The following is a 288358-nucleotide window of genomic DNA, read 5'->3' on the forward strand; positions in this document are numbered from 1 at the left end:
GTTCGTACTGATGGCACTTTGAACAATGGACGTTAAATTTCAGATGTGTTACGACCCGTGGCTCTACCCTTCATTCGATCACTGCGAAACCCTACATTTCAGCAGGATAATGCACGACCGCATGTTGCAGGTCCTGTACGGGCCTTTCTGGATACAGACAATGTTCGACTGCTGCCCTGGCCAGCACATTCTCCAGATCTCTCACCAACTGAAAACGTCTGGTCAATGGTGGCCGAGCAACTGGCTCCTCACAATACGCCAGTCACTACTCTTGATGAACTGTGGTATCGTGTTGAAGCTGAATAGGCAGCTGTACCTTTACACGCCATCCAAGCTCTGTTTGACTCAATGTCCAGGCGTATCTAGGCCGTTATTACGGCCAGAGGTGGTTGTTCTGGGTGCTGATTTCTCAGGATCTATGCACCCAAATTGCGTGAAAATGTAATTACATGTCAGTTCTAGTATAATATATTTGTCCAATGAATACCCGTTTATCATCTGCATTTCTTCTTGGTGTAGCAGTTTAAGTGGTCAGTAGTGTAGAACAATGGAAGTATAAAACTGTGGAAATTGTAAAACAATAATATTACATAATTAACACCATTTCACTTCTGTAATTTCACTGTTTTATACCTTTCATAGTTTTATATTTTCATTGTTTTACACTTTTAATATTTTATAGTTCCACCACTCCTGCGTCCACAAATTACATACCGCTGGTAGAATCCACATCTGCCAGCCGAGTACTCTGACGTTTAATGATGTATGCATATGACGGGTTGCTTATGTAAGTACATAGGTAAATTTAACAGTTGTCTGTAATAATTTTCCATCTAAGGTACAGTAATGAGAACGAGATGCTCTGTCTTGTTACTTTGTTTTAATTTTAGATCTCTTTGTATATACAACGTGGAGCTACAAATGTAAAGCTGGTTCGCCATAACATAAACAAATGTCAGGAGCATGCATACATATTACAATTCCCAGTTCGATGACGGTTTGCTTTCGACCCGTATGGTCTCATAGCCCCAGTTCGTCTTTTGCGGTTGCCTTTTGATTGTAGACTACATTTTTCAACAATGGTCACAAGCAAAAACCTAAAGAGCTAAGGTCAAGGAATCTGGAGGCCAAGGAACGTGGCAATTGTTGCAGATCCCTCTCCCAGGTGTGTTACATTTACATGATGTGTTACCTCACAACTAGAGGGTGCAGGGATCACAAAGTGCTAAAAAAACATACCAATTACTGAACCCAAAGGAACATCTCTCAATATTGCTGGAAGTTCATTTTTAGGAAAACTTAAATAACGGTATCCTCGAAAACAATGTGGTAACACAATACAAAACTGGCCAACACATTGCTATTACAATTACAGCTGAATCAAACGGCCGGCAAAATCAAGCACAACTTCACAACTTGAACTTGAAAAGGAAGATGACAGTCGACAAATGAAATCCTTGATCTACATCTACACAGATATTCCGCAATCTACTGTACGGTGCGTGGCGGGGCGTACCCCGTACCAGTACTAGTCATTCCCTTTCCTGTTCCGCTCGCAAATAGAGCGAAAGGAAAACGACTGTCTATATACCTCCGTATGAGCCGCAATTTCTCTTATATTATCTTCGTGGTCCTTACAAGCAGTGTATGTCGGAGGCAGCAGAATCGTTTTGCAGTTAGCTTCAAATACCAGTTCTGTAAATTTTCTCAATAGTATTCTTCGAAAAGAATATGACCTCTTCAAGGAGTCCCATTTGAGCTCCAGAACCATAGTGTAAGATTTGCGCATTATTCGAACCTGCGAATAGTAAATCTAGCGGTCTGCTTCTGAGTTGTTTTGATGCCTTCCTGTAATCGCAGGTACGGATCACAAACAATCGAGCAGTACTCAGGGAAAGGTCGCAATAGCGTCCTACGTACGGCCTCACTTCCAGATGAACCACACATTCCTAAAATTCTCCCAATAAACCGAAGTCGACCATTCGCATTTCCTGCTACAGTTTTCACATGCAACGTATGCCCAGATATTTAAACAACTTGGCTGTGTCAAGCAGGACATTAGTAGTATTGTATCCGAACAGTACAGGTTTGTTCTTATAACTCAACCGCATTAACTTACATTTTTCTACATTTAGAGCTATCTGCCATTCATCACACCGACCAGAAACTTTGTCTAAGTGATCCTGTACCCTCCTACAGTCACTAAATTTGGACACCTTACCGTACACCAGCATCATCAGCGAACAACCGCAGATTGCTGCCCATTTTGTCCACCAAATCGTTTTTTGTATATAGAGAATAACAATGGTCCTATCACACTTCCCTGGGGAACTCCTGACGATACTCTTGTCTCTGATGATCACTCGCCGTCGAGAACAACAAACTGGGTTCTGTAACTTAAGATGTCTTCGAGCTACTCACTATTCGACAAGCTCGTACCTTCCTATAACAGTCTGCAGGGTAGCACTGTGTCATACGCTCTCCAGAAATCTATAAAGAAGGAATTTCCTGTGGCCCTTCGTCCACAGTTCACATACTATCACGTGACAAGAGGGCAAGTTGAGTCTCGTATGAGCGATGCTTCCTAAGACCATGCTGATTCGTGTACATAAGATTCTCGATCTCAAGAAAATTTATTATATTCAAACTGACTCTACAGCAAACCGATGTTAGGGATATTGACCTGTAATTCTGGGTGTCTGTTCTTTTACGCCTCTTATGTACAGGAGTCACCTGCGCTTTTTCAGTCGCTTGGAACTTTGTGCTGGGCGAGAGATTCACGATAAATACAAGCTAGGTAAGTGGTCAGTTCTGTGGAGCACTCTTTGAAACACTGAACTGGGATTCTATCCGAATCTGGTGATTTATTTGTTTTGAACTTTTCATTGTTTCTGTGCACCAGGGATGCTTTTTACTATATCATCCATATGGAAGTGTGATCTATGGTCAAACGAAAGTTTGGTTGAAAGATTTTCCTGCGTGAGCGACTTCCTGATAGTGAAATTTAAAACTTAATCCTTAGTTACTCGAGCACCAGTACAAGAAATATGAACCTCTTAAAATAATTACTATTCCTTCTGAGAAACTTGTATAAACTGCAACCAGAAAACAATTTAAATCTGCACAGGGCAGATCTGTTTAACAAGAAAGTTATAAGAAAATAATCATGGGAGTTACAGAGCGTCAAGATGTTATGGCGAGTAGTAGGTGTTGGATTCAGACGGTGGGATGGGCCAGTGGTCGCTTGTGACGTTGAGGCGGGGAAGCCGCAAGGTGGTCCACGGGGCTGTAGTGTGCTGTGCACTGCGGTACAGTATACAAGCGGGCGCCCCAGGGGCTTCGGCGGTCAGCCTGCCGGCAAGTTGTTGGCCGGGCGCCACAAACACGCCGCTTGCTCTAACTGCGCCGTCCACCGCCCTACCGGCCAGTGCCCTACACGGGTTTCCCGCTTTCGCACACAACCCTCCCAACCGGCCCAGGTACGCCGCGAACTCTGCTTTACAAGCTCTGCCGGGGCACGACGTTACTCGGTGAACAATGAACCACATCAAGTGAAAATAGACTGGTCACATTGTTTTGGTACATGAGGTGATACAACAGTCGGAGATTCACTCTGGACAGGGTAAAGTAGAGCATAATAGCGCCTAACGCGACTTTGAGTGCAATAAAAATGCTGCCTCGAAAGACGGGCTAAACTTAAAAACCCAAACATCGAATGAGGAAAAAAAAGTACTCTTTGATATAAAGTTGAGACGATCTGAAGAATGGAAGTAATGCTGCTCCTAACGTATTGACAATATCGATCAACGAGAAGGTAGAATTTTGATGCGCATGGCCCATCAAGCACAGATAAGAGCACTTTCTTTTCATCATTCAAGAGAATTCGATAGTGGAGTTCCACAAGGTTCCATTCACAGTCCATATTTCCTTCTCATAGAAGTGACTGATATTTCTGTTATGCAGATGTTAACGGAACCCTATATACATACAGTAGACAAGAAATTGTCAGTTATGCCACTGAAATAATTATTTTCTGTCTTTATTGTTAACGATATCTCTAGCAACGTCGCATTTCTCATCGGAAAGTCGATCAACATTAGGGGATGAATTTAGGAAAAGGTCAAGATTTAATAGCGATGGCATACAACAAGAAATGGTAGTTATTTATTGATGAGAAGCTAAATGAGAACCGAAACTCATTCTACAGTTCCTATGTTATGAAATACACAGTGCAGGAAATGTATTATCTACAAGGAATAATTATGCATATTTAAGATATCATGAGAGAAGCGATTTCCATTACTTGCCCTTAATCAAATTTGTATTTGAACAGGAGTATAATTCTGTGAACAGAATCACATACCAGAGGCCACAGATAAATTAGAAAATAATTTTGAGAAGTTTCTTTCAGGGAACCTTCGATTTCCATGAAGTCATCGTTTTCTTTCAGGAAAGCTAATGTAATTCAAAATAACTATAAAAGTAAGTTGGTTGACATATCACTGAGGATAATGACCAATGGTTAGAATTACATAAAAAATTTCAAATGTATTCTCAAGAGCAATAAAAGGTCATTGAGACACCCAGAGCTGACTGGTTTCCAAAATGTTCCACACAGTTCTGAGTAAGCGGTTGTAGGAAGAATAATGTATAATGTAAAGGTAAGGAAAAAAGTTAGTGCAGTTTCACAAAAAATTTTATCGTTGATGTGATTCATTTTATAGAACTGGGGGTGGGTTTGTGGAAGTTGCTAAAACCTTCGGCATTCTTCCAGGAGTCGTACTTCATATTGTGAGATGCTGTGTAAAATGCACAGTCCAGTTGCTGGTTTTGACATTTGCAAGGACCCTGAGTGATTTCATTCAAAAGTACATTTTGTAATAACACTGTCATTTATTCTCAACTGATCTACGCAAGCAAATTGCATGACTGAATTTTTCCACCTTTAGACTTGACGGAACGCCAAAGATACATTTGTCCGATTTTCTCTTGTTTGTTCAAGATTGTGTGTTTATCTTCCTATTTTGTTCTCTACGAATGTACGTACGTTTCGTTTTACTACTAGTTTTATTGTTTTGTCTTACTGTATATCCTCTTCTCCCAATAATGCTACTAAAATTGTTAATCTGAACTATAATGGCAATAGGTTCTGTTGTTACCACTGTAATAATAACATTAAATACTGCTGCAACTAATTTAGCCAGAATGACCCGAGATAGCAGTCAAGTGAATGAGTTCATGTTTTCCTTTACCTTTCTGAAGAATGCTTTGCTCAGTGTGAACAGTGTTTTCGCTTTACCTGTCTACAACTCAATATGTCATTTTCACAGAAAGTAGCACTCTATTCTTTTCACAACACTGTTGATATTTCAACCAGGGCTTCCGTAAATAAAAATGTAAGTGTTCGTTTGTTCCAAATCTTAAATCTCCGACTGTTCCTCGTAAATTGCTTTGTAATTTGACACAACGTTGCATTCCAATAGGTCCGTGTTTCTATACAGCTACTTGAGAGCCGTATAATAATATATAAATACATATGTAATATATAATCAGGAAAGTTTTTTATGAAGGCTCTCCAGAAGTACTTGACAGATTTTCTTCAGTATTTTACTTATATATATGGAGCGATATTACCAAAAATTTCGATAATGTCTTTACCAATTTACTTCAAATTCTTACAGGATACTCTATTATACATTCATACGTACATGGACTATAAATGTTTGAACAACAACGTGTACGTTTTGTGCTAAAACCGACTTCTAAATAGAATGTGCTGTACTTTGCTCTTCTGTGAAGGTGTTATGCTGTTTTGTTTTCTTCCTTGCAGTCAGTTTTCACAGAAAAGAGAGAAGCTATAGTTATGACCTATCAGTTTAAGATTGAATACTACTACGGAATCTGAATCTGCAGTAACAATAAACAACGCTTAAGATCAGGGATAGGGGGAGGAGTAAATGCAGCGTGTTAATTCGTTATTTACTGGGCACAGTTCTCGCGTTTTCGTTTGTGTCGGAAAGTAAACCGATTTTGTGACATTTTACGAGTTCCTAACTAGGAGCGAACTATTTAGTCTCACCTGTGTGCTCTGGTAGTTTAGTTTTTGAATCTCTACATGTTAATCTAATTTAATTAGACACAATTCTGGCGTTTTCGTCAGTTCCTACACGAGAGTTTCGTAGCATGTGTCGATACTCGCTTGTTTGTCTGTATAGTGCAGCTTTCCACGGTCTTTAGTACGTGTAGGGACTGTGATACCTGTGTGAGGATATGATCTGAGTTGGTGACCCTTCGCTCTTGACAGCAGACCGTGTTGGCTTCAGTTACACAGTTTGAGGCTGCAGTGAATGGGCATCACTGCTGCGGACTGGTCGTGGAGTTCCAACGGACGTGCAACATGACCCTAGAGTTCGCCGGTCGGACCACACTAATAGTCAGCCCAGTTACTGCTCGCACTGAGGTCGATCCTTCACCCGTTGTCGAGTGGGAGGTCGTCTTGGGGCGTGGCAGTCGGAAAAAGACTTCCCAGGGGACCGAACGTAAGGCCTCCCTGGTTAGTCTGGCAAACAGGTTCCTGGTGCTCTCTATGGCTGACACTGTCCCTCGGCCAGGTGCAGTTGCTTGTCCTGTTTCAGAGGAAATCTCTCAAACTGCAAGGTCTGGGAGGTCATACAGGGTGGGATCATTGGTAGTTGGGAGCTCCAATATTAGGCGCGTTATAGGGCTCGTTAGGGACATTACTTCTAAGGAGGGGACCAGTGTGCACTCGGTGTGCACACCGCGTGAAGCCATTCCAGACGTGGAACGGGTCCTTTTCGATGCCATGAAGAGCACAGAATGCAGCCAAATGCAGGCGGTGGCTCACGTCGTTACCAATGACGTGTGTCGCTTTGGATCGTAAGAGATTCTCTCTGGTTTCGAGCGGCTATCATAAGTGGTACAGACTGCCAGTCTTGTTTGCGAGATGGAAGCAGAACTCACCATTTGCAGCATAGTCGACAGGACCGATTGCGGACCTCTGGTACAGAGTCGAGTGGAGGGTCTGAGTCAGAGGCTCAGACACTTCCGCGACCGTGTAAGCTACAGATTCCTCAACTTGCGCAATAGGGCAGTGGGGTTTCGGATTCCGCTAAATACGTCAGGAGACCATTACCCGCAGGAAGTAGCTACACGGGTAGCGGAGCCAATGTTCCGTGGAGTGGATCGTTTCTTAGATTAGAGGATCTCGGGGAAACACAAAAAGGGCTTCAGTCTCAATGGGTGCAGGTTGAACACACTAAGATCGTACTTCTAGAAACCTTAGGTACAACAGTTGTAAATTTTGGTGCCTGTGTTGCGAAAGTACAAGAGCTCCAAGCGCCAATAGAAAGCACTGATGCTGAAATCATTATAGGCACTGAAAGAAGTTGGATAAACCGGGAGTCAGCAGAAATTTTTGCGAAAGACCCAACGGTGTTCAGGAAAGACAAGCTAAATAAAGTTAGCGGTGGCGTGTTTGTTGCTGATGGAAGTAGTTTATCTTGTAGATCGTTGCTTTGAGTTAGTATGGGTAAAGGTAATTCTTGGCAACTGGAATAAAATAATGACTGGATTCTTAACCTACGAACTCAGATGATACAACTGCTGAAAGGTTAAAAGTAAACTTCAGTCCAATTTCAAACACATCTCCGACTCAGTAATTATAGTTGGTGGTGACTACCATTTACCTTCAATGCGTTGTCGACAGTACATCTATATCTACATCTACATAGATACTCTGCAAATCACATTTAAGTGTCCGTCAGTGGGTTCATCGACCCACCTTCACAATTCTCTATTATTGCAATCTCGTATAACGCGCGGAAGAAACGAACACCTATATCTTTCCGTACGAGTTCTGATTTCCCCTATTTTATCATGGTGATCTTTTATCCCTATGTAGGTCGGTGTCAACAAAATATTTTCGCATTCGGAGGTTAATGTTGGTAACTGGAATTTCGTGAGAAGATTTCATCGCAACGAGAAACGCCTTTCTTTGAATGAAGTCCAACTAAAATCCTGTATCATTTCTGTGACACTCCCTCCCATATTTCGCGAAAATATAAAACGTGATGCCCTACTTTGAACTTTTTCTATGTACTCTGTCAGTCTTATCTGGTAAGGATCCCACACCGCGCAGCAATATTCTAAAAGAGGACAGACAAGGGTAGTGTAGGCAGTCTCCTTAGCAGATTTGTTACATTTTTGTGTCCTGCCAATAAAACGTATTCTTTGGTTGGCCTTCCCCACAACATTTTCTATGTGTTCCTTCCAATTTAAGTTGTTCGTAATTGTAATTTCTAGGTATTTAGTTGAATTTGCGGCCTTTATATTTGACTGATTTACGTGGAACCGAAGTTTAACGGATTCCTTTTAGCACTCATGTGGATGTCCCCATTCTTTTCGTAATTGAGGGTCAACTGCCAATTTTCGCACCATTCAGATATATTTTCTAAATCGTTTTGCAGTTTGTTTTGATCTTCTGATGGCTTTATTAGTCGATAAACGACAGCGTCATCTGCAAACAACTTAAGACGGTTGCTCAGATTGTCTCCCAAATCGTTTATGTAGATAAGGAACACTACCTTCGGGAACGCCTGAAATCGCTTCTGTTTTACTCGATGACTTTCCGTCAATTGCTACAATCTGTGACTTCTCTGACAGGAAATCACCAATCCAGTCAGGTAACTGGGACGATGTTCCATAAGCACGCAATTACACTGTAAGCCGTTTGTGTGTTACAGTGTCAAAAACCTTCTGGAAATCCAGAAATACGGAATCGATCTGAAATCCCTTGTCAACAGCACTCAACCCTTCATTTGGATAAAGAGTTAGTTGTGTTTCACAAGAACGATGTTTCCTAACCCATGTTGATTGTGTGTCAATAGACCATTTTCTTCGATGAATTTCATAATGGTCGAATACAATATGTGTTCCAGGCACATCGATGTTAATGATATGGGCCTGTAATTAAATGGATTACTCCTACTACCTTTCTTGAAGGGGTGACCTGTGCGACTTTCCAGTCTCTGGGTACGGATCTTTCGTCGAGCGAAACGTTGTATATGATTGTCAGGTAAGGAGCTAATGCATCACCATACTCTGAAAGGAACGTAATTGTTATACAGTCTGGAGCAGAAGACCTGCTTACATTAAGTGATTTAAGTTGCTTCACTACTCCGAGGATATTTACTTCTACATCACTCATGTTGGCAGCTGTTCTTGATTCGAGTTCTGGAATATTTACTTCGTCTTCTTTTGCGAAGGCATTTTGGAAGGCTGTGCTTAGAAGCTCTGCTTTGGCAGCACTGTCTACGATAGTACCTCCATTTCTATCGCGTAGAGAAGTCATTGATTGTTTCTTGCCGCTAACATACTTCACATACGACCAGAATGTCTTTGGATTTTCTGCCTGGTTTCGAGACAAAGTTTCATTGTGGAAATTGTTATAAGCATCTCGCATTGAAGTTCACTCTATATTTCGAATTTCTGTAGAAGATTGCCACTCTTGTGGAATTTGCGTCGTTTAAAATTTGGCATGTTTGTTTGGCTGTTTCTGTCCCGTTTTGTGTACCAATCAGGATCAGATCCGTCGTTTGTTAATTTATTGGGTATTGGTGCTTATGAACTAACTGCTCAAAATAATTTTGAGAGAATGTGTTTAGCACAATTTCGGATGATGTTTAATGCGTACCTCCGGAATTAAACATGCATTTTCACCAACATATCGAGGGTAAATTAAAGTCACCACCAACTATAATCGTATGAGCCGGATATGTGTTTGAAGTCAAATTCAAGTTTTCTTTGAACGTTTAAGCAAATGTATCATCTGAATTGGAAGGTCAGTAAAAGGACCCAATTATTATTTTATTCCCGTTGCTAACAATGACCTCTGCCCATACTAAACGCAGGAACTGTGTGTTATAAATTAGATTAACACGCAGAGATTCAAAAACCTAATTACTGAAGCAGTCAGGTGAAACTAAATAATTCGCCCCTGATTAGGAACTTGTAAATATGTCACAAAATCGATTTACTTTCCGACGCAGACGAAAACGCGAGAACTGCTATTAGATATTAAATAAACGTGCAGAAACACAAGAAACTAAAACATCGAGAAAGTTCTAAGAAGGACGGCACATTTTGTATTGTCGAGAAATAGAGAAGAGAGCGTCACGAACTTGATACACCGTTCTGAGTGGATGTAAGTATAACAAAGGCGTTGTTTTGTTGCAGCAAGAACTTCTCACGAAATTTCAGTCACCAAATTTTTTCCTCCGAATGTGAAAATGTTTCGTTGACACCGACCTACATAGGAAGAAACCATTATCCTAATAAAATAAGGGAAATTAAGAGCTCGCACAGAGAAAGATTCACGTGTTCGTTTTTCCCGCGCTGTCTTCGAGTGTGGAATGATATAGAGAATTATTGTGATGGTGGTTCGATGAGCCCTCTCCCAGGCACGTAAGTGTGATATGCAGAGTATACTCGTAGATGTAGGTGATGAGGAGATGGACAAAGAGAGGGTGTGGAGGAGATCGATAGAGAGAGGGGGAAAGGAGTTAAAGACATATTTTCAATTCCGGTATATATTTAGCAATTGCAAAGCAGTGCCAGGTTTGCTGGTAATAATGGTCATATGTTGATGAAAGAATTAAACTGTCTGAATGAAGTAACTAGCACAAGCCTACTGACTGTACTAGGAGCACAATAGTGATTGATCTGGTTTTTTGACGAAATGAGAATCATTTCCTTATATCATAAATTGCGAAAACACTAGCTGTATCTAACGTTATCCATCCTAAAGTCGCCATTTATCTGTAAAAACTCCTGTGATCTGGTCCACCACGGAAAAAGTTGATTAGACCAAAGCTATTGTTGCCCACCAGCAGCGGAAGTCATCCTAATGGACTTGGTACCATCAGGGCAGAATTTAACAACCCCAAAACAGGCTACAAGAGTCCAGTCGCCCCACCGCCGCCCCACACCGAACCCAGTGTTATCGGCTGTTCGGCCCCAGTTGACGCCCCCCCCCCCCCCCCCCGGTAACTTTGCGTGGTAGAGTAATTATGGTGTACGCGTACGTGGAAGAGAATGTTTGCGTAGTAGTCGCCGACAGAGTGTAACTGAGGCAGATGGGAAACCGCCTTAAAAATCATCCAAAGGCTGGCTGGCACACCGGACCTCGACACTAATCCGCCGGGCGGATTCGTGCCGTGGATTGGCACCCCTTCCCGCTCGGGAAGCAATGCTTTAGACCACACGGCTAGCTGGGCGGGTTTACGAAGTATTAGTATTGGAACAGGTCGGTACAGACATTGCGAAAGTGTAACAGATACGCACAGAGAACGTCGAAGGGGCTACACAGCAGGCGACAGATCTTCAACCATCCACGCTGCCTAGGTCAGCAGGCAGCAGACCGAGCGCCGCCTGAGTTCAAAAATGGTTCAAATGGCTCTGAGCACTATGGGACTTAACATCTGAGGTCATCGGTCCCCTAGAACTTAAAACTACTTGAACCAAACTAACCTAAGGACATAACACACATCCATGCCCGAGGCAGGATCCGACCTGCGACCGTAGCGGTCGCGCGTGCGGTTCCAGACTGAAGCGCCTAGAACCGCTTGGTCACACCGGCCGGCAACCGCCTGAGTTCTCCGGCCCTGAGGACCAGTTTGCCTCCGCAGGACACGTGATCGTAAATAGTTCCTCTTTTATCTCTAAGCGCACTGGGTATATATGGTGGCCCACAGCCACTCCGAGGCGTCTTCCATCAAACTCTGGCAAGGTGTCTACTGCACCCGCACGTTTTCAGCCAGTCTCTCTATCGGAATCTTCGCTCCGTACGACGTCACGACATACTAGTAACCACTGGCCGAGGGAGCCACTAGTGTCTGCCTCCACCATCATCAGGACATTGGCCTCTGCATGTCAGACGACAGCAAGATCTTGCTAATGGCCGTCAACCACCGCTAAATTATTTTGTTCTACTTCTGACTGAATATTACCTTCGAGGGTTTCTTCATTACGGTGTTCAGCCTAAGTTCGGAAGTGTGTAATTTCAGTGCTAATCACTAACCTTCACGAACTGCTGTACTAATGAACTTTCCTCCAGAGGAGGCGTATTGTGATTTATGTACTTTTCAGTAAAACTGGTCTACATTATTTACCTGGGCTGTAAGCGCATTGCACGTCAACCTCGAAGAAGACTGTGCGCAAATTGTGCTGCTCCCTTGTATATCTCGCATAAAAATGATGAAAATAAGAGAAGAGGTATAAGCTTCTATCATTATAGTAGGTAATAATGAGAGTCAGATGTTTCAAGGAAAATTTCATTATGCAGGATCTAAGATAAGAGAGTAATGGCAAGTAAATAAGCATGCGAAGAGTAATTTTCCGCTCCCTTATAAGGGAAAAAATGTAGACAGTAAAATCGATAATATTAGGAAAAGCCCTGCACCAACACAGGATCCGTAGCTAAGGACCGAAATACCCCCATTACGTACGTGTACGTTCTGTACGGGACGTGCATTCATCAAAAGTAAGCAAAAGCTGAAAAAAACTACCCATGAAATCTGTTGTACTTCTTTTCTTACATTAATACAAAACAACGCCAATGCCTTGAATGGTGAAACTTTACAACCAGAATTTATGAAGTTTAAGACATGGTTTGAGAAAAATTAAACAGGAGCATCAAATGACATGGTAACATTCGTTATAGTTCACTGTCAAAGTATTAACTCAAAACCATTTTTCACACCGTTTGATTTAACATGAGTCTGTGTCTCCTGCATGCCCAACACCGAATAATAAAATGTATGTAGCTTTTGCCTTGTCAGATGCAGTGCAAATGAGGACGCGACGCTGAGACACTCCTGCATATTCGTCACGTCTCTAATAATTTGGATAGACCTACGTACCATCGTACTTGAGCATCGTACTTGAAGTACTATGGTGTACTATTTGCAGCACACAACAATTCCTGGGAAAATCTTACATCGACGGTTACTGTATAATGGGGACGACTCCCATTTGCATAAGTGCTAGTTGATAGTTGTTGCAATCAATTGTAACATAGTTAGCAAAAATACTCAGTGTCTTGCAGGGCGCACTGCACCATGACCTCCCACTTGCACAGCTAGCAGACTGCTCTGTACGGTCCAGTCTGTCTGCGGTATACCTCTTACTGGAGAAAAGGCGTTCCCCAAACGGGAAACGTCAAGGCACACTTGCCACTATATCTCTAGACCCAGGTCAGCCTACAGTCTATTTTCCCTTGTAGAAATGGTATTTATGCCACCATTAGGCATAATATCTGCCAAGTTATTTTGCAGGATACTATGCTCTGTGTAATAATAATTTATAATATCCTTAGGATGAGCTCAGGCCATTTACAATTCGCGTTCATTGGTATACTTAAGGTTCAAATGGCTCTGAGCACTATGGGACTTAGCGTCTGTGGTCATCAGTCCCCTAGAACTTAGAACTGCTTGAGCCTAACTAACCTAAGGGCATCACAAACATCCATGCCCGAGGCAGGATTCGAACTTGCGACCGTAGCGGTCGCGCGGTTCCAGACTGAAGCGCCTAGAACCGCTCGGCCACACTTGCCGGCTATACTTAAGGATATAACAATAAATAAATAGGCAACATCAGGTCATCTTATAGTTTCACGAGGTCTTCAATACATCCCTCTCTATATGAGGATCAATAAATATTCATAAATCGGTTCATTTGTGTAACAGACTGCGAGAAATATTAAGTAATACTATTCCGTTATAGCGCCTACACCAAATTGCCAACATTACTGCCTTCAGAACGTTTGTTTTGTTTACTGACGATGGTGACGCCCCCCAATAGCGGAGGAATATTCAGCGGCAGCAAGAGTCATATCTGGGAGTCGGAAAATCCTAAGGAAACTCGTGTGTTGCCCACAAATTTGTGGGCTCGTACTGTTCACGACTATCTGAGTGGTCCGTATCTTCTACCTGAAACCTCGTATGATTCTCCGGAGTTGTTGGAGAATGTGCCGATAGCTGTTAGGCAAGTATTATGGTTCTAGCATAAAGGAACCACACCTCACATTGCTGTCGACGTGAAAAAACACTGAGATGATGTTTTCCCCTATCTGTTGGACTCTGAGGCGTGAGCCAGTACTGTGGCTTCCACGTTTTTCCGCCCTCGCTCCTGTGGATTTATTTTTGTGGGGTCAGATGAGGCGTTTGGTATATAAGACTCCGATGGACAATCCATGAGACCTGGCTGGCTCTGCCCGCTTTGAACGTGCTGGACACGCAAATGCCAAATGTACATTAATGTAAACAGACGACACTTTCAGGAACATCTCTAAAACAATATACATCACTCGTCAGCGCGAATACTGTCTCTGAACATCACTAGTGTTAAGATCTTCATGGACCCCTAGTGGAGAAGCAGTGCACCTCTGACACTTTTGTCACTTAAAAATACGTGTTTATTCTTGATTATATGTACCATGCTGGTGCTCATTCTTTCCATTTCCTGATGGCATCGTCTGTATTCTGAAGACGAACTACATAAATCAATGCATCCTGTAAACTTGATAGGAAATCATTATAATTTTAAGACAGCTGCAAATAAAGCTAAGATATGGCGTTCCATGGGGATAACCACTACGATACAATTATGTAACTGAAGATTAGATTTTGGAACACCTTTAGCAGTTCAATTACCTAACGAGCTATATTACTGTTAATGAAGATAAGGATATAAACACTAATTTACGGATATATCAGAGTGGCACTATAAGCGGAACATAAAAAAATATACACAAACGGACCTACAATGTTTCCACTCTATGACAGAAAACCTGGGTTATGAAGAGAAAAGTTTCTTGCCATGCTCAGGCAGCGCAAATGACTTTCTTAGGAGCAAAGGTTGAAAAAAGTTTGGAAGGATTACTAACAAAAATATTAGACAAGAACTGAACATTTCTGCGATAAATGACAAAATAGAAAGAAAAACATAAACAAAAGTGGTTTAGGCCTCTTAGAGGTTGTCAGGACCAGATCTTTAGCTTACGGTAAATAATGGGGAAGTGTTACTAGTGGAACAGGGAATTGTATCTATGCTTTATAGATCTAGAAAAGGCATATGACCGCGTTCCTAGGAGGAAGTTATTGTCTGTTCTACGAGATTATGGAACAGGAGGCAAACTTTTACAAGCAATTAAAGATCTTTACATAGATAGTCAGGCAGCTGTTAGAGTTGACGGTAAATTGAGTTCATGGTTCAGAGTAGTTTCAGGGGTAAGACAAGGGTGCATGCAACCTGTCTCCACTGTTGTTCATATTATTTATGGATCATATGCTATAAACAATAGACTGGCTGGGTGAGATTAAGATATGTGAACACAAAATAAGCAGTCTCGCATATGCGGATGACTTAGTTGTGATGGCAGATTCGATTGAAAGTTCGCAAAGTAATATTGCAGAGCTAGATCAGAAATGTAAGGACTATGGTATGAAGACTAGCATCTCCAAAACGAAAGTAATGTCAGTGGGAAAGAAATATAAACGGACAGAGTGTCAAATAGGAGGAACAAAGATAGAAGAGATGGACGGTTTCAAGTATTTAGGATGCATATTCTCAGAGAATGGCAACATAGTGAAAGAACTGGAAGCGAGGTGCAGCAAAGCTAAAGCATTGAGCGCTCAGCTATGATCTACTCTCTTCTGCAAGAAGGAAGTCAGTACCAAGACTAAGTTATCTGTGCACCGTTCAATCTTCCGACCAACTTTGTTGTATGGGAGCGAAAGCTGGGTGGATTCAGGTGAGGTTACGGAATTGAAAGTAGCTAGGATGATTGCAGGTACTAGTAGATGGGGACAATGGCAGGAGGGTGTCCACAATGAGGAAATCAAAGAAAAACTGGGAATGAACTCTATAGATGCAGCAGCCAGGGCGAACAGGCTTAGATGGTGGGGGTCATGTTACACGTCCAAGCAAGGTTACCCAAGAAACTCATGGGTTCAGCAGTAGAGGGTAGGAGGAGTCGGGGTAGACCAAGGAGAAGGTACCTGGATTCGGTTAAGAATGATTTTGAAGTAATAGGCTTAACATCAGAAGAGGCACCAATGTTAGCACTGAATAGGGGTTCATGGAGGAATTTTATAAGGGGGACTACGCTCCAGACCGAACGCTGAAAGGCATAAACAATCTTAAATGATGATGATGATGAAGCAAAAGTGGAGCGACATGTGGAACGAAAGAAAGGAACGAGGACGGCCAGTTGGAAGATGGAAGTGACGCTAGAACAGATCGATTGGTCTACTTAACAAAACGCATAAGAGGAAGAACACTAGAACACTCTAAAATTTTGTGTAGATGCAGACACGTAATTAGTCGTTCCCCACTCCCCCTAGATGCGACTCACTGTCACCGTATTGACTGTTACGGTGGCCATGGTATCGGAAAGTGGCTGCGTGTGCCCCGGCATGCTGGAGGGTGAAACCGAAATCCGGACGGGCGGACTCTGGGTGCCAGACGGAAGTGATGTCCGAAGTCAATTTCTGGGCGCGCAGTTTTACGATCGCATTCGACCGCCGCGCCGTGTCGGGGGAGGCGACGCAGCCGAATCCACTTACCCCCCGGCGCACCCCGCCCACACCCGCCTACGCGCTTCGCCGACAACGGATTCGGCTTCGGCTTTGTAGCGACTGTGGCAAAATTGTGTCGCCTCGGAATATGTGGGCAGCAACAGATTCTTGTAAAGCGGATGCTGCTGCCTGAGAACAACTTTCGTAAGGTCTCTGGGCGAAAAGGAAGGGTCCTCTAGTTTTGCAGTGTTTTTTTTTTTTTTTGAAGTTTCTAATCAACTCTCCTCAGATGTATAAAAACGAAATAAAAAAAAATTAAGATCATATGCTGTTTCCATTTAATGCTATACCTTCATACCGTCCGTTTCGAAGATAAATACGTTGACCAAGTACATCTTTATCTTCGATCAGAAATTTTGTGGGAACGGTGTTCTTGTATGTGTATCTTTGCCTTTCGATGAAAACAGCGCATCGTGTCAGTTTACCAACACCGCCGAAACACTGAAGTTTTTGATGACCTCTTCCTAAAAAAAGTGTACTAAACGCCAATAAAGGTGGCACAATTTTACCGAAAAATTTGCATTCAATCGTGACTGTTAATGACGTGCTATTCCTTTTTTACACTTTTATCTTAAAAACTTCATAGTAAACCTTACCTAATATATTCTGCTTTAAAAATTCTCCCTCCTTCTCTGTCATACTTTCGTTGTTTGTTTGAACACTATTCTTTAATTTTCGTTTCATTTGACATCATTTACGAGCTGTGACACTATTTTTCTTCGTCAACGTCATTCACGAGCTGTGACACTATTCTTCTTCATATTTACGATGTAACTGGTCATCTGTCATCTTGTAGGTCTCATTTATGTCGGAAACAGAGTCTGTTGTTTACCGTCTTTGACGAAAGTAGAATTGAATTTTGTATAAAATATAGGGTTGTCTGTTGTTCTGGCTTGTCTATTTACTGAAAATAATTTCGTCACAGTTCTAAGTTTGTTTGTCAGTTCATAATTCAGTTTAATCGTTTTTTTCGTATGTGTTTAGATCTCCTCTAAAATATTATCAAATTACGGGGTTAGTAGCAGTAGGTATGAAATGTTGTATTATTACTCTGTTTTTGATTGTTGCTGCATTAATCCCCGCCTTGCGTGCATTCCACGTAGTGCGTTCTGCAACGTGTAACATGATGACAGCCAATAGTCACATACTTCAAGTAGTCTTGAAGCTATCGTGGTCGTTGTCAATAAAAGTGGCAACGTCGCTATTCTTTTATACTACTTCTTCGATTGAGAGGTTTAGTACCATTATGGTATCTTCTTCAGATACGTGTACATTGTCGAAATGCAGGGGACTGTCCGGTACAGAAAAAGATTGCACATACTCCCATTTTACATATGAACGCGACAGCCCTCCGATTATGTTAAATCTTCTGAAGAGGATCCCAGCAGTGGAAGAGAAAAGTTGAGTCGAAGAACAAGCAAAAGAGCTGTTAGGCGCACACCAACTAGTAATAAGTTTTTCCTTTCATTAGTAATAATGTTAACGAAATGTGATTGATAAAAATATTAGTGTCATCTGTTTCAGAGATAAAGACAGTATCTTCTAAATATATACGAAGGACAAAAACAGGCGTAGAAGAACCTTCACTTAGAAATCGAGCAGACAGCATAGTGAGATAAAGGAGAGAAATAGGGAAGAAAGAAAGAAAACGTTACCAGATATGAAATCATAAGTAATTGTTGCTCCTCGTCAATAGCAGTAGTTGGCCGAATTCTAAGAAAATTAAAATTTAAGTTACTACCGTTAGATTAGAACACGTTGATAAATATTTTATGGCGTGTAAATTTTCGGCTATTTCTTTGTCACTGGTTATCTGTACATGTGTTAGTTCACTATTGGCGTGGTTAATAATTGTGTATCCGCTATGAACTTTACTTCATATAGTTGCACTGCGAAGTTCATAGACATGCTCCGCTACATTTGCAAATTCATATTTAGGAAATATTTGGGAAAGTTTTAAATATTTAGTCGAGATTGTAACTTGGTATGGACCACCAGCCTACGTCTGCAATACGTTTGGTAACACCTACGTCAGAAATTGTTTTGTACTGTCTTCTTGCGAGTTACGTCTAACAGTCAGTTACAGGATGTTATGTAACTGTTTCCTCTTTATGAACTGATGTAAAAACAGGCGTACGATATCCGGATTTCGTTTTTGTTATACAGTACATTGAAAGAATGGGAATGTGATGCCAATATGCTGTAATTGCAATGGTCTTTTGTAAAATAAATTACTTTTATGCACGATGTAGCTTTGTTAGTTCATGCAATATTCACAAATTTGTGTGCATGAACTGGGCATTCTTGATTTGTTTTGATGTATGGACGTGAGCACTAATTTCAGGTTAAGATGGTGGATAACACATTTTCCTTAACTATTTACAACAGTCTGACAACTCTGGGGCAACATTTCGATTCCGCGACTGTAGAAATCACGTGGTTTTGAGGATAAGAACTCGTCGAGTTGTGTTCGAAGCGAGTTTTTTTTCATAAAGGAAATTCCTTGAAGGCTGTTCCATAGAGAGCGGAAAAGTTGAAAATCTGAGAGCACAAGATAAGGTGAATAAGGTGGGTGCGAAGTGACTTCCCCACCGAAATCCTTTACAGTATTTTTTGTCAGTCTAGCAGAATGCGTGCGGCCGTTATCGTGGAGTAGCAACACTTCACGCGGCCTTCCTTGTCATTATTCCTGTACTGCGTCTGCAAGATGTCTCAGGTGATGACAATAAGTGTGAGCAGTTACACCTGGGGCAAGGAATTGGTAGTACAAAAATGGTTCAAGTGGCTCTGAGCATTATGGGACTTAACATCTGAGGTCATCACTCCTCTAGAACTTAGAACTACTTAAACCTAACTAACCTAAGGACATCACACACATCCATGCCCGAGGCAGGATTCGAACCTGCGACCGTAGCGGTCACGCGGTTCCAGACCGAAGTCCTTAGAACCGCTCGGCCACATCGGCCGGCGAATTGGTAGTTCAACGAAGAGTCGCTGTTCTACCAGACGCATAACATTATCATCCGCCGATGCACGTTCGCCTTTATGCTAGGAGTTACTGCTTTGTTTGGGCACAACTATTGCTTTCTTTTCCTTATCTTAGAATAAAGATGCCATTTCTCGTTACCAGTAACGATGGTCGATGTTGCTCACCACTCTGTTGACTACAAAGCTGAGATGCACATAAGGCCACCAGCTGATTTTTGTGATTTTGGCTTAGACCATGCGGTAGCCTATTTCTGAACATTCCTCACCGCATGCAAATGTCGCACGATGGTGGAATGATTACAGTGCACCACATTTGCCAATTCTCGAGTACACTGGCGTGGATCATTATGTATTAATACGTCCAAACGATCTTTATCAAACCCCGAATGTGGAAAGTCGCTAATGTCAAAACGATCTTCCTTAAAACGAGGAAACCATTTTCTCGTCGTGCTCTCTCCAAGGAAATTATCCCCATACACGGCGCAAATGTTTCTGGCTGCATCCGCTGCCGTCACCCGTCTACTGAAATCAGACAGAAGAGTATGTCGGAAAAGTTCCGATATCTCCACTTGCCACTCCATTATCTAGCGTCCACAACTCCACTCACCGTCTCCAAATGACAAAAATTACAATATGTAAACTCAAATGTCAACAGTTAACTAGAAAAGAATGACACTCGATTATGTAAATTTTTGGTCAGTTCCTATGGGGCCAAACTGCTGAGGTCGCCGGTCCCTAGGCTTACACACTACTTAAGCTAACTCAAACTAACTTACGCTATGGGCAACTCACACACTCATGCCCAAGGGAAGAGTCGAACCTCCGATGGAGGGAGCCACGCGGGCCGTGGCAAGGCGCCCCCGACCACGCGGCTATCACGCGCGACCACGGCATAACAACATGTAAAACAAAAACGCTACGAACTTATCCAACAACCAAATACAGCAGGTAGCATACACGTCAATAGTTTGGAATATACCGGTAGTGGCAGTGGCTACCTTTTCCGTGCTACACCTTAAGGTTATCTTCAGTTCCACCCATTGATAAAATGTAGGAAGAATGCTTATACCTTTACGCCAACGGTCATTACTATGGTTTTGTTCAATACGTGAGTGACATGTACGGCGCAGAATGATAGTCTCAGATATCTAGAGTTCGCCCTGTACATGAGGTACCGATGTTTTCCAGGCAGCTACGGGCTGCCAAATTTTTCATTACCTAAAGTACGTAACCTTACATTTGTCGTCATTTAGGATTTTATCCAATATTTTCACTAGGCAGACATTTATCCAACTGTGACTTTAAGTAACTACTTATTTCAAGATAATTTAGGTATCTCTTTCATGTCTGACTTTATGTTGCCGATTTTTCTTACGTCCTTGAAGATCATTGTGTTATTTCTGTTTGCAGAGGCGGCTGGCTTTTTACGGCAGACTGGGAGACGTACATATTGGTGAGACGGCTTTTTCGTTCTTATCATAATATTAATACATGAACACGAAAAAGGAAGTACCGATTTTTAATATTAATGAAACAAGGAGGTCAATAAAATTGAAAAAATCATGTGTGCACAGTACCGTTAAGAGTGATAAACGGAAGTAGATGCTTTCATATTCATAGCTCTTATGATAGCGTCTCTATGACGCATTAAAATTTCTGATAACGTGAATATCGAAAATTGAAGACCTACCAACTTCTGCCCCGTGTACTGATCACGTGATATGATAGAAATAACACATGCAAGTAACGACGTTTCGTAAAATTGCATTCTACAGACGTTCATGTCAACATGGTTCATTTGCAATAAGACTCGTAAATCGGGCGACTACAATTCGACAGCTGCTAGGTCGCAGCACATTAACCCTAAGTGTTCGCATGCTGAAGAAATGACATCGTCAATTTCGATTACACATGACACGGGGCCATCGATATTGGACCGTTCATAGATGTATCGTGTGTCCTGGTCGAGTGATTCGCGTTTCTCGTTACACAGGGCCGATAATCTTGTGCGGATGCGCCCCATGTTCAAGAAAGATACGTGCCGAAACACTTTAGCCTGCAACAGCCCAACGGCTTATCCCGTACTCGTGGTCGCACAGCGTCCAGTCAGTTTCAAAAGATGCTCATAACAGTGCACGCGAACACTCGGCGAGCTTCGCCAGTTTAACAAGATACTTGTTCACACCCATCTTCGTCAACGTCGCTTATGTCAGTGGAATTCGCCATTTGCGGCCCGCGCCGTCACTAAAAAGTTTCTCTATTCGTGACTGTTTCGCTAATATACTTCCCGTCCCACGTCACGTGTCCGCAGTATTACCAGGCGATACTGTCTCGCGGTGATCAGTGATCGATATATTTTGGCTCTTCGGTGTACAACAGTGACATTTGAAATCAATCTGTAACAAAATTTCCATTATACCCACCAGTATAATTTAAACCGCTGTCTTGGCTTCTACATCAAGTTTCTTTTTATCTCTGATAATAGAAAACATCGTTTATTTGACGATAAATACTAAAAAGCGCGATTAACTCTATTCCAACCTATTTTGACGTGTAATTTAAAATGCTAGTATCGCCTGTGGCCAGTGGATATGATCTGTTATAAAAAAATGGTCATGTATCTGAAATTTTCGTCTCAAAACTGACCCATAGTATGTGCTGTAGGACGGGGAAAGAGCGGTTTGTTGGTTTAATTATGGACACAAGTGTAATTCGATATATGTAGTTTTGAATTAAGACTGTTTTAGGAAACAACAGAATTTACTGCTGTGACAGCGGTTGGTGCTGTTGTAATTCATCTGGGTAACACACGGAGGCTCATATAAGCAGACGGCAAGAGGCGGAAGCAGCAGAGAGAGAGAGAGACACGGGCTTTTTAGGAGGTCGTGTTGGAAAATATGAGTTGGGGCCCGTCGTCGGCGGCGTCTACGCGACCCGACACGTCACGCCACGGCCCGCTTGCCCCCAGTGTCGCACTTCTAATTGCCGTCTGTCATGGGCGTGGCTGCCACGTTAAAGCAGAGGGCGCGACGCGACGCGCTCCACGTCCCAGACGGCTTCACTCTGGCAGACCCGTAGGAGGTATCAACACGCCATTATCCCTTCAGCGTGACCTCTCTGCATCGCACGCACAGGGTGCCATAACGCTTGCGCTCCTACTTGGGATACGTTTTACACTTCGTGATGCATTATGAATAAAAGAGGTTTAGCTATTATCTGTGTTACGAACATTCAAGCATTTCATCTTACTTTCAAGTGTTAGAATTTTATTTTTCTGGCAGTAAGATGAAATTCTTTACAAAGTTTGTCGAAGCTATGGACCCATTTTAGTCCGAAAATCATTCAACATTGAAGAATTTCATTTTCATGGCTTCAGCTACCAGAAATCTTATTATCTAAGCCATATACATTGAAGAGCCAAAGAAACTGGTACACCAGGCAAATATCGTAAGGGCCCCCGCGAGCTCACAGAATTGCCGCAACATGACGTGGAATGGGCTCGAATAATGTCTGAAGTACTGCTGGAGGGAACTGACACCATGAATCCTGCAGGGATGTACATAAATCCGTAAGAGTGCGAGGGAGTAGAGATCTCTTCTGGACAGCACGTTGCAAGGCGTCCAAAATATGCTCAATTATGTTCATGTCTGGGGAGTCTAGTGGCCAGCGGAAGTGTTTATACCCAGAAGAGTGTTCCTGAAGTTACTCTGTAGCAATTCTTGCAGTGAGGGTTGTCGCATTGCCCTGCTGGAACTGCCCAAGTCCGTCGGAATGCTCAATGGACATGAATGGATGCAGGTGATCAGACAGAATGCTTACGTACGTGTCACCTGTCAGAGTCGTATGCAGACGCATCAGGGGTCCCAGATCACTCCAACTGCAGACGCCCATACCATTACAGAGCTTCCACCAGCTTGAACAGTCCCCTGCTGACATGCAGGGTCCATGGATTCATGAGGTTGCCTCCATACCCGTAAACGTCCATCCGCTCGATACAGTTTGAAACGAGATTCGTACGACCAGGCAACATGTTTCCAGTGATGAACAGTCCACGTCGGTGTTGACTGGCCCAGATCAGACGTAAATCTTTACGTTGTGCAATCATCAATGTACACAAGTAGACCTTAGGCTCCCGAGGCCCATATCGATGATATTTCTTTGAATGGTTCGTACGCTGACACTTGTTGATGGCCCAGCATTGAAATGTGCAGCAATTTGCGGAAGGGTTGCACTTCTGTCGAGTTATACGATTCTCCTAAGTCGTCGTTGGTCCCTTTCCTGCAGGATCATTTTCCGGCAGCAGCGGAGAACTGATGCTTCACAAGATTCCTGATATTCACGGTACAGTCGTGAAATAATCTTACGGGAAAATCCCCACTTCAATACCTCGGAGATTCTGTATCCCATCGGTCGTGCGCCGACTATAGCACCGCCTTCAAACTCACTTAAATCTTGATAACATGCCATTGTAGAAGCGGTAACCGATCAACAACTGCGCCAGACACTTTTTGTTTCATATAGGTGTTGCCGACGGCAGCGCCGCATTCTCTCTGTTTACACATCTCTGTATTTGAACACGCATGCCCGTTATCAGTTTCTTTGGCGCTTCAGTGTATAAGTTACGCTATTTCTTTGCTTCTAAGCCGTTTCAATCCATCCTGAAAATTTGTAAAGGTGAGAGACATTTCTTATTGTGTCATGTATTAAGGCATTGTCCATCAACTTGAAGGATAGAACATGAGCAGAATGCTGTTTAGATGCCTCTGCGCCAGGTGTTAATGTCATCTTCGGGGTCTCCACTCGACCGCTGTAATTGCATAACTCATCCAAAATATCTGGACACTTCTTAGTGGACACTGGTATGGAGTATGTCCAACCTTCGCCTGTATGACGGCTTGAATTCTGTCAGGGCTACTTTCATTGAGGTGTAGGACTGTCTCTGGAGTGGCGGATTACTCTTCAAAAATGGTTCAAATGGCTCTGAGCACTATGGGACTTAACATCTGTGGTCATCAGTCCCCTAGAACTTAGAACTACTTAAACCTAACCAACCTAAGGACATCACACACATCCATGCCCGAGGCAGGATTCGAACCTGCGACCGTAGCAGTCGCGCGGTTCCGGACTGAGCGCCTAGAAGCGGATTACTCTTCCTCAACAGCCAAAACCAGCAGTGACGTTGGACGCTGGTGTCTAGAGCGAAGTTCTTCCATTAGGTTACGGTCTTAAGTGTGCGCCGGGCAGTCCATATCAGGAATTTTATTGGCCAAAACCATTACCTCATAGATGCTGGTTTGGGACGGGGTGGATTGTCGAGTTGATACAAGCGATCATCGTTTCCAGACTGTTCCTCTGTTGTTCGCAGTACACATTACTGTAAAATGTGTTCATATTTATCCGCATCTAGCGTTTTCTTGATCACAATATGGGAATCGTACTCTAACCATGGAAAACTCCCAATTACCGTAACACCATCTATTCCGTATTTCATTACTGGCAACACGCCAGTAACGTTCTACAGGTATTCGCCCAACTCAAACCCATTCATCGGATTCATCACACCAAATCACTCGTGTCCAATCATCGAGTTTCCGCTGGTGTCGCTTTATCTCACTGTCTCAAGCATCGCTCAAGCATCGCTCAGTATTAACTACAAAATGAGTGGCTTATGAGGAGCTGCCAGACCTCGGTATCTCATTATTTCTAACTCCTTACGCACTGGCCTTATTCTGGCTGTACTGAATATGGCACTATTGAATTGGTAAGTCATTCCGTCGGCTAATTTAATGCCATTTCTTACAATCATCTTCTGCAAAGCTCGACGGTTCCTGCCTCATCTCGGTTTTGCTGTGGTGGATTCAAATTTTCGTGATGGATCTGACATTCAACGATTAAGCCACGTTTGCAGTCCCTGATGTCTCCTGACTGGGCCATTCTGCTACCACTGTTTGTCTATTAATTCGATATTCCCTGCATCTTTCTATTCTCACGGGCCTACTTCTTGTGACACCTAGTGATCGATTACACATTACATACGTACGTTTGAATACCTTTGATCAGCTGTTGTACATCGTAGAGTCACAGTAAGGTGACCATCACCTATGTTCGACGTCAAAGTACAATAACCACTTACAAAAGGCAGGTGGTAGCACTAGCAGTGGAGGGTGTATTAAGGATGTCGTCGGACGCTGAAAACAATGCAGCCGTTGTCCTGATGCGGAAATGCAGCAATTTATATGAGCTCAGAAGGTTATGATCATTGGATTTTCTGCCAGTGATGGAAACATATTCGAAATGACTAAGTTTGTAAACTGTTCACGCGCCGCCGTGATTGAAGTATACCGTGCGTGCCAAAGTGACGCAATACAGAACCGGCACCAACGCATCTGCGGTGCAACCGGGCCGTGTGGAGAGCTGTAAGAGCGCACAGGTGTGTAACTGTTAAAAAGCAGACCGCCCGTATGAACCAAGAGGCTACCAACAGCGTCTCCTCAACGACTGTTCAGCGAACGTTGCTGACTGGGGTGCGATGGGGAGTTCCGTTTGTGAGAATTCTCTTATTTGAGATTGAAAAGAAGCTAAATTATTTCTATAAAGGTAAGAAATAAAATAGATTAGAGAAACATATGACGAATTGGATGATGCTCAAAATCATGTACATAAAATAAGGCGTCGACCGAGAATTTCTAGGTCAATATTTAATTTAATATCTTAAAATTTTAAGGAGAAGTAGGGGATATTTTTACTGGTGGAACTTTAAATTCCCAATCGGCACTTCATTTGCTGAACATCATTTGAAACATCGTTCAGAGTCCGTCAAATGTTTCTCTAATCTATTTTATTTCCTACTCGTACTTGTGGGGATATAATTTTACAGACCATTTGACCTTTTTTCAATTTTATTTTTCTGTTTTCAGGTGTTTCCTTAAATAAATAGTAAACAAGTTTTTCTTAATTATCCCGATTACTGTCAAGAAATTTTCCTTCCCTTGAAAATTAGCCCTCACTCTCTTCAATTGGGTACCTCATTTGTACATTTCCCATTCTTCGTCTGGCCTGGAGAATTCCGTTGTGTGGGAGTCTTGGTTTCGTTCCGCTCAAACATTTGTTGACAGTTGAATATCGGACCAATGTAAGTTTTTATGCACAAACTAGCTAGTTCCTGAAGAGATGAACATTTGACAGTTCATTTACGTAGAAGGTAGCAGTCGTTCGTGAAACATTTCAGTTATACTGTCTTGCTGCTATGGGTCAAGCACTTCTGAAAGGAGAAAGGGTATAACGGAAGGAACGAAAAATAGATTTAAGATATGTTGCAGAGATGTCATTATGGTTGTCCTATGTGGCACACGATTTTAAACCGTCAGTAAAGCTCACCGCAGACTGTTCACAACTATAAGAACAGAAAAGTCTGAACTTTTTCCTGACATTTAATCGCGAAAGAAAATTTGTCATTTCAGTTTTCGCTTTCCTGCAGTATATTTCGTTCACTGACTTGTCAAATATATTTTGTAATTTATTTATTTTGTGACACTGAGTTCTGATTATCTACAGCAGTCGTGTTACATCCATTATTAAAACTTTAACAGATTTTACGTGTATATGCTCAACAGGACAATGATACTGTCGAATTACACTGAAAAGCCAAAGAAACTGGTACACCTGCCTAATATCGTTTAGGGCCCCCCGAGCATGCAAAAGTACCGCAACACGACCTGGCTTGGACTCGATTAATGTCTGAAGTACTGCTGGAGTCAAATGACACCATGAATCCTGCAGGGTTGTCCATAAATCCGTAAGAGTACCAGTGGTAGAGATCTCTTCTGAACGGCACGTTGCAAGGCATCCCAGATATACTCAATCATGTTATGTCTGGGGAGTTTGGTGGCCGGCGGAAGTGTTTAAAGTCACAAGATTGTTCCTGGAGCCACTCTGTAGAAATTCTGGACGTCTGGGGTGTCACATTGTCCTGCTGGATCTGCCTAACTCCGTCGGTATGCACAATGGACATGAATGGATGCTGGTGATCAAACAGGATGCTTACGTACGTGTCACCTGTATGAGTCGTGTCTAGACGTATCAGAGCCTTCACCGGCTTCAACTGTCCCCTGCTGACATGCAGGGTCAATGGATTTGTGTGGTTGTCTCCATACCCATACACGTCATCCGCTCGATACACTTTGAAACGAGACTCGTCCGACCAGACACCTTGTTTCTAGTCATGAGCAGTCCAATGTCGGTGTTGACGGGCCCACTCGAGACGTAAAGCTTTGTGTCGTGCAGTCATCAAGGGACCTTCGGCTCCGAAAACCCATATCGATGATGTTTTGTTAAATAGTTTGCACGCTGCCACTTGCTGATGGCTCAGCATTGAAATCTGCAGCACTTTGCGGAAGGGTTGCACTTGTGTCACGCTGAACGATTCTCGTCAGCCGTCATTGTCCCCAATCTTGCAGGTTCTTTTTTCGGCCGCAGCGATGTTGGAGATTTGATGTTTTACCGGATTCCTGGTATTCACGGTATACTCTTGAAATGGTCATACGGGTAAATCCTCACTTCGTTCCTACCTCGGAGACGCTGTGTCCCATCACTCGTGCGTCGACTATAACACCACGTTCAGAATCACTTAAATCTTGATAATGTGCTGCCATCGTAGCAAAATGGTTCATATGGCTTTGAGCACTATGGGACTTAACTTCTGAGGTCATCAGTCCCCTAGAACCTAGAACTACTTAAACCTAACTAACCTAAGGACATCACACACATCCATGTCCGAGGCAGGATTCGAACCTGCGACCGAAGCGGTCGTGCGGTTCCAGACTGAAGCGCCTAGAACCGCTCGACCACCCCGGCCGGCGCCATTGTAGCAGCAGTAACGTATATAAAAATTGCCCCAGACACTTGTTGTCTTATTTAGGCGTTACCGATCGCAGCGCCCTATTCTGTCTGTTTACATAGCTTTGTATTTGCATACGCATTCCTTTACCAGTATCCTTGGCGGTACAGTGTATGTCATGTTAATGTTATAGTAACCTGTAACTATGTGGCGAATGGTTACATACAAGGTGTCCAGTGAAGGAGACATTCATTTCAAAATTAAATATCTCGAAAATTAAGATCGACAGTCGAGTTCAACAAATGTTATGTTTATGATCAGAGCTGTTAGAATTTCGCACAGAATTTGTACAGATGTTTCGAAATAGTCCGAAAAGCTGCTAACAGATAGCACTGTACTCTGTACAGCTGGTACAGTATCAACGTGGATAATTAAACACGTCCTATACAAGCAGCCTTTGCAGTCACATCACAATATTTTCGGAAGGCCCTCGACTCGCAGTGCGGAGTTGGTATAAATGAACAATGAAATTTTCCATCACATTTGTCGATTCTGGCTCGTCCAGTGGGTGAGATGGTTATGGTGAACAGTGCCTTTGAATATGCCACGCTTAAAGTAGTCACAAGAATTCAGATCTGGCGAATATGGAGGCCAGTCCATCCCCCCCCCCCCCCCCCCCCGTGAATTTCCGGTAATTCAACGCAATGACTCTACTCCAGAATTATTAGTGATTGTTTCTCGCATAAGAAAGAGGCAATGACGCCTCTGTGATATACCGCAGCCCGAACAGTAACTTTGGGAACATGCAGAGTTTCGCTTCTGACGAGTGTGGATTCTCGGAACCCCAAAATGGTCAGTTTTGATTATCAATGCTGTCCCAGTATATTCCGGAACGCTTCAAACAAGTGTCTGCTGCAATACGTCTGACCGATTTGCTTGGATTTTGCAGAGCAGTTCTAGAAAAAAATGGTTCAAATGGCTCTGAGCACTATGAGACTTAACATCTATGGTCATCAGTCCCCTAGAACTTAGAACTACTTAAACCTAACTAACCTAAGGACATCACACAACACCCAGCCATCACGAGGCAGAGAAAATCCCTGACCCCGCCGGGAATCGAACCCGGGAACCCGGGCGTGGGAAGCGAGAACGCCACCGCACGACCACGAGATGCGGGCGCAGTTCTAGAAACCGTGGCGACACTTTCAGGAGTAACTTCAGTTCTCTTGGGGCCATCATTCCCCGACAGGTCATTAGCCACGCTGTCTGTCCGTTGACATTCGGTGAAGAGACTTAGAGTAGTTTTCACATCGGGTTCTTTTGGAACATGAAATCGTGTCTGAAAGTTGCGCTTTGTCGACATAGCACCGTGTTGGAACCTGTGGTATTATAGTACCAGAAAAAGCGCTTTCTTCAGTGGAATGCACTGTGATATACCGCAGCCCGAACAGTAACTTTGGGAAAATGCAGAGTTTCGCTTCTGACGAGTGTGGATTCTCGGAACCCCAAAATGGTCAGTTTTGATGATCAATGCTGTCCCAGTATATTCTGGAACGCTTCAAACCAGTGTCTGCTGCAATACGTCTGACCGATTTGCTTGGATTTTGCAGAGCAGTTCTAGAAATCGTGGCGACACTTTCAGGAGTAACTTCAGTTCTCTTGGGGCCATCATTCCCCGACAGGTCATTAGCCACGCTGTCTGTCCGTTGACATTCGGTGAAGAGACTTAGAGTAGTTTTCACATCGGGTTCTTTTGGAACATGAAATCGTGTCTGAAAGTTGCGCTTTGTCGACATAGCACCGTGTTGGAACCTGTGGTATTATAGTACCAGAAAAAGCGCTTTCTTCAGTGGAATGCATTGTTTCAACCACTTTCTTCGGTATGTGACCCTCTTACACGTTTCAGCGATGGAACTGATCACTCTGACACACAAACCTCCAGAGTTCAGACACTCGATCGGTACCAAACGTTGTGTGTCGATAGAGTATCAACCAAAACACCGACTTAGTTCGTGCTGCTTGCTATCGTCCAGTAGAAGATACGTAAACGGTAATTAAAAGTGACACCAGAACCAAGGGTGAGAGGAAAGGCATATCTGTGAGTGATTGTATTGTATATCTCGCTCGTGTATTTGGTAGAGCGTGATGTAGTTGCACCAGAAGTCTTGCGTTCAAATTCGACTCATTACAATTTTTTTAACTGTTTACGTGTGTAAGTGTTGTATGGGAGAACATGTTCTTGACAAGTAAAAGGATTTTTGGAGTTTGTAGCAATGTAGTTTCGGCAATCTGTTTTCGCTTCGTTAGTTAAAAGTAGCAAAGCTATAGAGTACGTTTTCATAGATAGGTGTGGCGTTCTGTCGGACATGTGCAATAGAACACCAAACGTATGTATACAAATGAGCTCTATAGCTTTGCTACTTTAAACGAACGAAGCGAAACCAGACTACCCAAAAGAAAGTTACTAAAGACTCCGAAAAATCCTTTTGCATGTCAGGAAAATGTTCTCCCCTATAACACTTTCACACGTAAACAGATAAAGAAAATTGTCATGAGTGTAATCTGAAGGCGAGACTTGTGGTACAACGACCTCATGCTCTGCCCTTTATCCACGTGAGATCTACAAAACAATCATTCAGAGATACGGTTTTCGTGTGATCCGTAGTTCAGGTGTTACTTTTAATCACAGTTCACGTATGTTCTACTGGATTACAGCACACAGCACAAAGTACATCGGTGTTTTGATTCATACTCTATCGACATACAACGTTTGGCACCGATCTGAGTGTCAGTCATCTGGAGGTTTGGGTGTGAGCTGCGGCGGACTACTCGTAGGCACTACATATTGCGTTTACAGAGCCATTTGTTTGCTGCTTCCCGAATTGTTTAGAAACTTGTTTATAATTTCTGTGTAAATTGATGCTGTCACGATAATGATACCGTTTGTAGCACTCGTCTGTCGGCGTTAGCTTTCGAGAAATTTCCACCAATAAAAGTATCCTATTAAATCTATAGAGAAGTACGTCACGTAATTTGCATCTGGCGCCGCACATTTGGCCGCCGTGGCGATCGTGAATCTCGGGGGCACGGAGAAAACCAACATTTCATCTGGAGCCTACGATTTCTTTAACCAAACCGATGGACAAGCATTGCTGGTGAGCCACTGAGTACTTGGTGGTGGAGCTGACGTGCAATCAGAGTGTCAGACGCGCCGCGCACTGTGCTCCAGACCGGAACCTCGTCCGGAAGCCGTGTGAGTGCGTCACGCCGACTGTGCCGGAGGCTGCTGCCGGGCCCCGGAGAGCGCGGGGCTTCGGCGGCGGCGGCGTCACGGCGCCCCGGGCGCTGTTAAAGCCCGCCATTTGTAGCTGCGTGCCCGGCGGGCCGCCGCGGGGATTTCTAGGCGCCGCCAACGCCGCCGGCAATCGATGCGTATCGGCGCCCACCCCCACCCCCACCCCCACCCGCGGCGCCGGCAGGTGCACGGCCCCAGGCCACTCGCTCTTAAAATAAAGCCAGTGCTTCCCATAAACCAGCGCAGCTATTAACCGTCACACGAGCCCGGAGGAGAGGAACAGCGGAGGAAAAACTGGAGTGTCTTTCACACCTTGCTACGTCACCATCATCATCATTATCATCACGTAAGGAGTGCTGCCATCTTTGGTCTTAAACGTAGTAGATCTCACTCCTCACTCAACGCTGGTTTCTTGAATTTTCGAAGCAGAGGGCGCCTTTTCTCTGGCGAACGCATTGTCTTGCTGTTTAATGCCAACTATGGTCAAATGTTATTGGTCTCTCGAATGTACAGAGGCTGGACAAAAATATCGTAAGTTGGCAAGAAATGTATCTTTCAGGATAAATACAGATGCTAGCCAAGCCTACAAGTTGCTCTGTTGCATTTCACCACTAACGCCTTTTGTGCACTGTCCCCAATACGTTTCAAGTGTCAGTCGTGGTCAGAACAGCGTTCTCTTTGCTTGTGAATGCGTTATATCGGAGCTAATAAAAAGAATTTATCTATGTCAGTCACTCCCACGACGCGTTTTCGGAGTTCATACATTCATCTTCAGGTGGATGACAGTGATATCTTGTTACGTTATAGCAGCGGGATGCAGCTAGTTGTTTATTTTGGTTTCAATTTGGTGCACTGGCATAGTAGACGCTTGTTATCGCCATGAGGTAAAAAGATTATACTTCTCATATGGCGAAGGTGTTACAATCTGTTCCAATGTACAGAGCCCTGCAGTTCATCATAAATGAACATTTTTGCTTAATTTTCCGTAAAGAAACCTGAACCACTAATACAAACCCACCAAAGATTGGAAAGATATGGTACTTTACCATGGCGGTCGTTCTTAGGTGGTTTACATTCTGAATCAGAATACGTATAGTAATTATAAAATTATTTCTTTCTTTACAGTTGTTAAAAGCATTACTTTGCAAAAACCAAAACAGTAACATAAAATAAAATGTGTAAAATAAGTATATTATGCAGACTTAGTACGAACATATTGTTTCTTTGTGCTTTGAGATACTTTTATATTTATTTATAATTGATTCAGGAAGTAGAAGGTAGAAAGTATTATAACGCATCATCTACTATATCTGCAAAGCTCTTAAAGAAGCTCACTGCCAATGACTCAGCTTTTTCATTTAGTGTTTCCTGTCTATGTTTTTTGTTGCGAATGAAAATTTCCTTCCAGCTCTTCGTAAAGGTTGACCTTTGTTCATTTTTTGAAGTATCACTAAATTGCACTCTATGTAATCAAAGGAATTTCCTGTATCCTGAATGTGTGTAACTATGGTACATTTATTGGGTGTGTTCGATCTAAATGCATTACTATCTTCTTTGAATCCAGTTGCAAAGCTTCGTTTGGTGTGACCTGCATACTGTACGGAACATACATTGCATTTTACTTTGCCTGCACATGAGTTGCAGAATTTATCTTTACTGGTTTTTATATTGTGTGCCAGTCCATTACCTAATTTATTATTTGTGAAGAAAGCAACTCTTACATTGTATGGTCTCAATACACTAGCAATTTTTTGAGAAATGGTATCAAAGCAGAGAAGGTACACAGTCCTGTTGTTTCTCTCTTGTTTTTATTTATGTTTCTGCTGCTAATTTGTATGCCTATAGATCCATGTTGTATAGAGCACACAAAATGACATTAAGTAAGGAAACGCTTCAAAATGACATTGATGTCAATAGACAGAGAGCAGTTGCAAATTGTTTTCAACCTATACGCACTGAGAAAATATGTAAAAAAGTTAAAAAAGGAGTGGACGGAAACATAGATAAGAACAACCACAGACAGACAACAGGACCGTATACATTTCCCAGTTTGGTATCGTTTCACAAAAAATTGCTACTGTATTGGAACCATACAATGTAAGAATTGTTTTCTCTACAAATAATAAATAAGGTAATATACTGCCACACAATACAAAACCAATAAAGATATATTCTCCAACTCATGTGTAAACAAGATAAAAGGCTTTGAATGTTCTGTACAATATGTAGGTCAGACCAATCGAAGCTTCCAAACTAGATTCAAAGAACATATTAATGCATTTACACACACAATAAAACTGCCATAATTACACACATTCAGGACACAGGACATTCCTTTGATTACATAGAGGACAATCTAATAATACTTTAAAAAATGAACAAAGGCTACAGACCCAACCTTTATGAAGAGCTAGAAATTTTCATTGACAACAAAAAACATGAACAGAACACACTAAATAAAAAAGCTGAGACATTGGCAGTGAGCTTCTTTAAGAGCTTTGTAGATTCTTTCTCTACCTTTATATATATTTTATGTTGCTATTATATATATATATATATACATACATATATATATATATATATATATATATATATATATATATATATATTGCTATTATACATTTTGCAGTGTAATACTTTTAACAAGATGTTCCAAAGGAAGAAATAATTTTATAATTACTGTATGTATCTCTGATACACAATGCAAACTAGCTACGAATGATCTCTGAGGCAAAGCACCATATCTTGACATCGCTACAATCTTTGGTGTGTTTCTATAAGTGATTCATTTTTCTGCGCAAAAAATTCAGTCAAAAATGTTCGTTTATGACGAACTGCGTGGTTCACTACTCTCAAACTGATTGTAAGTAACTTCATCACGATTTAAGATTTATAATCTAAGCGCCATATGAAGACAACAAGTGCCTGTTATACTTTTGCAGAAAATAAATCAAAAATAAACAAATAGCTGCATGCAGCTGGTACTCATGAAACTGGATATCACAGTTTTCCACCTGAAGATGGGAGTATAAACTCTTGAATCACGTCGTTAGAGAAAATAAAAAGGGACGGCCACAGATAAATTGATTTATTTGAATTTTTGTTACGAAACTTTCCGCAGGTTCCTTAGAAAACCATCCAACGTGTACGACATAATGTTGTGTCGGAGGTAAATGAATTCTAATGCACTCAAATTTTTGGTGCTCTTGTGGTGGATGCTATCCGCAACCAAGGTAGCCGAAGTGTCTGGTGTTTCAAGAGGAACCGTATCGAAGATTTATACCGCATACGGGGAAAGCGGTAAAACATCATCGCCTAAGCTACAACGCATACGGCAGTGTTCGTTGAGTGGTCATGACAGACTACAAGATTCTGATTAAAAGTAAGGGAACAGCAGCTACAAAAAACACAGCAGAACGAAATGTCACACTCTAGAACACTCTTAGCACCAAAGCAACACGAAGGGAACGCCATAAGCTGGGAATTTCTAGGCAAGCTGGAATTCCAAAACCACTCATAACACATGCTGAAAGATTCCCGTCTAACCTCCTTGCCTAGGAACGCCAGATGAAAGTTGATGTCGTCAAGCCCTGAATGAAAATTGCGCAACGGATAACTGGAGAGGGGAGCTCGAGAGCGCTACCTAGAGAGCGTGCCCTTTCTGCACGATACTAGGCAAGGGGCTGGAGGGCTCACACGTTGATGTGTGGGTCCCTGCATTCTATATCTTTTATTTTAAATCAATTCCTTTAACTTGACTTGTTTGTGATTTTTAAGGTATGTTAAAGATTGATGACAGTTGGTTAGCTATTGATTTTAAACATTATCACTCGACTTTACAGCGATTGTAGCAATAGTTCCAGTTTAGAGATATTACAGTTTTACAACTTATAGCTCGGGTATATTATATACTAATCTGCACGCACATTTCTACGGGCATGACGGAATTGCGTTGGCCAAATGTATACCACCAAAGTCTCCCAATATTTTACATGGGACATCCACTATGTGAGAAGGATAACGGGCAAACCGGGGACCGGATATATTAACACAGGGGGTCAAATTTCCGAACTTAAACGAGAACATTCATTCCCTTACACAATCCGAAACTGGAAATAAAATAATTAGTACAAATATTCGAATACCTCTCTTCCATCCGTGAACATTGATACAGACGCACTGACGGCACGTCTGCTTACTTACCCGTCTTCTGTAACACTCCTCGAATATGGCGGTCACCCGGAGGTCCTCCTGGGCCCCGGTGAAGGGGATGGTCGAACGACTTGGCCGTGACCAACCTCTCCACCCCAAATTTTGTGACACTGAAACGTCTTTGACTTTTGCCTGCCTGTGATGTCTCTCTGATCCCCTACCCAGGAGTGAGGTTGGCACTACAATATTACGGAACTACTTCCCAACTAAGATTTGGCCACACTTTACGGAAAGGTGCGAGGAGGATTAGGAAAGTTCATGCGCAGATTCACATTCACGTACAAGAAATGCATAATACATGTCACATATAAATACGTATTATGAAGCCTGACACATTTCTTTCCACCCGTCCACATGGGTTCTGTTGCACCCGCGGCCGGCCGCGTCGTGCAATAAAATTGGCAACAGAGCTGCCTTAGTGTTTCTCGGTGCGAGCGAGCAGCGAAACTGTTGCTTATAGAGCGGAAACTACTGTACCGTTTCAATGCAAGTGCCCGTAGCGGGGAATAGGTGGTGCCGAAGCCCTAAAATCTGAACTACGGAGCAATGCAATGAAGTTAGTTGGTTGGAAATGTCTTGTTTTACGCTCTTTCTAACTGCTGGCTGAGTTTACATCCTAAAATGGGTGATCGCTATCCACTTTCTTCATCTTTATCTGAACTTGCCATTAATTTGCACGAAGAATTGTATAAGAATCAAGTGAAAGCCATACAGGACCTGTAACTTTTGAAATTTTCCGGTCGTGTTTCTTTTTGTAATAATTTTCGGATGTGCAGCCGGATCCCGTCCACGTCCTGCCACGATATTTCGGCCCAGAGACGTCCAGTGATCTTCAGATGAACAGACAACTATCGAAGGGCCCAGGTGCATTAAGGTATTCATGCCGAATCCCGCGCATGTGAAACGTGCTGGCGTCTTTCGGCGCATGGGTCAGGTGATGACATGCGCGGGACAGCCGAGTTGTGTGTGCTCTCTGGGTGGTGGAAGTCAGAGATGATCTAATCACTGAGCATCGAATGACCGCGTCGGTTACGCTGTGACTCGATAATTTTAATTGCAGGATTCCAATTTTTATCCAGATGAAAGATGTTGTCACGATTCATAAGATTATCGGCAAGACATGTTTCCACTAATTCTTTGATGACTGAAGCCCGAAAACTGGAGCTAAAATTTTTAGTTCTATTGGATTCCATTGAGTGTCCCACGGAAATACAGTGTTCTACTACAGCTGATTTTAACGGTTGCCGAAGATGGGTGTATCTTTCCTGTTCTGTGCAAAGTTCCTGGACAGGATGTGTCGTTATACATGCTGCACAACACTCACAGGGAAATTTGTAAATAACCGCTTTTTTCAGTATTAAGTCGTCTGTAACGGATCCAGTCAGCGACAAGATATTTATGTTGATCTATTTTGCCCATTTGAATGCCGAGATCACTCAGGGAATGGCATGAAAGCATTCCCCAGACCATACGGTCTTGACCCTTCATTTTCAGACGTTTCACCCAGTACATGCCAACGGCCATCTGTCCTACGGAGCGTACGACGTGGTTCATCTGAAGAGGGCACCTGTCGCCACTCAGTTGTGGTACTGGAGTGCAAATTATAGCTTTCACCACCGATGAACACCAGTCACTATGAATGTATGAGCCAGGCACCTGCTGCAGAGCCCCATACACAGCAACGTTCGCTGAACGGTCATTCACGAGACACTGTTGGTTGCCTCTTGGTTGATCTGGGCGGTCAGTTGCTCAACAGTTACACGTTCGCCCCAGTCATCTATTGCGCATCGTACACATCAGTTGCCTTTGTGCGGATTTTCGATGGCACTATTTTTCCATGCACGGCAGTTTATAAAACTTAGCCTTTCGGAAATTTATCCATCCTTGGGCCCAAAGCCAATGATAATTCTCTTTTGAAAGTCAGATAAATCGCTCCATCTCAGTATTGCGATATCGACTGCACTGTATTTCGTGTCCCCCAGGCAGGGTTTACATACCCTCCACTGCTAGAGTTTATAACTGCCCTATACGAGTGGGCATTGCATGTTGACGTAAACGGTGGTCACATTAAAGTGACCGGACTTTGCATATTACATGAATAGCAAGATTCCCAACACACTTCCCTGACGCACGGCTAAAGGTAATTCTACACCTGTCAAAGACTCACTGTCGAAGATAAGATGCCGCGTCTTCCTTCGCATGTGCACACGAATTTTCAACAGAAACCGTAGATACACTCTAAGACAAAATAGAAATAAAATAAATGTCGACCACAAAGAATTAATAGAATGAGTCAAAAGTCGTAATTGTGATTACCTGATCAGACAAACAGAGGGGTACAGCTTCAGAGAAATTTGATGATGCATTGAAGAGAATGAGACTCACAAACTGATTACGTCCATTAGGTGCAAGCAGTTATTCCTTGGAGAGAGATTCGGCGACCTTGCTGGCTAAGGTAGGGTTTGGCAAGAAATTGATCACGTCAATTAGGTGCAAGGTGTTATTCATTGGGGAGAGATTCGCGACCTGGCCGGCTAAGGTAGGGTTTTGCAAGCACGACAAAAAAGGAACATAAACTCTCGCCGTGTGAAGGCGCACTTTATCTTGATGAAATGTGAGAACAGAATGAGTTGCCGTGAAGTGCAACAAAATGGGGTGTAGAAAGTCGTCGATTTACCGCTGTGCTGTAAGGGTGCTACGGAGGAGTGTTGCTATGACAAGAAATGCCACCCCAGACCATCACTGTTATTTGTCGAGTCATACGATGGACGATGGTCACGTTGGTATCCCGCGGCTGTCCGGGCCGTCTCCGGACACGCCATCTCTTTAGCGAAGCGGAACTCACCACTGAAGACAAGTCTACTTCAGTTACTGAGATGCCAGGCCGAAGACTTGTCCAGAGATGCCCCAGACAGCGGTGAGACACCAGACGGATTGTCGCCCGTCGTACGACCCGACAGCAAGGAGATATGGTATAGGATGCCACTCTGTTTCGTAGCAGGACCGCCTTTCTTGTCACCGGGTACCGTTACAGCACAGCGGTACGTCGATGATATTCTACGCCCCGTTTTGTTGCCTTTCACGGGAAGCCATCTTGAGCTTACATTTAAGCAAGATAATGTCCGCCCACCCACAGCGGGAGTTTCTACTGCTTTTGTTCGTTCCTGTCAAACCGTACATTGGCCGGCAAGATCATAGGATCTCTCCCCAGTTGAGAATGTTTGGAGCATTAAGGGCAAGACCCGCCAACCAGCTCGGGATTTTGACACCCCTTTTGAACAGGATTTGGCCTGTTGTCCCTTTGGAGAATATCCAACAATTCTGCCAGTCAATGCCAGGCGAATAAATGCTTGTGAAAGGGTCAGAGGTGGATCTACTCGTTACTGACTTGCTCAAGTTGTGAAGCTCTTTCTCTTGAAGAAATCACTTTTTCTGAAGTTGTTATAATTTGATTGTCTGTGCATTTACATCAGATCTACCGATTTCCTTCCCATTCCGATAATTCTTTCGTGGTGTTCGGTCCTTCTCTTTTTTGAGTCTTAGCGTGCATTTACTGTTCCTGCTGGTACACTGTCAGTTTCACTGTAGATACTGGATGGGAAACAGTGGGAGAGATTACAGCGACGGTCCTCACCTTCCCATCGACAGATTCTCTAGTACATAGGGCGCGCACTATCTCTGACGCAGCGAGTCTACCCCAGTAATTGGAACATCTGAGAACTGTATTTGGAAAAAATGGGTACTCAGAGTGGCAGATTCAACGTGCTCTCCGCCCAACCACTACAGCATAATCTGTGGAGATGGATGAAATCACAAGGGAGGAGGTAGGCACTACATTTATTCCATATACAGGCGCATTCTCGGGGAAAATCGCCCGCATTTTGAAGAAACACCGGGTCGGAACAGTGTTTTGTCCTCCGAATAAAACTCGTGCACTGGTGTGGAGCGCCAAAGATGACCTCGGTTTGAGGAAGGCCGGCGTGTACCAGATTCCGTGTCAATGTGGCAAGTCGTATATTTTTCAGACGATGCGTACCGTCGAGGATCGATGCCGTGAATACCAGAGGCACACTCGACTGATGTATCGGAGCAAGTCGGCGGTCGCTGAACATTGTTTGTCGGAAAATCACTCTATGGAGTATGAACGCACGAGGATTCTGGTACAGACGTCGAGATACTGGGACAGCGTTGTTAGAGAGGCCATCGAAATTCGCACCAATGACGACCTCATAAACCGTGACTGTGGCTATAATCTTAGCAAGGCTTGGGAACCAGCGATTGGGTTAATCAAGAGTAAATCGAGCAAACGTATAGTTGTGACGACCACGGCGGATAGAGCCATCACACCGACGTCATCTCAGACGCCGTCGCAATCCGTTCCACCGCGCGACCGTGGCGCGGGGCGCGGACAGCGGAGGGAGCGCGCCACGGGCGGAGGGTATTTAAATCGGCCGCCGCCGCGACCGAACCCAGTTCCCTCTAAGCAGCCATAGCGTACGGATCTCCGTGCCGGCACGTTCACAGAAGCTCAGTCCGTCAGTTCGCCTGATGATGGCGACATGTACGATAGCCGAAATATTGTGCCCGTTGGACACTGTAAACCGGCAGTACACCCGTGTATATTTTGAACTCCAGACATGTACATTATTGAGCATATGCGGGATGCCTTGCGACGTGCTGTTCAGAAGAGATCTCGACCCTGTCGTACTCTTACGGATAGACGTGCAGGATTCACGGTGTCAGTTCCCTCCAGCACTACTTTAGACCAGTCCATGCCACGTCGTGTTGCGGCACTTCTGCATGGTCGCGGGAGCCCTACACGATATTAGGTAGTTGTGCCAGTTTCTTTGGGTCTTCAGTGTACAATGGCAGCAATGCAACCCCTATTCCTGCTGCTTAGCAGTCTCGGGAGTCCAAAGAGAAGCGGGTCTGCCTGACTAGCTAGGAGTCCGGCCGGCGGGCGAGGCTCCGTGGGTGCCGGCGTGCGTTCCCTCCACACTGCCTCCCCTCGGAATTCCTGCAGAGCCGACGCGCCGGCCACGAGTTGCCAGTATTGCCGCGAGCGCCATATTGGATCGGCGCCGGCGCCGGAGCCGCCGGGCAGCTTAAGAAACGCGCTGCAATCTCGTGTCCGCAGCGCGCGGGCCGTTGCTGGCGAAGAAAGGGCCGACCAGGGAAGGCGGGAGAGCCGAGACCGAGGTGCAGGTAAGAGGGCGCGCGGAGGCGAGGGCGAATAAAAATTCTATTGTGTACCTGCAGAGCAGCTGCAATATAGAACAGTTTCCGGACACTGGAACGAGCCGCTCGCCAGATGAAAGGGAAGCGTCGCTCCCGCCCCGCGCCTAAAGGCGAACGGTACAGCGCCGCCGGCAACGGCTGTAACGTCCGGCCCTTAACAGCGCTGCCGGCGCTGCAGATTGGAATTTAGCGCCGGCCGGCAGCCCAGCGGCGAACAGTTGCGCCTCTTCCTCTGCCCGAGAAACTGCCGCCCCCTCCTCCTCCTCCTCCTCTTCGCTCGCCCTCCAAACCCCTCGGACGCGAGACTGCAGATGCAGGAGGAAGCGCAGACGATCTCCTCTTCACGCTTCCGCCATCGTACGTCGTCTCCCTATCCAGATCGGCATCTTTTTCTGCACTGTTACACTCACAAATTATTCGTGTGCCTTTTTTTTTCAAAAGGTAAAACGTTTTTTCTGTGTACGTGTGTGTGTGTGTGTTTGTGTGTATGGAGAGGGGAGGGGGGGGGGGGGGACGGGAGTTAGATTTATAAATACCTCTGCCATTTCAGAGGCTCACTGCACAACAACTACAAAACATACAGAATAAATGGCCAGTAACAATTAGGACTAGCGCACTGAAAGTCCGTAAATACTTCATTACGCATATAGATAGTTCATCCATTCCGGAAGCAGATTATACCAATTACTTTTGCTTCTTATCGACATTGTTGTTCAAATGTGAAATCTTACGGGACATAACTACTAAGTTCATCAGTCCCTAAGCTTACATACTACGTAACCTAAATTATCCTAAGGACAAACACACACACCCATGCCCGAGGGAGGACTCGAACCTCCGCCGGGACCAGCCGCACAGTCCATGACTGCAGCGCCCTAGACCGCTCGGCTAATCCTGCGCGGCATATCGACATTGATACTCGCTAGATATCTGTCCCAGGGATTCTAAGACTTTGAGAAAGTTTTATTTCAAGTTTGAAGTCAAATAACAAATGATAAAAACAATTTTTTTGTGTTATGTAATTTTATACTAACAATTCTCAGATTTTTTCCTTTGTCAGCGAGAAGTACCCTATAGGTTTTGACGAGTGAGATTCCGAGGACCAAAATATGTGACATAAATGGCCGTACCTCTTGATTGCACTGACTTAGAAACTTACCTTTTTCTAACACAAAAGGGCCATAGACCTCGGTTTGTGACATAAATTTTAACTTAATACGTCTACCCGTTTCTGAGAAAAAGGGGTCCGAAGGAGCGGAGTCCGATAACAAATGACAAAAAACACGTTTTAGTGCGACATAATTACAAATTGACAATTTCAGATTTTTCTCTTTACTTGTAGTGTGAAACCTTTCTTCCTGTCAAATTTAGTGGTTCTAGACCAATTGGAAGCACACTATTGGTTTTGGTTTTGATGAGTGAGTTTGCGGCTACGAAAATATGTGACATAAATGGCCGAATTTTCTGATTCCATTGACTTAGACATGCAACTGATTTAGTTGATAGCTGATGGTTGCGGACACAACATCGTTGTTTCAGGTACTCTGCGAAAACCAGTTCACAGATTCTGGTCGTTGATGAATGTATACGATTGGAATTAGCACCCTCAGTGTCGGTTAAGGCCTGAAGATGATGCACTGAAACCACGAAACTGGTAGCCATAAAATAAATAACGCTGTAGGACGGCTGTAGGTGGTCCATTTCATTAAATACGTGAGCGGCCGAAGTCCTTAAACCTTCTGTTAGAAATACTGTCCTGTTAACATGCAAAAATGAAACAAAATGCTAATAATCATGCGCACAAATACCAATTAACGTGAATCTCCGAATCGTGCACAGCATGCAGTCAAAATTCTCATCGTAAAAATCGCTACATTATCTATTGTAAATGTGATTATTTGAATTCTGAGAACGTTGGGGATGGCTGCATCATTAGAGGACCACAATCGTCCTTGTTTATGGTGTAGTTTATTTTAAAACATAGTCACTGGACGAGAAAGCATAGTGGCGGCTAGCTCATTGAATGACTATTCCCGAACAGCTGCATAAAAAAGAATAAAACAAAAAATAGAATCTTCCCACAATAAAACTGGTAACGTACTTTAGATAGGACACAAGTTACTCAGTTCAATACAAATGTACAATCATTTAATGATTGATCTTTCTTAGACGACATGCTGTCATGCACAGTAGAGGTTACCAGTTGGAATTTAAATGGCATTCAAATGCGTAACCGAAGCGAAACCCCCGCTCTAAATACAATAGGAGAGTGTATTTGGATTATAAAATTTAGCACACATTTCACGTAACAAGAACTGTAGCAAAGTACAAATACATGTATTTACAGAGCGTATTTCAGGACCACAGCGATGAAATGCTAGAAACGGCGGTTACACACAACAGCCAGTGTTTTCGTTGCGGCAGATATTATTTTCCAATTCGACGTTTATGTGTTATTTACATGAATTGCCCGACAGGTAAAAAAAAAAGAAAAAAAAAGAAAAAGGGAGAGAGAGAGAAAAGAAAGACATAAAACGTAGTCCTAAAGGCGTGGTCAAATAAATTTAGGGGTGAAGTATGGGATGAAGTTTTTATGAAACTATTTAATTATGAAATACAGTTTAACATTGCGTCAATGAAAATTGAAAATATCATCAAAAGAACACAAAAGGCAGGATTAACATAAACCTCCGACTCCAGCTATCAGAATCGCTATTTGATCAGAAGTACATTTCGAAAAGACGGTGCTTCAATGGCCTTAGTGACTGTGGTGAGTTTGGAAGGTATTTAACCTGTGTATTGAATCAAAGAAAACTATTTAACAGTTACCACGACAAATCAGCTTTGCCGGATTTACATAGAAAAAGAAACGGATCTTTAATACTTTAACTTTTCAGTAGGACCAATGCATGTTTATAAAACTAATTTTCTTCTTACTGCTAAATAAACTGGGTACTCTGTTTGCACAATGTTAGGGTTTACATATGACCAATGAGCGTAAAAATATAAAAATTATATTAAAGAAAAAATATTCCATACAGGCCACACTGTTTATGCGAGCGAAGCAGCGGCCGCTAACTTAGAGTATGTGATCACATGTATCCGGTCTCATAAACGGACATATGGCCGGGAGAACGGTGTGCTGACCACGTGCCTCTCCACATCCGCATCCAGTGACGCCTCTGGGCTGAGAATGACATGGCGGCCGGTCGGTACCGTTGGGCCTTCGTGGCCTCTTCGGGCTGAGTTTAGTTTTAGATCACATGCATCGCGTAATTCAGTCGTGACCTGCTGTCGAGAGCTTTCCTAACCACTTATAATGACTACTCGTACTGCGGTAATGGAAATTGGCCGTCTCCAGATACATTTAGAGGTTCAAAATCTGTGTCTAGGGAACACTTCAAAGATGAAAAAACATTTTAAGGAAGCACCTTACCACAAAAGAGCACCTTACCACAACCGCTAGGTACAATAATTTGCTTCCCCAGATAAGAAGACAGTCGAAAGAGCGTTACATATTTGTTTGCACGGTGAGGTGACGAAAGCCATGGGATACGCTCTAATATCGTATCGAATCTCCTTTTCCCGGCGTAGTGCAGCAACTCGACATGGAATGGAGGCAACAAGCCGTTGAAAGCCCCTGCAGAAGAATTGAGCCATGCTGTGTCTACAGCCGTCCAGGATCGCGGAAGTTGCCGGTGCAGGGTCTTGTGCACGAACTGACCTCTCGATTATGTCCCATAAATGTTCGATGGGATTCATGTCGGGTGATCTGAGTGGCTAAATCATTCGCTCGAACCGTGAAGAATGTTCTTCAAAGCAACTGCGAAGAATTGTTGTCGGATAACAAGGCACATTCTCATCAACAAAAATTCCGTCGTTGTTTGGGAACAAGAAGTTGATGAATGGCTGCAAATGGTCTCCAGGTAGCCGAATATAGCCATTATCCTTCAATTATCGATTCAGTCAGACCAGAGGGTCTCGTCCATTCCACGTAAACACAGCCCACACCATTATGGAGCCACCGCCAGCTTGCATATTTAATTTATGAAAAAACGAATGAGCTGTTATGTTTTAAACTTCATGTTTAGAAAAAACACAAATTTTATAGTTAATTACCTCAATTTTTACCACTGTTATTAATAGATTTTGAAAATTCTAGAGTTTCATACACCTTAAGTATGGTTTGTATGCTGTGCAAAATTCATCGAAGAATCTCTCTTACTTATGAAGAAAAGTGTACCTATAGCAACAAATGCAGCCGTTAGTAAGTGAAAAAATGATGATATTTGACATGTAAAAAAAATTACTTCGTTATGTTTTCGAACTTCCACTGGCATGAGTGTGAATTCTGAATACTTCCTGGTCATGCTGATAAAGTTTTATGAATTTATTTGTAAAAGTATAGACAGTGGAAATTAAAATGTCCTGTGGTGCCTCTCGTGCTCCAAGTCGGCCCGTATGACGTCCTCCATACTTCGACCGTAATCAGTTATTTTGCTTCCCAAATACCAAACGCATCTACCACTTTAAGAATCTCAGTTCCTGATCTAATTTCCACAGCATCACCTGATTTCATTCGACTACATACGATTAGCTTCGTTTCGCTTTTGTTGATGTTTATATCAGATTTAAATATCGATAACAGTAGATATAGTGTCTTCTTTCGATACATTTATGTGAACGATTTCTTTTTGACGTCATCAGTCACGGATGAAATATCGATACTTGTGGTTCGATTGTCGCGCGATACGTGTTATCAGCTACAAGCTGCAGGAGCGAGACGCGGGAAGCGGTGATAGTAAGTAATGCGATTGCAGCGGGCTGCGGGGTCTCGCGCATCACAGAGGCGGCCGGCAGGCGCAATTTCCGCCGTATCGACTGGTGGGCGCGCGCCGCCACCTGCAAACAACGGAGCGGCGCGCCGTCACCCGCCGCCTGCAGTGCGCCCCGGCACCTGTCACCGGCACGCACTGCGCGCGCTCGCCGCTCGCCGCGTTTTGCGTCACACCTGCCGGATAGCGCCCGCTCTTCCGGCGCCGCCAGCGTGTTGCGGGTACAGCTTACGTACGAGGCTGATCGTTATTTACAGCCGTGCTGAACCGGGTGACTACAAATTACCTTCACTCTACGTGATGGATCGCTCGGTTGGCTTGATTCAAATGGCTCTGAGCACTATGGGACTTCACGTCTGAGGTCATCAGTCCCCTAGAACTTAGAACTACTTATACCTAACTAACCTAAGGACATCACACACACCCATGCCCGAGACAGGATTCGAACCTGCGACCGTCGCGGTCGCGCGGTTCCAGAATGAAGCGCCTTGAATCGCTCGGCCACTTGGCCGGCCGCTGGGTTGGATCAGCAACCCTATAATATGTTTTCTAGAGAAAGTTGTCAGTTCGGATGCCTGTATTATTAACAGAGGTTCGTATTAGTGCGATTTCGAATAAATATATCTCGATCTTACGCCATGAAATCCATTTTATAACGGCATAGGATCCACCACCCAGCTACAATTTCTTTGCTTTATTCTATTTCTTAACAGTTGACATGTTGTCAGGTGGACGATACGACCTTATAGATCTCCATATAATAATTCATTACGCCAAGGACGGCTAATTACTACAGATACTCACATCACCCATTTCAGCCTCCTACTGCTTTCTTCAGACCTGATAATTAATTTTGTGCTAAGTTCCTGTGGGACCAAACTGCTGAGATCATCGGTTCCTAGACCTACACACTATTTAATCTAAGTTAAACTAACTTACGCTATGGACAACACACACAAAGACCCATGGCCGAGGGAGGACTCGAACTTTCAATTGTGTGTGGGGGGGGGGGGGGGGGGAGGGGAGGGGGAGCCGCGCGAACCGTGGAAGGCGCCATAGACCACGCGGCCACCCAGAGCGGCGTATAATTAGTCCACAAATAGTTTCGCCAAGGTGTATAAACTGTAGGTTTATGCATATTGAACATCATGAAAGTAATATATATGCATCATGCCTTCACAAGCTAAATGGAAGAGTTGGGACCGGAAATATGTGTGTGTGTGTATGTGTGTGTGTGTGTGTGTGTGTGTGTGTGTGTGTGTGTGTGAGTGAGTAGGTCGGGGAGGGAGAGGTAACTAAGAACGTAGTGGTAACGGTAGAAGATGGAGGGAAGGGGGGGGGAAGCAGAAGAGAGTAATGCAATCTGTATCCACATCTATTTTTCACGTTTAATATTTAAAGGTAATACGTTAAAATCACAAGAAAGTGTACAGAATAAAAGTCATATTAAAAAAAAAGTTATATACAAAACGAAACGTCCTCGTAGATTAAAATTATGTGGTGAACCGAGGCTTGAATTCGGGACCTTTGATTTCGCGGGCAAGAGCTCTAGCGACCCTCTTTTTTTTACCTGATCACAGAGGTCGCAACACGACGTCTGACCGCGACGCCCGACGAACCCCTCCCCTCTCCGCTTCCCACCGTTACGACACGTGTGACAGTAAAGGAATTAGACCAGGGAAAGTGACAACAGTGGTTTTATTTTCGTTTTTTTGTTATTTTGATTCTATTTATTTTCTTGTAAGATTCCAAATATATATGATCGAGTCGAGAATGGGTCAACGTATTCCTAAGAGGGGGACACTGGTCGGCAAACGACCGAGTCGAATTTTATACGCGGAACTCTTTGTGATAGGTCTGACAGTAGATCTCTTCCAGAATTAGATTTTCACTCTGCAGCGGAGTGTGCGCTGATATGAAAGTTCCTGGCAGCACTTTGCTTTCCGTATTTTGAGAGGTGGTGGTATGGACCAAAACAAGGAAAAAATGTCCACTCTACGTAGGTTCTAAAATGCATACCCTAAGAGCTACGAGAATTCGTTCATCTCATTTCCGTGAAACACTTCTCTTCTACTTGGACACTTCTTCATTGGACTCGGATTCCGGAGGACGACTGTTCAAACCCGCGTCCAGTCATCATGATTTAGGTTTTCCGTGATTGCTCTAAATCACTTCAGGCAAATGCTAAGATGATTCCTTTGAAAAGGCGAGGCCGACTTCCTACCCCATCCTTCCCTAATTCGATGGGACCAAAGACCTCGCTGTTTGGTCCCCTCCCCCCTCCTCCAAATCAACCAACCAACCAATCTTCTACTGAACAAGTGTCCATACCTTTTAGGTATGCATTTTAAAGCCTTTATTTACCAACTTTTTTCTTGATTTTATGCATACTATTTCCTAAAAAAATATGGAAACGAAAGAGCTTGCAGTACAAAAGATGTTTCACTGTATCGAAAGTGAACATGTGTTCAAAGCTCTTGAGTTGTGCAATTTAGAGGCCATGTTTACTGGAGTTACTTTCTTGTTTTGGTGCATACTACCTCCTCCAAAAATTAGTAAAGGGAAGAGCTTGCAGTAAAAGAGATCCACTGTCAGAGGTAACAGAATAATTTTCGCTTATAACTTTCGACTCGCTTGTTTTCGCACCAAGGTCCATTACCTCAAATTGCAACATTTACCCTTCTCCATCATGCTTGAAAGTTTGTAAGATCATCACGGGATAGCTCTAGATTGAATTTTTGTGTCTAGGCTTAAAGGGAAAGTTAATTTCTGAAAATATATATATACACTCCTGGAAATTGAAATAAGAACACCGTGAATTCATTGTCCCAGGAAGAGGAAACTTTATTGACACATTCCTGGGGTCAGATACATCACATGATCACACTGACAGAACCACAGGCACATAGACACAGGCAACAGAGCATGCACAATGTCGGCACTAGTACAGTGTATATCCACCTTTCGCAGCAATGCAGGCTGCTATTCTCCCATGGAGACGATCGTAGAGATGCTGGATGTAGTCCTGTGGAACGGCTTGCCATGCCATTTCCACCTGGCGCCTCAGTTGGACCAGCGTTCGTGCTGGACGTGCAGACCGCGTGAGACGACGCTTCATCCAGTCCCAAACATGCTCAATGGGGGACAGATCCGGAGATCTTGCTGGCCAGGGTAGTTGACTTACACCTTCTAGCGCACGTTGGGTGGCACGGGATACATGCGGACGTGCATTGTCCTGTTGGAACAGCACGTTCCCTTGCCGGTCTGGGAATGGTAGAACGATGGGTTCGATGACGGTTTGGATGTACCGTGCACTATTCAGTGTCCCCTCGACGATCACCAGTGGTGTACGGCCAGTGTAGGAGATCGCTCCCCACACCATGATGCCGGGTGTTGGCCCTGTGTGCCTCGGTCATATGCAGTCCTGATTGTGGCGCTCACCTGCACGGCGCCAAACACGCATACGACCATCATTGGCACCAAGGCAGAAGCGACTCTCATCGCTGAAGACGACACGTCTCCATTCGTCCCTCCATTCACGCCTGTCGCGACACCACTGGAGGCGGGCTGCACGATGTTGGGGCGTGAGCGGAAGACGGCCTAACGGTGTGCGGGACCGTAGCCCAGCTTCATGGAGACGGTTGAGTGGCGGTGCAGTCCCCTACGGCACTGCGTAGGATCCTACGGTCTTGGCGTGCATCCGTGCGTCGCTGCGGTCCGGTCCCAGGTCGACGGGCACGTGCACCTTCCGCCGACCGCTGGCGACAACATCGATGTACTGTGGAGACCTCACGCCCCACGTGTTGAGCAATTCGGCGGTACGTCCACCCGGCCTCCCGCATGCCCACTATACGCCCTCGCTCAAAGTCCGTCAACTGCACATACGGTTCACGTCCACGCTGTCGCGGCATGCTACCGGTGTTAAAGACTGCGATGGAGCTCCGTATGCCACGGCAAACTGGCTGACACTGACGGCGGCGGTGAACAAATGCTGCGCAGCTAGCGCCATTCGACGGCCAACACCGCGGTTCCTGGTGTGTCCGCTGTGCCGTGCGTGTGATCATTGCTTGTACAGCCCTCTCGCAGTGTCCGGAGCAAGTATGGTGGGTCTGACACACCAGTGTCAAAGTGTTCTTTTTTCCATTTCCAGGAGTATATATATATATATATATATATATATATATATATATATATATATATATATATATGTATGTATATATATATATATGTAAAACAAACGAGCAATTAGCAATCGAATTGCGGAAGATTCTTTCAAAAAATCCTATATGACTTTGGCTTCCACGAAGGAAAGGAACTTCACAAACTCGTCATATGTCGTTTCCGTTTGATTATAAGATACTTATTCAAAAAATAAGTAAATACAAAAATAAAAATAAAAAAACAAAAATCTAGCTATTCTGTGTATCTTCTTCCCCTACTAAATGCCTTATACAACCAGTGAACTAGGTATGTTTATTTCGAATGGGGCTGATAGAGTTCCCGGCTAATAACGTAGAATCTCAAATCCACAACTTCTGTGGACGTACTTACCTTGTCGTCGTTGTTTTCCACGTTTTAAGGCCCATGATTTTTTATTTGATGTGTTATTAACTAGCCGGAGACTGTGGCCGAGCGGTTCTAAGCACTTCAGTCCGGAACCGCGCTGCTGCTACGGTCGCAGGTTGTGGATGTGGGTGATGTCCTTAGCTTAATAAGGTTTAAGTAGTTCTAAGTCTAGGGGATTGATAACCTCAGATGATAAATCCCATAGTGCTCAGAGCTATTTGAACCATTTTGATATTAACTATATAAACGACGGATAGAAACTTTGAGTGATATTAGTTTATCACTGTTTAGTGAAACGCACTGAAATTGCTGTCTGCATTTGTGCTGCTGCTCTCACGTTGGGCAAAAACCGTACACCGTCATTTTGAAAAATACGCACAGCTGCAACTGTGAAAGTGACCGTTTGCTAAACCCGTCAAAATCGCGCCGCGACTCTCCCAGTAACTCAGTAACTGACCATCTTCAACTGAGGCTCCCTCTTTTATTTCAGTGACCTGTGATGACATTCTCATAGCATCAAAGAAGCCTTAAGTCAGAATTACGACATATCGTATGAATAAAATCAAGAATGACAGAATTTTATTTTATACTGACGACCAATATGTGGGTAACTCAGCGTCTCTAAATAACATTCTGAGTCCTTCAAAAATTGCTGGTTTCGTTCACATTCGAATAGTGTTTAGAATATATTCATTGAAGTGGCTTGCAATGAAAAATCACCGTAATTCTCTTATGCTATGTATGAAACGATTACATTTGAGCAAAGGATTATGAAACTGAAACCGAACTTTATCCGGGCGTATTACTACAGTTATCGATGTATGTTTATGGATATTCTATTAATCAATAGCAATTAAAATATCGTATTTTATGTTAAACCAGTTATCTGAAATGGGGTAGCTTGACGTCGGAGTTCCTTTTCAATATCTTAATTACTTCAAAAGTTTTTTGTCAAAAAGTCTTAAAATCTCAATCAGTAGTGCCCTCATATCAGGTTCTTCAGGGTTAGACGACGGAAGTTATCCCCCACAAAACACACAGGGTCACTGAACAGGAAGTGGATCTGACTTCCATTACATATTAATAAAGCTAAGTATAATTTGCAAAAGAGTAACTGTAGTGTTAGCATTCAGGAAAGAAAATACGTTACCACTGATATGCCCAGGCAGCCAATAACAGTGGAGCTTACTGAGTCTAATAAACTATATTCAATAACAGTTTCTTGGAAAGTGTGTCAGCACTACTCGGTTCTGACTGATAGTTAATCACTGAAGCAGTGGAATATCCAAGCAGCTAATCACTGTCGTTGCACTTGAATGTGCTAGCAGGAAATCACTGACATTGCACTGGAATGTTCATTGTTGGACGAAGTCCTGGGCGATAGTGTCAAATGAGACAATGAACTTGGAGAAGTTTTGGAGAAGAAGTCCTGTGGATTGGTGGGCGGAGGATGCGCTCGGTAGTGGCCTAGCGTTTGGATACAGCATGGAGGTGATCGTCGGTCGGCTCGATGTGTTGCACTCCGATTGATGGACCGCTAGGCGCGGTCGGCGTATGAAGTGTCAGCAATGTTGTCTTCGTCGTCGTCGTCGCAGCTGGAGCTTCACGTAGTATCTTGGCCCTTCGAAGGTGGTGTAGTTCACAACAGGAAGTGTTTCGCCACACAAGCATATCAGGAATGTTCTGGTTTCTCGATCTCAATGGTTTCGTCTATAGAGGCTGCTTAGACGGGCAGGAAATGTGGTCATCTTGTGACGCTGAGCTGAATCTTTCGGCCCAGCGTACTCCATCCTCATGTCCCGATACTACCGTGTCTTTCAATAAAAGGGGGGGGGGGCAATCGTTCGGAAACGGTATTCCAGGCGTGGGACTTACGCAATATCGTGGACTGGTCCGGATGTAAAGTCTCTCGGTGGGTGCAGAGCCAGGCAGAGAGCGCAGTTTTGCAGAGAATGGACCTTCTCGATGTGTTCTTCGGCTGCCTTCCCTCATACGACGGTGACGTACTGAGTGAAAGGGAGGAGCATCGTCTTGTATAGTGTGACACCGAGATGTGGAGGAAACGTGGAAGTCTGGGTCAGCACAGGATAGAGCTTGTGAATACAATTTAGGAACTTGGATTTCACTTTCTGGATGTGTTGGTGCCAGTAAGGCGACGATCAGGGATTACGCCGGACGATGGTGTCCGACAGCCAATCAGTTCCAGTCATTCCATCAGGAAGGCGGTGCAAGGCTCATGTTGTCTGTAGTTCAACCATGCCTAGACGATCAATATCGCGATTCCATCGCGGGCGGCATTCTTACTTTGTGCCAGGAAGGGCTCTCAACAAAGGAAGTGTCCACGCGTCTCGGAATGAACCAAAGCGATGTTGTTGGGACACGGAGGAGATACAGAGAGACAGGAACTGTCGATGACATTCCTCACTCACGCTACTACTGCAGCGGATGACCGCTACTTACGGAATATTTCTCGGAGGAACCCTGACAACAACGCCACCATGTTGTGAATAATGCTTTTCGTGCAGCTACAGGACGCCGTGTTACGACTCAAACTATGCGTAATAGGCTGAATGATGCGCAACTTCACTCCTGACGTCCATGGCGAGGTCCATCTATGCAACCGCGACACCATGCAGTGCGGTACAGACGGGCCGAACAACATGCCGAATGGACCGCTCAGGATTGTAATCAAGGCTGTGCTAACGGTATACTACGCCTTACACATCGCTGGCAACGGGTTCTACACAACACTGGTGACTACTTTGAAGGACAGTAACAGGTGCAAACATGTAACTCTTTTGTATCGATTGTGAATAAATAGTTGCCACTATTAAGTTCTAACCCTCGTATGTAGTACACTACTGGCCATTAAAATTGCTACGCCACGAAGATGACGTGCTACTAACGCGAAATTAAACCGACAGGAAGAAGATGCTATGATATGCAAATGATTAGCTTTTCAGAGCGTTCACACAAGGTTGGCCCACGTGGCGACACCTCAAAACTGCTGACACGAGGAAAGTTTCCAGCCGATTTCTCATACGCAAACAGCAGTTGACCGGCGTTGCCTGCTGAAACGTTGTTGTGATGCCTCCAGTAAGGAGGAGAAATGTGTGCCATCACGTTTCCGACTTTGAATAAAGGTCGGATTGTAGCCTATCACGATTGCGGTTTATCGTATCGCGACATTGGTGCTAGCGTTGGTCGAAATCCAGTGACTGTTAGCAGAATAAGGACTCGGTGGGTTCGGGAGGGTAATACGGAACGCCATGCTGGATCCCAACGGCCTCGTATCACGAGCAGTGGAGATGACAGGCATCTTATCCGCATGGCTATAACGAATCGTGCAGCCACGTCTCGATCCCTGAGTCAACAGATGGGGACGTTTGCAAGACAACAACCATCTCCACGAACAGTTCGATAACGTTTGCAGCAGCATGGACCATCAGCTCGGAGACCATGGCTGCGGTTACCCTTGATGCTGCATCACAGGCAGGAGCGCCTGTGATGGTGTACTCAACGACGAACCTGGGTGCTCGAATGGCAAAGCGTTATTTTTTCGGATAAATCCAGGTTCTGTTTACAGCATCATGATGGTCGCATCAGTGTTTGGCGACACCACGGTGAACGCATATTGGAAGTGTGTATTCGTCATTGCCATACTGGCGTATCACCTGGCGTGATGGTATGGGTTGCCATTGGTTACACGTCTCGGTCACCTCTTGTTCGCATTGACGGCACTTTGAACAGTGGACGTTACATTTCAGACGTGTTACGACCAGTGGCTCTACCCTTCATTCGATCCCTGCGAAACCCTACATTTCAGCAGGATAATGCACGACCGCTTGTTGCAGGTCCTGTACGGGCCTTTCTGGATACAGAAAATGTTCGACTGCTGCCCTGGCCAGCACATTCTCCAGATCTCTCACCAATTGGATACTTCTGGTCAATGGTGGCCGAGCAACTGGCTCGTCACAATACGCCAGTTACTACTCTTGATGAACTGTGGTATCGCGTTGAAGCTGCATGGGCAGCTGTACCTGTACACGTCATCCAAGCTCTGTTTGATTAAATGCCCAGGCGTATGAAGGCCATTATTACGGCCAGACGTGGTTGTTCTGGGTAGTGATTTCTCAGGATCTATGCACCCAAATTGCGTGAAAATGTAATCACATGTCAGTTCTAGTATAATATATTTGTCCAATGAATACCCGTTTATCATCTGCATTTCTTCTTGGTGTAGCAATTTTAATGGTCAGTAGTGTAGTTGCCACTATTAAGTTCTAATCCTTGTATATAGATGTGTGTGTGTGTGTGTGTGTGTGTGTGTGTGTGTGTAAAAGATCGTTATATGAAGGAGCAGACAATTTCAAGCCATTTTATTTAGTGGCTGAAAGTGTTTTTTATGTTACTTTGGTACCAACGTTTGTTACGTAGAACTGTTCACTAGATTTATATCACAAGGTGCATCAAGGTGAAATTACTTTGCCACTGTACGAAATGTGTCAATAGCTTTGTGACGCCTTGCGTGGCTTCGGGATCGTGGTTAGGCGCCAGTCGCTGTATGCTGGGGCTCTATGAAGCTTTTAGCGGTGGCTCTTCTATGTGTGTTTGGTCATTCTGGCAAACCTTACATCACTGAGAATATAAAAGAAATTTCCAGAATCGGACTGACAGCAAAGTTCAAAGAAGGAAAATTGCGTTTGTTCAGAGGATTTCCTTCTCCTACAAAATACGTTACAAATTAATTGGTAATTCCCTAAAGACACATCCACGCCACTCGTTAATATGAATTTAGAAACTTGCTGCTGTTTACCATTAAAAATGTACAGTCACAGATTTAAAAAGCAGAATTGTTTGTAATTGTGATGAATAAAAGAAACAAATTGGGAAAAGGAATTGCAGCAATAGAAATCAAACAATTTCGCCGAAATATGTATTATAGACTTTTGTTTTGATTTCGTTCTCTTAGTGATATAAAAATGTTAATGACAATTGCATGTAAATACAGACATTGAACAGTCTTGTACATGCAATTCTCTGCAACGGAACACGACACAAGAGAGATTCTATTTCTGAAAGTAGTAACACATGTCGCGAACACAAGAGGAAACAACTATACAACACACATTTTTCTGACGGATAAGCGACGTTAGCAGGTAGGATGATGAACAAAGTGTACAAAGTGTGAATGGTAGGAGATCAGGTCAGAGGGCGATATTCCGCGGTGGTTTTCACGAAGAAAAGAGCCGCTGCACGTAATCGCGAGGCCATCGCCACCGGCGCCGCTAGAACTTCAGGCACGCGTTTCCACGACGACAGAGCGGCCCCTGGAATTCCTGGAGTTCCTCCGCGGAGACACGGCCGTCTGTGTAATGAGGTCCTGCCGTCGCGCCTTCGCAGGAGAGGTAACAAGTGCAGAGCAACCGGCGGACTAGGGGACTAATGAAGAACGCACCCTGCACACTAGCAACGACAACTTTGATTTGCGTGTTGGTGGTTTGGGTATTTATACTCAAATATTATTAAAGTATGAGGTTTAAGTGATACAACGCATTAGAGATCTATTCTAAAGACACAATACATTCAAAAAATGAAAGCTGCTAATAACGCACTTTGTCCCGTTACCGCCGTCAGCAAGTACGATAATTCTTAGCAACTCAAGGTAATAACAACACATGTTTCATGTCCTTATTTCCTGCTATCTTTTACCCGCTGCTTCGTTCGCATACCAGAAATTTTTAATCATGAGTTATGGTAGGTAAGTTGGTGCCCACTCGGCTAGCCGCGCGGTCAAACGCGCTGCTTTCCGAGCGGAAAGGCGTGCCGGCCCCGGCACGAATCCACTCTGCGGATTAGTGTCGAGGTCCGGTGTGCCGGCCGGCCGCGGTGGCCGAGCGCTTCTAGGCGCTTCAGTGCGGAACCGCGTGATTGCTACGGTCGCAGGTTCGAATCCTGCCTCGGGCATGGATGTGTGTGATGTCGTTAGGTTGGTTAGGTTTAAGTTGTTCTAAGTTCTAGGGGACTGATGACCTGAGATGTTAAGTCCCATAGTGCTCTGAGCCATTTGAACTGGTGTGCCGGCCAGCCTGTGGATGGTTTTTAAGGCGGTTTTCCGTCTGCCTAGGCGAATGCGCGCTGGTTCCCCTTATTCCGCCTCAGTTACTCCATGTCGTTTATTGCTGCCCAAACATTGCCCTGGCGTACACGTACACCACAATTACTCTACCACGCAAACATTTGGTGCTATACTCATCCGGTATGAGACGTTCGTTCCCGTCGGGGGGGGGGGGGGGATGTTGGGTGGGGAGATGTCCGCTGAGGGCCCAACTGTACAATAACCCCGGGTTCAGTGTTGGCGGTGGGGTGAATGGACTGCTGTATCCTGTTGTGAGGTTGTGAACCACTAAGAACTACGGCGGGGACGGAGCCTCTCCGTCGTTTCTAGGCCGCCGGTTCAATACACAACACACAAGTAAGCTAGTAATTTTCGGAGATGTCTGTATATACAGTAGTGCAAAGATGTATACATAAAAAATGAGTGTAGGTACATAATATACGTGGTACATAATCAAAAAGGTCGTTACTTCGTTATTTCGTTGTGAAAAGACTCTTAAACTGTCTTTGGACGCTTTACACCTGTCTTCACTATTTAAAAGAGCCTGAAAACTAGTTTTGCGGTCAGCCAGAATGCGACGAAAAACATGCTGACTATAATTTCCAGACTGCAAGTCCACATAACTCTTTGTGCTCATTGAAAGAAAAGTTCCTACCTGCTACTTACTCAACGGAATCAGAAATCATGATTGCAAATAAAAGTTTGGAGTTGTAACTGATTGATGAATTCAGTAAGTGTTCACACGTACCAAGTATATGTCTTAGTATTCTGCCTAATATACCTATCGGGTACAACACTATTAACAGTTCAGAGGCGACGTCTACTGGACGTTCAAAGTAAAATGGTCTATTTCCCTGGCTTATAATCACCGACAGCTAATTGCTCGCCTTAAAAGTGGAAAATAATGTCGCTATTTGCCACGCGGTTTTGTCAACATTACGGGCTGCATACCAACAGTTACTTCCGTGAAATCTAAGCGATCCAGGATAGTGTGCAGTTCTCGCGAGTTCACTTCCAGCTTTTACCGAAACCGCACTCAACTCTGCCCAGCTCTGACACCCCAGGCATTACGCAAGCGGGAGTTTGATTGACCCGTACAGATTTATATTACACGCTTGTCGCAAATGGTATGAAAATTATTCTAAGGACAAAATATATGACAAACTGCCAATCTAACGTCACATACAGTTGCTAATAAATACGAGGGCTGTTTAATAAGTAACGCAACACTTTTTTTTCCGAAAGCAGCGTGGTTTTATTCGGGATTCCAACACACTATATTACTATCCTCTCTTTTCAACATAATCTCCGTCAACTGCGATGGCTTTACGCCACTTTAGTGGGAGGGACTGCATGTTCCCATGGTACTATTCTACTGGTCGAGGTGTGAGCTAATGTCTTGATGCATCAATAATTGCCTTATCATCCACGTACTGCTTCCCACGGAGTGCATCCTTCATTGGGCCAAACTGATGGCTGTCGGAAGGCGCGATATCGGCAGAATAAAGTGAACGAGGAAGAACAGTCCAGTGAAGTTTTGTGAGCTCCTCTAGGGAACGCAGACTTGTGTGAGGCCTTGCGTTGTCAAGAGAAAGGAGGAGTTTGCTTGCGTTTTTGTGGTGACGGAGAATCTGAAGTCGTTTCGTCAGTTTCCTGAGTAGCGTGATGCACGTCAGAGTTAACCGCTGCACCATGTGGAAGACATCAAACAGAAGAACCCCTTCACAGTACCAGAGCCATCGCCATGACTTTATCGGCTGAGACAGCGGCTTTGAACTTCCTCTTCGGATGACAGATGGTGTGGCACCACTCCATGGATTTTTTTCCAGTTCGAAGTGATGAACCCTTGTTTCGACACTTGTGTCGATGTTCGGCAAAAATTGTCACAATCAGTCTCCTAACGCGCAAGCAGTTCCGCACAGATGACCCGTCGTTGCTGTTAATGGTCTTCTGTCAAGCGGTGACGAACCCAGAGGGAACAACCCTCTGAGTTCCCCAACTGATGGACGAGTGTGTCAGCACCACCAACGGAAACGTCCGGTTGTGCAGCGAGGTGTCAGATTGTGATCATTCGATCACTCCGAATGAGTGTCTCTACATGTTCCAACACTGCGAGAGTCACAGTTGTGTGCGGCCAGCCGGCAGGCAGTAGATTGGACAGTTTTGTGATGTTCAGTGACTCATAGTGCTCTTGTTCACTGCCAGGTTTCGGTAGAAATTCTGCAAGCTCCTATGAATATCTGTTATTCTCTGGTTTTGCGCCAGAAGAAACCGAATGATAACTCTCTGCTTGGATCGCACCCCCGTTACTGACACCATTTTGAAGGCTACGTATAGCGCTGCCACTTATCGGAACTTCATTAAATTATAGGAGCTGAAGTGGAAATATTCCCCGTTGTCCTACATAAAATTCTGCCTTTTGGCAACCGAAATTGACGTGAAAAATGATATGTTACATTACTTATTGAACATTCCTCGTAAAAAAGAGTGATATGGGTAAGTTGTTATGACTCTGGACTCGCATTCGGGAGGAGCGGAGCTCAAATTATTACGCGCCCCATCAGTCCATGTCTATTTATTCTATGGTTTTTTTAAGTCACTGAAGTTCAAAATATTGGTGGTTCCTTTGGAAATGACGCGGCCGATTTCTTTTCTCATTCTTCCTCATTCCATGCTTGTGCTACTTCTCTCCATAGCATGGACTTTAACGTCTAATATTTATTTGTTTCTCTGCAACTACCGTATGTCGTGTGACTAGGGCCTCCAGTCGAGTAGACCGTTCGCCGGGTGTAAGTCTTTCGATTTGACGCCACTTCGGTGACTTGCATATCGATGGGGATGAAATGATGATGATTAGGACAACACATCACCCAAGTCCCTGAGCGGATAAAAATCTCCGACCCAGCCGGGAATCGAGCCCGGGCCCTAAGGATTGCCATTCTGTCTCGCTGATCACTCAGCTACCGGGGGCGGACACTACCGTGTGTGATAACGTGGGATAGAAGTTAGCACAGATAGAAAAGTGTCATGCTATCACTGCAAAGTTTTGCGAATTGCTAGGTCCTAGGAGAGAGGACCGCAAGAAATACCACTACTTACAAGGATCCAGCACAATCCATTCTGTCGATTACATTATTCTGTACATTGAATTATTAGCTGTTGAAGATGTATCGTCGCTAGATATGTCGAGCATTATTAACCTGTAGAATGCAATCATCACCTACGGCATAGGATCGAGATTCTATATTATCGTATGCAGTGTCATCTAGGAACTCTTGTGCGCAATAAAAAAAGACGTAGGGATATAAGTCCGCCTCATAGTAAACCCCCCGACCTATGCCTGTACTTCCCGATGACATACGTTTTACACATGTTTGCGTGCAAGACTGAGGCCACATGAGAAGACAACGAGACTCCACTGGTGTCAAGATGGATGAACGTGGTATAATTTCCACTGGACAGGGCCTCTCAAGTGGCGTGAGGTCAACGGACTCACGCGGCTGATCGCTACACGAACATACCATCTCGATAAAGTCTTTGAGCGTAACAACACGTGGCATTACCATTCTGTAATCTGCGTATGGAAGTGAAGGCGGACACTGTTTGGACGATGAGGAGGTTCTATTCTTCAAGTGCAATACAAGGTCAAAACACACGATTGCTTTTAGCTGAAACTTCTGGCTACTGTACCTATTATTAAAAATCTTCGAGAAAGTATATTAGCAACAGAATGCTGGTTATTAAGTCGCATGTGTATGATTGTGATATGACTAATATCACCTGATATCTAACGGCTGACCGATAAACGCTGGTTCGACGCCAGGCAACCTGTCTGCCTATACTAGCAGTGTAAACGCAAGATCTATGTGAGAAAACTACATTCGAAAAATTATGTCACAAATTCCGCAACTAGTGTAACGTTTGTGAACATTCAACTGTCGAGAGTTGACTGTAAAGGACGGTTCACGACAGATTAGTTACACTATTATATACAATTAATTATTATAGACCTGGCTCTATAGTTGCTGGAGGATTTCATCGTACACGTTGACCACCAGCCATACCCCAGTAGGTTTGTTCGATGGGTACATGTTAGTGATGTGTTCGTCCTTACCCTTTCGCCCCATTTTATAATGTCACTATTTTATGCCTTTACATTTTACATATCCATTGTTATGCACATTTAGTGTTTCAACGAGAACATTTTTAATTATACGTTCTTCTGTTAAACTCATGAAATCCCCACCACCCTCTCCACGCTTCCTTACCCCTGTCCCCAGTCAGCTTCATTCCATTTCCCCTTCCCCTTTGTCTCCAGACACCAACATATGCCTATTTAAAACACTGATCTCTGTTACAAAACACTGTACTCTGATATGTTCTTCTGAGTAGACAAGACGTGTTGCTGACGCAATTACTTAAGTAAATTCTCCATTTATCTACAATTCTTTTCTTTTCTACTTATTGTAAAAATATTAGATTGCACATATTTGGTTTAACTTTACTTTAGATCTGAGGTGATGCAGATCAAAATGGTTCAAATGGCTCTGAGCACTATGGGACTTAACATCTATGGTCATCAGTCCCCTAGAACTTAGAACTACTTAAACCTAACTAACTGCGGTCGCAGGTTTGAATCCTGCCTCGGGCGTGGATGTGTGTGATGTCCTTAGGTTAGCTAGGTTTAAGTAGTTCTAAGTTCTAGGGGACTGATGACCTCAGATGTTAAGTCCCATAATGCTCAGAGCCATTTGAATCATTTTTGATGCAGAGTAACGGAACCTTGTAATATAATTAAAAACGTGCAAATGAGACGGAACAGTAAATGAGAATTATCTTGAATTTGATGTTTCGAAATGATACTGTGTCTCTTCGTCCTGTTGCTTTCCGCTTATTTCCTGATACATTACTAGTCATTGCTCATTTATTCTGAGCAACATGAATATTTTGCGTAAAAAACAGTCTCTAATTGTCAAAAGAAGAATTTTTCAACTTTCGGTTTTTTAAATCTACACCTACATCCATACTCTGCAAACCACTGTGAAGTGCATGGCAGAGGGCACGTCCGACAGTACTAGATATTAGGGCTCCTTTCCATTCCACGCCGTTACAGAGTGGAGGAAGCGTGATTCTTTAAATTTCTCTGTTCGAGGTGTAATTAGTTTACGATGATGTGCTGAGAAGTAATGCCTCCGAATTTTTTATTCCATTCTCAGTGACAGTATTATGGGCCATGAGTGTCACTTGGTCGACTCTCCGGCTTCACTGACGCACGTTGTAACCGTCTGAAGTTAGAGGGCTCCGAATTGCAGCGTGTAACACAGCGGTGTGTAATGTACCTATGTCGGTGAGCGAAAAAAAAAAAAAAATGGAAAGCAGGAGTTGGAAGAGTTCGTCCGCCCGTGGAGCGACCTCTCCTTCAGCAAGTAAATGCCGAGCCACACAGGAGCGCTGTGATATATACAGCAATCATAGTTTCACTGTGATCGATCATCCTCCATTCGGTCCCGATTTGGCCCCATCCAAGTTTCGTCTGTTTCCAAAATGTAAAGAACATCTTCGGGGACATCATTTTGACAGTGATGAAGTTGTGCAAGCTGAGCTGAGGTCATGGCTCCGTCAACAAAGTCAGACATTCTACCATAACATTATCAACAAACTGGTCTCTCGTTGGGAGAAATGTGTTCGTGACTACGGTGACCACGTTGAGTAATATATACCTAGACATGAAGAATAAACATGTGGAATATTAATAAAGTTTTTTCTGTTTAAACTGCTTTACGAACTTTCATATAGATTCGGAGGCATTACTTTGCAGCACACGCTTGTAATTTTGTCTTCGCAGTCCTTATGGAAGTCATATGTAGAGCGTTTGTTTATATTCCTAGATCCATCACTTAGAGTTGGTTCTTCAAAATTTGTCTTGAAGCGTGTGACTGTTTAGTTTATTCAGCATCTCTGTACCGCTCTCCCATGAGTCGAGCAAACCTGTTTCAATACATGCCGACCTTCTTCGTATGTGTTTACTGCTCCTTGTTAGTCCCACTTAGTGCTGGATCCATACGCTTGAGCAATCTTTTGTGGCCGGTCGTACGAGTGTTTGGAAGCAATATTATATGTAGACTGACTACACATTCCCAAGCCTCCCTCCCCCACCCCCCAGGCTAACCGCGCTGTCTAACGCGCTTCTTCCTGAGCTGGAAGGTGTGCCGGTCCCCGACACGAGTCGATCCGACGGATTAGTGGCGAGGTCCGGTGTACCGACCAGCCTGTGGATGGGTTTTAAGGCGGTTTTCCATCTGCCTTGACTAATGCGGGATGGTTCCCCTTAAACCGCCTCAGCTACACTATGTCAGCGATTGCTGCGCGAACACTGACTCCATGTACGCGTACACCATAATTACTTTATACTCGTATGGTATGGGACGTTCCCGGGTGGGAGGGGGGGGAGGGGTGTTCCACTGGGGCCCAAACCACACAATAACCCTGGGTTCGGCGTGGGTGTGGGTGGCGGTGAGGTGGGTGGACTATTGTGGCCTGTTGTGGCGTTGTGAACCAGTGAAGGTTACGGCGGGACGAAGCCTTTCTGTCGTTTCTACGTCCGTGGTTCAATACACGGTACACACACTCTTTCCCAGTATTCTATCAGTGAACCGCGGTCTGCACCTGCATAGTCTATTACCGAACGTGTGTAATCGTGTCATATAATATCTCTACTAATTGCTATAGCCAGGTATTTGTGCGAGTTGACCATTTCCAGTTCTGACTCTTTGTATTGAATCCTTAAGTTACTATGATTTTTAGTTTATGAAGAGCACCGTTTTAAATTTCTAAACATTTAAAGCAAGTTGCAAGTTGTTGATCTGTTTTTAAATCATATCGATGTCTGACTGGATATTAGCGCACTATTTTACTGACAGTACTTGACTGTAAATAACTGCATCATTTGTGAAAAGTCTGGTATTACAGACTATATTGCTCTGCAAGGTAATTAATATTCAACGGGAAGAGCGAGGCTCCCAAACTCACTTCCATAGGGAACACCTGAAATTACTTCTACATCCATTGGAGACTCAACTTCCAAGAGAACATCCTGTGTCCCCCCTATAAAGAAATTCTCATTCCACAGATAAATTCCGCTTGATACCCCGTCGTATAGTACTCCTGATGATAAGCGAACGAGTTAAATGCTCTTCGGGATTCAGAAAACACTACACGTAAATTACTGCCTCGATGTCATGGGTGAAAAACACATGATGGTTTTCAGGTGATCGACATTTCCGGAATCCATGCTGGTTAGCGCAAGGGAGGCCGTTCTCTTCGAGGTACCACATCGTATTTGAGCTTAGGTTGTGTTCTAAGAATCAACCACAAAAGGATGTGAAGGTATCGGACATTAGCTTTGAGGATCACTTCTGCTGCCCCCCGTATACACGGGAATTATTCGTGCATTCTTCTAATCACTCGGCACGGCTTTGGATTGAGAACTCTACGAGCTACGACAGATTATACATTGAGGCTATAAATTCATGGGATATACGTAAATTCAGATGGCGATGGTATTGCGTGCACAAGATATAAAAGAACAGTCCATTGCCGAATATGTCCTTTGAACTCAGGTTATTCATGCAAAAAAGGTTTTCGACGTGATTATGGCCGCACGACGAGAATTAACAGACTTTTGACGCAGAATGGTAGGTATATGCATGGGACAATCAATTCCCAAAATCGGTAGGGAATTCACTATTCCGAAATCCACAGTGTCGAAAGTGAATCGAGACTTATAAATTTCAGGCGTTACCTCTCACCACGGTCTATGTAGTGGCCAACGGTCTTCACTTAACCGCCGAGAGCAGTAGCATTTGTCCGTGCTAACAGACAAGCAACACTGCGTGAAATAACCTTTGAAATCAAAGTGGGACGTAAGACGAACGGATCCGTTAGGACAGTGCGACGAAATTTGGGGTTAATGGGCTATGGCTGTATGAGTGACTTTGGTAACAGCAATACATCGTCTGTAGCGTCTCTCCTGGGCTCTACATCTACATTTATACTCCGCAAGCCACCAAACGGTGTGCGGCGGAGGACACTTTACGTGCCACTGTCATTACCTCCCTTTCCTGTTCCAGTAGCGTATGGTTCGCGGGAAGAGCGACTGCCGGAAAGCCTCCGTGCGCGCTCGAATCTCTCTAATTTTACATTCGTGATCTCCTCGGGAGGTATAAGTAAGGGGAAGCAATATATTCGATACCCCATCCAGAAACGCACCCTCTCGAAATCTGATCATTTCACTTCAAACCGTTCCGCAGATATTTTACAGAAGTAACTGCTACCAGTGTTTGTTCTGCTACCATATAATCATACAATAAGGGATCCTTCTTTCTATGTATTCGCAATACATTACATTTGTCTATGTTAAGGGTCAGTTGTCACTCCCTGCACCAAGTGCCTATCCGCTGCAGATCTTCCTGAATTTCGCTGCAATTTTCTAAAGCTGCAACTTCTCTGTATACTACAGCATCATCCGAGAAAAGCCGCATGGAACTTCGGACACTATCTAATAGGTCATTTATATATATTGTGAAAAGCAATGGTGTCATAACACTTCCCTGTGGCACGCCAGAGGTTACTTTAACGTCTGTAGAAGTCTGTTCATTGAGAACAACATGATGTGTTCTGTTTGCTAAAAACTCTTCAATCCAGCCGCAAAGCTGGTCTGATATTCGATATCCGTTGAATGACTGGAAAACCGTAGCCTGTCCCGATTTCAAATGTTAAGAGCTGATGGTAAGGTTCGAGTGCGGTGCAAACACCACGAAGCCATGGATCCAAATTTTCAGTAATGGACTATGCAATCTGGTGGTGCCTCTATAGTGATGTGGGCTGTGTTTATATAGAATGGACTGTGTCGTCTGGTCCAACTGAATCTATGGCTATGTTCGGCTACCTGGAAGCCATTTGCAGCCATTCATGGACTTCATTTACCAAACAACGATGGAATTTTTATAGATGACAATGCGCAATGTGACTGGCCCACAATTGATCGCAATTGGTTTGAAAAACAATTGAAGTGAATTGTTTGACCAAACAGATCGCCGCAACATGAATCCCATCGAAATTTTATGGGGCATAAACGAGGGGTCAATTCGTGCCCAAATTCTTGCTATGGCTTCGTGCCCAAATTCCTGCAATGGCAACACTTGCACAAATATGGACGGCTATAGAGGCAGCAAGGGTACTTCCAGCGAGTTGTTGAGTCAATACTACGTTGAGTTGCTGCTTTCGCCGGTCAAAAGGAGACCTGGCACGCTATTAGGAGGTACATCATGACTTTTGTCAGCTAAGAGCACTTAAAAGAGGGGCTAACTCAATCACAAATTCGGCAAGAGCCATACATCAGTTTTCGTGTGCATGTACGGACTTGAAGCGTCGTAGTGGTTAGGAGGACACGCCTCCTGAGTGGAGATGGCCATAGCAGAGGTTGGCGAACAGGTAGGTGCTGGCTGCAGGCAGGCGGCTGGGGCACGGCGGGGCCGCCCTTTGAGCCGCCGGCACGCCGCCTGGGGGCTTCATGAGCCGCGCCGGCCGCGTGCCGCAGCTAATGAGCTGGCCACGCCCTGCAATTGTCTCCCTTCCCACCCCCGCCCCTCGCCTGCCACCCCTCCCCACCCTCACCCCCTCACCCCATCGGCCGTCCTTCGCGTCACTCCACTCCACAGCGCTATCGAAGCGCCAGCTCTCCTGCTTAAATACAGACGTAGACGTGGAGCCCTGTGTATTCTTCTGGTCTGCACGTAAACTTTTGGGCTTCACAACCACTATTCTCAAATACATTGTGTGCGTATTGGGTAGTAATTTGTGTTACTCTCAGTATGCAGAAAGGCAAACATCATGCAGGTCACTTTCTTACTACTTTTAATAAATCGCTTTCATGTGTCTCTGCCTGTTCGTTAGAAATTTTTGCAATTCCTTTTAAACTTACTTCCCAAAGAACGAGAGGTTTCAAAAACTGAATATGGCTCAGAACTGGATGACAATGCAATATTAACTTGTTTCCTCGTCGACCTGTTCATTAGGGATGGGGGTGATAGTGAAAAATTTTGCTAATAGCTGATATTTCGGATGCCCTGCTGGACCAGTGTGTTGCACTGGTTGCATTGGAATGAGTTCCAGGCGCCGGTCTATGTGACCGAGCGGTTCTAGGCGCTTCATTATGGAACCGCGCGACCGCTACGGTCGCAGGTTCGAATCCTGCCTCGGGCATGGATGTGTGTGATGTCCTTAGGTTAGTTAGGTTTAAGTAGTTCTAAGTTCTAGGGGACTGATGACCTCAGATGTTAAGTTCCATAGTGCTCAGAGCGATTTGAATTTATGTGTTCCAGGCAGTACGTGAGGGAACTGGTACAGGTGAGCAGAGAGAAGGAGGAAAAAGAGACGGGTATCGCTTTCTGGTCAGTGTGTCTCTTGAGTGCAAATCTGTCAGTTGCCTTTAAACTAAAATTCTGATGAACTAGAGACGCGAAATTTTGAAAATATCTCAGAACTAGGTGTGACAATACAGTATTAGCTCCCTTTATTGTTCGGTGGAAGGCACTTTGCTAACTCTGCCATTTTCCGATGAGGTACAGACTTGAAATGTTCAACGTAGCTCATAACTGGATGACAGTGCAGTAATGACTAGCTTTCTTGTGTGGTGTGGCGTCGAGGGTAGTTTATGTACCACTGACATTTCACTCTTTCCCACTGTATTAACGAATGCCTTACAGGAAGCACAATCGCTGGTAAGCCTCCATGTGGGTTCGGATCGCTCTAAGGTTTACGTTTACGGCCTTTTCGTGAGATATACGAGGAGGAAGCAATATATTTTGAGTCAGTTGAAGAGAAACTTAAAAAACCTCAATGCCTTTGCTATAATCGCATCAAAATAATTGAAATCGATTGAAAAGTTTCACACCTACAAAACTAAGAAGTAGGAAGTACACGTTCAGATAAAATGAATTTTTAATGTACCATGTTTATAAATCGAACTAAGAACTACAAAATAATTCCTCCTAGCCTCATACAGAGTCCTAATCCCATACAAATAGTCCTAAAAATGAGGGATTGTAAATATTTATTACCTATGAGAAGATTTGTAAAGTTTAAAACGGAAAACGTGGAGTGCGTAGAATACATAATTTATACTTGAATAATTTACATCCTTACACTACTTACTAGCTGATACATGGATGGTTCATCTACTTACTATTACCTGTTGCATGCAAACCACATGTTTCGTTTTAAGTCTGTAAGTATTTTCACAGTTACTGGAGATTTTCTGGGCCATTTGTATAGGGTTACGATAATTTTTTTATAGTTTTTAGTCCGATTTAAAAACGTGGTTTATAAAAATTGCCTTTTATCAGTGTTTCCATTCTTGTGAAAATAATTCGTGTCAGATTTAGCGACCAAGATTTATAAGACTAATAGTTCTGTAATATGCTCATATGCCAGCTCGTACCATCTTTGTAATTGGAATTACTACGTCCTTCTTGCAGTCTGAGGGTATTTAGAGTGTCTCATGTATTTGGGCACCAGATGGAATAATTCTGCCATGGCTGTTTCACCGAAGTATGTCAATAATTCGTAAGGAGTGTCGTTTACTCTACATGTTTTGTACCGACTTAGGTCTTCACTGGCCCGTCAATTTTTTTCGCAGTAGCACATCTCGAAACTCATGTTTTCTTTTTCTTGCACCTTCCTTTTATATAACACTCCCTTCAAGTTAATTTCCCTTGTGTAGCCCTCCTATATATTCCTTTCACCTCGCAGCTTTCTCTTCTTTGACAGTGCTTGCTTGCCGTCCAAGCTCTTCATATACAAAAAGCTGCTTTTTCTCCAAAGTTCTCTTTAATTTTCCTGTAGGCGGCATCTGTCTATCCCACAGTTACGCATGTTTCCGACAGCCTTGCGTTTGTTTTCTAGCCATTCCTGGTTACCGATTTGACACTTCCTTTCAGTTTCATTTTTAGACGTTTTTATTTCCTTTAGCCTGCGTCTTTTGCTACATTTTTTTGTTTTCTCCTTTCATCAGTTAACGTCAATGTCTCCCGTGTTATCCAAGGACTTTTTATGCCTTTTATTTTTACGTATGTGAGTCTATATTGTCTTGACCATTTCACCTCTCAAAGGAACCCATCCGTCTTCCATTGCATTCCTTTCCCTTGTTTCAATTAATTGTTGGCTAATGCTCCCTCTGAAAACCTTACTAATCTTTGATTGCTTCTGTCTTTTCGCAATTTCTTCAGTAGCTTCATATAATTGCGCATGTAATTAGACACCCAAAATTAAGTTCTTGCTGAGTGATGGCGTACATTGACAGTTCTCAGCCTGTTGAAGCTTCCTGTCGCTGTTTCTGTTGGCTTCTAAATTCAACAGAAAGCTCGCGGTGACTGTAGGCCCTACAACACAGTTTGCGTTAACATTAAATTACCAGTTATTGATACCATAACTTTGTCTACTGAAATATGAAACATAAATGGTGTACAACATCTACACAGATAAATTCGTCCATTTTCTTGAAATACTGAAACACTTGTTCTTCACAATCCAGTTTTATTTCATATCAAGAGGTATCTTCTGAAAACAAGTCTGTATCTCTGTTAACTCTGTTCGTACTTAGATTGTAAAAGTCTGTAAAGTGAATAGCGAGCAGCGCACGTGGAGGAGGAAATGGCCTCTCCAAGAACAATGCCACAGCTGCGGTACAGGGACGCAGTGAATCAGTTTCCCGTTAAGCAGGATATTGCAATGAGCTCTGATTTACGTAGATTGTGTTCGTTCGCGTTTCTTGCGTTAGTTATGTTACTAACTGACTTCGGCCGTCTGCATAGTATTAACGCATGTCATGAAAAACAAACCCAGTGCACCGCCTGCCACTATTTTAAGAGGCGTTTGTCGCAGGGACGCCAAAATGTCTGAAAATTGTCTGTAGCTGTTTGTGATAGCACACTTCCATCGGTATCAATCTGAGATTGGTTAATCACGAGTGGCACTGACTGCGCCTGTATTGCTAGCTGAAATAATTGCCTAAAATAAGTCGTGAGGTATAAGTAGCTCTACGTTTCCTCTCAAAGCGTATCCGCCCTCCGCTGCAGTCATGGACTGTGCGGCTGCTCCCGGCGGAGGTTCGAATCCTCGGGCATGGGTGTGTGTGTTTGTCCTTAGGATAATTTAGGTTAAGTAGTATCTAAGCTTAGGGACTGATGACCTTAGCACTTGGTTCCCATAAGATTTCACACACATTTGAACATTTTGTGTCCGCCCTCAGTAGTCTGGATATAAATGCGTGCTGTATTTGCAGGTTTGGACAGTAATATTGTGACTGTGTATCGATTCCAGAGCAGCAAAATGAGTGTGGTTAGCAACACACAGTTTTAGCTGTGAATGCAAAGAAACTTGTAAGCACAGGAGGCCTGGTAAGAACTGCATGCATTCCTAATGCACAAGCTATAATGATAAAAATGCACGTTATGACAGCGATTTGTTGGCAGAACACTTAGAAAATGCAGTAGGTCTATTAAAGAGACTGTCTACACTACGTTCGTCCGTCCTCTTCTGGAGCATTGTTGTGCTGTGTGGGATAAGCATTGGACAGAGTTGAGGGAGGACATCGAAAAATTCAAAATAGGGCAACTCGTTTTTGTTATCGCGAAGTGGGGAGAGAGTGTTAGGGATGTGAAACGCTAGTTATCAGGCAACTATTAAACCAAGGCATTTTTCGCTGCAGCAAGATCATTTTACTAAATTTCAGTCACCAACTTTATCTACCGCATACGAAAATATTTTGTTGACATTAATATACACAGAGAAAAAGGGTTATTGTAGTAAAGTAAGAGAAACAGAGCTCGGACTAAAATATTTAAGTGTTCGTAAAAAAAAAATTAAAAAAAATAAATAAATGAAAGAAAAAGACACACCATGTAGAAATTATCCTAATGGTATGGAAATAGGCGAAAACGATGTAGATTTACAGAAAAATATGTGACTGCAATTCCAGAAAAAAAATCTGATGGTTTGTTTAAGAGAAAAGAACTCCTTAAACTGAGCAAGTCTATAGCGCGTTGGTCTACCTCTATCCCTTATGCAGGCAGTTACTCGGCTTGGGCATTGATTGGTAGAGAGTTGTAGGGTGTCCTCCTCAGGGATATCGTTCCACATTCTTTTCAATTGGCTCGTTAGATCGTCAAAATCCATATCTGGTTGGAGGGCCCTGTCCATAATGCTCCAAACGACCTCAATAGGTGAGAGATTCCGGACCTTGATAGCCAAGATAGGTTCAAAATGGTCGAAATGGCTCTGAGCACTATGGGACTTAACAGCTGAGGTCATCAGGCCCCTAGAACTTAGAAGTACTTAAACCTAACTAACCTAAGGACATCACACACACATCCATGCCCGAGGCAGGATTCGAACCTGCGACCGTAAGCGGTCGCGCGATTGCAGACTGAAGCGCCTAGAACCGCTCGGCCACTCTGGCCAGCGCCAAGGTAGGGTTTGACAAGCTCGAAATCAAGCAGTAGAAAATTCGCAGCATGTGGGTGGGCATTGTCTTGCTTAACTGTAAGCCAAAGATGGCTTTCCATGAAGGGCAAGAAAACTTGGCGTAGAATATCATCGAAATACCGCTATGATGTAAGGGTGCCCCACGGATGACAATCAAAGGTGTCCTGCTATGAAAAGAAAATCACCCCGGACTCCTGGCAGTCCAGTCGTAAGGCGGGGAAAGGCCAGGTTGGTACCCCAGTGCTGTCCGGGGATTCTACAGACACATCGTGGATGGTCATCGGGCTCATTTCGACGCGGAACTCATCACTTAAGACGACAAGGCTCCAGGCCCAAACTTTTCAAATATCTTGAACAGACTAACGTACCACGGAAGAAGGACGCGCTTTTAGCGTGGTGCAGAGGGTTTCATAAAGTGTTCACAACATAATTATAGGTGAAATCGAAAACTGTTATCGTCAGATGATAACATAAATTACGTTTTCAAACTATGGAAACTATGCTAGCAAGTGAACTCATTCACGTTAAAACTGTAACTGACGTGAATGCTATGAAGAAATTCATGCCACAACGGAGGGCGACGCAACAGTTGATGCTTTATTGCTGGAGATACGTTTTACTTTGTTTGTATCGTAGGAAGAAACGTAGCCCACTATACTACGTTTTTATCCCATTTGTCCTTTTATAAGATTCCCTTCTAGCAGCGTGTGGTCAACCTTATTTTGGTTTTGTTCATCCTTTGTTTATCAAACTTTCTACTTCGGTACTCTGTTAAGAAACTATTGACTTTGATCGGCTATATTTGTCGAATTATTGGTCGTGCTGACATAGCCTGTTAATGCCATCGTTTGCGAACTTGCAAGCCGTAGCTTACAGGTTACGCGAGATATATACGGTGTTGAGTTTAGCGAAGGACATTATAATAGCTCCAAAACAACACATTGAGTCCAAAAAATCTGCAGTTAAAATTTGTGCGTCTCGGAGGGGACCATCCAATGATATCAAACTGAACCCTCCGTCCGCTCCCCGTGTGTGCGGGAAGCATCTTTGAAATCTTAAATGCGGACCCCCAGTTTATTATTGCAGATTCGGATTCCACGAAAAAAAGGTAAGTTTTGTCTGAAAAAATAGTTTTAGTTACGCAAAATGCTATATAATGATGACTCGAATTAACCTACCACCTCCACGTTGCGAAGCCACGACAGGCGATTATTTCAGTACCTTTAATGTGGGTCCACTACCTGTTATGATAAGTTGTAGTTCAGCCCAAGACCACAGTGGCGCGTTGAGCAGCCCGCCGTTTAGTTTTGTTGGAGGAATACAACGTTTAAGAATGGGGTTTCGCAGTTAAAAGTTATGAAATAATTGCCTATCCTAACCTCGCAGTGTTGAGGTGGGGGGTTAAGACAAGTGTTACTGAATTGAAGTTTGAAACATACGATTTTCTACCCTTTTCTACCCATTTCGATGTTTCCGATTACAGCACCATCTGCTACGAAACGAAAAAAAATGTATGAGACAAAACTTATTTATTTTTTTCAGTAGAATTCGAATGTGAAATAAAAAATTGGAATTCCCTTTTAAGATCTGAAAGTGCCCCCCCCCCCCCCCCCATCCCGCCACCGCACACGAGGTGGTGTGGACGGTCGAGCTTGTTATCATTGAATGTCGCCCACTGAGACGAACAAATTTTAACTACAAGCTGTTTAGATGCGATGTGTAGTTTTCGAGATATTTCAATGTTTCCAGATAAACTGAACACTCTGTAGGTTTATGCTTATACTTCAGCTGCCCTAATGCACCTCCCCTAATGCACGACGGCCTTTAACAACGGAGCCCCAGTCACTATAACTGTCAACTCCCTTACCGCGCCGTCTGCACGGGCACAGACCAAGCTGTCTTACGCGCATCCTACTCGTTTTGTTTCGGAATGCGTGTGTTTGAGAGAGAGAGAGAGAGAGAGAGAGAGAGAGAGAGAGAGAGAGGAAGAGACAGCTTCCGGCCTTACGGTGAGTGGAGAAATTTTCCATATTCGGAGACAGCGACTCCATCACATAACGTACTGATTGTCAGTTTGACGTTGAAGAGAGGCAGGGGCAACAAGGTCGCGCAAATGTGACCGATGTCGTGCCGGTCAGCCGCATGCAGTTCAGTATTGGAACGTGCAGACACTCTCATTCGAGGTGATCGACATACCCAATCTAACACCTCGCTACACAACTGATCGTCTCTGTTGGTAGTGCTGACACATTCCTCCACCAGCTGGAGTGCTCAAATGTGTGTGCTCTCTCGGTTCCTTCCCGTCTAACAGACGACCATAAAGAGCAACGAAGGGTCATCTGTGCGGAATTGCTACCATTTTACATGGCTGAACGTGACAATTTTTTGTCGAACAGCGTCACAGGTGATGAAACATGGGTTCGTCACTTCGAGTCGGAAACAAAACGGCAATCTACGGAGTGGCACCTCTTCTTCGAATAAGAAGTTCGAAACCACTCCGTCAGCCGGAAAAGTCATTGCGATGCTCTTCTAAGACTCTGAAGGGGTTATGCTGTTTGATGTCCTCCCTTAAGGTGCAACGATCTACTCTGAAGCATGCTGTGCTATACTCAGAAAATTGAAGAAACGACTTCAGCATCTTCGTAGAGTCGAACATCTCCTTCTGCATGACAAAGCAAGGTCTCATACAAGTCTGCTCACGCTAGAGGAGCTCACAAAACTTCATTGTACCGTTCTACCGCATCCGTCCTACAGCCCAGACCTGACGTTTCCCTACTTGCATCTGGTTAGCGTAATGAAGGATGGACTCCGCAGGAAGCAGTACGTGAATGATGTTGAGGTTCTTGAGGCAGGGTGGCGTTGGCTCCGATGTAGACCAGTAGAGTAGTATCGAGCGGGAAGACAGGCCTTCTGAGCAAAGTGTCGTAAGGTCGTCGCATTGAATGGAATTTGTGTTGGAAAATTGGATTTTATAGCCAAAAGAATGGGAAATAATATGGTGCACTGAAATCCTGAATAAATCCAACCAACTTTCAGAAAAAAAGTTCTATTACTTACTCAACGCCCCTCGTATACCTCCTAAAAGCTCTTTGCTACAGGACACAAGAGCTGGAGCCCCAAACACTGGGTTTTGTTCTCCGTCTGGGACAAAGCACAGAGTAGAAGCACCGCCAATGGATGGCCAAAGCATGTGAAACGGTCGCCTCGACTAATGAGTTGTGCTGCATGGAAGACCACGCCGATAGCAGGATACGAGTACGTCAATGACATGAGACGACCCATTCCGTTAGCGAATAGTAGCCCGGTAGTAACGAACAGTTTGTTCAACAGTAGCACACGCTGCATGTGACCTGTACCTTTCGATGAAACAATGCACTACTCCGTCGCTACTCAGCATGGCGGTAATACTTTGAGGTGCACTCACAAACGCACGCACGTACACACACACACACACACACACACACACACACACACATACACACACAAATCGGGCTTGAGGGTCCTTTTTGGTCTTGTTAACCAGTTTACCCTCAAAGCATTTGGAAATATCATGGTCACCATCGAGATAAGTGGAGATCTGACTCAAATCCAATCGAACGGTTCCCGTGGGCAGTTGGTGCCGTTTATGGTCCATTCATCTTGGAGACCATACGAAATCAAATCACCGCCATCGTCAGGATAAGAAGGGGTGCTGCCCGGTGTTAAGGAGGCGCATGTAATCCAGTTGTCTATAAATGTGCACAGGCAGTCTCAAAATTTATTGTGTACTCTCGACTGCTGCTGAATCGGACCTACAGAAACGAATATCTGGAAATAGTTGTCCAGTACATTGTGAAAACCTAGGTAAGTCGAAAATATCGTAAGTTTTTTTGTATTCACGACAAATCGCTTCGATTTTCGTGACAGACCTCCACAAACGCGCCATATTTCGAAGTTTACGTCTATGTGGCACTCGGTAATATGAATTGTTTCGTCACTTGTTTCCTTACGTGTTTCGCCATTCATCTCCTCGTGACATTCCTGTGTTTAATTGACAATGTATGATGTATCACAGTACATGTCCATCTCCATAGTTGAGTGATCCGTGCGGCTGATTGCCATCTGAAGGACCCGGGCTGGTATTGTCATTGATTCTTGCTTCGTAGGAGTGCTGGGTGCGGGATGTACTCAGCCTCGTGCTGCCAGCCGAGGAGAGAGTGACTCTGTAGTAGAGGGTCCAGGTCACGAAAACTGGCAATGGGTGGGAGAGCGATGCCCTGACCCAACGCCTTCAATACCACATCCAATGATGCCACTGGCTTATGATGATACTGCTGTCGATCGGTGCGGATCCGACCGTCCGGACCAGTGGACGCTGTTTGTGTTTATGTTTTAATAGAGTGCGTAAGTCATTAGTAGAAATTACACTACTGGCCATTAAAATTGCTACACCACGAAGATGACGTTCTACAGACGCGAAATTTAACCGACAGGAAGAAGATGCTATGATATGCAAATGATTAGCTTTTCAGAGCTTTCACGCAAAGTTGGCGCCGGTGGCGACACCTACAACGTGCTGACATGAGGAAGGTTTCCAACCGATTACTCATACACAAACAGCAGTTCACCGGTGAAACGTTGTTGTGATTCCTCGTGTAAGGAGGAGAAATGCGTACCATAACGTTTCAGACTTTGTAAAATGTCGGATTGTAGCTTACCGTGATTGCGGTTTATCGTATCGCGACATTGCTGCTCGCGTTGGTCGAGATCCAATGACTGTTAGCAGAATATGGAATCAGTGGGTTCATGAGGGTAATACGGAACGCCGTGCTGGATCCCAACGGCCTCGTATCACTAGCAGTCGAGATGACAGACATCTTGTCCGCATGGCTGTAACGGATCGTGCAGCCACGTCTCGATCCCTGAGTCAACAGATGGGGACGTTTGCAAGACAACAATCATCTGCACGAACAGTTCGACGACGTTTGCAGCAGCATAGACTATCAGCTCGGAGACCATGGCTGCGGTTACCCTTGACGCCGCATCACAGACAGCAGCGCCTGCGACGGTGTCCTCAACGACGAACCTGGGTGCACGAATGGCAAAACGTCATGTTTTCGGATGAATCCAGGTTCTTTTTACAGCATCATGATGGTCACATCCGTGTTTGGTGACATCGCGGTGAACGTACATTGGAAGCGTGTATTCGACATCGCCATACTGACGTATCACCCGGCGTGATGGTGTGGGGTGCCATTGGTTACACGCCTGGGTCATCTCTTGCTCGCACTGACGGCACTTTGAACAGTGGACGTAACATTTAAGATGTGTAACGACCCGTGGCTCTACCCTTCATTCGATCCCTGCGAAATCCTACATTTCAGCAGAGTAATGCACGACCGCATTTTGCAGGTCCTGTACGGGCCATTCTGGATACAGAAAATGTTCGGCTGCTGCCATGGCCAGCACATTCTCCAGATCTCTCACCAATTGGAAACTTCTGGTCAATGGTAGCCGAGAAACTGGCTCGTCACAATAAGCGAGTCACTACTCTTGATGAACTGTGGTATCATGTTGAAGCTGCATGGGGAGCTGTACCTGTACAGGCCATCCAAGCTCTGTTTGACTCAATGCCCAGGCGTATCAAGGCCGTTATTACGGCCAGAGGTGGTAGTTCTAGGTACTTATTTCTCAGGATCTATGCACCCAAATTGGGTGAAAATGTAATCACATGTCAGTTCTAGTATAATATATTTGTCCAATGAATACCCATTTGTCATCTGCATTTCTTCTTTGTGTAACAATTTTAATGGCCAGTAGTGTACTCCACAGAAGTAAATATGTTTGACTCTCGCAGAAAAGAAGTAGGTTACTGATTTTGCAAAATGTGAAGTGGAAACGTTATGCATTAGTCCATTCGCGCTATCGACGATGCTGAAGCAGAAAGACGAGAGTGCTGAAAACGAAACGTTTCATACAGAAGGAGAAAGTCGAGGCGGCACGGTGACTTCTCGCATGTCAATGAATACTTACTGAAGTGCCTTAGTCAATGTAGAGTACAAAATATACCTGTCGGTCGTTACATGCTTAGAGAGAATGCTTTAACTAAGTTTAAAGAAAGACATAACATCCTACTATGAAGACTCCTGAAGAAACCGCTACTGATGGTGACAATACTTGTTCGGCGTGATAAAATGAACTAGGAATCCTAATTTTTCTTAATTCCTCCTTGATCACTCAGTTTTCATTAAACTGAACTCTCCGTTGTCCAAACTATTTCTGAGTATCCTTAACTTAGAATTATCGAGAGTCGACTAAAATGATAGAGGATTTTGAGAAAACAAACTTATGGTCCGAGATAAATGGTTCAGTTGGTGCGAAGGCTTCAATGTAGATATGATAGACATACACTACAAGCCCGGTAGATGATACCTGCCTGCTTTTAGTCTTCGTCTAGCTTATATACTCTACTGGTTCAGCAATTTTTTACTGGTTTTTGCTTTTAGGAGGCTTCCTTTTACAGTGAATTTTGTATTTTGAATAATTTTAAACTCGTATTTAGGATTTAAGGTTTACTAATTTTATAATAGTATTGTAATTAACCTGTTTCTACGGGTTATTACGTTATTATTGGGAATGGTAATGCTTATTGATTGTGAAATTAATGTGAGAAGACTAGGGTCGCCACCGATTCTAACCATACAACTAATAAAAAGTTTGGCCGGATCGGGAAATAAATTAATTTGATCACAGACCAAAAACTCATAAAAATGCATACGTTGTGATGTCGCTCATAAGGAATGCGATGTAATTAATAGTATTTCCAGTGCACTGTTCACGATAATGAAACATTTAAAATAACATAGAACATGCGTGAACACTGTGCAGAAGATCGGTTCCCAGCAACACACCTGAAAGTAAGACTTAATCTGAAGCATCTGTTTTAAAATAAAAGGGGAAACTAATCACTGGACCTGTGCGTAAGGAAACGCGTTGGTTGTGCTAACAGGAAAGCTACAAGGCTTAGGTGCAAAAACGTAACCTCTGAATACAAGAGACAAATATGTATAAAATCATTTATTCCTAAGACATGGATGTGAGGCATGTACACAATTCCTGATAACATTAATTCCTAAAACATTAAAGAAAAGCATCCATACATTCACCGTTATAATCTACACCTAAAACCATTGATGTGAATCATTGATACAACTGCTGTTGTCTGATAACTGATCGCAATAACTTTTGAAACGGTACACGTTTCGCAGTACAACCGAGTGCCCACATGGTTTGTAGAGACGCAATTTCTAGGTATCGTGGCCAAGTTGCAACAATATCACATCACACAGTCATGAACAGTTAACATTATTTAAAACAAACATGAGATCGGATAGTTAGTGATGACGGTAGCCCCACGAACTCTAATGTTCAACCACGTGGTTGGCTCCCCACGGACGAAAGATACATAAAGCAAGGAAAATTTACGAAAAGGCAAAGCTATTAATATTTAGAAAAATAAAAGCTTATACAGGCGCAGCTGAAGGAAAACAAACATTCATACAGAAGCGAGTGCTCACTTCTTTTCGACACCTTTGTGTGGCGCTCTTCAGGCGGATCCAAGTCTAATACAGAAATTTACCAAAAGAAAAATCTGCCAAATATTTGCATCCCTTGCTGCGACAAGGCAAAGCAATCTTTCAGAGTTGAAGAGCGAGACCAAGCTCTCCTCTCGCCAAGTAACAACGCGCCACACGGTCAGTCTAACTCACCCTTCTTCGACTGGACCACAGCTGCGGACGCTTCCCGTACCGGCGGCAGACTGCCTCCCTTTTTCTTCTCCAGCCTCTTCCACGCTCCGGGTGGCCCGGAAAACCGAAAGATGCCATTTCCACCACCAACCTAATGCACGTGGATTTCTCACAAGTAGCGCAAACCTCTTTGCCTACTTGACAACTACCAGAGTTGGCTATTCTGTACAACTGCTGCTTAATCTGTATGACTATCGCAGACTTTCTCCAGCAGACTACGCCACCGTCTAGCAACGTGACACACAACCACATTCATTCAATCATACCACTATGAGAATTATGAGAAAAGAGAAACAAGGAAAAGAAAGAGAAATGATAGTGAAAATGGGCTACCGGACTAACGAAAGGTGGCTGCAGGACCCTTTCAATATGTAGTAACTGTAGGCTTCAGTTCAGTGTGCTGACTTGCTTATCGTGAGCACCTCCCAAGTCATGTCAGTTGACGAGCTAATATGTAACATACCTAAGTAGGTATAGTTGTAACTTCCTGACAAGTTAACTCTGTGTGCCGGGCCAGGACTGGGATCAGCGTCCTTTGCGTTTCGTGGGCAAGTGATCTACCAAATGACATGTCCGATTAGGACTCATATCCCCTTTCAATGCACTGACCGCAAAAGGCCAAAATCCCAGGTCTGAGTCCTAGTCCGGCACCCAGTAGTAATCTGCCTGGAAGGTTCCCGTCACTGCATACTCCACTGCAGAGGAAAATTCATTCCTGATAGTTATAGTTCCGTGTAGTAATGAATTGGAATTGTAATGAACCTGCGCCTTACTTGTTGCACGTGACTGCAGACGACCTATATAGTTCCGGCTACAATGGAGACCATTGTTGTCGGCCTCACGGATGGCTACTTGTCTCCCTCCGCCTGACGAGTAGGCTGCCCCGTGCAACCTACGTTGCAAGAGAGAAGGATAGCCCGCAGCAGAGATGCGACCACTTGATTTGCAGTGGCAAAAATGTCTAAATACCTCGAGGACAGGATGAGATATTCTGAAGAGCTTAATAGGGTATAAGCAAATTAGATTTCCCGGTCCGCATTCACAGACTGGACAGGAAACGAGGCGGGCTGCCAGCACATCCGCCGCGTGGCGTGCGCTGGAGCGCTGGGAGGGCGTGGCGCGGCGTCACGTGAGGCGGCTCGCAGCCAGCTGCCAGACACCTGCTCTGTTTCCGCCGCGGACCGAATTAATTAACGGCCCTGAGTCACACCACGGTGGTTGGGCGCGCGACTCCCACCAGCCAGCCTGCCGGCAGAGGCTTGTCGCCACATTCGACGCCAGTAGTCAACGCCGTGACAGATGTGAAATTTACCGGACTATCAGTTTAATAAGTCACGGCTGCAAAATACTAATGCGAATTCTTTACAGACGAATGGAAATACTAGTAGAAGCCGACCTCGGGGAAGATCAGTTTGGATTCCGTAGAAATATCGGAACACGTGAGGCAATACTGACCCTAGGACTTATCTTAGAAGCTATAATAAGGAAACGCAAATCTACGTTTCTAGCATTTGTAGACTTAGAGAAAACTTTTGAAAATGTTGACTGGAATACTCTCTTTCAAATTCTAAAGGTGGCAGGGGTGAAATACAGGGAACGAAAGGCTATTTACAATTTGTACAGAAACCAGATGGCAGTTATAAGGGTCGAGGGACATGAAAGGGAAGCAGTGCTTGGGAAGCGAGTGAGACAGGGTTGTAGCCTCTCCCCGATGTTATTCAATCTGTATATTGAGCAAGCAGAGAAGGAAACAAAAGACAAATTCGGAGTAGGATTTAAAATCCATGGAGAAGAAATAAAAACTTTGAGGTTCGCCGATGACATCGTAATTCTGTCAGAGACAGCAAAGGACTTGGAAGAGCAGTTGAACGGAATGGATAGTGACTTGAAAGGAGGATATAAGATGAACATCAACAAAAGCAAACCGAGAATGATGGAATGTAATAAAAAAAAATGGCTCTGAGCGCTATGGGACTAAACATCTATGGTCATCAGTCCCCTAGAACTTAGAACTACTTAAACCTAACTAACCTAAGGACAGCACACAACACCCAGCCATCACGAGGCAGAGAAAATCCCTGACCCCGCCGGGAATCGAACCCGGGAACCCGGGCGTAGGAAGCGAGAACGCTACCGCACGACCACGAGATGCGGGCGGAATGTAGTCGAATTAAGTCAGGTGATGTTGAGGGAATTACATTAGGAAATGAAACACTTAAAATAGTAAAGGAGTTTTGCTATTTGGGGAGCAAAATAACTGACGATGGTCGAAGTAGTGAGGATGTAAAATGTAGACTAACAATGGCGGGGAAAGCGCTTCTGAAGAAGAGAAATTTGTTAACATCGAGTATCGTGTCAGGAAGTCATTTCTGAAAGTATTTGTATGGAGTGTAGCCATGTATGGAAGCAAAACATGGACGATAAAAAAGTTTGGACAAGAAGAGAATACAAGGTGATGTGTTGGTAAATGTGCCAACACCTTGTAGATAGAGGAGGCCGAAATGGAAGCTATCTAACGCAGACGGGCGTGAATTCTGGAACAGGATAATTAGTGAATTCTAATAAGAAAAGTATGCAGCTCCTCGAATACTTAACTTTATTCCATCCTGGTGGTACATCGCTCTTGATAATACAAGTAAGACTATCTTCAGATACGGTTAATGGCGCCTTGCTAGGTCGTAGCCATGGACTTAGCTGAAGGCTATTCTAACTGTCTCCTGGCAAATGAGAGAAAGGCTTCGTAAGTGTAGTCGCTAGCAAAGTCGTCGTACAACTGGGGCGAGTGCTATCCCGTATCTCGAGACCTGCCTTGTGGTGGCGCTCGGTCTGCGATCACACAGTGGCGACACGCGGGTCCGACATGTACTAAATGGACCGCGGCCGATTTAAGCTACCACCTAGCAAGTGTGGTGTCTGGCGGTGACACCACATTCCTCCCCCGCAAATCGGCGAACGGTCGTATTATAAGGCTTCCGCCCGCCGTGGGGAGGACCCCATGTTGACGCATGCGATGAGGTGGGGAGCCTAACAACAGGCAAGGCTGTGCCACCCGCACCCGGCCATTCGGTCCGAGGGGATCTAGGAAACGCCTGAAAACCTAGTCCAGGGTGCACGTCAACATGCGGTGTATGCGCCCGTAAAGAGACAGGAGGGGCCGAAGGGTCGACCTCCATTGCGTCGGGGTACCCGACGCGCGATGACGTCATGTGGTCCGGAGCGGGCAAGAGTTCCATGGCGGAGGACAGCTGGTCACGGGAAGCGATCGGCGGCGCGTGACCCAGGGAGGCGCTTGGTGGCTGCAGCGAAGCGTCGAATGCGGGCGGCGCCGGCGGGAGAACAGGCGGCGGCGGCGGCGGCTGCGGCGGCGCGTCGCCATGGGGCAAAATGGAAGGCATCGTCGGTAACACCTGGGGATGAGGCGAGCCAGTAAATGGGTCCCCAGGGCGCTGACCGGACGACACCGTCGCTGAAAGCAGACGGGGAGCGGTAGAACCCGTGCGACGACAGAGGCGCAACTGATTGAGATGCCGACGCACCTCACCAGAGGCCCCCAAAACCAAATACATCGCGCGGCCGAGGCAGCGAAGAATGCGCCCTGCGAGCCAACGCCGTGAACCTCGATAGTTGCGATAGAATACAACGTCGGCTGGAGCAAAAGCAGGAGTCTGCCGCTGCACAGGAACCTGATGCGGCGGATGCAGCAAAGACATCAAGGTTCGATGAGGACGACCGTGGAGCAACTCAGCCGGCGAGCGACCATCTCGGGGCTGAGAGCGATACGAAGACAAAAAGAGCAACAACGCGTCCTCCCGAGAATGCGACTCTTTCAACTTCAACATCTGTGACTTGAAAGTCCGGACCAATCGTTCAGCGGCACCTTTTGACTGAGGCGAAAACGGCGCGGATGTCAGATGTTGAATACCATTAGCCTGGCAGAATGACTGAAATTCTGCGGACATGAATTGCGGGCCATTGTCGGAAACAATAGTCTGCGGAAGACCTTCAATGCAAAAGATAGCAGACAACGCTTGGATGGTGGCAGAGGACGTCGTGGAAGACATCCAGACAACAAAAGGAAAATTACTGAAGGCATCTACCAGTACCAACCATCGAGCATTCCAGAATGGACCAGCAAAATCGATGTGCAAGCGTTGCCAAGGGGATGTGGCTTTTGGCCATGCAAAGACTTTCCACGGCGGTGCGGATTGTTGTTCGGCACACGCCATGCAAGAAGAACACATAGTCGTAATCGCAGCATCGATTCCGAACCAAGTACAGTGCTGACGAGCAAGTTGTTTCGTTCGCACTATACCCCAATGTCCTTGGTGAAGAAGCCGTAAAACAGAGGACTGTAACGAACGTGGGACCACGACTCTGGACTGATCATTATCAGAACGCAACAACAAAACACCACGTCGTACAAAAAATCTCTCCTTGTGAGCAAAGAATCGGCGAACCAACGGATCCTCGATCCGAGACTTTGACAAAGGCCATTGCGTAGCAACGAAACGCAAAACGGTAGCAAGGACAGGGTCAGCAGCTGTGGCTGTAGCTACACGACGAAAATCAATCGGAAACGATTCGACCACTTCATCGGTTCCCGAATCAATGAACATGCAAGCAAGTTCGGAAGAATCGAATGCTTTATCCTCAGCAACAGGCAAACGGGACAACGCATCGGCGTTTCCGTGCTTAGCAGTGGACCGATACAAGATATCGTAGCGGTACTGCGAGAGGAAAATAGACCAGCGAATGAATTTCTGCGCTGTACGCGGAGGTACAGGCTTGTGCGGATGAAAAAGCGACGTCAAAGGTTTGTGGTCTGTGATGATGGTAAAGTGACGACCATACAAGAAATCATGGAACTTTGTAACACCAAAGACGAGAGCCAAAGCTTCTTTCTCTATCTGTGAGTAATTTTTTTGCGCAGACGAGAGCAATTTTGACGCAAAGGCAATAGGGCGATCATGCGAGCCAACTTTGTGCGCAAGCACAGCACCGATCCCGAAATCCGATGCATCTACCATCAACAAAAGGGGTTTCTGGGGATCGAATGGCGTAAGACACGTATTAGAAAGCAACCCGATTTCAACTGGCGAAAGAAGTTTTCCCTGACGATTATCTACACCTTTGTAAACAATGTCACAACAGCATAACAGCCAGTAGAGGCTAACTGATATGTACTGGTTGTATAGGGTCTTCTTAAAGTGCCGCTGTCATTTCAAAAAATCGTAACCTGGGTACCATTAGAGACAGAGTGTCGTGATGTTTGATGATGTTTGGTTTGTGGGGCGTTCAACTGCGTCGTCATCAGTGACCGTACAAAGTCCCAATTTGTTCGCAATCCAATTTCTTACACAGTCCAGTCTATTCACTGTCACGAATGATGACGATAATGACGAGGACAACACAAACACCCAGTCCCCGGGCAGAGAAAATCTCCAACCAGGCCGGTAATCGAACCCAGGACCCCCTGATCCAGAGGCAGCAACGCTAGTCACTAGACCACAGAGCATCGTGGTATAGTTCAACGTTTTCTTTCTGTTATGCCAGAATGTCATTGCATTCCTCTCTTTTTGCTCATACGATATCAAGGCAATATTCGAGCTGTGCCCACGTACGGCTCAGTATTGTAACATCAACAGTTCTTATTGCTTCATTGACTCGTGCGCGAACGGTAGAAAAGTCACTGACTGGCGTTGATGTACGTTGACGTAACCCCACAAAAAATTCGAACTGCGTCACGTCGGGGGAGCGCGAGAGAAGTCTTCGACATACCAGTGCCGTTAAAAATTTTTGAACCACTGAATTACGCTTATTTTTGCTATTGGTGTTTTCCATACTGGCGTCCATAATTGTGCAGTACCATTGTCACAGATTTGGATTTTGCATGTCAGATGACGTACTGCACCTTCTTTTGTTGCACTCCAAGCCAGTTCTGCAACAATGCACAAATGTAAAAACGCTTTGAGAGATCTGAACGTTTTACAGTAAACCATGAGTCTCGATGTCTAATGGTTTCCTAGCTATGATTTTTTTTTTAAAATGATTGTGGGACTTAATTGATATGCTGTCGTGAACAGGGTGGTTCTGTGATGATGCTACAAATTTTCAGAAATTGTGGAGAAGGCTAAATGTATCAATTTGAGGTAAGGGAGCTGCATCTGACAACGACATTCGAAAGTTACAACCGAAAATCTTTCTGATACCTCTGTCAGTGGAATACATGTACCGGTACTACTTTTGTTAAGATCGGAGGATAGGAAACTTTCAGAGCTGATAGTATGGGTCAAAACAAGAAAAATATGTCCAATAGAAATGGTCTGTAAAATACATACCTTAAGAAATATGAGCACTTGTTCATGTTCTCTACTGTGAAACCCATCTCTTCTATTGAACATGTCCTCAAAGCTCTTAAGGTCACCATTGTGCAGTCCATATTTACCAGCCTTTTTTGCTTGACTCTGTCAATACTACCACCTCTTAAAGTTATCTACGCTACAGTTTCAGCAGTTACAGTAGCGGTACATGTATTCCATTGTCAGAGGTACCTGAACGATTTTCGCTTATAACTTTCGACTCGACCGTTTCCGAAGCTGGGTCCCCTAGTTCAAATTGATACATTTACCCTTGTCCATCATTGCTGTAAGTTTGTAACATCATTTCTGAACCACTCTGTGTATAGTTTTCCTATTGTTTCGTGCTGCGTAACATCATCATTGAAACAGTCTGTATATCGTTTTCCTATTGTTCTGTGCTACCTTTCACGAATTTTCTTTCTCACATCTCATTGTTCGGCAACCAGTTAAATGCAGTACGGTCTCGGCGAACTTCTGCTCTGCGGCGATGGAGACTAGAAATGAACTGCCTAATTTCTTCGTGTCTTCCATCTCTGACCACACGCAGTATTAAAGAACGCTTGTAGGCACACTGTCCGGTCGAAACTCGTGGACGAAGATGCGTCGGTGCCGGCGTCGGAGCGTGAAACGGCGCCGCTAAAATTAAAAAGGCTCCCCTCGTGGCCGGCAGTGGCCCAGCGGTCGATACCCGGCGACACCTGGCCGTCAGCGCCTTTCGCACGTCTTGCTGGAACGCTCGCCACCAGAGGAACGCCGGGCCGTGGCAAGACAAACCCAGCAACAGGCATCTTGCTGGGCTTTTGTGAACGCTCACCTATCTTGCAACGTTAAGCGCGTCTCAAAGGAACCCGCGGATGCACTATCAATTAGATTGCAACAGTTGATATCTAGAAATCCTGCAATCATCAGTCGTGTGTGTCATGAATGGCCAGCCGCTGTGGCCGAGCTCTTCTAGGCGCTTCGGTCCTGATCCGCGTACTGCTACGGTAACAGGTTCGAATCCTGCCTCGGGCATGGATGTGTGTGATGTCCTTAGGTCAGTTAGGTTGAAGTAGTTCTAAGTTCTAGGGGACTGATGACCTAGGAAGTTAAGTCCCATAGTGCTCAGAGCCATTTGAACCATTTTTTGAGTCCCTAGAGTACCACAGGTGTTTCAGAAGGAGTGGTAAATATCCTAGGAGGTGGCAGTATAGACTATCTAGAATGAAGCTTTCCGTATAAAATTTGTTCATTGTTTACTGCTTATGGAAGTACAGCTGTTAGAATGTAACCTAAACAAATAGCTACCGAAGGCGTTAAGAAGAGGTAAATAGTTAAGTTCGAAGCACATTTTCATAAAGTCCACCCCAGTCTTCAGTACACTATCGAATACTCTCAGAAAAACCACATGAAGCTCTTCCCAGGTCATGCTGGTGCTACTGTATCCGAACGATCAGTTCATCTCTTGTATTAACTTTTTCATTGTAGACTTTGCTTTTCAACTACCCCACAACCTTTGTGGACAAGGAACGTGACCATTTCTGCACATTCATCTCCCAGGGCTCGTTAGGTTTAGATAATGTATCACCTGGTGACTAGAATGTTCAAGGAGCTCCGTCATACTAAAAGGCTAGCCCCATCCTTCTACTTAAAGGAACCACTTCCAAAACTACTGGAACTCGTTTCCAAGAGAGCCTGAGAAACTGGTCGCTTTAAGTTGATATGGCAAACACAACAGGTGCTATCAACTGATTGTCCATCATAGGACACCGGACATTTACAGAAAGCGTTCTTGAAAATTGTCTTCACAAACGCATTTTGGGTGTCGTCAAACCATCAGTGTGAGTAAACAGTGTTGTTGATACTGTCACAACCGAAACTGGATTCATCAGCAAACATAGTTAATGATTCGGTGATTTGCAATTAGAGAGCGACAAAATTTCGGTGATGGACTGTCAGCTCCTTCCATGCTGTATTCACTGTATGGTGCGCGTATGAGGGCTATTCAGAAAACAATGTCCTATAGATTTTGAAATGGAAACAATAGTGAAATTCCGATGAAGCTTTGCGCATATGTGTTGGACAGTGTATCTAGTACGCCTGTCGATCGCGTCACGTCACTCTTTTGAGTTCTGAGCAAGCAGTGAGCACGTAAAGATGCCTAGAACAGTTGTGTCTCCCACTAAGTATCGCTGCCGCTGCGAGATTTCGCCTGATTTCATGCAAAGCTATGTAACGTATCTGTCTTGCGTTCCCTTCTTCATGAAAGTTCTCGGCGGCACACTGCAGGGTCAATGACGACGCCCCTACAACGGATTCGATGGGAAGTGTTTGATCACCCAGCATACAGCCCGGACTTGGCTCCCTCTGATGTTCGTCTCTGCTCACGTAACTGCTGGCTGTGAAGACAACATTTTGGCATTGACAACAGATCAGCGCAGAAAAGTGGCGGAATGAACAAGAGGCTGCCTTCTATGACGAGGGTGTTGGAAAGTTGGTAAGACGCTGCGAAAAGTGCGGAAGTCGGAATCGCGACTATGTAGGGAAGCAGCTGGAAGGAGTAGCAAACTGCCAGATATAAAACATTTTTGATTTTCACCGCGTTTTCCATTTCACCACCAATCAGATCTTACTTTCTGAATAGCCGTCGTCTGTAATGTCTGCCGTTTTCTTTTATATCAAGATCCAACACGGGTAGTAATTCTGAATGTTGTTGTTGAAGGACTACATTCTAGTCATGTAGTAATAGGTCCTACTTCATCCACACTCTGTTCTTATTCAAGTTCAGACGAAATATACAGGGTGACAATTACTGAACTATATGAAATAAAGTTGTCATAACTTTTGAACGGTTTGCGTTAAGACGTTTAAACTGCACGGTTGGTCGCGTGGAACGATGGGAATTAGTATGTGCTGTACGCTTTGGTTCAGCGACGAAGCCCTCTTTCATCTGAATGGGTTCGCCGATAAGCAAAATTGGCGCATTTGGGGGTCTAGAATCCGCATTTCGTGATCGAGAAGTCTTTTCACCCTGAACAGGTGACTGTGTGACGTGCAATGTCCAGTCACGGAATAAAGGGTGCGATATTCCTTGTTGTCACAATGACTACCGAACGGTACCTAAAGGTTTTGGAATATTATTTCATCCCGATTGTCCAAAGTGGCCCTGATTTCGACAAGATGCGGTTCATGCAAGACAGAGCTCGATCCCATCGAAGCAGGAGAGTGTTTGATGTCCTGGAGAAGCACTCGGGAGACCGCATTCTGTCTCTCGGGTACCCAGAGGGAGCTGGCATGGGCATCGATTGGCCGCCTTATTCTCTGGACTTGAAGACATGCTACTCCTTTTTGTGGGGCTTTATTAAAGACAAGGTCTACAGCAGTGACCCCAAAACAGCCATTGAGGAGCTCATCAACATCATCTATCTTGGGACACTTCAGCGCGTCATGCAGAATTTCGCTATTCGTCTGCGCCACATCTTCGCCAAGAATGATAGGCGTATCGAATACATCATAACAAAAATCCGAATAGCCTAGTGACCTTTAAATGTTGAATAAAGTGGGTGCACGCCATAGTTTATTATTAATTTATGTTTTTTTTCATATAATTCAATAATTGTCACCCTGTAACTCCTGGGAAATAGACAAGTGTTACAGAGTTTGGTGAAAACATGACTAAACACACTTGAATCTTGTACTCCACGATTAGGTATTCATCCAGGTATGCAGGTATGCAGCTGCGTAGCAAAGTGGTCAGTCGCGCTGGCAGCTATGCGGGAGTCCCGGGTTCGATTCCCGGTACCACAAAGGATTTCTGCTAGGACTAGTACGGGGTGCAGTTGGCATTGTGAGGGCAACGGACGAGCTCCTCCACCAATTAATAGCAGTTCTTAAGACAAGAAACCGCACAACGACAGAGAGAGCGGTGTGGGACCACATGCACCTCTAGCTGCGCGGTGTAACTCCGTCAGAGGTTCGAGTCCTTCCTCGGACACGGGTGTGTGTGTTGTCCTTCGCGTAAGTTCGTTTAAGTTAGATTAAGTAGTGTGTATGCCTAGCGGCCGTTGACCTCAGCAGTTTGGTCCCATAGGAACTTACCATCACCATGCCCCTCGAAACCTCAAAATGGTTCAAATGGCTCTGAGTACTATGCGACTTAACTTCTGAGGTCATCAGTCGCCTAGCACTTAGAACTAATTTAACCTAACTAACCTAAGGACATCCCACACATCCATGCCCGAGGCAGGATTCGAACCTGCGACCGGAGCGGTCGCTCGGTTTCAGACTGTAGCGCCTGGAACCGCACGGCCACTCCGGCCGGCCCTCGACACCTTATCTGATGATCTCCCAGACAGCCAGTGACACCGTCGTTGGTCGGGCCTCATTGACCAGAACATGCAATTCTACCTTTATTAAATTCTCTGCGAGGAACAGCATCGTCTCCATTAGAATACCCTTACAGAAATGTCATAAACCAATAAAAAATGGGAACACGTTATATGGAATCTGGTATTCGAATTAGACCATTCCAACACCTCATAAATTATTGACTATTTCTCCTGAAACAACTTTTATTATCCAATGTTGGCAACACAGGTTGCTTGCGGACAAAGCATTCTGATGTACATTTTACCGGTTCTGAGGGAAGATGGCAGCACCGAAAGGAATAAGGAGGGAAAAAATATTGCAAAGACAGTCCTACAGCCTCGGTCCGTGATAGTGCGCGTCTCCGTCAGCTATTTGCGCAATGCGAAGGGGCCGTAAATTATTGATGTGTCTCTGAGCGACCGCGCGTTCCGCGAACGCAGTACTAACAATATTCGGCGGCTGCGGGCTAAATATTTGATAGTTTGGCGGGTGCGCGGTGTTTGTTGATCATATATTCATTGAGTGCCGGCGAGGGCGCTCCGGGCCGAACGCCGGCGACTGCCAACAGGCGACGCGGCAGCCGGGGGACGCGCGGTGACGACGGGTCGGCGGGAGCCGGCGCGCCGCTGAATATTTCATGCGGCAGGTTGTCTGCCTGTCGCGGCCGCGGCCGCAGCCTCTTCTCGCCGGAGGCCGCGCTGTCTGCTCCTCGTGAAGGCGGCAGCCGCGGAGCCGCCTCCCCTGTCTGCACTGACGTCTGCGTACCCGACAAGCCACTGTCAATTTCATGAGACCGGCTATGAGGCGAAGAGTCTCTGGACGCCAGGCAGAAGGCGCTCCACGTACCGCGAAAAAAAAATAAAAAATAAATACGTTGCCTCTAGCATCGATGGAGATAGCTTTGTGAATAAACCCTTCATATTTAAATGTGATGGAATGTTGACAATAAATTGTGCAATGGCGTGCAAAATTTAGGTACCAAATTAATCTTGGCATAACGTTTCATAGCCAAGTAATACAGCTCGATAAAACTTGGCCAGAAGATAACTCAAATGAAGACGGAATTAGACTAAGAGAAACGCTTCTCTGTTTCGTTTTACGGGGCAAAAGCAACTGGAGTCATACACACCCACGCCAGAACTGTAGAACACGACCACAAAGAAGAGTTAAAAACAACTACACGTTAATCCCAATCGAGGGAAGAGAAGACACCTAAAAACAGGGACGTGGGGAAATGTCTATAAAATGCGCCGTAGAGAAACGGAGGTTCAAAAATGGTCAAATGTGTGTGGAATCTTATGGGATTTAACTGCTAAGGTCATCAGTCCCTAAGCTTACACACTTCTTAACCTAAATTATCCTAAGGACAAACACAGACACCCATGCCCGAGGGAGGATTCGAACCTCCGCCGGGACCAGCCGTGCAGTCCATGACTGCAGCGCCCCAGACCGCTCGGCTAATCCTGCGCGGCCAAACGGAGGTAATGAACTAAAAATTAAATGGCCTTCGTCACATTGCTACGACGGATAAAAAGTAAAAAGCGGTCGACAGCCCGCTCGTCGTTCGCTAAAACGGCCGATAACTCAGACGGCAGACACAAACGAGAACGTAAGTGGTTGAAAAAGCGGCGTTCTATCAGGAAATAGCGAACCGTCAAAGGTTGAGGGCAGTGAGTACAAAGAGGTGGGGGAGCACCACTTAAGAAATGGCGATGGATAAAGAGACAGTGCCCGATACACAACCTAGCTAAATAATCTCCTCACGGCGAGAGATGCGAGAGGAGGTCGTGAAAGTCGCTGCGAGACGGTGCATAATCCGGAGCTTGTCCCCATGAATGGAGTGCCATAGTGAAAACACCTGCTGACAGAGGGCACCACAGAGAACATGGGGGGGAATGTAAGAACTAGCGGGCTGAGGTAAGACGACTGCAGCCTTGGCAACAGCGTTATCGGCCTCGTTTCCTGTCAGACCTACGTGATCAGGAACCCACATAAACATCACAGTGGGTCCATCAAGGGTGGGGCAAGTGACAGCTTTCCTGAACCCGTCGCACTAAGGGATGGACGGTGTACAGCACACAGAGGCTTTGAAGGGCGCTGAGGGAGGCGGAGCAGATGACGCAATTGAAAAGCCTGTGTCGCCGGATATACTGCGTCTCCTGATACAGGTCAAAGAGCTCTGCTGAAATACTGAGCGGTGTTCCGAAAGCCGATACCGAAAAACGCCGGTGCCAATGACGAAAGCACACCCGACACCACGGTCAGTCTGAGAGCCATCAGAGTACAGAAAGGTACTATCGCGAATTTCAGTGCGAAGCTCGTGAAACTGAAGGCGAAAGAGCGAGGCTGGAGTAGTGTCCATAGGAAGGCCAAGGTGAACATGGACCACCTCGCGAAGCCAAGGTGGTGAAGGGTTTTCACCCACCGAGAAAGTTGGAGGTAACGTGAAGTTAAGCTGGCGGACCAAGACACGAAAGCGAACTCCAGGGAAGCGACCCATACTGGTGACCAATTGGCTCTGAGCACTATGGGACTTAACGTCTGAGGTCATCAGTCCCCTAGAGCTTAGAACTACTTAAACCTAACTAACCTAAGGACTTCACACACATCAATGCCCGAGGCAGGATTCGAACCTGCGACCGGGGTAATCACGTGGTTTCAGACTGAAGCGCCTAGAACCGCTCGGCCACACCGGCCGAATTACTGGTGATCAAAGGAGTCATCGAAGAAGGTGGGCCGCGCGGGTTTAGCCGAGCGGTCAGGGGCGCTGCAGTCATGGACTGTTCGGTTGCTCCCGGTGGAAGTGAGAGTCCTCCCTCGGGCATGTCCTTAGGATAACTTAGGTTAAGTAGTGTGTAAGCTTAGGGACTGATGACCTTAGCAGTTAAGTCCCATAAGATTTCACACACATTTGAACACATTTTGAAGAAGGACGCGTAGGATGGGTGGTCACGCATGGAGACAAACGGCATGCATATCAGCTGAGGAGAAAGTCACGGGGCTAGAACGGCGGTAGTTCGGCAGCTTCTGCATACAGACCCTCAACTGGGCTTCCGTAAAAGGCGCCCATGGGTAAACGGATGCCACGATGGTGGAAAATATTGAGACGGCCTAAGAGGGATGGACGTGCAGATGATGCACAAACGAAACACGCATAGTCTAGTGTGCGATCACCATCCTCTGCAACATGCTTCCATTTTGGCCAAAGGTTGGTAAGGAGTACTTGTCGTATGGCGATCCATTCCTCCACCTTCACGGTTGATAGCTGCTGGGTGGTCGTTGAAGCAAGTGGACGTGCTGTTGTACGTCTGCCCAACGCATCCAACGCGTTCTTGATTAGGATTTACGTCGGCGGAATGGGCAGGCCAGTCCATTCCTCGAATATACTCTCGTTCCAAGAAGTCCTACGCTAGCACTGTTCGACGCGGTCGTTCATTGCTATCGACGGAACAGAAATGAGCGGCGGATGCAGCACTTGAACGACGCACAGGGGGAAGGATTGCAGCGTAGCAATAACGTTACCCGGTGAGAGTACCGTCTCGAAGTTTTGGAGGCCAGTATGCACGTTCAGCATTATGGCTCCCCACACCGTAACATCTGGACCACCAAAGTGATCACGTTCAACAACGCTGGACGAACTCCCATATGGCGAGAAGTGGCAAAACATAATGGATCCAGGAACATTGTTGATCGTGTTGGTGGTCCTGGTGTTATGACGTGGGGAGCTATGACGTTGCAAGACTGGTTATTGCGACCCTGTACTCCTTCCTCATGTCCGTTTTTCGTGGGTATATTCCACAGTGATTTCATTATCACGGATGACACTGCGTAACCGCGTCGGACAGTGTACGTGAAGGAGCTACTAAAACGAGAGGATATTTGGCGAATCTACTGGCCTGCCCGTTCCTCACACTGTAATCCCATCGAGCACGTGCACTGCCGACAGCCCAGCATTTGCCAGACACGCAGCTGGAGGAATGGAAAGTTCTGACACAACAACATACCAACCTTGCGACCAGCGTGCCTCAATTAAACTCTGTTGTGTTCACACGCTCCATTGAGAACCATGGTCCCTCTTTTGGTAACGTCCAGGGGACGATAATAAGCAGTGGTCTTTCAGCAGAGAAAATCCGAGTTACCAAGGAAAAACGAAAAAAAAATAAAAAATCTTGTACTTCCATGAAATTTTATTTCTTTCGTAGCGTCAAGGTAACATAATGTTTTACAACAATCAAATTTTCATGATAAGTATTGGATTTGGCGCAACTACTGTGCTTCGTCTACCACTTGTTGCTTTGCTTACAGGAAAGCAGAAATCTTTCACGTCCACTATTACTTAGTCCCCAATTTCAAGGTTAAGTTTATCGCTAATATTGTTTTTAACACCCTTTTGTACTTTTTTAGATTTACTCACAATTTTTTGAGTTCGGTAGACTGTTTACACCTTTAACGAGGCTCATGTAATTCTTGAAATTGAAATTCGTGGTTAGGTTCTACGGGACGAAACTGCTGAGGTAATTGGTCCCTAGGTATACACAATAATTAAACTAACTTACGCTAAGGTCAACAAACACACCCATGCCCGAGGGAGGACTCTAACCACCGAAGGGGGGAGCCGCGCGTACCGTGACAAGGCACCCAAGAGCGCGCGGGTATCCCTCGCGGCATGTAATTCTCCTTCATTTGCACTGAGGACAGTTATAGTACCAGTGCATCTTATGATTATTATTCTTACTCTCTGAATTTTAGTCCCAAACTGGGTGTGTTCCTTTATGTCAATCAGTGCTACCTCGATGTGCTGATTTAACCGTAAGGGAGAAAGAGTGCAAACCTTCCTTACTTATTTTTTAATGCGAGCACCTCTCTATTCAGGGACCATGCAAATGAAGGGAAGTTGGGTTGTTTGGCGGGGGAGGGAGACCAAACAGCGAGGTCATCGGTCTCATCAGATTAAGGAAGGACGGGGAAGGAAGTCGTCCGTGCCCTCTCAAAGGAACCATCCCGGCATTGGCCTGGAGCGATTTAGGGAAATCACGGAAAACCTAAATCAGGATTACCGGACGCGGGACTGAACAGTCGTCCTCCCGAACGTGAGTGCAGAGTGCTAACCACTGCGCCACCTCGCTCAGTGGACATGAGGGACATTGACCTTCAAGATAAATGACCGAATAGTATAGAGCGTAGATAACCGTAAATACCCAGTTTTGTTTGATCTCATGATTTCCGAAAAATCAGTGACGTGTTCTTTAAACGTCGAGGGTTACACGTAGGGAAAGATTCAAAGTAGAGCGAACTGTGTGGGTGGTATATCTGTTGGGGTACGTTAATTCTGTGTGATACGGACGTTCGTAGGGCATTGTCGGGTGGACAATGCAAGGTTTCAGAGCTGAGCGTGAGTGCTTTCCTTCTCATGTCAGCGTAGCATTCATGTGGAAAAGTTCGATCTTCCACACCTTTTCTGAAGCAGTGGAAATTATCGGTGGCAACACCAGCTTGGTATCGGAATTGGTGTTTTGACACTTGAGGGCAAACGCTGATGGTCAATTCATATGAAGGAGACGAAGTGGTACTGAAAGATACGAGCAGTCTTCCACTGTGTACTATTACTGTTTGTCTCGAAGATGACAAGGCAAATAGAAGAAGTTACTCGACAAAAGGATATAAAGCATAGATTTTTGAGCCAACGTAACGTGTAAGCACGACTCGTTTCAGTACAACGATAAACCAACCAAAGTTTCAAATTTCACTCTTTTTTGTTCAGTCAGACGGGATCTATTTTCAAATCATCGTAGGATATAGTCAAAATTCTATTTCCCAAAATGCGAAAATGTCAAAAATGTACAAACGAACAGTTACAGAGCTGCAACGGTTCATAAGCAGGTTCTTGAAATGTTTTATTTTTAATTATTTTAAGGAATACCATTTTGACTATTTCTTACGATGATTTTAAAATGGGTGCTGGCGTGAAACTAGTCATCGAATGAATAAAAAAAAGTGAAAATTGCAACTTAGGCTGGTTTGTCGTTGTACTGATTGAGAGAAGTTGTTGACCTACAATTATACCAGCAAGCTGGAAGTTCGTTATCTAACAATGAACCTAATCCAGCAGACACATCGACTACAGGCATCCGGGTGCATTGTTCCTGGTATCAATTAAGTAAATAGCAGCTCGTGGCAGGAGACAACAATAAACCACTTCCAGAAGTCACTCCGGCAGCACGATAATAATAAGACTCTTGTTTTCAATGTATTTGGTAGCATGACACCTCCTCTCCCTACCTGTCATATAACGGTGGCGGAAAGATGAGATCCTGATGAACATTATGCCACCCCTTCAAAAAAGTAGGTCCCTAAATAAAATCGCAGCAGAGATGGAGGAAACGTTAATTTCCAATAAGTGGAAGAGGAAAGTGACGCAACCGAAGAAAGCAGAAAGTTAGATTATAACCACGAGAGCCTCCACAGTTATCGCTCCTTACGTCCGCCAAATGTGCCTTACGAATTTTATTATTAACTGGAAAAAATATTTTTTTTCTCCGTTCGCTATGAGTGTTCTCTGGCTTTTCACGAACACTGATTTGCAGACACTGCCTGCTTTACCTGCCCCGCAGAACTGCACCGGATTCGTGACGTGTAATTATATCCTAACATCTGCATTTTCCCTTCGAAAGCCTACAGACGATCCGCCACCTTATTTATCTAAGTGAAAGTCGAGATCCGCTATAAAGCACGATGTGGAACTGCACAGCATCGCTGATGCCGATATGTTACAGAACTTTGGAGCACGTTTTGACTTCACACATTATAACCAATCAAGGGTTATGTTCAAAATGGTTCAAATGGCTCTGAGCACTATGGGACTTAACATCTTAGGTCATCAGTCCCCTAGACTTAGAACTACTTAAACCTAAGGACATCACACACATCCATGTCCGAGGCAGGATTCGAACCTGCGACCGTAGCAGTCCCGCGGTTCCGGACTGGAGCGCCTAGAACCGCTCGGCCACCGCGGCCGGCAAGGGTTATGTGAAGCCCAGTTCGTTTTGTTCGACCACGAGACCCATAAGGCAGTAGATACCAGCCCCAAGGTTGATGTTGTGCCCGCTAATTTCTGGAAGTTGTTCTCTACACCTCCGCGTTGTAGCTCAAAAATCTACACCTCCGCACTGTTGCTTACTAAACAACACAGGTGTGCACCGAGCGTCAGACCAACATAGTGACTGAACTGAGAAAGTCGCAACAGGTATAACACACCATATCGTTCTCAGCAGCTTCTTTAGATGTAAAAGTGACTGAGTGTAAGCCGCAAAGGAGTGCTGTAGTGTTGTTTTTGTGGTCTTCATTCGAAAGACCGGTTTGCTGCAGCTCTCCATGCTACTCTATCCTGCGGGAGCCTCTTTACCTCCAAATAACTACTGCAACCTGCGTACTTCTGAACCATCTTAGTGTATTCATCTCTTGGTCAGCCTTTACGATTTTCACCCCTCGTTCTTCCCTCCAGTACTAATCTGGTGATTCGTTGAAGCATCAGAATGTGTCCTACCAAAAGAGCCCGTCTTCTAGTAAGGTTGTGCCGTAGATTTCTCTTCTTCCCAATTCTATTCAGTACCTCCTCATAGTTACTTGATCTACCCATCTAATCTTCAGCACTCTTCTGTAGCACCACATCTCAAAAGCCTCTATTCTCTTCTTGTCTAAACTGTTTATCACCCACGTTTCATTTCCATATACGGATACACTCTACACAGATACTTTCAGAAAAGACTTCCGGACACTTAAATTTATACTCGATGCTAACAAATTTCTCTTCTTCAGAAACTCTTTTCTTACCATTGCCAATCTAGTATTATAGTACCATAAGTGTTCATAATATGTATGTAGACCCAAGAGGCTTACTGCGGATGTTTCTGTTGTGTGTAGGGAAACAGCAAACTGTAGAACACTATAGCAAAGCGCAGAGCTTCAGTGATTCGACGTCAAGGGTATGAATTGGCAGTTGGCTCTCGAAACAAACAAATGAAACGCATTGCGAATAAATAAGCGGAAATTCTAGTTATTGATTGATTATACGATAGCTAAACAGCCACTGGATACAGTCACAAAAAGTAAGTACCTGATAGCATGTGTACGGAACGACAGAAAGCGGAAGGGCCACACAAAACTAATCGTAGTAAAGAGATATAACATCTTCGTTTCTCGTCAGTTTAGGAGACTTATCACAAGGGTTTCTTCGTTTTTCTTTATCCTGATCTTCATCCGTGCCTTCAATTTATGGATTTGGGAGTGTTAAATACTAGTGGGTAGCCGGATTCCTTGCGCACCTCGCCCCCCCCCCCCCCCCCCCCCCCTCCCGCGACACCCCACACCCATGAGATTGAATTTGTGTATGCCAACCGTCTGTGTAGAGTGTTTATCCACGTGAAACTATGATAGCGTTTTCTAAAAGTTTTTTCTAAGAAAGGTAGAGCGTTTCACCTCCGGTACGTTTAGTAAGCTCGCAGACGTCGCAGAGAGGCTCATCCAACTCTAGTGGCAGGAGTTACAAGAGAGGTGTTGATCATCATTGTGTTGTATATTGCTAGAATTCCGAGAGCACACGTTCCTAGAAGAGTGAACCAACATATTGCTGTATTTTGCTATACTTCTCAAAAATACTATGAAAGCCAAAATTAAGAGTTTTGATCCCACACGGAGGCCTACCATCAATCGTTTTGCCCACGCATCATTCTAGGCTGAAACCGGAAAGGGGGAAAAGTACCCTCCACTTCGCACCTTAAGGCGGATTAAGAAATATAACTGTAGATGTTGATGCATTACGAGAAGATCTCTGAGCTTTCCATCTCTAATGACCTCGTCATTCGAAGTACCATAAAAACCTAATCTTACCTCCATGTATGTTCCATCCTTGGACCTCCCCACAGTACATACTTATTTAAAGAGTAACTACCAATCGAAGTAGCTTACGTAGTAGATATCGAAGTAAAAATTGCTCTGTTCATCGTTAGCTTTTGGTGGGAATCGGTTACGTAGTTTCCAGTTAGATACAATCCAGTTTCTATTCTCCACAGTAGGCCTATATGAATATAGAGTAACATACGTGCCTGAACTTTGACAAGCGAAATGAATTTCATCCCTGTAGTAGTAAAATACAAAATTAATCACTGTAAACTTTCGAACTTATTTTTATATCTAGTTTTTAGAGTAAACGGGAAATTAGTACATACGAGAATAAGACTACTGACGTCTCTATTGTTATGCTGAAAGAGATATATTTGCTGACATCCCCGGTTGCGAACAGTATTTACACTCTAAGTAGCCTATCGATAGCAGAAGCAAGGCAGTTCTTTAATGCCTTCCACTGGAAAACGAAGTTTGACAACGCTGCCTCCCTTTTGTCAATAAAGGCTCTAAAAGCTTCTGCTGTACACGCTTTCGTTTCAGTAATCGGATTATCTAGAAAAAGATTTCATCTAACGTCTTCAGACAATGGGGGAAGGTGGTAAAATTAATTAAAACGGGTAACTGGATGGCAGACGCTGCATACTCCAAAAGAAGAGGCATCCCACTAGCGACGGACTCATCAGCTTTCTCAAGGGCTCCCGAGGAAACAGTGACGCTCTTTTGTCTGAATGAGTGGACGTAAATACTGATAACAGCCATCCATTTAGTAGTCTTGTGTTGTCTGAACAGATACAAATGCTGCCTTGCTTATTTTTGAATACAATACTCGCAACACAAAATGTAATATATTGATTCAGTCCTCGTTTATATTTGCTTTCTCTTTCTCCTATTTTTGATTCAGTTTATCAACAACAATTCTGTAAAACTACGTGTCGATTTTGTATCACCTTCCGAGTGTAACCTTTAAAAAGAACATGTGTTTGATGTAACACACTTCGCTTTAATCGTTAGATAGAACGTTATTCGTAGACAGTATGGACCAAGGAACACTCGTTGGGTCGTGAGTACTGATTACTTCTTTTCTCAGATTACTTTTTATCTTAAAATACCTCTTTCGTAGAATATTTTACAGTATTTCACATGTTTTGATAGTGGCTCGTTTTGGAGCATCTGAACTAATCTCTTAACGTCACCGCCAGAAGAAGCTGCAATGGTACTCTGTGAAAAAAGTTGTAGGGAATTGTGGTAATAGTGAATACCCAACGTCAGACGTACAATGTTCATTACTCGCTGACGATTAGAGGAGAAACTAACCTCAGAATATGACTTCTAAACCTATGGTCGACTCCCCAGTACGATCGCTATGAGATCTAAATACAAATGATCGAAAACGGAAAACAAATTGGTATCAGAGATTTTATGGGATTTTGCTATCTCATGGAAACTGACATATTTTGATTATCTCCACTAAAACATGACAGGGAACAAAATCATGGATAACGGTAGAGAAGTGATCATCTTGAAGGGTGCATAAACATTTACGAAAACTTTGGGACAGTTTAACAAAAAGGACAAGTTGGTTGGTTTGTGGGATTAAAGGGACCACACTGCAACGGTCATCGGTCCCAAAAGGACAAGTAAATGATATTTTGTGGAAATATGGTCCAACATCTTTCCTTATGCTAACGAAACTTGGATGATAAAATCCAGACATGACATTCAACCGGTTTAAATTAAAGTTGTAAATAAAGGCAAGAAATGTGTACGGAGAAGAACCAAGTATATTCGCCAGTAATGACGGATCCATGATTGTAGATAGCGACACCTAGAACAGTCCTATTTGATTAATGACAAAATTCTGGGACCAATTGCATTCATTAAATATCTGTTCGTAAAATTACGAAGAGATGTGAAATTTGATAAAAACGTGAAATACTTAGTAGGAATGGTGAATTGAAGACTTCGATTTGTAGGAAAAGCTCCAGGAGAGCGCAGAGCGCTGTGAAGGAAACTACAGACAAGACGCTAATGCAACGCCCTGTTATGGTCGTAACAGGTCAGTGAAACCTCTATAAAAGTGTGACAGAGAGCTCAGGAACTGTAACGGAAATCGCTGGGAAGGAAGAGATCACCATTCTCACAGATCTAATTCGGAGGATGTAGAGTGTGTATTTAAGTCAGAATTTGCTGTAATTAGTCTGCAAATTTTCTAAACTATAACAGTCCGCCACAATTACTGTCACCGGCTGAATTAAAATATCTTGTTATTTTGTATTCATACTACATAGCTGTGCCTGCGCAGACATTTTGAAGTGACTGTCTGAAATACGTATCAAGTATAAAAACATAGAAAAAATTCAAACAAAAATTAAATTACTGTCATCCGGATGAAGCACATGGTGACTGTGATGAATAAAGGTTGCTTGAAATTACTGCAACCACTCACCCTTAGCGACTCATCATCAGATGGTACATATTTATTAATATAAAAAATATGAAATAATAAAAAATTGAAGAACAAAACAAAAGGTAACTGGTTGCAGTAATTTCAAGAAACCTTTATTAAATTACGTTTTTTAGCGGGAAGAACATTAATAGACAAGCCAGCCGGTGTGGCCGTGCAGTTCTAGGCGCTTCAGTCTGGAACTGCGTGACCGCTACGGTCGCAGGTTCGAATCCTGCCTCGGGCATGGATGTGTGTGATGCCCCTAGGTTAGTTAGGTTTAAGTAGTTCTAAGTTCTAGGTGACTGATGACCACAGATGTTTAGTCCCATAGTGTTCAGAGCCATTTGTACCATTCGAACCATTAAAAGACATACATACATACATTATGTGATCAAAAGTATCCGGACGCCCAAAAAACATACCTTTTTCATATTAGGTGCATTGTGCTGCTGCCTGCTGTCAGGTAATCCATATCAGTGATCTCAGTAGTCATTAGACATCGTGAGAGAGCAGAATGGAGCGTTCCACGGAACTCACGGACTTCGAACGTCGTCAGGTGATGGGTGTCATTTGTTTCATACCTCTGTGCGCGAGATTTCCACACCCCTAAACATCCCTAGGTCCACTGTTTCCGATGTGATAGTGAAGTGTAGACGTGAAGGAACACGTACAGCACAAAAGCGTACAGGCCGACCTCATCTGTTGACTGACAGAGACCGCCGACAGTTGAAGAGGGTCGTAATGTGTAATAGGCAGACATCTAACCAGACCATCACACAGGAATTCCAAACTGCACCAGGATCCACTGCAATACTTTGACAGTTATGCGGGATGTAAGAAAACGTGGATTTCATGGTCGAGTGGCTGCTCATAAGACGCACATCACGCCGGTAAATGCCAACGACACCTAAGTTGGTGTAAGGAGCGTAAACGTTGGACGAATGAACAGTGGAAAAACGTTGTTTGGAGTGACGAATCACAGTACGCAATGTGGCGATGCGGTGGCAGGGTGTGGGAAAGGCAAATGCCCGGTGAACGTCATCTGTCAGCGTGTGTAATGTCAAAAGTAAAATTCGGAGGCGATGGTGCTATGGTGTGGTCGCGTTTTTCAGGGAGGGGGCTTGCACCCTTGTTGTCTGCGTGGCACTATCACAGCACAGGCGTACATCGATGTTTTAAGCACCTTCTTTCTTCCCACTGTTGGAGACCAATTCGGGGATGGCGATTGCATCTTTCAACACAATCGAGCACCTATTCATAACGCACGGCATATGGTGGTGTAGTTAGACGACAATAACATCCCTGTAATGGACTGGCCTGCACAGAGTCCTGACCTGAGTCCTACAGAACCTCTTTGGGATGTTTTTGAACGCCGACTTCGTGCCAGGCCTCACCGACCGACATCGGTACCTCTCCTTTGTGCAGCACTCCGTGAAGAATGTTCTGCCTTTCCCCAAGAAACCTTCCAGCATCTGATTGAACGTATGACTACCAGAGTGGAAGCTGTCATCAATGCTAAGGTTGGGGAAACACCATACTGAATTCCGCATTAGCGATGGAGGGCGCCACGAACTAAAAGTCATTTTCAGCCAGGTGTCCGGACACTTTCCATCACTAGTGCAGATTAACCAATCGAAGGGACATGCTTGCTGTTATACAAATCTCTCACATTTCTTCTTTGTGGAAGTACATGAATTCTGCCTATTATATTCGAACATGCTACGTAAATAATTGTGTAAGGAAATAGGGGAGATAAGAAAACGAGATTGTGGGTTACCGCTTTTACAGGAAATCGTGTAGTAATGAAACAAAACACTATTCCCACCAGCATAATTACGCTCTGACCCAATACAGCAGTGATTTTGTGTGTTATTGACTCATGGAGTCATTGCTAGATTTGCACATGTATGCGGCACCATGTGTCTGCGCACTGGACGATGTTTCCAGGGTACGGAGCTGGAAGCCGGTGGCGACCTCACTGTGCTCCATCATGTTATGTTCAGGCAAAATTTGGAAGCCGAGACTTCAACGCGAGTTGATTATCTCGTTCCTCAAACCACTGTTAGCACGATTCTGGCCTTGCGACACGGGTAGTTACCCTGGAGTAAGGTGTCATCGCAGTCTGGGGGGACATCATGCTTGAAGGGACGCAAGTGGTCCGCAACAGTGTTCACTTAGTCCTTAACTCTAATCCATGGTGTATTTAAGTACCACAATAGAGCCTATATGAGCCCACGTAAATATAGTATATGCTGTACTCTCTGACTTTCGTCCGTAACATATTGCATGAAATATCTGAATGGTGCGAAAAGTGGCAGTTGATCCTAAATAACGAAAAGTGTTTGGTCATACACATGAGAGCTAAAAGGAATTCGTTAAACTTCGGTTACACGATAAATCAGTCTAATCTAAAAGCCGTAATTCAACTAAATACCTAGGTATTACAATTATGAGCAACTTAAATTGGAAAGAACACATAGAAAATGTTGTGGGGAAGGCTAACCAAAGGCTGCGTTTTATTGGCAGGACACTTAGAAAATGTAACAGACCTACTAAGGAGACTGCCTACAGTACGCTTGTCCGTCCTTTTTTAGAATACTGCTGCACGGTTTGGGATCCTTACCAGGTAGTACTGACGGAGTACATCGAAAAAGTTAAAAAGAGCCATCACGTTTTGTATTATCGCGAAATATGGGAGAGAGTGTCCCAGAAATGAAACGGGATTTGGGCTGGAAATTATTAAAAGAACGGCGGTTTTCGTTGCAACGGAATCTTCTCACGAAATTCCAATCACCAACTTTCTCCTCCGAATGCGAAAATATTTTGTTGAGACTGATCTACATAGGGCGGGACGATCACCACGATAAAATAACGGAGATCAGAGCTCGTACGAAAAGATATAGGTGTTCATTCTTTCCGCGCGCTATCCGAGATTGGAATAATAGAGAATTGTGAAGGTGATTCAATGAACCCTCTGCCAGGCACTTAAATGTGATTTGCATAGTATTCATGTAGATGTAGATGTAGACATGTGTCGGGCAGCCGTTCGTCTGGACGACGGCGTATCCAAACGCGACCACTGACCTTATATAACAAGAAACGCAATTCATCCTACCAGACGATGCGTTTCTCTTTATCCACCGTCCAATCTCTCTGATTCCTGGCCTCTGAAATTATAAATAACGATGCTGTTAGGTCAGCATGGTAACACGTAGCAACGCTTACGAAATCACAAATACAAAAATGGATGATTAGAGTTTAGTGTCCCACCGACGTCGTGTTCACTTCTGATGGAGAACTATCACCGTTTTTAGATGGATGGGAACTGAAACCTTTCATGGCTTTGTTGAAGAAAGTAAAGTGTGCTGAATCTCCCCGGCTGATGGCTGGACCACGACTGTTGATATTTTTAAAAATGTCGGGAATTAGATGTACGGCTATTTTTTAAAAAATATCATTTTCAGCCCTCGAAATATCGAAAAAAGAATCGATATATCGAAACTTTGTTGGCAAAAATATCGACGTACCGGCCTACAAAATTATCGGTTGCATATTGTAAATATACTGCCGGTTTTAGATCCGCATATTTAAGTATTGATTTATTATTAGATATTCTGTACATCAACAAACTATCTGCTTAATTATCCTCCTTAGAGTAAGAACTGAAAGGAAAACGATGCACATTAACGCTTGGCGATAATCACATTGCTAACGATGGTAACTACATGTAAATGATACAATAAAAGGTGTCCGATGGGTCCGTCGTTCGGTTTCGTCACATACCGGATTTGTCTGGAGCACTTCGTGCCGACTTACTCATTTTCTTTCTTTTTTTGTTTCATTTCTGCAAACGCCAGCGACCTAACAATTGCAGTGTCAAAATTGCAAAATTGCGTGGTGAAGTTAAACGTTGCAGTTTCTGTTGGCAGAGTCGAGCGCCGACTACGTCAGCATGTCCCTTCTCTCGTCTGCGCCTACCGCAAAGACTAAGCTTGCCATTTACATTTTTGTTCATCATTATCAGCAACGACTGATCTTGTCATTTAGATATTTGATTATCATTTTCTGCAACTGTTTTTGGAATCTGCCGACGTGAAGAAGTAGCACACTAGTTGCGCAAAAAAATTGTTTTTTTTTTCTTGTCATTCCATGCACACCACCACCCCCAGTGCAATCGGACTTCTTCTTTGCTTCACCTATACTTGCTTCACACAGTCAAAGAGAAACACTGGACGTGATGGGAGGTCAAAAAGTAGTAAGCCTCTTTCACGCAGTGAAAGTAAAATTATGTTATACTACAATTTCAAACGAATAATTTCATGAATTTACTGCAAATTGCGAAAATACATAATATAAAAGTATCGGTACGCGACATCGCAATTTCGATATCGATGTGTGGGGAAAAATATATCGTCGACGTACATCGACAATTTTTGGAAAAGATATCAATATATCTATATATCGATAATCTGTCAACAGCCCTACACTGGAAGGGCTATGAAGGACGCTGTAGCAACACACGGGTAACGAGCCTTAACCACAATGCTCCGTCACTCGGTCAGGGGTACAGGGTCGCTTGGAATGTGGCGGCACACGAGGAAGCAGCAATTTAACTTTTTTTATAGAATCTTAAATGAGGAGAGACCGCAGAAATTTAGTAAATAAGTAAGTGTGTGAAAAGTGGTCGCCACATTCGATACTCTGGGTTCGTAGACAGTAACGCATCTGTAACCCAATCTACTTCTACATGTATACATACATTCTGTAACCCACTGTACATCGCGTTGCGAAGTCTGCTTTCGATAAATCGTAGCGATTCTCTGTTCAATTGTATAATCGTGTTGAGCGCGAGAATATCACGCTCTCATATGTCTCCATACACAATGTAATGTTCCTTATCTTATTCAGTGGAATGTACGCGGTGGCTGAAAAATGTACGCCAACACCGCGAGAAATGCAAGCTTGAATGTAGATGCAGGTGCTAGCCAAGCCTTCAGATTCGACCAGCGAATGGCACCTACGTAATGCCTTCAAAGCGTTGCAAGTGTCGGTCGTGGTCGGAATACTGTTCTGTGTATTTGTGTGCGCCTTATGCCGGAGATTAGTGAATTCGAACGTGGGCAAGTGGTTGGGGCTCCAAGCCAGTGGAAGTGTTAGGTGTTTCAAGAATGGCGATACCGAATATCTGTATCACATACAGGGAAAGCCCGCTAAGTAACAACGCAGACGAAAGTGTTTATTGAGTCATTGTGGTAAACGGTCATTGAACGAGATTATGACGCAAAATGAAAGGACTACAACTGAAAAAATTACTGCAGAACTGAATGTAGCACTCGCGAACCCTATCAGCACCAAAACAAAACTCTGGGAACCCTCTGAGCTGGGAATTACAGGTAATTCCAAAACCACGCGTCAGTGATGCAAATGCCTGTTACAGGAAAACGTGGCGCCGAAGCCATAAAACCTGGACTATGGAGCCAAACTTACGCTAAGGACAACATAAACACATGCCCGAGGGAGAACTCCAACCTCCGATGGAGGGAGCCGCGCGAACCGTAACAAGACGCCCAAGACCACGCGGCAGGAGAGACGACTGCCAAGGACGAGGTGACCATGAGAAAAAGACTGAATAATCAGCGAAAGAATAACGTTGTATGAGTCGGAGGGTGAAAAAGTCAGAAGCTTGAATGTGGTAGGGAAACTAGAAAATCAAAAAAAGGGAAATGCAAAAGGGGTCAGAAAAGTGAAATGGAATGAATACAATGTTATCTGATCAGATGGGTACAAACTGGCTCAGAGCACTATGGGACTTAACATCTGAGGTCATCAGTCCCCTAGAACTTAGAACTACTTAAACCTAACCAACGTAAGGACATCACGAACATCCATGCCCGAGGTAGGATTAGAACCTGCGACGGTAGCGGTCGCGCGGTTCCAGACTGAAGCCCCTAGAACAGCTCGGCCACATCTGCTGGCTCAGATGAGTACAGGGTAATATCAACAGCAGCACAAAATGGAATTATGGGGTAGGATTAGTTATGAATAAGAAGATAGGTTGTGTTACGATGAACCGTTCAGTGATAGGTTTATTCTTATCAGAAACGACATCAAACCAACACCGACAACTATAATTCAGGTATACATGTCGACGTCGCAAGCTGGAGATGAAGAGATAGAGAAAGTATATGAGGATACCGAAAGGGTATTACAATACGCAAAGGTAGATGAAAATCTAATAGCTATGGGGGACTGGAATGCAGTAGTAGGGAAAGAAGTATGAGAAAAGGTTACAGGAGAATATGAGCTTGTGACAAGGAATGAGAGAGGAGAACGACTAAATGAGTGCTGTAATAAATTTCAGCTAGTAACAGCGAACAAATGAGTGACCGATAAGTGAAAATTATGTGGAATTACAACCGCAGAGCGAATGATGTAGCTTAATAATTTCATCCACGAGCGGGAGGAGACAGACACGGGGATATATTAGCGTCGAATAACCTTTGTTTTGCGTCTGTCGGCAATTTGAAGAGTAGATGCAGAGCGGGGCACCTGCAGGCGCAGTGGCTGGTTATTTCATCAGCGAGCTTTCAGCGGCCGCTAATGGTACGGCAAACATCTGCGGTAATGGATACACACACACACACAAACACACGCACACGCACAGCGGCACGCGACGCGTCCAGCGCCGACGCCCGCCACAACAGGGTAAATACTGTACTGGCGTGTTGTTTACGGGTCTGCCGACGGCTAACGGGCAGCGTGCATTTTTAACGCGCGGCGACGCCCTGTTCCCCGCTTGGCGGGACGTTTGCAACCCGCCGGCTCAATGCCCACGCGAGGATCCCACGGCCGTCTCCGATAGCCTGTGCGTATCGACCGCGTAGTGCAGCGGAGTGTAGTGGGCGCGCTGCCGCAAGGTAACCCAATTACGACGACGTCAGCCCCATGCGTGTCCACTAACGAGCCCCCATACTGTCATGAATTTAACTTTAATGACTTCCGGATGATGTTACTGTGCTGGAGGAATTCCGGCGAGCGTGATGAGTGGGAAGTTTTCCCTTTGGGAATACGAGGTATGTGAGAAAAGTAATGAGACTGATGGGTGGGAAGTTTTTCCTTTGGGAATACTAGATATTTGAGAAAAGTAGTGAGAATAACACACTGCGTACGATGTGTCAACGCTGCGTTGTTCTATTTGAGTACACCGGTGTGTTCATCCGTTGTAAACTGTGAGTCCGCGTTTTAGCTCCGTACAGCCGTCACGTAATTTTTGAGAGCGCCATCAGTAAAGTTCAAAATCTTAATCATGGCTGCGAAACAGCAACTGCGTAATTCAGAATAGATTGAAAAAATAAATAAATCAGCCAACCAGTCGCTAATAAAGGTTTACTATCTCTTGACTATGGTTTCGATATTTGTAAAAATGTCTTCTTCAGAAATATTGGACCTTATGTCAGAGATTAAGGCCATCTGCATAGCACTCTCTGACATGAGGGCAAATACATCTGAAGAAGATATTTTTACGTAAACCTTTATTTGCAACTGGTTGGCTGAATTTTTTTTTCAATCTAATCAGTGAAGTTGTGTTTCGGTTGTCTGTTACGGGAATGGTACAGCGGAATTTACAGCAACGTTATGGAATCAAGTTTCGTGTCAAACTTGGACAACAGGCGAGTGTGACCTATGAAAAGTTGAAAAAGGCCTACGGGGAACATTCCTCATTAATAGCACAAGTTTTTCGCTGGCACAAATCATTTTCGGAACTCCGAGAACACACTGAACATGAAGCACGCTCAGGGAGACCTTCAACTTCAAAATGGACGAAAACGTCGTAGGGGTGCATGCCCTTGCGAGATCAGAACGATGTTCTTCCTCCAGGACAAACTGTCAACCAAGCGTTTCACGAATCTCTCCTTAAAAGGCTCAGGAAAAGGGTGGTCAAGCACAAGTTTTTTGCTGTCACAAATCATTTTCGGAAGTCCATGAACACACTGAAGATGAATCACGCTCAGAGAGACCTTCAACTTCAAAAACCGACGAACAGGTCGTAAGCGTGCATGTTCTTGTGAGGTCAGAACGAAGTTCTTCCTCCAGGACAAACTGTCAACCTAGTGTTTTAGAAAGATGTCCTTGAAAGGCTCAGGTAAAGGGTGAATCGAGTGACACCGGACATTGCAGACAAGTGGATGCTGCACCATGTCAACCCCCATGCAACACAGCCACTTCATGACATTTTTGTACTCAAAAGGCTGTCCTGTTATTCCACAGCCCCCCCCCCCCGAGCTTTATTCATTTGAGCTCGGTCATGCGACCTTTTCCTTTTCCCTAAATTGAAAATGTCTTAAAAGGATGTCATTTCTGAACTCTGGAGAACATTTAGAAGAGTGTGACCGACGTGTTAAAGGCACTACCAGTTGAAGTCTTGCAACGCTGCTACCAAAACTGGGAACAACGACTCTTCCGGTGTAAGGGTGCCGAAGAAAGCTGCTCCGAAGGAGAAAATGTTGTGCTTTGAATAAATTAAAAGCTTTGGTAGATAAAAAACCAAATTCATCTCAGTACTTTGCACACACGCCGCGTAAATAAATGGAAAACATGGATCTTTATGGTTGGATTCAGGACTTTCTAGGGGAAATAACGTAACATGTTATTTTAGCGCGTTGAAGCTGACAGGGGTAAAGATTATTTCTCGAATACCACAACCAAGTGTTACCATTTATAATGTACATGGTGACAATTATTGAACTATATAAAATAAATTCTTCATAACTTCTGAACGGTTTGTATTAGGACGTTCAAACTGCACGGTTTGCCATGGGCCCTGATGGTAAATAGTACCCAAGCATGGTTTGGTTTAATGACGAAGCCACTTTCATTTGGATGGGTTCGCCAATAAGCAAAATTGGCGCATTAGGGAGACTGAGATCCACATTTTGCGATCTAGAAGTCTCTTCAACCTTTACAAGTGAATGTGTGGTGTGCAATGTCCAGTCAAGAAATAATGGGTGCGATATTCTTTGATGCCACGGTAACTAACGAACGGTACTTGAAAGTTTTGGACGGTGATTTCATCTCCATTATCTAAAGTCGCCCTGATTTCTACAAGATGTGGTTCATGAGAAACGGAGCTCAACCCCATCGAAGCAGGAGATGGTTTGATGTCCGGAGGAGCGCTTTGGGGACCGCATTCTCACTCTGGGGTACCAAGAGGCCACTGGCATGGGCCTCGGTTGCCCACCATATCCTCTGGATCTGAACACATGCGACTCCTTTTTGTACGGCTATGTTAAAGACAAGGTGTACAGCAGTAACACCAAGACCATTTCTGAGCTGAAAACAGCCATTCAGGAGGTCATCGACAGGATCGATGTTCATGCGTGTCATGCAGAATTTCTCTATCGCCTGCATCACATCATCGCCAGTGTCTGCAGCGCCTCACTCAATCGCTCGGCCTTGACTCACTCACTGTCACTGCTCAATCATCCAGTTTTGCGTCTGTCAGCATACTCACAAAGCGGACTGGGTTCATCACAGGCTACTAAAGTACATAGCGACCATATTAGTGACCACAGCGGGACTAACAGTGGGACTAAAGTTTGTAATAGCAAAATTACCGATATTGCCTACAAGAGGACAATTACGGAAGAGCTTGTACCACAACACATGGACTCTATTCAAGTTAAGCATAGCGAACATGTCATAACCTGAATCCGAGTATCTGTAGTGAGGTTTACGTGTTGAATAAATTGTGTGCACGTCGTAGTTTGTAACTAATTTACATTTTTTCAAATGTTTAAATAATTGTCACGCAGTATAGTTTTTGATTAAAGTATCCAGACACCAATACGCAATACGGAATTGACCTCCACACGTCACGAGTACAAAGCGAGTCAGGGAGAGTTGAGTTGATGGTGAAGATACAATAACAGTAAGTGCAGAATGGGCTGGTCAGGAAAGCTCAGTAATTTCGGTCGTGAGATTGCCACTGGATGTCGCCTGAGTAACAAACCCATCAGGGTCACTTAAAGCCTTCTAAAACTGCCCAAGTCGACTGATGGTGATCCGAAATGGAAACAGGAAGAAAGAAAAAAAGTCAAGCAGAGGCCAGGCAGATCTCAGTAATTGCGGACAGGGACTTTCGAACATTGTGGAGATTAGTCGTAGGAATCCACACGAAATCTGCGGAGACCATCAGTCGCGTGTTCAAAAGTGCCACTAGTAGTCCAACCAACACAATGACAGTGCTTACAAAGTTAGAAAGAATGGGAGAGAGTGCCCAAGGAGCTTCTCATAAGCAACACATTTATGTAGTCATTGGTAAAAGACACACGAGGTACTATAAACGCCGCCGGTCTTCGTGTAGAGTCTTGTACCACATGGAAGCAAAAGAGAGGATGTTGTTTTCGGTGGCTGGTATCCTGTTTCTACAACACAAGGGCTCATGAGGATTAATACCGTTCTTTATTTACATTAAATGGAAACTTCACTTGAATAGAGTCCATGTGTTGTGATACAAGCTCTTCCGTAATAGCCCTCTTGCAGACGGTATCAGTGATCTTGCTATTAAAAACTTTAGTCTCACTGTTAGTCCTGCTATCGTCACTAATCTGGTCGCTATGTACTGTCGTAGCCTGTGATGAACTTAGCACCCTCTGTGAGTATGCTGACAGACGCAAAACTGCATGACTGAACAGCGAGTCACTGAGTGAGTCGAGGCCGAGCGATTAAGTGAGGCGCTGCGGACAGTGGCGGCGACCTAAATACTTGCTGTCGAGAGGGCGTTGGCAGCGTGTTGCTTGTGGTGTGTCTCTGGCCTCTCTCGTGATAGGCGCACTTGAGCGATCTCCTAGCATCGATCTTCGCGCTTCATCTTTGCCAACCAGTGTGCTGGCTATAGCGTATTCCAGCACACTTTGGATGACTGGAAACGAGCGAGTTGGGGTGATGAACAATGCTATACAGTGTGGAAAGCTGACTAGGGGGTTTGGGTTTGCCAAATGCCTGAACAATGTTACCTGCTAATATTTTTAATATCAACAATGAAGTACAGTGGAGGTTGTATTACGGTATTTCGCTGGTTTCCACGACTAGGACGTGATCCCCTGCGTACAGTTGAGGAACAGTTGGAAGACGATGATTTCTTGTATCAACATGATAATGCACCATGCCATACGGTAGCAACAGTGAGGCAATGGCTTGTGGACGATAATATGCCTGAAATGGACTTGCCTCCCAAGTTCATGCCTGAACCCAATGGAAAACCTTTTCCACAACACCTCAATGGACAATGTGATACTTTTTCTGGTTTCAGCTCTTGGGGTAGAATGGGCTGCCATTCTTCTGGAGACATGCATTCGCCTCATTGAAAACGTTCCCAGACGAGTTCAATATGTCATAAAGTGACGAGTTCATGCACCCAGTATTAATGTCCACTAGTTGGTGTCTGGATACTTAAGATCAAATAATGTGTGTAAGTAATCCAATGGAAAATGTCGTAAGTTTTTTTTTTTTTTAGATGATGTTTCTGTTTGATATCTGGAGAGCCAGAAGATCATTATGAAATGCAGAGCGACCTGCCGAGGATCGATGATATGTGTAGGGACAGACAGTAGACGCTGAATATAAGAAAATGTAACAAACTGCATGTAAATAGGCGATGAGGTTCACAATTGTTCTGTTACGCTCTTGGTGAACTAACTGCCCAGGGCGAACAAATGTGCAATGACCACATAAAACAAGTAGCAGGAAAAGTAGTTACAAGGCTGTGATTCATTGGAAGAAACTTAAGGGAATGTAGTTCATCCTACAGAACAAGTGGCTTACGAAACATCTGTTCGGCTAATTCTTGAGTGTTAGTCATCAGTCTGGCAGCATTGCCAAGTAGGATTAAAAAAAAATAGCGGCACTTTACGCCACAGGATAATTGAAAATGCGCGAGAGGGTTACGGAGTTGCGCAACAAACTAAAGTGGCAGGCGCTGCAAGTGAGGCGTTGTGTATCACTGAGAGGTATGTTGTTGGAATTATGAGGATTACCTTCGTAGAAGAGTCCGGAAACTTATTACTTCTTCCCGCGTACGTCTTGCGATACGACCACGACGAGAATTCGTAGAAATTATGACTCATACAGAAGAGTATGAACATACTTTCTTCCTACGCACTGTCGGCGGATGGGACAAGGGAATTGAACATTTTGATGGTGCCGGAGGTAACCTCCGCCACACACCTCCAACTAGTTTGCGGACTACAGATGTAGATGTAGATACGAAGAATACAAAAACATTAATTTACTATTACAGTGTGTAGCAGCACCACTAAATTTCTTCAATAAACTCGTTTCGCCACGACTGTTAAATATTTTAGTTCCCATAATTCGTCATTTCGGTAGAAATACCAGTATACCATTATCAAGTAGTAACTGTAATCAGATGAAAGACCAAAGTATATCCATGTTTAATGAACCTACCTTCATCGGACCTTTTGCATGATTAATGCACTGTACGAAACCATCTAAATTTTAGCCAGACTTCCGTTGATTTTCTTACGTAAATCGTTTGTTTCTTATCTGTAGATGTTCATAGAGTTGTCAGTCACAATTTTTCCGTCAATATATTTTTATTACTTCCATATCGATATGTCATCATGTATCGATTACACACCATGAAAAAGTGTGGAGTTATTAGTACCACCATGTGTTCTTAATACAAATGTTCATCATTTACAGTATTTTTGTTATTCGGTTTTATATACAAATTGAACATGTAATCGATATTGTTTAGTGAAAGGAAGGTTCCAATTTCACATTTACAAATTTTCCAGCCTTTATCATTTGATATTAGTTTTAAAAATCTTTACATAAGAATAATAAAATATAGTTTAAAATTGTTGGATAATCTCAAAGAGAAAAGTCATCTGAGTCATATTTTGATTTAGGGTACTTTGTCGAAGATTCGGGAACATCTATACATTCTATATTATACTGTTTTTGAAGCCAAGCACGACAGTTCAGTTAATTTTTGTGGCAGATCGTTTACAGATCGTTTCAATCGAGAAAATATCTTTGTAGCTTTCGATGAGTTTTGAGGCCGTTATGTCTGGTTTTCATTTGTGATGTTTTGGAAAAAACCGCGGAATTCCATACGAAAGGATTAATAAACTGCAGATACTATTTTAAAGCTATTAAACTACCTTCCCGTTCATTTAAAAGAACAGTTGACAGTGGAATTGAATATTGTGTCGTAGTATGTCCCTAGACGTTGATGCCATCTTGAAAAGTTAAATACAGTTTCCAAACTGGTATGTAATCTCACCTATTTTGAACCTAGGAAATCACTGCTTGTACAGGGTGAGTCACCTAACATTACCGCTGGATATATTTCGTAAACCACACCATATCAAATGCTGAAGATTAGATGGGTAGATCCCTACGTAATTCGGTGCTCTCCGATACATACGATCGAACAGCGGAGGAGTGGTACTCAAGCGTCAACTTTAGGTTAGAATATCTCCGGATGTAATTAACATTTTACAATGCAACAAACGGCACTGATTACGTATTTGTTTATGTGTTCAGATGTGCTAACAAAACTAACGTGGTTCCATTTAAAAAAACGTAGGTTTGTGTTTAAAAACATACTTCCGTGCATTTTTGGATGGTTTGTATTAAACAATTACACTAGCCCCTCTCCTCACGTTCGGTCTGCGGAATCGGTTAGTTAGTATTTGATGTGGTTTACGAAATATATCCAGCGGTAACGTTAGGTGACTCACCCTGTATAAGGACGAACATTACCTAGCAATGTTATTATAAGGAACATTTATCAGCATTGAAATTGTGAAATGTTTGAGGGGAGGTGCTTTACGTATGTAAAAGTGGGGACCACGAAAGCCCAAACATAAAAAAAAAAATAAAAAAAATGGAAGAGCAAGATAGACAACCATCTCAGTAGTCAAAGGAAAAATAATCTTACATGTAAGACCTACATTTTGAGCGCAAGCACGTGGTGTTTCTAGCGAAATTAAATAATTGTACAAATGAAAATTTTCTAACAGTCGTCATGAAGCTTATACCTCGAAGAAAGAATAGAAAATCAGCATTCGATGATATTGCTTGTCACTTTAGGATACTTGTAGGTAGAATTAGTAGAGGAGATGGAGAATACCTGAAGACGAGGTGCGTGTTTTGTCACGGAGTAATATATCATTCCTGGCCTTAGCGCGGGAGAAAGACTGTTTATCTCGTCTGGAGGCGACGGATCGGTTTTTCCGTAATCCGTCTAAGTGGTTTGCGGTTGAAGCCTACCGTTCTGACTTAACGGCTAATGTTTCGAGCACCTGTTGGAAATAAACTTGCAAGAAACTTTGGAAGAGAGCGGCACTGTGTGGAGCAGTGCCATTAACCAGATTAGAAAAAGACCAGTGAGAACGCGTGCGTTCTCCTCCAGAGGCAGATTACCTGAAAGGTCAGAATGTTTAAAAAGTTTTTCAGGAGTTCTAAGAATCTTTCAAATTTGAGGAGGCAATTGGCAAGCTCTCTAGATGACTCTCTGTAGCGGAGCTGCATGTTCGAAATTATTACTATTTTCGTGATACGTGCAGTTCTTCTCCACCATAAAAAGATTACACTAGGTAACAAATTTAAACGTTTTTCTGCATTTGGTTTGTAAATGGGTGGGTTTACGTAATTTTGGGGTGCTGAAATCATTGGTAAAATCAATTTTTCCCCATGACGTCACATTTCCTAGATACACAGCAGAATAAAAACTGGTAACAGCGAAAATCGACAAAATTAAGTTACAAAAAAGTACACATTCAGAATGTTTGAAATCAATACTATATTGTATGTATACAGGAGCATGATGCCAATAAAATGTCTAAATTAGTTCAAAAGATATTTTCACCTTTAATTGCCTTTGGTTTCAGAAAAATGCGACAACAGAGCTCTTCTTTTGTATGCTGATTCATCACTCTCCCTAACAAGACCCCAACAGTAGTCAGCCATCATCGAAGGGTACAAATGATCTTGGTAACGATGTTTTATGGTAAGAATGTCTTGTTGAAAGCGTTCACCATGCTCATCGCTTACAGCTCCCAAATTTTCCGGGAACAAATCAAGGTGTGAATGTAAAAAGTGATTTTTAAGTGACATTCAACACCACATGTTCTTATAGTTGTCCAACAGATAATTCACAATTGTAACATACTTCCTGTCTTTTCTGTTACCCAAAAAGACCTTCAGATTGCTTTAAATGACGACCAAGCAGCTAACTGGATATCTGTGAGTTTGGTATCAAAGGTTGGATCTTTCAGCCTATTTCTTATTTGTAGTCCAACAAATATACCCTCTTTCATCTTTGCTTAGCTTAATTTGAGAAACTTTTCTTTTAAGTGATTGAAGGCCTCACCCTCTTTATCCAGAGCTTACAAAGTTCTTGATAAGGCACAACTTGATATGAAGGGGAGGCAAGATGATTTTATAGGGCTCAACCAATGGGGTATTGTTCACATTTACGTTTGCAGGGACATATGACTTCCTTATATGCCATTACTTGACTGTATAGTGGTTCTTGGTGTCACGGTTGTCCCAAATGTACAAAAAGCAGCAGTATTTCGTGAATCCAGCCGGTAAACCTGTAAGGAGTCCAACAACTTTTAAATCACAACAAAGCTGCTATTCTTGATCCTTATATTTGATTGCCTCTAGCAGCAAAGCCATGGTTTCATAAGTTTCTTTCATGTCTACTGCGTAAGCCAAAGCTACTGATGGAAATGCATTACCACTATGCAGCAGTACTACTTTCAAGCTGGTTTTACTGGAGTCAATAAATGGTCGCCACTCTAGTTGATTACGTTCTACACCTAGCTGCATCATCGGACCATTGACATCTCTAAATACACACATTGATTTCTGAATATCGTAATATTGAGCGAAGGAAGCACCTCTTGATCGGAAACAGGAAATTTTTGTCCGTGGAGCTAGAAAGTTACATTGTTGCAGTGTAGACCCCAACAGTTCAGCTTGCTGCTTCGAAAGATTTAGATCGCGAATCAAATTAGTCAAGTGGCTCTGAGCACTATGGGACTTAACATCTGAGGTCATCAGTCCCCTACAAGTTAGAACTACTTAAACCTAACTAACCTAAGGACATCACACACATCCATGCCCAAGGCAGGATTCGAACCTGCGATCGTAGCGATCGCGCGGTTCCACACTGAAGCGCCTAGAACCGCCGGCCACTCCGGCCGGCAAATTATTCAATTCCTTTTGATTAAAGAGTTGAGGCGAAGTGTCATGATATTGAGGGCAGTACTCTTCTATGTGTTCAATACTTGCTGATTCACTTGACGTAGTGTCGGTTCCGTGGCTTTTAAGTTACGGACGGGAACAGGCAACCCCTCATCATGGGGCACAGGCAAATGCACTGAAGATACATTTGAACACACATAACAAAAGTTGTCGGGGTGGTTTAGATAGCAACGAGATTTACTAGTAGCCATTTTTCTTAATGTAAGCTTTAAACACAAAAAGTTTGCACTACCTTTCACAGGAAACACTCACTGGGGATCTCTTTCATACCACTGGATTACCACACCAACCATTTACTGGCGATTTGTAGATCTTCTAGCTCTTCTCTGCAAATCAGAATCAAACAATTAAACATCAAAACAGAAGAACAGCAGAAAACGAGCTACTGAATACGAAAAATAAAAAACGTTTAAAACCCAATAATGGTACGTGCTGGAACATTTGGAAAGGTATATTCGGATTCTACACACCAACATACATACTAGCTGATGTATCACATCCCAGATGCAAAATGGCTGTTGACTAGTGTTATAAGAATTCGAAAATGCGTCCCAGAGCGCAGGTGTTTGATAGTGCTTAGACTCGTACCTATTTACCAAGCAAATGTGCATTTATGGCAGTGTATATGGTTGATAGGACAAGGACAATATCAGATCATCTACTACGTGATGTGTCCTACTTCCTAATGTAATTCCCTCGGTTTCGCCTGATTTAATTCGACTACATTCCATTACCCACGTTTTACTATTCAGGAAACTATTTACTGTTGTATCAAGGCGTTGACCGTCTCTGGCAAAATTAAAATGTCATCGGGAAAATGTTATTTCTTCTCCTTGAATCTTAATTTTGTTTCCAAATTCCTTCGTGATTTCTTTGACAGTTTTCTCACAGTATGGACTGAATAACATTGGTGATAGGCCGTAACCCTGACTCACTCTCTTCCCAGCTACTTCTTCACTATCATGTCCTTCGACTCCTATAACTGCCATCTGATTTCTGTACAGGATGCAAATGAATTTTCGTTCCTGGTATTTTATCCCTGCTACCTTCAAAATTTCAGAGAGTGTAGTTCAGTGACCATTGTCAAAAGCTTTCCCTACATCAAGGTGCTATAAATTTAAGTATGCCTTTCTTCAAGTTATCTTCTGAGATAAGACGTAGGGGCAATATTGCCTCGCATATTCCTAAACATCTCCAAAACTCAAACTGTTCTTCCCTGAGATCGGATTCTACTACTTTTTCCATTCTACTCTAAATGATTCACGTTAGTGTCTCCCAACGGTGACTAATTAAACCGATTGTTCGGTAGTATTCGCACCTTTCAGCACCTAGCTTCTCTGGAACTCTAATTATTATTTTAATTTGAAATTTGTTGATATTCCCCCTGTCGCGGTTATCTGGCACACCAGGCAGAATAGTTCTGTCATGGCTGGTTCTACTGAGGTTCTCAGCAATTCCGAGGAAATGTCATCTACTGCAGGAGTCGTGTACATTTACGTCCGTCAATGCTCTGCCAAATTCTTCTCGCACTGTCATATCTCCCATCTCATATTTATATACATGTCTTTTCTTTCTGTAATATGCGCTCTTGTGTTTTGTTCTTCTTTTTCTGTTCGTATATAGAAGCTTTATGCCTTCAGCTTTCATTTTTTGCTTAGTACTGGGGTGCCATCATATCTCTTGCTGTTCACAGTACAGCTTCTTCTTTACTCGGAAAGTCTCTTCAGTTTGCCTGTAGATGGCTACTGAACGTTATTATGTCGATATTGTACTATGTTGTACATACCTGTACTTTAATTTGGCGTGAGAGGGCGAAATTATGTTCGGACACAACTACTGTACAGCAGACGATTTCCCGACAAGCCATCGCCTTCTCGCTGGATATCTGATCGTCTCATTTCTCATCTACTTGAAACGGGAAATTTAAATGCAAGACATCGAAGTCATCGTAGAACACGGACAGACGAAGCTGCTGACCGTCGCTGTGCTCTCTCCCTCAGGTCAGTACGAAGTTGGTGTCTCCAAAACAAGCGCACACCGCATTCTGCATAAATTCCATTCTTACCAGGTCAACTTACACCAAAAACTTCATGAAAATGACGTCACCAATAGGGTTCAGTTTTTGACAGTGGGCTCAGCAACAACTTCTGACTAATCCTAATTTCTTCTCAGATATTCTTTTTACCCACGAGGCGTCATTCTCCAACAGAGGAATTGTCAGTATGAGAAATATGTATTATTGTTACATCAACAATCCATGATGGCCCTGACAGATACAGCGTCAACGTCCACGAAACGTTGTTTGATGCGAAATTGTTGGACACACCACTATCGACCTTTCTTTGTAAATGGCAACCAAAATGGGAGACAATATGCCCAATTTTTTCGACACGTTCTCCCTGTTCTATTGGGCGCCATACTTCTGAATCAGAGGATGGTCGAGTGTCATCAGCACGATGGGTCCCCTTGCACATAACACCTTCCGAACACGACGGTTTCTGGATCGTAAATAACCTTGTAGTTGGATTGGATGCGGTGGACCAGTTAGTTGGCCTGCCCAATCTTAGGACCTCTTTTTCTGTGGGGAGCAGTCAAGGACGCACCAAAAGGGCATGCAGCAACGCATTATTGATCCTTTTACAGCCACCAGTGGTCATTATTTTGAGCATATGATGTAAACATTCTGTTTCTGATGTAGTGGTCGTATCACACTAAAAGTTACTACAAAGGTCCATGTTTCTTCCGCATTGTCATAAGGACTGTAATGCGATACTGCACAATTACAAAATTCAGTTTCTGTACTGTTACATTGAATGTTTATCTTCAAACGTTCCTTGAAGAGGTTAAATGATTAAATGATTTAGCTAATCAAATGCGCTGAAGTGATATGTAAATTAGAGAAATTATGTATTATTTACCACATCCATAACTATTAGTTTCGTGGATAAAATGGTTCAGTGTGATACATTTTTGAAAGCTCTTGGAGAGGGTGAGTCTACTCTTGAATAAAATGTACATTGTTCGATTTAAAAGATTTAACCTTACCCTGTACCTCCCATATCTGTGGCAATACGTGAAACGTGTACGCTCAGCAAGAACTACCCAAACACGTTAAAGAACATTGATTGAAACAATTGTTCATTCAATCGATCAGAAAAAAGTTATTTTGGGTAAGCAAGATAAATGGGACACCCGTTATATATATACATATTCGTTGCCACTGTGATGCCAACTCCTGTCAAATTGCTCTCTCTCTTTCTTTCTTTCTCTCTCTCTCTCTCTCTCTCTCTCTCTCTCTCTCTCTCTCTCTCTCTCTATATATATATATATATATATATATATATATATATATATATATATATATGGCAATGGTCACCAGAATACCCACACACACACAAACACACACACACATATGTGTGTGTGTGTATGTGTGTCTGATCTGTTCTCGAACCTAGATTACCCACTTTATGCGAGGCTTACATACACTGACGGAAAATAATTGCAACATCAAAAGTAATCAATGTACACTAATGTAATTTTGGGAAAACATTTGTCTTGGTAATATATTTAAGTGATTAATAGTGAAAAGTCACAAGTTAATGCAAGCATGAGAATATCTGTTTGTGGATGACGCTGGAGTAGTCGTACGATGATGTCTCATATGTGATCGACTGGACACAGATTACGTGATCGAGCAGACCAAGGTAACATGTCGATACTCTGTAGAGCATTCTGGGTTACAACACCCGTATGTGGGCGAGCATTATCCTGCTGGAAAGCAGTTCATAAATGGCAGCACAACAGGTCGAATCACCATATTGGCCTACTAAGCTGCAGTCAGGGTGAGTGGGGTAACAACAAGAGTGCTCCTGCTGTCATACGAAATTGAATCCTAGACCACAAATCCAGGTTTGTAAGTGCAGTGTGTCTAGCGCACAGACAGATAGGGTGCAGGCCCACAATTGGCCTCCTCCTGATCAACACTGACACCGAGGCAGAACCAGGTCTCATCAGAAAGCACAACTGACCTCCAGTCTGCCCTGCAGTGAGCTCTCGCTTGATATCACTGAAGTGACAAATGCCGGTGGTTTGGGGACATGAGAAAAGGGCGTCTCTGAAGTCACCAATCTGCAACAATTCGTTGCAACTGTGGTGCTAACTCCTGTCAAATTGCTGCTACAGATGCAATACAATGTGCCGGACCCATACGGCTAACACGATGGTCTTCCCTCTCGGTAGTGCCACTTGGTTGCCCGGGACCCAGAGTTGTTGGTACCGTACATTCTCGTGGCCACTGCTGCCGGTAATCACGTACAGGAGCTACATTTCTGCCACGAATTCCTGTAATATGGCAGAACGAATGTCTGCCTTCTCGCAGCCCCATTGCATGACCTCGTTCAAACTCAGTGAGATGCTGACAGAGGCGTCTTTGTCGACTTGCGGGCATTTTTCAGTAACATAAACTCACTACATCCAATCTCAAAGGTAATGACCGCTCACAACTGTAATAACGTGTATTTAAAGCAAACCTGATCTGCATCGTCATAGTGGTGCTACTAGCACCACTCTCATGCTACTGGTGCGAAATTTGTATAGACATCGTTTTTCAGGTTTAGAAACACGCCTACTAACACTGCTAACTTCGTTTTATGCTGCACGTCTCCTTCTGGGCTTTGTGATTCTTTCCGTGTATATGAAATTTTGGGCAGATGGGCCAGCCGTTGTGGCCGAGCGGTTCTAGGCGCCTCAGTCCGAAACCGCGCGACTGCTTGGTCGCAGGTTCGAATCCTGCCTCGGGCATTGATGTGTGTGATGTCCTTAGGTTAGTTAGGTTTAAGTAGCTCTAACAAGGGAACATCCCCATCGCACCCCCTCAGACTTAGTTATAAGTTGGCACAGTGGATAGGCCTTGAAAAACTGAACACAGATCAGTCGAGAAAACAGGAAGAAGTTGTGTGGAACTATGAAAAAATAAGCAAAATATACAAACTGGGTCGTCCATGCGTAAGATAGGCAACATTAAGGGCAATGTGAGGCGAGGAGCGCCGTGGTCCCGTGGTTAGCGTGAACAGCTGCGGAACGATAGGTCCTTGGTTCAAATCTGCCCTCGACTGAAAATTTTAACTTTTTATTTTCAGTTTATGTGAAAAACTCTTATGTTTCCATCACTTTTTTGAAGTGATTATTACATCCACAAGAAAACCTAAATCGGGCAAGGTAGAAGAATCTTTTCACCCATTCGCCAAGTGTACTTGTTAGGTGGGTCGACAACATATTCCTGTCATGTGACGCACATGCTGTCACCAGTGTCGTATACAAAATATCAGACGTGTTTTCCTGTGGAGGAATCGGTTGACCTTGCGATCAAATGTTTTCGGTTCCCATTGGAGAGGCACGTCCTTTCGTCAACTAATCACACGGTTTTGCGGTGCGGTTGCAAAACACAGACACTAAACTTATTACAGTGAACAGAGACGTCAATGGACGAACGGACAGATCATAACTTTGCGAAAATAAAGAAAGCAAAATTTTCAGTCGAGGGCAGATTTGAACTAAAGACCTCTCGTTCCGCAGATGTTCACGCTAACCACGGGACCACGGCACTCCTCCGCTGACATTGCCCTTAATGTTGCGTATGGACGACCCAGTTTGTATATTTTGCTTATTTTTTCATAGTTCCACACAACTTCTTCCTGTTTTCTCGATTGATCTGTGTTCAGTTTTTCAAGGCCTATCCACTGTGCCAACTTATAACTAAATCTGAGGGGGGTGCTATGTGGATGTTCCCTTGTAAGTTCTAGGGGACGGATGACCTAAGATGTTAAGTCCCATAGTGCTCAGAGCCATATGACCCATTTTTTTGGGCAGATGGCAAGCGTACTAGGAGGTTAAGGCAACGGCTCACGAAAGTGGTAAATCAGGTTTCGAGTCCCGGTGCGGATTAATTTTCACCTATTACTGTTGATTCATTTCAATGCCGAATTGTGGCTAACGTCAATGAATCCTTGTACATCGGAAATGTTGCAGCTGACAATGGAGTAATGGTTGCCATCTTAGAAATTTTACTATCCTTACCACCAATTTCTTCACGTGACAGTTACCTGCAAATTCATCACAAAGGCTTCTTAGTGTACGGAACAATGAATATCATCTGTTGATCATTGTAATTTTTTGTTCTTTAATTGTCTACTAAATCTTTTAATTCTTTCTGCATGGTATTGTAACTTCGTTTTACAAGAAATTTTCAGTACCTGTCGCTTATGCGACTCCATAATTCACACTGAGAATTCTCATCCGTCTCTTCTGTCATTCCCATTCATGTTTCAAGGCTTGTGACGATAGATTGCTGTCTCTTTTTGTGGAAATAGCCACTGCACCTGTGAATCTCATTCATATCATGAAGAAATACTGTAATATAAACAGCGCTAGCACCACGTTTCTGCCCATATAAAGAGAGTTGTACCTACCTAAATATGCTGCACCGCAATAATGAACGAAATGTCGCGGTGCACCGGGTACTTCCGAGAAGGACAGAGCGAAGATGAGGCAGACCATGTCTTGGCCCACACACACTCCGCACAAACAGTGTGCGTGAATTGTGGTACACCTTGGCTCGCTCTGCTTGAGACACAGTAGTCTGTGGTGCACAGTTGTGCAAGGGCCTTCACATGAGAAACTGGACCGCCTAGTACAACTTGCTGTCGCGGGTGCCTCCGCGAGAGTTCTCTGCTGCTGTGTCCTGACAGGATTACGCTCCTCAGACCGGTTCGTAACGTCATTGTGAAGGCATGAGAGCGTGCCGCGGCCCGGCAGACGCGCTACCCGTGCAAACAACCCTCCAGAGCCTCGCCACACACATGTTCAGCTCGAGAACAGCGCCTAATGCATAGATCGAGCCCGCACTGCACACAGTACCACAAACAAAATGACACTTTACAGCTTCATTCATGTAAGTATGTGATGGTGAATCCTAGCTATCGCGAGCTAAGCTGCAACAATAATCCTCAATAGTACTGATATAGACCTAGCTGCATTACTGTCCGTTAAAACTGCCTCTCAGGAAGGATAAGAAATACAGAAATTGTACCCATTGCGCGGATGCACTATAGTTGGAAGAATAAGTCATTAAATTTTTAGGTGATTAGCAATGTTGTTAAAGTTAGTGTACAGTACGTGGGTGCCATCTCTCGCAGTAACAGTTGCTCTAACATAGCTGTGCATCGAATCTAAGATTAGATGACAGATACTGATACATCATGGTGTAATGATTTAATTCTGTACTGATACAATAGCTCCCTACTTAGGAATGACCGATGACCGTCGTAGTCTGGTCCCTTTAATCCCACAAACCAACCACACTTAGGAATCATATACAACCGCTCGCTCACCGATGGATCTCTACCTGCAGATTGGAAAATTGCGCAGGTCGCACCAGTGTTTAAGAAGGGTAGTATGAGTAATCCATCGAACTACAGACCTATATCATTGACGTCGGTTTGCAGTAGGATTTTGGAGCATATACTGTATTCAAACATTATGAATCACCTCGAAGGGAACGATCTATTGATACGTAATCAGAATGGTTTCAGAAAACATCGTTCTTGTGCAACGCACGAAGTAATGGCCGCTATCGACAGGGGATCTCAAGTTGATTCCGTATTTCTAGATTTCCGGAAAGCTTTTGACACCGTTCCTCACAAGCGACTTCTAATCAAGCTGCGGGCCTATGGGGTATCGTCTCAGTTGTGCGACTGGATTAGTGATTTCCTGTCAGGAAGGTCGCAGTTCGTAGTAATAGAAGGCAAATCATCGAGTAAAACTGAAGCGATATCAGGTGTTCCCCAGGGAAGCGCCTTGGGACCTCTGCTGTTCCTGATCTATATAAATGACCTGGGTGACAATCTAAGCAGTTCTCCTAGGTTGTTCGCAGATGATGCTGTAATTTACCGTCTAGTAAGGTCATCCGAAGACCAGTATCAGTTGCAAAGCGATTTAGGAAAGATTGCTGTACGGTGTGGCAGGTTGCAAAAAAATGGTTCAAATGGCTCTGAGCACTATGGGACTCAACTGCTGTGGTCATCAGTCACCTAGAACTTAGAACTACTTAAATCTATCTAACCTAAGGACATCACACACACCCATGCCCGAGGCAGGATTTGAACCGGTGACCGTAGCAGCAGCGCGGCTCCGAACTGGAGCGCCTAGAACAGCACGGCCACCGCGGCCGGCGGCAGGTTGCAGTTGACGATAAATAACGAAAAGTGTGAGGTGATCCACATGAGTTCCAAAAGAAATCCGTTGGAATTCGATTACTCGATAAATAGTACAATTCTGAAGGCTGTCAATTCAAATAAGTACCTGGGTGTAAAAATTACGAACAACTTCAGTTGGAAAGACCACATAGATAATATTGTGGGGAAGGCGAGCCAAAGGTTGCGTTTCATTGGCAGTACACTTAGAAGATGCAACAAGTTCACTAAAGAGACAGCTTACACTACAGTCGTTCGTCCTCTGTTAGAATATCGCTGCGCGGTGTGGGATCTTTACCAGGTGGGATTGACGGAGGACATCGAAAGAGTGCAAAAAAAGGGCAGCTCGTTTTGTATTATCACGAAATAGGGAAGAGAGAGTGGCAGATATGATACGCGAGTTGGGATGGAAGTCATTAAAGCAAAGACGTTTTTCGTCGCAGCGAGATCTATTTACGAAATTTCAGTCACCAACTTTCTCTTCCGAATGCGAAAATATTTTGTTGAACCCAACCTACATAGGTAGGAATGATCATCAAAATAAAATAAGAGAAATCAGAGCTCGAACAGAAAGGTTTAGGTGTTCGTTTTTCCCGCGCGCTGTTCGGGAGTGGAATGGTAGGGAGATAGTATGATTGTGGTTCGATGAACCCTCTGCCAAGCACTTAAATATGAATTGCAGAGTAATCATGTAGATGTAGATGAAGTCCGTTAGCTGCAGAGCGGTGGCGTGCCATTATTGCAGCCAACAGTGACCAAAAGTTTTCCAAAAAGGGGCGAAATCTGGCAAATGTATGGACGTGCGTTACCTTGCTGAAAGATAACATCACGAAGTTCTCAAAGATTGGAAAACTGCCACATGCTATACATACTAGGAGTGATCATGTTGTGTACTCAGTGGCACCTCATACTATCATGCAAGGTGGTATGCTTGTACGAGGATGACTAATGCAGTATGGCAACTTACATTCTGTGCACAGCCAAAGAAAGTGGTGCATCCATCATGATGGCTTATGTAGAACTGGGGCTTGTCTGAAAAGATGGCGAGGTCCCACTCTTGTGTCCAGAGTTGTGATTAGGCACATTAATGTCTGTGTGGCTCTCTCTGCTGCCGTGGCAAAATAAGCTGTAACACTGGCCACTCTGCTCGCAGTCTGTGCTGGTCGACACACGTAAACACCGTCCATGTGGATGCTAGCGATCAGGAATGGAGTGACTACGAGTCTTATGTTGAGGGTTGCATATGGTGGAAATGAAGGCTCCACTGTTACTTTAGTGCTTTACTGGCTTTACTTGTCGCAACTGTAGCTCCGCCAGTGACTATGATGTCACTTCCAGTTCGTCGACTTGATCTTTCTTACTGCTGAGACCGAGCGAGGTGGCGCAGTGGTTAGACACTGGACTCGAATTCGGGAGGACGACGGTTCAATCCCGCGTCCGGCCATCCTGATTTAGGTTTTCCGTGATTTCCCTAAATCGCTCCAGGCAAATGCCGGGATGGTTCCTTTCAAAGGGCACGGCCGACTTCCTTCCCCGTCCTTCCCTAATCCAATGAGACCGATGACCTCGCTGTCTGGTCTCCTTTCCCGAAACAACCAACCAACCTTACTGCTGAAGTGTGAAAAAATGTTAAGTTGGCGGCAAATGGGCCATGCACTCGGATGTCAACGTTGATAGCGTGCCGAGTTCCAACATCATCGCATGGAAAAACCACGTTTCGTGGGGGAGGGAGTCTTTCCGCTAAAAAAAAAAAAAAAAAAAAAAAAAAAAAAAAAAAAAAAAAAAAAAAAAAAAGACATATGACATGATCTGCTGCGTAATGCGTATGCAATTCCGCATAGGCGGTCCTTCGTTGCCCTTCATTGTCTTCTCTTAGGTGGGGGGAAACACAGCGGGCACACACCTTTCAGTAACCCAACTGGTGGATGTACGTGTCAGCACTACCAACAGAGATATCCAGTTGATAGTCGGCAAGACTCAGCACAACCAGGAGCACCTCTAAAGATGTCCAACGTAGCCTTGGGTGAAACGTCAGGGACTGAAGAGATCCATGGAGCACAGGCATACATGCCGGAAGAAATCTCACCATGGTAAAATGGTTGTTCGTCATTGGTGATGCTGCGTTCCAAGACGACAGGGACATTGTTCACAGTGGTGGCTTCGGCTATGACTGTTTTTGTGGCACAGGGATGAACTGTCTCACCAACCTAGCCACCGCAGTCACCAGATCTTAATATTATTGAACCTTTGTGGTCTAGTTTGGAGAGAAGGTTGCGTGATCGAGATCCACCTCCATGATCGTTACCTGAAATTGCCGTTATTTTGCAGGAAGAATTGTATAATATTCGCTTTAAAACCATACAAAGCCTCTGTCTACACAGTCCCATACTACATGAAGCTGGTTTGAGCGCCAATGTGTTTCCCACATCGTATTACTTACGGCAATGTGTTGTTAGCATATTTTTGTCCACCTCCGGTACCTAACATTAGATGTACCTGGCCATCAATAAATCTTTTTGGCTTGTCTTTAACTGAAATTTATTAGTAGTTAAACTGTTTATGGCTGATAGCTAGTTATAGAAATGTGTGTTCCTGGCTAATGGACATCTCTCTGGGCCAAAGAAAGCGATTTTCAATCTTTGTGAAGAATATTCTTGTTTCTAATATCGATGCCATGACAGGAGTTGTTATTCTGAAAAAAAAGATACATTTTTAATGAAACATTCCGTTAAGGAATAAACATAGTTTCAACAGTATTTAATGCTTCCAGTAATAATTCATATTATACCTATCAGGACTCTGAAAAATTAAGTTTGGCATGATTAGTTGTAAGACATTGTTGTCTCCTGACCTTCATTGCTTACATATTCCGCCCTCATAATCATATTCCGCACATCAAGACTCTTCATTCGAGCCCAAACTCGATAAGATAAAGTCAATGTTGTATGAATTCATGTAAATGATATGCAAATAACTAGTAAATCGCAAATGCGCACCGAGATCGAAATACTCGAGGCTGGCGTACACACACATATTCCAGACACGACGGTCACAGGAGCATTTAGTTCGGGAGAGGCAGACCGCACGCTGGGAGGTTGGTCCCTTCAGAGAACGAGTCAACCTCGACTGCCCGCAGAGCAGACAGCGTTTGCCCGAGTGAAAGGCAGAACGACCCTGTGTTTTGCTTAAAATCAAATTCCACTACATTGTGTGGGAGCGCCCAGCCTATGCATTCTTTACAATCATAGAAAGCAGCTTCAGAGGTTTTCACAGGGAGACAGCAAACGCCAAATGCTGATCCTACAGATTTCCGGATTTGTCACCTTAAACGAAACGTCATTCTCCCGTTTTAGAAGAGCAATGCTGATTGGCAGACGATATTCCTGACGCCTTGAGCTGAAGGATTAATGGAAGAGACCAAAAGAACACTCCTTCATGTCTGGCATGGAGAGTGGCCGTTCCGTTGTCGCTCTTGGAGCGAGAACACGTAATGAGAGCGTGTGCGCTTGTACGTGTACTCAAAGTGCAAAGAACAAGTCTCTCCTCAGTACCTCACAGGGAGAGCGCCTCTGTCGAGAGTGAATCGGAGTGCGACTCTATATTGAGTCCTTGCGATTAAGCGTTGTTCACTGTGTTGGCTGCCACACTTATTGTGCGGTGTGAATGGACACAGTTACAGTTAAACGCCAGCGAGCGAATTTTTGAGTGGCATCGCGGTGGACTGGTTATCTGACTGGTGTACCATGCCAATAGTTAGACTAGGGGGAAATAGGAGTCCTCGAATTCACCAAGGCGTAGGGAGAGTTTGATTGGCGAAGGTCAATCCAGATAGAACGAGAGTTATCTTATTTGTCAGCAGCGAGCGGTGCAGACAGCAATCATCGCAGCTTACGGTATTGTGCGCTACAGCTCATGCGAGCCCTAAATTTCCTCCACAACAGTACACTTCACTGCATTTCACAAGCGATAGCCTCGACTGTACCTAGCAACATTCTAACCGATAATATTCAAGTTGAGTAGGCGTGGCTCTCAGCCATTCTGCCAAGTCAATAACAACCTTAAACTTTGTATAGAAATTTCATTAGCGAATCCTATCCTTAAGAGGTAACTTCACATTCCGAAAGGAACCCGGAAATAACTTGTTCAGTTCATAACTAAAAGTGCCATTGTGATTTCTCAGAATTTTTGCAAAATAAATAATAATATTCGTTAGTTTCATGTTTTTCTTACACTAACTAGCAATACTCCAGTACCCAAGTATCCCACTAGTTACGTAAGAAATTTTGTGAATTTTTGTGTCATTTCCTTACAGCGGACGACTACAGAAGATATTTATTGCTGAAAGTTGTTCAGCCATTTCTCTTTAGAACGTTAGGAGCGTCTGTCTGACTTCTGTAGTAGTGTGGGGGTGGAAATTGCATCTTGCAGGAGCCACGGGGTAAAGGGTACATCTCAGATTAATCCGTTGCGCAGAATGACTGAATAGCACCCACACACTCACATAGTTACCCAAAAAATATTATCCTATGACATTCTGCATAGGAACTAAGCATGGTACGCTAGCTTTCTTATCCTTATATCATCAGTCTCTGACAACATTCACATAGCAAATAGAGACTTGCTTAGACGCTTCGGAGGTGCTGTGGTATATTGCTCCCAGAATGAATTCATTATCAATCTGTAATCCAAAGAATTTAACACTATCCATTTGTTATCTGTCGTCATATTTTAGGCATATACTGGCAGAAAACCGTTTACAAACTCTAAACTGTTTTTAGTGTGTTTTGTCAAAGTTCAGAGACAAACAATTGTTTAGAAACCAGCATTTAATGTCCATGAAAATTAAATAAGCCGTTCTTTCTACACCGAAGCTCCAAAGAAGCTGGTATAGGCATGCGTATACAAATACAGAGATATGAAAACAGGGAGAATATGGCGCCGCGATCGGCAACGCCTATATCAGACAACAATTGTGACGTAGTTGTTAGATCGGTTATTGCAGCTACAGTGGCAGGTTATCAAGATTTAAGTGACTTTGAACGTGGTGTTATAGTCGGCGCACGAGCGATAGGACACAGCATCTCTAAGGTTGTGATGAAGTGGGAATTTTCCCGTACGACCATTTCACGAGTGTACCGTGAATATCAATAATCCGGCAAAACATCAAATGCCCGAGTTCGCTGCTGCCGGAGAAATATTCTGCAAAAATGGGACCAACGACGAATGAAGAGAATCTTTCAACGTGACAAAAAAGCAACCCTTCCGCGAACAGCCACAGATTTCAATTCTAGGCCATCATCAAGTGTCAGCGTGCGAGCCATTCAACGAAATATCAATGATATGGGCTTTCGGAGCCGAGGGCCTAGTCGTGTGTTCTTGACGACTGCACATCGCAAAACTTTACGCCCCGTCCTGCGCCTGCAAACACCGACATTGGACTGTTAATGACTAAAAGCATGTTGCCTGGTCAGACGATTCTCGTTTGAAATTATATCGAGCGAATGGGCGTGTACGGGTATGGAGACAACCTCATGAACTCATGGATTCTGCATGCCGCCAGAGAACTGTTCAAGCTGGTGGAGGTTCTGTAATGGTGTGGGGCCTGTGCACTTGGAGTGATATGGGATCCCTGATACATCTAGATACGACCATGACAGGTAACACTTACGTAAGCATTCTGTCAGATCACGTGCATCCATTCATGTCGACTGTGTGTTACGGCGGACTTGGGCAATTAAAGCAGGGCAATATGACATCCCACACGTCTAGTATTGCTACAAAGTGGCTTCGGAAACACTCTCCTGAGTTTAAACACTTCCGCTGGCCACCAAAATCCCCAGACGCTATTGAACATATCTGGTATACCTTGCAACATGCTGTTCAGAAGAGATCTCCACCCCGTCGTACTGTTACGGATTTATGGGCAGCCCTGCAGGATTCGTGGCGTCAGTTCCCTCCAGCTCTACTTCAGACATTAGTTGAGTCCGTGGCACTTCTGAGTGCTCGCGGGGCCCTGCACGATATTAGGGAAGTGTACCAGTTTCTTTTACTCTTCAGTGTAAGACTATATTTGGCTTGCTATTGTTGGCAATGTTTGTGTTACCCGCATAGGACGCAGTCTTCGGATGTGGTAGTGTATAAGCCGAAAGGTCACCGATATATATGCATAGTGGAGTCGGTGGTTTGAAGAAGAGAACGAATCTAAAACTCCTTTTTAAGGTGAATTACAAGAAACTTTCTGTCTTATTTTAACGTTTGTTATAATGTACCATTTACCTGCACTTATTTACATTTACCTCTTACTTCACTGAGTTGGAAAGATGCATTTAATATTCCTGAAGGATACATCACAATATTAAAACGTAAGATTTGTTCCCTTCTTCAAAGTTATTACGAATGAAGGTTTAAAACGCCTACTACAACATTATAAATAGCTACATTTTCCCAAAACATTCATAACCAAACACATGCAGGAAATATCCCTGTATTACTAACATATTTTAAAAGCAGTATCTATGGAAATGTGTCTGAAATCTTATGGGACTTAACTGCTATGGTCATCAGTCCCTAAGCTTACACACTACTTAACCTAAAACATCCTAAGGACAAACACACACACCCATGCCCGAGGGAGGACTCGAACCTCCACAGGGATCAGCCGCACAGTCCATGACTGAGTATCTATGAAATTTACTTTTAAAATCATTACTGTCCACTTTTATCGTCCTCTGCAGAAACTGTTCTTCGTCTCATCAGCACTACTTCATAAGGTCGTATGTACCCATGTGGAACCTACGTAACTATCTTGCGTACATCCTTCATCTTCTTGCTTTGTTGTCGAATTTTCCTATTTTATGTCATTTTAGTGAGCATGTGGGGCACTCTTCTTCTTTTGCAGCCAGAAGGCGTTTTTCACCACATAATCAGTGAACTCAGACGCGGTTAAATAACCTTCTGGTAAGAAGAACTGTAGCTGCGTGTTCTTGAAAATCGAAACTGAGAACATTTTCAGGAACTTCGTTGCTGTCGTTGGCGCAAAGCTAACACGCTTTAAACAATTTGGAATAGTTACTATAGGAATAACTACTATTCATTTGCCTTGACTAAAGACTATCTAAACTCAGACGTTAGACATTGAACACGAAACAGTACGCTAATGGCCTGCTGACACGAGATCTTAGGCAGCTGAATAGCTGATACGAAAATCAGCCGTTAGAGTGACCAGAGGATTGTGTGTGGAAGTACTCGAAACTTGGGTACGTACCCTTCTCCGAATTAATGAATATTTGCAAGCCTGATTAAGCCTGCTCATAAAAGGTTTCCGTTCCATTTTTATAGATCAAAATGTACGTACGAATGCTAACACAGATTTGGTGAAATAAAACGGCGATGTTTTGGCACATGTTCCCTTCTTCATACCACATCACCGAGCGAGTGGTTGACACACTGGACTCGCATTCGGGAGGACGACGGTTCAATCCCGCGTCCGGCCATCCTGATTTAGGTTTTCTGTGATTACCCTAAATCGCCACAGGCAAATTCTGGGATGGTTCCTTTGAAAGGGCACGGCCGACTCCCTTACCCAACCTTTCCGAATCCGATGAGTCCGATGACACCGCAGTTTTCCGAAACTCCTTCACCAAAGAAGACGAAGTAAATATTCCTGAATTCCAGTCAAGAACAACTGCTAAGATGAGAAACATAGAAGTAGATATCCTCGGGGTAACGAAGCTGCTTAAATCACTTAATAAAGGCAAGGCCTCCGGTCCATGTTGTATACCAGTCAGGTTCTTCTCAGAGTATGCTGATAAAATAGCTCCATATTTAGCGGTTATATACAACCACTCGCTCACAGAAAGATCCGTACCTAAAGACTGGCCGGCCGCGGTGGCCTAGCGGTTCTAGGCGAGCAGTCCGGAAACGCGCGACTGCTACGGTCGCAGGTTCGGATCCTGCCTCGGGCATGGATGCGTGTGATGTCCTTAAGTTAGTTAGGTTTAAGTAGTTCTAAGTTCTAGGGGACTGATGACCAAAGTAGTTAAGTCCCATAGTGCTCAGAGCCATTTGAACCATTTTTGAACCACCTAAAGACTGGAAAATTGTTCAAGTCACACTAATACCCAAAAAAGGTAATTAGGAGTAATTCGCTGAATTACAGGCCTATATCACTAACGTCGATTCGTAGTGTTGTTTTGGAACATATACTGTATTCGAACATTATGAAGTACCTCGAACAAAACAACTTATTGACACATAGTCAGAAAATATCGTTCTTGTGAAACACAACTAGCTCTTTATACTCATGAAGTAATAAGTGCTATCGACAGGGTATGTCACATTGATTCCATACTTTTAGATTTCCAGAAGGCTTCTGACACCTTTCCTCACAAGCGTCTCCTAACAAAACAGCGTGCTTATGGACTATCGCCTCAGTTGTGCGACTGGATACGTGATTTCCTATCAGAAAGTTCACAGTTCGAAGTAGTAGACGAAACTCCTCGAGTAAAACAGAAGTAATATCCAGCGTTCCCCAAGGAAGTGTTATAGGCCCTCTATTGCTCCTGATCTATATTAACAACATGGGAGACAATCTGAATAGCCGTCTTAGATTGTTTGCAGATGATGCTGTCATTTACCGTCTTGTAAAGTCATCAGATGATCAAAACGATTTGCAAAACGATTTAGAGAATATATCTGTATGACGTGAAAAGTGGCAATTGACCCTGAATAAGGAAAAGTGTGAAGTTATTCACTTGAGTACTAAAAGAAATCACCTAAATTTCGATTACGCAATAAGTCACACAAATCTGAAGGCTGTAAATTGAACTAAATACTTAAAGGATTACAATTACAAATAACTTAAATTGGAACGATCACGAAGATAGTATTGTGGATAGAGCAAAGCAAAGACTGCGATTCATTGGCAGAACACTTAGAAGGTGCAACAGGTGTACTAAAGAGACTCCTTACACTACACTACGCTTGTCCGCCCTAATCTAGAGTATTGCTTTGCGATGTGGGATCCACATCAGGTGGGACCGACGGATGACATTGAAAAAGTACAAAGAAGAGCAGCTCGTTTTGTATTATCGCGAACTAGGGGAGATAGTGTCACAGACATGATACGTGAATTGGAGTGGTAACCATTAAAACAAAAGCGTCTTTCGCTGCGACGGGATCTTCTCATGAAACTTCAATCACCAGTTTTCTCCTCCTATGCGAAAACATTCTGTTGGCACCTACCTACATAGGGAGAAATGATCATAACAATAAAATAAGAGAAATCAGGGCTCGCACAGAAATAATTAAGTGCTCGTTATTCCCGCGTGCTATTCGAGACTGGAACGGTAGAGAGACAGCTTGTAGGTGGTTCTTTGAAGCCTCGGCCAGGAACTTTATTGTGAATAGCAGAATAATCACGTAGATGTAGATGTCTCCTCCCCAAATCAACCCAACCCAACCATGCTACCGATTCAATTCATATACACACACAATAAGACGGATCTGGTTAACATTTATTTTCTCCGATGTTGTTATTATAATAGCCTGCAGTTTATACGGCAGAAGTTGTAGATTTAGGTATCTACCAAAGGGGGTTCAGGAAATACAGTTGTGCGTCAGCCCGGTGGCAGATAACTTTTAAATGTGACTTGCGGTGATCGAACACTTGTCGCTTGACGCAGGATAAAGAGTCTGGTACTCTAAGATCGCCGTGTGTGCGGTTACGGAGGGCTGTCCGTTGCTCGGCGCAGCGCCAGACAGAATTAGGAGAAGGATGGGGAGTTCCAGCGCTGGAGATTCGACCGGCGGCCGCCACGCGGGCCGCAGCTCCGGCGGTAATCCGGGGCGCACCCCCTGGCGCGCCGTGCAGCGACGTAGCAGGCGAGCCGGATAAACGCGATTAGAGGCCTGTTTTCTCCTCACAGAGCCCCTAACGAGATTTGGCATTAGAGCGAGCGAGCGACCGTGCCCCAGCGACGCGGCATATATGACGTCTTGCGTGCTGCGCCGCCATATTACTTGCTGCAGCGACTCTCAGACATACCTCGTCATGAGATTGATGCCGGTGACGGTTCGCTGCGCCTGGTTCGTTAAAGCTCAATGTAGCGGAAACGAAAACACCGTTGTGAGTGGGGCGCAAGACGTCGCGGATCGCCTCGATAGCAGACCTCGTCTGCTACTTTATGGAGATCGGAAACCGAGCGTTTACGAATCTAATATCGAGAGCTGCATACATTGGAAATGATTGTAATACTGGCTCCCTTCTTTCCCGCTGTGGTTCCACTAGTATGAGGAGTCTCAGAACAGTGGCACTGCGGTCGCTTCCTGCTCGTCGAGTCATTTCCTCCTGATAAAGGGTGCAGTCGTTTAAAGCCGCCACGTAGCACGAAAGTCGAGCACACAATCTTGCTATTGTAGTGATGGCCGAATCTCAGGATCAGCTGGCCTCCAACGAGGCTGTATTTTGTGACACTATGGAGTGTGTAAGATGAAAATTAAGTAATTCAGACTATACAATTGCAAATTTTCTCCAGAAGAGCAAGAATGATGTCCAGGAAAAGTTCGATCCTATAGTCCACACGTCTGGTGGAAAGCATATGAAATTCATCCTGTGTAAACACTATGGTTGTGTTATTCTCCAATACATTTACAGCAGTCTTCGAAATTTTATATGCATATAGACAGCCACACTCACACACACACACACACACACACACACACACACATACAAACACGCACACACACACAAACACACACACACACACACACACACACACACACACACACACACACACACACACACATATATATATATATATATATATATATATATATATATATATATATATATACAGGGTGTTTCAAAAATGACCGGTATATTTGAAACGGCAATAAAAACTAAACGAGCAGCGATAGAAATACACCGTTTGTTGTAATATGCTTGGGACAACAGTACATTTTCAGGCAGACAAATTTTCGAAATTACAGTAGTTACAATTTTCAACAACAGATGGCGCTGCGGTATGGGAAACTCTATAGTACGATATTTTCCACATATCCACCATGCGTAGCAATAATATGGCGTAGTCTCTGAATGAAATTACCCGAAACCTTTGACAACGTGTCTGGCGGAATGGCTTCACATGCAGATGAGATGTACTGCTTCAGCTGTTCAATTGTTTCTGGATTCTGGCGGTACACCTGGTCTTTCAAGTGTCCCCACAGAAAGAAGTCACAGGGGTTCATGTCTGGCGAATAGGGAGGCCAATCCACGCCGCCTCCTGTATGTTGCGGATAGCCCAAAGCAATCACACGATCATCGACATATTCATTCAGGAAATTAAAGACGTTGGCCGTGCGATGTGGCCGGGCACCATCTTGCATAAACCACGAGGTGTTCGCAGTGTCGTCTAAGGCGGTTTGTACCGCCACAAATTCACGAAGAATGTCCAGATAGCGTGATGCAGTAATCGTTTCGGATCTGAAATATGGGCCAATGATTCCTTTGAAAGAAATGGCGGCCCAGACCAGTACTTTTTGAGGATGCAGGGACGATGGGACTGCAACATGGGGCTTTCCGGTTCCCCATATGCGCCAGTTCTGTTTATTGACGAAGCCGTCCAGGTAAAAATAAGCTTCGTCAGTAAACCAAATGCTGCCCACATGCATATCGCCGTCATCAATCCTGTGCACTATATCGTTAGCGAATGTCTCTCGTGCAGCAATGGTAGCGGCGCTGAGGGGTTGCCGCGTTTGAATTTTGTATGGATAGAGGTGAAACTCTGGCGCATGAGACGATACGTGGACGTTGGCGTCATTTGGACCGCAGCTGCAACACGGCGAACGGAAACCCGAGGCCGCTGTTGGATCACCTGCTGCACTAGCTGCGCGTTGCCCTCTGTGGTTGCCGTATGCGGTCGCCCTACCTTTCCAGCACGTTCATCCGTCACGTTCCCAGTCCGTTGAAACTTTTCAAACAGATTCTTTATTGTATCGCTTTTCGGTCCTTTGGTTACATCAAACCTCCGTTGAAAACTTCGTCTTGTTGCAACAACACTGTGTTCTAGGCGGTGGAATTCCAACACCAGAAAAATCCTCTGTTCTAAGGAATAAACCATGTTGTCTACAGCACACTTGCACGTTGTGAACAGCACACGCTTACAGCAGAAAGACGACGTACAGAATGGCGCACCCACAGACTGCGTTGTCTTCTATATCTTTCACATCACTTGCAGCGCCATCTGTTGTAGAAAATTGTAACTACTGTAATTTCGAAAGTTTGTCCGCCTGAAAATGTACTGTTGTCCCAAGCATATTGCAACAAACGGTGTAATTCTATCGCTGCTCGTTTAGTTTTTATTGCCGTTTCAAATATACCGGTCATTTTTGAAACACCCTGTATATATACCAAAACAAGTACCTTAACAGACACCAAATGTATCACATATTTCAATCCATTTTTCAGCATCTGTATGATCGTGGGTCCTTCCAGACAGAGGAATGTGCAGGGAGCTGATGAACTGTGCGTACACCAGATTTAGAGGTCCGGGCTGTACACGATACTGAGACGAACCATAGTACAAGTTCACAACATGGTGTAAGCCAAAATATGATTGTGTGTATCCTACATGACAGCCGCTGGTATTCCTATCACCTGCAATCTCATTGAGGCCACACTGAACACCTGTTGTGACGTGGATGCAATGCAGTTCTCTTTTGTGTTCCCGGAAGATTTTTTTTTTTTGTCGTTGCACACACACCGCCCATTTCTGGACACATGTTCATACGACCTTTTATCCTCACTTTCCAGTCAGGAATTCGTCTGTGCTGTTTGTTAGTTGTATTCATGTTCACCCATACAATGAACGTGACAGAGCGGCAGAAAGGAGCTTCAATAAGATTACAACACTTAAGCCCAAGATAGAGACAATTATTACTGCAAGAAAACTATTATTTGTCCCTATAACTCTGAAAACATATATACTGACAAATATTTAAACAACAGCGTAATATTTAAACACAAAATTAATCCAAGGTAATTACAACAAGTTGCTTCCACATATCCACACCTCGGATAGCATTAAGATGACTGCTCATTCAAGAATTTCACTAGATACAAATACTGCACCTTGACAATGCGGAGAATTAACCAACAGTCCACTGCATCCGCTTCATGAAAGCCGTCTCCCTGTGCGGCTAGGGCTAACGGACACCCCATTGAATGGCCAAAGTAATTCTAATACACAATTTAAAAAAAAACAAGAAAAGAGTTTAACAGCTCGGCTTAATAATTGCCCTATCTGTCCCAGTGGGACTCCTATTAGTTGGACTCCACAGATTCACCAGAAAACAATCCCAAAATCAACACAAACAGTACTAAAACCAGTCACTGTGTATCAACAGGGGTGAATCGCAAGTAATCAATGGCACACAGAAGCCAGATGCGGCCGAAAGACCCTATACACGTCGTCCGTTGAGACGAACGACCGCACAACGAACAGTCGTTCCCGATGAAGTCACACGTAAGGGAAAGAGTTGCGAGTGAATCGCTAACTAGCAGCTTGTTACCAAGACGTCATTTCGACAGATGGCAACACAATGGGTGGGCCGGCCGGCGTGCCCGAGCGGTTCTAGGCGCTACAGTCTGGAACCGCGCGACCGCTACAGTCGCAGGTTCGAATCCTGCCTCGGGCATGGATGTGTGTGACGTCCTTAGGTTAGTTAGGTTTAAGTAGTTCTATGTTCTAGGGCACTGATGACCTCAGCAGTTAAGTCCCATAGCGCTCAGAGCCATTTTTTGAACATAATGGGTGGCGGCGGCAACATACTCTTCTTGTAAAACCAATAGCCATCAGCCTCTCGCGGAACGGAGCATCTGGTCAATTCCCGCACAATCGGCCAACCGGCGTCCCGACCGCTACAGCTCGGATGCCCAACTTCCTCCCAGCGCTGTCCTAACGAGACTCGCACGTCGCGAAAATCCGACCCACCGGGCACGTCGCGGAGGCAGCGCCAACGGACGACCAGAGGAGAAACCAAGCAGAGGAAGTCGCCCGGAATCTCTTCCAGGCGATATCCTCTGCTCGGTTTCTCGTCTGGACACAGCCCACCCATGACCTCACCATGAATGAAGCTGCCCAATTTTTATCAACGGAGACTGTGCGATATTAATTTAATGATGTACCATTGGTAACCACTTAACATGGTTCAAGAACAGTAGTCTTAAGAAGCTCTTAACCGACAGGTATCGGAGACTCGTGTCAAGGCTTGTTAACGACAGTCGGTTTCAAATCTGATAGCAGTTGCTTACTCTTAGCGAATATCGGTAAGCATCAAACAGCTTCAGAAAGAACATTGCCAAAGGGATCACGTGAAATGGATTTTCGGACGAGGGTATCTTGCAAATGCACTTTGCACACAGCGACGCATAATGCTTTGTTTTCAACACCCAAACTGGAAAGTAAGTGACTGGAAAGCATGTTGAATAGTCTGGCTAGTAGTCCTATCGGCTCTTTTCAGATGATTGCCCTGAAGGCCGCTCAATGACCCCATTAACCCGCAGTAGTGGAAGGTGCGTTTCAACCCAGAGATAGTTCTCTGACGTTTTGGGGGCGTCATTCGTTTCATGACTTGTGTCCATTACCGTGAGCTGGACACGGAATTTATGCACAGAAGGAAAAAAAAATTAGTAAACCTGGAAACACACGTCGTTTTTGATCCGACGACGGCACAAGCCACCTGGTCGATAGTAAATGTACTGATAATGATTTCAAGGAAAAAAAAAATTAGTAAACCTGGAAACACACGTCGTTTTTGATCCGACGACGGCACAAGCCACCTGGTCGATAGTAAATGTACTGATAATGATTTCAACGTCGTCCGCCAACAGACAGTGTATCGGCGTAGGTACAAGGCCGCCATCTCAGTCTATCCTTTCATTGCGAATGCTCACAGCCAGAAGGATCAATGTGGTGCAAACCTGTGAAAGAGACAACTGTGCCACAGAGACACACTTGTGCTTCCTACAGCCAACCTAGCGAGTTTAAAAGGGGTCAGATTTTGGCCTTTCGAATGGCGGCAGTATCCTTTCAGAGAAATACCACACAAGTTGGAGGTACTTCAACAGTTGCGCACAATGCTGCTATCAGTGGTCACGTAAAAATGGTCACACCCCTAGGCGAGGTCCTGGACGTCCACGTAGGATAGACACCCAAGAGGATCGTCATACTGTAAGGGCAGCAGTGGCAGATCCACAACAGAGATAAGAGAGCTTGTGAGCCAAGACGTATCAACACGGACTATGGCTAAATGAATATTAGTAGTGGGACTACGGGTACGCACACCTCTCGACGGTCTTTCACTCACGTCACAACACCGACATGCACGGCTCCACAGGTTCCGTCAGACCATCGCTTGGAAGATGGAATGGCGCGCCGTAGTCTTCAGCGATGAAAGTAGATACTGTCCACACGCAAGTGATGGTCGTTTGCGCATACGACATAGACATGCTGAGAGATCTTTGGTAGAGTGAAAGAAACACTGGCCTTATTGCCTGTAGTGCAACAGACTACAACTCTCGTTCACCATTGGTGTTCCTGGAGGAGTTGCTAACCAGTGCTTGGTAGGTGCAGAATGTTGTTAGACCCGTTCTCTTGCCGTTCTCTCAACAGGAAGGTGATGTGTTGTTCCAACAGGATTACGGTGGGCCACACACTTCCTGTGCACCGCAACGTGCTCTGTAAAACGTTCAGCAATTTTCTGACCAGCACGGTGTCCGGACTTGTCTCCAATCTAGCACATGTGGGATATTATGTCATCCGTCAGCCAACACATCTTACAGAACTACACTCCTGGAAATGGAAAAAAGAACACATTGACACCGGTGTGTCAGACCCACCATACTTGCTCCGGACACTGCGAGAGGGCTGTACAAGCAATGATCACACGCACGGCACAGCGGACACACCAGGAACAGCGGTGTTGGCCGTCGAATGGCGCTAGCTGCGCAGCATTTGTGCACCGCCGCCGTCAGTGTCAGCCAGTTTCCCGTGGCATACGGAGCTCCATCGCAGTCTTTAACACTGGTAGCATGCCGCGACAGCGTGGACGTGAACCGTATGTGCAGTTGACGGACTTTGAGCGAGGGCGTATAGTGGGCATGCGGGAGGCCGGGTGGACGTACCGCCGAATTGCTCAACACGTGGGGCGTGAGGTCTCCACAGTACATCGATGTTGTCGCCAGTGGTCGGCGGAAGGTGCACGTGCCCGTCGTCCTGGGACCGGACCGCAGCGACGCACGGATGCACGCCAAGACCGTAGGATCCTACGCAGTGCCGTAGGGGACCGCACCGCCACTTCCCAGCAAATTAGGGACACTGTTGCTCCTGGGGTATCGGCGAGGACCATTCGCAACCGCCTCCATGAAGCTGGGCTACGGTCCCGTACACCGTTAGGCCGTCTTCCGCTCACGGCCCAACATCGTGCAGCCCGCCTCCAGTGGTGTCGCGACAGGCGTGAATGGAGGGACGAATGGAGACGTGTCGTCTTCAGCGATGAGAGTCGCTTCTGCCTTGGTGCCAATGATGGTCGTATGCGTGTTTGGCGCCGTGCAGGTGAGCGCCACAATCAGGACTGCATACGACCGAGGCACACAGGGCCAACACCCGGCATCATGGTGTGGGGAGCGATCTCCTACACTGGCCGTACACCACTGGTGATCGTCGAGGGGACACTGAATAGTGCACGGTACATCCAAACCGTCATCGAACCCATCGTTCTACCATTCCTAGACCGGCAAGGGAACTTGCTGTTCTAACAGGACAATGCACGTCCGCATGTATCCCGTGCCACCCAACGTGCTCTAGAAGGTGTAAGTCAACTACCCTGGCCAGCAAGATCTCCGGATCTGTCCCCCATTGAGCATGTTTGGGACTGGATGAAGCGTCGTCTCACGCGGTCTGCACGTCCAGCACGAACGCTGGTCGAACTGAAGCGCCAGGTGGAAATGGCATGGCAAGCCGTTCCACAGGACTACATCCAGCATCTCTACGATCGTCTCCATGGTAGAATAGCAGCCTGCATTGCTGCGAAAGGTGGACATACACTGTACTAGTGCCGACATTGTGCATGCTCTGTTGCCTGTGTCTATGTGCCTGTGGTTCTGTCAGTGTGATCATGTGATGTATCTGACCCCAGGAATGTGTCAGTAAAGTTTCCCCTTCCTGGGACAATGAATTCACGGTGTTCTTATTTCAATTTCCAGGAGTGTACATGAACGGGTAGAGAGGCAGGCATGGCATAACGTATCCCAAGGCATTATTCGCCGCCTGTACGACTGACTGAACGCCGGAGTCAGCACCTGCATTGCTGTCTATTGAGGCTACACTACATACTAATACGTGTGTTTCAGCCTAGGTCGATAATTGCTATCTCACAACCGCTTGTGCTATAAAAAAATGGTTCAAATGGCTCTGAGCACTATGGGACTTAACTGCTGTGGTCATCAGTCCCCTAGAACTTAGAACTACTTAAACCTAACTAACCTAAGAACATCACACACATCCATGCCCGAGGGAGGATTCGAACCTGCGACCGTAGCGGTCATGCGGTTCCAGACTGTAGCGCCTAGAACCGCACGGCCAATCCGGCCGGCGCTTGTGCTATAGACCTGTATATATAATCATTTCATGTGATCCATATGCACCGTTGAAACAATAAACCGCAAGTAAATTGGAAACCTCTGAAACAGTGTCCTCTTTTTTTTCCGGCAATGTATTTCAGCATTCACGGTGACAATGTGTTACTTCTACGTGATGATGTGTATGCTGTGAACAGTCTTATGTTTCAAGGTGACCAAAATTATGTTCGCGGGACTACACACACACTCTGTTGATTTCATGAACATTCAGTCACCCTATCGCTGCACGACTGACCCTATAAATTACTCAATTTTAATCCCACAGAAAAATCTGAGGTTACCTGTAACTGCAGTTGAAACGTTACAATTAACATTATTGCTGTTTGGTTGCTCTACAGGATTTGGTCATCAAACATTGGCTGCTCTTAGGTACGACACAGCTGAGGAAATCTGTGTAGTTTGGTAGTTTCACTCTAACCAAAGACGTGGAAGATACATTGCCTGAGTGGACAAGGTACTTATGCAACAACGTAGGAGGGGCGTTCAATACGTAATGCTACATACGGTTTTCTCGGCAAATTTGTTATGGGACATCCTGATATATTACCGCTTCAGACCTCATGGTTTCATAAATTTACAATACATTTCGGCGCTACACATAGCCTTAAAAATTATGTGAGTAATGGAGGTGCGTCGCAAGTACCTCTTTCCCATGAGTTCTTGATTCTGACTGAATCGCCCCTTTCAGTTGGACTATCTGACTACCCAATCTCTCGGATCACTATTCGTAGGTATTATTCGGCGAAGCTTTGGTTGCATGACAGAGTTCGAGCTGTATGGACGAGATATTTAGCACCGAGTGTAATCATGAAACGAAATACGACGAGACCAGCAACGTGTTGCAAATGCCGAGTTTCTAGGACAGCGTAATTAAGGAGTTTGTATAATTAAAGACGTCAGAAAACTTCATAAATTGGAACGGAGGTTTCAATTTTTAGAACGCTTGGTGTCTGGCACTCAGTTTATTAAAACCTCGCCAGCCATCACATAAATCAGAGAATTAGACCGCCTGGTGAAGTGGCGTTTCACGGAATGCCAGTGGTGGCTCTGAAAAGCGAAACAGGACCGAAAGCCGTAGTGAGCGTCGGGAGTCGAACATCTACATCTACATCTATGTGATTGCTCTGCTATTCACATTAAAGTGCCTGTCAGAGGGTTCAATGGACCACTTTCAAGCTGTCTCTCTACCTTTCCACTTTCGAACGGCACGCGGAAAAAACGAGCACTTAAATTTTTCTGTGTGAGCCCTGAGTTTTATTGTGATGATCATTTCTCCCTACGTAAGTTGGTACCAACAGAATGTTTTCGTTGTAGGAGGAGAAAACTGGCAAATGAAATTTCACGAGAAAATCCCGTCGCACGAAAAACGCCTTTTAATCATTGTCACTTCAATTCACGTATCATGTATGTAGCACTATCTCCTCTATTTCGCTATAGTACGGAACGAGCCGCCCTTCTTTGAACTTTTTCGATCTCATCCGTCAGTCCCATCTGATGCGGATCCCAAACCGCACAGCATTACTCCAGAACACGGCGGACAATCGTGGTGTAAGCAGTCTCTTTTGCAGACCTTTTGCACCTTCTAAGTGTTCTGCCAGTGAATCTCGCAGTCTTTTGTTTCCTCTACCCATAACATTATCTACGTCATCGTTCCAATTTAGGTTTTTTTTATTGTAAACCCTAAGTATTTAGTTGAATTTACAGCCCTAAGATTCGTGTGACTTACCGCGTAATCAAAATTTGGCGGATATCTTTTAGTACTCCTGTGAATAACTTCACACTTTCCTATTTTCACGGTCAATTGGCACTTTTCGCACCATACAGATATATTATACAGACCATTTTGCAATTCGTTTTGGTCATCTGATGGCTTTACAAGACATTAAATGACAGCATCATCTGCAAACAACCTAATAGTGCTACTCAGATTGTCTCCTATGTCGTTAATACAGTTCAGGAACAATAGGGGACCAATAACGTTTCCTTGGGGAACGCCGGATATTACTTCTGTTTTACTTGATGACTTTCCGTCTATTACTACGAATTGTGACCTTTCTGACAGGAAATCACAAATCGGCGCACAACTGAGGCGATATTCCATAGGCACGCAGTTTGGTTAGAAGACGCTTGTGAGGAACGGTGTCGAAAGACTTCTGGAAATCTAAAAATATGGAATCGATTTGACATCCCCTGTCGATAGCACTATTACTTCATGAGTATAAAGAGCTAATTGTGTTTCACAAGAACGATGTTTTCTGAATCCGTGCTGACTATGTGTCGATAAATCGTTTTCTTCGAGGTACTTCATAATGTTAGAATACAGTATGTGTTCCAATATCCTACTGCAAATCGACTTTAGTGATATGGGCATGTAATTCACTGAATTACTCCTATTCCCTGCAAACAGCGGGGCGAGAAGATCAATAAATATCCTCTATCTATTCTAGTAAAGGTATGAGGAATAATACAGGAAATTATAGAGGAATAAGTTTACTAAATGTAGGGTACAATATTTACAGGAAAATCCTTAATCAAAGACTGCAAACGACTGCTGACGCAATAGTGTGAATAGAAAAGTCTTGCTTCAGAAAGGACGTTCTTGTAATAACAATAACAGATTTATAATAAGATACATTACTGAAAAACGTCAGGCATTTGCTTTAGAAACGCATATAGCATTTACTGATTATGAGATAGATTTTGTTAAAGTGGAAAGACCACTCTTACGAAAATTATTATAAATAAAAAATTTTCGTAAACACCTTACTGTTAATATAGCGAGTCTATATGTACATACGAAAATAGAATTAGAGTCAAGTTCGAAAATTTTGGATGAAATTTTTATAAACCAAAGTACTTGACGAGCATATACCCTGTCACACACTTTATTTAACATATTGACAACCTGATTGGGAAGTATACAAGCCAAATAAAATTAGAAATTAAATAAGGGCTTAGCATACCAGTACTCTAATGTATTAGTATACAGCAAACAGAGGATTATTTCCAAAGACCAGCATGTATATAAGCCTGCCACTACTATTGTGATTCAGTATACTTTTAGATAAATAACAGAAAACCCTGTCTCTATGTTGCCAAGTATAACCCTCTTACTAAATTTAGATTAGTTTCCAAATAAGATACACCATGGGAGGATTGTCCTGCTAATAGGAAAAACTAATAAATAAAGTTACCCTTTTTACTGGATTTGACTGTGTGTTGTGTCTAATAGATATGTAAATCAGACTATTCAATTCTTTTCTTAAGATCGTACCCAGCGGTTAGAAAGAAATGCAATACTGAGGCTAGGACAACCCATTTTCAAGTTTATTTAGTGGTTTAAAATATGCACTAACGGTTGCCAGCCTATCGAGGCAACGAAACAATGAAGTATTGGAAAAGCAGAAGCACGATTTGTGCCTACTTCCTTGCTATTGTTTGAGTTGCTTCTTAAAATAAATATTACTCCACGTATACAATGTTGGACTACGCTCTTATATATTACGTTTTTAAAAGAAAGAGTAAAAGACCCGTAAATAACTTAGAGGGAGTTAAAAAATTTTGCCCCCGGCGTGGGGGGGGGGGGGGGGGTCTTTAGAAAAGCACTTTCCAAAATCAACAAACTTAAATACTAAATTCGTTTGGTACTAAAGCACACACTTTTTATACCGAACGTATCACTTCAAGAAAACATTTTGCTTAATAAAATTTACTTTCAAAAGCTATTACTCTTTGAACTAAATCTGTATGGTGACTTAGCAGGTTCTAATACCTTGGCTTCACTCTGACTGAATTTTACGTCAGCAAATACTTACTATAATACTTTTCTAATTGTTGAGAAGACTTTGTCATTTTTTATACAATAACAATGTTAATGGTGCCTTTTTATATTAACTTGGCACTTCATAAGTCTGTAAAACAGGATACTCGGATCAATGAAACACCAGGAAGGAACCTCATAGGATGAAATAACAGGGTGAACCAGTTTCTTTACAGTTTAAGAATGATTATTAAAACCCAGTTTAAATTAGTGGTTCACGCTATACAAAAGTAAAATACAAAAACTATTATCTGGTGTCTGTAGGCTTGGGTGTGTCGAACATATATGACGGCTACACTACTCACAATAAGGTCTGCAAGTATCTTGCTGTATGGGCACAATTTCTCCTCTTGACGTCGTTCAGTTTTACATACAGTAGCCCAACAACCCGCAGTTATGCCGTAAGCTGTTTGCAGTCTGCATTCGAGGGTTTTTTGTGCAAATTTGCAGGTAAAGCTTTTCCTGCTCCACAATCACTGCTGCCTACAGACTGTGTGACTTACTTTCCGCGCTTGCTCTAGGTACTGCACCATTTCTCCCTTGCCACCTTTTCCACTTCCCAGAGCCACTTTTGTTTAAAAAAAAAGCACACTGGCTTTTACATAGCACCTACTTCATACATTGTTCCTAAGTGTGACCATTTCTTACGGTTGTCAAATCAGCATGAACAGTTTATACACGCAAATATTTTTGAATACAAAATGTAATTAGAAAACTATTTAACGTACTAAACAATTTACATAGTTTTTCACAGACATTACTCATATAAAATGCAAAGAACTTCAACTTCCATTATAGCACATTTTACTTTACATATACAGACAATATAGTACCAATATGCGAAATTATTTTAAAACAAAATAATTTAAAATTTTAGATGAACCATAAACAAATAGTGTTATATTTAGAGTGAGTAAAATGCAGCATACCACAGTTTAACTACACATGCAATTAAGACAAAGGTAATGGATTTTAAAGGAAAGAACCAAGTAAGATGGAAAATAATGATTAATGAGAAAATTTTAGAAAAATTATCGTACGTCAGTTACCTAGATCGTGTTATTAGTCTTAACGTGACAATTCCAATTGGAAGAAGGTAAATAAATTTCAAGGTATCTGCAGAACAACTGGAAGAACTTCGGGAAGAGGGACAAGAAAGGAAACATGAATGATATCGTATAAACTTTTAGCACTGATACATTTTGCTACACACCCACAGAACACGTGGAGGCAAACCAGTATCCATTCCAGTCCTCTGACAAAGGGAGTGTGCTAATAAAATTTAATGAATACTTTTTGCAACAGATTTAGCATCGTCTTTAGATTACGAGTCGATTGATATAAATCATGGGCTGATCCACTTTGTATTTTACAAGTAGAGTTCATTAATGGTCGATTAAACCATATCGAATGAATTTCCCGTGGCAGTTAGGGTCCTAACAACAAGACACTTGGCTTGTGAACAGATTGTAATTTTCTGACGCCTGGTATGATTAATATAGAACTGGTACAATGTAGCGTATTACTAGAAGGCTAAAGTAGCTTTCATTTCGAATCGTAGTTGTTCTTCGCCGATGCCGGGGGGACACGCTCTCTGCCCGCCGATTTTGCGGCAGACCCACTATTCCAGATGTCCCAACGGCGAGGGAGCTGACACTGCTTTCACGGGCCGGAACTAATGCTAGAGAGGCGCACCTGTTATGTTGGTCACGGATCTACGCTTCCTGGCCGCGAAGGTAGACAGTGTCGATTTTCATTGGGACACAAAAGTGATGGGAGACAATCCCGACATCCCGGTCGAAGTCAGTTCTTAGCAGGTGCAAGTCCGTGACCACCGCCGCGCGGGGTTGCCGCGCGGTCTCAGACGCCTTGTCGCGGTCGGCGCAACTCCCCCCGTCGGAGGTTCGAGTCCTCCCTCAGCATGGGTGTGTGTGTTGTCCTTAGCGTAACTTGATTTAAGTTAGATTAAGTAGTGTATAAGCTTAGGTACCGATGACCTCAGCAGTTTGGTCCCATAAGACTTTACCAGAAATTTCCAAATTTCCGTGACCATCGACCGCAAGTGAGTTGCTACCATTAAGGACAGATGTACATGCTGATCAGATCGGTAGCGACAACTGAGCGCGCGACAGCAAGGGAGAGCCAGTCCTGACAAAACTCTACCATCTGGTGAGCAAAATGTATGAGACAGGCGAAATACCCTCAGACTTCAAGAAGAATATAATAATTCCAATCCCGAAGAAATCAGACGTTGACAGATGTGAAAATTACCGAACTATCAGTTTAATAAGTCACGCCTGCAAAATACTAACGCGAATTCTTTACAGACGAATGGAAAAACTGGTAGAAGCCGACCTCGGGGAAGATCAGTTTGGATTCCGTAGAATTATGGGAACATGTGAGGCAATACTGACCCTACGACTTATTTTAGAAGTTAGATTAAAAAAAGGCAGCCTACGTTTCTAGTATTTGTAGACTTAGAGAAAGCTTTTGACAATGTTGACTGGAATACTCTCTTTCAAATTCTGAAGGTGGCAGGAGTAAATACTGGGAGCGTTAGGCTATTTACAATTTGTACAGAAACCAGATGGCAGTTATAAGAGTCGAGGGACATGAAAGGGAAGCAGTGGTTGGGAAGGGAGTGAGACAGGGTTGTAGCCTCTTCCCGATGTTGTTCAATCTGTATATTGAGCAAGCAGTAAAGGAAGCAAAAGAAAAATTCGGAGTAGGTATTAAAATCCATGGATAAGAAATAAAAACTTTGAGGTTCGCCGATGACATTGTAATTCTGTCAGAGACAGCAAAGGACTTGGAAGAGCAGTTGAACGGAATGGACAGTGTCTTATAAGGAGGGTATAAGATGAACATCAACAAAAGCAAAACAAGGATAATGGAATGTTGTCGAATTAAGTCGGGTGATGCTGAGGGAATTATATTAGGAAATGAGACAATTAAAGTAGTAAAGGAGTTTTTCAATCTGGGGAGCAAAATAACAGATGATGATCGAAGTAGAGAGGATATAAAATGTAGATTGGCAATGGCAAGGAAATCGTTTCTGAAGAAGAGAAATTTGTTAAGATCGAGTATAGATTTAAGTGTCAGGAAGTCGTTTCTGAAAGTATTTGTATGGAGTGTAGCCATATATGGAAGTGAAACATGGACGATAACTAGTTCGGACAAAAAGAGAATAGAAGCCTTCGAAATGTAGTGCTACAGAAGAATGCTGAAGATTAGATGGGTAGATCATATAACTAATGAGGAGGTACTGAATAGGATTGGCGAGAAGAGGAGTTTGTGGCACAACTTGAATAGAAGAAGGGATCGGTTGGTAGGACATGTGTTGAGGCATCAAGGAATCACAAATTTAGTATTGGAGGGCAGCGTGGAGGGTAAAAATCGTAGAGGGAGACCAAGAGATGAATACACTAAGCAGATTCAGAAGGATGTAGGCTGCAGTACGTACTGGGAGATGATGAAGCTTGCACATGATAGAGTAGCGTGGAGAGCTGCATCAAACCAGTCTCAGGACTGAAGACCACAACAACAACAACAACAACAACACAATTGGTAATGATTTCTCCGCGACACGATAATGGGTACACCAGACGATTAGTGCGGGAATCGTATCATGATTCAGAAAAAGCAATCCCAGCCACCCCTGTCTGGGCTGGTCTTGTCAATTCTCATGACTTTAAGTATTTCAGCTATCTCTCAGCTCGTTCCCTCTTAATTCAGGGATTGGACCATTTAATATTTTGTTCGTGGATTGTCGCACTTGATTGTTATTGTGTTTTGACCCGCAGCGAAACGAATCACGACAGTTTCTTGACTTTGTTGTCGAGCTGTACTCGTTATCCACGGGTAATAGGCACTCTCTCATTTAACGTATTGTCTTGACACAATAGATGCAGTATGATACCAGAACTGTATGTTTATTTTCTTGATCTGTGGTTTACTCCTTTTGTTTCTATCTTTATCATTTAATAACGGAAACCCAGCTAGACGTGGGGGAGCCTGACGCTGTTCACGGTCAGGACAGCAGAAGAGCCACACTTATAAGTAAAATCGCCATTTCTTAGGGGAGCAGGCCGGTGTGGCCAAGCGGTTCTAGGCGCTGCAGTCCGGAACCAAGCGGCTGCTACTGTCGCAGGTTCGAATCCTGCCTCGGGCATGGATGTGTCTGATGTCCTTAGGTTAGTTAGGTTTAAATAGTTCTAAGTTATAGGGGACTGATGGCCTCAGATGTTAAGTCCCATAGTGCTTAGAGCTATATGAACCATTTTTTTCTTAGGGGAACAAGAAAACCGGACAGCCAAATAAATTGTTCAGTCGTTCTCTGTTCAGCCTGGTAAGGCTCCACCAACCACCTGAACTTATAAATGTAGCAAATTTTATATATGGTTCCGAGTCATACACAATAACAGAAAAAGAGAAATCACATATATTGACAGAAAAGATGAAGTTCGTGAAACATGTAGGAGGCTATAATAAGGAATGAAATAATAACATCAGATTGTAAAATCCTTTTAGTTAATTACAAAACGTAAGAGTATAGAATGAAATTAAAGGTCATGTTCATATACACTGAAGCGCCGAAGAAAATGGTATAGGCATGCATATTTAAATACAGAGATATACAAACAGGCGGAATACGGCGCTGCAGTCAGTAACGCCTATGTAAGACAACAAGTGTCTGGTGCTGTTGTTAGATCGGTTACTGCTGCTACAATGGCACGTTATCAAGATGTAAGTGAGTAGTCAGCGCACGAGCGATGGAACACAGCATCTCCGAGGTAGCGACAAGTGTACCGTGAATATAAGAAATCCGCTAAAACATCAAAATCTCCGACTTCGCTGCGGCCGGAAAAACATCCTGCAAGAATGGGACCAACGACGTCCGAAGAGAATCGTTCAACGTGACAGAAGTGCGAACCTCCAACAAATTGCAGCAGATTTCAATGCTGGGCCATCAACAAGTGTCAACGTGCGAATAATTCGACGAAACAACATTGATATGGGCTTGCGGAGATCAAGACCCACTAGTGTGCCGTTGGTGACTGCACGACACAAAGCTTTATGCCCGCCTGGGCCCGTCAGTACCCACAATGGACTGTTGATGACTGCAAACAAATTTCGCGGCCGGACGAGTCTCGTTTCAAATTGTATCGAGCGGATGGACGTGTACGGGTATAGAGACAACCTCATGAATCCATGGACCCTGCGTATCAGCAGGGGCTGTTCAACCTGGTGGTTACTCTCTAATGGTGTGGGACGTGTGCAATGGGGCGATATGTGACCCCTGATACGTCTAGATACGACTCTGACAAGTGACATCGCCCGCATATATTCATGTCCATTGTTTATTCCGACGGACTTGGGCAACTCCAGCAGGACAATGCGGCACCCCACACGTCCAAAATTGCTACAGAGTGGCTCCAGGAATAGACTTGTGAGTTTAAACACTTCAGCTGGCCACCAAACTTCCTAGACATGAAGATTATTGAGCATATCTGTGATGCCTTGCAACGTGTTGTTCAGGAGAGAGGCCTACCCTCTTGCACTCTTACTGATTTATGGAAAGCCCTGCAGGTGTTTGTTCCCTCTAGCACTACTTCAGACATTGTTTGAGCCCATGGCACGTCGTGTTGCGGTAGTTGTACATGCTCGCAGGTTCCCTAAGTGATATTAGGCAGGGGTAGGGCATACCTGCCCTACACTCTCCACCTCCTCCCTGCGCACTACCCAGGAGCACTACACTGTCCGTCACCCCTACCCTACTATCCCCGTCCCACACGCCCCAGCATGTGCTTGTGCATTTTTGACGAAGACCTTATGAGTCAAAAGCTTTATTTGTGAGTCTTTTCGTTGTGCCTATGTGCGACTCAGCACCTCTGCTATATGGCAATTGCAGTCTCATTACATGAAGTTTTCAAATACGGTTAATGAATTTTTTAAAAACAGTTTTAACAGCTTTTAATTCATTGTTACATTTCATGCTTAATTTTACATTGTCTAATTCATTTCTTTCACATAAGGAACACTGCATTAAGTCATTACAGCTGGTTCTCTACATTGTAATTTACCTCATGTCAAACTAATATTTTACTGTAATTGTTATCCACTGACTTTTATTTTGTAATACAAAGTTTGTTTAAACTACTGGTTATACATATATTATGGAAAGGGAAAGTTGGCCAAGAGACAGCTATGCCACCCAACTACTGAACATGCTGCACAACACAACGTGCTTCACTTCAATCACTGCTTCACAGCTATCGCCATCTGGATCCTTCCTACCAACACCGGATTTTCTCAACTGTGCAGGTGGGAACTCACACTCAAATATGTCCTACATTTTCTACTTCATCGTTCACTTACTTTATCCCCTTCCCTGCTCTCATTCTAGCATTACACAGCCTTCTCTTCACCAAAGTGCCCATTAGTCTGCCCCAGCCTACTCCTTAGCCCACCACCCGCCCACAGTTTTCTTTCCCTATAGCAGTCTTTTTGTTGTGCCTGTTTGGTACTCAGTGTCTCGTGTATATGGCGGACAGCAATCTGTCCTCTCTATAATATCATTCTATCCTGGATTTTCCATTGTTACACGCGTCAGTGGATAGAGGGTTTGTTCATCCTCTTACGTGCATTGTGGCTGGTTGTATAGGTGAGAGGAAAAGCAGCCTCAGTTTGAATTAAGTTATGTACATGCTATTCATAAAACAAATGAGGTTATAAGCCTTTTGGTTCTGTGAGACTCACTTCAAGTGGTGTGTTACAGACTATGAGGTCTCCAGTTGTGATAAATGTTTTAAACAATTCAGTGTCTAATTCCCTAGTTTTTCTTACATGTTTAGCCTTGTTGATAGCTATTACCTACTATGAAGTCTCCAATTGTGATAAATGTTTTAAGCAATTCAATGTCTGATTCCCTAGTATTTCTTATACGTTTAGCCTTATTGATAGCTATTCTGTAACTGGAATCTACACCTGACTGAATGCTGACTTGCTTCCTTTCCTGGATATCATCTTGTGTGCCACAGAAATAACTCATGCTGCCAGAAAATTCTTTACTTTGAGCAGTTTATAATCAGGAATTTAACAAATTTAGTTAAGATGTGTAAGTGGTCTTCCATTTTCAACAGTTAAGAAGTGAATTCAAACATTTCAGTACTTCCCTTGAACAAAGTCCACTAGAGGGATGTATCAAAACTTTAATCACTCTTCAGTTTATTACTAGAAAATAAATATACAAAAAAAACTATGTTCTGTCGGCCGACTGGAAGGAGAGAACTTGAAAGACCTAGTAAAAGGTGGATGTATGAGAGAGACCAGGTGACTATAACACTCATTGCTTGGTAGGAGACGAAGCTGATGGAACCAAACACAATCTGGTTGGAGCCGAATCAGCGAGTACACATAATAGGAATCGAGGCGACACCTCAAGAAGAGAGCTGGGTCCGTTGGCGAAATATTGCGCTTAAACTAGAAAGAGCAAGTCAACAGAAAGCACGCAATTATGTGTCTGGTATCTGTACGTCCTGAAGTTTTCGCGCAGCCGTCTTGTGAAGTACTGGTCGCACTTACGGATGAGCCTATGGTTGTGGCGCAGTAGCACACAGCTGCGCAGTGCTGACGCGCCTTCCTCGTGCCTAATGGCACGGGAGGGCGCCGGCCGCCACGCCGGTCGAGGGCGCGACCGCAGCGTCAGCGGAAACCGAGTGCTGCTGGAGCGCTGTCCGGCGTGGCCGCGCCGCCCGCGGGCGCCAATTTCCGTCGCTTCCGGCGCCGCCTCTGTCACTAATTGACCGCCGCCGCTGGCGGTGCCTGCTGTGGCGGCAATTCGCCAGATCTTACCGCCGTACGTGGAACACAGCTACTTTCGGGGACAATTCACACGTCCCTCACTACGTGCAACAGAGCGTGTGCTAAAATGCTTAGGAGGAATGCGCGTTTGGTTAGACGTATCACAAGGCGCACGTCAGTATTTCACGCATATTGCGTGGCGTGTACTGTGAAATGGAAATTAACAATAACTCATATTTCGTTACGTGCAGTACTTGTCGATACAATTAAGGAAACGGATTATACGATACACTTCATACATTCCCTAAATAATACAGACAAGAGAAAATTTATTTAAAAATTGACATATTGTTGTACAGAAGTATTGAATTGCTTGTACAATAGTTTATCATGTCAAAAGTATCTGAAGAGCCAAAGAAAATGGTGCAACTGCCTAATATCGTGTAGGGCCCCCACGAGCACGCAGAACTGCCGCAACATGACTTCGCATGGACTAAACTAATGTCTGAAGTAGTGCTTGAGAGAACTGACACCATGAATCCTGCAGGGCTGTCCCAGTTGCAATATGCTATCTATTTTTTATTTACTTAAATTTGGCATATTTCACACTTGCCGGACACGGTAATGTGAATACTTTTGATATGTCTATAGGATCTATGGATCTTTTGTAAATGAAGAAAGCATCACAAGCCAAGATCGTTGAAAAAGCCTTTTATTGGAAGACCAGTTTCGACAAAGCTATGATGTCATCGTGGGATCCTATGCTTAGCTCTACTGAAGCCGGTCATTCTAGAAATTTTTTTCGTATTGATATTGGTTTATGAATTTTCTTAATTTAACATAGAATGCAAATCGTCCCCAGACTGACCATGTGAGGAATATATGAAGCGCCAAAGAAACTGGTATAGGCATGCGAATTCATATAAAGAAATATATAAACAGGCACAATACGGCGCCTATATAAGACAACAGATGTCTAGCGCAGTTGTTAGATCGGTTATTGCTGTTTCAATGGAGTATTATCAAGATTTAAGTGAGATTGAATGCAATGTTATAGTCGGCGGACGAGCCATGGGACACAGCATCTCCGAGGTAGCGATGAAGTGTGGATTTTCCCGTACAACCAATTCACGAGTGTACTGTGAATATCAGGAATCCGGTAAAATACAACATCTCCGACATCGCTAGGGATGGAAAAACATCCTACAAGAATGGGACCAACTACGACTGAAGAGAATTGTTCAACATGACATAAGTGCAACCCTTCCGCAAATTGCTTCAGATCTCAGTGCTGGATCATCAATAAGATTCAACATGCGAACCAGTTAACGCAACATAATCGATATGGACTTTCGGAGCCGAAGGTCCACTCTTGTACCCTTGATGACTGCTCGACACAGAGCTTTACCCCTCGCCTAGGTCAGTCAACACAGACATTGGATGGTTGACGACTAGAATCATGTTGCCTGGACGGGCGAGTCTCGTTTCAAATTGTATCGAGCGGATGGACGTGTACGGGTATGAAGACAACCTCATGAATCCATGGACCCTACACGTCAGCAGTAGACTATTCAAGCTGGTAGAGTTTCTGTAATGGTGTGGGACGTGTGCAACTTGAGAGGTATGGGACCCCTGGCACGTCTAAATACCACTCTGATAGGTGACACGTACTTACGAACGCTGCCTGATCGCCTGCATCCAGTCATGTCCATTGTGCACTTCGAGGAACTTTGGCAAATCCAGCGTCACAATGCGACATCCCAGACATCCAGAATCGCTACAGAGTGGCTCCAGGAACACTCTTCTGAGTTTAGAAACCTCAGCTGGCCACCAAACTCCCCCCCCCCCCCCCCCCCTCTCCACAGAGGAAGGAATCTGTGTACTCTATCCGTTTGCGTCTAATCTAGAGCTCATGTTCCAGTAAACGTTTTCTACGTGTTTGCGTAGTTTGTATCTGAAGCTGGACGTGGGTACTAGCCCAGTATTTACCTAGCTGTGTGTGGGAAACTACCTAGAAACCACATCCAGGCTGGCTGTCTCCCCAGGCCTCGTCGGTCATGTGCGGTGCAGATTCGATCTGGGGCATAGTCACCTCTCCGTGCCCCAGTAGAGTGCCCTTTAGCACTCCCTATCAACTGGGAGGGGATTTGACTCAGTATCTTGTTTACGCTGATTACGGAAAGCTCAAGTCCCTGAATTGAGGATTTATTGATAGGGAGGACGTAACATGTAACCCATGCCATATGTAAAAGTCTTGGGCTTTAAGAAGCCGCTTCAGCTGTATTTGATCTTTTTATTGTTATAACACAATCGGTCTCGTGTCCGTAACCACCTCCTCAGGTGACATCTGCGTAACAATGGATATTGAAAGAGTAACAGTCGGTAAAATACCCAATAATACCGAGCGGGGTGGCGCAGTGGTTAGACACTGGACTCGCATTCGGGAGGACGACGGTTCAATCCCGCGTCCGTCCATCCTGATTTAGGTTTTCCGTGACTTCCCTAAATCACTCCAGGCAAATGCCGGGATGGTTCCTCTGAAAGGGGACGGCCGACTTCCTTCCCAATCCTTCCCTAATCTGATGAGACCGATGACCACGCTGTCTGGTCTCCTTCCCCAAACAAACCAACCAACCAACCCAATAATACGAAAAAGTAAAGAACTCTTTAAAAATATTTGAAGCAGATTGTATTCAAGTAAGTTAACTCATAAGAGCTCACTAGGCCAGAACATGGAACCTACATTCGTTGTCGGACCAAACTAAGAAACCATTAATGTCGGTACTCAGTGAACCGAAATCGACCAGACCTAGGGATCTAAGTCCAAAATCGTAGGTGGAGCCTAAACAAATTACATTTTGATGATCTCTTGTTATCAAAAAGATAGATAAAAATCCATATAAAGACCTGATGAGTGGCTAATTTACAAAAAAAATGGGGAACTTGCAGCAAAGAGGCGTAACAGCTGACAAAAACTATCTGTCAAGCAAGTGGTTCATTAACAGAAAAGGAGATGCAAATAAACACATACCACAACTCCAGCCGCATTCCAGAACACAGGAGGTGACCACGTACTGTGATATACTGATACCACGAAGGTAAAACTCCAGTCCGTGGGGGGGATTGGAGAGGGACAGGGTGCTCCTACCACATGTGCAAATGACGCACAGGAGCAACGAAAGAATAGGTGATCTTTCTGCGAACCTCTGAATAATCAAATAAGAACAACGAATGTTGGAATGTCGGAATACACTTCCTTTTGAAACTTTAACAAGGACAGTTAATCTGTATTAAAATGCACCACTAATAACGCCTATAAAATTAGCCAAAGAGAAACAATATGAACTAAGGACTTAAATAAAGGTCACTAGACACGTAGATTAGGTCCTGCTGAAAGTAATAACAATATCCACTAAATAAATCTTAAAAATCTAAAATATAAATCTTAAAATTATATTAAAAAGATATTCCTTGCGCAATTCAGAGGGATCTAATGACCTAAGAATACATAGTTTGTAACAATGTCTTAAAAATGTATTTGAAAGCATGGAATTAAAGAAGTAGATGTGTCCCTGGCAACCATAGATGACAATAAAAAATTATTAAGAGAAAGAGAAGTAGGGTGAGAGTGAGGGAGGGGTTTGATAGAGTGGAGGTGGGCTGGAGGGGGAGAGGATCAGTGATTAGTCGCAGCTGTGGTTGCCCCATCTCGAAGTATTTCTGCAGATAAGTAGAAGCAATTTCGTATGTGCCCCAAAGAACCGTGCTGCGACCTTTGCCGTTCATCTAATGACCTTGCGGACATGATTAATAGTAAACTCAGTCTTTTCACAGGTGGTGCAGTTATCCCTAATGATGTAGGATACTGTCGGAAAGAAACGTAGACTGATTTTGGTGAAATCTCAAAATTTGGCCACACTTAGCAACTTCTACATTTACATCTACGTAGATACTCCACAAGCCACCGTAAGGTGCTTGGCGGAGAATACCCTATACCACTACTAGTCATTTCTTTTCCTATTCCACTGGCAAACAGAGCGATAGAAAAACCATTGTCTACTTGATTCCGTCTGAGCCCTAATTTCTTTTATCTATCTTCATGATCCTTGTTGTCAGCAATAGAATCATTCTGTAGGCAGCTTGCGATGCTCGCTGTCTAAATTTTCTTGTTTTAAATGTCCGCAGATGTAAATTTGTGCAACTCACAAAACCGAAAATCACAATATACATGACTAAAATGTCAATGGGTCACAATTTCAGACAGTCAACTCACACAAATACATGGTTGCAAAAATTTTTAGGGATATGAAATGGAACTTTTACATAGTGTCAAGGGTCAGTTATAGCTAAGGCAAGTAAAGAACTTACGTTCGTTGATGGGATACCAGGGAAATGCAATCAATGCACAACACAAATTGTTTACAAACTGCACATAAAATCCGTGCTATAATATTGCTAAATTTTGTGAGACCTACAGGTATACGAAAGAGTATTAGGTTACATAAACAAAGACAGCACAAATGTTTGCAATTTTGTTGTTTAATTAATCGGAGAGTGTCATGTTCATACTGGAATAGTTGAAGTGGCAGATGAGCTACCCCATGAAAAACTACTCATGAAAACTTAAGTATCAGCTTCAAGTGAGAAATTTAGTAGTATACCACACTACTGGCCGTTAAAATTGCTACACCAAGAAGAAATGCAGATGAACAACGGGTATTCATTGGACAAATATATTATACTAGAACTGACATGTTCACGCAATCTAGGTGCATAGATCCTGAGAAATCAGTACCCAGACAACCACCTCTGGTCGTAATAACGGCCTTGATACGCCTGGGCATTGAGTCAAACAGAGCTTGGATGGCGTGTACAGGTACAGTTGCCCACGCAGCTTCAACACGATACCACACTCCATCAAGAGTAGAGACTGGCGTATTGTGACAAGCCAGTTGCTCGGCCACCATTGACCGGACGTTTTCAATTGGTGAGAGATCAGGAGAATGTGCTGGCCAGAGCAGGAGTCGAACATTTTCTGTATCCAGAAAGGCAAGTACAGGACCTGCATTATGCAGTCATGCACTATCCTGCTGAAATGTAGGATTTCGCAGGGATCGAATGAAGGGTGGAGCCACGGGTCGTAACACATCTGAAATGTAACGTCCACAGTTCAAAGTGTCGTCAATGCGAACAAGAGGCACCCTATACCATCACGCCGGGTGATACGCCAGTATGGCGATTACGAATACACGCTTCCAATGTGCGTTCACCGCGATATCGCCAAACACGGATTCGACCATCATGATGCTGTAAACAGAACCTGGATTCATCCGAAAAAATGACTTTTTGCCATTCGTGCACCCAGGTTCGTCGTTGAGTACACAATCGCAGGCGCTCCTGTCTGTGATGCAGCGTCAAGGGTAGCCGCAGCCATGGTCTCCGACTTGATAGTCCATGCTGCTGCAAACGTCGTCGAAGTATTCCTGCAGATGGTTGTTGTTTTGCAAATGTCCCCATCTGTTGAATCAGGGATCGAGACGTGGCTGCACGATCCGTTACAGCACGCGGATAAGATGGCTGTAATCTCGACCGCTAGTGATACGAGGCCGTTGGGATCCAGCAGGGAGTTCCGTATTACCCTCCTGAACCCACCGATTCCATATTCTGCTAACAGTCATTGGATCTCGACCAACGCGAGCAGTAATGTCGCGATACAATAAACCGCAATAGCGATATGGTACAATCCGACCTTTATCAAAGTCGGAAACATGATGGTACGCATTTCTCCTCCTTACACGAGGCATCACAACAACGTTTCACCAGGCAACGCCGGTGAACTGCTGTTTGTGTATGAGAAATCGGTTGGAAACTTTCCTCTTGTCAGCACATTGTAGGTGTCGCCACCGGCGCCAACCTTGTGTGAATGCTCTGAAAAGCTAATCATTTGCATAACACAGCATCTTCTTCCTGTGGGTTAAATTTCGCGTCTGTAGCACGTCATCTTCGTGGTGTAGCAATTTTAATGGCCAGTAGTGTACAACCACGTTGTGGTCTGATGACACTACAATTTCAGGTTCTTTGATTACTCTGGGAGATGGCCGATCGGAGCTACAACATGCGGAACGTTAGTTCACTTTATTACGAGAACGACAAAAAGAATATTTCCAACTGTCTCTGAGTAGCAAAGCATGACTCGATGCACACGATTACAACAATTGTCTTGAAATACAATTTACAAATTCACAAAAGTAGAGTTCCGTCTGAGACATGAGTAGCACTGGTTTTCTAACTAGATGCTGTTGACTGCTTCGTCGGAGGTCACGAACAGGGATAGAGGAAGTGCATGCTCAACTCTATATTGACGTCCGTACGATAGCCCTGCAGTGCTGAGAGAGAGGGTATGCCTTCAGGAGCGCTTGCCATTCGTCGTGGTGGATTGCTACCAGAAATTGCTAATATATGTGGTATCGATGCGTGTTGCCATCTTTGGTGTACCACCGAGATATTTGGAAGATACCGCAAAACGCTTATGTGTCGCACCTATTGGGACCACGAAGACGACATTTGACTTACTATAGCAGGCACAGAACCACTTAAGCTACCATTACTCCACTTTCCATTGTGACTGGGACGGAAAGTATCTGTAGTAAGGTGGTACAATGGGATGTGCCGTGTGTCACGGTCTTCACGGTGGTTTGTTGAGTATCTGTGTAGATACAGATGTTCCACAAATTGCATAACATTCAGTTATTTCATTTCTGAAACGGAATGTAATGTTTTAAGGGGGGTAGGACGTCAAACGGGCCGACTTGGAGCAGGAGAGGCACCACAGGACATTGTAATTTCCACTGTCTACACTTTTACAAATAAATTCATAAAACTTTGAAAGCATGATCAAGAAGGATTCAGGATTCATACTCATAGTAGTGGAGGCTCAAAAACGTAACAAAATACATTTTTTTACATGTGAAATTTCATCATTTTTTCACTTACTACTGGCTGCATTTGTTGCTATAGGTACACTTTTCTTCATAAGTAAGACAGATGGTTCTATAAATTTTGCACAGCATACAAACTATAGTTACATGTGTATGAAACTCTAGAGTTTATTTAATTTATGAAAAAATGAATGAACTGTTACAATTTAAACTTCTTGTTTAGAAAAAACTCAAATTTTATAGTTAATTATCTCAATTTTTACCAGAGTTTTTAATAGATATGGAAAATTCTAGAGTTTTATACACCTGTAAGCACTGTTTGTATGCTATGAAAATTTCATCGAAGAATCTCCCCTACTTAGGAAGAAAAGTCTACCTACAGAAACAAATGCAGTCACTAGTAAGTGAAAAAATGATGAAATTTCACACGTAAAAAACGTATTTTGCTACGTTTTTGAACTTCCACTCCTATGAGTGTGAGTCCACAATCCCTCATGGTCATGCTGACAAAGTTTTATGAATTTATTTGTAAAAGTATAGACAGTAGAAATTAAAATGTCCTGTGGTGCCTCTCCTGCTCCAAGTCGGCCCGTTTGACGTCCTACCTCCCTTAAAACTCAAGAACGACACGCGTCGTGAAGGTTATCAGATAAAACAAGTTTCACTGAGGAATCTAAACGGTTGACTGTGCCCGTTCCATTCAGTGATCGTACCAGAAAATAGAGAAAAAGCAGTTTGCATCAAATGACACAGGCTAATTGCTGATCGTCGGTTTGTGATGCAGCGTTTTGAAAATGGATGGTAGGCGGTTAAGCGGACGAATGGGGCGGACAGACGCGAAGCGCGCTGTCACTCGGCTAGGGATCGGCGACGGCGCCAGTTCGCGCCCGGCGGCGCTTAATGGCCCGACGGCTGACCGCGGGTGCGCGCGCCCGGTAACGCAACAATTTAGACTCATGCAAATCGGCTTCATGCGTTATTCATCGGATGAATAAGTAAAACTCCCGGTGTGGTGTTTCGCAGTGACACTTGTCTGGCCGGTGGCTTGTTTAGCGGGAGGCCACGCTCTGACGCGGCAGGGGCCCACTAACCAGGGCGGTGCTGGCAGCAGCCTCGCGTATATCGCCCTATTTCTTTATTGACTTTTGTTTTGGCTTGCTGCTCATGGTAGTGTCTCACATCAACATCAAATGTTATCAGCGTCGTGTTGGAAGAGAAACTTTGAAGTGTGCCGGCTATGGGAATTAAACGTTGACTATAATATCACTGTGTACGAAGAACTACGAATATGACAAGCTCAGGAGCTGGACCACACTACATGATTAATATGATTATGCTATTGTTTATGATTGCTTTTAAGGAGAGTTCGAGAGGAATATGCTGCCAGTGTTTAAGAAACCAAATTTGCGTACGTTTCTCTTTGGAACAAATTAAGTTGTTAACACTCTCATTTTTTAAACGTAACATATCCATTTCTGAAGCACAACTGTAAAATGACGTGCGGAAGCGCCAAAGATATTACTTTATTAAAACTAAGTAATTTTGTACATTCAGTATTTGTAGGTCCAAACACACATCGAAATCGCTGCCATGGTTGTGCTGCAGTAGATGCAGAAAGTTATAACTAAACAGACCACAAACATGCATGTAGGTATGACAAATAGTTTTTCACATACAGGAAGATTAACCTGGAAGAAATCGAGATTAAAGCTGAAAATGATGATAATTCGAATTTTTAAAAGAAGGGTCAAAAGCGCAAAGCAGAATAATCAGTTTGCTATTCCTTATCGCCACTCTTTCGCTAAAATAATCTTCCTTCGGGCTGAATTTGACTCTCTGGCGTAGAAATCGGCTGCACACTATGTTTTTCCAACTCTTAATTTATCTAATTGTGGCAGTCGCTTCACAATATGACAGCCAGAGCATCAGGGCATTCGTTTCTACAAAGATGGTAACCACTTAACTTGCGTCTCTTTAAGAGACTGTCATTTCTAGGCATGATTATATTCTTTGAGATTGCACCAAAGCATGTTTCTACTTACCATATGGGTGCCAAACTTTATAATAATGATGTTCAGACTGCGTGCTGCAGGATTTGCATTGTTGTAGTGCTAATGTGATGACATGCCGTTAGGCATCGGTACTGGTACAGTGACATAAGATTGAAACAGAAGCATCAGTGCGCCTTACAGTTACAGTCTACACAGGTGTGGACAAGATGAGCAGGGATTTACTCGCGAAGCTGTTCTATCAAAATAACAGCAATAGTCCTGCAGCTCTTCAGGAATATCAAAGCATTAAAGAAACATGGAGAGGTCCTCTCCATAGCACATTTAGAAAAAAGTGATCTACTGGGTGACAGTTCCAAACTGCATTGCCACCAAGGTCACTAGAATTGAACTCATTTGATTTCCGGCTATACGGTTAGCTGAAGAACAGGGTTTATCAGCGGGACACAACCAAACGTTGGAGGTTGAACGTGAACACAGCGAGGGAAGTACCCAAAATCCTACACGAGATGTTTCGGGCAGCAGCAGAGCAACCTCTAGTGCATTTCCAAACTGTTATGGATGCAGCGGGTCGTCACACTGAGCAAAGTTTTACCCTCAAACGTAACCGTGGTACGCAATTCACAAATGTTACCCTCATATGAGGAAATTGAAATGTGTTCTTTCGATGGTTTATTCGTTGTATCTCTTCCGCATGTCCTTATAGATGCTTCCACAAAGTTTCAGTTTCCTACGATGACTCGATTTGCAGGGGAGGACCTCTTCAGTAACGGAAGTTTAACGATAACTGGAGACTGGATTAAATGCATTTTCATGTTGCGTATGCATTTGCATATTTGTCTCCTTTTCGCAAGTTATTTGACGATGCATATTTCGGCACTATGTTTACAATATACTAAAAATTTAGACTGGCTGTCTCTACCTTGGTCTAGTTTTGATGGCTCAAAGATTGATCGCGTCATAGAACTGCGTGCAATTGCTAGCCGAGAGACCACTGCCTAGCGACATTATTGCAGCGGAGGAACAGGAACAGGCAGACAGAGTCAATGCTCCTGCGCCCGCGGCCACGGTTAATCCCCTCCGCTGTCATACCGTACGCAACCTTTTAGTCGCACGTCCATTGTTTCAGTTAGCTTTCTATTTGCTTGTACATAGTTGAACGTGTTTACGACGTGTTGTGCGTAACGTGTTGTGCGCCATGCCGACCGAAAAAAGGAACGTCGTTTCGTGGATAGCTGACCATTCTGGAACATTTACATATGACGGAATTGTTTTATATTGTCGAGTTTGGGAGAAAAACTTTTCTTGCAAAAAAAAAGTTTCAAATAGACCACAATGTCAAGACAAGTCTTCATATCGCCGGAATGCAGAAGAAAGGACCACTGCAACAACTTATGACAACAGCAAGTTGCAATAGCAGGGATTTGTCCAAAGGTAACCAAAAATGTCGGTTTAACATGGATCTATATGACGCATTGATAGCAAGCAATATTTCTCTTCACAAACTTACAAACACTATCCTCAAAGGCTTCTTGCGCAAATATTGATTAAATAAAAATAAGCCAGATGAATTAAAATTGCGTAAAAATTACACACCGACAATTTACGTAAATGTTCTGGAAGAAATACGCAATGAACCCAAGGACAGCATTATTTGGATTTCAGTTGACGAAACTACAGAGACTTATGGCTGTTACACTGCAAATTTAATTGTTAGTGCTTTAAAAGAAGAGCCTTATTCTTCCTATTTTGCGAACTGCAAAGAACTTGAAAAAGTAAGTCATTCTACGATCGCCAGATTTGTGAATGAGGGCATTAGAAAAATGTTTCTAGAAACTTCAGCAGATGAAAGGGTGTTTGTGTTTATTTCATATGCTCCTCCCTATGTGTCCAATGCAGGAAAAACCCTCCGAGAATATCCCAATTTGATTCATGTGACGTGCTTCGTTCATGGAGTACATCGCCTTGCTGAAAAAGTACGTTCCATTTTTGTGAAAGTAAATAAATTGATTTCATCCACAAAGAAAGTGTTCCTAAGGGCTCTTGCTCGCATCAAGATCTACAACGAAAAACTTCCATATGTGCCTTTACCTCCCGTATCAATGGTAACTCGATGGGGTACGTGGGTCGAGGCTGTGTTGTTTAACAATAAAAATTTCGAGGTCTTTAGGGAGGTAGTAAACGAATTAGATAGTGCACAGGCTTTGGCAGTTTGCCAGTACAAGGAAGCTTTTTATGATTCCGGTATTAAAAAAGACATTTCTGCGATTAGCACTCATTTTTCCCATAAACCTGCAAGTATTAAAAAGCTTGAAACTCAAGGCTTGGCGTTCAGTGAATCTATTCAGTTAATTAATAAAATTATTCTAGTAAACTCCTCATTGCTGGAGGTTTCCCACGAGAACTTAGAGAAAAATCTGTAAACATCTTAGACCAGGGGCGGGCAAACGTTGCACGCGGCTCATGAGCGCACGTGTGCTGCTCGCGTGCAATTGTCGACTGGGGCAGTGGCGACAGCAGGCAGGTTTCGGCAGTGTAGTACCAGGCTAAGCTGCGGACGTTGATGCGTAGCGATCACTACGTAGTGAACGTTGTATTTCAAGAACCGGAAAATGCAGAGTGAAACAAGGAAACGGAGAAGTGGAGATTTGCTATCTTTTAAAAAGGAATGGGAGAATCATTTTTTCTCTGTGCAAAAACGTGAAAATTCGAAATGTTTAATATGTGGCAGTATTCTCGCTGGTCAGCGGAAGTTTAGTATTGAAGGCCATTATAACAAATTTCACAAGGACGAGTACAATTTATTGTCGGATTCTGAGCGGATGGGGAAATTGACTGAGCTTAAGAAGAGCGATCTGACGATACGAGTTGACTCTAATGTAAGTTGCTGTGGTCACGAGAGATCTGCGACTTCCTTTCGTCATGTCTCTCATCTAACTGATTTAGCATTTTATGGAGCACTGTTTTCAATTTTTCAGGACGACAACAATAATAGCCCAGCGGTACGTGCAAGTTATAAGATTGCGCTTAATATAGCGAGAGCTGGAGAACCATTTGCTGAATTAGTAAGTGTCGGTTAACAGCAAACATCAGTGATGAAAATTTAAGTAACTGTTTGTGTTTGTCTGTATGTAGAAATTTTGTTCCACTCCACCTGTGATAATTAAATAAAACGTGTCGTAGGTAACAGGTACTCTTTCAAACCACTATATCTTTCAAGCACTCCTACTAACCTTATTCCTTCATTCTATAAAGCAAGCTAGGAAACAAAACGCATTGCAGAGGAAGGAGCGGACACAAAGTATGGTGGGGAGGGGAGATAAGCGGGTGGCCAGATTGCCCCTGTGTGCACGCAGAATACCTGTAAACTGCACGCGTGCAAGTGCATCGCACACGTGCAGGATTTCTGCCCGCCCCTGTCTTAGACAATAAACCAAGCTTTGAACCCTTGTGCCTAAATGATAGTTTTATTAATGGGGCAGGTGAACTTTTACGAGAAACAATAAGTGCCAACATGTCACCCAAATTCAAATACTGTCCATTGCTTCAGTTGATGTAGAACGGTCCTTTTCTGCTTATAAACCTGTTTTGAGTGATGGAAGACACAAATCTTACTACCGAACATTTAGAACAGTACTTGGCCACTTATGTTGTACATGATGCTTTGGTCCAATAGCATTAATTAAGAGTTAATTCTGCTCAAAAAAATTCATGATTGTGTGTTGCTTTTTATATAAAATATTAAGGAGTTTTTGAGCGTGCCCCTCTGCGTGCGATATATCCCAATGCTGGTCCTGTACGTAGCGATTCGTTCGCTGCAGCTCACTCACATCGCATCCGCTTATTACCGACAACAATAGCAAAGAAGGAACAATTCTTGAAATACGGTATGCGTCCCCATTTTGCAAATTTTTAAAAAATAGTGCCAGAAAGGCCTCCTTCCTAATCCCTACCACAAAGTATTCAGAAAAAGATATCAGCGTTCAAAATATACAGGTTTTTCACGTGGACGGCGCTCTTGCTCGTAGTTGATATGCACAGGTTCGACTCTGAGATATATTGCACGCAGTAACTACCATGTTATTTTTATTATTTGATCTTGCATATTTCGACACTTTTCATTAATTTTTTAAGCATTTTTCATGCATATTTTCAGGTTTTTCTGATGCATATAATCCAGTCTCTAATTATAATCGCGCTGTAGAGTACGGTGACTTGGAGATACAGCAGGTGCGAGTAACAATTAGGCATAACACCGCGCCGCGTTGGCAGCATAGCCCGACGGCGCGGCGAGCTTGCGAGACAGAGTAGAGAGTAGGAGGGGCGCACTGTCCCAGCGAGGAGGCCGCTGCGGCCTCAAAGACGCTGCGTGCGCAGCCTGGCGGGCGCGCCGCGAACCCATTGTGAGCCCCGGCGAGCCCTCTTATTTCAATGGCGTTTGAAAACACGGCGGGCCGGCGCGGGTTCCGCCGCTGCCCTAAGAGGATCAGCAGGCACAATGCCCCAGCGGCGTTTACCTTGCCTCGCGGGTGCCTTCCTCCACCCTTCCTTCTGTCCGCCCTTTCCTCCTGTTCTCCCTCTTACTGCCGTCTCCTCCGCGCTGCACGCTCCCTCCGCTGGTTGCTCCCACGGCCTGGGGACGGTAGCATCTTACAGCCCGGCTTCCGCCTTCGTTACGTCTTTTACAGATTCCTCTCCCTGTACTTCTTTCCTTTTATCTTTCTCTGCTGGCGCGTTTCAGACAGACAGACAGACAGCTGGGGCGGTCTGCCCCGCCGTATCTGAGAATACAGAGAGCTTAGTTAGCATTCATGTATGTGGTCCCCGGGGATAAACTACCGTTCCACTCGATCCGTTTTCTGCGCAGACACGAAGCTCGCGATGAAGGCTATGATACGACATTCTGTCTTTTTCTTACTTTGTAGTTTTCAGAATATAGGAGGAAAATTCAAACCGTGTTATGAATACGAATTACTGTGACTACATACATAAATCCCTCATACAAGTTAATTTGCGAGGTCATTCACGTGCTAGGCCAAAACCCCCAAATCAGATGTATCTTAGTCTGTAAATTTGCCAGGAAAGAATACTACAGGTTGTCCTGTACCGATTTCTTGCTGTTGTGGCCTTGAGTGCGAAGACTGGGCTGATGCATCTTTCCATGTTACTCTATCCTGTGTAAGCATCTTCATCTAGAAATAACAGCAGCAACCTACATATTTCTGAATCTGTTAGCTATATTCATCTCTTGGTCTCCCTCTACGACTTTTACCTCCCCCCTCCACCCACACTATGCTCCAAAATAGTAAACAGGTGACTCCCTGATGGCTCAGAAAGTGTCCTATCAACTGGTCCCTTCGTTTAGTATAGTTGTACTACAAATTTGTTGTCTCCCCAATTCTGTTCAGTACCTCATCAATACTTACGTGATCTACCCATCTGATATTCAACATTCTTCTCTAGTACCACATTTCAAAAGGTTATATTCTCTTCTTGTCAAACTGTTTATTGTCCATGTTTCACTTCCATACGTGGCTACACTCCCGATAAATACCTTCAGAAAAGACGTCCTAATCTCAAGTCTATATTCGATGTTAACAAATTTCTCTTCTTCAGAAACTTTTTTCTCTACATTTTACATCCTCCCTCCTTCGGACATCATGAGTTACTTTGCTGCCTAAATTTCAAAACTCATCTGCTATCTTAAGTGTCTCGTTTCCCAATCTAACTACATCAGCATCACCAGCTACAATTCGATTATAATCCATTAGTTGTTTTACTTTTGTTGATGTTCATCTTATACCCTCGCTTCAAGACACTGTCCATTTCATTCAATTGCTGTTCCAAGTGCTTTGATGTCTCTGGACAGAATAACAATGTCATTGGCAAACCTCAAAGATTTTATTTCTTTTTCCTGAACTTCAATTCTTATTCCAAATTTTTCTTTGGTTTGCGTTACTGCTGGATCAGTGTACAGATTGAATACCTTCGGAATTTGCTACAGCTCTGTCTCACTCCCTTCTCAAGCACGGGTCCCTTTCATGCCCCTTGACCTTCGACTCTTACAACTACCGTACGGTTCTCGTATAAGTTGTAAATACCCTTTCGCTCCCCGTATTTAAGCCTGGCATTTCCAGAATTTCAAAGAGAGTATTCCAGTCAACATTGCCAAATGGTTTCTCTGATACTACGAATGCTATAAAAGTAGGTTTGTTTTTTCTTAATCTATCTTCTGAGACAAGTCGGAGGGTCAGTATTGCCTCGCGTGTTCCTACATTTCTCAGAAATCCAAACTGATCTTCCCAAAGACCGGTTCCTACTATTTCCTCCAGTCATTTGTAAACAATTCGTTTTCGTATTTTGCAACCACGATTTATTACACAGGTAGTTCGGTAATTCAGACACCTGTCAATACTTGCCTTATTTGGAATTGTTATTATTACGTTCTTCTAGACGTCTGAGGATATTTCGCCTGTCTCAAACATCTTGAAGACTGGATGGAAGAGTTTTGTCATGGCTGGCTCTCCCAAGGCTATCATTATTTCTGACAAAATGTCGCCTAGTATTAAGGCCTCGTTTGGAAATAGGTCTTTCAGTGCTCTGTCAAGTTCTTCTCGCAGTATCATATCTCCCATCTCATCGTCATATATGTTCTCTTCCATTTCTATAATGGTGCTTACAAATTCATCTCCCTTGTATAAACCCCCTATATATTCCTTCCACCTTTGAGATTACCCTTCTGTGCTTAGAACCGTTATTCCACCTGAGCTCTTGATATTCTGCTTCTCTTTCCATCAAATGTCTCTTTAATTTTCCAGTTGGCGGTATATATTTTTCCCCTAGTGAAGTATGCTTTAAATTCTTCCACTTGTCTAGGCACTTCTGTTTAGCCATTCTGCACTTCCTGTCTGTCTCATTTTTTAGACGTTTGTATTCGCATTTGCAATGGTTCATTTGCTGTATTTTTGTATTTTATCCTTTCGTCATCGTAAAGTGTACATGGACAAAGAAATTTTTTTTTCACAAATGTTCGTAACTTCGTAAAAAAATTTCTGCAAGTAATGGTGGTGCGTCTATGCAATTCACTGTTATAGTGATATACCTAATTTATCGGACGAATTACAAGTCAGACCACTTAAAAGAGAACACTGGTCGCCTTGGAGTACACTGTAGACGGCGTTGAAGTGATAGCAGGTCGTCATGAGATCCTCCACAGTAGACATCTGTCTTAGAAGTGAAGGCTCTGGTGAACCATCACTGTATCATGAGGCGATCTTGATGACATGACAGAACAGTGGAAGACAAGTCCCGTGTTTGCATGAGCCCATAACCACATGGTGCATGAAGTTGCCTGATTCACTAGTGTATTAAAGCGGATTATCCAACGGGTCTACAGGGAAATGATGTACCTTTCGCAGCCTTATAACAGCCGTTAGAACACTTGTTGCAAGAATATCCTGACCGACAGGGAGCGAAGTCCACTGTGCTGATAACAGAGAAAAAGTTTACGACTTGTTTGACATTTTAATGAATTGGTCACATTTTTTATTGTCAGCAGAAAACTAGCACTCCTTATTGCGATTCATGGTCTTCGGCGTTCCGTCAATAGCGCTAGTTCGCTGTTGAAATACTTCACTTATAATATACCATTTTTCTTTGACCAAAGCTCATCGTTCAACCGTTTCTGCTCGTGTTCATTTTTCAAACAGTTAGGAACATACTATGCGGGATTCTTTTTTTTTTCTCTTGTGTAAACCATTTGTCATAACAGCTAATGTCGGCATTGGTGTACTGCCTCCGGTTCAGCAAGTTCTTCAAGAGATGTGTCGCAAGTGCTGTAATTAGTTCACGTATTGATGTTTTCACCATTCTTTTTGTTGAATTGTCCTTTAAGATCACATAATCACCAAGATAACGATTAGAATGTCCAGAAACTGTAAAACAGTCTATTGTCAGCCTACATGTGCGAAAGAACAGACACTACGTATTCATGTAATTTATATGGCTAGCTGGGCAACACATCCGCTTTTTCAGTGTACAGAAACGTCCGGCCTTCAGTGGGAATCTCATAATAGCGGACGGTGAGTAGGATGGACGGTGACTGCGGTTTGGTGGCGTTCGGTGGAAGTGTGGATCGGCCGTGAGTCGTGCTGAGTAGTACACGTAGTTGAGATAACACTGTGCCTCGGATAGCGCAGTGGTTGACGTATGCTGTACGTTTTCGCTCGTCGCTCCTAATTCAGTGAAGCTGACAGCAATGAGACCCCTCAATTTACCATACACTGAAGCGCCAAAGAAACTGGTTTAGGCATGCGTATTAAAATTGAGAGGCACCCACATGCCTTGCTCATACTGTGGCATCAAGCAGTCAGGCCTGCAAGATGAGTGGTCTGCCAAGCGAGTGGATACATTCTTAATTTATCGAGTAACATGAACTCTCGTACTCACAATTTAGTTACAAATTATCCTCCTGTATGAATAATACGCAACGGAAACACGCATCTGACTATCAGTAATTTACAGAACTCTGACTGTACACTACGCACTGGCAATACCACATTTTCTTTTTGTCTTTTATTTAACGGCTTTTGACAACACGTGGCCACCGCACTGAATATGAATGGCGCACACATTATAAATTCGGGACATTATGACAACATACAATTCGAAGGAAAAGTCCACCAATTTTTTTTCTTTTCACTATCTTATTTATTCCAATAAATTCTCTAACCGAAACACACAAATTCTATAACCTACAACAATAACACATGAGAAATTCCGCCCAGTGGGCATGGCTTTACAATGGTTAATCTCTATATTATGGTCTCGTAATTATTTTTAACGCTAAAGTGCACTTTCTGGATAGGATGGTGGATCTATTATTATACCTCACACTTCGACTCTCACAATCATCATCACTAAACTTTCCTCCAGACCGAGCGGTACCGAAGGAACAAGCATAACCCACTAATCTTTTGAAACTACCTCGCTACTCTCCCATGCAAACCACACATACCCAAATTAGATGACATACACCACACTACAACATGAAATACTACACAGAGAATAGTCACAACATTATCACTTTCAGCTTTCCCACTTCAATTAATATTTATCCCAGTTTCACACGACACTGTCCCACTTCGTAATTCTACTTTCCTACTGTGAACTCTGGAGATATATGCACGTCTTCCTGTGCAATGCAAGCCATGTGGCGTTGCTGGATAGACGGCCGACTCACCTTGATTCTCTCTCAGAGTTTAAATCTAGCGTCACACGGAATCATATCACGCAAAGTAACATTAAGAACATACTCATCACACACGCGAGTCCTCAACTGATACCATGGACGAGTACTTCTCTTTATCTTTTGTCTCATACACAGTTTGAGACTCACACAGTACTCACCACGTGGAAGTACTCGTCTCTAATTTCAAGTCCTGCACACGCCATTTCTTAAATATTTCAACTTATTGTACACACGCTAGTAATTCAGCTTAACTTAAGCACACGGAAGTATTTCAACTTAATGCTACACGTGGTTTCATTGTGACCGTTGGTCACTTCCGAAGATTCCTACAATCCCATTAATATTACCTGCCTGACATTTAATTCTCCCCACAAAAGTTCCTGAAATAGAGAAATTAATATTTCAAACTACTCTTAAATATTCCACATGCATACCATGTCTCCACTCTTTCGTCATTACGGAGCACAACTAGAACAGGTCTTAACAGCACAAGATCCAGCGGCAGAGTGCTGAAACATGGCCGTTCTCTAGGTCCTCTCCCATCTCTGTCGAGGTGGGGGAAGCACCTTGCTATCGTATTGGTCAGCCACATTTCAGGCGCTCAAAGCTCTGGTAAATTTCATCTCTTTGGTCCCACCAAAGGTGGCCAAAGGATCGACTCAAAGATGATCATATATTCACATTCACTATCTGCGGTTAGCAGACGACCATACATTCATTCATTTCACAGATCTCACCAAACTGGATGTAGGGATTTACTTTGTGGGAGTGCACATGTGATCAATTAAATAAATAAATTGTCATTCTTTCCCACACTGGCATCCGGCTTCGCTGTATTAATTGAAATTGAGTTATTTTACAAAAAAAAATGTGTTGTTCTGACAAAAATAATGAAGTATTTCGTACCTATTTTCAATGTCGGGCGGTACTGTACCCTTTCAAAATATAAAGGTATGTAAACAGGTAGAATACGACGCAGCGGTCGGCAACGCCCATATAAGACAACAAAAGTCTGCAGCAGTTGTTAGATCGGTTACTGCTGTTACATTGGCAGGTTATCAAGATTTAAGTGAGTTTGAACGTGGTGTTACAGTCGGCGCAAGAGCGATGAGACACAGGATTTCGGAGGTAGCGATGAAGTGAGGATTTTCCCGTACGACCAATTCAAGAGTGTACGGTGAATATTAGGAATCTGGCAAAACATCAAATCCCCGACAAAGCTGGAAAAAGATCCTGCAAAAAGGGACAAACGACGACTGAAGAGAATCGTTGAACGTGATAGAAGTGCAACCCTTCCGCGCACTGCTGCAAATTTCAGTGCTGGGCCATCAACAAGTGTCCCTCCAGCAATACTTCAGACATTAGTCGAGTCCATGCCACGTCGTGTTGTGGCACTTCTGCATGCTCGCCGGGGTCCTACATGATATTATGCAGGTGTACCAGTTTCTTTGGCTCTTCAGTGCACATATAATGTTTCACTGCTACGGATTCCGCTTGGTGTCTGGTCTTTTGGGCGTGTCCGAAAGAACGGACAACACAACCTAGGAAGATAGTTGGAAAGACCTCTCATTTTGGAAGTACACGGTACGTAACTGCGAGAAATGCAAACTATCCTTTTGACGATGTCGGTAATAAAACTAGTTTCAGTGACCATTAGGTAGTTGTAGAAATAGTTATTACCATAGTACAAAGGGGGATTAATAGACATTAAAAATTTATACGCCCAGCAAAATAAATGAGGTGGTAGTAGTATCATATCTCAACGAGGATCTTAAAAACATTTAGCTCTAGACAGTAGCATGCTGAAAAACTGTAGCTAAAGTTTAAGAGAATTGTTTCCGTGCATTGTATATGTATGTATCTACTAGAACAGGACGCGCCGTGGTATACATTCACTCTAAATAAGCAAAGACTATTCCACAACAGGTGTGAAACAAGCATAGGAATATAAATAGAGAGGTTCTGAATGAAGGGCGTTTTTCTGTTATGAGGAAATGCGTGAGTCTTTCCAAGACTATCAGAACAGTACATTATTACAACATCTGCCACAAAACCAGAAGAAATCGTGGCCATATGCAACGGCTGTTAGTGACAACAAGGTTAGTCTCCAGTCGCTCGTGGATGAGACACGGACTGAAAATTAGAGAAGCAAACGAAAAGCTTGAAACGCTGAACTGTATTTTGAAATATTCCTTTATAGAGGAAAATTCATGAGTATCTCCGTAATTTAAGTCTTGTATCATTGGAAAGGTGAGTAAAATAGACGTGTGCGTCAGCGGCATTGACAAACAGCTGAAATCGTTAAAGCTGAACAAAACACTAGAACCTGATGATATTCCTATCACTTCCTATTCCGTATTTGCAGCTGGGATAGCCTATCTTGTAGCGTTAGGAAACCGAAGGTCCCTCGAACAAACAACTGTGATGCTTGGTTGGAAAAGAGCACAGCTAACACCCATCTACAAGAAAGGTAGTGGGAATGATCCACAACTCTACCGTAAAATATATTTGACATCCACCTGTTATACAATCGCAAACCGCATCGAGCTCATATGAAATGAGGTATCTCAAACAGAATTACCTGCTCCTTGCCAACCAACACAGATCCTGAAACAATTGATGATGTCAGACCCAACTCCTACTTTTCTCGCATGACATTCTGAGTGCTATGCATCAAGTCAGACAGGTGGATGTAGCACTTCTCATCTTCAGAAAAGAATTTGACTCATTACCACACTTTTGCGTATTATCGAAGGTGAGATTGTATGTGATATCATGGAAATTGATAATTGTGTTGAGGATTTCTTCGTAGAGACGACGTAACATGTTATTTCAGATGGAGAGTCATCGACAGATACTGAAGGAATTTAGATGCGCCCAAGGGAAGTGTACTGGAACGTTTAATGTTCACGACGTGTGTTAAAACCTCGCAGAAAATATCAAGAGTAGTGCCAAACATGTCGCAGATAATGCAGTTACGTATAATGAAGTACTTTCTGAAAACACCTGCACAGGTATTCCATCAAATCTTGAAAAGATATTAAAGTAGTGTAAAGACTGGCGTCCTACAAAGGATATTGCTTACAAATGACTCGTGGGGCTTGTTCTTGAGTATAGCTCAAGTGTGTGAGACCCATACCAATTAGGACTAACAGACGATATTGAAAGTATACAGAGGAAGACAGCACGAATGATCATACGTTTGTTTGATACATGAGAAGGTGTCAGAGAGATAATGAAGAAAATGAACTGGCAGTCTCTTGAAGATAGACGTAAATCATCCCGAGAAAATCTATTAACAAAGTTTCAAGAACCGGCTTTAAATGATGACTCTATAATATACTACAACCCCCTACGTATCGATCACATAGGGATCGTGAGTATAAGACAAGTATAACTGCAAGACGCTCAGAGGCGTTCAGACAATCATTGTTCCTGTGTTCCGTACGTGAATGGAACGGGAAGGAACCCCAATAACTGGTACAATAGGACCTTTCTTCCACCATGCACTTCACGATGGTTTGCAGAGTATAGATGTAGATATAGACTACATTATCAATTAGTCAACTGGACTCGGCCAATTCATACACAAATACCTGAATGTAACAACACGTAGGGATATGAATTGGAACGATCATGTAGGCTCAGTTGTAGGTAGAGCAGGTGACAGACTTCGATTGACTGGCAAAATGCTATGGGAATGCAATTATTCTACATAGAAGATTGCTTACAAAACATTATTGTGAACCATCGTAGAATATTGCTAAGGTATGTAGGACTCGCACCAAATAGAACTAAAAGGGGATACTGTAAATATACAAAGAAAGGCAGCACGAATGATTCTAGATTTGTTTGATCCATGGGAGAGTGTTAAGGATATGCTGAAGAAACTGAACTGGCAGGATTGCCTACAAAACACACTTGCGAACCATCCCAGAATATTATTGAAGTGTGTGGGACTCGTATACAATAGGACTAAAAGGAAATATTGTAAGTACACAAAGAAGGTCAGCACAAATGGTTGCAGTTTGTTTGACCCTTGAGAGAGTGTTAAGAATACGCTGAAGAAACTGAACTGGCAGACACTTGAAGATAGATTCAGCCTATGCCGTGAAAGCCTACTCAGAGAATTTCAGGAAGCTTCAAGCAATGAATCCACGGAACATACTACAAGTGCAAACGTCCCATTGGTCTTGTGAAGATAAGATTACACGCAGAGAGATGTCTATACAATAATTCTTCCAGCAATCCATGCTAGGGGTGTTGATAAAATATCTATATCGATATTTTTTCCAAAAATATAAATATATATCGGCGATACATCTCCCCCATATATCGAATTACCAATATCTAAATGACAATATCGCATGACGAAATTTTTATTTTATATTATATTTTTTCCAAATTTTAGATAAATATTTGAAGTTCTTCTTATCAAATTGTAACAGAATATCATTTTACTTTCGCTGTGTGAAGGAGTCTTACTACTTTTTGAAATTTCATCACGTCCAGTCTTTCTCTTTGCCACTAGTACACGTGGCGCAAAAAGGAGGAATCCGATTGCGCTGGAGGATGACGGTGTGAATGGAAAAATGATTTCCGATGTGAAGAAATAGCACGCCAGTTATGTTAAAAAACAATTTTGATCGCAACTAGTGTGCTATTTCACCACATTGGCAGTCTTCAAAACCAGTTGCTGAAAATGATGAACAAAAATGTAAATGATAGGCTTGGTCTTGATGGTGGGCGGAGATGTGTGAGGGGAAAGGCTACCAACAGAAACTGCAACGTTTAATTTCTCCATGCAATGTAGACACTATCTTATGATAGGTCGGCGGCGTTGGCAGAAATGAAAAAATGGCAAGGTCGACATGAAGTGTTCTGGATAAAGCCGATATGTGACGAAACCGAACGATGGGCCCATCGGACACATTTTGTTTTGCCACTTACTTGCAGCTACTACTGTTAACAAAGTGGACGTCGCTGAGAGTGAAGGTTCCTCGTTTTCCTTACAGTTTTTGCTCTAAGGAGGATAGGTAGGCTGCTAGCTTGTTGATGTACAGAATATCTAATACTAAATCACTACTAAAAACATACAGCTCTAAGACCGCTAATATATTTACAATGTGCAGCAAATATTTTTAAAGGCAGGTGCGTCGATACTTTTCCGTCGATATAACGATACTCCATTGGCACATATCTAGAGCGTATAATGATACTGTTTTAAATGTCGATGTATTGGATTTTCTGTATTTTTAAAAATGTCAACAGTGAAAGACTATATGTGAATAAACGAAAAAAGGCCTAATAATCGGCACAAAGGAAGTGCCACCCGGCATGTCCTTATCTGTGAATTGAAGACTATGGATGTAGATGTATAAGTGAAACGAAAATTTACGTAACTGGTAAAAGTATGAGTGTGTGAAGCTCCCATACCTCGCACTGGCACACACCGCTGAACGTAACCAGCACCGCGCTGAACACTTGCCTATGATCGACGGCATCCGACGGTTTCGAAATAAAGGGCCCTTCGCCCGAGACCGACAACGAGCGCCACTCAAACCGAGTTAGGCGGCGGAGTAGGGGCGGAGGTGTGGGGGGAAGTGTGTGAGGGCAGGGCCGTGAATCATTAATTCCGGCGCAGACGGTAAGTGAGCCGTGCGGGCGCCGAATGCGGAATGAGTGCCGCTTTGGGGTCACAGGCAAGGCTCCGGGGAACGCCGCCCAGGCAACCGCCGGCGGGAGCAGGGGGTGCGGGGGTGGGGGAGGTGGGGGGGGGGGGAGGCAGAGTGTGCGCGAGTGCGTGTGCGAAGACTCGGGCGTAGTCGGGCGCTCTTAATCGCCCTCCACAGGTATGCCGGAGGGCGCAGCAGCTTTACGGCGGCGTTCCTGATGGCACTACAGCGGAAACGCGGATGCTCGAAGTTCGCGTCGGCTTTGCGCGCTAAGAGTTTCAAATTAGCCCGTTACACCGCTCGGCCAGAGTGCCAAATTTAGGCCGTTTTCCTCATTAATCTGCAAGTGCATCCACACGATTCCGAAATTACACTCTGGGCAAATGCTATAGACCGACGCAATCAATATACACCGTCCGATCAAAAGCATCCGTCCAGGCTATGTAAGGCGAAATTCGTCACTATATGTCATGAGAGGCGTCCGCCACTACATAGGAATGCAGGGACTGTTGTATTGTCAGCAGAGAAGCACTGACAGCTGAATGGGTCGATCAAGGGAGCTCAGTGACTTCAAAGTTGGAACTAGGAGGCGAAGGAGGGGGAGATTAGTATGTAACGTCCCATCGGCAACGAGGTCATTAGAGACGGAGCAGAAGTTCAGATAAGGGGAGGGTGGGGAAGGAAATCGGTCGTGTCCGTTGAAAACAACCATCCCGGTATTTGCTTGAATCGATTTAGGGAAATAGCGGAAAATCTGTATATCGATGGCCGGACACGTGAACATAGAGATTTCACCTGTTCTAAAGACCCCCAGCTCGACTCTTGGCGATGTGACTGTGAAGTGGGAACGCGAAGGAACAACCGCAGGTAAGCCAAGAGCAGTTAGACGTCACGTACTGACGGACAGTGGCCGTCGATCATTGGGGAGAGTGACTGTAAAAAATCTAATGAAATCAGGGGAAGGAATCATTCGAGAACTACAAAGTGCTACCAACGATGAATCTACGGAGTTGGGGTACAATGGTCGAGCAGCCACACACCTCTGTAGTCAATGCTAAGTGGTGCATGGGATGGCATGAGGAGCGACGCATCGGGGGAACGACTGCAAACGGGTATTTTAGATTGGTGAATCGCGCTATACTTTGTGGAAAACCGATGGAGTGATTTGGTTTTGGCGGATGCCTGGAGAACGTTACATGTCATCATGTGTAACGCCTACAGTGAAGAGAAGTAGGTCTTAGGGTATTGGCTTTTTTTTGGTCCCATTTTACAGTGTACACAGTAAAGGAGGAGCACTCTTTGTATGAGTCTGACAATCCAACTCATCATAAAGTTGCTTCTGTCATGCTATGGTTTTTGGACAATAACATTCTTTAAATGGACAGTCGTGTCCACAGTTCCGACGTGAAAAAACATTTAGGGTGAGCTAGATCATCGAATCAGGTGCAGACACTAGAGCCTAGCGCCACTACCATTCTGGTTACGGCTCTCGAGGAAGAATGGCCTGTGATTCCTCCACGGATATTCAGATACCTCACTGAAAGTCCTCTCAGCAAAGTTCAAACCGTCACAAAGGCGAAGCATGGAAAAGACTTCACATTAATGTCCGCTAGTTGAATACACATTGAATGAGTCTGAATTCCTTAGGGACCAAACTACAGAGGTCATCCGTCCCTAGATTTACATGCTAACTAAACAAACTTAAACTAACTTATGCTATGGATAACACACACTCTTCCCCAAAGGAGGACATAAACCTCCGGCGGGATAATTACACATTTTCGAAGTCAAAGTAGCTGATTATTTTTATGATAACGTAACGGTATAGTGATGTACACTGAAACGCCAAGGAAACTCGTATAGGCATGCGGGTATGCGTATTCAAATACAGAGATATAAACAGGCGGAGTATGGCGCTGCGGTCAGCAATGCCTGTATAAGACAAGTGTCTGACGCAGTTATTAGATCGATTACTGCTGCCTCAATGGCAGGATATCAAGATTTAAGTGGTGTTATAGACGGTGCACGAGCGATGGGACACAGCATCTCCGAGGTAGCGATGACGTTCGGATTCTCCACTAAGACCATTTCACGAGTGTACCGTGAACATCAGGAATACGGTATAATATCAAATCTCCGACATCGCTGCACCCGGAAAAAGATCCTGCAGGAACGGGACCAACATCGACTGAACAGAATCGTTCAACACGACACAAGTGCAACCCTTCCGCAAATTGCTTCACATTTCAATGCTGGACCATCAATAAGTGTCAGCGTGCGAACCAATCAACGAAACATCATCGGTATGGGCTTTCGGAGCCGAAAGCTCGCTGCTGCTTCCTGTATCCTTGATGACTGCATAACACAAAAACTTTACTCCTCGCCTGGGCCCGTCAACACCGATACTGGACTGCTGATGATTGGAAACATGTTGCCTGGTCGGACGCGTGTCGTTTCAAATTGTATTGAGCTGATAGACGTGTACGGGTATGGAGACAACCTCATGAATCCAGGGACACTGAATGTCAGCAGGGGACTTTTCAAGCTAGTGAAGGCTCTGTAATCCTGTGGGACGTGTGCATTTCGATCGATATGGGACCCCTGATATGTCTAGATACGACTCTGACAGGTGGCACGTACTTAAGCATCCTGTCTGACTACCTGCTTCCATTCATGTCCACCCCGACGGATTTGGGCATTTTCAGCAGACCAATGCGACACCCCACACGTCCAAAATGGCTACAGAGAGGCTCCAGAAATACTCTTCTGGCCACCAGACTCCCCAGAAATGAACATTATTGATCATACCTGAGATGCCTTCCAACGTGCTGTTCAGAAGAGATGTCCACCCTGCCGTAGTGTTACGGATTTATGGACAACCCTGTAGAATTCATGGTGCCAGTTCCCCCCAGCAGTACTTCAGACATTAGTCGGGTCCATGCCACGTGGTCTTGCGGCATTTTGTGTGCTCGAGGGGCTCTACACGAAATTAGGCAGGGGTACCTGTTTTTTTGGCTCTTCAGTGTACACACAATGTTTCACAGCTAAGAATTCCGCCTGGTGTCTGTTCTTTTGTGCGTGTCCAGGAGTGTCCGACTACAACTACTTTAATATGATGGTTCAAATGGGACTTAACATCTGAGGTCATCAGTCCCCAAGACTTAGAACTACCTAAACATAACTAACCTAAGGACATCACACACATCCATGCCCGAGGCACGATTCGAACCTGCTACCGTAGCAGCAGCGCGGTTCCGGACTGAAGCTCCTAGAACCGCTCGGCCACTGCGGCCGGCTACTTTAATATGAGCATGATATGACGGGGCTGCTGGTACCTGTCTATATGGATCGGAATGTGTGAAGTAGAATATTGTAAGAGCTCAAGCGTACGCAAGAGGGCTCGATGCTGTAAAAAGGCCACTTTTGAAGTGTGGGTGGAAAACGCGTAGTCCAGACTGACAGGTGTAATCCACCTGGTGGCTTAGTGGCGCAGTTGCGACCATGCAGAAAACATCAGGCAGTTAATTACGTGCCGTGTTTGTGAGGAAATATAAGATACAGAGGAAAAAAATCCAACATACTGATGTGAGTACATATTTTTATAAGAAATCCAACAAGTTTGAAAGAAAAAAGAAAATGCCTCAGCTCTTTCTTCTATGTAACTTTAGGCAGACCATTATTAGCCACCAATATACTAGTAACGTCAAGATTTGACTAATCCAGACGTTAGAGATACATATTCTGAGAAATTGGAGAAGGGTTGGCTAATGAGGCATTTATATACATTTTGGAATATTTGAGAGTTTACAGTTTTATCGTTGACTCCCATCAGAAAAGTCTTAAGGACTTTTGCACCAGGGTATGAAATTTCATTCTCAACCCTAAAGATGGATGGATAGGCTGTATAAAGGTTGTTTTTACTTCTAGTACTGAGCTTACGAAGTGCACAGTTCGTGCTGAGTACACTCTTCTTTTTTATCCTAAAAGCCAAAAGGGGCTGTATGCAGCGGCACGTAAGCGTAAGTCCGCAGCTCGTAGTCTAGTGGCTAACGTTGCTTCCTCTGGAACACGGGGTCCCGCGTTCGTTTCACGGCCGGGTTGGGGATTTTCTCCGCCCGGGGACTAGTTGTTTCTGTTGTCCTCATCATTCCATCATCATCATCATCATTCCTGACAGTGGCTAGAATGGGAAAAAATAAATTGGACTGTGTGAAAATTGGTACGTTGTATGGGCGCTGATGATCGCGCAATTGAGCGCCCCACAGACCAAACATCATCATCAAACGTAAGTGTAAAATTTCCTAGGCCCCTAAGAAACTCATGCAAGAAGTTCAGTTGTCAGCTTTGCAAAATGTGCTTATTTTGCACTTCTATAGAATAAATATTTTTTTCGCCTTAGTTGCCGAACTACACAAAATTATGTCACCGCAGTATTGGGTAAAAGCGTGCTAAAGATGCTAGTAATCTAGTCTACAGGTCAACACGACGAGAGAAATTGGCAACGTAAGGAAAGTGTTATCAGTTGCACGCCACTTAGTTGCTATTACTTCACAATGAAATTTGAACCCACTTTACGAATCTGGAATTAAAAGAATGTTAAACCGAATCGTATCGCCTCCAGTTAATATAATCGACATTTTTCACTGCATTTGCATGATGTTGTCTCTTCTAGGAGAAAAATGGTTCAAATGGCTCTGAGCACTATGCGACTTAACTTCTGAGGTCATCAGTCGCCTAGAACTTAGAACTAATTAAACCTAACTAACCTAAGGACATCACACACATCCATGCCCGAGGCAGGATTCGAACCTGCGACCGTAGCGGTTGCTCGGCTCCAGACTGTAGCGCCTAGAACCGCACGGCCACTCCGGCCGGCTCTTCTAGGAGAGTATTTACCAACTTACACGATGAAAATGATGTGCTCTAAAAGAAAGTAACGGCCTAAAACTTGACCTTTTACTGGTGTATCGAATGTTCAAATACCTTACAGGCTTTTCGACCTTGTTACATCAACTATCGATACATCAACGGGTGAACGCCCTATCGCTAGCGAGGCACTAATGAAACAAGAGATCGTCTTACATGTAAATTTATGCCTTGGTGGGTGGGGCGCCAGCGTAACGGCTCCAAGGGATGTCGTATGAAGAAGGCTCATCTCCTGCGACTGTGGAACGTCACACTTCGATTAGACCACTAGAACCGTGGAGAACTTTTGTACACGTCACACACGCTTACAGAAATCGGACAGATCTGTAATTTGCGTTGGTCCCAGTCTTCTTATGGAAGGTAGATAATAACATGGAGATTCTGGCCTACATTGTCTATTACTGGAATAGTATTGTTAAGGAAACTGTTTATGTAACCTAACAAATGACCTTTGATTGTGTGGTGCTAGTAATTGCTAGCGATGTGTGGTGTCTTTCTGCTTAAACTTTCATTTGGTATCCGCAACTGCGATTGCGCAGCCCCACCCAAAAAAGGTTTCTATTGCCGTACAGAGCCGTCCGATGTTGCATTTGTACCTTGAAAGTGACCTGCCGAAAAATAGGCAGTTGTCGAGGACCTATGCTAATAAAGCATGTACTTCCTCACCTAAATCTCATCGTTCTCCCAATATCCACAGACATCGTGTTCTCCGCATCACTTTCGGTATACGGCTACCTTGTCCCACTCGTATGCTGTACCAGCTGATTAAGTTGTAACAGCCGGCCGGGGTGGCCGAGCGGTTCTAGGCGCTACATCCTGGAACCGCGCGACCGCTACGGTGGCAGGTTGAATCCTGCCTCGGGAATGAATGTGTGTGATGTCCTTAGGTTAGTTAGGTTTAAGTAGTTCTAAGTTCTATGGGACTGATGACCTTAGAAGTTAAGTCCCATAGTGCTCAGAGCCATTTGAACCATTTAAGTTGTAACACCTACAGTGTAGTATCTAGACTGGCGAGGCATTCGGATGTGACAGTGGCCTAATGTTGAACCACATGAGAGGTAAAAGCAGGCAAACCCGTCGTAAAGGTTCCAGTTCACCAAGTCTGACCGCCGCAATGGAGGGTCACCATATAGTGCACCCCTTCACATCTCCTCCTGAGAATAAGTAATGGTCTCATAGCAACATTCTGTGCCGTCAATCACAGTTGGTCAGAGACTAGCAGCAGCCGAACTAGGAAATTACTATCTGATGCGTAGGCTTCCATTAACACAATTCAGTCGGCTGCTTTTGGAGTGGCGCTGTGACCAGCAAGCGTGGTCTGCTGATGACTGGAGTCGCATTGTGTTCAGAGATGAACTTCGGCCCTGCACTTCACCGAGTGGCTGCTCCCGGCGAATATGACAGCGACCTGAGGAGATGTTCCATTCTTCCAATGTACTGGAGAGGCACAGCGGTGTATAACTTAAGGCCACAGTTTGGAACTCTGGCGGCGCAACGTTGCCTCACAGACGCCTTACGTTAACATGTGTTTCATCTCATGCGACAATGTCGTGGTGTCATTTTTCAAGAGGACAATACTGGTCCACGCATGAGAATATGTCTCCATGAACTCCCTGCGTAATGTTAAGGCAGTCCTTTGATCAGCAAGATCTCGAGGTCCGTCACTGATAGAAGATGTGTAAGACGGGCCTGGGTGTCGACTCCGACCCGCTGCCACTATCCAGGACATGAGGGATCAGTAACATCAGCTGCGGGCCAGCTCACCTAGGAGAGGATAAAACGCCTTTATGACACCCTTCCCAGCGAATCAACGTATGCATCCAGGACAGTGTGTGTACAGCATCATGTTGGTGAGAAGGCTCACCTGCGAAGTATGTAAATTTGACTCGATATTGTAATCAATGGAATTACATTACATACTCTTCTTTTTATGATGCAATGTATATGATACGTACAATTCTACAGATCTCGGGAATCAAAATACGACTCTCTTCAGTCACAACGCCATTAGCGTAAAGTACAATATCAAAAGAGCTTTGCATCCAGCAAGTGACACTTCCATAATGCTCACCTTCCACACTTACATTCATTATTTTACAATCAAATATCCAGAGGCAAAATACCCCTGAACCCTACTCATCATAGTCTGCATCTCAGCTACAGTTGTTGTGGTGGTCCTCAGTCCAAAGATGAGGCTCTCTGTGCTGCTCTGTGCTGTCCGAGCCTCTTCCTCGCTGAGTGATTACTGCCACTTACATACATCTAGGTCCACTTAATATATTCATCTCTTGGTCTCCTTTTACGATTTTTACGCCCCACGCTTCCCGCGCCCCTCTCCTCAAGTACTAAACTGGTGATTCCTTAATGTCTGAGAATATGTCTTACCAACCGATCCCTTCTTCTAGTAAGATTGTGCCACAAATTTCGTTTGTCCCAGTTTCTTCAGTATCTCCTCATTAGTTACGTATTGTGTATTTAAACCGCAGACCTAGAAACGACGGAGATGTTTCCAGAATGAGATTTTCACTGTGCAGCGGAGTGTGCGTTGATATGAAACTTCCTGGCAGATTAAAACTGTGTGCCCGACCGAGACTCGAACTCGGGACCTTTGCCTTTCAATGGCAAGTGCTCTACCATCTGAGCTACGAAGCACGACTCACGCCCGGTACTCACAGCTTTACTTCTGCCAGTATCTCGTCTCCTACCTTCCAAACTTTACAGAAGCTCTCCTTCGAACCTTGCAGAACTAGCACTCCTGAAAGAAAGGATACTGCGGAGACATGGCTTAGCCACAGCCTGGGGGATGTTTCCAGAATGAGAAATTGGTAGAGCACTTGCCCGCGAAAGGCAAAGGTCCCGAGTTCGAGTCTCGGTCGGGCACACAGTTTTAATCTGCCAGGAAGTTACGACGGAGATGTTTCTTCCTGCCGTAGCCCTCAGTGGTTCACAACCCCACAACAGGCCACAGTAATCCACCCATGCCAAGGCCGCCACACAACGAACCCAGGGTTATTGTGCGGTTCGGCTCCCAATGGATCCCCCGGGAACGTATCATACCAGGTGAGTGTAATCCCAAATGTTTGCGTGATAGAGTAATTATGGTGTACGCGTATGTGGAGACAGTGTTTGCGCAGCAATCGCCGACATGGTGTAACTGAGGCCGAATAAGGGGAACCAATCCGCATTCGCCGAAGTAGATGGAAAACCGCCTTAAAACCATCCACAGGCTGGTCGGCACACCGGACCTCGACAATAATCTGCCAGGCGGACTCGTGCGGGGGACCGGCACGCCTTCCCGCTCCGGAAGAAGCGCGTTGGACAGCGCGGCTAGCCGAGCGGGCGATTCGTTACCTGATCTACGCATCTAACAATCAGCATTCTTCTATAGCACCACATTTAGAAGCTTCTATTCTATTCTTGTCTAAACTGTTCATTGTCCACGTTTCGCTTCCATCCATGGCTACACTCCATACAAATACTTTCAGAAAAGAGTTTCTGACAGAAAAATCTGTACTCGATTCTAGCAAATTTCTCTTCTTCAGAAGCGCTTTTCTTGTCATTGCCAGTCTACATTTTATATCTTCTCTACTTCTTCTCTTCTCTACATAGACCATAAACAGTTATTTTGTTGCCAAAATAGCAAAACTCATTTACTACTTTAAGTGTCTCATTTCATAATCTTATTCCCTCAGCATCACCTGATTTAATTCGACTACAATCCATTACCTCCTTTCGCTTATGTTGATGTTTATCTTATATCCTCTTCTCAAGACACTTTTCATTCCATTCAACGGCTCTTGCAAGTCATTTGCTGTCTCTGACAGAGTTACAAAGTCATCGCAAACCGCAAGGTTTTCATTTCTTTACATTGGACTTTAATTCCTATTTCAAATTTTTCTTTTGTCTCCTTTACTGCTTCGTTGGTATACAGATGGCACAACATCGGGGATAGCTACAATAATGTCTCATTCCTTCCTCAACCACTGCTTCCCTTTCATGCCCTTCGACTATTATAACTGCTATCTGACTTCTGTACAAATTGTAAATAGCCTTTCGCTCCCTGTATTTTACCCCTGCTACCTTTAGAATTTGTAAGACGGTATAGCTACAGTAGAAATTTTTAAGCACAGATTCTCTAATCATCTCCCAACATTTCTGCTCGTACAGTTATGTGAAAACTTCAAAAATCGGACTTACGGTTACGCCCATAAACAAAAGTTTCCACTGTCTGACAGAGATTTCTCATATCTGCCGGCTTTGTATTTTGGCGAATCAAAGAATCTTTAGTGTATAGAGAACAAACTCGCAAAAAAAGGCAGCGTTGTTACACGGGCTGTTTTTTATGAAGAATGGAAATCACACAGGGTTAAGCGGTTAGACCAAAGAGCTCCTATTCGGGAGCAGTTGACGCGTTATCGACTTAGTGCAGCCAATCGATTTTTGTGGTTGGTGACTAGTTAGAGTCGGCTAATGTATGCGTTAACGTAACTTGTTGTGTCATACTGTGTAAAACGAAAGAAGGAAGGAAGAAAGATTATTGTTTAACATCCCGTCAACAAATTGGTCATTAGAGACGGAACCCAATCTCCAGTTAGAGAAGGTTGGATAAGGTAACCGACCGCGCCCTTTCAAAAGTCATCCCAGCATTTGCGTGGAGCGATTTAGGAAAACCACAGAAAACTAGATCTGGATAACGGTCTGGGATCTGAAGCGTCGTCCTCCCGAATGCGACTCCAGAGCGCAATCTAGCTCGATCCATTGTCTGTAGTCGAGGAGAGTTCATCCCAGACAACGTTGGATTCCGCGTCATCATAAGATCCTATCCCGCACCTCCAAGTCGCGTTGCAAAAGTGTTCCGCAACTGTTGATTTTTCCCGATCATACTAACCGTTTATGGAGTCAGCGTTCCTCACATCTTGAGAGTGTAATAAGATTTGACGCGACAACGAGAATCAGTTTGATAACCACCCTTTCCGTAAGACTTTTGGAAGAGATTTATTAGTTCCAAGAGATCGGCTCCGAATTGTCTGAATGTGTACGTGTTATTGGGAGTTGCTAACAATGCCGTTCCTCCTATTAATTACATCAGTCAGCATTCCTGGTGTTGTTTGTGAACTGTAAATATTGTATTCTACAAAAGTAATTTTAATACGACCCTACGTATCCATAAAACATAGACCAATTAATGGAATTTCTGTCTATACGTTTATTCTCTCTCTCTCTCTCTCTCTCTCTCTCTCTCTCCCTATCTATCTATCTCTCTCTCTCCCTCTATCTCTATCTCTCTCCGTCACATACACACACACACACACACACACACACAAAGTCTGCAAACAGCGAGGTTCAAGCATTCACAATGCTCTGTGTCGTTTTGAACGTACGTTACATGTACGATGAAAGAATGACATCGAACGTAATCATTGTAATGAAATGAGTTCCTGTTAGACATACCGAACGTTGATAAAGAATATACACTCCTGGAAATTGAAATAAGAACACCGTGAATTCATTGTCCCAGGAAGGGGAAACTTTATTGACACATTCCTGGGGTCAGATACATCACATGATCACACTGACAGAACCACAGGCACATAGACACAGGCAACAGAGCATGCACAATGTCGGCACTAGTACAGTGTATATCCACCTTTCGCAGCAATGCAGGCTGCTATTCTCCCATGGAGACGATCGTAGAGATGCTGGATGTAGTCCTGTGGAACGGCTTGCCATGCCATTTCCACCTGGCGCCTCAGTTGGACCAGCGTTCGTGCTGGACGTGCAGACCGCGTGAGACGACGCTTCATCCAGTCCCAAACATGCTCAATGGGGGACAGATCCGGAGATCTTGCTGGCCAGGGTAGTTGACTTAAGTTACGTTGTGCAAGACGCGACAGTTGGCTGCGACTGCGACGCTGCCCCCTCCTTTTTCCCCACCCTGGCAGACGGCGACACGGCCGCAACGCGACTGGAGTCGTCGCCGTTTCCCAAGCTCCGGTCGGCGGCGGCGGATTCAAATACATAAGAAAAATAAGAATTCCGATTTTCTTACTGTAAAAAATACTGTATGTCAATGCAACAAAGTTACATCGGCTCCCAGAGTTAGTTTTTCGATACAGATTCTCCTTTTACTTTAAAAAATTGAAAAGTATCTCTTCCGGTTTTGCGTGTTTTTTTCGCTGTAAATTACTTCTCAATCAATTGTGAGGAAAGTAAAAGGCACAAAAAATTGATGTTTGCGTATCTTACAGTTTCACATCACAGCTTGATAATGAGGTGTCTATTTTTCCGATATTCGTCACAGTTATCCCGATACTTAATTTACAAGTAACCTACTGCATAAAATTTTAATTGTGTACAGTGAAAAATGTGGTCGCTGGCTACTTTACGTATGGTTCACGTTAGGTCATACATCGTTGCCGATGAAAAGAAGCTAACATATCGAAATTATTTTTTAAGTTGATATCAGATTGATACCGATCTCCGTTTCCGAGATTTGGGCTCATATATCTCCGGGAGCGTCGCGACTAGCCGCCAGTTCTGTCGACGCGCGACGAGAATCGTGTGGAATGAAACCATTTTATGTCATATTCCTCCGGTATGAGTTACTAATATTTCTCCATATGCTCTTGACAATTTCGTTTAAAATGCCACGAAACGTAGGTTTCTTAAAGCCAAGTGATCAAGCAGAACCCATTTTCTTGGTTTTGCTGAGGCATCTGAACCTGTTCCAAGCTTTCTTTCTCGTTTATTTCTCTGATACGAGTCCCGAATATTCCTCCATCTGTTTTTGCACATTTCACCTAAAATTCCAATGAAAGATAAGTTTATTAACAATAAGCGCACGCTAGCTTCATTGCATTGTTTCAAGTTCTTGACAACAAGATAGGGTTACACCTTAAACATCTCTAGAATTTTGATTCTGAACGTCTACAGTATACACTGGCAGAAATGTGGAAGAAATAATGTCCGTGCTTGTTCACAAAATTTCCCCAAATTATACTTGTCAGTTTCTCCAATGCAGAAACTTTTGGAACAAGCTAAGGCAACTTTCATAGCCGACTGAATCTTTATTCCCATCGAAATGAACTTCCATATTCTTGTATTCTGACAGCATACATCGTTATGGATGACATCAACATTTAATCTTGCCAAGCTGCACTCAAAAGATGACTCCAGGATTTACAAAAGACGAATTTCAATTGTGAACTGTGTCAGACCAGAAGGGCCTTGTAAAACAGTAGTGCACTTTTGGCACAAGTTTTTTGAGCACCATCTTCTACCAATGAATTGAAGCGAATGTGACAAATTACTTATTGCAGCATACTGTTTGCGCAATCTGTTGAGAAACGCCTTCCATAAAAACGAACATCTATTGATTACAGAGAGCTGTACAACAATCTGGAGGTGGTTTTTCACAACTAGAAGGTATCATCAAGACACCAATCTACCGTTTACTTTCAAAGTGAAGGTATTGTAAAATGTAACTTTCTCGTTGTACTTTAGATTGTTCATTTTATAATGTATTTGCCGTTTTCAATTTTTATCGTCACAAAAAACAGTAATGCGAAAATTGACCTTCAAGTTCATTTTCATCATTCTAATTCTACATCTGCATGGATTATACTGATTTTCATAACAGGCCTGAAAAATTTGCATTAATGGGAAAATATTATATATTTCACTCACCTGCCAGTTTCAACTGTGCACCAATTTCTTCCCAAATTCTGTCTCTGAACATAGTGTCTCTATATTTAGGGTTCTTCAAATCGTAAAGGCAAGGCTGTTGCGAGACCAGCTCACAGAGCATCACATCCTGTGAGTGGCTCATTTCAGTTTTCCTTGACTGGCTCGACATCTTTCTCGCAGCCGTACGTCTTTGTGTCGTGCGACTTCCGTCGCAACACTGCTCACTGGTGCAGTGCTGCGACAGCTGCCGCAACAGTCGCGCGTCGCATCCCAAACTCGAACTGCGCATGCGCCAGCGGACAACTTCTGACGTCACGTAGCGACCCGTCGCAGTCGCTAGTGTGCGTCGCGTCTTGGACAACGTACCTTTACACCTTCTAGAGCACGTTGGGTGGCACGGGATACATGCGGACGTGCATTGTCCTGTTGGAACAGCAAGTTCCCCTGCCGGTCTAGGAATGGTAGAACGATGGGTTCGATGACGGTTTTGATGTACCGTGCACTATTCAGTGTCCCCTCGACGATCACCAGTGGTGTACGGCCAGTGTAGGAGATCACTCCCCACACCATGATGCCGGGTGTTGGCCCTGTGTGCCTCGGTCGTATGCAGTCCTGTTGTGGCGCTCACCTGCACGGCGCCAAACACGCATACGACCATCATTGGCACCAAGGCAGAAGCGACTCTCATCGCTGAAGACGACACGTCTCCATTCGTCCCTCCATTCACGCCTGTCGCGACACCACTGGAGGCGGGCTGCACGATGTTGGGGCGTGAGCGGAAGACGGCCTAACGGTGTGCGGGACCGTAGCCCAGCTTCATGGAGACGGTTGCGAATGGTCCTCGCCGATACCCCAGGAGCAACAGTGTCCCTAATTTGCTGGGAAGTGGCGGTGCGGTCCCCTACGGCACTGCGTAGGATCCTACGGTCTTGGCGTGCATCCGTGCGTCGCTGCGGTCCGGTCCCAGGTCGACGGGCACGTGCACCTTCCGCCAACCACTGGCGACAACATCGATGTACTGTGGAGACCTCACGCCCCACGTGTTGAGCAATTCGGCGGTACGTCCACCCGGCCTCCCGCATGCCCACTATACGCCCTCGCTCAAAGTCCGTCAACTGCACATACGGTTCACGTCCACGCTGTCGCGGCATGCTACCAGTGTTAAAGACTGCGATGGAGCTCCGTATGCCACGGCAAACTGGCTGACACTGACGGCGGCGGTGCACAAATGCTGCGCAGCTAGCGTCATTCGACGGCCAACACCGCGGTTCCTGGTGTTTCCGCTGTGCCGTGCGTGTGATCATTGCTTGTACAGCCCTCTCGCAGTGTCCGGAGCAAGTATGGTGGGTCTGACACACCGGTGTCAATGTGTTTTTTTTTTCCATTTCCGGGAGTGTAGTTTATGAATCTACCGTGAGCTTTTGCGACTCTGCCAAAACTTGTTCTGATTTCCTTGCAAATTTGTGGTAAGTGCCTATGGGACCGAACTGCTGAGGTCATCGGTCCCTAGGCTTACACACAACTTAATCTAACTTACCCTAAGGACAACAAACACCCACCCATGCCCGAGGGAGGACTCGAACATCCGACAGGGGGAGCCGCGCGAATCGTGGAAAGGCGCCTTAAGCCTCGTGGCTACACCGCACGGCGATTTCATAGCTTTTTGATTCTATATCGCCATTTATTTGAACGTGCGGTAGAATATGGAAAGAGAGGAAAGTTCTTTCCAGTAATCACTACCTGAAGTTATATTAATATTCAGCTGTTTTTTGTTCGTTGCCCATGTACTCAGCCAAAATCGACGAACTGGTTATTTCTGCGATAACAATTATATTTTGTATTAAAAGTTTTATTAGTCATGCACCCTATGGCTATTTTCAGATAATCAAAGTACGCAGTTTTCATCTACATTCGATTTATAGCTCACTCCGGTTTATTAGTCACCAAAATTCTGTTTTGTAAATGCATCTCAGGAAAATGTTATAAAATAAAAGATATTTTTTCCGACTTTCAACAGTTATCATAATTTGAAGCCTTTTTCAAGCCTATATAACCAGTTGGTTATAATTCAGACAGTTGTCACGACCGTAAAAATCTTCTTCGTAGACGCATCAGATAACGCACGTAATTGAATGATTATTACTTATCTTCGCAAACACAACAACCAGGTTTATTTGCACCAGAGATATACAAAGATATGCCACGTAATAAAAATCTAAACTCACTTCTTAAGTATTGAACTTGGATCTAGTGTGGGCAAGAAGAGATTGAATAGACACCTTTAGAGATATTCATTGCAACGTTATTCATTGCAACGTTATTTATTCAAATACTTCGTCACAAGATCATAACTGGCTCATGAGATGCGGTACAACTTCAGACTCCGATTTGTGGTGGATGGACAGATGGATGTTGAATCCGGCGAAGGAAATTTGAATATTTGTGGTGAGGTCTTATGGGACCAAACTGCTGAGGTCATCGGTCCCTAAGCTTACAGACTACTTAATCTAACTTAAACTAACTGACGCTAAGGACGACACACACACCCATGTCCGAGGGAGTACTCGAACCTCCAACGACGGGGAGGAGCCCAATCCGGCGAAATGCTGCACTCGTGTTGCGCTAAGTATATCTTCCTGCGCTCACCATATCTTCGTAACGTACGTGTAACAAGAATAAAAGCAGGGTAATCTGAAGTTTTCGTCTAACACAAATACTGATTATAATAAAATCATTAAATTAATTTTATACGGTGCCATACGTCGTACAGGGCCCTTAGATATGTGTGATACTGCACAATTTGTATGTTACTACATCATAAATTTCATAAACTGCGGCTGGTAAAATTTGTAGAGGGCACACATGCCGCACGTGAATTTCAGCGTTGATGACCCTGATACTGACGAAGGGAGGAATTATCAGTTGCCGGTCGGAGTGGCCGTGCGGTTCTAGGCGCTACAGTCTGGAGCCGAGCGACCACTACGGTCGCAGGTTCGAATCCTGCCTCGGGCATGGATGTGTGTGATGTTCTTAGGTTAGTTAGGTTTAATTAGTTCTAAGTTCTAGGCGACTGATGACCTCAGAAGTTAAGTCGCATAGTACTCAGAGCCAATTATCAGTTTTACGGAAAACCCAGGCTGGTTATACAATACTCTAGATTTTTTTAAACTGCATCTGTGTTCAACAATCTCGTGTGGTATTACTATGGTCCTTAGAAGACACTGGTAGCATGGTAGCAAGCAATACACTTCGTTTTCACAGATGTTCATATTACTTACCTGTTACTGTATTTTATCTCAATTCGTTTCAGAACTTATAACTTAGTACTGCGGGAATAAAACTTTCTGTGAGTACACGAAAATTTAGTAAGTACAAGAATATTGTTCCGACAAAAAGTTATTTAAATATCCACTTGCAGTGGCTCTTTCTGAATTTTGTTAGCAATATTCATTGTATGAACAAATAATGTAGCAATTTGGAATTCATATTACGGAGCCAGGCGGTGGTATCTTGTATCTACTGACGCTGTAGTTAGTATGTTCGACGGCTACACATATTTTGTCTGTAAGGAAAGGACACTACGTACTGAGAGTGCATAATGACGGAGCAGGTATCTTCACAAATAACGCTCGTGATAATCAGGGCCCCAAAATTATTGTGCTCCTTGCCAATAGCTGGGTGCGGAGCACTCGCAGTGCAGGATGATATTCGGTCCGGCGGCAATATTAAGCTCATTTTCAGATTACGTTTATTTGAGGCCGTTTCTAGCTGCGTCGTATTCATTAAAAGTATAAATTGCGTACTTAATTAATTTGTTTAACTTTAACGCGAAAATACCGGCCCTTTTCTTCGGTTTCTAAATAAAATTAATATTCGCCGAGGAAAGAGGAATTCCTTCACGGCACCTTTAATATAAAATGCCCCAGGGATTCGAGGGGACTTAAGGCAACGAAATTGTATATTGCTCCTGTAAGTCCTTACGGCTTCAGTTTTCTTATTGTTCTCCTTTGAGGCGCTTATTAAGAAAGTCTGCTGTTTAACATTTTCTACTGTTTGCACCTGCATTTCAGTATTTGACGCTGGCACGACAGGGAAGGTAGGAAAAAATGTAAACGAAGACTGATAAAATTTTATTGAGTTTTTATGACATTTGCGTCCTTGGAACTTTTCTTGTTAGGAACTTATACTGACGAGCCAGAACAAAAATTGCAAATAAATTTCAGAAATTGTGGAAGGACAGTTGTTACAATACTAGATTCATTGAGCAAAGCTAGTACAAAATAAAATTTCGAATGAAGGGTAACCCAGATATTTAAAAATTAACAACAGTAAAGGTATGAAACCACTGGAAAATCATATCTGTAGATTATTGATATTAAATCATATGTTCGTTTTTTATCCGAAAAAACACATGTTATTTGACAAATCCGAAGATACACATTAAAATGTATTAGTCAATGACTGTTTTCATATTAAGATCTCAGGCTGCAATTTCTTGATACTTTGTCTCGCATCCTTTTTACTGACTTATGTATAACACTTTAGGCTATACATAATTTTTGAGGTACATAAAGGTTGATGCCATTCTAATAATTCTTGTCAAGAGCATCTTACTACATTGTTAGATTGATCTGAGAAAGCGTAAGATATAATCCATTTGTTGTTCGGATACAACAAAAATTTCTGTAGACAATTCTCTCGTTTTTTACTATTTCTCACACAATTTAAATCCTTCCGTAAAGTTTTGAGAAGGTACCGTAATAAATGTCTGCTGCTCCAGTCTCTTTCTGTGTGAAAGCCCCACCTTGCACTAGTCAGATCAGAAAATAGCAATACTTCATGAAATTACTCAGTGTTTAAAATCAAGATATTTGCCGGGAAACGCTTTGCTCACTAGTTTGTCCCGTGTTCTTCGAACGTGTGCTTGCGGCGTTTGACGAGAAATAACGTAACTGTTTCTTGTATTATATCATTAGAAGACTGCTAGCTGGAGTTACGATCGCGATCCTTCTCTTTTGTTTACTCATAAAGTAACTTGCCTTTTTTTTTACGGAATATGTGTGCCTCTAACTGTGTTTCTTTGTTTTATGTACTTGTCTTAGCTAATTTCCCCAGTAAATATTTTTTCATTAGTTCTGCAGTTATTATATTTATAAAGGACTTAACTCGTCTTTGTATTGCTGAAAGTGGAGTTACCATTCTCTTGTTCTTTCTGACACCAATGAAGATTGTATTAGACGTGTTTCTCGGCCCAAAATCCTTTGCTGAAACCGAACATAGTTTTCCAACTTCGATACCATTTTGTTTACTTGTGTACCAACATGTAAGCATATGAGACAGGTAACTGATCGTGTCGTACGTCACATACACTACATAGCTAAAACATTGAGACCACCTGCTTAATAGCTCGTTTGTCTGTCTCTGGAACGAAATACATCACTAATTTTGAGTATCAGAGATCCGATGGCTTGTTGGTAGGTCTGTGGAGGCATGTGGCATTATATGTCTACGCAGAGATCACGTAATTCTCTCAAATAGAACGGCCGCGGATTTGCGTACGCAGTGATGACGCCCGATAGCGACCCAGATGGGTTCCTTAGGGTTCTCTTCAGGCAAATACGGTTGCCGGGACATCGACGTGAGTTCACTATAATGCCTCTCAAACCACTGTAGCACGGTACTGGTTTCGAGATAAGGACAAGTGTACTGTAGAAAGATGACATCGCCGTCGGGGAAGACATCAAGCATGAAGGGATGAAAGTGGTGCGCAGCTGTCTGTCTGTCTTCGATTACTACCACAGGTCCCATGCAACTGCAGGAGAATATCTCCCATAGCATAATACTGCTCCCATCAACCTGCGTTCTTGGCGTGCAGCACGTTTCGAACCCCACTTCACCTCCATGACGGTGTTTGCGCAGACGACCATCGACCTGACGTAGCAAACGTAAATGTGATTCTCTCGAAGAGCAGACTCGTTTCCATTGATCGAAGGCCGAACCCCAAAGGTCCCGTGACAACTGAAATCGTAATTGACAATGCCACTCTGTCGACATGTGATCAGGTAGGGGTGGTCTGCTGCGCATCTCCGTGTTCAACAATGTACGATGAATGGAGTGTTCCGAAACACTTGTGCGTGTATCAACATTCTGTTCTTTAGGCAGAGATGCGACAGATCACCATCTATCCTTCTTTACAGAGCAGGAAAGCCACCGAACACCATGTCGAACCATTTAGCGTTTAGTGGTGGTTTTACTATCCTTATAACTCTTTCCGTAGATGCTCAAGCAGTAGCATTTGAACATTCGACCAACTTCGTCGTTTACGAGATACTCGTTCACAGGCTACGCATAATAACAATCTTCCTTTTGTCAAAGTCGCTTATCTCAATGAATTTCCCCATTTTCAGACCATATCTTCGCTAGAAGTGTCTCCCCTTCGTGTCTTCTCCGCTTACATACTTTTGTTGCCACGTCACTTGCCCGCAACGCCGTCCGCCACCAGGCGGCACCCAACGTCGTCGCAGTGGGCAGTGGTCATAATTTTTTTGCATATCAGTGTATATTTACTTCATATACTCACGCTGGACTAATATGTCATCAAATTGTTAACAAATCACAAGCGTGCGTACGCAGTACATAAATAGGTAATTGCCGGTTTGTTTGAGACTCGGTGCGTTCTTATTACTAAAATTGATAGCGAGAGTCAAGTGGATATTAAATATATAAAAATTTTTGAATCCTTTAGTAATGTTGTTCTTAATTAACAATCGGCAGTAAATATTTAACAACAGCAGTGCGTTCGAACAACACACCCAATGAACTGAACCAACGATAAATAATCTGTTGAAAGTAAATTTGTTGAAGAAAGTTTTCAACAGGAAATTTGCTGCCCTCAGGGAAGCTTTATGAAGGAAAAATTCCTGGTTTTATCCCATTAATGACTTCATTAACTGCGTCGTACGTGCTCAGGTCTACAAAAACATGAAAACGTAGAGTTTCTCCTTGATTCGGAAAATTTTCATTGTTTTATTAGCTTTGGTGAGTTTCAGTCACAATCACTGAGTTTTAGATTCTGGAAAATACACGAAATACTGAAAGATGTCCCATGCATGCGTTAGCTTCATTTTTAATGTTGTTTGTCACTAATTGATTATTATTATTTATTTAAATAACGTATTTTGTTCTCTTCTCTCATATATCACCAAACAGTTACAAATGTATGGCACATTACAGCGTACAGTCTTCCACATGAGTCCATACTGTGATTTAAGGTTACTATTGCCATTAATTAACTTTTATCATTTGTAATTATAGCTTAAGCAGGATATTAAGACTTATTTTTTTATCCAGCAAGATGTGACAAACGATCCACTCACCCCGTTACTTATCGTCCAATCAGGATAATTCAACAGAATGCTGGATCCACTTTCAATTTTAGCAGCTTACCTGAAACAGGGTGATTTTACAGTTGAACGTGTTTTTGATGTTTACGTCTATGAACGCTATTTAGGTGATCCTAGCGTCAACTGTGACAGACAGAACGGACATGATGAAACAATAAAAATAAAGAATAACTGCCTACTCTGATCGTACGCTTTCCGCATAATAGTGAAGATGCAAACGAGCTAGAAAAATTTCGGTAACGGTAGTTACTTCGATTAACATGGTCCTAACCACCCAACTACAGAATGAATTTCGTAATTTATCCAGTGCTGTCGATAGTAAATTTTAGTTGCAGTGATGTCCATAATGAATATGACATGTTATATAATGATAACAATGGTGTAAGAGTTGTTTGACATGTTAGAAATGAAATAGGAAACGCTTGGACACAATTAGTAACATGATCGAAAGTGCTATTAATTGTACTGTTTATCTTTCTCTAACTATTGTAGATTGAGATTATTTGCGGTTTACTTCCTAGCACATAAATAATGTAAGCACCCAGAAAAAATTTAAATACTTATCTCTTAACTCTTTTGGCTCGAGTTGGCATCGTACAGGGCAATAGGTGCAGCGTTCAGAACAGTTCAGGATTTCTTAAAGAGGTACATCGTAAGTATCACTAATGTTCTTCCCGAAAAAAAAAAAACAAAAAAAAACAAATTATTGAACTTCAGTTTGCGGTTGATTCTATATGGTAACTGTTCTTTTCGTAACTACTTGGCTTTTGAACGCTGTTTACTCTCTCGTATTTGCATGATTATGTATGGATTAAACAAACAGATTAAATATGGCTGTTAACCAAAGTAGACCAAACGTTGCGCCTTAACACCGAGCACAGAAGAGTTGTCAGTCTCTTACAAATCTCCAAGGAACTCGACAGCAAACCATTCAGCTATATCACAGCATCCACAAATTTAATTTTCCTGGAGACCTGGACAGTAAGTGAAGAAATTGAGAATTTGACTAGATCCCATCCTCATTCATGGCCTTCGGTTTCTATAATAACCAGCTTGTTATTTTATTAAACTGGTTTATATCTCTCTTCATTCGTATCCTTGAATGATTACACTTGATCATCCAAGAAACATAGTTAATCACCAGGTAATTTGAATACGCACACACTGAAAACAACACACTTTAATAACACAACTTCGCTTCTCTGCTCAGAGTGGGATGTAGGTCTCATCAGAAGACCCTTGGGCATAGGCAAAAGCGCCAACTCGTCGACCAGCGACCTTTCACTGGGTGTATATTACACTACATAACAGTACGGAAAACGTTAGCTGGAGAACCCTTCTACAGTTCTTCATTTACAGCTGAGTATGACAATATGTATCGCTAGTTTTTTAGTCGCGACAATATTTTCGTACTCATGAAATACTTCCTCCTGATCGTGTCTCTAAACACCTTAGTGGTAGTAGAATTCAAGATTGAGCTCTCAACTTGGTATTCCTTAAAACACAAATTAAAATCATGTGAGATGCTTGATGTGCTACTATTTAGTGCTTGAAGGCCAAGAGAATAGCTACTTCTTAGGCAGATGACCCATCGCTGACCACGCTGCTAAATGCTTCAAGTTATTTCTCGTAAACACGAAACAAAGAGTGTCAGAAAGAGACACCACTGAATTAAGCTATAAGTTATAATCAGATTGGGAAGTCCCACAACGGTCCATCTTAGGGCCATTGTTTCTCCTGAATACATTAACGACACCTCATCAGTAGCTATCTCAGACGCAGAGTCAACACAATTACTGTAACAAATATTAAATGGAGCATAGTTTTAGAAATGGTTGTTAATGACATATTGCTGGAAATTGGTAAATGGTTTATAACCAACTCATTCCCGTTAAATTTTGAGAAGACTCATTAGTTGCTGTTTAGAAATGTGAGATGTTTCCATCCAGTATAAGCGCAGATAGAAGAGATTAACGGTTTTAAATTACTGGGGTCACAACTTTATGATATATTCAGTTGGGAGGAGTATACCAGGGAACTGCTGTAACGTCTAAACAAATCCGTATTTGCAATACAATTTTTATCGGACATAGGTGACTTAAAAACGAAGAATAACTGGCATACTTTATTTACTTTCATTGTATCTTGTTATATGGTGTCTTATTTTGTGGTAAATCTTAAAGTCAAACAAAAGTTTTCAGACGCCGAAAAGTATGTAATACGCAATGTTTGTAGTGTGAGTTCACCAACACCCTGTAGATGCTTCATCAAAGAACTTGACATACTAATTCAGGAACACGTAGTTTTAGTAACTTGCCAGCAATCATAACAAGTTTAGCTACAAATGTAATGAAGTGTAAGAGGAGCCTGGAAGACTTAATTGTGGTCAACTCTTTCTACCTCACTGATCAATTTATAAGCAGAACCAGTAAATATACTGTATACAGAATAATAGTAGTATTATTATTATAGCTGCATTTTTCATTAATTCCAAGAAATGTACAAATAAATTTGAAATATTCTACATCCACGAACAGTTCATCTAATCTAATCTCATCTAATTGCTAAACGCGTGTTTTTGAATTAGCCGGCCGTGCGGTTCTAAGCGCTACAGTCTGGAACCGAGCGACCACTACGGTCGCAGGTTCGAATCCTGCCTCGGGCATGGATGTGTGTGATGTCCTTAGGTTAGTTAGGTTTAATTAGTTCTAACTTCTAGGCGACTGATGACCTCAGAAGTTCAGTCGCATAGTGCTCAGAGCCATTTGAACCTTTTTTTTTTAATTAGAAAATTTTGTAAACTCACGTGAGCAATCCATTTTACGTCACGATCTGTCGTTAGTCGACAGTCGCGTGTGATAACCATGCTATCGTCATTATTTATAGACGTAACACCGCCCGCGATGATTGTAATGAAAATCTTTACAAAACTTTCCTTTCTACAACCAACCACAAAGGCTCAATAATCGATGTCATGTGATAACAAAACACATCATCTCTTACTCTTATTTCTTGAATACTTAACTTATTTCAAGGACATCAACTTAATTGGGATTCACAGTGACATACTTAACTATTTATACTCGAGAAGAGATTTTTTTGCAGCTTTCTACACTTAAGCTTCATACCGACTGAACGTTCAAGAAATTTTGTATTGATAAGTACTCAAGTGTAGGTCTTTCTCTCTCTGATCTATCCTGCCTTTATAACGTTTTGCTTTCTTCTTTTCTCGTCAACTTTTATGATTTAACCATTTCTTTTGCAGGCTGGAGCAGCGAAACATCGGATCATTTCGAGCAGTAAGTAGCCAAGGACGTGCTGAAAGGGAAATACGGGCCGTAAGGATACCACGTATTGATCGTAAGTATTGAAAGGTACACATTAAAGCAGTAGAAAGCCCACTGGATGTTTGAGTGAACATCATAAACAATTTTACCAGTCGTATGGACTTCAGAAATGCTATTTGCCACCACCTTTTTTCTTTTCTAATAATGAATAATTGCTGTAGCAAGGAGTCCTTAATAACCATAGACAGCTACTCGCAGTACAAATTACAAATAACGCATCCAGCTATAATCTGTTAATTTATAGTTAGGTACATGTCAAAGGGTGCTTCCTGTTATGCTTCACCTGTTTGTGAATGCGGAGTGGGACAGTTACTGTAGTTGCTAATGCTATATTCAGTCTTATAGTACATTATTGCTTGTTGCCTTGCAGGATGCGGAACGTCAAATAGTCTTACCGGAGTCATGTTTCTAAAACACCCGAAGTCAGTATTTGCGAAGTCACACGTGTGTCTTCTGGCATAGCCCCCCCTGTCATCTTGATGAGGGTTGTGACTGCACGGTACTCACCGTAGAAACATCATTTAGTGACCAGCTGGCAGGGAGGAGGAGGGGGATGGGCGACTAACGCAAAACGAGAGAATAGCCACATACTCTTCGTCGTCATTGTTGAACCGTTCCATCTTCACAAGTGGGCAGTATATATACTGAAGAGCCAAAGAAACTGGTACACATGCCTAATATCGTGTATGGCCCCAGAGGGCACGCAGAAGTGACGCAACACGACGTGTGATGGACCCAACTAATGTCTGAAGTAGTGCTGGAGGAAAATAATACCATCAGTCCTGCAGGGCTGTCCATAAATCGTTATAGTATTAGGGGTGGAGATCTCTTCTGAACAGCACGTTGCAAGGCATCCCAGATATGACCAATATGTTCATGTCTGGGGAGTTTGGTGGCCAGCGGAAGTGTTTAAACTCAGAAGAGTGTTCCTGGAGCCACTCTGTAACAATTATGGACGTATGGGGTGTCGCATTGTCCTGCTGGAATTGCCCAAGTCCGTCGAAATGCACAATGGACATGAAAGTATGCAGGTAACCTGACAGGATGCTTACATACTTGTCACCTGTCAGAGTCGTATCCATACAATCGCCCCACTCCATTACGTAGCCTCCACCAACTTGAGAAGTCCCTTGCTGACACTGAGCGTCCATGGATTCATGAGATTGGCTCCATACCCGTACACGTCCATCCGCTCGATAAAATCTGAAACGAGACTCATCCGACCAGGCAACATGTTTCCAGTCATCAACAGCCCAATTTAGGCGTTGACGGGCCCAGGCGAGGCCTAAAGCTTTGTGTCGTGCAGTCTTCAAGGGTACACGAGTGGTTCTACGGCTCCGAAAGCCGGTATCGATGATATTCAATGGTTCACAAGCTGACACTTGTTGATGGCTCAGCATTGAAATCTGCAGCAGTTTGCGAAAGGGTTGCACTTCTGCCATGTTTAACGATTGTCTTCAGTCGTCGTTCGTCCCGGTCTTGCAGGATGTTTTTGCGGCCGCAGCGATGTCGGAGATATGATCTTTTACCGGTTTCCTGACACGCATGGTACATTTGTGTAATGGTCTGATGAGAAAATCCCCACTTCATCGCTACCTTGGAGATGCTGTGTCCCATTGCTCGTGCGCCGGCTATAACACCACCTTCAAACTCACTTAAATTTTGATAACCTGCCATTGTAGCAGCAGTAACCGATCTTACAACTGCACCAGGCTCTTGTCTTACACAAGCCTTGCCGACCGCAGCGCCGTACTGTGGTTCTTTATATATCTGTGTATTTGAATACGCATGCTTATACCAGTTTCAAAATGGTTCAAAGGGCTCTAAGCACTATGGGACTTGACATCTGAGGTCATCAGTCCCATTGACTTAGAACTACTTAAACCTAACTAACCTAGGGACATCACACACATCGATGCCCGAGGCAGGATTCAAACCTGCGACCGTAGCAGTAGCGCGGTTCCGGACTGTAGCGCCTACATCCGCTCGGCCACAGCGGTCGGCAGTACCAGCTTCTTTGGCACTTGAGTGTACGTGTCACCTGACAGATAGCACATATAAATGAGTCGTTAAACTTTTATCATCGAAATCTCATTGATTTGACAGTAACGCAACCTTATTCCCCACCCCCTGCACAGCTTGCATCCGCCTTTCGTCTATGACATTAGCAATACGTTTTAAAATACACCCAAAGTGTCCCCAGCAGCTGTCATGCAAAACAAGATCTTCAAACTAAATTACCATATGTAGCGAATGTTTACAGCACTGAGCGCTCAATTATGGGCACTATGAATGCTAAACTATTCTCTCAATTACTGTACACTTATCAGTGACAGTACAATTGTAATGACACAACAGTTATTTCGTCCCTTTCCACACCAAATTACGTATCTATATTTTATACCCGGTTAAGAGACCACTGGCCAATAGGAAACAGTGCGTGGCAACCGTGTAACAGATCTTTCGGCGTGGTTAACGCTAAACGATTTACTAGATTTAAAGAAATCAAAACTAAAAAAGTACAAACATAATCAATTAAGCGCAAAATTACGGCTAAGGCTTACGGAGGTGTATGGGAACTGAGTCTGACTCGCGTACAACACGTTTGATAGGATCCCAGCTGTGCTCAATACGAATAAGATCACGTGATTTTCCAGTGGTGCTGGGGAGTTGGTGCTCACAGAACTCCCTTTCCGTGGACTGCGCTCTAACTGGACGTGAGTGGTGTACTGATACACTATCATGGCTAGGGTACAGGTCACCTACGGACGAATGAACAGATGCAAACGATTGTTAAGTAGATTACGGTGTCGATCTCCGGTGGGAATTCTATGTTTTTACCACGACGTGCGTGTAGTACTACATTCTGCTATTAAAAAGTTTTACTAGCAGATTACGAAGCCGTAGCACAGTGCCAGTTGATGCATTTTACACTGCCTGACGAAAAAGTGGAGAACACGGAAGGGGAAGAGGAAACGAAATTAAGAACTTCAATGTTTGAGGCGGTCTACGATGATACTTCACTGTCTCCATAAACTATCTAAATTTGCAGAATGATATTTTCACTCTGCAGCTGAGTGTGCGCTAATATGAAACTTCCTGGCAGGTTAAAACTGTGTGCCGGATCGAGACTCGAACTCGGCACCTTTTCGTTTCGTGGGCCAAGAGCTCTACCATCTGAGCTATCCAAGCACGACTCACGTCCAATTCTCACAGCTCCACTTGTGCCAGTATCCAAATTTGTAATGAACTTGGCAGTATGAGCCCACTTATTAGTACAGCGTTGCATCGAGTCTGGCCTCAGTGCATACACCGAATCGGTTGTGAAAGGTGGCCTAAGGCCGTTGTATCCTCTCATGAGGCAAGCTAGTCCAGGACTGTTACTATTCGTAACTTGGAAACTTGCCACTGGAACTGAGCTGACGTCAGAGCTGCTATCACACACTTCTAACATTACACAGGCAGTTAACAGAGACGTGTGGCATATATAGACGAGCATTGTCCTGTTGAAAAATGGCACCACGATACTTTCGAAACAGAGATAACAAATTAGGATGAAGGATGCTCGTGACGTACAGTTGTGCATTCAGACGTTTGTCAGTCACTGCCAACAGTGATCTGTACTCTTGCCCTGTGTCTCCCTACACTATGGTGCGAGGTGAAACACAACTGTGGCTTCTTCAAAATATTGGAAGAACTTAATCTCTCCCCTGGTCGCCGCTGCACTCACTGGCGATGGTTATCCTCTGTAGTGCAGAACCGCGATTCATCGATGTACACAGTGCGACGTCATTCATCGGGAGTCCTTACTTGCCGGTCACGGCGCCACTCCAAGCGCAGCCGCTTGTGTTGTGGTTATTACGGTAGCATAAGCACTGAAAAGAAAGTCCCTTGTCTGGCTGCTGATAATCTCTGACAAATGGTGCGAGGTAACACGGAACTTTGCAATACATGTTGCCGGATGTCAGGCTGCAACAATTAAGGTGGATTCCATCCATACGCTCTGTTTTCTTCTCCAAAAATTATTTTTTTGGAGATATCTTCAATATTCTAATTGTTATGACTTTCGCACAGTATCTAAAAATCTCAAATAATGACACAGGAATTTTCTAACGTAATTTAAAGACGTATTACATTCCTTTGGCTGTAACGAATTATTGAGCTAATAATGTACAACAAACTATGATATTTACAAACACAAGTAATTTCAGGACTTAGTTATCATTGTTCATATGTAAACGTATGCCTGAATGCTAACTTCCTGACTGGGTTGGTGAAAAAGTCATGTGAAGGACTATTAATTGTTGAAAGTATGTTGGCAACTTTTTCACTCATTTAGCTTCAGAGTATATAGCTTCCTTAGTGAAAACACTCTTAGTGATACTGGATCACGTATTTAGGCCAACTAGCTAGTGTCATTTAACAGAAATTACTGTTGAATCTAAAAGTCCTACTTAAAAGAAATATCTCTCCACCATCCAATTAATCAGGAATATAAATATTTAGTTGTAATTTTTAGAAAGGCGGTGAATAACAGTAGCTAACTTGTTTTAATTATTGCGAAATTGTAAAAGTTAGGATGCTGGAAGACATATCAGCCAGTTTGCGGTGAGTCTGAAAGAATCAAGACCTATGTCCACCGATACGGGCATATGTACCGTACGATGCCGAACTTAAGTCGAAGTTGATTAACTGTAGGAAGTTACAAGACGACTTATACAAAATTTCCAGTTTGCGTCATGAATAGCAACTAGCTCTAAGCGCGGATGATTAGGAAGAACAAACCTGTAATGTTCGGATACATTATTACTAGTGTCCTGCTTGACACAGTCAAGTCGTTTAAATATCTGGTCGTAAATTTGCAAAGCGATATGAAATGGAACGAACGTATGAGAACTATGGTAGGGAAGGCGAGCGGTCGACTTCGCTTTATTGGGAGAATTTTAGGAAAGAGTGATTCACCTGTGACGGAGACCGCGTATAGAACGCTGGTGCGAACTATTCTTGAGTACTGATAGTGTGTGTAGGATTGAAGGAAGACATAGAAGCAGTTCAGAGGCGGGCTGCTAGATGTGTTACCGGTAGGTTAGAACAACACCAAGTGTTACGGAAACTCTCCGGGAACTCCAACCGGAATCCCTGGATGAAAAGCGACTTTCTTTTTGAGAAACGTTTTTGAGAAAATTTGAAGTTCACTGCCACACGATTCTATTGTTGCCAACATGCATTGCACGTAAGGGCCAAGAAAATAAAATACAACAAATTAGTGCTCATACGGAAGCATATAGACTGTCGTTTTCCCTCCGCTCTATTTGAGAGTGGAACAGGAAAGGAAACGACTAGTAGTGGTACCGATTACCCTCCACCACGCTCCGTACGGTGGCTTGCAGAGTATCTATGTAGATGTATACGAGTGTAGTATATGGCTAGCTGTTTATGTGTGCATAAATTTTAAAAATGAAACTCAATCTGACCATAAGCAGTAGTTCATTCAGCAATCAAAGTGCAAGTAAAGTGTTTGAACTGCGTATCCTATGAGGGCCACATTATTCATAGTATATTGGCTCCACTACTAACTTTTCAGCCAGATTGGACGGAGGTGCTCCTGCCTAGGGCACATTTGTACAGGTAGATACAGTTACTCTTCAACGCTCAGTTGTAAGTGGGTTATAACATGCATGGCACACTATATGGCAGTGCTGCCTTATGGTGGTCATATGTGGTCGACTGGAACCTGCCTGCCCTCATGTTGCCATGCAGTCCAACAATGCGTTAGGCGCTGATGACGTTGTCTGCATTTTCATACTTGTACAGGTGTGCATATATGTGTGTGTGTGTGTGTGTGTGTGTGTGTGTGTGTGTGTGTGTGTGTGTGTGTGGGTGGGGGGGCGGGAACCTATTATGTGGTCTATGGTGGCAGGTGAAGCTGGCTCTGATAGGTCAGGATATTTAGCGGTTCACCTCCCAGGTTGAGGCTCCAGTGTAGTTCGACAGCTGACAGCTAATGGACTGTCCTGGAAACAGTGCTGATTGAATTAATGCTTCATAGCATAACAATTACAGCAGTGGAGATGGAGCTGTTGAAGCAGTTAGTGGCCTGCGTGAAGTAGATGCCCACGGTCAGTGAAACCTGCTGGTGTCAGCGTTAACCCGCCCGAAGGATAGTGTTTTGTGTATTGCTGTACGAGATGGTGATAACCAGCAACAGCCGCTATCTACATGGCACATACCAATGCTTACTGTGGGACAGCACCAGGTGGCACATGGTGGATCAACATTGGACAGTGTGTGGCTGGCGCGCCCCCGTTACTCAGCATGGCGAGTACCGGACTGGATAGGATCAAACCACAACAGCCAGCACGGATGATGATGGTGACAGTTCCCGCACTGGGCGATGATGGAGAGCGACACCGTATACCCACACAGGGCGACGCACAGTGACATGGTTTGCCTGTTCAGGCACTGTTGGCTGGGCACCAACTCCATACCACCGTCCAAGAGGAAGGCGTCCATCAGCAGATGGAAGTAACCTAGTGGGTGGCCAAACTGTGTGGAGGTGCCCAATCGGCAGCATTAAGACTCAGTACAGTCAGCGGCCCGCAGCTGTTGGCGTCAGAGTCTGACTGGGACAGCTTCTCGGTTCATCTCGGAAGGCAGACGGACTTACGTCTCTCCTTGTGACTAGCGGCTGACGTGACAGCATAACTGACAACGTTTGTTTGAATTTGGCAGTAAATGTACAAGGCGGGCCGGCTAGTGTTTGTGGAAAGATAACAGACCAGAATGTCAAGTCATAACACGTCTGAGGTGCTGGGCATATTCCTTGGGCGATCAAGGTATTTTTTGCCCCAGCTTTACCGCCATATCTGTGGCTCCAGAAACCCAGTTAGCACTGTAATGTGTAGCAACACCTCCTCTCAGAGGCGCTGGCTGACGTCTTCGGCATTGTCAACTCACTGACTACTTGTTCTTGCACCAGGGTACTTAGTTACTGGGGTGTCTTGCAATACATTCCGTATAGCTTCATTTTGCTAATTGGGTCGCAAGATCTGTTCGCTATATCGTACATAACAGTGGTGCACTATAGTGATTCCTCAATGTCTTACGCTATTTACGCTCCTCATATGCCTTTCCGGACCTAGTAACAACAGAAAACACAAACATCTCTGATGCACTCAGGTGACTATTTTGCGTGTCACAAGGAACTGCAACTCTCAGTCATTTAACTACCTGCCAATGATGTGTACATGTACAAAGTTTCATCGATATCCGACAACATCTTCTAAGTGGTTCCCCCTATTTTTGTCAGGCAAAAATAGCTTCTCATCAGTAATATTTCGAAACAGAGGAGAATATGTAATTTGTCTGATTACGTTGATCGACTAATTTTGGAGAAAGACGTTTTGCAAGCTCGGTCTGAAGCGAATATTTACCACTGACTACTGGTCCTTGCAACCGCTGTTAACCTCATGACAGTCGGCCGGAGGGTGAACAAACCTGAACTTGGACCGTCAGAAGGGTGAAGAGATGAACGGTGGAACAAGTCACTCCTTCCTCTTGCAGGGTTGGAGCCTGCGTCCGTGTTCTGTGCTTCTGGCCATAGGGATCACCGACGCCTTGTGGTGAGATTCGTACTCGAACTGCATCGTGGATCAGGAATAGTCTCTTCACTCACTTCGAAATATGAAAAGAAAACGACGACCAACGGACAAAACAAAACGAAGCGGGAGTACACAAAACTTTTGATAATGGTTAGAGTGCAATTGCGTGCTTATACGAGAGTGTCACAAACGTGGTACTTCAGTCTCGATATTTACCGTTATCTTAAGCAACAATATATCTACAACCTCCTTCCGCCCCCCCCCCCCCTATAACCACTAAGATAAAATCTGAGCATAGTATCAGAAATCACTACAGTTATTTTATGTTCCTGGCAATCATTCATTTAGAATTTTATTATAGCCAGAATGAATTTTCTCTCTGAAGTGGATTGTGTGCTAATGTGGAACTTCTCGCCAGACTGACTCTATCTGCCGGACCGGGACTCGTATGCTGCTCTACCCACTGGACTATCCAGCCACGACTAACTACTCGTTGTCAGCGATTTACTTCCTCAAGTACCACTTCTCCTAGTTCTAACGCTTGACGGATGTTCTCATGCACACCTAGTGGAACTAGAACTCCTGAAGAAATAAGTACTGCGCAGAAATGGCTCAGCCACAGCATAGAGGATCGTTTCCACAATGAATTTATACTGTGCAGCGAAATGTTAACGTCCCAGCACAAAATTTTATTTTTACAGAAAGTTTCAGTTTTCTTGTAGTTTTTACTGACCGTTTGGATAGTTTTGACCACCACCCATCAGAGTAAAAAAAAAAAAAAAAAAAAAAATCTTACTTTTACATCTTTTAAGATGTATGCTGTAATTGTCTTCAGCGTAGTTTTCTGAATACTATAATTACTGAGCCGTGAAGCTCTTTTCACTACATTATCTAAAGAATATTTTATGATATTATACCTTGTCCATTATATTTCTGAACCATTAAAGACGCTCCTCATTCTCCTGAAAAGACTTGTGACTACATGTTCTAGTGAAGCATAGCTTTCCACAACGTTATAATTACGTCATCTGGTGAATCTAGTAGACGCTCAGTTGGTCGATTTTGTGGGTAGACTCGTCACAGATAGTTAATCTAGTCCTAATAATTTTTCATACACAGTCCATTGTTACTTCCTATACACAAACTTGTTATACACCGTGACAGATGTGCTATTACAATTTACAGATAACCAGTCTCATCACAAGTTGATCAGAAGATTGTCATACCTATTCTTTACAAATACAAAGAATTTACAAATAACACCAAAGAAAAACATTAGTGAAGATAACACGTAATTTAGGTAATAATTACTTCAACTGTATATTCAGTTCACGAACGACTTTTCTTTCAGTAACGAACCTTGTATTAAATACAAGTGCATGAATGTCCATCATTAAAAGCAAGAGTTCTCTGAATGCAACAACAAAATAGTTTTCCCAATTAAACATTAAATATCTGTGATAATGTATTTCTGCTACTAATAATATTTGTTCAAATTCATAGTAATTTTCTTGTCTGCAAATGTAAGATATATTAATATTACGGCAGTTTCGTATTCCACTGAAATTGTTGTACACTGATTTCCCTGAAAACTCACCGTAAATGCCACTGTAAACATAAAACGTGAAAATGTTGATAGTTCATGATACTAAACGCTTTACAAAGTAAATTTTATTTCGAAAATCACATTAACGTGTGATTTATACTTGTTTTCTAAGTTACTCCTTTCCAGTGATACGCTATACACAATATGTCTCAATGAACATTAAACAAACGTGATGTCATAAGGCAAAGCATGCTAACTGAAATATTTCACTCGGAATTCTTTTTTGTTAAGGTGTATGAAATATCGAAGATTTATCTTGTCCGCCCGTTTGTGAGGTACATCGATCGATCTAGTTTTAGTTTGCCAGTTAGCTGAAAATTAAATGTTTTTAAAGAAACTTACGTGAACTTCAAGGTTTCAGAAGACGAAAAATATAATTTAGAATATAATACTCTTTGCTGGGCAATATCTTCTCTTATTTAATTTTAGGATTTCCGTTCTTATTTTTTAATGTGTTAATGGCCCTATTTGACTTCAGTACATTCTTCTCGATAGAAAAACGGCGAGAAAAGCCACAATAAATGGACAGGAGACAAAATAGGGGCTTATGAAGGTATCGGAAGATGACAAAAATGGGACATATGGTCTGATCTAATAGGTATGGTATTGGACAATTGTTTGAAAACTATTTTTTATTTCCCGATGGTTTGTAGCCAAACGTTAATTCAAAATATGAAAGGAACAATTAACTTGAGAGTAATTTATTCATCTAACGGAGAGGTAATGTACGAGTATATAGATTCAGAGCACTACAGAGAGGAAGGCAGATTAAGATCTAACTTCCCGCCGATAATTTGATCACTAGTGCCTGAGTACGGATAGGACAAGCATACAGAGCGGAAACGGTCATATTTTTCACAAATGCACCATTCCAGCATTCACAGCAATCGATTCGCATAAACCTAAGAAAACTCAAATCAGGATGATCGAACTGGGATTTCAGTACATTCCCCTACGGCTGCAAAGTTAACTGGTTAATCACTATAGCACTCGGGCCAGTACTGAAGAAAATTAGAGTGTAACACTTAATTTTAATCTATTTTTTAACAGTGTTACCACGTACCTCAGTGAAAGCAAATTTATCACGTTGCGTACAGAACTTTTTTGAATAAGTTCGCATTTATTTTCTTCATAAACTTTATAGTCACATTGACTGTTGGTTGAAATGACAGCTCAGTTAGTGGATGTGAAATGGTGTACGAACAACAGTATTAATAATATAAACAGATGTTATACATATTTATTGCAGTTTTTTATGGCTTTCGTCGGATAATCCTATTAGTACAGAGACCCGTTTATTCGGTAGAATGATCATCTGAATTAGAAGGCATCTCTGAGCGTTTTCAGGAAAGTGTCTTCCTAATTAGTAAACAATTCTTTATCTTATACCGTAAAGTTATTCGCCTAAATCATCGTGTTGTGGACTGAAACTGTTATTTACCGCTACCACGCTGCCTACTGAGGTATAATAGATCGTCTAGTACAAAACTCTGATAGTATTGAGTTCAGTATTCTGAGTGTACAGTCTTACAGACTATTGGCAGCGCGAAATACCACGCTAACTGCACTTAAGATAAAATATGGACTCATGAAAGTGCCAAACGGCGAGAAAAATAGAACATATGTACAATCCGATGGTTATTGTACTGTACAATTGTTTAAAAACTACCTTATTTTTCCCGGCTGTGTGAAGCCAACATGTGTATGACACGTCAAAAAATGTAAAATTTTTTGTCAGAGACGTACATATTCGAATCTTTAATGGAACTGAATCTAAATAATCCTCGTTTCTAGTTCCACACAATGTTCAGCATATCAACTAATTTGCTGTTGTTGTGGGCATCAGTCCTAAGTCCGATCTCCTAAAAGTCTCTAATTTAGTCCGTATTGCGTTTGCCTTTCCATATCTACAAAACTGCAGCACACTACACTCGTTTTAACTTGTATACTGTTTTCGCCTAGAACTTAGAACTAATTAAACCTAACTAACCTAAGGACATCACACACATCCATGGCCGAGGCAGGATTCGAACCTGCGTCCGTAGCGGTCGCTCGGTTCCAGACTGTAGCGCCTAGAACCGCACGGCTACTCCGGCCGGCTTTAATGTTTCTGTAAGAAGTGACAACGTATACAAAATTACTTACAATTCTTAGGGTATCAATGTTTTAGTACACATTTTATTGTGTTAAGAAGATTGAGATCACAGATTAGTCAGTCAGAAACATTCCAAGCTATTTATTAGGGAAAGATACTCATTGAGGTCTTATGACGCGCAGGGAGCCTGCCTATATGAGTACATGCTTCCTGATTAATACTGTGCTTTTGGTTACGTCAAATAAGTTCATGTACATTGTTTATGACGTCATATCTCCAGAACTATGTGTCGTACAACGATATAATTTTGTAGGTACATTAAGCGACATATGTACATACCGTCTACAAAATGTGTTATGAATGGAGTGAGTAGCAAACAAACAACAAATTTAAAAGTCATGCGTGGTGCGGCAATTTTTCATTCATCTCATTGTTTATGACATTATATTTCCTGAACTACGTGTAGTAGAATGACACAATATTGTACGTACATTCAGCAGCATATGGGGTCACAGTATGCAAAATTTATTGCGAATATTTTTAGTAGCAAAGAAGTAATAAATTTAGATGTCATGCATGATGCAGTAGTTTTTTGTGCATCTTAATGTTTATGACGTCATATCTCCTGAACTGTATGTCGTACATTGTTATAATTTTGCAGTTGGTTTCAGTAGTATATGTGCATGGTGTCGGAAAACTGTGTCGCGAATGCATTTAGTGGTAAAGGAGTAGTAAATTATAATGGCATGGCACATGGCGTACTTTTAGTACATGAATAGTGGAAAATTAGTAAGTGATAAACATTTTTCCTTTCATCATTTTGTAGAGGTAGGCAGAGAGAGAAATTTCTTCAAGGTCTGAAATTGTTTATTAGGTTTGTTGTAAGTGGTTACTTACTCTCATTCGCAAATACTGGATGAATAAAATCTGGGAATTAACGCTTGTTTTCACCCCCATCTCCACCGCATCTCCACCTTTTGATAGATAGGTGGATGGTTCCTAATGCCAGAGTGATTGTCGCTTGATAATAAGGTGTGCCAAGTTTGGCTGAAGTCAGTCAAGTCGTTTATGAGGTGATGTGGAACATATATATATTACATTGGTCTCCAACAAGCTCTTAGAAGTGCTAGATTGTTTGCACATGAAGCTGTCGTTTATCGTCTATAAAAGTCATCAGAAGATAAAAAATTGCAAAACGTTTTACCAAAAATATCTGTGCGGTGCAAAAATTGGAGGTTGACCCTAAATAATGAAAAGTGTGAGGTCATCAGCGTGAATACTAAAAGAAATGCGTTAAACTTCGGTTACATCAATCAAATCTAAAGGCCGTAAATTTTAACTAAACACCTAGGAATTATGCGTAATTATGAACAACTTAAATTTGAAAGAGCACACAGAAAATGTTGTGTGGAAGGCGAATCACAGATTGCGATTTATTGGCAGAACACTTAGAAGATGCAACACATCTACTGAAGAGACTGCCTACACTACGCTTGTCTGTCCTCTCTTGGAGTACTACTGCGCGATGTAGGATTCTTACCAGATAGGGTTAAAGGTGTACACCGAGAACATTCAAAGAAGAGCAGCATGTTTTTGCACTATCGAGAAATAGGGGAGAGAGTGTCACGGACATGATATAGGATTTGGGCAGGACGTCATTAAAACAAAGGCGTTTCTCGTTGAGGCAAGATCTTTTATCGAAATTTCGATCACCAAGTTTCTCCACCGAATGCGAAAATATTTTATTGACGCCTGCCTACATAGGGATAAATGATAAACACAATAAAATACGAGAAATCAAAGCTCGCATGGAAATAGATGTTGGTCGTTTTCGCGCGCTGTTCAAGAGTAGAATAATATGGAATTATTGTGAAGATGGTTCGATGAACCCTCTACCAAGCACTGTAGTGTGATTTGCAGAATATCATTGTAGATGTAGATGTAGAGTATATTCATATCTGCAAAATATCTCCCCATTGTGGGTGTAATTGCCTTCGTGAGCGAAACCGAGAGTGATGTGTAATGTCTGTGAAGCTTCTGAGTTTTATTCTGCCTATCACGACAAGACTGACAGACTCACTAAAAGCCCAACCAGGAATAACTGACGTATTATTACACGTTCTCAAGCAGCCATCATCTTTAATCTACCAGGTGCTTACATTTAGCTCGTCCAGTTTGTCAGAGAGAGAATTGGAGTTAGATGCAGGAGATACGTCTGCGTTTACCTGTTGCTAAATAAACGCCGTTCTTAGCGTCACTGTCATACGAGGACGACGACAAAGACAAACGACTCGCTCCCAGCGCACGTTCTGTATTTAGAAAGGCAAGCGAAACTTCTTTTCCTACCGTCACTCTCCACTCATACGTTGTTGACTTTTAACGGGCACTAAATTACGTGATGCAATGACGACGCTGCACTTTTTATTTGACGAAACAGCGTATCATTTGTGAAAGGGATACATGAAAGTCGAGCAACATTCTGTCTGGTCAACCATTTCCACATTAATATATTACATTAATGGGTAAATGAGGTGTGACCAAAAACAACGCAAGTTTTATTTTTTGGAAATAATTTATTTACTCATCTTCATCAATATTATTATCTTCAGAGTAGTCACCTTCATATATTATTCCACTATACTAGCGCTTTTTCTGATCTTCGAAATGATTCCGGAACACGATTTCTGCAATAACTTTTATCTCTGTACGCAGTGTGTTTTTAACATATCATATTCTTGCAAAACGATTGCTCTTTATGATTTCCTTTAATTTTTGAACAGTAGAATGTCACTTGGGGAATTTTTTGCGTATATGAAGTCTGCGGTATCATCACAGTATTGTTTTTAGCCAAACATTCACGAGCAAGCAATGCAATGTGCTAGAAGCAGTATCACGGTTTCTTCATAGATCCGGACTTTGTTTTTTTCGGACTGTTTCACGCAAATGGCGTAGAACTTATAAATATTACTGCTTTTGATTTACCGACCTTATGGCAGGAATTGAGATGCCATAAGCCTTTACAATTGAAGATTACAGAGAGTAAAACTTATTTGACCTCACTTACAGAACTTTTTTCGGTCTTGACGATCCGGAGTACTCCCATTGGGACGACTGAGCCTTTAGTTCAGACGGTAAATCCTTATACCTATGTTTCATCACCGTTTAGGACCAGTTTCAGTAGTTCTGCATACTTGCTGACTTCGTATAGTGTCCGGATCAACTTGTGTCTGCTGTCGTATTTGTTCGAAATTCAACAATTTTAGAAAAAATTTTGCTGTCATCTGTTTATGCCCAAACAGTCAGTAAGAATTTCCTGACATGAGACACTTGATACACCAACATAGTCATCGACTTGTGTGATTGCGAATCATCGAACGTTCATTATAATTTCTTCTACTTTATCGACGATTTCATCTGTTGCTGATTTGCTGGTCATCTACAACGCCTCCACGACATTCTTCGGAAAGCTTACATCACGCGTAAGCCGTTATTTTACACGTATCAGAATAAACAAAAGCAATATTTAACATTTTTAAAACTTTGCAGCATCTTATTTCGTTCCTATACAACATTAAAACAAATTTTCTGAGCCGTTTTTATAAAAAGATAAAAGAAAAGTCGCTGGTACTACCAAAACATATGTAACTTTCTCGACAGCTGACAACAGACTAAACAGAATTAACAGTATACAGTTACTTTTCAGAGATGTTTATCAACACAACTATGAAGAGAATTACGTCAGTCGTACTAACGCAAAGCGCAAATTACGGAACTCCCGTTATATTTTCAATACACATCGTATGTTGGTGGTATATTGTCAAACCTGGTATATTGTCGAACCTGAAGACTTGAGAGTTCCCACTGAAAACATAGTTCTACCGTACTTGTTAATCCATCTATCATCGCAAATACACTTTAAGAAAGAAAAGAAGAAAACGACAAACGACGCGCCATGATGGTGTTGCACAAATTAGCCACAAATTGATATTCATATAGGTTTCGACGCAAAGCGAAAAATTGTGAACGTTGGTGGCCGAGCGATGTATGTACGATGCTGCAGTACAGTGTCACCGCACAAGTGGCAATTATAGTCAATAGGGACCATTTCTGTACCAGAACATCTCGATGAACTTCAGTCTGTGTGCTCAGTTGGACAGTAACTACGCCTCACAGACAGGCGCGCGGTCAGTGTATGCAGATGTCAGCATTTGAGAGAGGACTTGTAGGTGGACTCAAAAAACCCGGTTGACGTAACTGGCGCATCGTTCGACATTTAAATAGGAGCAATGTCGCTATTCGACGATGTTGGCAGGAATGGGTGAACCACGCCCGAACACAGCGTCAATGTAGAAGCGGTCGACGTAGAGAGAGGACGGTCAGTGGGGATGGAGCAACCGTCAGAGGTGCACACAGAGCCCAGGATTCATCATTCTATTAGATCTGACATGCAACTGGTGCTTCAGTGACCACAAGGAGCATTAATAAGCTGCTCACAGGATGGGGGCTGAGCTCACGGCGCCTTTTGCGCCGACTACCATTGAACTCTGTACACCAACAAGTCCGTCTGCAGTGGTGTAGGGCACATTCAGCCTGGAATCTCACGGACTGGAGTAGAATTGTCTTCGTTGGTGAGTCCCGCAGCGAACTCAGTCCCGATGAGAAGCGAAGACGTGTCTGGAGCGGTGCGAGGCCAACCTGACTGCCCCACAAACAGGAGTGGTGTGGTTGCTATTCCAGTTCATAACAGAACCACTTTGGTTGTCATCCGCGGCAGCCTTACAGCACAGCGGTACGTTTGGGATATTGAACGCCGCGTTTTGTTGTTCTTTTTGAAAGCCACCTTGGGCTTACAATTCAGGCAGATAATACTGGCCCGCACACGGTGATAGTCTCAACAGCTTGTCTTTGTGCTTCCAAAACCCTACCTTTGCCAGCAAGGTCGCCCGATCACTCTCCAATTGAGAAAATTTGGAGCCTTATAGGCAGCGTCTTTCATCCAGGTCGGGATTTTGACGATCTAACATGCCAGTTGGGCTGAACTTGGCAAGATATCCCTCAGGAGGACAGTTAACAACTATGTTAGCCTGTGCCAAGTCGAATAACTTCTTTCATAATTTCTTCGTCGGGCGTCGTCATATTTATATTTTTTATTTAGTGTTTTCTTTCAGTGTATGGTTCTCTCTCTCTCTCTCTCTCTCTCTCTATCTCTCTCTCTCTCCCTCTCTCTCTCCTTCCTCTCTCTGCTCAGGGTTAACACCCAAACCTCCAGATGCCAGTCAATCAGATGGGTAGCCAACATTGTATGTAGGTAGACTATCAACCAAAACACCGATTCAGTTGGTGCTGTGTGCTGTCGTCCAGTAGGACATTTGTAAACGATAATTAAAAGTAACACCAGAACTACGGAGTCCACGAAAGGCGTATCTGAGTGACAGTTCGTAGATCTCGCGTGGCTGAGTTAGTTGAGTGCCTGGTCGTCATGCCAATGGGCCAGCGTTCAACTTCAACGATGACAATTTGTTGTAACTGTTTAAGCGTGAAACTGCTATGCGGGAGAACATTTTTCTGACAAGTAAATGAGCTTTATGGATGTTATTTTGGCAGTCTGCTTTCGCTTTTATAGCTTTTATAGTACATTTGTATAGATTTGTGTGGTGTTCTGTCGGACATGTGCGACAGAACAGACCCCACTCGTCATGAAGCAGCTAGTGAATTTATAGTTTCACAGAATAAACATCAACAATCTGAACAGCAGAATAGAGAAACAACATCACACATGCGGAAATATTAATAGCCCCATATAACACTTTCATGCATAATACAGCTAAAAAGAAGAGTTGTTATCAATGAGATGTGAACCGAAGACCCATGGTACTACTATTTGAAGCTCTACTACCTTCCCCATGGAAGACATTAGATACTCACAGTTATGCTGTCCCTGTGCTCCGTAGTACTGGGCGTTACTTTTAATTACCGTTTACGCCCCTTCTGCTGGACGACAGGAATTAAATCGCAATTTTTCTTGATACCCTATCGACATACAACGTTTCATACCCATCTGAGGTTTGGGTGTAAGTGGCATAGATTTTGTATTTGATTTTTCTTTCTTTTTATGAAATACATGGGAAGATTCTGGTGAATACGGCTGACAGTTTACTAAATCACGTAGGACAAATTAATTAAATACGTGTGCAGGTAACCCACAAACCCTTTTCCCACAGGTTAGCAACTATGCTATCTAACCGCAAGACTGGGGTTAGTCCACATTCACCCAGGAGTGAGTTGGCATAAGCTGGTACAGATAAGAACACTTAGGCAGAACACAAAAATTTTAGAGGAAAAAAAAAATTCGCTTTACCAAAAGTTAGAGTAAATTTGTTTTCAAGGTATAATTTCCTTAAAAAAATTAAATTTCACATGAAGAAATAATATTTGAAAAAGAAAGAAAAGCACCTGCTTCAATGTACAAACAACAGCATGAACTTAAATGTATGAACAAACAATGAATTCTGCAAAGAAATAAATTTTGCTTATTATTATGGCTACCTGTATTTATTGAAATAGAATTATCTCAGTGCTTTCAACCATTGAGTCTCGTTTCTTTAAATAGTAGATTCAATTTTCATACAATTTTACTTAGTTTGCACCAAACTGAATTATCCTTGTCTGGTTATCTTCAGTTTTTCTGCTTTCAGAGCATGGTGGACAAGCAAATCACATTGTCATCGTTTTCGACAATCTCCGCAGAATATTATATGTATGTATGTATGTATGTATGTATTACATCGGGGACCTAGAAACGACGGAGAAGCCTCGTCCCACCGTAGCCCTCAGTGGTTCACAACCCCACACCAGGCCACAACAGTCCACCCACCCCAACGTCACCCCACAGCGAACCCAGGGTTACTGTGCAGTTCAGTCCCCAGTGGACCTCACCGGCAACGTCTCATACAACACGAGTGTAGCCTCAAATGTTTGCGTGGTAGAATAATTATGGTGTACCCATACGCGGAAACGGTGTTTGCGCAGCAAGCACCGATACAGCGTAACCGAAACAGAATATGGGGAACCAGCCCTCATTTGCCTGGGTAGTGTGAAAACCACCTCCACAGGCTGGCCGGCACACCGGACTTCCATACCAATCCGCCGGGCGGATTCGTGTCGGGGACGGACATCCCTTCCCGCTCGGTATGCAGGGCGTTAGACCGCGCGGCTAGCGAGGCGGGCCCGCAGGATATTGGTAGATATGGTTATTCAGCGAAACAAAGCCATTTGAATTGTATTCAGGGTGGTCAGAGGGCCTTCGAGATTGTGGACGATTCGTTGTTGGTCTCGTTCGATGTGATCTGCTGGCATATTTTTGATAACTGTCGAATGAAAACAATGCAATCCTTTTTAAGCAAAGCTAGTTTTTTACGTACTTCAATGTTTATGACATCTTATCTCCTAAGCTATGTGTCATGAAGTGATATACGTTTGCAGGTGCATTTGACAAAGTTCTGAAAAATCTATGTCGTAACAAGGACCGTAAAGTAGGAAGTAGATGACATTCCGTCGGAACTACTGATAGCCTTGGGAGACCCAGAAATTGCACAACTCTTCCATCTGGTGTGCAAGATGTATCAGACAGGCGAAATATCATCCGACTTCAAGAAGAATGTCTTAATTCCAGTTTCAAAGCAAGCAGTTGCTGACGTGTAAAAATGACCGAACTATCGGTTTAATAAGTCATGGCTGTAAGATACAAACACGATTTTTTTTACAGAGGAGTAGGAAAGCTTGTAGAAGCTGACCTCGGGGAAGATCGGTTTAGATTCCGGAATAATGTAGGAACACGCGAGGCAGTACTGACCGTACGACTTATCTTAGAAGGTAGATTAAGGAAATGCAAACCTACTTTTACAGCATTTGTAGACATAGAGAAAGCTTTTGACTTCAATACTTTCTTTGAAATTCTGAAGGCTGCAGGGGTAAAATACACTGAGCGACAGGCTATTTACAACTTGTACAGAAGCCAGACGCCAGTAATAACAACCGAAGGGCTTCAAAGGGAAGCAGTGGTTGAGAGTGGAGGGAGACAGGGTTGTAGCCTGTCCCCGACGTTATTCAATATGTACATTGAACGAGCAGTGAAGGAAACCAAAGAAAAACTTGGAGTAAGAACTAAAATTCAGAGAGAAGTAATCAAAATTTTGACGTTCGTCGATGACATTGTAATTCTGTCAGAGACAGCAAAGGATTTGAAAGAGCAGTTGAACAGAATGGACAGTGTTTTGAAGAGATGATATAAGTTGAACATCAACAGAAATAAAACGAGGATAACGGAATGTAGTCGAATTAAATCAAGTAATGCTAATGGAATCGAATTAGGAAACGAGACACTTAAGGTAGTAGACGAGTTTTGCTATTTGGCCAACAAATTAACTGATGATGGCCGAAGTGGAGAGGATATAAACTGTACCCCGGCAATGGCAAGGAAAGCATTTTCGAAGAAGAGAAAACTGTTAACATCGAATCTACATCTACGTATCTACGTATATCCTCCGCTAGTCACTAAGCGGTGTGTGGCGGAGGGCACAATTGGCGCCAAAGTCATATTTCCCCCGTCTGTTCCACTCGCGGATCTCGCGAGGGAAAAACGACTGTCTGAACGCCTCAGTACGAGCTCTAATTTCCCTTCTCTTTGAATGGTGATCACTGCGCGATTTGAAACTTGGTGATAATAATATATGCTCTACATCCCCGGTGAAGATCGGATGTCGGAATTTAGTGAGCATCCCCTTCCGCTAAGCGCGCCGTCTATTTGGAAGTGTGTCCCACTTCAAACTTTGTATGAGATTTGTAACGCCCACGCGATGGCTAAATGTACCGGCCAGGAATCTTGCCGCTCTTCTTTTGACCTTGTCAATCTCTTGAATCAAACCCAACTGGTAAGGATCCCATACAGACGAACAATACTCTATGACTGGACGAACTTACGAATTGCAAGCTATTTCCTTTGTTGAAGGACTGCATCACTTCAGGATTGTACGAATAAACCGCAATCTAGAGTTCGCCTTGCCCGTTAATTGTATAATCGGATTATTCCATTTGAGATCATTTCGAATACACAGACCTATATACTTGACGGATGTTACCGCATCCAAAGACTGGACATTTATTTTGTACTCGTACATTAACGGGGATTTTCGCCTTGTTATACGCAGTAGGTTAAACTTACTAATATTGAGAGATAACTGCCAGTCATTACACCATGCATTTATTTTCTGTAAATCCTCATTTATTTGTTCACAACTTTCGTGTAATACTACTTTCCTGTAGAATACAGCAGTGTTAGGAAGTCTTTCCCGAAGATAATTGTCTGGATTGCAGTTATGTATGGAAGTGAAACATGGATGGTAAACAGCTTAGAGAATGGAAGTTTTCGAAATGTGATGAAACAGAAGAAGATTAGACGGGTCAATCACATACGTAATGAGGAAGTACTGTATAGAATTGGTGAGACGAGGATTTTTGGTACAGCTTGCCCAAAACAAGGGATTGGATGATAGAACACATTCTGAGACATCAGGGTATCACCGATTCAATATTATAAAGAATTGTGGGGGGTAAAAGCCGTAGAGGGAGACGAAGAGATATGTACAGTAATCACATTTAGAAAGATGCAGGTTGCAGTAGTAATTCGGAGATGAAGAGCTTCGACATTGAGCGCTGCATGAAACCAGTCTTCGGATTGAAGACGGCATCAACAACAGCATGTGGATCCTATGTACCAAGTAAGTTGCCAATTGAGTCACTAGTATTGTTGTTGTTGTGGTCTGTTGTAGTTGTTGTAGTCTTCAGTCCTGAGACTGGTTTGATGCAGTTCTCCATGCTACTCTATCCTATTCAAGCTTCTTCATCTCCCAGTACCTACTGCAGCCTACATCCTCCTGACTCTGCTTGGTGTATTCATCTCTTGGTCTCCCTCTACGATTTTTACTCTCCACGCTGCCCTCCAATACTAAATTGGTGATCACTCGATACCTCAGAACATGCCATACCAACCGATCCCTTCCTCTAGTCAAGTTGTGCCACAAACTTCTCTTCTCCCCAATCCTATTTAATGCCTCATCATTAGTTACGTGATCTACCCATCTAATATTCAGCATTCTTCTGTAGCACCACATTTCGAAAGCTTCTATTCTCTTCTTCTCTAAACTATTTATCGTCCATGTTTCACTTCCATACATGGCTACACTCCATACAAATAGTTTCAGAAACGACTTCCTGACAATGAAATCTATACTCGATGTTAACAAATTTCTCTTCTTCAGAAACGCTGTCCTTGCCATTGCCAGTCTACACTTTATATTCTCTCAACTTCGACCATCATCAGTTATTTTGCTCCCCAAATAGCAAACCTCCTTTACTACTTTAAGTGTCTCATTTCCTAATCTAATTCCCTCAGCATCACCCGACTTAATTCGACTACATTCCATTATCCTCGTTTTGCTTTTATTGATGTTCATCTTATATCCTCCTTTCAAGACACTGTCCATTCCGTTCAACTGCTCTTGCAAGTCCTTTGCTGTCTCTGATAGAATTACAATGTCATCGGTGAACCTCAAATTTTTATTTCTTCTCCATGGATTTTAATACCCAATCCTAATTTTTCTTTTGTTTCCGTCACTGCTTCATCAATATACAGATTGATAACATCGGGGAGAGGCTACAACCCTGTCTCACTCCCTTCCCAATCACTACTTCCCTTTCATGCCCCTCAACTCTTATAACTGCGATTTGGTTTCTATACAAATTGTAAATAGCCTTCCGCTGCCTGTTTTTCACCCCTGTCACCTTCAGAATTTGAAAGAGAGTATTCCAGTCAACTTTGTCAAAAGCTTTCTCTAAGTCTACAAATGCTAGAAACGTAGGCTTGCCTTTCCTTAATCTAGCTTCTAAGATACGTCGTAGGGTTAGTATTGCCTCACGTGTTCCAACATTTCTACGGAATGCAAACTGATCTTCCCCGAGGTCTCCTTCTACTAGTTTTTCCATTCGTCTGTAAAGAATTCGCGTTAGTATTTTGCAGCCGTGACTTATTAAACTGATAGTTCTATAGTTTTCACATCTGTCAGCACCTGCTTTCTTTGGGTTTGGAATTATTATATTCTTCTTGAAGTCTGCGTACTTCGCCTGTCTCATGCATCTTGCTCACCAGATGGTAGAGTTTTGTCAGGACTGGCTCTCCTAAGGCTGTCAGTAGTTTTAATGGAATGTTGTCTACTCCTGGGGCCTTGTTTCGACTCAGGTCTTTCATTGCTCTGTCAAACTCTTCACGCAGTATCGTATCTCCCATTTCATCTTAATCTACATCCTCTTCCATTTCCATAATATTGTCCTCAAATACATCGCCCTTGTATAGACCCTCTATACACTCCTTCCACCTTTCTGCTTTCCCTTCTTTGCTTAGAGCTGGGTTTCCATCTGAAAGAAGTAATAAATTAAAACTCCATTCTTCATGTGGCACTTTTAATGTATTAACAGCGGAAATATAGTAAGCAGTAAACCGCTTTCATCATTTTGTGGGGAGGGAGCGAAGGGGTGTCAATGAGTAAATCCTTCGAAGAGGTTTGAATTGAGTGTAAAGTTTGTTGTAAGTCAGTAAGTGCTCTCGTTCTCAAATACTGCATGAATATATTCTGGGTATTTGCGCGTTGTGTGTTATGCTGCCTCATGACATATACACGGTTTGTGTTTTAATTGTCCTACTGTGTTGATCCTTTCGCGTAAGGTTATATCTCTTAATGAACAGATTCTACCACCATTTCAGATTTAAAATTCTGGCTCTATGTATATGACATATTTAAAACCAAATTTTTGTTGCTTCTGGAAACCGCTAGATAGGCATCCTATAATCAGGGTAGGGTTCCGTGCTCCGGTATATTCTCTTAGTAATTCAGATTAGGGTGTGGTCTTAAGCATAGAAGTCCGGTGGTGAGTATTTACAGGGAAGGAGTTGGATTCGATGTCACGAAGACAGGAGGGGACCAGGGGTGCGGGTAAGGCCATAATATAAATGGGAAAAGGGGTAGCTGACGATGGGGTGGGAGAGCAAACCCAGAAAGCAATATGCCCTAGAAACTATTGTGCTCCTTGCTGCGTAGGGCTACATTGACGCATGATTCGAGGTGCAGTGCTGCGGCGTGACGTCGTATGTAGCGATGTGGAGATCCCGGATACATATTTTTTTCCGGTCGCGGGCTGCGGTATTTGAGGGATCCGACAGAAATTGTGCGCTAGTGTTGTAGCCTCGCACTACACTCGCGCCGCGTGTTTAGAGCTCAACTTGATACGCCTTCTGAAATTCCGCCCCTTGTTTGGATTACTTAATTAGGGCACCGCTGGCGGTATCTTGGGGCCGGCTCGGTATCGCATCTGTAATAACAGGATCGCGTTCCGGCATGCGTGCGCTCGCAGCCGCCCGCTTTCAACGCAGCCGGGCCTCAACCGTGGCTCGTGCAGCTCACGGGGTTAATTGTCGCCTGCGGAGGTTCCAGACGAGCTCGCCGTGCGTTTCTTGCCGAAGGTAAACCAAAACTCGAGACTGAGCCGCGCGCCACCTCTAAGGTAGCCGATGGCAGCAGGTGGATTGGGCGACGTATCAAAGGCCAGGCACTGGAATAACCACCGAATATTACACGACGGATTTGTTGTCTAATCTTTTCTCCGTGCATTTTTGCATTAATCACCCATGAAAATCCGACCTTTCAGCCATAACTACGACTCTCTTCGTCGGGAAAGCAACTGCAGAGTAGATTTTGTATGGAGTTGGGTCGGGGCTGGGTGGAGAGTTGGCTTCAGCTCTTCTTGCCTAGGAGTGTGATTCTTGACGATGAAATTCTCACATTTTAGGTCCTCATGGTTTGAACTGATCTAAATAAATATGAAGATTGTTGTTGCAGAATTTTTGTTGTTATGTTAATATATTTTGTCACATTTTGGTATATCACATTAATAAAGCTGAAGTTACAGTCCGATCACATCAGAGGCATAATTACTGTCACCTCAGCGGAAATAACAATAATCCCAAGGGTTTACAAATTTTCTAGACAAATGAATTTCTATTAGTTTCGATTATTATTTTATACATGAATCAAGAAATAAAAACAGTAGTAGACTGCGTAATTAATAATAGAAATTTTAAGTGTGTCAAATAATTCCTACTTTCAAATGTTTCTATAAAAAATATTTTTAACTGTACATTCAGAGCTAGTACTAATCGACTGTAACATCGAAAATATCGTAATACCTTTTCACAAATTTTGCTTTGAAATATAACGTATTGTGTATAAAATTATCTGAAAGTTTTCAGAAAAGCAGCTGAGATAATATTGACCCGTCAAATATTGAAAAATAACACTGGTATCGACAAGTAGTGTTGAGGATAAGTAATGCTAGAAAAGGATGTCCCGTTACAGGGATCAGCTTTTGCAAATAATTTATTATACATAAAATATACTTTTGACGTTTGACAACAAGTCCATTTCAGTTACTGAAGGCAGGACGTGAAATAAGATTAAAGCAGCAAACTTTTGTGTTGTGAGCATCCACAGCCGTGGAATTCTATAATGACGAACATGACCTCTTCATCTGTGTGATAAACGTTTATTTCTGGTCGAAACAGTTTCAAAGCATTAGAACCACATATTGAAGGATACATTTGTATACAAGCAAGAGCAAAACGTATAAAGATCCAGTTTCTGCTAAAGCGTAGTTGCCTATACATGAAACTATATACAAAAATTACGTAGTCACATTTATTTCATGACTTAGTTCGAGTGATAACCCCGTAGATGACCGAACATCCTCTCTCAATTTCTGACAAAAATATTCCATCGGCAAGAGGCCGGTAGTTCAATTTAAAATACGGCAAAATTGAGGGAACATCATCCTGATACAGGAAATCCAGAATAAGATTAATACGGTAAACTAATTTGATATAAGAGCATAAAGCAATGATATATGTAATGATATATGTAGGTGATGGAACTTACGTCCACCTGATACGGTGAAATAAAGTCTCTAGACTTGATATTCGTTGCCAATGGTACAATCATACATCCCCTGCTCTATGCGATTTATTTTACCCATGGAGAAGAAATAAAAACTTTGAGGTTCGCCGATGACATTGTAATTCTGTCAGAAACAGCAAAGGACTTGGAAGAGCAGTTGAACGGAAAGGACAGTGTCTTGAAAGGAGGGTATAAGACGAACATCAACAAAAGCTAAACAAGGATAATGGAATGTAGTCGAGTTAAGTCAGGTGATGCTGAGGGAATTAGATTACGAAATGAGACACTTAAAGTAGTAAAGGAGTTTTGCTATTTGGGGAGTAAAATAACTGATGACGCTCGAAGTAGAGAGGATATAAAATGTAGACTGGCAATGGAAAGGAAAGCGTTTCTGAAGAAGAGAAATTTGATAACATCGAGTATTGATTTAAGTGTTAGGAAGTCGTTTCTGAAACTATTTGTATGGAGCGTAGCCATGTATGGAAGTGAAACATGGACGATAACTAGTTTGGACAAGATGAGAATAGAAGCTTTCGAAATGTGGTGCTACAGAAGAATGCTGAAGATTAGATGGGTAGATCATATAACTAATGAGGAGGTATTGAATAGGATTGGGAAGAAGAGAAGTTTGTGGCACAACTTGACTAGAAGAAGGGATCGGTTGGTAGGACATGTTCTGAGGCATCAAAGGATCGCCAATTTAGTATTGGAGTTCAGCGTGGAGGGTGAAAATCGTAGAGAGAGACCAAGAGATGAATACACTAAACAGGTTCAGAAGGATGTAGGCTGCAGTAGGTACTTGGAGATGAAGAAGTTAGCACAGGATAGAGTAGCATGGAGGGCTGCATCAAACCAGTCTCAGGACTGAAGACCACAACAACAACAACAGTTGAATGTAGGTTCCATCACGCACACATATCATTGTTTTACACTTCTACATCCAACTAGTTTTCCGTTTTATCCTGATTCTAGGTTTCCTGTGTGGGGATGATATGCCCTGCTTTCTGCCGTATTTTAAATTGGACCCCTTCCCTGTTGAACATTTTTATCACAATAGGCAGAGTATGTTGGGTCATCTACGGGGTTATCATTTGAGCTATGTCCTGAAGTAAATGTGAGTACATAATTTTCCAATATAGTTTCGTGTACAGTTCAACTGCGTTTTAGCTGAAACTATATCTTTATAAGTTTTTGTCCTGTTTAGATGGATCATAAATAAATATTTATTATACAGTTGAAGCAGTTTTTCTGATCACGATAACATAACATAAAAACATAAAACTCCTTCAGCACAATATCACAAAATTTAAATGAGACATTGTGGTAGTGAAGAAAATTGGGGCAGTAATTCACAGTGTATGACGTTTGGTTACAGACACCAAACTGACAAAGGAAATATTGCTGTGTGCGGCAGTAGCCCGACACAGCTGCAATCCATCTGATAGCAGTGGTGTACCAGCGGCCTACCAGCGAAGGGGCATCCTCAGTCGACGACAGAGCTTCAATTACGCGTCCTGAGGTAGCTAGCAGTCAGAAGCGCAGGCGCCGCCAGAAGTCGCTGGCCCCAAGGACCAATTTGCCTCCGTGGGCCACGTGGTCGAAAATGGATCCTCTAGTTTCTGTACGCGGCCTGGGTATTCAGGGCGGTGCAAAGCTGCTACACAGCATCATCCATCGCGCTCTGGACCAAGCGCCGACTGCGTCTGCAGTTCTTCAAATGGTTCAAATGCCTCTGAGCACTATGGGACTTAACTTCTGAGGTCATCAGTCCCCTAGAACTTAGAACTGCTTAAACCTAACTAACCTAAGGACGTCACACACATCCATGCCCGAGGCAGGATTCGAACCTGCGACCGTAGCGGTCGCGCGGTTCCAGACTGCAGCGCCTAGAACCGCTCGGCCATCCCGGCCGGCTGCAGTTCTTCAATCACTATCTCGGTCAGGACCTTCGCTATGTACGACACCGTGCCGCACCAACCATCGCCGACCGAGTGGTCCATCAGCGTCTGTGCTCATCGTCATCAGGACTTGAGCTCAGGGTCGGAGGGGAAGAGGAGCTTGTTATAGACGGTCGACCTTCACTACGTTATTTTGTTCTACTTCTGAGTGAATATTAAACATAGGATGTTTCATCATTATGGCGCTCAGCCCAACTTCGGAAGTGCGTAAATTCAGTAACAATCACGAACAATCATTCACTATTGTAGTGATTATATTTTCTCCAACGGAAGAGTTTTTTTGCTTAGGTACTTTTCAATATAACTGTTCTACATCGTTGACCTCGGATTTGTTCTCAATGGGTCTCGACAGGCATAAGGCTTTGCAGATAGCTTCCACAATAATCTCTCGGAACAAGCGAAAAATTAGAGGATTTATTTGCTGTTTACTTACATTAGTACTCTAATAAATCTAGATCTATGAGGGCTATTCAGAAAGTGAGATCCGATCGATCGCGAAATGGAAACCACAGTGAAAATCCGATGAAGCTTCACATAGACGTGTCGGAAATTGTCTCTAGAATGACCATCGATCGCCTAAGATCGCTCTTTTCAATTCTGGTCGCACAGTGGGCTCGTAAAGAAGCCTGGAAAGTGTTGTATACCACCAAGTACGAGTGCCTGTGAGAAATTTCTCCTGATTTGAAGCAGGCCACACAACGTAACTGCCACGCATTTTCTTCTTCATGACAATCCTCGGCCGCACACTGCCGGGGCGAAGACGTGGCTCCTTCAGCGTCTTCGTCACCAACCATGCAGCCCGGAGTTGGCTCCCTCAGAGTTCCCTCCCTCCTCACATGAACCGATGGATATGTACAAAACATTTTGGTACCTTCTGTGACGAAGTTATTGGAAAGTTGTTCCAATGCCACGACAAATGTCTCAGTGAGAGCGGTGACTTTGTAGGAAACTAGTTGGAAGTTGTAGCTAACTGCCAGCCGGGGTGGCCTAGCGGTTCTAGGCGCTACAGTCTGGAACCACGGGACCGCTACGGTCGCAGGTTCGAAACCTGCCTCGGGCATGGATGTGTGTGGTGTCCTTAGGTTAGTTAGGTTTAAGTACTTCTAAATTATAGGGGACTGGTGACCTCAGTTCTTAAGTTCCGTAGTGCTCAGAACGTTTTGAACCATTTTTTTGTAGCTTACTCTTGCAAATAAAACAGTTTTGATTTTCGCTGTGATTTTTATTTGGCAACCGATTGAACCTTACTTTCCGAACAGCCCTCGTACAAGCACTCCCACCGCCAACTATTCACCAAAACAACTCTACTATCAACTCGCTACCACGCTATCTATAAAAATTTTGCAATTATAATTTTCTATGCAAGGGCACATACAAAATAATACACACTCACAAAGCAATTACAGGATAGCAATTTTCCCTACGTCACATACAAGGTCAATCAAACTCACAGCATAAAATTAACAACACCCGACTTTCCCACGGAGGAGGCAGAACACTCGGAGCGCCCGATCAGACGTACAACACCGGAGGCCCGACCCAGCAGGCGAAGTTTCCACATACGACGTACAAGAAACCGTAGGACGGTCAAGGCGGTAACAGTCGTCAGACAGAACGCCTGGGCCAGCGCGGACACGAAACAGAGCATCAGACGAGGGGACAACAGCAGTGGACAATCAAGACGGGTGCGGACTTCGGTCGGAGCACCAGCCGCAAGAGAGGACCACAGGAACCGCCCCTGGCGCACTCGGACCACGGGTGGAGCGCCTGACGCATCCCGGGCCGAAAACCGAGAGCCTAACACCATCCAGGCATAAATACTGGAATTTATCCACCCAAAGACCCTCGGCCGCACGGCGAACACCAGAGCTGCCCCCAGATCTCCCTAAAGCTCCTAATTAGGAGACATGCCCTCCCAGACTAAATTTTCCCATCTCAGAATAAAACAGAGTCCCCACACCACAACCAAAACATACCTATTGGCTAAATAATACAGTAGACCATCCGAATAGGCCACTTTATTCCGTCAGAGGGGAAAAATGTCATGGAACAGTCTCAGGGAATACCTGAATAAGGCTGCGAGTCACATCGAAACATCGTGCGAGAAGGACGCTAACAACTGGGAGAAGATCTGATTATTCAACATATGCGTATATCGTCGGAAAAGGCTAAATAATTACAAGATTAATATGGCTTTCTCTAAGAGAAAACAACTGGACACCCACACAGAATAATCCCAACACTCCACACTGTACTCACGGACTTTACGTCTGGAATACAGGGTGTTTATAAATTACTTATACAAAGTAAGCTTTCATTGTGAAAAAGGTGAATAACTTAACAGAAATGTCTGATACAGTGTAACTTGATGCAGTATAACTTGAAGTTTTATTTGCTAATGTTCGATGTAGCTACCTTCTGTAACACGGCAAATGTCCACACGTTCAAAAATGGTTCAAATGGCTCTGAGCACTATGGGACTTAACATCTATTGTCATCAGTCCCCTAGAACTTAGAACTACATAAAACCTAACTAACTTAAGGACATCACACAACACCCAGTCATCACGAGGCAGAGAAAATCCCTGACCCCGCCGGGAATCGAACCCGGGAACTCGGGCGCGGGAAGCGAGAACGTTACCGCACGACCACGAGCTGCGGACTGTCCACACGTAATCAATTTCCTGCCACATCCTATAAAGCAAATCTTGGTGATATCCACTGTCGCAGCTCGTGGACGCTTCTCGGAAACGAAGAAAAAAAAACAAAAAAAACACTGTCTTTAATAAAACCCCATATACAGAAGTCCACTGGGGTTAAATCAGGAGATCATTGTGGGCAGGATATTTTTCCAACACGTCCAGTTGAAGTCGGCACACTCCTATGGAGATACGCGAGAACTTCGCGATAATATGGTGTCACGCCATATTACTGGAAAATAAAAATTCTGTGCCTATATACTGTTGTAATGGAGGCATTAGATAATGTTCAAGAACGTCCTGGTACGATATGCCAGTTACGGTTGACTTGACAAAAAAGAAAGGATCTAAATCTTATTACAGCACGAAAATCATTTACCTTAGGCGAGTCCCCTAAATGGTCTATTACGTGACGAGGTTTCTGCTCATCCCGTATCGGAACGTTACGCCGATTCACTTTAGGGCAAGTTCGGAAGGTACCTTCATCACTGAACACAATTTTATTAAGAAAATCGTTTTCAGTGTGCATTTTGTTGAACATTTCTACACAAAACTCAGCTTTTCCTTTGTCGCTTTTTCTTGAGTCTTGCGGCAGATCCTTTTTGTAGGGTAATGTAGCCATTTCTGTAATACCTTTCACACTGTAACACTGCTAATATTCGCTTCTAAGTTGGCACGTATCGTTGATTTACGTAGACTACGAATGTAAGACTGCTGAACTTGTTCAGTTGCTGTGTCACAGACTTCTCGCTGATCATGACCCGGCGCCCTATGTGATACACAGCCATTTTCGGTTAAAGGACTCTACCAATTAATAACAGTTTTGTTGTTGACGTTGTGGTTTGTGATATTTAGTACTGAATTATGTCTGACTGTACTAACGGATCTGGATTCATGAAACCATAGGCAACACTACGCACACTCTGCACCGTTATGCGACTCCATGATGGCTGGTGGAGTAAATAATTCGCGGGAACGTCGGAAATTAACAGTGCTAGGCGGAATAAAGCTTGAAAATATACTGCATACTGCGCCATATCATATATTTCCGTAAGTTAGTTACCCTTTTCACGGTCTGAGGTCACTTCTGAACAATTTATTTTTAAACACCCTGTATTACTGATAACTTGTCTGCCGGCCGAAGTGGCCGTGCGGTCAAAGGCGCTGCAGTCTGGAACCGCAAGACCGCTACGGTCGCAGGTTCGAATCCTGCTTCGGGCATGGTTGTTTGTGATGTCCTTAGGTTAGTTAGGTTTAACTAGTTCTAAGTTCTAGGGGACTGATGACCTCAGCAGTTGAGTCCCATAGTGCTCAGAGCCATTTGAACCATTTAATAACTTGTCTCACTGTTACTCTAGGGGTAAGTAGGATAAAGTAACCAGGGCGGGAAAAGTGGTCACTGCATATTTTTTGACCTGGAAAGTGCTGCTGTTTCCGAGAAGTCGTCAAACTAGTTGTAATACGCACTATAGTTGTTGCAGTGAGTTTGGCAGAGGAAGCTTGCTCAGTTACTTACTACTTTACTACAAACTTTTCTAGTTTTGAGTCATTTGGTGTAAATGATTTATATTGAACATGTTACTTGCCTTACTTGTACATAGGGCAAGACTTACTTACAGTACCAATATTGGAAAAACGTATTTTGGCTTCAAAAAGTAGTTCCTTGTTGTTTCACTTGTTTTGATAGTTTCTGCTGTAAACTAGTAATGCCGACACGGTGTCCGATTACGAACAGTGGCAACGGTACTCATCGGACAAAGTGGTCAAGATGTTTACCCAATAATAATTAGTTACTTCCATACGTCACACATAATACTAAAGATCAGACTGAATTCTAAAACCATTTATATAAAAAGCTCTCATCCGTCATTCGACCCTTTTGTAACGATTTTCAGTTAATTAAGTCATAATATTAAAAACCGTCTCTGTTCAGTTACATTTGGCGTCATACAAAAGTCTGCTCCAGCCGCTAGCTATTAAGACACCTAAAAATATATCCGAAAATCAGACAACAAACATGGTACGCTGCTGCGATGGCACTGGCCACTTTACCCCCTAGGTAGGAAAAAATGGCCACTGTGTAAGCTTTTAGAATAATGCATATAGCTCTCATACATTATTTTTTAACCTAAAAATATTTGATGTGATACCTTACAATAAGTAGATTCAAAATGTGTAAGCGAGAAGGTTCCATCAGTAAACGTGGTTTCGTGAAAATCTAATTTCCTTTAGAGTGGCCACTTACCCCACCTTCTCCTACGCTATGTTGCGTCATTCAGCCGACCAAAATACCACTGTCGGTCACTATAGCACCCTGCTAGCGCGGCATTTGCAATGTGGAAGCCTCTGTCTGCGTCTCCTAAGGTATCGCTGTCCTTTCACGCAGGAAAAGCTGGCAACTGCCCCACTGAGACTCTCGTGTCCACGCTCCGTACTGAAAGCGGCTTCTTGGCGCACCCAATTTGAAGAATGCTTCCTCTTTCTTGGCTGTTCACTAACTCACTCCGTCGTCCACCTTTTGACCACGCAGCTACAGCTGCAGCCCCTGCGACAAGTTCGGTCTGGTGCCCTGATGGAGACGAGTCAGACCAACATCTCAAAATCAGCCCTGCAGGTGGCATTGGAATCAGCGGACGCCCGTGTTGTTGTTTGCATCTCTTACTCCACTGTCCTCGTCTCCAGAGTAGCTAGCCTCGTTAGCTTCAGCAGCGGCAGGACCTCGGTAACCCCCCCCTCCCCCCCCCCACACTGACCGCCCGCGGTGCCGTAGGCTTCCTGACCGCCGCACTCGCTTCCGGAAAGCGTGTTCATGCTGACCGCGGCACAGGTGACCGTCTCTCACCTGCCTCATATAGTCCCATCTAAGCTCGGCGTGGCGCTACCTACACCACAAACGACACGGACCACTCGCCCGAGCCAAGCACCAGTGCGATAACAGTGCTGTAGTGGCGGGTCAGGTTAGCAAGGAAGAAATATGTGCCGCAAATTATTGGCACACAGCTGACTCCCAATGAAATAACGGAATTGCACAGATGTGCGAAGGGCATTCAATAAGTAATGCAACACATTTCTTTTCTTCGCCCAATTTCCGCGGAAAATATGATAACTCTGTTGTGGGAAACCTTGGAGTATTCCCATTTCGGCTCCTACAGTTTCATGAAATTCCGATAGGCGGCGGGGCTGTTTATTCTTCGAGATGGCGTCTGTGATATAGGTGCGTTCCAAACAAAGAGCTCTCATTGGGTTTCTTTTGTCGAAAAACCAGAGAATCGCTTGCAGAATTTCTACGGAGACCTGCCAGTGAACAAAAGCACGGCGTGTCGTAGGGCGAGACGCCTGTCATCATCGCAACGAGGTCGCGGACACCTGTCCAATCCCCCTCACGCTGACCAGCTGTACACAACTGTAACTCCTGCACTGTTGGAACGTACAGACACTCTCATTCGAGATGATCGATGGATCGAAATCGAACACCTCGTTTCTCAAGTGGCGGTCTCTGTTGGTAGTGCTGACACACTCGTCCACCAGTCGGGGTACTCTAAGGTGTGTGCTTGCTAGGCTCCTCGCCTCTTAACAGAAGACCATAAAGAGTAACGAAGGGCGATCTGTGCGGAGTTTCACAGCACGTGAACCGGTACATCAATCAAGGGGAAGGGTGGGGTGGAGGGTGGGCGGGGTTACTGATGAAACTAAACCTTGGCTCTGACACCGACCAATAGATTGGGATCTGGTGGGAGGGAGTATAGGCCATCCCACTAAGGTGGCGTAAGACCGTCGCACTGAAAAGACATTACTTAGAAAAATTGTCGAATAATGTTGTGTACTGGAATCCTGAATAGAACCAACCTGCTTTCATAAAAAAAATATATGTTGTCTTATTTACTGAACGACCCTCATATGAGTGGTCAGTGTGACCAGAGATCACAGTTGCGCCATCACTCAATGTCACTTTTTTTCTTTGTGTTAAATTACTTAATTCCCTACCGATGAGAGTTCTGTGCTCTGTTGCGGACTTTGGACTTTAAGGCGAAACATCACTGAAAACTTAGAGTGAGGCAGAGGGGTAGTCAGTTTCTAAATTTTGAATGGGCTTGCAGTTCGCCATTCGTAAGACAACCAAGGGAAACCTAGCGAAAACGTTGTGTAGATCAGGTGTTTTTGATCTACTTTGTCATTTATATCTGGTACAGTGCTGTCCAGCTGCTTTTCCAATGAAGACTGTGGTGGGTAATGTGGAAGAGCCAGACTTTCGTAGTGGGTTAACGCGACAAGTACACCGGCAACAGTTTATGCATTATGCAATACATGTTTTATTTGCACTGTTCTCTCGTTATGTGCCTCACAGGAATTGGAAAAGGAGCTGTAAATCTCAGTGCTGTGAGTTGTAAGCTGAAATACTGCTTAGACACTGAAGTCTATGAAAATTTCAATAGCGAGAAGGATACCGGTTCGAATAGGGTAATGCATAGCGTGCCAACTCTCAAGACAGGGAAGTGAGCCAGACGAGGATCGAGTCTACAAGGGGGATTAACGACAGTGACTGGTGCACAGGCCAGCCTGATTGTAGATTTTAGGTGGTTTACAACGCTCGCTTAGAGAAATGGTGGGCTCATCGCCAATTTCCGCTTCATAAAACACGAAACATAAACAGTTAATATGAGACAACACGCAGAACAAAGTTTACACAGATCACAGATAGGTGGCACGCATGACTTGCCTCCCTCCTGTTGCGACAGGAAAGGGATCGTGCGGCAAACGTGAATGAATGAAATAAATTGGACAAATGCTTGAGTACAGCGGACCCTGTACTAAATGGGATGAACACTAAGTGAAAGAATAGAGGAGAAACAGTGGGAAGAAAGTATGTTTGACTGAACACACCTTTATATCACAAACTGAATAAACAGAGTGATTGATCCACAACTGTCGAGGGGTTTCATTTTTGCAACTCGTAATACCTTCAAATACCAAAAACAATATTTTCATATTCTCTCCCTTGCTATGTGCAGACTACTGGTCCTATAGAAAAATGATGAGGACCTTTTTGCAGAAAATTAAATTTAGGTAAATTTTATACTGGGATACGTTTTCGCTGGAGGCCATAGTTATTGAATTATTCAACAAAAACGTGCAAAAGTGGCCAAACCCAAAATCTGAGGGCAGCATCACAAATGTATCTCAGTACAAAATTTAATTACATTGAACTTCCTACAAAAAAGTTCTGTTCATTTCTTCGATAGGGCTAATAGTTCGCGTATAGCGAGCGAGAGAATACGAAAATCTTGCATTTAATGTTTGAATGCATTGTGGGCTGCATGAAACCCATTGGTAGGGGCAGATGAATCACGCTGTATGACAATACCCAAAAAGTTAAAATACAGAACTGAATACTGAATGCACATTTAACATGGTGCAATGTCCAAACTAATTGTAATGAGACACCCTAGACGTCGTAAGATTCATTCAAAGACAAAATGCACTAGTACTTGCAGTTCTTCAAACAAGGCTCACACATTCATCATCGTGAAAAATACGGCCCCTGTATTTACTTTCGGGCTATACAGACCCCAAGATCTAGATCACACCTGACATCGTAAGAAAAGAAATCGCATATTATGTAACAGGCTATTTCACATAAACAAACTTGGTGTTTGACTATTAAAGGTTTAAATGCCTGTGTTTGCAGCACTGATGATATGGGGTTTGTGTGAAAGACATACCACTTTAATAGAATGAAAATGGAGGACGCTATATGATGGTGAAAGGAATTACAATTCAAAGTGCTCAGGAACACGTCAACGTTTTGTCATCTAGTGTGGAAGACATCCTCAACGACTATATAAACATACATAATCATCAAATGTAAACTTGTGTTGCTAGCCATCTAAACTTGAGAAGTGACTACCTATGTCTTTAAAGCCCACGAGGACGTGTCACTAACTACTGCGCGAAGATCGAGAGTGAAACTAGGATACTAGGCCCCGGTGTCGACGTAGGATTCGAATTCTACCTAATTATGACGCTACCTCACACTGTCTACCAAAATAAAGGTATACATACGCAGCAGAGAAGTAGGAAAATCAATATGTTACGTGAAATGGTTCAAATGGCTCTGAGCACTATGGGACTTAACATCTATGGTCATCAGTCCCCTAGAACTTAGAACTACTTAAACCTAACTAACCTAAGGACAGCACACAACACCCAGCCATCACGAGGCAGAGAAAATCCCTGACCCCGCCGGGAATCGAACCCGGGAACCCGGGCATGGGAAGCGAGAACGCTACCGCACGACCGCGAGATGCGGGCTATGTTACGGGAATGCACAGGACTCGCTGTGGGGACAGACAGATTCTTATCAACGACTGACCGTCCAGATGTCTACCCTGATATGTTTAAATTGCTTAAGCCAAATACTAGATTCATTGTATTGAAAGGAACTCAGTCCAGGTCCTAGCTCCGCCGCAGTCCTTTCCGTGCCTGTGCTGCCTATTTAATGAACCCATTTTCGACTATCTTAATTTCCTTGTTTCTTTTCTCGAGACTTTAAGAAAAACGTCTGTAGAGAGGAAAAGCTTCACTCGCACGTGTCATGGTGTAGTCCCCTGGTGTAAACGTACGGGATCGCGGCGGGTGACGCATCACTCCATGAGAGCGCTAGCGGTCGGTTGGAGGCTGACAACGGCGAAGGTAACGGTGATTTAGCACACTAGAGGCTAGGCGTATTTTACGGTTTACTGGAGCACCGCAGTGAAAGCAGAATACCGCGTAAATTATTTCTGTGGGCATCGGAGAGACGTACAGCTCTACAGGGAGGTCTGCATCCTGGGGCGCACAGCACTGTCTCATATGCTCCGGCACATTATATCACTTTATTAGAACCAAATTACGCTTCATACGACAGTGAGAGTGACTACCACTGAAAACACTTGAGAACATGCTGACTCACAAAATAAAATATGATTTTACGTTAATCATCCCGTCTACGATTCAAACAGTACTTCAGACAGTCTTCTGCAGGAACGATTGCTTCCATTCCTACACTTGCTTTCGTAAAATCAAGATCGAAAACTGAAAACAGTTTACAAGATACGACACATAATTAAGCTTATCCATTACGGATATTTTAGAACCCGTGACTGTTAATTGAATGTAAATACATGAAACTGCAACTAGTCACTTTTTACAATATTTATTCAATTATTCCATGAACCAATTAACGAACCTTTTCAGGTTCATCTTCAGATGGTTTTCTGGAAGTTACATCACTGTTTCTAGTGTAATGCTGGGTGCTGGCTTGCGACAGTTCAAATGGTTCTGAGCACTATGGGACTTAACATCTAAGGTCATCAGTCCCCTAGAACTTAGAACTAGTTCAACCTAACTAACCTAAGGACATCACACACATCCATGCCCGAGGCTGGAATCGAATCTGCGACCTTAGCGGTCGCGCGACTCCAGACTGAAGCGCCTAGAACCGCTCGGCCACTCCGGCCAGCGCTTGCGACAGTATGGGTGGCTTTTTTCGTTAGTGTCCACCTGTCTGCTTCCATTTTGATGGCCAGTTGATGCGTCACTTCACACACTTTTACACAGTCTGTATTCGTTTACACTGTGACAGCGAAACTTTTCCAGTATCCACACATAATTGAGCCATCTCACGAAAAATACCTAGACATCCATATGTGATGCGGAATTGGCCATCAGATATCAAGACAGTGGGACCCGTCAATATAAAAGGTGCTCGACAGCACTGTGTTGTCACAAGAAAAGTAGTAACAGCAGAATAGGTTGATCAGGATAGCGCAGTGACTTCGAAGGTCTAGTAGTCATCGGTTGTCATCTGTGTAGCAAATACATCAGGGATATTTAAACAATTCCACCTCTGCGCAAGACTACTGTTGGTGGGGTGACTGTGAACTGGAAACGCGAAAGAACAACTGCACCTAAAACCAGACCAGACAGACTACGTAGTGACGGACAGACACCGTCGAGGGTGGTTGTAAGACATCGCATGAAATCAGGGGAAGAAATCACAGGTGCTGCCAGCAGTCGAGGTAGAAAAATGACTGTGCATAGGGAGAAAGAAAACATACAGTGCAGTGCTCGAGTAGTTCCTCATAAGCCACACATTTCTGTGGACAATGCTAGGCGACGCTTCAGGTGGAACAAAGATCGACGTCAATGGACACTGGCTGACTGTGGAATTAAATTTCCCCGGCGACTTAAGCGTTCGAAGAGACTTTGGGATTGGAGCAGGTCGTCGTAAACTTCAAAAATGGTTCAAATGGCTCTGAGCACTATGGGACGTATCTACTGAGGTCATCAGTCCCCTAGAACTTCGAACTACTTAAACCTAACTAACCTAAGGACATCACACACATCCATGCCCGAGGCAGGATTCGAACCTGCGACCGTAGCGGTCACGCGGTTCCAAACTGACGCGCTTAGAACCGCACGGCCACACCGGCCGGCTCGTAAACTTCACTCCACGATATTTCAACTGGGCAACAGCCAGTCATTTTCAGGTGAGCCATCGAAGACTGACTAAGACGTTCTCCATTCTGCCTCATTTATTGCGCTGGTTGTATTGCCGCACATGGTCATATTTACGGTTACAGAAGGATGTTCCTCAATTGCAGACTTGCTGGGTTGCCAGAAGGCGAATGCAACGTTTATGTTCTGTGTAACGTTCTCCCACTGCGCATATTGTTTGTCCTACATAGGCCATACCACACTGGAAAGATATTTTGTAAATTTCCACCTTCCGCAATATCAAATTACACTCCACCGATCCCAGCAGGTCCGAAATCGTAGATGGTGGGCGAAAAATCACTTTCACCTGAAAATTATTAAGGATTCTTGCTATTTTGAAGGAAACGCTTCCAACGAAGGGAATAAAAGCTAGAGGCTTTGCTGGCTCGTTCTCCTATTTATACTCTTCCCGATTCTTGGTTTCAGCTGAAAATGCTCTTTTAATTTGCCAGGTCGAGTATCCACTGTCTCTGAACGCTGTCCTTAAACGTGGATGATCTTTAGGCAAACTATCTACATCCCAAACTGTATGGGCCCTGTGTAGAAAGAGTTCAAGCACACTCATTGTTTGGGATGGGTAATGGCAACTTGAAGAGTGCAAGTACAAACCAATGTGACCGGTGACGAACGATTGGATTGGTGACTCACGCTCTACCCTGTGACAATCTTATGGAAGGGTCTGGGATTGGCGAATGCCTTGAGAACGTTACCTGCCATCGTGAATAGTGTCAACAGTGAAGCCCGGAGTAGTCCGGATCCACGCGGCTGCTACGGTCGCAGGTTCGATTCGTGCCTCGGGCATGGATGTGTATGATGTTCTTAGGTTAGTTAGGTTTAAGTAGTTCTACGTCTAGGTGACTGATGACCTCAGATGTTAAGTCCCATAGTGCTTAGAGCCATTTGAACCATTTGAAGCCCGGAGTAGGTGGTTTTGCGGTAAGCGGATGTTTTTCGTGGTTGGATTGTGGTTCCCTCATTGCACTTAAGAAAACACTAAGTGCTCAAGGATACGAACAAATTTTACAGTAGTCTGTACTGCGCACAGTAGAGGAACAGTTCTGAGATGAAAACTGTTTGTGTCGCGATTAAAATGCATCCTATCGTCAAGAAACGTTGGTGAGGCAATGTATTGTAGACAATAACATCCCTGGAACGGACTCCCAAGCCCAGAGTCCCAATCTGCATCCAGCGGAACATGGTTGGTATGATTTAGAACGTTGACCCCGCTCCAGACTCCAATATCCAACATCAGTACCTAGCCTGGTTTCGGTTCTAGACTGCCAGCGTCCACTGACATTCAGAGAACTCTTTGGAAGTATCCCCAGTTGGTTTCAAGAAGACGAAAGGTGAATGTAGACCATATTAATAATAAAACATTTATTTCGCCTGAATAGCCATACAGGTTCAAAGTACAAATATAATAATATAAGAGGCAATTTTACACTTGATGGTTTGCATAGTCAATTATTGACTGTATCCTTTTTCTGCAGACTTCAATATGGTAAATGTTGCATGCTCGGTGAGACATTTTCCACTCACATGTTGCGTTCGGTTGAAATAAGGTAGTGTGAACCGTGTACTGCCAAATGTCGCATCTCGAATGTCCTTGTTCGGTCAATCATGGGTACTGTTCGGTAAAATTCTGGAGTATGTCTTCCCTTTTTTCTTTCAGTGTTTTAGTAGATTTTACGAAGCAGTGGCGTTGGTTAGGATCAGGCTCCTCCGTATGTCTCCAATGAGGAAAAATTCTCTCGACAGCTTGTATACGAGTCTGGATCGCATAGCTTTGGACACTCGTTTCGCTTTTGCTGTATTGGTCGCGTTTACCGTTTCTAATGTGTTCGATTTTTCACCGCGAGATATCTGTGCCGTACATCGGCATTGGTGTGATTCTGCACTAAACAGTGGCAGTGTGTCTCTACGCCAGTGGTTCACAACCTGGGGGTATTTATCCCCTGAGGGGTAAAATGAAATTGTCGGAGGTGTCAAAAATAACGATTAGATTCTGTTTCAGTCACAAAACTATATTTTTTCAAAAGATGATCGCTATTATCATAATTCTGTAACACTGTAATACTTAAATATTGGTTATATAAGTTATCAATAAGTATTTTGTACCAATTAGTAGTATTGATCTGGTGAAAGTTACAAGTTCCTCACATAGTCCACCCACTACACACATATTTTGTGCTTTGTCCCGTACATCGCTGATGATAAAAGTTAGACATATACGTATAAAATGCTACATACATTAAGAAAAGTCTTCTACAAGTGTTAGATAGCACCTGCAGTAGTCCAAAAATTGCTTCATTACTCGCTTCGAAAGAGATAAATGAGTTAATTGACACCACGACACAGCAGAAACTACATAACGGCTGCTATAGTGCTGTACACAGGGTTAGTTTATTATTATTGTTATTAATATTAGAGTGATTAGACACAAAGCATTAACAGCATGAAGTCGTCCAATTTCTGCCAGTTCTGGAGTAATCAGTGTAGCAGTGATATGATTTACGAACTGTGAGCATAGTGCACACATCTGAAGTTGTTTGATTTTAAATGGGGTGCCAGTGTGCGAGTCAAGCAAGTGCCGTAATGGAGAAGGGAAATGCAGGGCAAGCATGTTTTGTAACAAGTGTGTTTCCTCACTGTGGAGAGTTATCTTTCTTTTCTGAGAAAGAGTTGTGGGTTGCGCTTGCGTTGTACCACTAACTGCTTCGTCGTTCATTCTAACACACATCCGCGCGAGCGCACGCACACACACACACACACACACACACACATACACACACACACACAAACACACACACACACACACACACACACACACACATGTACACAAAAACTAAACATAGTTTATACTTCATCATCTTACCTATAGAAGTGTTGCAAGAAGAGTTATTCACTATGCAGTTTAGTTTGGTGCTATAGCTGGCGATAATGTGGAGGAGGGGTGGGGGCCATCACATGCCAGGGGTGGGTGGGAGGGCGGCGATACTAGCTAATGTCTGGCTGCACTTAGGGGTAATGGTCTAAGACAGGTTGAGAACTACACCTCTCAGCTGAGGGATCTGATATATTCTATTTAATGAACAGCCATTATTGCTTGAATTGCTTTCTCTGGTACAAGTGTTGTCAAACGTTACACAATTTATGTGCGGTGACGCCTAGATATTTGAAGTGTGTTATGATTTATAGTTTCCCTCCTCTTCGACGATCTCTGCCGTTGTGGGTCCTCCTACTCCATTTCTGAGCACCTTCATTTCTGTTTTTGCCACATTTATTTCGAAGTTGTAGTTGATGCAACAAACTTTCGTATCATTTATTGTTTCTTGTAGCTTTGTATAGCCATTTGAGCCTTTTAAAATATATTCTGCATAAGCTTGTGACATTACGACCCATCATTGGGGGTATTCTAACAGTTCCTTCCTCCTGTGGAGACGCTATCTGACATCCTTATTTCGTTCTATCTCAGTATTCTGCTTATGATTCGTGTCCATATGTTATTTTTACATAGTGTTTCCAGCAGCTTTTTGTCACTAGCTTCCTGTTTATGCAGTCAAAGCCGTTTGCGAAGTGTATAAATACTACATTAAACCTTTCTGTCTCTACAAGAGCTTCCCATACGCTCTTTAGCAGAAATTCTATTATGGTCATAGTTGATCGTCATTTCCTGACTCCCATTTGGTTTTTGGGAAGGTGTTCACTGATTGTTTTTTGTTTATTCTTTCCAATATTATTTTTGTGAGTATTTTGAAAGGTAAATTATCTAAATACTATGCCTTGACATTTGCTGAGGTCCTTGGTCTTTCCTTTACCTTTATGCAGCGTGGTCAGAAACAGACTGAACAGCTTGTACGTATGTCGTAGGGGAGGTTTTGCTAAAAAATAACTGTGAGAAAAAAATTATAGCGTTGAGCCGTTTACGAGTCATTTAGCAATGAAGTTGGCCAATTCAAACACTTGTACCTGCTAAATCACGGACATCTGTGAGTCCGTGATTTACCTCTGGTATTTCTCATTACCAGTTAAAAAGTGCTTTTTACGGAAGTGATAAATTTAGGCTACGTGAGCAAAACCTTTGTGTGTTAGACTTGACTAAAACAAATGAAGAATACGTTTGGCGACACCTCCTCTGGCAGGCTGCTTGATTTGCACGCACGATGACGTGACTAGCTATCTTCAGTGCTATATAACTCTGAAAAGGCACAACGTATAAAACTTTTTTTCTTAAGAGTTATCTCTCCCCACAACCTCCACTGCAACACCCTCGTAAGCTTTTCAGACTGTTTCTGACCACATTGTATAGCACTTTCATTACTAATAGTACTGACTGTTCTGAAATGGAGGCTGTTTCCGTGCAGTTACTGTAAGGCTTCGTTGACATTGGTCTTAGTATGAATGTCCACGTGAAGGATCCCAAATCTCTCCAAAGTGTCTCGCAAGTTGATTGTAATCTCCCCCCTCCTTCCTACTTCCATCTATTCTCCACATTAACCAATGTCCAGTCCAAGTAATTAATAAGCAAAGACTTTTATAAAGATCTGAGAGGAGCGAGGATTAAACTTGATTAAACTTTCTAATTTACTTAGCTTGTAATTTTGATATGCCTCCAGTTCTTCTTGTCTAGGGGTCTGACTCTTGAAGCTGAAACTCTCACATCTGGTCCTCACGGTTAGTTTGAACTAAATAAATCTTTAAGATTGTTGGTGCAACATTTTTTTTACATAAATGCATTTTATCATATTTTAGGATATCATAAAGTATTTTGATTTTTCTCATTAACAAAACCGAAATTACATTGTTTTCACAAAAATACCAAAATACATCCGATCACATCAGAGACAAGCTTACGACTCTCACACTCTGCAGAAATAATATTTCAAAAGCTATAAAATTTTTCTTAACAAATTAATTATTACTAGTTTCCATTACATTATTAATTCGATTATTATTTCATAAATGAATCCTGAAATAAACATAGTAATCAATACAGGATTGCGTAATTAATAACAGAAATTTTAAGCGTGCCAATAATTCGTCATTTCAAATGTTTCAAAGAAAAAATAATTTTAACTCTACACTAGCAACTAGCGCTTCTCGATTGTAACATCGAAAGTAAAATATTTTATAAAGTAATTCCTTTTCATGAATTTTAGCCTGAAATATAACGTAATGTGTATAAAATTGTATGAAAGTTTTCAGAAAAGTAACTGAGATAATACTGACCTGCCCAAAATTCGAAAAATAATGCTAGTATCGACAACTTCTGTTGAGGAAAAGTAATGCTAGAGGAGGATGTCCCGTTACATGATGATGTGTGGCACTCTTTAATGTCACAATGAATTAGACAGTCCACTAATTATATGTGAGAGATATATTCTGTCTGCACAAACCAGTTTCGTTCTCCCCTTTTATTCCTCAGCTCACTTATCGAAATAGTGCTACGAAGACAGCAGAATAATGCTCTAAGAAGATAGTGTTACTTCTGTGGTAGAATTATGACTCCCTCTGAAAACATATTTTTGGAAATTCTTCTTTTACAAAAAGTGTGCCCTGTTTGTTTTTGAGTACACACAGTTACGGCCTCCCAAACTAAGTTGTAGCTATATTGTTCAGTGAAAGTCCTCTTTTCGAAGAATCGTTTTCCACTGGCTTCATGAAGATCTCTATCTCTTTTTATTTTGCCCTGATTTTTACTTCTCTGTATACCTACTAGACCAAACATCAACCATAGCCAGTTTTGTATATTTTTATCTTTAGCGTACAGATGAACCGCCGCGGGCTGTGTATTCTTTGATCAAATAATAAGCAATCTGCGCATGTTTAGATGTACATCAGTTACAATTGTCGCTGTGTTTCCTGCAGGCGATGCCCGCGTTTGCAGAATTTTAATTATTAGTTTCACTGTTATTATTCCTTTCAGATGCTCTTTGCAGTTGCAAACTAGATATTCCTAACACGTTTTAACAGATGTTCTATTAATACGCCCCTTCTTATATATTCTGCCACCGACTGCTTACTTTTGCGAAGCTCATTACTAGGTCCGCATTACATGAGTATCTAATATTTAATCTCTATGCAATACTGTAATGCAGAAATGCGTCTAACAGACGTCACGATGTTGGTATCACGTATACTTCACCGTAATTTCTGTCAGCTACACAAATGCCTCAGCTGTTTATGGAATTAATTTGAAAGGGTACTTGAGATACACTGAGGTGAAGAAATTCATGGGATAATCATACGTACATATACAGATGGCGGCAGTATCACGTACACAACGTATAATAGGGCAGTACATTGGTGGAGCTGTCATTTCTACTCAGATGATTCATGTGATAAGGTTTCCGACGTAATTATGGGCACTTGACGGGGTGTAACAGACTCTAAATGCGGAATGGCAGTTGGAGCTACACGCACGGGAAATCCAGTTTCGGAAATCTTTAGGGAATTCGATATTCCGAATCCACATTCTCAAGACTGTGGTGAGAAGACCAAATTTCAGGCATTGTCTTTCACCACGGACAATGCAGAGGTCGACGGCCTTCACTTAACAACCAAGAGCAGCAGCGTTTGCGTAGAGCCGTCAGTGCTAACAGACAAAGAACAGCGGAACCGATCATTGACTGGAAATGGTTATATTTTGATATCTGAAAACAATTTGCAGCCGCCCAGGAGTTCTATGTTTCCAGAGGACGATGAACAATTTATGGATGACAATACGTCATGTCACAGGGCCGCATTTTTTCGTGATGGGTTTTAAGAACATTCTGGAAAATTCGAGCGAAAATTTGGTCAACCAGATCGCTCTACATGAATCCTAACACACATTTATGGGACGTAATCGAGATGTCAGCTCCAGCGCAAAATTCTGACTCGTCAACGCTTTCGCAATTATCTACGGCTATAGATGGAGCATGGCTCAATATTTCTGCAGGGGATTTCCAATGACTCTTTGAGTTTATGTCACGTCGAGCTGCTGCAATAGTCTGGGCAAAGGAAGTTCGAAACGATAATAGGAAGTATCCCATGACTTTCGTCACCACACTGCATAACGAATATATTAACGCTGAATTAGAAAATTGCCAGATTATTACAGACGACTTTAAATACATTATTAATTGATCCTGCAGTGTCCACGACAGCGCAAAGCAAGCCAAGATATAACAAATTTAGCACTTGCACCATAATTTTTCAAGCGAAGAATAACAGCAACAGTGTTGATCGATGTAACTCAGGTTAATTATTATGATGGCTGAACAACGAATAAAACAAAAGCTGAAGCGAAGCGTGACACTTTTGCTCTCGGATTCGTGTCAGCGCATGCATCCCATACCAGCTCACAGAACTGTAATTACAGATATTGCTCTGAAACCGAGCATCAAAATACTTTTATTAAACAGCAGCTAACTTGTCACAGCTGGGGAACGTTGGCGTTTTAAACAAAAACGGGACTTTGGAAAACGTGCAGCAACGAGAATTACCATTTAAGCGAGTTGGAGCACGAGCGTATTAACATTACCGAATTTAAGCTCATTAGAGAAAACAAAGGTTTAATTTAGATCACCAGTAGCAGCAGAAGGAACAGGTCAACGACCAGGGACAATGAAACACTGAACACGTGTAATAAAAGTCCAAATGAGTGATCTACATGCTGGTATTTTCAAAAACAGCATAGCAGTAACAAATTATCGCCGGCCGCGGTGGCCGTGCGGTTCTGGCGCTGCAGTCCGGAACCGCGGGACTGCTACGGTCGCAGGTTAGAATCCTGCCTCGGGCATGGGTGTGTGTGATGTCCTTAGGTTAGTTAGGTTTAAGTAGTTCTAAGTTCTAGGGGACTTATGACCTAAGATGTTGAGTCCCATAGTGCTCAGAGCCATTTGAACCATTTTTTGAACAAATTATCAAAGTGTTAGTGTTATGATGAACCATGAGAGAATAAGACTGATGTTCACTGGATCTCAGATACTGTGAGAAAATACAATAGCGGATGTCTTGCCACATTATTTTCGTCCCTGCGTTAGTATTAATAATAAGTATTAATAATTACAACGTAAATTTCAAGCGTTATACTTTACTGAGAAAGCGCTAAGTACCGTATATTCCAAGGTTCGTATGCGAGTGCGGCAGAGTCTTTGGTGTGCAGGGAAAAATCACTCTTCTCATCTGGGTTTGACTCTATGAGAGGCCTACACGCTCACCGGTTATCTGTCGGCACCAGCTACAATTATCACAAGTTATATAATTACAGATTAAGATCGCAAATATGTAGGCTAATTATTTTAATATAACACGCTTTTAGCTGTACATTAGGCATGAGAAACGGATAAAAGAGCTACTTTTTAATGATTTATACTTTCATATGGAGGCCTACATGATTTTCCAACCATCTATTGGATACACTCTCCATGGTTATCAGGCTGCGTCTCATTTACATGGCCACAAGGGAAATGCCGTCGTACTGCATGGAGTTGGAGACTAACAGCTTACAACGGAGTGGTTCAGACACGCCGTTCTGAATAGACTCCGTCATCAGTGATAGTAACGTTGTAGGGATATAATCTGGTCCGTTGAGAATATGTTTTCGTCATTGCCTCCTGCGTGTAGAGTTACTCAATGAACGTTCGCGGCTGTTATTCAGGCTGGCTACATTAACACTGGCACACTAGAACGTGTGGAGTCTGCAGATATCCCCATCTATTGTAGCCCGGAGCTTAGATACCGCGGACTCTGAAGCGTCCAAGTTTAAGAACAGCACTTGTTAGTTAATAATTTCCTTCTTGAATCGCGAAAACAAGTACGCGGATTGTTCAAAAAATTCCGGAACTTTGTCCACAATTTTTTTCCCCTGAGGCAATCTTGGTACGCCTCTTCCTGGATTGCGTCTGAGAATTTTCTTTTATCTTGTCTATCGTTGCAAAACCTCGTCCTTCCAGGGTTGTAAACATCAATGGTGTTTACAACTTTGGAAATAAAAAAAGGTCCGCAGTGGATTGGTCTGGAGAGTACGGACGATGAGGTAGCACAGAGATTTCTTTTTTTTGTGCAAGAGTCAAGCACGAACAGGGATGAATGTGCGGATGTGTTATCGTGATGCAAGTGCCATGAAATAACTCGCCACATTTCAGGCCATTTCCTTCTCACATTTTCTCGCCAGCGTCACAACACGTCTCGACAGCACCATCGATTAACAGTTTGTCCCTGTGGCACGACTTCACGATGAACCAATCCACCTAAGTCAAAGAAAACTATCAGCACGGCTTTGACATTTGGCCTGACCTGGCGAGCTCTTTTTAGTTTTGGAGAAACTTTCCCGACCCGTGGTCAAGATAGAACCTTGGTCCCAACATCAAAACTGTAGACCCATGGCCCATCATTAGTTATGATTGTCTTGAGGAACATCTACGGCTATAGATGGAGCATGGCTCAATATTTTTGCAGGGGACTTTCAACGACTTCAAAAGCTCTTCACAGATTTCGAGGCGAAGGTCTTTCTACTCTCGACTCATGAGCCGTGGGACGAACTTGGCGGCAACACAATGCGTTCCACGACGCTGGGTCAGGATTTCATAACATGATCCATTCAATCTCTCGGACCGTCACTCTTCGATTGGCACGCACAATTTCATTGACATTCCTGACATGCGCGACGTCAGTAGACGTTGAGGGCCGTCCTGAACGAGGGTCATCTTTAACTTCCGTCCGTCCATTTTTAAACCGCGCGAATCACTCGTAACAATGCGTACAGCCTAAGCTCTCATCACGTAGGGTTCCTGGATCATTTGTTGAGTCTCTTTAGAGGTTTTCTTGAGTTTCACGCAAAATCTAATGCAGACGCAAGGTTCCTCTAATTCGGCCATCTCGAAATTCGGAAACTGTGCGACACAACTTTCTACCAAGTACAGAACTGAACAATAACTAACAGACATACGACAATGAAACTTCCGGCACTTACACATTAAAAGTGGCTTGTGCAGGGGTGCCAACAGCATTTCGCTCTAACATACTATTAGCGCGAAATGTTCCGTAATTTTTTGAACAGACCTCGTATTTTCCGTTATATAGTTACCGACAATTGATATTTAGTATTGTCCTGTAGTTACCAAGTACTTAAACAACGTACTAACTTAAGACAAATAATGTGTACCATATGCTTTTGGTTTCTTCTTCTCACATGGTTCATGATACTGACGTACAATTCCATCAGCTCCGTACACATCAGAATGCTAGTATTTATTAGAAGTAGAGATATTACCTAGAATAAAGCATTCTTCGCCACATCAGTCTCACAGAGAGAAGCATATGTTTCACCCTCATCGTTCGTTTTGTCTTCTTTCAAACTGAAACTTTGCAAGTACTTGTTTTCTTTTTAACTACTCTTCATCACTTTTACTCTGCATTTTTTATCAATCCGCCAAATTACTAACTATGTGTGCTATTCACTCTGTTCAACAATTTTTCTAAATCTTCACTGTTTAAGGCGGAATACTGACAAACCAATTTTTTGGAATTCTTTTAGATTACCGCCATAAACTGGGAACTCCGTCAAATTTTGACACCAAAACTGCTGCCTAGGGTACCCAGCTTGTGAAACTTACCCATACTCTTATACTTCTACACCATTCAGAAAATATTTGTCACTTTCTTAGTATTTTTGGAAGAAATTCCCTCCATTCACTATTCATTTATTTCAAACAATTATGATTTCGGGGCTATAGCCGCTCTCCATTGGAAGCTGAAATTTCACAAAATGTCAGACCTCTCTAATTGACGTGTCTCCCTGGAAATAAGATATATATATGATTTTATAAACCAGTCTGTTGATACCAGATACATATTATTCCGACGATTACATGTGATTTAGACAGATTTGACATTTTGGGATGCATGAGAATTGCTCTAAAGACGGAAACACTATTATGTGAAATAAATGAACAGTAATTCACTGTCAAATGGCAGACATTTGTTTCAAAGAAGTTCTACATGACCCTGGTCCTACACGAAGGAAAAGTTGGTAAGGTACTTAATCGTTTCTTTCGGCACCAAGGGACACGACAGTGGAGATGAGCTAAACACAAACTTGAATTTTATGTTCTTCCGTGTAAATTACTACCACTTAATCTTTGTAGATACTGTAATTGAATAGTGTCAGTCGCTATACTATAAGGGAGAGGGGGCGAGGTTATTAGGAGTGAAGCAAATGTCTGACTGAGTAAGGTTTGGAAAGTAAATGGGCCAAATCCTTTTCAACGGAACCATCCCAGCATTCGCGTTAAATGATTTAAGGAAACCACAGAAAACCTAAATTGGGACGTCTTCTCTCCTCTCCCACCGGCTATCCCCCGCCCTTCCGTCTGTATTATTATTGTGCCCATCATTTAGAAATTGTCATTCCACTCTGCACTGCTGAACGATATATCTAGGCCTGAAATGCCGTAAACATACCTCTGTTTTCCATTAATTCTGACCCCCAGCCCCTGATGTGGTGTCTCTATAGGGGTAGCGAAACCTTATTCATGGATATCCGTAAATCATGTCCGACGTATGCCAGAATTCTCCTCCCAAACCTGCTTTCTCCGATTTCCTTCCGTATCCTTGCAGAACTGCCGAAAGTCCACCTTCTCCAATAACTGCGTAGTCGACGAGCTGTGAAACCGTAACTGCTTCGTGATCAGAATAGTATCTCTCGTAACTTTACTTTTTCCAATGGCAAGGTAATCATCATATTTCTTATTATTCTTGTGACAAAATTTAAATTTATAACATAATATGTCAATGAGAATTATTGACTTCTACACAAAATGTCTAAATATTAGAAGAAAACACTCTTATTAGGATACAGACGTGCGCCATTAGGAAATCCTCCCTTTTGGTTCTGGTAGACGATGTCTTACGAGTGATGCAGTTTCCACGCACACAGACGTATAGTTTTGCCTCTTATGTCGGATAATTTCCTTGTGAGGCACGTTACTGGCTGTTAGCAGCGAACAGTGCCCCCTGTGTGTGTCTGCGGGTGCAGGCGTCTGTGGTCGGGAGTCAATGGCAATCTCACTAATGGACGGCGAGCAAACAATCCACTGTTCAGCAGACGGCGTGCAACCGCGTTAGGCACGACCCGTGACCTTTCACCCGCGGACCGTCGTGACAACGCGCTGAAAATCACTAGAGCTCTGTGACCCTAATGCCGAGCTTCTTTGTGCATCGAATCTACAAAACGGTAAACCCCACTCAAACATCACAGCAGGTATATATCGTGTCATCAGAGGGAAATTCTAGCGCCGCAGCTAATCCCCTGCACGTGCAGTAAACGAGTGATTGATTGCAGTCGCTCTGCAAATAATTTACAATAGCTGTTTATAGTCCCAACCTCTGGCATATCACTCTACGGTTGAGGAAAGTTCATGTATACAGGGTGATTTTTCCACCGTGTACAAACTCTAGGGATCGAACGATGAGAGGATACGGAACAAAAAATTTCGGATGAACTTGTGTCCGGAAATGTAGGGTTTCCACGCTAGATATCATTTATTCAATCATGCTTTGTTACAGAGATTGTGGTATAACACGCGCTGTACCATGCGGTCACAGTTACTGTATGCATGGTTTCTTCCTTGAGGGCGGTACTGCTCTCTTACGTCTTGCTCTAGCTGTCCGCCCCCGGTAGCTGAGTGGTCACCGCGACAGAATGTCAATCCTAAGGGCCCGGGTTCGATTCCCGGCTGGGTCGGAACTGGGTGTTGTGATGTACGAATCATCATCATTTCATCCCCATCGACGCGCAAGTCGCCGAAGTGGTGTCAACTCGAAAGACTTGCACTCGGCGAACGGTCTACCCGACGGGAGGTCCTCGTCACACGACATTATTGTTGTGCCATAGCTCCCTCTTCTGCCGTAGTAATTGGTAATGTTGTGTCCGATTCACTTCTCTTACTGACTCGCCTTGCAGTGGATGTGATACAGCGCTATACAAAATGGTTCCGTACTCGAGGCCGGCCGGTGTTACCGAGCGGTTCGAGGCGCTTCAGTGTGGAAGCGCGCAACCGCTACGGTCGGAGGTTCGAATCCTGCCTCGGGCTTGGACGTGTGTTAGGTTTAAGTAATTCTTAGTTCTAGGGGACTGATGACCTCAGATGTTAAGTCCCATAGTGCTCAGAGCCATTTGAACCGTCCATACCTGAGCTGAGAGCTTGCCGACACGCTATTTACTTACGGAAAGGCAAATTGTTAACGGGCGGCGGCCAGTAATGTTGTATCAGGAGATCTATCCCCGCCGAAAACAATCACAGCAAGAGTTTTTTCCCCTTTGACTGAGAGAGGGTCATTTCAGGAAGCAGTATATTACGAAGGACGTACCAGAAATGTAGGAACACCAGGCTTGGAGGAAAATGTGATTAACACTAGGGAAGGAAACCGGAAATTTGTGGTCAAGTCTTATGGGACCGAACTGCTGAGGTCATCGCTCCCTAAGCTTACACACTACTTAATTTAACTTACACTAAGGACAACACACACACACACACACCCATGCCCGAGAGAGGACTCGAACCTCCGACGGGGAGAACCGCACGAACCGTAACAAGACGCCCAAGACCGTTCGGCTACCCCGCGCGGCCAACAATGGTAGCCGACCGCCGTGTCAGTACCTTGAAATTAGACCCCAGTGCAGGGTAAGCCAGATGACAGTGTAAAACATTCTACACGACATCTACAGCGTGTGCAGGACTTCAGACTTTCCATGTCGGTAGCATTTTTGTCTCTGGTTTGTACACCAGGCAGTCATGATTCCGAGATTTTTGTCATCCATCCTATTCACAGGAGAGTCCACCTCTACACGGAGTGGTATCTTCAACTTTCGTGATAGCCATCTGCGGGATAGGCGGAAAGTCCATGGTATGGTGACAGCGAATCATCTGCATCAGTGCAGCCGGAATATGGGGGCTGGGATAATTGGCAACCGTATTATGGGACCAGTCTTCCTTCCACGTCGCCCAATAGGCCGTATCTGTCGACTTTGCCTCCCCTGCTGGAAAAAGTTCCATTGATGATTGGAAGAGTTAAGTGGCTACTACATGATGGTACTGGGGCCCACTTCGCCGTTAACGTCCGTAAACATTGCAATCGTGTCTTCGCTGCTTGTTCACCGGATCTCAACCTGTGCAGTTTCTTATTATGGGGCAATCTCAGTTGTATCGTGTATGCAGAGCCCATTCCAAATATGGAGACACTGTAGCAGCGTTTTTATGGTGCCTTTGACACTGTTCGGATGCAGGCTGGCAGATGTGAACGTGCGAGACAGAACTTATTATGGCGCGTAGGTTTTCCGACCAGCGTAACAAATTCGACAAGAAACGGAAAAGTCTACTAGCTAAAAGTGAATTCTAGGTGTCGAGAGTCAACTAATCTGTCTTTCATGCGCCTTCCCTATACTGAATTCTGATGTCCACGATGTTTCGAATAACTTCAGAAAAATAGCATTAGGTGCTTGAAGAATGTGACAGACACCTCAATTTCAGCACAAATCTTCTCTTGTTTGCGCCCATCATCTTAAATCGATTAACCTTTAAGCACATTCAAATTTAGGTTTCAAGTATGTTCCTTGAATCGTTAAGGATAAATGGCCTGATAGTCGCGGCAAGCGGCTACATCCTTCTCATCTTTGACCTTAATAATCTTGAAAACTGCTGACGTATTAAAACTTCAGACAAGACAAGGAGACCTTTCTTGTTCGGAGAACGGGTCGTGCGTCGGTCCCGGGTAGGAAAGATTGTGATTTCGACTTCAGGTTCACGAAGTTTTAATGCAGTGAACCTTCCTCCGTACAGTGAATGATTCACTTTCGAAACCCTAAGCTTCCTTCCTACTTCTTGAAAATTCAGCATACCAAGCAAATAACATAGTCTGCGTCGACCGTCCAAAAAATTTCGAGAGTGACTTTACTCCTAGCGTATAGGGACGTCAGAACAGTAACTACGGTGGCAGAGTGAAGTAACAACTGTGAACGACAGATGTGCATTGACCAGTCATCTGTGAGCAAATAAGCGGATTCCTTTCAGCATTCATGTGGATGACCTCACACTTTGCATTATTCGGAGTCAACTGCCACTTTTCACACCATAAACATGCCAAATCTGAGTCTTTTTCAATTGGTTTTGATCATATGCTGACCTTACAAGACGGTAAATGACACAGTAATCTGCAAGCAGAGTAAGAGGGGCTGCCCAGATTGTCTCCTAAACCGTTTATGTAGGTGAGGAACAACAGAGGGCCTAAAACACTTTCGAGGGGAACGCCAAATATCACTTTTGTTTTAGTAGATGACTTTCCGTCAGTTACTACGGACTGTGACATTCCTGACAAGAAATCACGAATGTAGTCGAACAAGTGAGGCGATACTCCACAGAAACGCAATTTGTTAGGATACTGCTTGTGAGGAACGATGTTAAAAGTCTTCTAGCAGTCTAACAGTACAAAATCAGTTTGAAATCCCCTGTCGACACTCATTACTTCGTCATGTTAAAGAGTTCGCTGTATTTCACAAGAACGACGTTTCGTGAAACAATAAGGCGTTTTCTCCGAGGTAATTCATAATCAAATTACCTTCCATTCGGAAAGTGGATTCACTCAGCGGCTGTATGTGACTTATAAATCATATGGTGCACAATCAGTCGTACTTTTTAGATTTTATTATGCAAATACAGATTTACGGCCAGCAGGTAGCCATTCTTAATGCGCTATTTTTTATTCTCAATGCGTGTTAGTCCCTGTTGTCACAGTTCTTTGGTTTTAATCATGTGCTGACCTTACAAGACGGTAAACGACACAGTAATATGCAAAGGGTGTAAGAGGGCTGAAACAATAAATCGTTTTCGCCGAGGTAATTCATAATCAGGTTGCCTTCCATTCGTAAAGTGGATGCACTCATCGACTGTATGTGACTTATGAATTATAGAGTGCAGCAACTGTGACTGACGCCCCAACAACAGGGACTTACATGCATTGAGAATAAACACTAGCGCATTGAGACTGGCTACCTACTAGCCGATATCTGGATTTGCATAAAAAAATCTAAAAAGGACGACTGATTGCTGCACTCCATAATTTATATGTAATTCGTAATGTTCGGACATAGCATATGTTCCAAAATCCTGCTGCAATTCGACGTTAGGGATATTGGTATGTAATTAAGCGGATTACAACTCTTTCCTTCCTTGAGTATTGGTATGAGTTGTGCAACTTTCCAGTCATTAGCTGCGGATCTTTCGACGAGGGAGAGGTTGTATGTGATTTCTAAGTATAGAGATATTGTATCAGCACACTCCCAAAGGAATCTGACTGGTAAACAATCCGGACTGAAGCCCTTGCCTTCATTATGTGGTTGAAGCTGATTCATTACGCCAGAGATATTCTAAGTTACTCATGTTGGCAGTTGTTGCTGTTGTGGTCTTCATCATGAAGACTGGTTTGATGCAGCTCTCCATGCTACTCTACCATGTGCAAGCGCCTTCATCTCCGAATAACTAATGCAATCTACATCCATCTGAATCTGCCTACTGTTTTCATCTCTTGGTCTCCTTCTACGATTTGTAACTCCCCCACTTCCCTCCAGTACTGAATTTGTAATCCCTTGCTGTCTCACAAAGTGTACTATCAACCGATCGCTTCGTTTAGTCAAATTGTGCCACAAATTTCTTTTCTCGCCAATTCTGTTCAGTACTTCCTATTAGCTATGTGGTCTACGAATCTAGTCTTCAACATTCTGCTGCAGCACCACATTTCGAAAGCTTCTCTTCTTATTTAAACTGTTTGTCGTCCATGTTTCACTTCCATAAAAGGCTGCACTCCATACTAATACTTTCAGAGAAGACTTTCTGACACATCTATGTTCGAGGTTAACAAATTTCTTTTCTTAGAGAAGTTTTTCTTGCTATTCTCAGTTTACATTTTACATTCTATCTACTGCTGCCATCGTCAGATATTCTGCTGCCTAAATAATAAAAATGATGCATTTTAGGTGTGTTGTTTCCTAATCTAATTCGTTTCGCATCACCTGATTTAATTCGACTGCATTGCATTATCGTTGTCTTGATTTTGTTGATGTTCATCTCATATTCTCCTTTTAATATACTGCCCACTTCACTCAACCGCTCTTCCTAGACCTTTTGCTGTCTGTGGTGGAATTACAATGTCATCGACCAACCTTACAGTCTGCATTTCTTTTCCATGAACATTAGTTCCTAATCCAATTTTTTTTTGGTTTCTTTTACTAGTTGGCTAATATACAGATTGAATAATAGATTGAACAACAATCCTGCCTCACTCCCCTCTGAACTAATGTTTCCCTTACATTTCCTCAACTTTTAGAACTGCCGTCCGATTACTGTACAGGATATAAATAACTCTCGCTTGGAGCTACCGTCAGAATTTCACAGAAGTTATTCCAGCCAACAGTGTAAAAAGCTAAGTCTACAAATGTTATAAATGTAGGTTTGCCATTAATCAACCTATCTGATAATATAAGTCGCAGTGCCAGTATTACCTCGAGTGTTCCTACATTTCTCCAGAATCCAAACCGAAATTCCCTGACGTCGGCTTCTACAAGTTTTTTTCCATTTTCGCCTATCTCATACATCTGGCACTCCATATGGAACAATTTAGTCGTGGCTGGCTCTCCCAACGCTGTCAGATGTCCTGACGGAATGTTGTCTATTCCCACAGCCTTTTTTAGAGCTAGGTCTTTCAGTGCTCTCAAAAATTTCTTAGTATATGACATCTCCTATCTCATCTTCATCTTCGTCGTCATCCATTTCAATAATATTACTTATAAGTTCATCTGCCTTGTATAGACCCTATGTTTACTACTTTCATGTATTGGTTTTATTCCTGAGTTCTTAATATTCATACAGCTGCTTCTGTTTTCTCCAAAGGCCTCTTTAATTTTCCTGTAAACGGTAGCTTGTTTCCCCCTAGTGAAATATGCTTCTAAATCTTTACATTTGTCCTTTATCCATTCCTGTTTAGCCATTTTGCATTTGCTGTCAATGTAATTTCTTAGACGCTTGTGTACCCTTTCGCCTGCTGCATTTACTGTGATTTAAAATTTTCTTCTTTCAGGAGTTAAATTCAACATATATTGTGGTGTGCAAGGACTACAACTAGGACGCGTCTTTTTACCTATTTGATCCTCTGCTGCCTTCACTACTTCATCTCTCAAAGGTACTCATTCGATTTCTACTGTACTCCTTTCCCCAGTTTTAGTAGTCAACCGTTGCCTAATGATACCTATGAATCTCTCAACAACCTTTTGTTGCTGACAGTAGTTCTTGATAACGCTGAAATTATGATCGCGTAAGGATGATATTTAAATCAAGACTTCCAACAAGAATGGAATAATTGCAAAATCAATCTGATGGCCAGAGTGTTCATTTCTACACTACTGGCCATTAAAATTGCTACACCACGAAGGTGATGTGCTACAGACGCGAAATTTAGCCGACAGGAAGAAGATGCTGCGATATGCAAATGATCAGCTTTTCAGAGCATTCACCCAAGGTTGGCGCCGGTGGCGACACCTACAACGTGGTGACATGAGAAAAGTTCCAACCGATTTCTCATACACAAACAGCAGCTGACCGGCGTTGCCTGGTGTCACGCTGCTGTGATTCCTCGTGTAATGAGGAGAAATGCGTACCATCACGTTTCCAACTTTCATAAAGGTCAGATTGTAGCCTATCGCGATTGCGGTTTATCGTATTGCGTTGGTCGAGATCCAGTGACTTTAGCAGAATATGGAATCGGTTGGTTCAGGAGGATAATACGGAACGTCGTGTTGGATCCCAACGGCCTCGTATCACTACCAGTCGAGATGACAGGCATCTTATCGGCATGGATGTAACGGATCGTGCAGCCACGTCTCGATCCCTGAGTCAACAGATGGGGATTTGTAAAAGACAACAACCATCTTCACGAACAGTTCGACGACGTTTGCAGCAGTATGGACTATCAGCTCGGAGTCCATGGCTGCGGTTACCCTTCACGCTGCATCACGGACAGGAGCGCCTGCGAAGGTGTACTCAACGACGAACCTGGGTGCACGACTGGCAAAACGTTATTTCTTCGGATGAATCCAGGTTCTGTTTACAGCATCATGATGGTCGCATCCGTGTTTGGCGACATCGCGGTGAACGCACATTGGAAGCGTGTATTCGTCATCGCCATACTGGTGTATCATCCGGCGCGATGCTTGTTGTTGTGGTGGTCTTCAGTCCTGAGACTGGTTTGATCCAGCTCTCCATGCTAATCTATCCTGTGCATGCTTCTTCATCTCCCAGTACTCACTGCAACCAATATCCTTCTGAATTTGCTTAGTGTATTCGTCTCTTGGTCTCCTTCTATGGTTTGGACCCTCCATACTACCCTCCAATGCTAAATTTGTGATCCCTTGATGCCTCAGAACATGTCCTACCAACCGGTCCCTTCTTCTTGTCAAGTTGTGCCACAAACTCCTCTTCTCCCCAATTCTATTCAATACCTCCTCATTAGTTATGTGATCTACCCATCTAATCTTCAGCATTCTTCTGTAGCACCACATTTCAAAAGCTTCTATTCTCTTCTTGTCCAAACTATTTATCGTCCATGTTTCACTTCCATACATGGCTACTGTCCATACAAATATTTTCAGAAGTGACTTCCTGACATTTAAATCTATACTCGATGTTAAGAAATTTCTCTTCTTCAGAAACGCTTTCCTTGCCATTACAAGTCTACATTTTATATCCTCTCTACTTCGACCATCATCAGTTATTTTGCTCCCCAAATAGCAGAATTCCTTTACTACTTTAAGTGTTTCATTTCCTAATCTAATTGCCTCAGCATCACCCGACTTAATTCGACTACATTCCATTATCCTCGTTTTGCTTTTGTTGATGTTCATCTTATACCCTCTTTTCAAGACACTGTTCATTCCGTTCAACTGCTCTTCCAAGTCCTTTGCTGTCTCTGACAGAATTACAATGTCATCGGCAAACCTCAAAGTTTTTATTTCTTCTCCTTGGATTTGAATACCTACTCCGAACTTTTCTCTTGTTTCCTTTATTGCTTGCTCTATATACAGATTGAATAATATCGGGGATAGGCTACAGCCCTGTCTCACTCCCTTCCCAACCACTGCTTCCTTTTCATACCCCTCGACTCTAATAACTGCCACCTGGTTTCTTTACAAATTGTAAATAGCCTTTCGCTCTCTATATTTTACCCCTGCCACCTTCAGAATTTGAAAGAGAGTATTCCAGTCAACATTGTCAAAAGCTTTCTATAAGTCTACAGATGCTAGAAACGTAGGTTTGCCCTTCCTTCATCTAGCTTCTAAGATGAGTCGTAGGGTCAGTATTGCCTCACGTGTTCCAATATTTCTACGGAATCCAAACTGATCTTCCCCGAGGTCGGCTTCTACTAGTTTTTCCATTCTTCTGTAAGGAATTCGTGTTAGTATTTTGCAGCCGTGATTTATTAAACTGATAGTTCGGTAATTTTCACATCTGTCAACACTTGCTTTCTTTGGGATTGGAATTATTATATTCTTCTTGAAGTCTGGGGGTATTTCGCCTGTTTCATACATCTTGCTCACCAGATGGTAGAGTTTTGTCAGGACTGGCTCTGCCAAGGCCGTCAGTAGTTCCAATGGAATGTTGTCTACTCCGGGAGCGTAGTTTCGCCTCAGGTCTTTCAGTGCTCTGTCAAACTCTTCACGCAGTATCTTATCTCCCATTTCATCTTCATCTACATTTCCATTTCCATAATATTGTCCTCAAGTACATCGCCCTTGTATAGACCTTCTATATACTCCTTCCACCTTTCTACTTTCCCTTCTTTGCTTAGAACTGGGTTTCCATCTGAGCTCCTGATGTTCATGCAAGTGGTTCTCTTATTTCCAAAGGTCTCTTTAATTTTCCTGTAGGCAGTATCTATCTTACCCCTAGTGAAATAAGCATCTACATCCTTACATTTGTTCTCTAGCCATCCCTGCTTAGCCATTTTGCACTTCCTGTCGATCTCATTTTTGAAAAGTTTGTATTCCTTTTTGCCTTCTTCATTTACTGCATTTTTATATTTTCTCCTTTCATCAATTAAATTCAATATATCTTCTGTTACCCAAGGATTTCTACTAGCCCTCGTCTCTTTACCTACTTGATCCTCTGCTGCCTTCACTACTTCATCCCTCGAAGCTACCCATTCTTCTTCTACTGTATTTCTTTCCCCCATTCCTGTCAATTGTTCCCTTATGCTCTCCCTGAAACTCTGTACAACCTCCGATTCCTTCAGTTCATCCAGGTCCTATCTCCTTAAATTCCCACCTTTTTACAGTTTCTTCAGTTTTAATCAACAGGTCATAACCAATAGATTGTGGTCAGAGTCCACATCTGCTCCTGAAAATGTCTTACAATTTAAAACATGGTTCCTAAATCTCTGTCTTACCATTATATAACCTATCTGAAACCTGTCAGTATCTCCAGGCTTCTTCCATGTATACAGCCTTCATTTATGATTCTTGAACCAAGTGTTAGCTATGATTAAGTTGTGCTCTGTGCAAAATTCTACCAGGCGGCTTCCTCTTTCATTTCTTAGCCCCAATCGATATTCACCTACTACGTTTCCTTCTCTCCCTTTTCCTACTACCGAATTCCAGTAACCCATCACTATTAAATTTTCGTCATCCTTCACTATCTGAATAATTTATTTTATTTCATCATACATTTCTTCAATTTCTTCGTCATCTGCAGAGCTAGTTGGCATATAAACTTGTACTACTGTAGTAGGTGTGGGCTTCGTATCTATCTTGGCCACAATAATACGTTCAGTATGCTGTTTGTAGTAGCTTACCCGCATTCCTATTTTCCTATTCATTATTAAACCTACTCCCGCATTACCCCTATTTGACTTTGTGTTTATAACCCTGTAATCACCTGACCAGAAGTCTTGTTCCTCCTGCCACCGAACTTCACTCATTCCCACTATATCTAACTTTAACCTATCCATTTCCCTTTTCAAATTTTCTAACCTACCTTCCCGATTAAGGGATCTGACATTCCACGCTCCGATCCGTAGAACGCCAGTTTTCTTTCTCCTGATAACGACATCCTCTTGAGTAGTCCCCGCCCGAAGATCCAAATGGGGGACTATTTTACCTCCGGAATATTTTACCCAAGAGGACGCCATCATCATTAACCATACAGTAAAGCTGCATGCCCTCGGGAAAAATTACGGCCGTAGTTTCCCCTTGCTTTCAGCCGTTCGCAGTACCAGCACAGCAAGGTCGTTTTGGTTAGTGTTACAAGGCCAGATCAGTCAGTCATCCAGACTGTTGCCCTTGCAACTACTGAGAAGGCTGCTGCCCCTCTTCAGGAACCACACGTTTGTCTGGCCTCTCAACAGATACCCCTCCGTTGTGGTTGCACCTACGGTGCGGGTATCTGTATCGCTGAGGCACGGAAGCCTCCCCACCAACGGCAAGGTCCATGGTTCATGGGGGAGGAGGGGGGTGATGGTATGGGTTGCCATTGTTTACACGTCTGGGTTACTTCTTGTTCGCATTGACCATTGACGGCACTTTGAACAGTGGACGTTACATTTCAGATGTGCTCCGACCCGTGGCTCTACCCTTCATTCGATCCCTGCGAAACACTACATGTCAGCAGGATAATGCACGACCGCTTGTTGCAAGTCCTGTACGGGCCTTTCTGGATACAGAAAATGTTCGACTGCTGCCCTGGCCAGCACATTCTCCAGATCTCTCATCAAATGAAAACGTCTGGTCAATGGTGGCCGAGCAACTGGCTAGTCGCAATACGCCAGTCACTACTCTTGATGAACTGTGGTATCGTGTTGAAGCTGCATGGGCAGCTGTACCTGTACACGCCATCCAAGCTCTGTTTGACTCAATGCCGAGGCGTGTCAAAGCCGTTATTACAGCCAGAGTTGGTTGTTCTGGATACTGATTTCTCAGGATCTATGCACCAAAATTGCGTGAAAATGTAAACACATGTCAGTTCTAGATAATATATTTGTCCAATGAATACCCGTTTATCATCTGCATTTCTTCTTAGTGAAGCAGTTTTAATGGCAAGTAGTGTCTAAATATTTCCACTTACATCAGTGTATTTTGTGAGGGACTCTACGTTATCTTGCGCTGCTCGTTACTGTACTTGCAGCGACGACTGCCGAGCGGGAATCCCGGCGCAGAGAGCAGAGGCTGCTGCAGGGTCAGCGGGGCCGGCTCGCCTCGGCTGCGGGCCACGTCTCTCCTCGCGCGCCCAAGATTGAGCGAGCGGACCTCTGACGCAGATTGATGGCGTTTCATTTGCGAAATGAGGGCCCGTCCGCGGCGCTTTCTCCCGGGCGCGCTATATTTGCCGCCCAGGCGACCGACGGCATCCGCGTGGCGCAGGTAGCAGCTCCCACGCACCGGTCCGCTCCATCCCTAACAGACAGGCAAGGCTGGAAGGGCGCGTTCTGTACATGTTTCCGTACGTAGCGAGAGGTGCATTACGCCCACTGGAGCCTATGGACCAAGCACTAGAGCGCTTACGTCTTCTTACAGTCTTTACTAGTTCGCAGATTATGAGAGTGCAATAAAAGGTGTCTCAAACATTTTGGGTCACATTAAAACAGTTGGTAGTGCGTCCACAACCGATTGTATTGAGACAAGTAACCACTGGTCGGGAATACATATTTATTGTGCTATGAACATACACAGCGTACACCGCATAACAAGCACATAGCTGATAGTAACTGTTAAAAGTGACAACTGTCAGTCTCAATGGATCCGCGGCAATTGCTCATGAAGTTCTGCCGCATTCTCTCGAAAATTGTTGATGTCTGTTTTACGAAGAGACAGGCGGCTTGGACCGTAATAAGCAGGTCTTCATCCGTTCTTACGGGGGCTCCATACACCAAAGTGTTGACTGCGTCTGCCATGAGACGGACCTCCCCTTCCAACCTAATGAAGAGAGTACTTATCGTTCAGGTACCCACAAACATTAACGTCAAAGTATGCTCGTTCACTGTCGTCTTGAAACCACATTCTTGCGCAGCAACAATGGTTGCATGGTGTATGTTAACCGAGGACCCATAAACGATGGTAAGGCTCCGTCCCTGCTGCAGCCGTAGTGGTCCACAATCCCACGACGACTACGGGAGCCCACTTCACCCCTCCGCCACCCCACACCGAACCCAAGATTGTTGTGCGGTTCGGCCCCGGTGGACCCCCCCCCCCCTCTCCCCCCGGGGAACGTCTCACACCAGACGAGTGTAACCCCAAAGTTTGCGTGGTAGAATAAAGGTGATGTACGCGTACGTGGAGAACTTGTTTGCGCAGCAATCGCCGACGTAGTGTAGCTGAGGTGGAATAAAGGGAACCAGCCAGCATTCGCCGGGGCAGATGGAAAACCGTCTAAAAACCATCCACAGACTGGCCGGCTCACCAGACCTCGACACAACTCCGCCTGGCGGATTCGTGCCGGGGACCAGGCGTTCCTTCCCGCTCCGGAAAGCCGTGCGTTAGACCGCTCAGCTAACCGGACTGGCGCTAAATGGTTAATCTCCAATAACTGTGGTTGCACATGTCGCAGTAACGGACCATTCAAAAGGGGAGGCAGCAAATAGGGTGATACTGGACAATGCCCACCCATACATTGAAAGGGAATCGTTGCTGGTGGCCACCGACGTATCTGGCGTGTGGGTTGTCCTTACTCCAGAGATGGCTGTTGGAAACACCATCACGCGTGAGTGAACCTTCATCCGTGAAGAATACTAACTATGAGAAGTTCGGCACTACAGCACGGCGGTTAATAATCCACGGACAGAAGTGAACGCGGGGCTCAAAATCCGTTGGTCTAAGTGGTTCTACACCTTCTTTATGATATGGTTGGGATACCTGTTCCACCATTACAGCCTGCCGCACAATACGCTATATGTAAGTCTGTCAACTTCTGTCACGATTAACGTTCCATCTTTCACTAAGCGTCATGCACTGTACACAGTAACACACCCCTCACCTTGGACACGTCACGAGCTGTCTGATGCAATGGACAACTGACACTGAGTGTAGTGGTGTGCATGTGGGACAGTTTAATGTGCTGACGTGCTGATGCAATGCGTGCGGTCGTCACAGGACACACATGCTGTGAACTAAATTGTGTATAGTATATCTGTTTGGTAGCCACAGGTACACGCTATCACCTGCTGGTAGTTCGAATGTACAACAGACACCCAGGATCTTTGTGAGAGTGCGGCAGTACTGCATGCACCGTTGAATTACATGCATTGAGACTGGCGGTCGTCGATACTATGGGCTATTTTTTTGTTATCCACTGTGCGCAGTGTATGTCAATAACACAATAAATATGCATGTCCCACCATTGGTTCCCTATCTCAGTATCATCGGTTGTGGAGCACCCTATCACCTATTTTAAATTGATCCAAAAACTTAGGGACATCCTGTATAGGCGCAGTGCCACAAAACTGAGCAACGCTCTAATATATTGAGCATTTTTTGTGACATAACTTGATATAAACATGTACTGTGACATTTTACTTCTACATATATGGAATTTTATATCCCTTATCTTTAAAGTGGCATACAAATAAAGTTTAAATGCACAGTGAGGTATTAGGAACATGGTATACTGGCACAAAGTTACCCCTCAGATCAAGACGCAACATTGTGACGTGAAGTCTAATATGAGGAAAGTAGAGCTCAATTCATCTGTCACTAACGAGGCAACATCATCAACCCGACCTCATATTTTAAGGCGAAAACTCTACCCTTACAAGACCACAATCCCAGAAATCGACACGGTGCGAAAATTTCGGCCATAATTCTGACAGTGCACAGTTATGGCCTTCTGCTTCTAAAGGGCTTCACCAAGTTAGAAATTACTTTTCTTAGCCTAATTTTTTCAAGGCTTATAATGTTCCTTAGACAGTATATTTTAAGACTCGTTCATATAAAGACTATCGAATCTCTGGAACAATTCTGAAGCGAATGCCACCGTCAATGCACATTATTAATGTTAGTATTTGGAGCATCGCCTGCGACCAGCTTTGCAAAAGAAGCGGCGAATGCCACTAAGTGGTTCCTCCAACTTCGGAATCAAATCATAGTCACAGGGACTTAAGACCGGGGAGTATGATGGATTGTACATTACTTTCCAGTCCCTTCGACCGAAGAGAGCAGCTACAGCTTGTGTTGTATGCGCCCGAGCACTGTCGTGCAAAATGGTGGGTGGGTAGCGCAAAAAGTGTTGTCGCTTCTTTCGCAAAGCTGGTTGCTGGCGATGGTCCAAAAACGAACAGTAATATTGTTCGTAGACGGTGGCATTTACTTCAGAACTGTTCCAGAGATTCGACAGGCAGTAGACCTCTCCATTTGCACCATCAACAGAGCAGGCTCTGCTGACGGTATACTACGCCTTTCACATCGCTGACAACGTGTTCTACACAACGCTGGTGACTACTCTGAAGGACAGTAACAGGTGCAAACATGTAACTGTTTTGTCTTGGTTGGGAATAAATAGTTGCCACTACTTGAGTTCCAACCCTCGTACTATATCCACAAATACCAGTATCGTATGAGAATTCGTACTATAAATTTGTTCATACACAATAGGAGTTTGTGGAATAGTAGGGTTTAATGCTATTTACCCCACTGTTTCACGAAATTATATAATTTTAAATAGAGCAATAGCCTATTGTTGTGCTTACTTCGTAATTTCTTGGGTATCCCTTGTATTCAAACCACGCGAGTCAGATGTCACGTGATTGTTGGAACAAGCTCGATACTGTATCGAACGCTGTGGCACATCGGGAGATATCGACTCTGTTGGAACGCGAGTATCGTACCTGCAGCCCTATGCATACCCTCGCCCACTCCATGTGGCCTGTAACTGAAGACGTGTCGTGAAATCTCTCCTTTCGCAAAAGATTCCGGAATAATTCCCCATTCGGATCTGCGGGAGGGTACTTCCGAAGGGGAAGTTACCATGAGAAAAAGATTGAATAATGAATCATCAATGAAATAATAACATTCTACGAGTTCTGGAATTCGAGAGTAGGAAAAGGGAGAGAAGGAAACATAGTAGGTGAATATGGATTGGGGGAGAGAAATGAAAGAGGAAGACGCCTGGTAGAATTTTGTGCAGAGCATAACTTAATCATAGCTAACACTTGGTTCAAGAATCATGAAAGAAGGTTGTACACATGGAGGAACCCTGGAGATACTAAAAGGTATCAGATAGATTATATAATGGTAAGACAGAGATTTAAGAACCAGGTTTTAAATTCTAAGACATTTCCAGAGACAGATGTGGACTCTGACCACAATCTATTGGTTATGAACTGTAGATTAAAACTAAAGAAACTACAAAAAGGTGGGAATTTAAGGAGATGGGACATGGATAAACTGAAAGAACCAGAGGTTGTACAGAGTTTCAGGGAGAGCATAAGGGAACAATTGACAGGAATGGGGGAAAGAAATACAGTAGAAGAGGACTGGGTAGCTTTGAGGGATGAAATAGTGAAGGCAGCAGAGGATCAAATAGGTAAAAAGACGAGGGCTGGTAGAAACCCTGCAAAATACTAACGCGAATTCTTTACAGACGACTGGAAAAACTGATAGAAGCCAACCTCGGGGAAGATCAATTTGGATTCCGTAGAAATGTTGTAACACGTGAGGGAATACTGAGCCTACGACTTATCTTAGAAGAAAGATTAAGGAAAGACAAACCTACTTTTCTAGTATTTGTAGACTTAGAGAATGCTTTTGACAATGTTGATTGGAATACTCTCTTTCAAATTCTGAAGGTGGCAGGGGTAAAATACAGGGAGCGAAAGGTTATTTACAATTTTTATAGAAATCAGATGGCAGTTATAAGAGTCGAGGGGTGTGAAAGGGAAGCAGTCGTTGGGAAGGGAGTGAGACAGGGTTGTAGCCTATCCCCGATGTTATTCAATCTGTATATTGAGCAAGCAATAAAGGAAACAAAAGAAAAGTTCGGAGTAGGTATTCAAATCCATGGAGAAGAAATAAAAACTTTGAGGTTTGCCGATGACATTGTAATTCTGTCAGAGACAGCAAAGGACTTGGAAGAGCAGTTGAACGGAATGGACAGTGTCTTGAAAAGAGGGTATAAGATGAACATCAACAAAAGCAAAACGAGGATAATGGAATGTAGTCGAATTAAGTCGGGTGATGCTGAGGCAATTAGATTAGGAAATGAGACACTTAAAGTAGTAAAGGAGTTTTGCTATTTGGGGAGCAAAATAACTGATGATGGTCGAAGTAGAGAGGATATAAAATGTAGACTGGCAATGGCAAGGAAAGTGTTTCTGAAGAAGAGAAATTTCTTAACATCGAGTATAGGTTTAAGTGTCAGGAAGTCGTTTCTGAAAGTATTTGTAGGGAGTGTAGCCATGTATGGAAGTGAAACATGGACGATAAATAGCTTGGACAAGAAGAGAATAGAAGCTTTCGAAATGTGGTGCTACAGAAGAATGCTGAAGATTAGATGGGTAGATCACGTAACTAATGAGGAGGTATTGAATAGAATAGGGGAGAAGAGGAGTTTGTGGCACAAATTGACAAGAAGAAGGGACCGGTTGGTAGGGCATGTTCTGGGGCATCAAGGGATCACATATTTAGCATTGGAGGGCAGCATGGAGGGGTAAAAATCGTAGAGAGAGACCAAGAGATGAATACACTAAGCAGATTCAGAAGGATGTAGGTTGCAGTAAGTACTGGGAGATGAAGAAGCTTGCACAGGATAGAGCAGCATTGAGAGCTGCATCAAATCAGTCTCAGGAATAAAGACCACAACAACAATGTATAGTAGTACAGTCAAAATTTCCAAGAACTGTAACTGCGCAACAAGAACCTGGACCACTCGTCACCCTGAGCAGGTCAAGCTGCCACTATTCAAATAGCTAACTACTTTCACTTAGTGTAAAATACAGATTCACATGATCAAAATAAAACGTTTAAATAAGAAATAACTGTTATTTTAGAATTAAGAGGTTTATATGACGATATAGACGACGGTGTTTGTAACATATTCGTTGTAATGGTTCACCTCACAATGTTATACTCCTTGATAACTTGATAGAAGATTGATGTTGTTGAAAGATGAATCTTTGTGTAGGAAATGTACCAGGAACGCGTAAAGAATGCTGAAAGATAGTCGTCGTTGAGAATGGGAAGAATTTGATTCCAACGAAACAAGATGTTAAGTAGAAGCGGATGTGGAATGATCAAAGATAATTTACCTAGGGATGGATCTGGGACATGGTTTAGAAACGTTGAGTGTGAGGCAGATTTCTTGTATAAACGGCATATCTTAAGTTAGTCGCACACATATGTAGCACGAGGAAAAGGGATTGAGTTGGGGGAGGAGAGAAAAAAAGGTACTGAAGCGGAGATGAAGAGAGAAACATGGTAAAAACAAAAACTATAGATGTGCAAGTAAAGACTGGTTTTTAGAAGTTGACGGAGGAATCATGGGTATAGAATATAGTGCAGTGTGATACAACTCGAAAAGCACTGAGTGTGTTATTAGGAGAGAGTGTTAGTATAGACACTGTGCTCCACGCACCTCTATTGGCTATTTATGTGCTTACGGCGTGAGGGAGGGAGGCGGCACCGGGTGAAGATGGGAACGTTGCTATGGATTTTACAGGATGTAAGGGATATACGTAATGTACATTGAGGTGACGAAGTCATGGGATAGCGATATGCACATATACAGATGGCAGTAGTATCACACAAGGTTCAAAATGGCAGTATACTGGCATAACTGACATTTGCACTCTCACGTGATTACGGTCGCGCGACGGGAATTAGCAGAGTATAAAGGCCGAATGGTAGTTGTAGCTAGACACAAGGGACACAAGGGGTACTACATTTCGGAAATCGTTATGGAATTGAGTATTCCGAGATCCAGGGTGTCAAGAGTGAATACCAAGTTTCAGGCGTAACCTCACAGAGCGGATAACGCAGTGGTCGATTGCCCTTCACTTAGCCACCGAGAGGAGTGGCTTTTGCATAGAGTTGTCAGTGATGACAGACAAGCAGGACTGCGTGAAGCAAAGGCAGAAATACACGTGGGACGTACGATAAAGATATAAGGCAAGGTCGGTAGCAAAATTTGGCGTTAGTAGACCATGTTAGCAGACGACCGACGCGAGTGCGTTTACTCAGAGCACGACATCATCTGAAGTGCCTCTCCTGGGCTCGTGAGCATATCGGTTGGACTTTAGAGGATTGAAAAATCGAGATATGGTCAGCTGAGTACCAATTTCAATTGGTCAGAGCTGATGGCAGGGTTAGAGTATGTCATAGAACCCACAAAGCTTTCGATCCAAGTTGTGAACAAGACACTGTGCAAGCTGGTGGTGGCTTTATAATGGCACGGGCTGTGTTTACACGAAATAGATTGGAACGTCTGATCCAACTGAACCCATCACTGGCTGTAAATTGTTATGTTCGGCTACTTGGATAGCCCACTCATTGACTTCATGTTCCCAAACAACAATGCAATTTGTGTGAATGACAACGCCCCAAGTCACCGGGCAACATTTATTCGCGATTGGTTTCAAGAACATTCTAGATAGTTCAAGCTAATGATTTGGCCATTGATATCGCCCGACATACGAGAGGTCAGTTTGTGCACAAGAACCACTTTCGCTGTTATTGACGGCTACCGAGGCATCTGGGCTCATTGTTTCTGCAGGAGACTGCCAACGACTTGTTGAGTCCATGCCAAGTCGAGTTGGTGTAATACAACTGAAGAAGGAGGTCCTGCACGACGTTAGCAGGTATCTCACGACTCTTGTCTCCTCAGTATATATGATGAAGAAAGGCGTCTCACCACAATGTTAAAGGTGTTGTATGGTGGAAACTAAGGGATTGCATAGGCAGCAAAAGTTAAAGGACGCTGAGTGAGGAAGTTTAGGTTGAACAGAAATCCATATAACACTGACGCGCGATGGCGGGTTACATCTAGACTGCAAAATCAAGAGGTCAGTTCGTCCTCTTGTGGAGGACGTTCGAAGAATGTGATTTTCGTCTACGATCACTAATTGGGTTGATAAATAAGTATGTTCGTCATAGTATTTTACGTCAAAGGTTAGACTAGGACTATGTAATGTTTGCAAATGGAGAGGCAGAGAACTTGAAAACAGACTGTTCATTATTTCGTTTGGTAGCTACTGGCTGGGTATTGGTGAAATTTGTGTCTAGAGCCCATTGGTGCTAGATTTGAAGTTTTTAAATTTATTATAATTTTTCAGATGTAATAAAAATGTCTGACGACTTCTGTAGCCAAGCGGTCAGTGGATCAGACTGCCATGTGGAGGATTGCGCCCAGCCTCGAGAGACATATGGAGGAGCTACTTGAGTGAGAAGTAGCTGCTCCGAGGCGTGCAAAGCTGACAACGGTCAAGAGAGCAGTGTGGTGACACCGTGCTTCTTGTAAGAAGGTGAAGCTGTTACCTGTCTCAGGTTTTGTTCGAACACCACAGTGCTTTACTCGGCATGGTCCTCAAATGGTTCAAATGGCTCTGAGCACTATGGGACTTAACTTCTGAGGTCATCAGTCCCCTAGAACTTAGAACTACTTAAACCTAACTAATCTAAGGACATCACACACATCCATGTCCGAGGCAGGATTCGAACCTACGACCGTAGCGGTCGCTCGGTTCCAGACTGTAGAGCCTAGAACCGCCAGGCCACTCCGGTCGGCTCGGCATGGTCCTGTTGGAGGCCACGTCTACTCAGCCTGCGGCCAGATAAGTATCGGGAATCTTTCCAAGGGGTAAAAGGTGACCAGGGTGAAGCACCCTCCCCCCCCCCCCCCCTGCTAGTGCCTCGGCGTAGAAAGGCTGTACTCTGCTTACAGTGTTCCTAGCAGCCCGGTCACTGGCAGTGAGCCACAGACTCTAACCTTAGGTTACCTGATGGATGTGTCAACCTGTTGTTTCATCCAACCTTTCAGCTGTCTTACCCAGTCAGTGATATGGGGACCTACAGTTAAACGTAGACTCCGGACTACGGCGCAGTTCGGTAGTTTTCGCAACAGCAAACATAGCCAGTCGGACTTCTTGTTGCCTTCATGCAGCACCCAAATGGTAGAGTACAACACGACGGTCAATCAACATCGCAAGGTCTTCCCAGTGTGATCGCAGAGATGTTTGAAGAAGGCTGGCTGGCACTGTGGTGTCAGTACGCCGAAGAAAGTGAACGGAAGGGCTGGTAGATTGTTTGTGAATCAATGGCGGGAAAAGTGAATCTTGCAATATAAAATGACATCGTACTAGCGCGGAATAAAATTATTTGCGGACTCGGAAACATTTATGAAAAGCTTCAAATTAACTTAAGAAGTAACAACGGAACAAACGCATACGAGGGACGGACAATATTCCGCTCGGCTTTAAACAGCATGGACTGGACACTGGTGCGAGTTTTCTCTAGTCGGCGTCCCATGCGTAGTTGTTTCTGAGTGGAGAAAACACGGCCGGGGTGGCGAGGATTGATTGAGCTTAATTTGTTGGCTCATAATAACTGACAGGCTTGAAGTTGTGCACAAGTCGGTAGGGCAGTCTGGGTGGGGGATCGTGACGTTGAGGCCATTCCCGGTAAATGTAAATGTCATGTGATTAGGGCCTCCCGTCGGGTAGACCGTTCTCCGGGTGCAAGTCTTTCGATTTGACGCCATTTCGGCGACTTGCGCGTCAACGGGGATGAAATGATGACGATTACGACAACACAACACCCAGTCCCTGAGCGGAGAAAACCACCGACCCGGCCGGAAATCAAACCCGGACCCTTAGGATTGACATTCTGTCGCGCTGACCACTCAGCTACCGGTGGCGACACCATTCCCGGTATGCATAGCTCAAGCTCAGGAAGAGTTTGTGTGGAGACCACGACGTATATGGAACTTCCGATCAGTGGTTCCAAAATGAACAAACAACCGTCACATATATCTCTTTATTTGGTAGATCTTGAGTCGTTGATACAGAAATACCATGTATTGCACTTCATGTAATTGCTTTCCGTGGTGCTCTGTTTGTAGAAAATACATACCTTACGACGTTCTACCATGATGTGAAAGTGTCATATGCTGAGATGTAGTGTTTTTCTACGCTTTGAAAGTATTCTTATATTGGTCGGTAGCATTACCTTTTCCCATAACGTTACACACTTCTACAGCCGTTTTTTATGTTTTCCCAGTCTTCTCTGTATGAATACAGTACTGGTAACTGATTGAGAGACACGTGTTACTGATAAGACGGCTCAACATTCAGCTGCAGTAACTTAGAAGAAGTTCAGAAATTCTGAATTACAGAAGTTGATATGGGAACTGAGTCTAAAAATTCACAGGTTGCTGAATGCAGTCATAAAGGAGCCAAGCAAAGAACTACTTAGGCAGGTTTTGGAATAATGATAAATTCGGAAAATTTATTAGTCAAATTAGAAAGATGTCACCCCTGAAATACGGAAGGACGCTCAATAACAAAGTAAAATTTTTATTCTCAGGGTACCTGGGAACGCAGATAACTTTCATATAACTCCTGTTATTTAGGGTCTATTATTATAAGGGACTGTTTATTGCTGTGTGGCGCTCTCGCAAATGCAGGGATCGGCATTCCAAACTTGGCATTTATCAGGTCGGCTATATTAATGTTCTGGGAGTACTGTAAATTCCCATGGATTTTACTGCTGTAAGCTAATGTTACTTCTAATTTTAATTGATGTATCAGTATTTATACATTGCAATTATTAACAGCAATTGTTCACCGCTTGATATTACAGGGGCTCTTCGTTTTGAGGGGAATGATGCATAAGTAACAGACACGCGGCTGACATTAATTCTGATTTATGCTCTTGGTAACTTACATTGTTAAACAGAACCGACAGTAACTGTAATAACTGGAATACTATGGTAAAAAAAACATCTTTTCACAGTTTTGAAATTGATAATTTTTACACTTTCAGTGCTAAACGTATTTGAAATCGCGTTTCACTTTCACTTTTTGTTAAAGGTTGATATTACATGGGGTGTGACGGTTATAAGGGCAGATGTTATTGTTGGTGCCTGACGGTGGTGTACTAACGAGAATTACATGAGTATTAACTTCATTGGCAGAGTAATAATTATAATTATAAGAAGTTCTATACTTTTAGATTCGTTATTACCTTCAAGCACACGTCACAAGAGCAGCGTATTAACGCTTATTTTCCCGAGGGCAGCAGGCCAGATGTTGAAGTGTAGATGCGTGGATGGAAAACGGTCAGTCTCTACTGATAAGCCACCATGCCACTTCGGTTCGTACAACTGTACGGATTAGAATCGGGGAGGGAGACATACCCAGGTAGTCCGTGCAATTTTATGGAGAGAGGTGCCGCGATGGCTTAGTGGCTGGCGCACCTGCCTTGCTCCGAAAGGATAGACTAAACACGGTTGACGGTGGCGTTCAAAAATGGCTCTGAACACTTTGGGACTTAAAATCTGAGGTCATCAGTCCCCTAGAACTTACAACTACTTAAACCTAACTAACCTAAGGACATCACACACATCCATGCCCGAGGCAGGATTAGAACCTGCGACCGTAGCGGTCACGCGGTTCCAGACTGAAGCGCCTAGAATCACACGGCCACACCGGCCGGCTTTGACGGTGGCGTGTTTGTTGCTGTTAGAAGTAGTCTAACTTGTCGCGAAATTCAAGTAGATACTTCCTGTGAGTTAGGATGTGCAGAAGCCATTGTTGGCAACCGGAATAAAATAATAATTTGATCCTTTTATCAACCTCCCAATTCAGATGATTTAGTTGCTGAAAGGTTAAAAGAAAACTTCAGTCTGATTTCAAACACGTACCCGACTCACACGATTACAGTTGGTGGTGACTTTAATTTACCTTTGATATGTTGGCGAAAATACATATTTAATTCCGGAGGTACGCATAAAATATCCGAAACTGTGCTAAACGCATTTTCTGAAAATTATTTCGAGCAGTTAGTTCATGAGCCCATGCGAATAGTAAACGGTTGTGAAAACACACTTGACTTTTTAGGAACAAATAATCCTGAGTTAATAACGACCATCAAAGCCGATACAGGGATTAGTGAACACATCTTTATCGTATCGAGACTGAATATTGTAATGCCAAAATCCACCAAATATAAACGAAAAATATACCTTTTCAAGAAAAGCAGATAAAAATTCACTTGACACCTTCCTAAGAGACAATCTCCATTCATTCCAAATTAATAGTATTAGTGTAGAGCAGATGTGGCTTGAATTCAAACAAATAGTATCGGCAGCAGTTGAGAGATTTTTACCAAAAATAGTAACAAATGACGGAGCTGATTACCTTGGATCACGAAACAGGTTAGAACACTGCTGCAGAAACAATGAAACAAACATGCAAAATTTAAACACACGCAGAATCCCAAGATTGACGATCTTTTACAGAAGCTCGAAATTTAGAGCGGGCTTCAATGCGAGATGCTTATAACAGTTTCCACAACGAAACTTTGTGTCGAAACCTGGAAGAAAATCTAAAGAGATTCTGTTCATATGTGAAAAATTTTAGTGGCAAGAAATAATCAATGCCTTCTCTGCATGATAGGAATGGAGATACAATCGAAGAAAGTGCTGCCAAAGCAGATTTACTAAACACAGCATTTCAAAATGCCTTCATAAAAGAAGTCGAAGTCAATATTCCAGAATCCGAATCGAGAACAGCTGCCAACATGAGTAACGTAGAAGTAAATATCCTAGGAGTAGTGAAGCAACTTAAAACACTTAATAAAAGCAAGTCCTCTGGTCCAGACTGTATACCAATTAGGCTCCTTTAGGAGTATGCTCAAGCATTAGCTCCATACTTAACAATCATATACAACCGTTCGCTCGACGAAAGATCCATACCCAAAGACTGGGGAGTTGCACAGGTCAAACCAATATTGAAGAGGGATAGTAGGAGTAATCCACTTAATTACAGGCCCATATCGTTAACGTCGATATGCAGCAGAATTTTGGAACATATATTGTGTTCGAACAATATGAATTACCTCGAAGAAAACTGTCTATTGACACACAGTCAACATGGGTTAAGAAAACATCATTCTTGTGAAACACAATTAGCTCTTTATTCACATGAAGTGTTGAGTGCTATTGATAAGGGATTTCAGATCGATTCCGTATTTCTGGATTTCCGGAAGGTCTTGACACTGTACCACACAAGCGGCTTGTAGAGAAATTGCGTGCTTATGGAATATCGTCTCAGATATGTGACTGGATTTGTGGTTTCCTGTCAGAGAGGTCTCAGTTCGTAGTAACTGACGGAAAGTCATCGAGTGAAACCGAAGTGATTTCTGGCGTTCCCCAAGGTAGTCTTACAGGCCCTTTGCTTTTCCATGCCTATATAAACGATTTGGGAGAGAATGTGAGCAGCCGTGTTAGGTTGTTTGAAGATGACGCTGTCGTTTATCGACTAATAAAGTCATCAGAAGATCAAAGCAAATTGCAAAACGATTTAGAAAAGATATCTGAATGGTTCGAAAATTGAAAGGCGATCCTAAAAAACGAAAAGTGTGAGATCATCCGCATGAGTGCTAAAAGGATTCCGTTAAACTTCGGCTACACGATAACTCAGTCTAATCTAAAGGCCGTAAATTCAACTAAATACCTAGGTATTACAATTACGAACAACTTAAACTGGAAGGAACACAGAAAATGTTGTGGCGAAGGGTAACCAAAGACTGCAATGTATTGGCAGGACACTTAGAAAATGTTACAGATCTACTAAGGAGACCGCCTACACTAAGCTAGTCCGTCCTCTTTTAGAATACTGCTGCACTGTGTGGGATCCTTACCAGGTAGGACTGACGGAGTACATCGAAAAAGTTCAAAGAAGGGCAGCACATTTTGTATAATCGCGACATAGGGGAGTGGGTGTCACAGAAATGATGCAGGATTTGGGCTGGACATCATTAAATGAAAGGCGTTTTCCGTTGCGGTGTAATCTTCTCAAGAAATTCCAATCACAACTTTCTTCTCCTAATGCGAAAATATTTGTTGACACCGACCTATATAGGGAGAAACGATCACCACGATAAAATAAGGGAAATCAGAGCTCGTACTGAAAGATGTATGTGTTCGATATTTCCGCGCGCTATACGAGATTGGAATAGTAGAGGTGGTTCGATGAACCCTCTGCCAGGCACATAAAAGTGACTTGCAAAGTATCCATGTAGATGTAGATGTAGATGGTAAACAGGAGGCCCGGATTCGTTTCCCAGCCATGGTAAAAATTTTCACTCGCTGCTTCAGTCTATATACATAAAATCATATCTGTATAAGATCAGCAAAATCTCCTAAACTTTGTCGTTCAACACTGTTTGCGAACACACTTTACAGAAACTAAGTTTAATTTTAAAGAAAGCAAATATTGAGAAAAGTGTGTCACAAAGAAAAATTAATTAAAACTGAAACTACATGAGACGCTTTAGGTCTTTACAGTCTCTGGGCACGTTATTAGACTATTTTAGGAGGTACAAAAAACTGCTAATATTATTTGATTAGTGTATATGAAGTGATGTAATTTCCTTAAAAACTTCAGATTATTAATAACGGATAAACCACACAGTTTTAATATCAGTAGCAGTTGTTCTTAAATATGTCCAATAAGCGGAAGTAACACTAATTTCTTAACAATTTGTCACGCCCCCTTAAGCAGCTATTAATTCTTGCCTTGGCATACTGTTAATATACAGGCTTGTACAGTGTCCTGCATTTGTGGGTGATGATACCAGACTTGAATAATCTTTTCAGTGAGATGAATTTTTGTGATTGTTTTCTTTGCCACTTTCCTTTTCACTAACTCCCAAACATTTTCAACTGGACTCATGTCAGGTGAATTTCCTGGCAAGGGTAACTAAGTGACGTGCTGTAAAAGGGATTTATACTGACAATGCCGTGTGGCATGGAGTTCTGTCCTGCATAAACACAAATTGTCCTCCTTTAGGGAACCATTCGTTTATTTTAGGCAGTGTCCTCCTCTTCAACACTTCCTTGTACTGATCTTTCCGCATTGATCCCTCAGTCAAGTACAGACGTCCAGGGCCTTTGCCACTGATGAGAGATCATTTCATGACTATGGTGGGAATTTTCCGCAGTCTGCATATTGCAATCGGGATGGTATTTTTCACCAGGGAGCCTTCACACTAACTGAGATTTACTTACCAAAAGTTATAATGTGGACACATCAATAAAGTAAACCTGAAACGAAATGAAAATGTTATTAACATTTGCTTTAGGATTGGCCTTGATCTCAGAAAATTTATTTATCACAATTGTATTAAAGCAGATCCTGTCTAATTTAATGATGAGTCACAGATTTCCAGAAGTTCAGATGTCAATGCTAGTACTCCTTTTCCCATGAAAGACCTTTTGACATAACAGCAGGAGTTAATTTTTGGTTTCAGGCAGGCCTACCAGCCTGTGAGTTCTTTCAGATGCGATAACGCCACTGTATTCTAGTTTAAATTTCTTTGTACAAGCAAACTGTTTCTCATGGCATATCGTTTTCAAAGAGCGCTCAGACCTTGGTAAAAATGTTGCTTTTCTGCCACCTCTGTTCTCCTTTTCATGGACTAATTCCGTACCAAAATCAGTTTTCTTTTTTACACGCCTTACGGGTGATTCTGTTATGCCCGCTCTTCGAAAAATCTTCCGATGTGGATACATATTGGTGTGAATCAGTGTTCTTATTTCCTGTATCTTTTGTGGTGTCAAACACTTACCTCAGTCGTTATTTTCGTATCTTATTGTATCTAAAATCACTCAGTAATCAGCAAACTTTATTATTAGTGGCTACAGGTGATAAATACACCAGGAAACCAAAAATACTCGCTGTTAGTAATGCACTCATACTTGAACCACGTCAGCTCTAGCTGTTCTCAAAACTGTATCTGGCAACTGTTCACCAACAATCAGCTCTCGCAAGAATGATACAGCACAGTAAATGAGCTCATTTCATTCAGTAATAGCTCTTTAACAGTGCTGAACCCATTAAACAATAACAGGTGTGCCAGTTTACAAAATCAAACTCCTTAAACTAATAAACTGTCATAAACATAGGGTGCGTCCAATAATATTGCCAGGGACTGTACAGGGAGAGTATTTGGCTTTGCAGCTTATCTTTTCCTGGTCTTTGCGATGTAACGTCGTTGGTGACGCGTCGGTACTGACGGCATAATTGAAGTATGTCCATCAGTCATGAAAGTGCAGCTGATACACCCTGCTGCTTAGTGAATAATTCCCCAGGCATCAATATTATCTTCCGTTTCGTTTCTTTACTCACAGGCTGATCGGACGTAATAGTTGTATACGTCCATTTACATATGAGCGCGATTACAAAATTTCATACGCTCAAAGCGTTTGTTTGCAACGCCCTGTACACAGTTTAAAAACAGTATATAATGGACCTCTACTCGCCGATCGCTAAGTTACAGTCTGTTCGAAAAAACAGTACCACGCGTAAGAAACAGTTTAAACCTCTCCACGGCGACAGTTAACGTTCTAGCACACAGCGACGACTCATTAAGTTCCACACAACATAATAAGTACGCTAGTTCGTGCAACTCAGTTACGTGCAAAATAGTTCGGTACTGACCACGACAGTCGCAGTACATTCGCCTAAGGAACATCACTGCTGTTTATAGTACTCACCGAAACTAGCAGTATTTACAGCCTTACGTTTTCGTCCACAACGTCGTTGTCGAAATTTTGTTCATACCGTGACCGAAAAATAATAGCGCTCTGACATGTTTTTGTGTGCAGCTGTCTAGCACGACTATACCACACACGCGCGTATGGCAGGATACTGCACACCCACTCAGTGTCACTGTTCGACTGCCAAGTATCGATAACGCTCTCGCATTACAGTTCATACAACATTCCTGCATATTACATTAGGTTTCACACAGCGCATTTCACAAAGACAATGCAGGGAAGATCAAACGTGCACTGACACTTTTCCATACTCATTTAAAAGAGACTCGTGTAGCAATATGCGTAGAGAGTAAATGAATCATAAGGAAATAAAGAGAAAAATGTTGTCTCTGAACTGGTAATAAAGCAATATCTTTACAGGGGGCTACAGTACCAATACCTATTCAATTAACTTCCCGTAAGACTAAGCCATATACCACTTATAAATGACTTGATTATCAAGAGCACAAGTGGGGGGGGGGGGGGGAGGGAGAGGGGGTGCAAAGCTAACACCAGTCGCCTTAAAACGGTAATCGATGCTAGCTACTAGCGCTATACCTCTGCGAGGAATCTTTGATATGTGACCGTGATATAACCTAGTGGAAACAGAACAATCAAAGTTGTATTTGTTTCCGAAACACTCCAGCAGTGTATAAACAATAGTAAACTGTCGGTCATGAACAGATGTTCTCCCAGCACAAAAGCAAGTTGTGACATTACATATTAAAACAGGTCGCCAGCCTAATTAGGCGTTCTTGTGTCAAGCAAAATTGATAAAGCAGAAGGCAGTGCTAAAGCTAACCTAACCTTCCTTGACACACGCACTAAACTCTTTCCTTATATCTATTCACACTACAACACAGTAACCTAACCTTGTAGTTAAATGTGCTACTGACTTGTAAGTCAGGTAAGCAAATGGCCAATGAGATAGTAAACAACAACATACGCCTGTCAACAATATGTACCTTAAATGAACCAGGTTCAACAGTTTATAAAACCAAATACTGACACACACCAAACTGGTAGCAATAATGAACACGGAAAAGCTTGAAATGTATCTGAATTTACATCGGGGGTCTACTAATGAGCGTTATGTATAACTTCATTACCAAAAACAGGGTCTCTGTGCTTGTGCATTAACCAACGGGCATTGGAGTAGACAACATAGTAAATAATTCTTTCTCAAACTCGATTTGAAGCAACGAAATAGAATGCGAATCTAACCACACTGACCCTGAAGGAGCCTTTGCATTACTTCTTTAATAACTAGGCTGGTACATGATGAACCTTAAACTTTCATGGTTTAAAGAACCTTGCTCATTAACAGAACTACACCAGTATGTATAAGAAAAGGTAAGTATTCTTATCATTAATTATCAATTAAGTAAAGCACAAAAAATATAACTCTTTAAATAACAAATATGCTTTCATAAGAAGTCTTTGAACCAACTCAGAATTATAATTGGCTGTGAAATGACAACACAACGTTAAATTCAAGTTCATCCACTTTCTTATAGTAAATTAGGGCTCTAGGAATTTAATTCACTAGGATAGGGATCCTGTCCAAGTTTGTGATTTGGGATAATAGACGTTTTAGTAACACCATGGTTATTATTAAAATTAAGCAAACATCACAAATATCTGCTCCGTTTACAGAGTGCCAAATACAAAACAATTCAGTGGAAGACTGGTGGCTCAATTTGCAGTGGCTATTAAATTGGTGGCGATGCAGTCATGGCAGTACTGTTGTCTTCGACATATTACTGATCTTATTAGCGTCGAAATAATATTTTTATAGGGCCAAAAAGCCATGCTATGACAATGCTATCACCAAATGCAGCATCCGAGGCCCATAAATACTGCCCTTAAGCTGTTCTGGCCTCAAAAATCCAGGAATATGAGCCACTGATCCGTTTTTGCTGGCGAGGTGTTAATCACAACACTGTTCAGCCCAGATTCCTTACTTGTCACCAAGGACAAGTTGCCACTTGCGCGCCAACCACACCTTTTCCACTCCGCCAGGCTACATCTGTAGCTGCGAGACTTCCCTATATATTTTACAATTGATGCTACGTTTCCTAATTATGGACCAAGTCATTTATAGTACATTACTTAACAATCGTTTTAGTAGCTATTTAAATTCACAAGCACAATTGAAACAACATCGTTCAAAAATTCACATAACTGAAACATGTATATATAGTTAAAGAATTTCCATGACAGATGCAACATTACAAATAAGCAATATTACAAACTGACATAGAAGTATCGATACAGATACAAAATAGGCTGGAAATTGGTTTTACAGGGGGAGGCGGGGGGGAGTAATTTAAAGGGTACATCAACAACATCTTCTATTGTTGAGCCTAAAAAACCACGACATATCATTTGGTGGCAGATTCCTTGACGCAGGCATTGACAAAGCTGGGATACCAATTAGAGTAGATTTTGATGCTGATCCTACATTACCAGTTGGGTATACTAGTTGAAAAATGTATGGTTGGCCTCGAACAGCCACACCTGCGTGGTAGTGCACAGTGTGGAGAGCCTCAAAATAGAAGCGACATGTGCAGTAGCTTGACTGCTCATTTGGTGGTGGCTTCCTTATCTTATTCTTGAGATCAGAAGGAATTCAATTAGAGCAGGTTCTGATTATGGGCCGTTGGGCATACAAGCTTGAAGAGTCTGCCTGACTTGGAATAGCTTGTTGAGTTCGGGTGTTAGTGCGTTATGTGGAGCATTGCGACTTTCCTATTCATCACAACCTTTTGATGATCAACGTCACAGGTAGCAGGAAGCGAACTTCCAGCCACAGACATTTAATACCTATACAGGATGGCTGGCCAACAAGCTTTGCAAATTTATGTATATCCACGGCTCTAAAACATACATAAGACGGGAAACTCAGAATTAATGAAGTAATATATATATATCAAAGCTACTTATAAAAGTAATACTTAACTTTGAGCACTGACAGTTGCATGGCTTCGTGGTAAGTGTTTTTTAACACGCTGACTAGCTTAACAAGTTGAAAAAAACTATTTAACTTAAAAAAAAATTAGCAAGACTTCTGTATAACAGTGTTACTTCTGTCAGTAACTACTTGTCGTTGAGCAGTCTGACGAATACTCATAAGTAGTGGAGTAGTGGCTAGCTTATGTATTCATATATTGTATGGCAATATATATATACACAAAGATTACAAAACCACTACACGTCAACATTTAAGCACAGCTCTCTAGCATAAAATAACAAAACCAACAACAGCTAAGTATGGATACTAAACTCTTTTATGTGTATAACATCACTCCTCACTGTCAGGAAATCGTCGAAAGGACCCTTCTAGACACATGCGGGACATGTCAATACAACATGAAAAACTTTCTGTCGTCCCGCACAATAGACACATGATGGTGATGAAGATTTCCCCTACTTGTAGAGAGTGTCTGCATATAACCCATGGCTCATTCGGATGCAGCTCAATGTAGTCCACATTTCCCGAGGCTGGTCGAATCCAGGGGGTTTCTTCTGGATGCAAGGCAGCTTCAGGCATTGTGGGAAACAGTTCTATTGCCAGCAGCGTTTCCATTCATCGATGGTGTTGAACTGAGTTTTCATGAGAGTGGGTTGTCTTGACCTCAGTCTTTTTCTCTCCACAGGGAATACGTTGTCCATTATTGGAAGGTCGGTGTTATTATTCACGCAGTAGCGCGCTCTTCCGTCTGATATCAGGAGGTGGAATGTGGCTCACGATAAGTAGATAGTACGTGGGAGTAGATCGTATTGAGCTACTAACAATGCTCATGGCTTCTTTAACTTGTATGCCTGTCATTCTTATGTGTGGACTATTAAGACAGACAGACGCACAGTACTCTGCTGGTGAGTATACCATACAGACTGCTGAAACCCGGGGTGGTCTGCTGACGATCCTCAACGAAACCGCAGAGTTTGTAGAGAATGTTGCTTCTGGTTTTGAGCTTTGCACAAAATTTCGTGTCAAGTGATCCTTAAAAGAAAGTGACCTATATAACGTGATCCAAAGGTTTTTAATGTATATTATGATGAAGTTTGTCTCCCTCAAAATGGACACCGGGGGCTCTGTGTGCCAATCTATCGGACAGATACAAACACGAAACTTCTGTTTTGTTTGAGTGTGATTGTAACCTCCATTTAGAGAAATAGTGGCTCAAGATGTGTAGATCAGAAGTTAGGATTTCTTCAGTTCCCTCAAAGGTTTTCTGTTGGTTATCTATCGCCCAGTCCCCTGCATTGTCTAACTTTCGGGACTGTGTTGGAGGGATATCAGATTACATACATGGAGTGGCTGTACCAATGAAGTTAGTGTCGCCTGATGTAGACCGCAGCTGTAGAAGGGCAGGCTGCACGCAGTCGGGCGTGAACTCGACGTGAATTGCGCCAAATGTGAACTGGAACTGAACTGCTGTGAGCAGTGATGTGTACAGCGTGAGAATAGCCGCACTTCGTTCTCTGTCCCCCGATTGCCGGAATAATCTTGCTTCCTCGAAGAGGAAAATAGTTCGTGGTTCAAATGGATCTGAGCATGATGGGACTCATCATCTGAGGTGATCAGCCACCTCGAACTTGTAACTACTTAAACCTAACTAACCTAAGGACATCACACACATTCATCCCCGAGGCAGGATTCGAACCTGCGACCGTAGCGGTAGAGCTGTTCCAGAATGAAGCACCTAGAACCGCTCGGCCTTAGCGGCCGGCTAGTTCCTGGTATCAGCAGCGTCTGTGGCAGCCCGTGTCACTACCGGCGGCTGAATCTGAAGCTTTGACAGTCTTGTAGCGGAAGCTGTATTCGGTTCCATATTATCTAGGCGGCGATAAGTTGTAATTCCGTAAGGCAACATGGCGGGGGTGTCTGCGGTGCTTGTAGCTGTGTAGGAGTGGCTAAGTACACAGCAGCTGGTATCGGCGAGGGACTACAGCATCAGTACATGCCAGTAAACCGCCCCCGCCTAATTCATTAAAGAATTTTACTCCTATGTATAAAACTGGATCAGTCGCTGCATACTTTACAAATGTGTTGATGTCTTAACTATTCGGTATTAAGAATCTAAGCGAGAATAAGACTAAAAAAGAGTTGAATTTACTTTAAAATGTACTGAAAGTCAATACGTTCTGTTATCAAACCGTTTATGAGTATAGTCGGGATAATTTGCATTCTAGTTTAAGTAAAAGGTAGTTTTTCACACATCTCATTCTTATGACGTCATATTTCCTAAACTATGTGTGGTACAATGATATAATTTTGCAGTTATGTTCAGAGGTATATAAGGATATTGTCTTAAAAAAGTATTGTGAATGGAGTTAGAGGTAGAGAAGTAACAAATTAAAATATAGTATCTGATTCTGTTTTACTGCATGAGCAGCGAAAATGTGCTAAGGAACAAATTTATTTTGTTTCATCATTTTGTGGAGGGTGTCAGCGAAAAATGTTTTGTAGAAATTTGAAATTATGTGTAAAGTTTGTCCGAAGTGTCTCAGTGCTCTTATTCTCAAACAAGGATGAAGACATCTGGGTAATATGTGCGCTGTGAGTTACGCTGCTTCGAGAAATATACTCAGTTTCTAAATGAAACACTTGACATACTGTGTTAAACTTTTTCTGTCAGATTATACTTCTTACTGAGTACATTGTGACAGCATTCTGCTTTTTTAATCTCGATCAGCAACTGTATGAAATACTGAAAGTCAAAATTTTGTTGCCCATTAAACCTGTTACATTGGCAGCCTGTCACGCATAGGGCCCCAGGTTAGCCATTTAGTGCAAAATGAAAGTAACTTTCACATCATGTATCACTGCCAACTAACGTATCTCGATGAAACTTGGACCATACATACAGAGAACTGCTACAGTATCGTATAGAAGTGAACTGAAAGAAATATGAAATGAAAAAAAACAGAAAACATACTTTTCCTCAAAGACAATAATTACACTGAAGTAATCGCAACTTATGACTGCCTCTTGAACATTACAAAAGTCAGGACATGGTTGTTAATAACCTTTGTGACCACTGTGGACAAGAGTGCATACTCTAACGAGCTTGCATTCTGGCCACAAGGTTGGTAAGAAGTTTACGTGCTACGCCGTTGCATTCCTCCACCAGCGAGGCTGATAACTGCTGGATGGTCGTTGGTTCATCTGAACGTGCTTCAATACATTTTCCCAAGACATTCCACCCGTTGTCGATGAGAATTAAGACGGGGAACAGGCAGCCCTCTCCATTAGCCGTATATCCTCGATGCAATACGTCCTCCACTCTGCTGTCATTATAGGAATAATGCCAGGGTGGAAAGCCAGGTGAAAAGACGTACATGGAGAAGTACAATGTCCCATGAACGTCGACCAGTGAGAGTATCATGTTCGTGGATTTGAAGATCAGTACGCACACGCAGGATTATGCCTTCCAACACCATAACACATGGTCCACCTAAACGTTCATCGTCGACAATGTTCCTGGGTGCATTACGTGTTCCCACCTCTCCTCTATGTGGGTATGTGCAGGAGCACCACTGAGAGGAAATCTGTTGTCATCAGAGAAGAGTACATGACACCATTCCTTATTGGTTGAGCCCATAAGCGGTTGTCACCTTCGCATGTGGTGCTGCTCATGTGTAGGGGTCAACAGAAAATAACGTACTATTCATTGGACAAAGACACAACTACCACAAAGTCGATGTGTCACTGTGGAGTGTGAGATTTTGTGCCTTGAAGTTCCATGAAATGTGGTTACAATTCCAATCACTATTTGATGTCTGGCCTGTCCTCCCTGTTGGACAATGCACATGACTCCTGTTGCTGCAGCTGGCTATGATCAGTCACCTCCTTTTCTTCAGGCAGCAGTGCCTGTGCCTCATGCACGTGAAACAATGCTTTGAGCAACACCAAGCTTCTGAGCTCCACTCGTCACACTTCATCCTTCTTCCAGTTTCCTGACTGCTATACCCCATGTGAAGTCATCCAAATGGTGTCTCTTGGCCATGTAATGAAGAACATCAGTGCAGTGCATACTAACTGCTCACTGACACACGCTGTCGATCCCTGCTGCTTCATTTGGCTCATGATTTGGATCCAGACCTTTTTTGTGCTAAAGTCACCCTGACCTCACACGTGTGATGTACAACTCTCTGTCAACGACTGGGAGACCTCTGGCTGCATGTTCCCTCACTTTCATTCATCTCCGACCAGTGTTAGTATGTTATGGTACTATATCTACCTTTACTTTAAATTTTGCATAGCAGTGTAGATCATTTGGCATTAGCTTCTTTGCCACTAGCCCTGGCAGCAATGTGAACCCAATTAGAAGAGGTTCTGATGCTGGGGCTACATCATCAGTTGGGCATATTTGTCTGGGATATCTGGTTGGCCTGGGACGGCCAGTCGAGTGTCTCGTGTCGCCCAGGAGCGGCGAGCAGCGGCCCGGGCAGGCGATAGTGGGACGTGGCGGCGCGCCTGTGGAGAGGTGCCAGCCAGTGTGTTGCAGGTGTCGCCAAGCTCGCCTTGCCTCACCGCCTGTGGCCAAGTAGCCCACAGCAACTTGATTGGCCACGCGTATTCTTGGGGAATTAACACACATTGAGAGCTGTTATTGCTTGAGAATACACGTAGCTGACAAGTTTAAGCGACGCCGGACCTCCGACGAGCGGGGAAGAGTAAGTCCGCGGCGTAGGCGCCGCCCGTAGCTTGCCAGTAGTAGTGTAGAGACACTCCTCC

The sequence above is a fragment of the Schistocerca serialis genome, chromosome 6 (genome assembly GCF_023864345.2).
Source record: "Schistocerca serialis cubense isolate TAMUIC-IGC-003099 chromosome 6, iqSchSeri2.2, whole genome shotgun sequence".
Classification (NCBI taxonomy): Eukaryota; Metazoa; Arthropoda; class Insecta; order Orthoptera; family Acrididae; genus Schistocerca; species Schistocerca serialis.